Below are 250139 nucleotides of genomic sequence, written 5' to 3'. Positions count from 1 at the left end.
TGGAAAAAGCCAGGTCAGACGGGAGTCAGAGGTCATGTGGCAACTCTGATGGGTGCGTTTGGCCTTCTGTGCACTCCTGCAGCGGTTCACTACAGCTTTCCAGATAAAGTCTCAGCCTGGTCTGCAAAGGCTTCATCTTGAAGACCCCTCTTTCTGCTCCTTGGTGCCCTGACAATGCAGAGCTGCTCTGGGAGCTAATGTCTACCCCTTCACGCTGATTCTAGATTCTTTGTCTCAGCTCAAGCTGCGTCCCAGCCTGAAATGTCCTTTCTATTTGTCTTTGCTTTGATAAGTCTATCTAATCTTGATAGAATTATCAAAGCAAAGACTTCCACATTCAGTGTAATAGTCCTGGCCTCTGGGGAGACCTGTTTAAGGACTGAAGGCTAAATACCTCTCTTCTGCCCTTCCTCACCTCTCCCCACACCCCCTCCTGACATGTCCTAAACAGTGGCATGGTGCCTGGTACACAGTAGGTATTTAAAAAGACACAATTTTAATCCAACAGTTCAAATTTCCTCAGTTCAGAGTGACCAGAACTTTCTCCTAGTTAAACTGGTGACTGTGGATGACTAGACTCAAAATTAGAGGTAGAATACCTACCCACAATAGTATCACTCACAGGCATTCAGAGCACAAAGCTGCCCACCTGCTTACCTTGGTTCCGGAAGTCAGACCAGGGAAAGACCTCTTCATACTGTGAGAAGTCAGAGAACAGGTGCAGCGCCCAGAGCTCTTTCCCCTGGGATCTGGGTGAAGGCTCATCATTCATTTATTTATTGCAGCCTCACTTCAAGGAGGGCCTGGTACTACACATGAGAGACAACACATCCTCTGGTCTCCTGGAATCCACAATCTTGTTTGGGTGACAGATGTGTAAACAGACTGGCCTGAGCCCTCTCCTCCAATGTTTCAAATGTACTGTTTTGACCTGAAGGCACTTAAGTAGTGATTTGTCTTTCTTGCTGGGACCCCAGTGTCAGAGAACATGAACTCTTAGCTAGTGAGTGAGCTGAACAACAACCCAACACCTAAGCTTAAACTGGCTTTACTCTATTATTCCTGTCTCAAAATGGCGACTGCCATAGCTCAGTATGTTCCTGAGGGTAGTAAATTAAAGTCTCCACTATCCCGCTCTTTATAAGGAAAATAAGTTCTATCATAATTTTTGAGAATTTGGACACATGCAGAGCAGATGTAGAACATCTCCTGTCATTACTATGCACTGTGAAAAGTACATATTTAATATTGTAAGGCCATTTTCCTTGGGAAGGGGTAAATGAATAGCGGAGGTTTTGTGAAGAAAGTAACAGAGAAAGCAAAGATCCCATTTTCAGCATGGAAAGCATATCCTCTGTTTTGTCCAAAACAGACCAGACTCCTAACAAGACTTAGTGATGTAAACAGTGGCTCCTAAGGAGATTTTTTTTTTTTGCCACCCAGAGTGTGATTTAGGGCTAGCCCTAAAATCCAGGGCACAATTTCTTTCAAGAAACACATTCTTGACTCTAGAAAATAAAAAATGTAACCCAACCGGACTGTTGCAGCAGGCTCTGGTCATCTGGAAAGCTCCATGGGGCAGCAGGGATGGGGGTGGGTGGGGGTGGAGGGGACTTGGGGCCAGTGGATAGCGGAGGATAGGATGGTGGTGAGATTATGGAGAAGAAACCTGAACCAAGTTGCTAGGTCCTTCCTCTGTTTAAAAAGGTTCCCATGACAAGGGCAGAGGGACTGCCTGCAATGGCATGCCTTCACTTTATTTTCATTTTTATTTTTTATGCCTTCACTTTAAACAAGCATATGTGAGACTACTGTGATTACATAAAGTACAGATACGGTGCAAAAAATGCCACGTGACCTACCATTGCCACAGAGGCACGGTGTAAATACTTTGTTTTGAATGGTTTCAACTAGGCAGTGATGAGTAGTTAGTAAATTGAATAGTGAGTTTGAGTTGTGCACAGTAGGGAAATCTTGCATAAATGGTGGGAGTTTGGTCTCTTTCCCTAACGAATGTCACTGCATGTAGGCAAGCATTTTTCAGCATGTGAAACATTTTCAGTGCTGAGGACTGACACGCTTGCCTACATCTGTTCAAGAATGAGAAAGGGCAGCACCACCTTTGGTAAATTCCACTCTTTAGAATTCAGTGAGTCACAGCTGTTTTCCCTCTGTAACATCCTGTGAACTTGAATAGTGTTGAGTTCTGTCTAATATGGACTCCTGGATTAGAGAAAAAGTTCTTTATCAACAGACACGGCATTCAGCACAATCTAGAGATTAGACTGATCAAATGAAATGGGTCCCGGGTAGTCAGATTCTAAGAATACATCAAGTGGTAAATCTGGTTTTCTTTTAAAAAGTGAATGCTTCAAAAAAATGAAAATTTTATTTTTAAAACTGAGTGGTGTCAATATCACTCTTTTTAATGAAGCATAAAGTGTGCATGTTATCACACCCTATACTTACCCTGAAAATCTATCAGTGGTTTGTGGGAGGGTGTTTCATGTGAATGAGATTAACTTTTTCAAACAATTTTTGGGTTTACATGTGAATCAGCTATTTTGACTGATAAACTCATTCTTGTTCATCTAACAGCAAATTGATTGAATTAAATGACTAACTTGATTGATGTTTGTCGTCATTAAGTTGACTGCTTAAAACATTTGGCCCAGTAAACTTCTTCTTTTGGTATTTAGTAGGCACAATGAAAGAAGCTCATTAATTAAACCAACATTTCTTAAAAGGTCTATTAAATATTGGTTAAATATTAGTACTTTCCTAGGCACTGTGGTGAACCATTCATCAACCAGGAAATTGGTCCACTTGACCACAATTTCAGAACACTCCAGAGGTTTATTCAGTTTAGCATACCATGACTAGTTTTCCTAGTTTCTCTCATTGGTACACAGAGAACAAATAGCTCTTTTCTGAGATGGTCTCTTCTATCTCTAACACTCTGTATTCTATTTCTGAAGAGATGTTAATCCAGGTTAAAGGGAATTAAGAGAATGAAAGGGAACATTCATTATTTATGTGAGCAGGTATGCTGTAGAACAGCACACAAAGTCCTGGAAGATTAATTATAGTTAAGAACTCACAAAATATTTACTGAGCATTGAGTACGATAGCAGGTGTAAGAGATCAGACACAGCCTGTGACTTTAGCTGCAGTTTGTTTAGTAAAGAGAGTTAAAATAAGCCTACTAATGAGATGAAAAATGGGGGACCCCCGTTTTTTAAGGGTATGACTTTGGGCATGTTAATTTCAACTCTATGATTTTGTTCTCTTATATCTAAAATTGGCTAATAATACCAAATTTATATTGTTGTAAAATTTCAAAGAAAAAAGCATACATGGAGGAAATTTGTATGTGGTTGAGATCTAGAAAAACTTGCTGTCATATATGTTACAGGTACATGTGTAGCTATCGTACTATATGTACATTATATGTATGCATACATATATTATGAATATATTTAAAGGGAAATAGAGGAAGATGGGATTCCAAAGGAAAGAGAATACCTGATTCACTGTTGGAGGGAGCTGGATTATTTTCATAGAAGAGGGAGAATAGGAACAGGGACTCAGAGAATTAGATTTCTAAAGATGAAGATGAAGAGCAGGAAAGGGAAGACACTTAAGGCAGGCGGAAAGCACTTGCAGGTGGAAAGTCTGTGCAGTGGTCCCAGAGGGCATTTGCTTGGGGGTTTTTTTTTGTCTGGTTTTTTTTTTTTTTTTGTATTTTTCTGAAGCTGGAAATGGGGAGAGACAGACAGACTCCCGCATGCGCCGACTGGGATCCACCTGGCACGCCCACCAGGGGGCGATGCTCTGCCCCTCCGGGGCATTGCTCTGTTGCAACCAGAGCCACTCTAGCGCCTGGGGCAGAGGCCAAGGAGCCATCCCCAGCGCCCGGGCCATCTTTGCTCCAATGGAGCCTCATCTGCCGGAGGGGAAGAGAGAGACAGAGAGGAAGGAGAGGGGGAGGAGTGGAGAAGCAGATGGGCGCTTCTCCTGTGTGCTCTGGCCGGGAATCGAACCCGGGACTTCTGCATGCCAGGCCGACGCTCTACCACTGAGCCAACCAGCCAGTGCTGCTTGGGTTTTTGATGCTCAGAAATACTATGTGTTGGTGCAGAAATCAGGTGGTTAGAGTTATAATTTCACGTATCACCATCTTGTTGGAAAATGATTAAGCAGAATCAAGAGGTCCTGCTTAAATGGTCCTTACAAAAGTCCTTACAAAAAGTCCAAGAGGGAAACAGGAATGCCCAAGTTGGAGAGAGGTGACCACACTAGCTGTTGGTTTTAAAGATGGAAGAAAAGGCCACAAGGCAAGGCAACCTCTAGAAGCTTCAAAAAACAGAGACACTAATTCTCCCGGAGGGCTTCCAGAAGGAACATGATCACTTTGATGGCTTGATTTTAGCCCAGGAAGAGGCATTTTGGAAATTCGACCTCCAATATTAATTGAATAATTATAGTGTTTGTTATTTTAAGCCACTCAGTTCGTGGTAATTTGTTATGACAGGAAACTAATAAAGAAAACGGGAAGTAGCATTGCCCTGGGGTTTGATGAGCAAAGCTGGGGATGAGGGAGCCTGATCTCTCAGTAGAGAAATTCTGGAAAGAGGTGATGTTTGAACATATTTTCTTTAATTTTTACGTTCTTTCATTCTCTCTCTCTCTCTCTCTCTCTCTCTCTCTCTCTCTCTCTCATACACACACACTCACACACACACATTTTATAAACTCTGGAGTTCTCTCACTCTCAAGTCCAGACCCAAGCCTCTCAAGTTCTCCCAGTACCAGTGCCGCTCATTTCCTCCCTGACCCAAACAGAGGTCAAAATAAAGCCCCTCTCTTACTTTCCCCTTAGCCCAGTTGAAATACACGGGGAGTTTCAATAGGAAATTTACCAAAATCAAAGAGAATCCAGAAGAAACGAATATCACTCTGTGGAAATACTTGAAAAGGCATTAAAGTGATCCTGCTTAAATGGCACAGTCTTTACACCCGATATTACCTAATATACTGCTGTCTATGAATTCCAAGATGTCAACACCCACCACCAATGGTCCTCCCTATCACCAGGGCCAAAAAATTGCTTCTAGACTCCTAGGACGCCCTCATTTTCTTATTCCATTCTAGTCCAAACACATATCTAACTTGATGTTGTGGTAATGATTCCAGATGATTCCAGTTTAATAATACTCAGAATGGAGTCTGCAAGTGGGAAATGAAGAGAGATGATAGCCCATCACTTGATGAATAGAGGAGTCTTCTTCTTGTTGGTAATGTTGATGTAGAACCCACTATCTCAGAACCAATGTAAACTTTCCTGCCTTCAGAAAAGTCCTCTTTGGGGAAGATTTAAGAAGCATTTTCTTCCCCGAGGAAATATAAAAGAAATATGCATCGATAAAAGTTTTAGAAGAGTCATTTATTTGAAGCTATTGAACAATGTCATGGGCAAGCTCACAATAAGGACTGATTATTGATTGTGGAGACCACTAGTTCACCTTTTTGACTCTTGCCCTCCTCATTGAACTGATGGTAAAACCCTTTTATTATTGTAACTGTAGTGGGATAGAATTATGAACGTGGGAGTATTTTTATATCCCCCCTCTTCTGTAGGCCCTTCATAAGAATCCTGTCCTATTTCAACCCAGTTTCCCTGTCCTGGGAAGGACTTCTTCCTGTCTAAGGAAGGATTTCTTCTTGCTAGACCAGATCTAAATCCATCTGCGCAATACATTGTTATTATTTTTTATTTTTTGTAAACAGGGACAGAGAGAGACAGAGAGAAGGAAAGATAGGGACAGATAGGAAGGGAGAGAGATGAGAAGTATCAATTCTTTTTTGTGGCCCCTTAGTTGTTTACTGATTGCTTTTTCATATGTGCCTTGACCGCGGTGGGGGAGGGGGAGCTACAGCAGACAGAGTGACCCCTTGCTCAAGCTGGCAGCCTTGGGCTCAAGCTGGTGAGCCTTGCTGAAACCAGATGAGCCCGCACTCAAACTGGTGACCTCAGGGAGCTACAGCAGACAGAGTGACCCCTTGCTCAAGCTGGCAGCCTTGGGCTCAAGCTGGTGAGCCTTGCTGAAACCAGATGAGCCCGCACTCAAACTGGTGACCTCAGGTTTTGAACCTGGGTGCTCCGCGTCCCAGTCTGATGCTCTATCCACTGCACCACTGCCTAGTCAGGCTGTGCAATACATTATTGAGGGAGAAAGGAAGAAGGAAGAGGAAAAGGAAAAGGAAAACAGCTGATACTTTAAGCGTAGACAGAGTACTTTTCTTCTGGAGAGAGGCCTAAGGAGGGCTGAGCTGGAGCACTTATGGGCGTGAAAAGAGTGACAACAAGAAAAATGAGGTTTTCGCAAGTGTTGCTGTGGATAATCTGTCTGGATTTCTTTTTGTAAAGATATCTGCATTGTAAATAATGTAATTTATTTTTTGTAACTCCTGCCAGTTAAACTGTTCCGTAAACATAATACCAAGACTGAGCCACGTGGGTTCTGGATATATAGTTCATTATTCTACAATATTTCACATGTGCTTACCATGTGGTAGGCTATATAGCGTCTGTGGATGCAGTGAGGAATATGATGGCCTCCACTTTCAAAGAGGTTGAAGTGTCCACAGCAGAGATGGATGTAGTATATGCAGTGAGTGAAACAAGGTGTTTGGATACTAATATATACCAGACCACATGTTTCTAAAACACAGCATCAAGGGGTGTTGAGGGTTGCTGGGGGATGGTAGACACCAGAAAGGTCATCACCACTCCAGAGATGTTCCCTGATTGACCTAGGGAGGTGGCAATGGAAAAAGGGAAGAGATACAGTGAGTAGTAAAGAATGGAACCATGTGCTAGTTTCTTCCTGGGAAGTCTCAGCTGCTAATTTTTTTTCCTGTGGATACATTTAAGGTTTGATTTGCCATCTAGATAAGCCAAGATGGCCAGAGTGCTCTAAGTCATGATTGTAAAAGGAGAAAATCAGAGGACCAAGTCAGGTGATTGCCTCATCTAATATGTAGACTACAAGATTTCTTAAGGAGAAAAAAACCCAGAAGTGCACTGTGATATTACTAAGGACAGATCAAGGGATTGCCAACTTCCTTCAAAACTGAAACTGGAAGGCTCATGTGATGGCAGATGCTGCCCTTGCACAATTCAATGTGCAAAGTGCCTGGCACAGGGAAGTGTGAGTAATCCGGGCATTCTGTTCCACATGAGGCACACAGCATAGTGTGACTAACTAGGGATGCTTCCCCTCCTGGTGGTTTCCAGACAGTGGAGCAAGGAGATAATCAGGAAGGAAGAGGAAGACATTCTTTTTAAAATGGCATCTCCTATTTCACGTACTTTATATTTTGTCTTGTGTGTAAGCATGAGAAAGGATGTATGAGTTGGAATTTGAATTGGGGTTCTCTTTTCAAAGTTACTCATTACCTTATCAAATAAAAGTGTCTCTGTGATTTGGCTTATCTCTCAGTGAGGAGGGTGATGTAGGAAAGGAACATGACTGACGTTTCCTGAGCGCTCATTCTGTTCCAAGGACGGTGCTGGGCACCTCACCTTAACGTCACTGACTAAGAGCAGCAGGACCAAGAGTTAAAAATGGACCCCAGGAGCAAGCTCCCTAGTTGGAGTCCTGGTTTGGCCACTTACTCCTGTGACTTTGAGCAAGTTACTTAGCAACAAACACTCATTAAGCTTTTACTCTGTACTAGGTTGCGTCTCAAGGGCTGTAACTTTTTCCTTATCCTCATACCATCTTGTACTAAGGTACTATTAGTATTATTCGATCACATTGAGGTAGAGCGATGTTAAGGAAGAGAGAATGATGTAAAGATGAAAAGCATCTGGTTCTAGGCTAATACTGCTGGTGTTATTTATTATTTTTATTTATTTATTTATTTTTTTACAGAGACAGAAAGAGAGTCAGAGAGAGGGATAGATAGGGACAGACAGACAGGAACGGAGAGAGATGAGAAGCATCAATCATCAGTTTTTCGTTGCGACACCTTAGTTCGGTGTTTCCCAATGTGGGGCCCACGCCTCACAGGGGGGGCAATTCGATAGTTAAGGGGGGCAATTTGAAAATGGACTCGACACGACTTGAACTCTTTTGCCCTGGGCCATTTAAATGCAATGCTAGATATCGGTGCCAAATTTAACAAAAAATGCAATTCTTAAATAATTGCGGTAAATAATTATTAAGTATAATTTCGTTTGAAGAGACCAAAATATCAACTGGGTGATTGGCGTCGTCGTCAAGTAAACTTCGTCCTGGGTTCACTGTGGAGCGTGCCGTCTGCCGCGGGGAACCCCGGACGTTTTAAAAACTCGCTAAACAACGCAGTTATTCTCACCTAATTGGCCCATCGCAACTTCTGTAGTGTTTCACATCATCCAGTTGGTGTTAATTTGAAATAAGAGTCAGTCAAAACTGTTGTAAAAGCTTGTTGATTTAATAAATATACATATATATTGTATAGATATAATTGGTAAGTATTTGATTTTATTTTTATCAATATTAAACTCTTTATTAAGTACTTCTTGCATCGGGGCTAGAAAGCACTAATATTTTATAAATATTATTGGGGCTATAATAGTGCATGCACGACAATTTTAATTTTAGAAGCATAACTTTCCAGAAAATTTTGTCAAGTGGAAAAAATATAGATACCTTTTGATTTGTGGTGGTTGTGTAGTAAATGTGTTATATACATTTAAATAAATATGAATTTTTAGTATATGTTTACTCTATGTCACATTGAATATATTTTAACACATATTTTACTATTAGTTTTTAATTGTTCTTATTTTTGTTTCTTATAGCCCATAGTAAAATGAGTGGTGCAGGCAAGAAAAAAACTTGTCAATATTTGGAGGAATATTTAAAATTCGGGTTCATACCCGCTGTTCACGATGAGCGGATTCCTTTTTGTCTTTTATGCCAGCAATGCTTGACCAATGAATCAATGAAACGAGGTCGTCTTGAGGCGCATTTGAAGGCGAAATATAGTGCTCATATTAATTCAGATTTGAGTTACTTTAAAACTTAAAAAAAATTTTTGAAAAAAGAACAACATTAAAGTCTCTATTTACTGCTCATACTTCAACTAATAATCGTGTTCTTGAGGCTAGTTATCAAATTTCTTTATTCATTGCTAAAACTGGAGAAAATCACACTATAGGAGAGAATTTAATAAAACCGTCAACATCAGCATTTCTTAAAACGGTTCTTGAAAAAGATGACAAAGATGTAAAAGCTATGCCACTCAGTGACAATACTGTTAGAAGAATAGACGAAATGAGTGAGGATATTGAAAAACAACTTATTGAAAAGCTGAAAACAAGAAAATTCTCCTTGCAAATGGATGAATCAACTTTGAGAGACAGTGAGGCAGTATTGATAACTTACGTAAGATATATTGATAAAGGACATTTTGCTGAAGAAATGTTGTTCTGTAAAAGATTAGAAAGCACCACTACCTCCAAAGATATATATATAATAAGCTAAAAAACTACTTAGATGTCAATGATATACCAATGAAAAATAGAACATCTTGTGCTGCAGATGGTGCTCCCAATATGATGGGCAAGAAAAATGGCTGCTTAAAATTGATGAAAGATGCAAATCCAGAAATGATCCTTGTGCATTGTGTTATTCATAGGGAAAACTTGGTAGCTAAAAACATCTCGCCTGTTCTGAATGAAGTATTACATACAGTAATAAAGTGTGTTAATGCTATTAAAGCTAGTGCCAAATGTGAACGTCTTTTCAAGCTATTTTGTGAAGAACAAAATGAAGACCATGTGAGACTTTTACTTCATACTGAAGTAAGATGGCTATCTAAAGGAAACTGTTTGAAAAGATTTATGGAACTGTTTGATATTCTTAGTGATTTTTTAAGCGACAAACCTGAAATGAAGTATCTGTTAACAATAGATGGTAAAGCATTTGTGAGTTATTTAGCGATATCTTTGAAAAACTAAATATATTAAATAAGCAACTTCAAGGAACAAATAAAACTCTTGTCAATGCAAAAGCAAAGATATTTGGTTTCATTACCAATATTGAGTTATGTCAGAAACATATTAACAACAAAAACTTTAAACAGTTTCACTGGCTCCAAAAATGTGAAGTAACTTATACCGCTTTACTTGTTATTGTCAATCATTTGAATATTCTATCGGCTGATTTAAAAGAAAGATTTTCTGATTTAAAACAAATTGATTTCCCAACATGGATGATGCAGCCAATGTTAGTGGATTTGTCTGATATATCAAATATGCAGTATCAAGAAGAACTCGCAGAATTGCAAAATGATGAGTCAGTTAAAGCTTTATTTAATATCAAAGGAACAATGGCATGGCTTTGTGAGGGAACAGAAATCAAATACCCAAATTCAACCAAATGTGCAAGAAAACTATTGCTACCGTTTCCATCTTCATTTTTAGCTGAATGTGGATTTAGTGCTGTAAATGATTTACTGGTAAAAAAAAAAAAAAAAAAGAAATCGGCTGGATATAACACAATGTGGAGACTTGAGACTAAAGCTAACCAAATTGGAACCTAATATAAAATCTGTGCAGCAAGCATCAAGCGCAAGGATCACACTAAATTAAAATAATAAATTAATATAGAAAAATCTGTATTAAAATTATTTGGAATTTAAATTTCTGTTTTTCATTATATGTTTTGAAATTTTACTTACTGTGTTTTGTTAACAATTTCATAGTGATTTCTTCCTAGAACCTATCATTTATGTTTATTAAGTGAACAAATCAATTTTTTAATGTTAAAAGTTATATGTTACATAGGGGGGGACATAAAAATTTTAGAAAGGTTAAGGTGGGGCATGGCACAAAAAAGGTTGGGAAGCACTGCCTTAGTTGTTCATTAATTGCTTTCTCATATGTGCCTTGACCTTGGGGCTACAGCTTAGCGAGTAACCCCTTGCTCAAGCCAGCGGCCTTAGGCTCAAGCTGTTGAGCTGTTTTTTGCTCAAACCAGATGAGCCTGCGCTCAAGCTGGCGACCTCGGGGTCTCAAACCTGGGTCCTCCGCATCCCAGTTCAACGCCCTATCCGCTGTACCACCTCCAGGTCAGGCACTGCTGGTTTTATTAACTGGTGTTATCAATGGTCCCAGCTAGATCATTTATTAACTGTGTCAGTTTAGGCAAATTATTAGGCTCTCCTGAGAAACGGGTGGCATACTTTGAACAGTGCTTGGCACATAGGAAAAGCTCAGTAAATGCCAGCTGTTGTTCGTGAATGGCTGGTATCCCCATTGGTGTAGCACATATTCTGCCTGGTCCTGAGTAACCTAGAGGGAGAACAGGTGTCTTGTGTTGAGGACTCCGATGAGCCCGGTCACGGCACAGCACACTCAGGTATTTGTGCGTGGAAATTTAGGGTTGTGCATGTGCTTGCACGCTGGTCTGCCTCCACCACCTCGGGTCTGTGTTCCCCTTTCGGTTCCCCATTGGGTTTGAGGTGAGGATGAGGGGGAGGGGAGGGGTGCCTTGTGATGTCTCTGAAGAGCAAATCAGGGCTGCAGCAATAGGTGTTACACACTGCTCTGAGTTGACCAGGTCCAAGGCCATAAGCATCCTGACAAAGGTTGTATCTGTGACCTGTAGCACACCCAACAGAAATAAACCTCATTGACTCAGAATTGTGTTTGGGAGATGCTTTAGTTGTTCTCCAGAATTTATTTTACAATATTTACAGGATTCTTTATCTCAAGATTTGTGAATGTAGCAAAGAGACTAGTTTAAAAAGATGAAACTCTCTCTTGCAATAAAAAATTTATGAACTATTTATTGATCCCAATAAAAGGATGAATTGGATATGTGCTTAGTTCCTTTACAAAACTAGTTCTTTTTTTTTTTTTTTATAAATTTTTATTAATGGTAATGGGATGACATTAATAAATCAGGGTACATATATTCAAAGAAAACATGTCTAGGTTATTTTGTCATCAAATTATGTTGCAAACCCCTCGCCCAAAGTCAGATTGTCCTCCGTCACCCTCTATCTAGTTCTCTGTGCCCCTCCCCCTCCCCCTAACTCTCTCCCTCCCTCCCTCCCATGTCCTCCCTCCCCCCCCCCACCCTTGGTAACCACCACACTCTTGTCCATGTCTCTTAGTCTCATTTTTATGTTCCACCAATGTATGGAATCATGTAGTTCTTGTTTTTTTCTGATTTACTTATTTCACTCCTTATAATGTTATCAAGATCCCACCATTTTGCTGTAAATGATCTGATGTCATCATTTCTTATGGCTGAGTAGTATTCCATAGTGTATATGTGCCACATCTTCTTTATCCAGTCTTCTATTGAAGGGCTTTTTGGTTGTTTCCATGTCTTGGCCACTGTGAACAGTGCTGCAATGAACATGGGGCTACATGTGTCTTCACGTATCAATGTTTCTGAGGTTTTGGGGTATATACCCAGTAGAGGGATTGCTGGGTCATAAGGTAGTTCTATTTGCAGTTTTCAAAACTAGTTCTTAGATGTTAAAAAATTACCTTTTATTGTTAAACTGCTGAAGCTCCTAAGAGAAGACAGCCAGTTTAAGGGCAATTATCTGTTTCTTAAGAAATGAAACAAAGAATTTTGCAGCCCTGGCCAGTTGGCTCAGTGGTAGAGCATCAGCCTGGCATGTAGTCTTGGATTTGATTCCTGGCCAGGGCACACAGGAGAAGCGCCCATCTGCTCTCTCTCTCTCTCTCCTCCCCTCCCATAGCCAAGGCTCCATTGAAGCAAAGTTGGCCCTGGATGCTAAGTTTGGCACCATGGCCTCCGCTTCAGGCGCTAGAATGGCTCCGGTTGTAACGGAGCAATGCCCCAGATGGGTGGAGCATCGTCCCCTGGCAGGCATGCCTGGTGGATCCTGGTCGGATGCATGTGGGAGTCTGTCTCTCTGCTTTCCCCCACCCCCAGCTTCTCACTTCAGAAAAAGAAAAATACATAAATAAAAATAAATAAATAAAAGAATTTCACTAAAGCTCCTCCTTTATGAATTGCTACACTTTCTAAGTCTCTTTAATATAGAAGGCACTGTATGCTGCTGGCTGTGGGTGCCAGAGATCCCAGCTAGGACTAGCCCAGCTTGTCCGCCACTTTGACAATTTGAAGAGCCAGGGCCTGGACCCTGCATCCCCAGAAGCAAATAGGTGTTCAGACCCATTGTCAGCTGCGCACCTTCCCAATGCTGCTTTGGTGCTGCCACGTTCCTCTTTTCCTTAGCCCACTGCCTCCCCAGGTTGGCCCTCCAGCCTGTGAGGATGCGGGCTTGGCCCGGCTACCTGGACCCATCTGCAGATGGAGGCTGAACGATCTTGGGGACAAAGTAGCCACAAAATTTGAGAGGTTTTCAGGCATCTCCTTTGAGGGTGTTTGATGGACCGTTGCCTAAGCAACCAGCATCGTTCGCAACGCACCACTTAGTGTTTCCTATCTGACTATAGTTAGGTCTTTACTGAGATCACCATGGTAATTTGCTTAGAGCATAAAAATGCCTGTTTTAAGGCCAAGTGGAGAGGAGACATATACTCCCCAGGAGGGGAGAGCAGACTGCCATTTGTTCCTTTGTAAAGACAACATTTTCTGTTTCCAATGTGAAAACAGATAACACTTAAAATGAGCTGATAGAAATAATCAAATAATGCACACAAAAGTTAAGGAAAAACAATTACCCAATAACGTTAAACCATAAATAACACTTAAAATTACCTTGAGAGTGTTTTCTGCCATGAAAAGAAATTAGCTTAAAAACCTGATAAATATAATGAAATAAAATTATGCAAAATAGGGTGAGACTATTTCTGAATGATCGGAAAAAATATAAATAAAAGATTCAATTCAATGGTTTCCGGATACTGCTGGCAATGGCTAGTTTGTCCCTGGTGTCGGGGGACAGGATGGAGCGTAAGGCAGGGCCCAGCACTGCGTTTCTTCTCTGCCTCCGTGTTCCTGCCCAGCCTCTCATTCCTGCCCGGTCTCCCAACTCATCCTCGGGCAGCAGACAGGACCAATCTGAGGGCCATCGCCCTGACTTAGGTGGATGCTGTGTACATTGTGGTGTGGATGAGCACTGGAATCTGAACCCAGACTCAAAAAGTGTGTGTGTGTGTCCATTCAAGCACCAAGTTGTGTTACTCAGGAGGTTTATTGGGTAATGCTCTGCTTTGCTTTTTAGTGGCCTTTTGAGTTTTCATCTTTTGTTGAGGGTGATTTTAAGGCCGGTCCAGCACCTTGAAAGCCTTCCTTCCCGGCTTCCCTGCTCTGTGGCAGGTCAGAGGCCTCATCCCCCAACACAACAGCTCCAGGGACATCATCCCAGTTTCCCAGTTGCCTGATTCTTCTTTCTCGCTTTTTAAACCCAGAGCTTGTTTTGAATAGGGTTGTCGCTCAGTCCTTTCTCACCTGTGATGTTGGCTCTGGCCAGCACCAGTCCGCTGCTGCACTGTGTGGGTGTCTGGTGTCTTGGCCCGGGCAGAGCCGCCATCGTCTCTGAGCTGATGGAACGTCTGCTGTTCTCCGGATTCTCTCAGCTGTGAGAGGAAAGGGCCGCGGAGGAACTAAGCCATCTAGGAGCGATACCACTGCACATCCCTCCAGGTCCTCAGGTCCCCGTTTGACTCAGGTGAAGGACCCTGGAGCTACCCTATGGGTCTGCACGGCACCCTGAACCTTTATAGAAGGAAAGACTAAAATAACTTTCTACCCGAGACAGGCAGGGAGTCTTAGACCTGGGAGGTCTGCAAGGAGGAGTCAGAGATCCACTGCTTGGCGAGAACTGAATTCATACGCACCGCAGAGCCAGCCAGCTATTGGGCGGTCCACATGCTAGTTCCTCTCGTTCCCACCTCTGGTTTCTCCTCTTGGAGTAATTCCTTCATTGCATGTCATATCTCTTTATGTCTTCCTCACAAGACCACTGAATAAAATGATAGGCCTGAGGGCATAAACTTGGCCTCCACACCTGCAGACCCGGCTTCTCCAGGCGCATGCGCGCGTGCACACACATGTGCGGACACGTACATACACACACACGCACGCACACACGCACACACGAAGGACTTGAACAAACACTGGTGTGGTATCTGACAGCTTGGGGATGACTCCAGCCCCCCAACCCCGCCCCCCCAAAGTGCCAGCGTGGCACAGCTTTGTGCTGCTGGGAGCATTCCCTGCTCGTTCCAGCCCAGCCTGGAGACAGACAGGCGGCTGAGCCTCCTCCCATGGTGGTGACTTTAGGAAGTCTGCAATTATTGATACAACTGTGGTCTCGGCCCGTAGAGACAGAATTCTTCTGCTCCCCAGAGCTGTCTTTCCAGGGACCCGAGAGCTGTCTCTCTGAAATGTGCACGTTCGAGGAGACAGTGTCACTCTCTGCTCCATGAGGCAACTTGCTATAATCTAGATCACGGCTTTCGGTCGTAAACATACGAGAAATTTGTGGCTCCCCACACAAGCAGCAGTGAACAAACACAGAGGGCCTAGCCGCACACAGTTGGCGCCCTTCCTAAGTGTGCCCCACCTTCAAGGGTCTCCTGCCTCTGATGCAGCCAAGATGAGTTCAGCTCACGCTGGACTTTCCCGCATCGCCGAGGTGATCACTGGATCCAGTCCACCCTTCTCGCCTTCCCTGGAGTCTGGCTTTGTTTTCCTTAACCACCCACATTGCTTTTATTCTGCTTCTCCTGATCGCCACGTGCCCTTGATGTGTTCTCGCCCCTCTTACGTTTTCATCTTTCTTGTCCCTGAATATTGGAAGTGCAGGGGTCAGGCTCTTCTCATGCAGGACGGGCCTGACTCACCCCAGAGCTCAGCAGAGGTTGTGTGGTGGCACCGTGGCCAGGGGATAGTCATTAGCAAATTATCTGAGGGTTTTTTTTTTTCTGGATGATTGACTCCAATATTGGGTAAGGCTGAATAAAAACTCACTTTCTCTGGGCTTTTCTCTTTCCCTCAACCTTTTCTGTGTTTCTTTCCTTATCCATTTTGTATCAGGCTGTTCTTAGAATATGATGTTGGGGGGTGGTCTTAAATTATAGTTCATGTATAAAATGAGATGCATTTTCCCAATGTGGCTCCGCTTACCAAGAGTAAACCTTCTGGGCTCTACCCACCTTCCCATGGCAGTTGAGGAGCTGGAAGGGATGCCCAGGTAGCGATTCCCAGGAGGAATCCACCTGAGGTTCAGGCTAACATTGGCAGAGGAGGCTGGAGGTGACTGGGTTTCCTGCTGATGCTTCATAAACAACAGTCAGGGCGCGGGATGGCTTAGCTGAATGTCTGGTCAGCCCCTCGAAGAAGACCAACCCAGTGTCACCGCTGAGAAGCTGGAGAGTTTGAGTGAGTATCCAGTGACCCACCTGCATTCAAGTCAGTGACTGTGGCTCTTCCAGATGTCCCCGTTCATACTAATGTGCCCAAGGGCAGCTGTGGTTGTCAGGGACAAGAATTCCACTGGACAGGCATCTCCACCAGCCAGACCAGCAGAACAGAGATAGGAGCATGATACCAATGACAAAACCCTACCTTCCAGGTGGGACAAAATTCTTCATCCAGACACCATCAGTACCTCCAGTAAATGCCGCAGGGCATTGAAAAAGTTGTATAGCCAACACCCAGGGGCTGTACCTGTGTGGCAGATGGTGTGTTAAATGCTTTATAAACATTATCTCATTTAATCCTCTCAAGGTCCTCTGTGGGTGATTTCCACTATTACCTGTATTGATCAAGAAAATGGAGCCGAGAGAAGGGAAGTCACTTGTCTGAGGAAGAGCAGACTCCGACCCAGTGGTGGAGGAAGGACGGGAACTCGCACTTCCATCCCTCCCCACCTCCCCACTCTTTTTCTTCTCTGTTCACAGTTACCAAACCCAGTGTTCCAGGTCCCGGACTGGATTTTCAAACAGCTGCGATGATGAGGCCTGGTCCTCAAGAACAAAGTCAAAACGCTCCTGCCACGTGCCAGCACAGAGGGTGCAGCCAGGAAGGGTGAGTCCCTGTTCCTTTCTCGGGCGGGCGGGGCGCAGGGAAGGCGCACCCCAGTTCAGCTGTGAGCTGGGGTGCGCAGGGAGGAGGCAGAGCCCGGAGCAGGCTGGCTCTCCATACTTCCCCTCATTTGCATCGACCTTTAGAATGTGGAAGTGAGAGTCCCTGTCCGGCCACCCCTCTGCCCCTCAGGGCCTTTCTTGGGCTTCCTCTTCACCATGAGAACAGGTGCCAAGGGCCACACAAGCATGCTTTGGGCATGTCCTTCTTGAGTATTGCAGCCACACCCTTGCTAACGCTGGGATGCAAATCATATTCTTCTGCCCTTTAGTGAAAGGGGGTCCCCCATCTGTAGAATGAGTATATTATTTTCTCTGTTAGTGTTGCGAGCCCAGCACCTGTCCCAGGTCTGCTGACTTACGCGGTAGAGGTGCTTCTGAAACCCTTCAATGAGAATGTTGTGTCTGGAACAGGACCGAGCACCTACCTGCACAGGACTTTTTAGAGAATACTGACGTGGGAATGGAGAAGGGGGTATAATTCCAGGACTTGGCAGCCGATGGCTGTGACATAAACAGGAGAGAGAGGTTTTGGAGCGAAAGGCATCACGTGCCATCGTTCTCCAGGCCTTTCCCCACCTGGGCAGTGCTTTTGTGAGCGCTGGATCAAGTCACCCCTCTGGGGACAGGCTGGATTTCCAGTGCTCCTGTCCAGTCATCTGTCATAGGCGGCAATCCTGGTGTCCCGCCTGGAAGCGGGGGGGCCTAGGCAGCATCGGAGGTGGGCTGCTTGGCAGAGTGGTAGGTTTTGTTTGTTTGATGTAGTAGAATATCCATCTATCTGCAGGTATGAGAGCAGGTAGGTGGGAATGGGGGGTGGGGTGGCTACTGCTTCTTTAAGCCCAGAGGTGGAGCCTACAGCTGTTAGCACAGTAGCAAAGGCCAAAGGCCAGGCCTTGTTCGGTACAGCCAGAGAGGAGCTCAGAGATGGGAAGCAGAGCTCCCTGGGTCTCCAGTGTAACTGGTGGCAGCGGAACTAAATGCAGGGGACTGAACAGTCACTTAGAAAGTAACCAACGGTTGAACAGAATTCCCTCCCATAAACTTAGGGGTTTTTTTGTTTGTTTGTTTTTTCCCCCTGAAACTTAGCCTGAAAACAGTAAGAAATTCTATGGATAGGTAACAGAAGGCCGCAGGAAAAAGTAGAACAGAGAAAGAAACTTTGTGGGAATTTACAAACTGCATCACATTTTCCAAAGTCAAACAATGGAGGGCATACTAACTAAACAGACACCTGGTGACATTAAATACAGCCTCAGTGAAAGGGCACAGGGCAGTTTGTCACCATGCACCATCTCGGGCCTACCAGATACTTGTCAGGCCCCCCCCCATTTAATTAAGACGATTAAAAGGTCATTTTGCTTTATTGCTGATAATGTTTATTTGCACTTGAAGATACATTTTTGTTTTTTTTCTCCCCTGGGTCTGGTTTCCTGCTCAAGTATCCAGTCCTTTCTGACTTCTGAGATGTTTTGTTCTGCTTCAGAGAATAACTCAGATGTTTGTCGGAGGAAGATTTGCATAGGGGGGAGGTCACTTCTCCACTTCTGTGCTAGGTCATGGACGTTTCATCAGAAGAGAGCTGAGCACTGCAGCCCGGCTCTGGGGGTTCCGCCCCGAGGTTTCGGTTCTCTTCTTTGGCCAAATGATGTCTAATAATACAATCAACATTTGTTAACATACCTACACACTGAGTGCTTTCTATCCGTTGTGCTGTTTACCTCTACGATAACAATGTGAGGCAGGAATTATCATCTCTGTTTTAGAGAAACTAACAGTAATGCTAAAAAATTTGGTCAAGGTAATATCACCGGTCAGTGACCAGTGAAGTCAATAGGCCAGAAACAACCCAGGGCAGATTTTTTCTCCGGAGTCGGTGTGTGAAGTCAGGAGGAGTGTTTCGGGGGAGGCCACATGATACGGGAACCTGAGCTGTGACCCTGGCCTGTGCCGCCCGAGCTGTGGGCTGAGAGTCAGGGACGGAACTCCTAGAGTGTTGAAGGGCAGGAGGGAGAAATTATGGTGACATATCTGGAGGTGTCCCCTGTGGCAGTTTCAAGCTGCCTTTTTTAAGCCTAAATTGTCTGTGAAGAGAAAATGCATCTAAGGAGAGTGGATCTTTTTTCTTCGGTCTTTTAGGAGAATTTCTACTGCAATCTGACTTCATGCGTTGATGCTTTAAGAAATCTCCATTTTGGTGTTAAGATCAACGTCTCTCTGAGGTTCTTAGGCTGCAGGTGGAATACCTTCTTATGTGATGCACAGAATAGGAAACTGTGCATCACATTCTGGATGGCTCACACAATTCTGGAGGCTTGGTAAAGGCAAGATCTACAGGTTGGACACTCACAGAAGAGCTGCGGTTCAAGTTCAAATACAGTCTACTAGCAGAATTCCTTTCTGCTCAGGGGAGGGCAGCCTTTGTTCTGTGAAAGCCTTCACCTGATGTGATGAGGCCCACTTACACAAGGCAGGGTAATCGACAAAGTCCACAGATGTAAATTGTAATCTCCAAAGACACACCCTCACAGAGACATCTAAAGTGATGCTTGACCCACTGTCTGTGCATGGTGGTCCAGACAGGTTAACCATCACAGCCAGGGACAGCTGGGAGCGGCAAGGTATTTGCTCTCACATGAGGGAGCTCTACCACCGCTGGATTGACTGACAAATATAGAGGCTTTTGGGGACAAACTTGTGGAAACATTTCCAAATGAGATCAGAAAACAAGTAAACTGAGTTTTTTAAATGGGAAACAGTCAAAAGGGAGAGGTGCCTGCAGGTCCAGACTGCTGATTTTGACAGGAGGATGAAGAGATGGAAAGCTGTCCTGGGGAGACATAAGGCACCTCCCGGAGACAGCTGTTGAGGGAGCCTGAGAGCCCCCTGTGCTGCCCAGATGCTGTGGGTGGGCTCCTCCACTGGCCTGCTGCGGCCCCCACAGATCCCTGGCAGGATCCCTCACCTCTGGGCATCCTGCCAGAAAAGCCATGGGGGCAGAGAGCTGAGCATCCCTCAGAGCTGCACCGAACCCCTGCACCCCCTGCAGTCCCCCTGGACCCCCTGCAGTCCCCCTACACCCCCTGCAGTCCCCCTGCACCCCCTGCAGTCCCCCTACACCCCCTGCAGTCCCCCTGCACCCCCTGCAGTCCCCCTGCACCCCCTGCAGTCCCCCTGTACCCCTGCAGTCCCCCTATACCCCCTGCAGTCCCCCTGCACCCCCTGCAGTCCCCCTGCACCCCCTGCAGTCCCCCTGTACCCCTGCAGTCCCCCTACACCCCCTGCAGTCCCCCTGCACCCCCTGCAGTCCCCCTGTACCCCTGCAGTCCCCCTACACCCCCTGCAGTCCCCCTGCACCCCCTGCAGTCCCCCTGCATCCCCTGCAGCCGTGGAGCAGAGCGGGACTCACGGCCTTCCTCCTTCACTGGGAGGGTCCCCATGATTCTTTCTCATGCTGGCTCAGCTCTGAAGGTTGATGCTAAATGAGAAACAATACAGTGCAAAAACCATGCAAAACCCTCGTCCCACGGCGAAGCGCTAGGTTACCCAGATCACCATCAGAAGTGGACGGGACCAGTGCTGAGCACACCGATGGCTCCAGGGCGTCGCATGAGAAAGTAGAAACCACGTGAATCCTGTATGCTGCTTCTTCTCGGAGGATGCCTCCCATCTTCTTGACGGTGACAAGCTCTCCTGCAAGGCAGTGGAGTCAGCCTTCCCCTGGCAGCTGATGGCCCCCACTGAGCCTTCCTGGTGGCAATGAGCAGCTTGGGGACATGATGATGGAACACTTGGCAAACGTCCAGTGAATGATGACAGCAGCTTCTGTAACACACACTGCAGTATCCTTTAGCTGTCTGGATACCACAGAAGGGACCAAGGGCCGATATGATATTCCCTACGTATGCTTTTCTCCCTGACATTGACTTTATCTTTTGGGCATAATGAAATGTATGCTCAAAAACTGTCATCATGGAAGAATTTGCTCACATCTTTCTGAGTGTGATTCTAACGCCAGGGATTTTGATGGGTCTGGGCATTTTGCTTTGCAGAACGTAATATGTTAACTAAGGAAAGGGATGGCATTCACTCTGGCTCAAGTGTATGCAAAGAACAGTTGTCAGGGCATCAGTGAAGGGTGGCTCGTGGCCCTGGTTCATATTTTAGCACCTGGGGAAGAAAATCCTATGAATGCTGGGGATCTTACACCTAGATGGGCGTCGTTCTTGTTTTGCTAGGACCTAGGCTAGCCCCTCCTCTCCTGCTCCCCATGCCCTCTGGCCACCCGGGCTCTGCCCCCCCCAAGGTGCCAGATGTTGGATGCTAGTGAGAAATGAGAGATGAAGGAGTTGCAGCTCTCACTCAGTGAAAGCTTCATGGTGAAACACTAATGTCATCACAATGGCCCGATGGTGGAGTAATGGTGGAAACAAGACCTTTTTATAGCTGCTTAGAAGGTGCAAGAAAGCAATGCGGACAGAAGCCTGGTGGGAGGGGGAGAACTGGGGGGAGAGTGTGGGCTTTACCTGAGAGTTTCTTCTCCTGCTAATCTCACGGACTTGTGCCTGTGTCTTGGGTAGAAGGGACGATGAACAGAAACGTCAAGGATGGTTTTCACACACATAGGGCATTGGGGAACCAGGGCACGCCTCTGGGATCATGGTGACGAAGGGTGGCAGAGGACGCCACGTTCCCCACTTTGGTGGGGCTGTTTTAAAGCAGATCTGGGCGGGCTTATTGTGACTTTGATAACCCAACCCTGGTGGTAGAGGAGAGGCATCCTCGATGTGCCCGGCCAGCAAAGTCGTGGAAGAGAGCTGGAGGAGAGGAAAGGAAAGCGCAAAGGCCCAAGAGCTGCATGACATGTTTGTCTAGGAGTTATTCCCCCGCCCCCCCAGCGAGGCCCCTGGGAAGGGAGCAGGAAACCAGACCCAAGTGGATGGGATGAACCAGATAAATGTGTTCAATCAGCCTGACCTGTGGTGGCGCAGTGGATAAAGCATCAACCTAGAAACACTGAGGTTGCCAGTTCAAAACCCTGGCTAGCCTAGTCAAGGCACATATGGGAGTTGATGCTTCCTGCTCCTCCCCCTTCTCTCTCTCTCTATCTCTCTCTCACTATCTCCCCCCTTCTCTCTAAAATAAAATTAAAAAAATGTGTTCAATCAAATCACCAAAATAAGGTGTCCTCAATACCCATCAACTGATACCAAACCTTCAGTCATGACATCCTTGAAGAGACTGGTGGTTGCTCTTTTTCCAATTTAATTTGAAGGCTTGGAAATGTCACTTGATGCAATCCAGTTGGATATCAACAAAGGTTGCACATGCTGCTGTAGATTTGCTCTTCCGAGAGGACTGCAAAGACACGTCATGTTTCTCTCCTAGATGTTCCTCCCAAAATTAAGCTGTTAAAAGATGAACTTCATGTTTTTAATTTTTCACTTTATACATATATGTACATTTGGTTTTATTAGGAAGGATGCCTGCACAGTTGGAGATTATATAGGTGTATTTGATTTCTGTATCTGCCATCTGCTCTTGTTGGACTTCTCAGGGGTCAATGTAAGCAATTTCCAATCATCCTTTCTTGCTATTACTAATAATTGTCCCCTTTTATAATGCTCTTAAAATCAAAGAGCACATTGGCCCAACCCCTTAATGTATTTTCTCCTTACAAGAAGTTGTGGGCCATGTTTTACGGATGAGGAAACTAGGACTTGAGCATTTTCTGCAAGGTCTAGCCACTAACGGGCCAGGGGCTGCCTGAACCCAGACCTGGCATTGCACCTGTATTCTCTCTGTACATAGAGGGGTCATGTGCCACCACTGTTATTCGTGAATAATTTCTAAAATGTTCTTTCATTCATACCTCATCAACCAGATCATCTGGCTGGAAAAAAAAAATGATAGTGTTTCCCCTCTTTTATGTCACTCAGAAAATAGACCAAAATGCAGCCTGCAGGGTGATAAGGCATTGTGAGAAATCTTAGGCTGTGATTTTGGTGTGTGTTTCTCAGAAGTCTTCCAATCCCATGTACAACGTTGGTGGTGTGCAATTCTGTTCTTTCCTACGCGCTGGTGTCCCTGTCCACGGTGCAGGGCTGGCTCTCTCTGTCCACGAACGAGCTGCCTTCCCTTGTGTCTGCCCTCCTCATCTGAAAGCTAGGCATGCCGGAAAGCTTGGCTCCCTCATTGCTAAAACAACAGCATGCCTAAAGCTATGAAATCTACTCTGAAACCCTGTTAAACTCCACAAGGCAGAGTAGGCATGGCCACCCCTTTCCCTTAGTCACCCCCTCCCCGCCCACACTGCCTTTTCTGACTTCTTTGTCCTTCCACACCATTCGTGGAGATCATTGTATCTAGCTGACTCTCTTTTGACAATGTCATTGGGAGCCCCATTGTTTCATTTGCCCTGTTCAGGCACAAAACAATTCCCTCTTCTCTTGTTGAATGACAGATTTTGTGTGTTCCTCCTACAGTTGTCTTCCAAAAACCCACTTGACTTTCATGTTGTCTTAAGGTGAAAAGCTCATATGATAGATGCAGGTAGAAGTTTGCAGCCATGGCGCCTGCCCACTGGTGACGTCTGGACCCCAGCGTGGACACCCTCCCCCCTCGCTGCTGTTGGAGCAATAACTCATGGTCAGTTCATTAATGCAGGAGAGCTCTTTAAGGACCACAGCTAAGCACAGGGTCAAGCAGAAGAATGCCCTACCTGGGGGGTGCTTAATTGGAGACATTTGCTGAGCGAGGCCAGGTACAGCCTTCCCGGGCATATTGTTTCAGTACCAACTGTGCTGTTTTCGTTTCTTTTTTTTTAATTTTTATTTTTTTTATTTTTTATTTTTTTCATTTTTCTGAAGCTGGAAACAGGGAGAGACAGTCAGACAGACTCCCGCATGCGCCCGACCGGGATCCACCCAGCACGCCCACCATGGGGCGAAGCTCTGCCCACCAGGGGGCGATGCTCTGCCCATCCTGGGCGTCGCCATGTTGCGACCAGAGTCACTCTAGTGCCTGAGGCAGAGGCCACAGAGCCATCCCCAGTGCCCGGGCCATCTTTGCTCCAATGGAGCCTCGGCTGCGGGAGGGGAAGAGAGAGACAGAGAGGAAAGCGCGGCGGAGGGGTGGAGAAACAAATGGGCGCTTCTCCTGTGTGCCCTGGCCGGGAATCGAACCCTGGTCCTCCGCACGCTAGGCCGATGCTCTACCACTGAGCCAACCGGCCAGGGCCTGTTTTCGTTTCTTAAGTACAAAAGCAGGGGCAATGTTTGAAAAAATACACATTTGTATATGAGTTGGAGCACCTTTTCTTTTTCTGACAGTGGTTGGCTCGGTTCCCCTAATTTGGTTCCTGTTTGTGCATAGCATACCTCCCAGATAGCTGAGGCCTGTGTGGCTTTGACTGCACTAAGGGGGACCCGGGCTTGTCCTCACACTGGGGCAACTAAGTGCTCAGCTCGCTCTCTTGAGGGGGGCTGGACCCTTCACATGACGCTGGAGCTACGGAGAACCACGTGGAGGTGCAGGAAACCGGGTCGCAGGAGCTTTCTAATCACTTGTCTTATATTGATAATGTCTTCACATTTGTGCCTGAAATATATGTTCCAAAGCACTTCCAAGTTTCTCCTGAGGGCTGCAAGGGAAGAAGGGTCTGGTCCAGGCTCTATGCCGTGCAAGGGAGCTGCCTGGAAGAAGCCACGGAGCCTTGGGATGCGTGGTCCCTTGCGAAGGAGCCAGGGGTCCAGTGCAGTTGGGGCGGAGGGCATGTTGACAGATGTCTCCTTCTCCAGGAGGGGACAGCTCCAGTCTGGTGTATGCTGACTCTGGACCTACAGTTCATTACATCATTATCTATACTTGTCTATTTTAATGTTTCATATAGTTATTGGTCCTCATACACAGTAAGTGACTCTCTCGGGCCTGAGAATGCTCTGGTTCTAGGGAAAAGCAGATTTAGGAAAGAGGAACAGAGAAAAATGAGGATCTTGTGTCCGGGTCTAATTTCCTCTGAAGTCTAAGCTTGAATGTCATAGGGTCCCCTTGAAATTTGGTTGTGTAAAATTAAACCAATTAACACAATTGCCTTACCCGAGTATAGAGTTAATCATTATCTTTACTTGGAAATAAATCAACACTGTTGAATATTTTTAACATGGATCATTCCCTTCACAATTTACATGATTTTGTTCTATTTATAAGTTAGTTTTGTGAGGATCTGTAGTTAGCAATGGCTCTTAGTGTTTATTTATGCATTTATTTGTTTGGAAAATGCCCTCATTTAAGCCACAGGCTGGGGGCCAGGAGAAGATGCTCGAATACGAGCTCTGTCTCCTGAGTTGCTCTCCAGTGATCTAGGACGGTCAGTAAATCTCACGACAGAGGAGAAGCCAGGAAAGGAAGTTGGGAAAGACCAGAAAGGATAGTATGGCATTGTGGAAAATGCATAGATAGCATTTAGTCTAGAAGAGTTGAGGCTGAAGGCCAGCTCTTTCATTGCCGAATTTTCTTTTTTTTTTTTTTAAATGGATTGATTTTATTATTTATTTATTTATGTTGATAGGGGCAGGAACATCGAGCGGCCCCTGTATGTGCCCTGGCTGGAGAATTTACTGATTGATTTTAAAGACAGAGGGGGGAGGGGTCAAAGGGCAACAATGGTTTACATAGTGCACGAATATCAGACACCAGGGGGCAGGGACCAGGGGGCATCCTAAGGCTGTCTCCCGATCCCCTGCAGGACCCAGCCCTGGAGGACAGAAAGCAGGGACTGCAGGAAGCGAATGCACTGGTTTAAACAGAACAGAGCTGCTGATACCCCCGACATAGGACAGGCACAGCCACCTGGAGATGTCCCTACTGCTGCCCTGTCTCCCGTGGCCAGGGCTCTCTCTCCTGGGCCAGGCAGCCTGATCTCCTGTCTAGGGGGAGCAGGAAGATGGGGGTCCACTGGGGAATCAGCACGACCCCTGGGGACATTGCTCCAGTGGCTCTCTGGCAATGTCTTCCTTGAATGGTGCATTATCTATAGATAGCAGGAGATTGGTTGGTCATTCATTCACCAGAGATTGATTGGGCACTTTCCATGGGCCAGGCCCTGGGGTCCGGTGAAGAGAAGGATGCCCCTGCCTGGTAGTGCAGCCTGCCTGGTAGTAGTTATTTTCCTTTTAAGATTAAAATGTTTTCTCTACTAGTTTAGGGGAAAGGAAGCCAGACTTGATTGCACCTTCCTTGCTCTGTCATGAAGGCCCCGGAAGAAATAGGAAGACGTTCCTGTGCTATGAGGAAGACATTCGCTCGTAGTAGGAGGGCTGCTACTTCCCTGACTCACCTTCTTAAGTCACCTCTTCAACAAGGCTCATCCTGACCGTCCTGTTTACAGTGCAGGATTCCTCAATACCCACTCTCACTTCTTCTGTAAGTTTTATCCCCCATATCACTTACTACCTCCCAGCAGACTTCTAACTTACTTATTATCATTGCTATCCAGTGTCTGTCTCCCCTTGGCTTGAATATAAGTTTCCTAAGGGGGTGGGCCTTTCCTTCTGTTTCCTCTGCCATCTACCCAAAGCCTAGAACAGTGCTTGGCACAGTTGGTGCTCAGCACATTTTGTTGAATGAATAAATGGAGTCTGCCCAGGCCAGGCTTCCATGTGCAGGCCACCCTTTGCAGTCTGGGGACATTTTCAGGAAAGGTTAGAGATGCATAGAAAACCAACCGGTAATGCTCTTAGCTGTGGCTATCGGTTCCTCGAAATGGAATTAGATTTAATTTGTTTGTAAGGTCAAGAAAGGAGATGTGATTAGTGAATGCCACACTTGTCTGTGAGGGATGTATGGGCAGCATTCTCTCCTGCTCCCTCTGTCTGCCATGGAGCCCGTCCCACAGACATCTGGTTTTCTCTCCATCTCACAGCATCTTTGTGCATGGAGGCTGAGCAGGTGGGGCCACGAGAGCCTGGGGTTGCCTGGGGATGTGGGGTGACTTGTGTCTCATAGGAACCGAATCAGTTGGGGAATACCTCAAGCAGTTTAGAACATTTAATGCCACACATTTTCCAGGCCTTGCGGGGACCGGGAAGTGATTGAGGGAAGTGAACTTACTCTGGCTGACCTTACATTCCGGTTTAACTTCGTTCTCACTGTGTCTGACTCCCTGTGCTCTTCATGCTTGGCGGTGCGAAGTTAACCTTAATCTTTTAGCTAAATTTTTAGCTGTCACAAAGTTTTACTTTGTAACTGGATGAAGGTCACACATCCAGAGGGGGATTTAAAGCAGAAGTAGTCTTTGTTCCTTGGCAGAGTCAATCCACTGAGCCGTTTTCTCATCTTCTCTCTTCTCTGTCTGCCCCGGAGTCTCATTCGTGTTTCTCTGGCCTTGGCCGTCATTCATTTATTTTAATTCACCCAGTCGTCCCTGAGAAGTGGCTCCAAGTGACATACAGATAAGGAAGAAATGAAGGGAACAGGATTGGAGGTCCTCAGTGTGAGGATGAACCGCACCTTCCCGGAACTCTAGGAGTTGTCTGACTCCTGCTGCTCAGACTGGAGTGGAAATGAAACACTAGCTCAGTGGGTAGGCGCGCTCCCTCTGTAAGTAGTTGAAAGTGCTTGGAGAAGACACAATGTGATGGTTCAGCATCACCTCCTTAATCCAAGAGTCTGTGCTCTGGAGGCTTGTTTTTATTTTAGTTTCCATTTTAAATTTATATTTTATACTTTAAAGTGTAATATACTCATTTAATATAAAGTGAAGGAAAACAGAGAAGTAGAGAGAGAATTCTGATCGGTCTAGCCCAGCGCAGTATACTCTTGCATTGAATATGGCTTTCCCTGACACCTATTACAGAGTTCTCTCTCTCTCTCTAGATCTCTGCTCTGCTCAGTAGAGGCTGAGCTGAGTTATCCAGGTTTCCTGGTTTAATGCCAGTATTCAGCTTCACCTGAATGAATATGTAGAAATGCTAACCTGCCCTCCACCCTGTCAATACAAGCATCCTGCCCCCCACCCCGTCAACACAGGCATCCTTAAAATATGCCCTTTTGGTAACTGTGGCAGATAGGACAACATTTTAGTTTTGTCATCTCTTATTTTTTTTCTCTGTATTTTGCAGTTAACATTTAAGTACTTTGTTTACACCATTTTCCCCAAATGTCCCAAATAGCCTGGTATATAATACCCAAATTTTACTCATTCTAATTTCTGGGTGAAAAAAATTGTTAATAGGTAGGAGAGTGCTGAACAGCTGACAGGCTCCTGGCTGTTTCTTCAATCATTTATTTTACAGATATATTAAAAAAAAAAAGACTCTAAACCCAGCCATGGGCTGGGCACTAGGACATGTGGAGAATAAAAGCATGAGCCCTAAACTCAAGGAACGTGTGATCTAGAGAGTAGACTGGATATCATCTGACAGTGGCATACGTGAATCATGGGTGCTAACCATTATTTAGTGCCATGTTTAGCAGAGGAAGCCAACTTATCAATAGAGCTTTGAAGACAAAGTACAAGGTGCTCTTGTGAGCATCTTACCTCGGGGTGCAGGTTTCTCCAAGAGAAAGCAGTTGAGCTGAGATCCAGAGGACGAACAGGCAACGACTAGCAGAAGGGACAGAGTGGGAGCGTGGAGGAAGATCACCCCACAGACGGTGTCGGGGGGCCAGATTGTGAGGGACCGAGATCATGGTGAGTCTTTTCTATTATACTCGGGCTCAGAAGAAATGGGAGGGCAGTAAAGGGTTTTAATTGAGTTAGTGTCTGTGTGTGTTTATCTGTGTGTCTGTGCGCGTGTACAGAGGCTGATCTTGCTACTGTGTTTAGGTAAAGAATCAAGTGCAGGGGCTATTTGTGGTCAATCAATCAGTAGATCAAGCTCTAAGACTATTCCCCCTACATTTTTTTTTCTTTCAGGAACACAGGTCTGGCTCAGAATAAGGCGTTTCTAGTTTTGTCAGTTCTAACCTGCTCTTCGTTCAGTAATATGTAAATCTAAGGGCTGGTATCTGGTGCAGTCCAATATACTTTCTCCCGTCTACGAAACACACCCTTCTCCAGCCATGTGGGTTGGTATGGTCTGACTCTCCCTTTTCTGCTGTACAAGTACTCCCAGAAAAGATTTCTGAATGGGTTTTCTTCTTGTAAGTTACCTTATAAAGGTCAAGGTGGAATCCATGCACTTGTGTCTGCTGCTGCCAGGGTTTCTTTCCATTTGATGGTCAATAGAGCCCCCTACTGGCAGACATGGCTCAATGACAATAAACACGACAAAAGCTAGGGGCTCTGTAACATTTGGTGTTTTGGTGTCTATGTGGTTTACCCATCCAATATTAAATATGTATTACTGATGTTAATATGAGAGCAGTACTCGTGAGGACTGTGTATTTATTTTAAAGTCACTGTTGAGTTTATTTTTCAGAGCCAGGAGCAGCAAAATTCTCAACACATCCTTCCTTCTATGAATATGCTGGTCTGGACTTGGGCCCTTTAGGCTAAAAGGCTGTGCCCTGTGAGAGTGACGCCCCCTGGCGTTTGGGAATGTGGTCCTCTCACCTTTCCCTAGGGAGAGGTCTTACAACCCAGGCATTAATTAGCCTTGACGATCTTCACGGAATAACTCTGGAGCACTGAGGACACAGGGTTGAGCCAACAAAGTGTAACGGCAACCTCGACAGTCAGGAAGCAAGTTCAGCTCCCTGGGAGATGGGAGATAAAGGCAGGGTTGGGTCACATGGGACCCTACAGGATAACCTAGATTATTCTCTCCCTGTAAGCAAGTCAAATAACCTCGAGCAATAAACATTTTATGAATGAAATTCAGTCTCCTCCAAACCTACCATCATAAGATCAAAGTGGCTGAGCCAAAGTGCTGTCACCTGTTCCCCAGTCCCCTCTGCCCTGGGGGCCCTGCTGCCCGCCTCTGCAATGACCAGGTGAATTTTCTATCTTGTACCTGACACCTCCCACACTGTGGACCTCTCTGAGTCTGACTCCAGACTCCCTTCCTCCCAACGGCTCACTTCTCTGGGTGTTGTGTTGTGATCTTTGACTGTGAGTTCATATTCCTGAAACCTGGTCTGTCTGTGAGGATTTCTAGGAGGCGTGGATCTAAAGACTGTACCTTCAGTGAGATGAGGGTGTGATTCTACCAAACCCTTCGTGCGACAATGCCTCGGAGACCACTCTAAATCTGTACCTCGTCTATCCCTACTGCGGGTGCTGGTTTGGAGCCAAGGTCTCTGACTCTGACCCTGGGCTTTGTCTCTGTCTTCTGAAAGCCCTTCCTGAGGCCATTCTACTGTGGCCTTTGAGCTAATGACAGTTTGTACATTTTAAAAGGATTATTATTATTATTATTATTTTGTATTTTTTCTGAAGCCAGAAATGGGGAGGCAGTCAGACAGACTCCCGCATGCGCCCGACTGGGATTCCACCCGGCATGCCCACCAGGGGGCGATGCTCTGCCCATCTGGGGCGTTGCTCTGCCGCAATCAGAGCCACTCTAGCACCTGAGGCAGAGGCCACAGAGCCATCCTCAGCACCTGGGCCAACTTTGCTCCAATGGAGCCTTGGCTGCGAGAGGGGAAGAGAGAGACAGAGAGGAAGGAGAGGGGGAGGGGTGGAGAAGCAGATGGGTGCTTCTGTGTGTCCTGGCCGGGAATCGAACCCGGGACTCCTGCACGCCAGGCCGACGCTCTACCACTGAGCCAAATGGCCAGGGCCTAAAAGGATTATTAATACGACAATAGTGAAAGACAGTTATAGAAATCATATGTGATCCACAAAGCCTAAAATATTTATTATCTGGCCCTTTAAAGAAAAAATAAATTGTGGACCCCAGGGCCATGGAGGATCAGCCTATGAAGCCAGGGCAAACTCCCTTTCTCATGGTCATTTTCTCCTCTGGGTGGTGCTTTCTTTTTTCTTTTAAAAAAATTTCCCATTGATTTGAGAGAGAGGAATGAGGGGAAACAGAGAGAGAAAGAAAGAGAGAGAAGCATCAACTCACTGTTCCACTTAGTTGTTCCATTGAGTTGTGCGCTCATTGGTTATTTCTCATTTGTGCCCTGACTGAGGATTGAACCCATGACCTCGGTGTACTGGGAAGATGCTCTGTCCACTGAGCCAACCAAGCAGAAGTTTCTGGATTTCAGGGATCTCTCTTATTTTCCCAACCTCTTAGGAGATTTAAGGTATTTTATCCCCATGTTTTCGAGTGTTCTGTGGTGTCTCTGACTTCTAGGCCCTCCATAATACGAGACAAAGAAGTCCTTCCTCTGTACTTCTCATCAAGCCACTCTCAGCACCAGACTGGGGGCCAGAAGGAGGGCCGGCCATTGCCTGTGGGTTCGTTTTGGAAAGCACAAAATAATAACTAATTTTATTTTGAAGCAGTGATTCTGGAAAGTAGTAACTCCCATTGGGATCTTAATGCAATGAGCTTTCTGGTGTAGTTGAAGTGAGACAGCAGGTACCTACCGGTGGTGCTGGTGGTGGTGCGTGCGAGTGAATGAGTGTGTGGGTGTGTGTGAGTGTGTATGTTTGTGTCTGCTTACATATCGAGTGTGCCTCACCCTATTCTGTTTGCAGGTTAAAATTGTTCCTGTTCGGGGAGTATTTCTGGACTGTACGATAATCTCCCCATCACTATAATCAAGTCCAACTTCTTGTTTTTCTTGCTTCCAATTCCAGAGAGTCTTGAGCCGTGTGGAGCTGCCTACATTTATGGAAGAATGCTAAATCCCAGAGCACGGCCCAGAGAGCTGGCAATGGGGTCAGGAAACCCAAGTTCTAGCCCTGGCGCTGGCCCGAATTAACACCCTCCCTTTCCTCTTTCTCCTTTTTGCAAGCAGAGGAAATAAAAAAGAGGGTAAGGGAAAATGACAAGAGGCAATGGGCCCCTTTAATTTTCCCTGTTGTGAGGGAAGTCTGCGTGTTGTTAGACTTCCTGGGAGTTTTGCTGGTGCAGCACCAGACCCAGGCCCATAGTGACGGGACCTTATCCTACATTCCCAATTAACTTCTCTGCTCTCACAGTTATTTATAGATGCTGATGCCATTTCCAAAGTGCTGGATTATGTGTGTTTCTTTCTTAGAGATGTGAGAGCCTTGGCTCCCGCTAGAGCTATAATATCAGCGACAGCTGTGTTGTGTATACAGCTCTCATAGCAACCAAGGGCAGCTGCCTGCGTGGGGGCTGGCTGTGGCTCCCAGTTTAGTAGAAGATCCTGGAGAACAAAGCAGGCAAGCATGTTGGAGGGAGACACGGAGGGGGTGCTGAGGTTGTGTGTGGGGGGACACGACTCTGACCAGACCTTCTGAATGTTCCCACGGGGACAGTGTGGAAATGCTTTCCAAAACAGAAAGATCAGACGGGCTCGGAAGTTTAGTGTCCACCTCCCACTGTGCCCACGAGCAGAGGCTCCACCATCTGGAGACTTCAGGTGGCATCCTGCCTGTGACAGCGAATCGGTGAAGGGAGACCCAATCACGGTGAGCACAGGGCTCCCCTGGGCTTAGATGGCACTGTAGAAAGGTCACCGTCCCTCACTCTTCTCACAGCCAGGAACAGATGGTCACAATGAGACTGGAGGGAGACTCCATTTCGATGGGTGTGATGGGATAAGAGGTGAACTAATTTTCTGTGCTTGGATTACTAAAGATGATGGAACACTTGCCCTAAAACATCTCATAAGTTGTCACCTGAAGTTTTCGTGAGCTGGTACTATCGCTCCCCTGTGTGATCATCACAGAGCAACAATAATTCACCTTCTCCCCTCGCCTGTCCCATCCCCCCATCTGGCACAGTGTATTTCTCAGCCAAGGCGAGACGAGCAGGGGTACTGATGTGGGCTTAGAAGGCGTTGTGAGACCTAGGAGGGACCAACCCTTCAGTTCCTTTCCCATCAGATCTGAACACTGGTTTCTGTGGTCATAAAGGGAGGAAAAGTAGCCCTGGCCAGTTGGCTCAGTGGTAGAGTGTCAGCTCAGCGTGTGGATGTCCCATGTTCGATTCCCGGCCTGGGCACACAGGAGAAGCGACCATCTGCCTCTCCATCCCTCCCCCTTTTCTCTCTCCCTCTACCCCTCTCTCTTCCCCTCCCGCAGCCATGGCTCCATTGATTCAGGTGCTGAGGATGGCTCCGTGGAGCCTCTGCCTCAGGTGCTAAAAATAGCTCAGTTGTGAGTATGACCCCAGATGGGCAGAGCATCAGCCTCAGATGGGGGTTGCTGGGTGAATCCTGGTTGAAGTGCATGCAGGGATTTGTTTCTATCTCCCTTCCTCTCACTTGGAAAAAGAAGGAAAAAATAAACAAAAGGAGGAAAAATAATACTGAAGCTGGCCTCACAGTGCTTGTAGTCTGTTGTATAGCATATGGGCTAGTTTCAAACAAGGTTGAAGAAAATGAAAAACAACAAGAAAGAAAAGACTGACCTCCCCTTCTTTGTTTTCTGAATAGTGGTTTAGCTATGAGTACCCCAAATAGAGGCGTTCATAGACTAAGAATGGGGTGCAGAGCTGGCCTGCTGACTTGTTATAAACCTCTGGGGAGTTTTCCATTTTTCATCCCCAAAAGGACAAATATGCTGCCTGACTTCTCAAACAAAAGCCCAGCATAGAACCTGATGAAGAGACAGTGAGCCATGTGGCTGCCCAGGGCTCCCTGGCACATGGTGTCTCTGAGCTAGCCGGGTCCCCTGTTCCCTGGGGCATCTCCACTCCAGGTGAAGCAGGAAGTGGGCTGACCGTCCTGTAGGGACCAGAGGGAGACAAGACAGTCTGTGGGGCACCCGCGATGGGGAGGCGGCAAACCGGTTCCAGCAGCTTTTCCCCAATTCGGACACCAACACGTCCCACACATGGTCTCGTCTCATGCAATGTCGAAACATACGACCCTTGAAAAATGGAGTCCTGTCATCAGCTTTAGAAAAGCTGAGCAACACACAGTTACATTGGTGACTTAATAAAAGCCTTCAAGGAAGCTTTTCATAGCTGCTTTGTGCCTTATTCCAACCAAACTGACCTCGGTTCTCTGTGCTGCATCTAGCATCGCAGTGCCTGATGTCAGCTTCATTGAAGACAACCGGCGTCCAGGGAGAGAAATATCGTAACACGGGAAGCATAAAAAACACCTAAGGGGCCTTCTAATGGGGCACACTCATTATGGTTCCTGACTGCCCCTGGAGAACAGCTTCCTATCTGGGAGCTGAGCAGGGACTGGCCCCAAGAGCAGAGCCTCCAGGCGCTGATGTTTCCCACTGTTGTCCCAGCAGCACCCTGTCTGGGTAGCAGAGGGCTCAGGAGGACACCCGCGGTGCCCAGTGCAGTTTGGGTTTCTGCCAGGAGGTTGTGTGGCCGCCACACCCCTGGAGGGGCCAGGTGGAAGGAAGGCTGGGCTGCGCTGGGCAGGGCCAACCCCCCTGTTCCTGCAGGGGCCAAGCTGCAACCCTGGGCGGGCCACACCCACCGAGCAGCCTGGTCCTTCCATGGGAGCGACAGCAATGAACAGGGGCCTCTCCTTTCCTCCCTCCAAGGTTGGCGGCTCCCACCTTTCTTATTTCCTTAGCATTCCCTCGCCTTGCTTAGGGACCTGGCCACCCCAGCCCTTCGGGTGAGCCCTCCCGCGGTGTAACCCTGCGTGGGGTCAGAACAGAGCTCCGTTCCTGTGTGCCAGCACCACAGGCATGGTTAGCACCCCTTCTTCCAAATTGTTCGAACTCCTTTAATCAACTCACTGAGAGGAACAGAGCTACGAGGAGGTCTGGTGCCCAGCACTTGCCTCACCTGAGAGAAATGACGAGGTGATTCATGTCCATTCTTTTTATTCCAATCTGGGTTGCATGATAAATATCAGGGTTTGAAAATCCACAACCCCCCCCCCCCCCCAGCACTCTAAACCGGGCAACACAGCGAGGACATACGAACGACACAAACGCAAGCGTCTGGTTCCATTTTATTAAAAAACAAAACCAAACAAAATTCTGCAATGAAATTTCCTGGAATTCACAATCCTTTTCAATCATGAGAGTTGCATTTTGTTTTTTTAACCAGTACATAAGAACATGATGGCACTTATTTACACAATAGTCTTCTATATAACAAAAATAGCCATGTTGCACGTTTGAGTGGTTCCGACTCTCATCCCGAACACTGTATCACTCCCAGCACAAGACACACTGGTTAGGCTCTTTCCAAGCACACAGAGAGTAGACTCAACGAAAGAAAAGCCCGTGTCTCCTAATAGAAGACAAATCCCTTTCAAAACTGTTTTTGTTTGTTTTATTTTTTTTTAACTTCTTTGTATTTCGAGACATAAAGTGCTTTGGAAGTAATAAGGTAGGTGCCCATCGTGGGGAAGAAGAAATGAGATTTATACAAGAAAAAAGAAAGGAAAATCAACATTGCCTTAACTGTTTACATATGCCTGTTACTTTGGACAGAAAACGGTGGTTGGGTAAAATAGCTACATAGTTGATGATTAAATTTTTCAGCAATTAAGAGCTAACCAAAGCCCAAATGACAGGTTACCCACGCAAAGGGCATCAGGAATAACTTGGCTGATTTTGAGTCGTGTGGCAAATACATCATGGAAGCTCAGTCTCACGATCCGAACGTGGACAGGGTAGGGAATGCCGTGATGGGACCATTGTCACGTGTGTGGTCAGCAGGTGGGCCAGAAAGACCTCACGGGGAAACAGAGTCAAATTCTACCTGTGACATCATTCATTTCCCCAATAAAAGCACACAATTCCTGTTTAGAAAAGACAAATAAACCCACTGGATTTTTTTCCTTGCTATGAGGGAGCTATAAGAGATTGATTTTTGATGCCCCCCCCCCCGACTATTTCATAACGGTCAATTCATTCTTTACAGCAGATGTCTTTTTCAGGGGAAATAATGTGCTATATACACAGGGTTGTTCAAGTAAGTTGGATTTTTCTTTTTTCACATTATTGAATTGACAATTGCTGGTCATGGCCCACAGTCTATGGACTTGGGCGTCATGTACGTACTTCTTGGAAGGCTCCCTTGGAAACCAGAATTATCATTCTCCCAGCTCACAATCACTTGGAAGAATAAGACCCATTGTTTTTGCAGGAAGTGAATGGAATGTAACTTTTCACAAATACAAAATTACTCCAAGTTTTCTAAATATAAGGAACATCCCACTATAAAAATAACAGCCCTTCCACCCCTCCCCTACTTCGACATCTCTTTCTAATTAGAAAATGGCACAACCATTTCAGATTACTAACGTGAAAGTAGGATGTCAATATATTATTATGTACATGTACAAAACAGGTCCGTATTTCATATCTACATTCATATGAAAGAAGTCTGTTTATTGATTTTCCTTTGCAGTTTGACAAGAATCAAGCTGAGATAACTTACAAAACAATCAGGCCCTTGCCTTATAACTCTGTACAAACATTCCAGCCAGAGGCAATTTTTTTTTTAATTTTGCAAACAGAGCCAACAACACGTGTCAACATTCTGCTGAAGAAAGGGCTGTTGACAGTGAGGTCTTCGGTAGGGTTCTTTTTCAACTTTTCAGGGTTTGTGACATTCGTTGCTCTTTTGATATACTCAATTCTCAACTACTGAGAGAATTGGAAGATAAAAGGCAAATAACTAAGTTGCTGATGAAATGAGGACTCTAAAATTTACAGGCTGAAAGAATAATGGCGATTTTACAGCAGGGGGCGCTCTGCCCCTTTGCAATAATGTCCTACAGAAAGTAAGTACCATAGATGCCAACACAAAAGCAGACTGAAAAGTTCCTATGTTAGTAGTCCTTCTTCAACCGCTCTACCAACTAGTACTGGTGACAGTTTGGTATTTTCTTCAGAAGAGTGGGGTATTAATTAACTAACTCTTACCCAGGAAAACTCTTTGGCTATTTAAAACCGTCACATTCTCCAAGAGAACAATATTCTGAGTTGAATAAAGCGCTAGATTTGTCAAAAACTTTTCAGATATTTACGATGCTGTGGGACTTAAGGCCACAAGGCGTTTTATTTAGATTTTCAGATTTAGTAAGGTCAATTAGCAGCCTGCAAGAGAAACCCCCCCACCCTGAAGATTTCAGTTTCCATCAACTAGGCAATTCACCTTCTGGGTTTTTTTTTTTTTTTCTTACAAGAACATTAGGAGAGAATTAAACTAGTCAATGGGAGAAATGTGTGCCATTTAGATGGTAATTTGTCTTTGGTTTATTGGGCACATGTGGTCCCCACATTTTCCCTGCTTCTCCAAGCCCTCTGCTGGAAGGACAATGATAAGACTGTAGACTTCCTGCCCAGCGGTGACTATGGCAACCCAGGCTGAACTACCTTCTCCACAGGTTTTTCTCCCGTGCTTTGTGCACACCTGCAGACCTCTTAAGAGATGTGTGTGTCTTCTTGCCTTATGGAATCATCAGCAAGTATTGATTGGTGGCTCCAGAGTGAATGGCTCTGTAGGAAGTGCAGACGTCAATAATAATAAGGATGAGGTCTTCGATCACTGAGATTCCTGACAAAAGCCACTTGTGGACGCCCCGGGCAGGCCTAGAGCAGAGGGTGGCCAGCAGAGATGTGAATGGCCTTAGCAGGTTCTTGGCAGAAGAAGCAAGTTTTCTGCAATTAAAGGGTTCGATCATTAAGGGTCCACATCTAGGATCCTTAGTTTTGGGATGACAATTTAGCGCTGCCAAAAGACTCAGAGGGGAAGAATGTGGCTACTGATCAAAGGATCTTGAAAAACGATTGTTTCTATTGTGAGATGGGGAGACGAGTAGGAAAAGGGAAGAGGTAAGTGATGAGAAACTCATACTCGCTTCTCAGAATTTAACTTTGTTTTCAGGCTATCCAAACTTTCCCTGCAATCATGAGTTTAACTCCTTAACACACATACACACACACACACACACACACACACACACAGGTCAGCTCCAAACCTAGGGGTTGAGAATTTATTTGGGAAAAGCATCCATGTTCACATCCTGCCATCCTCTGTTCTGACTACCTGCAGGGTAGTATTCATACCGTCCCCTTAACTGCCATCAGCAACGTGCTCTTCAGTCCCCGCCCTGCGATCGCATGAATGAGGGGCTTCTGGGGCACAGAGCAGTGCCTGAGGAGCCCTGTGCCCCTCACTTTAGGATGGTTGCTTTGTGTCTGTTTTTCAGTCTAAAGGGAGAAGTGGCCTCTCAGATCACTTACAAAGAGCAAGCCCTCATGCTACAATGTTAACAAGTATGAGTGGCCACTAGCTACCGCCTGGCCCATACATTTTTCTAAGAAATCCTAACCCCAGGGACCTAGGAAGGTCACAGGTGCTGGAGGGGGTGGATAGCACATCTAGACAGCGTTCTGGAGTCGCTTCCTCACCATTATTTACCTGGGAGACTTTTCCGGCAAGGAAACCTGGCGGGGGGGGGGGCAGTCATTACAGAGGGTCTGTGATACAGTTAGATCTGAGAAGTGAAAACGGGGGCTAGCTCCTTTACAGAGGAAGGTCATTTGCCTTTAGAATGAACTGGGCGTCCTCTGCTGTGTAAACACAGGCGCTGCCATGAAATAAGAAGAAAACTCTGGCCACACGGACAATGGCCACCACGTTAGTAACTCGCTCGATCTAGAACCACCGGGTCCTGACAGGCGGGAGGAGAATGTGTGTGGGTGTGCGTATGAAGAATGAGACAGGCAGTCAGAGAAAGCCGACACAGAGACAGAAAAGAGAACGTAGTCTAGGTGACAGCACAGACAAAGTGCTCCTGGAAATTGCCTCGGGGACCCCGGGACTGTGGAGGTCTGAGTCCTCACTCCCTAGAGGACTCTATATCCCAGACTGTTTTCCTGAAAGAGTTTTGATAGAATGAAATTGCTTTGTGTTCAGTCAAGGGGAGGCCCTCCACGGATAACTAGATGTCATGTATTGTGTTCACACTGCAAGAATTTCTAACAAAAATTCGTAAATAAGAAAGATTCCGATGTTAGGCTGTCAGCGTTTTGAGTTCTAGAAGCATGGCGACCACGAAGAGGTCAACGCACTAACTGGAGTTGCCACGGGGCACCACACTTTTTCATATGACCAAAAACAGAGCCGTGAACGTCCAGAGATGTTTCCACCAGAAATGAAGGAAATGCCGAAAACAAAACAAAACAAACCAACCTCTTTGGACAGAGACTTGCCTCCATGGTTATGACGCTCCTACGTGATGACAGAATAGGCAGGTGCCTTTGCCGCTCTTCACTTTCCGCCTTCTCAAACACGCCAGGCTGTTGACATTTCAGGGGAGTTTGTGAACTCACCCTCGAGGCTCCACCAGGCGTCAGGTGCTGTATTCATGATCAAGGCTCAGTACCTTCCAAAGGGACCAGCTACAGAGGGGCAGCGATTCCCAGAGGCGACTCTACCTTACTCTATGGAATAGAAATGCTCCTTCTCTCGTCCACAGCCTCGGGGTGGGAGGGGGACGCTGACTTCAAGTGTGGAGAGATGGGCTGTTGGCAGGCAGCCGTAACTCACCGTGGCTGGGCAGTCACAAACCCCAAAGATGTTTTCTCAGTAAGGCCATAGGCAGTCTTATATTTGGAGTCAATATGGAACTTCCCGCATTTCCCTCCCAAATCCCTAGGGGGCAGGGGACTGGGAGAAGACCCCCTGCCCCGCTGGGAGGCAGGACAGCGAGGGGCTAAGGCTTGGAATTCTCTTTGGCCCCTGGGTGCCACATCAGCTGTCTAAGGGTTTCTGCCATAGATGTGAGGGATGTAATTTTGTTTCAGCACCAAATCAACCTGGTTTGTGTGACATTTTTAAAAATAAAAACTGGTCAGGGAAATAACAGTAAATGGTAATGGACATTGTGGTGCGGTTGGAAAGTTCACGCAGAGATCTCAGAAAGGGCGGCCTGAATGTTTATCTATTACCAGACAAATGGATCTCTGGGCCCGTCCTTAGGCAGTTTGGGTGAAGTCTAGTTCTCTTGGGAAGTAAATAAGGTTTAACCCTTTTCCCCTGTGAGGGCCAGGGGACCAGGTGAGACCATCTGAGACGCCGGAGACCTGTGCTGTCCTGTGGGGCTCTTGTCCACACCAAGGTGTGCCGTGAGCCTCTGCAGAAGACTGAGGACAAACAAGGATGTGACGTATTTCATTAACACTTTTTACATGAACTCCATGTTGAAACAATAATATTGGATTAAATAAATATATTATTATTTTTACGTTTTATTTATTGATTTTTTTTTTAATGTGGCCGGTAGAAAACTTAAAACTACACGTGCGACTCGTACTCCATGTCCATTGGACAGGACTGGTCTAGACACTCAGGACAGAAAGATGCACACTAGTGAACACACATAAAGTTTGCATATACGTCTAGAGGGTCCCTAACCTTTTGATACCCTTTGGGAATCATGGGGTCCCCAGGTCTTTGGTAGGAGGTGAGCAGGAACATTTGAGGTGAAGGGCTGTTTCCATTTCTTTTGTACCCTACCATGTTGGTTAAAACACATTTTTTAAAGCTACCAAAGCCACAAGAGACTCCTCCAGAAACAGACCTTTGGTAAGTAAAGAACCTTGTAGAGCCAGGGTGTTTGCAGCAGAACCCCCTTGGGGACAGGCCCACGGGCCACAGTAAGCTCCTGGGCCCCTCGCGTCTCCACAGCGTCAGAGGGGCAGCCGCGGCCTATGTGCTCAGTCCTGCTGCACCTGTCCCCGGCAGGTGGCGACAGGGCGATGTCCCCAGACAGAGGACGATGCACACTAAAAGGCATCACTCTCTGGGTGTGGAATACAAGGCGTATTTCTTTTGCTGTTGAATTATCCTTCTAATTATCCTTCTAATTCCACTCGACTTAATACCAGAATTGCTCTGGGCCACGCAGACTGGAGGCGGGGCAGGGGTGCAGGCCCATGCTGTCCGAGAAGGAAACGCCGTGCGGGCAGGAACTGCACCCTGAGAACCAGGCTCTGAGGGCGCCTGCCGATGGCGAACTTGTGGCTAACGGTGGATTTAAACCAAGGGGAAACCAAACAACTCCTGCTGGGGCTTAAAACGTCCATCATTGGGATCATTCATTCTCAGCAGCCTGGGAGAGCCAGATCTCAGAAGCTGTTACTGCATGTTCTACAACCAGCAACCCTGCCTCCCAAGGTAGAAAGTCAGCTATGGGCCCTCACTACAGGAAAAAATGGACTCCTGCCCTTTGCCACTGGGGAAAAATGCTCACTGGTGGTCCAAAGGCTGGCAGGGGCCTTGGGCACCGTGTTGATAAACTCCTCCACTTTACATATGGAGAAGCTGAGGCCTAGCAAGCGTGCGGCTCCGCGGGATCTCCTGAGCCCTGGCTCAGTGCTGTCCCCGTAACTCCCTGGATTTCCGTACAGGAAGGGTGGGCCCCTAGACAGATGCAACATTTCTGAAGGTGACGACCGTGTTCCTTGCCCTGCTACCTCCTTAGAAAGCATCCAGTAGGACACGGTTGAAGGAGGTGACAGAGGAGCATCCAGCGGTGTCCCCTGAGCCACACTTGGCAGGCAGCAGGGCTTTCCGGAGGAACCAAACTCTACTTGCGAACAGGTATGAGCGTGAGGAGAGAGCTCGTCCACAGTGCAGAGACCTCAGCGAGGGAGCCTCCTCCCCCGAGGTCAGCCCACGCATTCGCCTCCTGCAGAGGGCCAGGTGATCCCTGACTCTTCCAAGAAACCAGTCACTACCTTAGTCGTCTATGCACCAGGGAGAGTCTAATGTATTACAACATTGCCCACTGGAGAAAAAATAGCACAATTCTGTCACGGTTACAAAAAAAAAGATTACAAACATAAACAGTTTCAAAACATGGGGTGGTTTGTAGAATCCATTCCAGAGCTCGTTTCCTTTCCCTCTTTGTCTCTCTCAGGAGACACTTGATGAGCCAACATTTTTTAGACCCCATGGTTCACCAACTCACACCCCCTTCTTTACTTAAAATCTGGACCCACGCAGGGAGCCCTAGGAAGCCATCTGTAATGGCTTCATTTCACCCTTCCTGGAGGAACAGACGTGTGCTGGGAACTAGGGTAACACCCAGGCGCCCCTGCCGCCTGCAGGCGTGGTGGACACCAGGCTCAAAGCTGACTTTTCTAAAGGCTCCATCTCCTGCCAAGCCACTGGATGTACCAGAGCCTATTCTAGCCTTGGGGAAACCAGTTCAACAGACATTTTGCTTTCAGGAAGAATTTGTGTGATACTTGGTTTTAAGACTGGGCTTGTAGTTCCAGCTATAAGCCCTACAGCCATGGAGAATGGCCAGAATGCCCTGGAGGGAACTTCTGAGTTCAGAATTTCAGCCAAAGACTGTGAGAATCCAAATTAAAGTGCCTCCCTAGAGCTTCCTTCTCCTGTCGCGTGGGCCGTTCGCAGAGCCTGGCAAGTGGAAGTCAGTGTGATGTCCCACTGAGACCCACGAGCAATGGTCTCAGCAGACTCAGTGCTGAGTGTGGGGTGTCTGGCAGCTGGGGCTTTAAAGATCCATTGGAGAGAATTTAGATTCTTAATGAAAGCTGGCCTGTGACTGTTTCGGGGTGTTGAAGCACTTCCCAAAGCCATGCACACTTCACACTGAGCGGTCAAGGTCATTAATCTCAGAGATGAAATACAAACTGATCTCAGCAGGAACTGGCGCTTCTAAACACAACCCTATAGGAAAGCTGGAGTGAATCAGAAGGAAAACAAAAGTTTGGACCTGAAGGCAACTAAACAGTCTTTAAAAAGAAACTTGCCAAAGAAATTAAACAAACACAACATTTCTGTTCCACAACAAGAAAATAAGACCCGGAATACATTGAAGCCCTAAAGTGTCCTCTCAGTCTGTGTTAGGAGCTTGTGAAGTGTGTGTCTACAAAGACACAGGAGGGAAAAATCAGCCTTCAACTTCCCAGCTGCCAAGGCCGTGGGCTGTTGGCTGTTATAGAGACAGAGAAACTGCGCCTTGATCAACTTGACTTTGGATATTGCTTTTCGTGACTGTTCTTGAGCAGAGCGCCCTGCAGGTGGCCAGGCGTTCTGGAGTTGTGTGTGCCTGGTCCAAGTCTTGGGGCACTGCTCCCTTCCTTCCCCTTGGGTCCTACCGTCCTTTTTTTTTCTTCTTCTACATTTGCCATTTCACGATTTCACCTCTTCGCAGTCTTGGTCAGTGGAAAGTTCTATGTCAGAGAGTCCAACCTCCATCGCCATAATCAGCGAGATATCGGAATCACTGCTTACGGCTGGCTCCTGTTCACCTGGGAGGAGAGAGCAAAGTTCATAGGTCAATGAAACTACCGGACTTCCTATAAATGAAGGCTTTCTTTTCCAAATGCCCAGTAAGGAGGGTGGGGAACTGAAGCCAGAGATCCACACCCCCCAGATCCCGCTCCTCCAGAGCATCTGACTGGGGTGCACCTCTCCCCTTCACCGTGTTTGCAGAAGGCAGACTGTCCAGGGAAGCAGCCCTCCTCCTTTCTGCACACCTGGCCCCCACACCTCTCTGCACCCCCCTTTGTAACTATGTGAAAAGGGCAGATCTGCAAACTTGGAGCTCCCTCCACCTGTGACTTCTAACTCTGTAATAACAGACAGGGAACGCTGTTGGAGTTCTAAGACTGTGTGGCTGTGTAATTTCTGTACATTTGCAATTAGAAATATTAAAGATTTATTTAGCTATTTTTAAAAAAAGAAAAAACGTTCATGGTGAACACTGAGCTATGTCTTTGGGTGCTGGTTATTTCAGTATAATTCTCTTTAATAGCATTTCTTTGGAGGTCGAGAGAAGATATTTTAAAAATTGACAATTTTGTAAAAAAGACAAACATCTAGTTAGAGCCCCTTCTCACACTGTTGCCCAAAATAAATCCTTAAAGATCAAAATGTTAAATGGAAAAAACCCATTAATCAAGCTAGAAGAAAATATTTCTAAGTAAGAAAATATATATCTAAGCAGAGAAATAAATTCTTTATAAAAAAACAATTGAACAGTTCACAAAAGAAAAGATGGATAAATATGCATAAAATTTAAAAAATAAAAACACTAAAAGTAAGATCAAAGACTTATATCACACTAGAAATATTTGTCAAAATTTCACAAAAGATTGTATTTTTAACAAATTTGGAGCATTTAAATTTATGAGAAAACTAGGTCTGACTTGTGGTGGCATGGTGGACAGAATGGCGACTTGGAACGCTGAGGTTGCTGGTTCGAACCCTGGGCTTGCCTGGTCAAGGCACATATGGAAGTTGATGATTCCTGCTCCTCTCCCCTTCTCTCTCTCTCTCTCTAAAAATGAATAAATTAAAAAATCTAAAGAAAAATTTCTTATAAAAAAAGAAACAGGCCAACAGAAAAATGGGCAAGTTACTATTGTACCATCCACAGAAGAGTATAATAAAAATGACCAATAAATATGAGGTAAAAACAAGCTAGTCTTTTTGTTCATGAAGTCTTCATTCTTTAAAAAAGATAGCCTTGCCCTATAGCCAGTTGGTTCAGTGGTGGAGCGTTGGTCCAACGTTTGAAAGTCCTGGATTCAATTCCAATTCAGGGCACACAGGGGAAGTGCCTGTTTATCACCCCTTCCCCTCTTGCTTTTCTTTCTCTCAATTGGAGGAAATTGGCCCCGGGCACTGAGGATGGCTCCATGGCCTCAGCCTCAGGGACTAAAGAGGAGTTCAGTTGCTAAGCAATGGAGCAACGCCCTCAATGGGCAGAGCATTGCCCCTAGTGGGCTTGCTGAGTGGATCCTGGTCAGGGCACATGTAGGAATCTCTCTGCCTCCCTGCCTCTTATTAAAAAAAAAAAAAAGATAGCCTTATAGTACATTGAGGTAAGTAGTACATTATATGTAGAACTGTGAAATTTTCACCGAGTAATTTCATTTCTAGAATGTATTATAGAGAAATAATCAGAGATGCAAAAACATTCATTTAATCATTATTTATAGCAGCATAACATCCCACATAACAAAGTCTAACAATAGAGAATATCTGAATAAACTGTGTTAGTTTCTAAAGGACATCTTGTTACAACCATTAAAGCGACATTTCCAGAGAATTTGAAGTTACATAAGAAGGTGCTTGCAGTACACTATGAAGTAAAGACAGAAATACTCAACACTTTTTATGCAGTGAGGTTGACTAAGAAAGTTAACTAGAGGCAAGGGAACCAAAAAATGCTAGTGACTATATCATTCTTCACTCAAGACATAAAGAGTCCCCACTCTATGTTAAGAATTGTGCTAAGTGCTAAGAATACAGGTAAGAGTGAGATGATTCCCATTCAGGTGGCGGCCCATTAGCTCGTCAATCATAAGACAATGGGATAAGCATTATGGTGGAAGAGGTACCTGGTGTTATAGGAGCAGGTAAGAAGGCTATGTAACCCTTCTCTGAGTCAAAGAAGGCTTCCCATAGGGTGTGATGTCTAAATTGAGTCCTACAAGATAACTTGTGTTTTAGCCAAGTGAATGAGGAAGAGAATCTTTTAAGCATAGCAATAGCACATACAGATGTCTGGAGGTGATAGTGAGCCTTAGATGGACATCATATCATAGTTAAATATGACTGGAATGCAGAGTCAAGCTAGGGAGTATGAACAAAGGAGTCAGGGGAGCTCAGCTGCATGAAAGGCAGCTTTAAAACCAAAAGACTTTGAAAAAAAGAAAAAGATTAAAGCAACAACAGCAAAATAAAACCAGAAGACCTTGTATGTCCAATGAAACATGCAATTAAAAGATGTAATAAAAAATGTCTAAGTATAGCAGAAAGCTGATGATTATAAAACTTTTGCTCTGATATAACTTATTTCATGTTGAGGTACCGTTAAGAGCTCCATCATGGTGATATTGTGACTTTCATACAGATCTAGTAAGAAAAAAAAAAGGCAGCACAGATTCAGGGTCCCATGGAGATAGTTGACAGCACTGGCATGGGGGGCTTCTCACCCTCGCTCCTGCTCTTCAGCCACCAGCCTCAGCAGATTTCATGAATTCAACCCCACTGTGGTGTTTTCTAAATAGAAATGTGTGAATTAAAAGCAAAAAGGGGCCATGGGGATTGCCAACACTCTATGGGCTGCTAAAATCACGATGCTATTTTGGAAATCGGCTGTCCTGCACCGCTCAAGGCAAAGATGAATTCAAAACAATAAAAATAGAGATTTGCAAAAGAATGGTTCAGTTTTTATGAGGTGTGACATTTGCATCAACTACATTATCTAATTATTTTCCATTTCAACACGTTGAAAAATGATCTGAAGACATTTGAAATTATTTTTTTATTCATTTTAGAGAGGAGAGAGAGAGGGAGAAGGGAGGGAGGAGCAGGAAGCATCAACTCCCATATGTGCCTTGACCAGGCAAGCCCAGGATTTCGAACTGGCAACCTCAGTATTCTAGGTTGACATTTATCCACTGCGCCACCACAGTTCAAGCTGAAATTATTCTTTACTGTGCCTTATGTTTTTAATTGAGCTTGGTCTGTTCCATAATTATTAAAAGCAGAATTTTATCCTTTAATCAAGAGAGATCATTTACTTTGAGACCATGATTACATAAAGGAAAACACTGCCATTAAGACATTTAGAAGGTTCTCCGCAGGTGACTGTAAAGTAGCCAATAACAACAGAAATTTTAAGTCCTGCCCTGCAAAGGCTAATACAAAAATAACAAAAATAACAGTGGCCTTTATTGAATTCTCACAACAGCCCTTCAATGTGGATATTATTAGTACTGCTTTACAGATGAAAGAAATCCTCTTAGTCCTTTTAACACAGTAGTATCATGCCTACTTGACATACTTCCTCCTTTTGGCTTTCCTTCATGGTAAAGACATTCAGAGAATCTAAACAGGGAATGATGCGATCCAGTTCATACTGTAAAGTAGTGGTCCCCAACCCCCGGGCTGTGGACTGGTACCGGTCCTTGGGCCATTTGGTACCAGTCCGCAGAGAAAGAATAAATAACTTACATTATTTCCGTTTTATTTATATTTAAGTCTGAACGATGTTTTATTTTTAAAAAATGACCAGATTCCCTCTGTTACATCCGTCTAAGACTCACTCTTGACGCTTGTCTTGGTCACATGATACATTTATCCGTCCCCCCTAAAGTCCTGTCCGTGAAAATATTTTCTGACATTAAACCGGTCCGTGGCCCAAAAAAGGTTGGAGACCACTGCTGTAAAGGATCACTCTGGCTGTTACGTGAAGACTAGACCAATAGGACAAAGGCTGGAGGGAATCCAGGGGAAACTACTGCAGAAAACAGATGAAACCTGACGGTGGCTTACTGTGGCAACAGGAATGGAGATAAGGGGACACACTGAAGAATTCATTTAGAAGAGCACGACAGAGACAAATGATGGACTGGCCAATGGCAGCAGGACAGGAGAAAGTCAAGTAACCCCCATTTTTTAAAGCAATACAGAGACTTTTTACTGAGCGAGAGAAACTGGAAGCTGGGTAGGTGGGGATAGATCAAGAGCTGAGTTTTGCACATGTGCTGTGTGAGGTGCCCGTAGGAAGTCCAAGGTTGATGTGGGGATGGTGGCTAGATATAGTCTGGAGTTTAGAGGAGAGGCTGTGACAATCAGTACATCTGGGAGGCTGCAACACAGAGAAGGTATTATATACACACCATGGGAGCAGATGAGGTTGTCCAAGAAGAGACCAAGAACAGAAAGACAACTCAGGTGCAGAGCACTTAACACCAAAGATCAAACTGGTGCCTCCGACATGATTCGTTTTTAAAAAGTCAGGTATTATTTACCATTATTAAAAAGTCAGGTATTTCACATACAATTTTATATTTAAATTTATCTTGGGAAATAAGTATGTAGCAACATGTGCCCGGTTCCCAGATGGAAATCACTGGGGTGAGCTGGGCAAGTGCTGCCCCTCCCCCCCCCCAGCACGAAGCACAGAGGCTCATGGGCACCACGGTTGGCCAACAGTCTGCTGCATTGGATCAGATTATGGAGTTGGCCTGTGTAGAAATTTGAGTTGCAAATCTATTTAGGGGAAGGGCAGAGCACTGCAGGGGGGGAGCCCCTAAGAGCTTGAAAATGGCCAGAGAACATCGTGCCATTGATTTATTTCCCTTTTCTTCCTTTTAAATAGATTCTGCTTCTTGACCTCCCTTATAGGCACTGACTCACAACGTCCACCCCCCAAGGAAACGAGGTTCTGTGGGTGTTCCTGAATCGGTGAGGGTGGACTTACAGGCTGACCCCAAGTCATCTCGTTCTCAGCCTGGCACCTCTATCGCAGTGTTAAAAGGAATCTCATTAGCTGGTAAGCAGAAAAGACTGTTTTAAATCAAGCCTTGTAACCTACTTTGTTGACCTATAACTACTGCTTTCATATATGTATTTCCACATTTGATTCTGAAGAAATTCAATCAGTAGCTTAACTGTGGTTAACCAAAAAATTCTCAGCAGTGGGATTTTGTTTTATTAATTTCACAATGTATTATTATTAATATGGTTATTTTTACTTTTTAATTGTATTTATTTGGGGTGACATTGGTCAATAAAATTATACAGATTTCAGGTGTATAATTCTACAATACATCTTCTGCATATTGCATTGTGTGTTCACCACCCAAGTCAGGTCTCCTTTCATCATCACCATTTATCCCCTCTTACCCTCTTCTTCCTCCCCACCCCCTTTTGAATATCACAATTTTATTTTTTTTACAGAGACAGAGAGATAGAGTCAGAGAGAGGGATAGACAGGGACAAACAGACAGGAACAAAGAGAGATGAGAAGCATCAATCATTGGTTTTTCGTTGCGACACCTTAGTTGTTCATTGATTACTATCTCATATGTACCTTGACTGTGGGGCTACAGCAAACCAAGTGACCCCTTGCTCAAGCCAGTGACCTTGGGTCCAAGCTGGTGAGCTTTGCTCAAACCAGATGAGCCTGCGCTCAAGCTGGCGACCTCAGGGTCTCGAACCTGGGTCCTCTGCATACCAGTCTGACGCTCTATCCACTGTGCCACCACCTGGTCAGGCAAATATCACAAATTATTACTATCTTTGGGTTATGTCTTCCCCCTTTAATACATAAGATGTTACCTAAGGAGTCACAGGTTTCCCTTTGAGAAATAGGCATTGCAATTGTTGGTGTCTTTCAACCTGAACTGTAAGGTTCTGAAGGCTGTCCTGTCTGGGCTTGGGCACACCTAGCCTATCTTTATCACTTCCCTGCCTCAGGCCGATGCTATTGTCAACATTCTCATGTTAGAATCCCATCACTGGTAAATGTTTATAACAGTGAAATTGTACTGAAGTTCCACTCTGGCTTTGTCAGGACCAAGTTTTGTATATTATTAGCTAATAACAATAGTAAAGATCATTAAGTACTTAGTATATGCCAGGGACTATGGGAAGTTCTTTAAATAGATTGTCTAATTTAATATTCATGATTAACTTATGACACAGGAAGAATTATTATTTCCACTTTTAGGTGATAAAACTAAGGTTAAAAACTTTCTGAGCTCACAGGGCGGGCGGTCGAGTTGAAACCAGATTTCAAACGGAGCTCTGACTGACTCTGGAGTCCATGAACTTCACCGTATGTATCTACCATTCAGAGTTGAGACTCTTAACCAAAGGATAAGTGGACTTTCAGGAGAGTTCAAGTACCCAGAGCACACATATTTTCATGGTCATGAGCATATATGCATTTTTCAGGTGAAAGGGTTGCTTTTACCAGAATCTCACAGAAACCAGCAAAGGCTGAGAGTCACCCACGGCAGTGTGCCTATGTCCTGGCTGAGCTGGAGGATGCATTCTGGGACGCAACAGGAGGGGTGTGGCTTTTTTTTTTTTTTTTTATCAAAGCATAATTTTGGTTCCCATTTCACTGAGCATATGTTCTATTAACCAGATACGACTCTTTCGATGTGAAGTCAGTGCTTTCCTAACTTAATTGTTTCTTTATGGTGGCCATTCAAAGCTAAAGCAGGAAATTCTCCTTCCTAGAGTGAGGTTTGACATTTATTTACTCGGCTGCCTTCCTTCTGAACGAAGACACAGGTGGCGGTAGGCCGGGTGAGCCTCCTCGATTAGGCGATGACGTGCGTTGCGCCCAGAAGAAGAGTTCTCTGGGGTGGGAGAAAAGAACGTGGCAGTGAGTATCCTCTCCCAGGTGTTCTGATTCTCCAGGGTGCACACGCTGGGAGCTGCTCTGGGTCACATAAAAGCTGGATTTTTTTTTTCCCCCAATGTTCTTGAAAAATAAAGTTTCAAAGCAAAACGGCATCTTTTTGTCCACGCCACCGATGCCTATCTTCTTGAAAGTAGGACATCTTTTCCAGTCACCCCATGTCACACAAGAACACCACTGTGGAGATGCCCCAGCAGACTGGCTTTTCATCTTGTTCTTAGCACTGAGTTTTTTAGCGCTGGGTTGCCGCCCATATATTCCCTATCACAATCTTAGTGGGAAAGTTAATCAGACTTCAAATGCAGAGTGTTTTCAATAAGGAAATGTAGTCCTTTGGATTCTTTTGTTAACAAGAATTTCTGAGAAGAAAAGCTTCCCAATGTGGTTTGAATGTTCCCTCTCACGAGGGGTTTCTGCTGTGCGGATGGCAGGCCTCTGGGTCACTTTGCTTAGAGGTGGTGCGGTAACAGTAATAGCTAGCATGTACCGACTCCTCTGTACGTGTCAGACACTGTGCTAAGCCATTACATACCTTGTGGATGTTTATCCTCACAGCCACTCTCTGAAAGTAGGCGTCTGATGACTCCAGTGACTGCTTCACATTTTACAGGTGAAGGCAACTTGTCCAAGGTCACGTACATAGAAAGGGGCAGAAATGTTATCCTACTGTTGACAACTGTGCTATTCTGGAATGGCAGACCTGTCATATTTTTCTCTGGCTGCTAAGCTGTCCTCACCATCAATGCTTGGCCACCTCTAGGAACATGTGTTCTAGGCTGATGATATAAATTCATTCATTTGGCCAAGTGACTCCTAAAATCATTTGGATGTAAGTGGTACTTTTGCCTTTTTAAATTCTTGCCTCATGATTATAAAAAAAAAACCAACATGGTCTCAAATCAAGAAAATTCTTGGCCCTGGCTGGTTGGCTCAGTGGTAGAGTGTTGACCTGGCATGCAGGAGTCCCAGGTTCAATTCCTGGCCAGGGCACACAGGAGAAATGCCCATCTGCTTCTCCACCCCTCCCCCTCTCCTTCCTCTCTATCTCTCTCTTCCCCTCCTGCAGCCAGGGCTTCACTGGAGCAAAGGTGGCCCGGGTGCTGGGGGTGGCTCTATGGCCTCTGCCTCAGGTGCTAGAGTGGCTCTGGTTGCAACAGAGCAATGCCCCAGATGGGCAGAGCATCGTCCCCTGGTGGATCCCGGTTGGGCGCATGTGGGAGTCTGTCTGACTGCCTCCCCGTTTCCAACTTCAGAAAAATAAAAAAATAAAAAAAATTCTTTCTCACCTTTTAGATGGGAGGGGGATGTAAAGCACTGTTTCTATTCTGACTTGGTAAAGGAGAACTACCTGGAAGTCTCTGTATTAAATTAGGCCACAGAGTTATGAATTCAATTGGCTCTTCTCTCTTCATCATTGGTTTTCTTCTGTTCCTTTTTTTAAATGTTACATGTTTTTAAAATTTTATTGATTTCGGAGAGAGAGAGGAAAGGAGAGAGACAGACAGAAACATCGATCTGTTCCTGAATGTGCCCTGACCGGGATCAAACCCGTGACGCCTGCATTTCAGGATGATGCTCTAACCAACTGAGCCATCTGGCCAGGGCTGGTTTTCTTTCCCTGTGACACTTCATCTAGCAAGAGAAATATTTTCTTCAATGGCTCAAACTTTTTACTAATTTCCTTAACCGTTCAATTTATTAATTCCTTACTAAGTGCCAAGAGAAGGGACATGGTGACTTTTGCATTAGCTTTACATTAATTTTTGCAGTGAAAGAGGCAAAATCTAGTGAACATTTATGCTGTCAATGGCTATTTTACAATCCTGAGTTAGAAAAACCTATAGAAAACCATGAACATAAGACATAATATTTGGTTTATGGCAGGTTCCTGGCAATGTGAACATGATAGGAATGAAAAGAGCAAGAAAGAGGAAGGTACTGGATGGAGAGAGAGAGGCAGGGATTGTGCAGACACACCTATTTCTGCAACTGTATAAGGTTATCCATAGGCTTTATTTATCCATCAATTTATTTATTCACTCATTCATTCAACAGGTATTCACTGAACACCTATTAGGTACACAGCACTGCTGATGAGGTTTGGAGGAGACAAAGATGACCTAAACACAGGCTCTGCCTCTAAGTTGAATTCTATCCAGTAAAAGAGGTCAGACTTGTATCTACACATTTAATACAAGGTGATCTATGCTAAAAAACCAGGAATAAACAAAATAATAAGGAAATAAAGGGGTGGGGGAAGTTTCACCTCCAATTGAATAACCAAGAGGGTTCAGAAAGTAGGTGATGTGTAATCCAGTAGCAAGAAGTCTGATTAGTATGTTAAGGGTAAAGATTAGAAAAAATGGCATTCCTTTTGGGAGAACCAGCGTGACAGGGTATCAACAGAGCAAACGTCAGGCATGTGGATGGTTTGGTTTGGCTGTAACTCAGATTTTGGAGAAAGATAAGCTATGTGCCAGATGGAGCTGGTAGGTACTCCACCCTTTCCTGTTTTACAGGGAGCTAGAAAGCTGGGAACTACATTTCCCAGACTCCCTTGCCAGCTGGCTTTCTCTTAAGTCCTGCCAAGGAGATTGGAAAGCAATAGGAAGAGGGAAGCTATTGTTCTTCTGGTTCAGGCAGGTTACTGTGGGCTACAGGAGTGCTGGCAGTGGTTTCTACAGCATTTGAAGGAGGAAGATCCTGACTTCTTAATTAGCAGCAGTGCCAGGGGTTTCCCCAGCAGAAGCAGGACAGCTCAGCAACAGCTGATCTCTATATTTCCTGACTGGTCTCACTGAATACAGACCACAGGTTTGGAAAGATAGGGTGTATGCAAGGCCAGTAGCCACGGCCACCATCAAAGCCGCCTGGCCCGTATAGGTTTGCATTTAATCCGGATAAATCATAAAGAAACTGTGGAGTCAAAAACTGGTGGTCCATTTTCCTTTATTCTAGACCAGGGGTCAGGAAACTTTTTGGCTGAGGGAGCCATACATATTTTAAATGCCACATATTTTAAAATGTAATTCTGTGAGAGCCATACAACAACCTGTGTACATTAGGCATTATCCAATAAAAATTTAGTGTTGTCCTGGAGGACAGCTGTGATTGGCTCCAGCCACCCGCAACCATGAACATGAGCAGAAGGAAATGAATGGATTGTAATACATGAGAAAGTTTTATATTTTTAACGTTATTTTTTTTATTAAAGATTTGTCTGCAAGCCAGATGCAGCCATCAAAAGAGCCACATCTGGCTTGCGAGCCATAGGTTCTCGACCCCTATTCTCGACTCACTCTTGGTAATCAAGTGAAAACACACAATTGAAAAACACTTCCCTTTCCATTCAGGGCTCCCAAAGCCACTAACTCATCCGAATTTTTCTAGAATTAAAGGCTTCTACCTCACCAGTCTTATTCACCTCTGTTCCCCATGTCCTTCTCCTGTACAAACTGGCTCCTCCTTCACCATTCTGCCATTTTGGCTGCCTCCTCCACGTGGCCTCCCTGCCTGCTACAGCATGGGCTCTTCCTCTCTACAACAATGTGGTCACTCTCCCTAAAATGGCCTCCTAGCTCGTCCTTTTAAAACTTTTGGCATGAAAGTCCCTCCCCTAACACACATTAGCATAACCAAGCCCCTTCCCAAGCAAGAAGGGCAATCAGCTGTATCATGTGAGAGCATCAGCACATGAGAGCAGCGGCCATCTTTAGCAGTGTGAGCAAATGATAACTTATCTGCCCGACAGTGTACTGAAACTATAGAGGGATTTGAATGCTAACACGTGTCATGGCTTTACTTAACATGCGTGGATTATGTTTGTGCATAAGAAATACTTGTTTGGATAAACTGCTTGAAAAATCAATCACATTGGTTTCGTTATATAAAATAGTGATAATAGTAACACACTGCTTCACTTCACAGTGTGCCTGGCACATGCTAAGCCAGATAACACATGGCTTTAGTGTATTTCATATATTTACTGAGGACTTGCTTTATTCCTTTCCCATTAAGCCTCTTGGCTTCCTTCTTTGTCCACTGATGTGCTGATGGACAAAGGCTGTCCTTTCTTCCCCTGACCACTACCCCACTGTTTCTAAAATGTTCTCTTTCTTCAGTGTTGCTAGATGTAGGTCAATGCATCAACATTTTGTAGACAGCTCATTTGCCATGTGACAGCCTCATCCCCATGGCTTGCACAAGGATCACCCTGTTATAAGATCGTTCAACGTGAGAGCCAAGAGAAACTCGAGAACAGGCCTCTGATGGAAACACAGAGGCTAGCTGAAAGGTCAGGCTGCAGGACACAGCACATCTTCTCCCTCTCTCTGGGAGGGCTTATGGAGGGGAGGACAGAAGTAAGAACACACATTCTCACCTATATATTTTCAAAAGGAAAGAAGTACTTTAAATATAACTTGCTCACATATCAGTCCTCAAGAAGAGCATCACCAAATCACAAGGTAAATAAGGAGCTCAGTGCTAGATTACAGACCAAACAGCCATGAGCACATCTCTTAGCAGGCTTCAGGTTGCATCCACCTATTCTATCACCACAGTCAATTTAAGGACTTTAGACCCACTCTGACCATCAGCTTCCCCAGAAAGCACCTGAGAAGCCTGTTTATAAAGCTTCAAGACTGCAAGTCATTTGTTTAGAAGAACCCCTGGCTACCTGTACCTCCTCCAATAAAGGCTGCATCGTTCATCTGTGGCAGGTTTGAGAACTAGTCACTAACTGGTGTTCTGGGTGATGGGCAAGTGGAAAAATGAATAAGCTCTCAAAAACATATTGACTCACTCTCAGTTCAAGAAAAGAGGCCTGATATTTTGACCCAGAGTGTGGGCTGATATCTCACCATATATTTCTGAAATTCCATTTATAGTTGGACCATCATGACTGAGTGAGCATATCTATGATAAACACAGGATTAAGAAAAGGAATTAAAACCTAGCAATTTTTGCTCTGGCCGGGTAGCTCAGTTGGTTAAAGTATCATCCCGATATGCCAAGGTTGTAGGTTTGATTTTGGGTCAGGGCACACACAAGAATCAAACAATGAATCCATAAATACGTGGAAAAACAAAGCAGTGTTTTTCTTTCCCTTCTTCTTGACCTAAAATCAATAATAATAATAATAACAATAAAAAAAAAACACCAGGAATTTTCCAGTAGTAAAGATGGAAATCTAAGACAGAGGCACTTTATCCTAATAGCCTTGAACATATGTTTAAAAGGCCAAGTTCTCTGAACAAATCCCAGGGGCACTTTCTGGAATTTACTATGCGGGGTTAAGGTCTTACTCTTTCCTGCATCAGCCCCAAAGTGATCACTTTTCTCTTTTTCCCTCCTTTCTCATAAACTAATAAAAGTTCTACAAATCCCTTATATAGACAGAATTTTTAGCAGATATGGCAAATGAGACCTATATTTTTTATATAGCACTTGGACAAATAACTTCCAGTTTGTAGACATCTGTTAGAATCTAACTTTATTTAAAAGCGGTTTCATCCCAGCTCAAAGCAGGCATTAATAAATATTAGACTACATCCTTGATATCATTGTTAAAATGGCTTTCTTTAATGAATAAAACAGACTTCTAGATTAACTTCTGATGATGTCTTATAGGTATTTTCAGAGTATGTCACGATGTCTTTTTTCCTCACTTATTCTTTTTTTTTTTTTTTTTGTATTTTTTTCTGAAGTTGGAAACAGGGAGGCAATCAGACTCCCGCATGCGCCCGACTGGGATCCACCCGGTATGCCCATCAGGGAGCAATGCTCTGCCCATCTGGGGTGTCACTCTGCTGCAACTAGAGCCATTCTAGTGCCTGAGGCAGAGGCCATAGAGCCATTCTCAGTGCCCGGGCCAACTTTGCTCCAATGGAGCCTTGGCTGCGGGAGGGGAAGAGAGAGACAGAGAGGAAGGAGAGGGGGAGGGGTGGAGAAGCAGATGGGTGCTTCTCCTGTTGTGCCCTGGCCAGGAATCAAACCCAGGACTCCTGCATGCCAGGCCAATGCTCTACCACTGAGCCAACCAGCCAGGGTCTCCTCACTTATTCTTAATATGTTGTGTGAGCTTTGTACATGTGGCCCATCTAGATTCTGGATTTTGGTATCTTTTAAGGACTGTGCTGCTGCTATTTGTCATGACTCCTGATGTTCACGATGAGTGCCCTCTCCCCTTGAACTCACAGCTGGCCTAAATATGTGTCCTTGAGAGAGCCCCTGCCTTGACCCCTTTGTTGGCAGCATGCTGTATTGATCATTTTGCCTATACTTCTCAGTAGCACACAACCCATGAACATTTGAAACCTGTAATTCCGAAGAATCTGCAGCCACGAGCAGAACCCGCGTCCCAAACAGGAGGTGCTCTGTCGCTGCATAGGTCTTATCATGCAGTCATCAACGTTTATTTTTTCCTGCTTGCAAATATTTTATATTGCTTTGCCACAGAACAATAGCTGCCCACACTATTTCTAAAGTCTCCTGTAATGTGGGCTGCATTGTCAATAATGATAGATATGGCATTGAGTGGTTAAAAATCCATAAATCCCCTAATTACATGGAACCCCACTGCTCATCTTGTGCTGAGCTGCATCTCCACAGACACCAAGGGAGCATCTTCAATTCCCAGGAATCCTGGGGAGAGCAGACACCCTCATCCTGGGGATCAGCAAGTCAGGCAGAAAGCAGCGAGTATCCTGCGAACTTCACCTTTGCAGTTGCAGAGCCGTTCGTTTTTTTCCCACTCCCCCTAAGAGAAAGACTCCTGGGCAGGGGCAGGGAGTGAGGGTAGAGGAAAAGCTGGGTGGGATTTCTGGGACTGTTTGAACATTTTTCCTTTAAAACTCTGTAACTCCAGCCACAGGGGTGAGTACCTTTTCTGCTTTGTGGCCGTGTTTTTAGACGTTGGGTTTCTCTGAGAAGGGGAGGCACTTGCAGGCACAAGAAAACCCTGGACCTAGAGAGTGAGGGTATCACACACGCAGACCTGCACCAGGATAAAGGCAAATTCTCAGTGACACGCCTCGGAGGAGGACAGCGTGGGACTCTCAGAGATTAGTTGTATATCATGTGCCAGTTAAGTCATAGTTCTGTGTTCCATAAGTGCAATTACTCATCAAGATAGAAAAAGAATAACAAAGATAGAGTTCCTACCATTATTACCTCCTTTCAAGAATTTAGCTTCCCGAAGATATTATCCACACTGTCTTTGGAGGAAAAGAAAATGCTGCCTAGCTGTGCCCCACTAATTAATTCTAAGTAATTCGTAGATCTTAGCTGCTGTGAATCCAAAGGAACTATAAAATATAACCTTGTGCCTTATCTTTGTTGTTGTTGTTCAGCACTTAATTCTCTGACACTAAGACCATTTTCCTAAGTGAAATAACATATCTGAAATAACCAAATACAATTCTTCCCAAGTTCATCTTTTGCTCTGCTGGATCAAGGACGGAACTTTAGTATCTCCGCCTGTTAAAGGGTTTTCTCTAGGAATAGCGCCTGCTGTCACCAGTTGACAATGCTGGAGTCCCTGCTCATGCTGACAATGAGGGTGGATGCCTGAACCACAACCTGCAAAGGAGCAATGATTGTAACAGTAAAGAGTCAGTGCCTTCTGTCCTAGCAACGTGTGTGCCTGTACGCACAGGGAACCTGGCTTGATCCTCACCTGGGTGTCCCGGTGCGTGCTTCACGGGAAGCCCCCAGAGTGGGGAGGAGGGGCAGTCTCCCTCCCATACTGGCATTCTCAGACTCATCACATCAAGTTCAGTGGGACCTGACAGATCACCATCAGAGCTGTGTCTTGTATGGAGCTGGGGAGGAGAGTTCGCCGAAATCACTTAAGCACTACATACTTTCTTTTCTCTAGAAATGTCCCTGCAAATTCTTTATTTCCCAAAAGGGAGGAAGAAAGTGCAGTGAAGATCATGCTATAAGAAGATAATGAGTTAGAAAATACTCTGAATGTTCATATGTTCCCTAGTGGATTTTCTAGGTGGGGCTGTGGGACTCCATTGCTGTGAACTTGGAGGTTTATATCAATGGGCACTTCCAAAATTATTGCTCCCAACTGTCCCCTCAGGTGAAACTTATCAACACCAAAAGCACATCAAGACTTAGCAAGTCTGAATTTATTATTTCTCAACAGATCATCTGTCTGGATGAACACCCTCTAAGATTATCTGGTAGGGTGGTTGTCTTTGGAATACAACCAAGAGAGAGCCATGTGGAAGAAGACATAATTGTGACTTTCTAGGAATGGACACTAATGGGCATTTGACTGATTGATGGCCGGCCTAGTGATGACGCTCATACCTGAGAGGCTTCTCTGTGAATGGTGCTGTAAGAACGGTCATTACTTTCTATGAGATCATGGTAATAAAGGCTGCAGTTTGTATCAGTAGCACTCCAATGGTCAGTTAATGAAAAAGATAATGACAGGCAAGCATGTGGTTCTGGCTCAGGAAGTAAAGGGACTGTGATCATCGGAGACAAGCCAGGTCCTGTCGATTTTCATGCCCAGAGACAAATGGTTTAGGCTACAACCTAAAGCTTCCAGGCTTTGAGATCTGTTTGAGAAAGGTGCTGTGCAGACATTTTTATATCAAGACGTTCCGTTGCGCCAAATAGGCACTTGGGATGTGCCTGTCCAACGTGTGTTCCCACAGGGACAGACGTGCACAGTGGGAACAGAGGTAACATTTATGATTGATTGAGTGCCGGGCCCTGAGTCAGCAGCAGTATCAGCTTTGATACATTTCACCGTGAGGTGGATTTTATCTGGAGAATTTTAAAGATGAGGAAACTGAGGCCCCAGGAGGTTAAATGAGCATGGCTACTAATTCAGTGACCAGCCGGGATTGAAGCCCAGATCCGTCCAATGCCCAAGTTATTGGGTTTCCCCAAGCCTGTATTCTCTCTCTGTAGGGTCATCTTGATTGATTCTGGGTTCATGTTAAGAATACTACTACTACCAAGGGTATAGAACAAAAATCACGAGCTTCACTTAAGCTGCTCCGGTTTCTGGGCATTTGGTTTTATAAGGTTTCCAGGGTGTCCATGGAAAGTGACGCATGGTCAGGTGTGCGGGTCTTTCTCCATCACATCTCCCTTTGCTGCTGTGTCCGCTGCTCCGTCCCTCTCCACTGCTCTTCATCCCGGCTTCTGCTGTGCAGTCCAGTATCAATAGTGATAAATAATAAATCATCAATCCATTTCTACAAGGCATTAATCTCCCGCCTTCCTCATGATGGAGGAACAGCTTAGCATCTGTGTTCCTGTCACGGAGGAAAGGGTCACAGTGTCATCCCATAGGAACCGGCTCTAGGGAGGCTGGTCTGCTGGGGCCTTGGAAGAATTTATATACACATGCATATATATTATTTTCATTAGAAGACAAAATGCAAATACATATTGTGATATAGTCTTTTCCATTTCTAACTGGTGCTATTGTTTGGTTTCCTTTAAAATTCGGCCTAGTCAATTCATTCGGCTAATGTTTACTGAGTCTGACCGGATGCCATAAACTGAGCTGAGTTTTGGAGCATGAAGGTGAACAGCCGGAGTCCAAATTCTGTAAGGACCTATAAGCTTAGAGGAGTGACAGAGGCTTTCTCAAGGAATCCTAACAGAGATGACTGTTTGAAAGGAGATAACTGGAGGAGGAACACCAGGTCCCGCTTGGAGTAGCAGAGAAGTCGTCTCAGAGAACACAGCAGAAGGATCTGTGCAGCTGAGCAGGAGAGGGCAGGTGGAAGGGTCAGGGACACTGTATCTGGAACCACTAGTGACTTGGAAATGCTTCTGTATGAACGGCCAGGTGGGAACGGTGGAAAGTTGGAGAGAGATGCAGAGGCCAAATGCTTACAGATCTGTTGAGATTAGCCAGCTTGAGAGAGTTGATCAAGATGTTTTAAGTAAAACAGTGAACAAAGATCAGATTTCCACAGATGATTATCGAGGAAGCAGGACCAGGACAGACCAGGAATGATAAGGCTAGAAACAGGGGGAGTCAGATAATAGCCTTGGCAAAAGTCCAGGTAAGAGATAATAAGGTCTTGAAGGATAGCAGCGGCAGGGGGAAACGGCACAGGGAGAGAGACTGAAAGGAAGAATGAACATGGCGTGGTGATTGTTTTCCTATGGAGAGCAACAGAGTGGAAAGAATATAGGATAATCACACATTATTGCCTTGAGCACTGGGAAGAAATTTCACTGTAAAAACTGAAGTCACTAACTTATAACATAAGTCTATACACTAGTGTGTTGCAAATACAACACAAATGTAGCATACAATAAGAAAAAAAAACTCTTGAAAGATTGGTTCCATACATAGTGTCTGAAGTCAGGTATGCCACACAAGGCCATAACTTTCACTAGGAGAAAAAGCACAATTTGGGGGTAGTGTGTGAGATGCTAATACAAAATGTATGTTGAATTTTGGATTAATTTTTTAATAGTAAGTCAACTGACCCTTTTTTATTCTTTTATTTTTAAATTTAATTTTTTCAATCAAAAAAAATTTTTTTTTTTAATTTCACACCAAGAACACAGTTTAACAAGACAAATAGTACTTTATCTTTGACTTTCTTTTTTAACCATTCTATGGGAATTTTAATCCTGCTGTATATATACTTTTTAATTTTCAAGAGCTCTTTCTCATTCTCTAAAAATTCCTTGCATCGGTTTCTTTCCCATGGATGTAATATTATCTCCTATCTCCAAGGGTACAAAGGATGGTTTATAGAATTCTATGCTCTGAATTATCTTAGTGTTCCTGAAATTTTATTCATTATCTTTGCTCTTTTAGATTTAATGGTTTCTTGCAACTGTCTAGCCATCCTTGCTTTCCAATCATATTCACAAACGAGGCACTGTGATTAAGTAAGCCTGGATGGGGCTTGCCAGTGGGGGAAACGGACCTCAGCATGGGCCCAAGGCAACTGGCAGGTGGCTCAGGATGGGGAGGGAGCCTGGGAGGCCTAAATGCTCTACAGAGTCTCTCACCGGACCTTCCTTTGAGCATCACTCTATACCGCAGCCTTCCCGGGGACCTGGGGCTCTGTATCCTAAGGATCTCCAGAGCTCTGAGGGTAAAACCACCTGTATCCTGAGGATCTCCAGAGCTCTGAGGGTAAAACCACCTGTATCCTGAGGATCTCCAGAGCTCTGAGGGTAAAACCACCTGTATCCTGAGGATCTCCAGGGCTCTGAGGGTAAAACCACCTGTTTCTTATTGACTTCACCTTAGGAGGCACTTAAGAGGCCAGCTTCCTGCATTTAAGAGAATTTCCACTCACTTGTCATCGAAAATATGTTGACATATTGTCTTGTAATCTTTTCTCTATTCTTATGTTCCTTGCAGGTTTATACCTTTTATAAGGTTGGTGGAACTTGGTTGGGTAGCAGAGATGAACCTACAGGTTCAATTGACCATCTGCAGCCAGAAATCTTCAGCTGATTCTAGATGGCTCATTGACCAAGATGACCAATACTGATGCCCTTGAGTCTTAAATCACCTTGTAGGGCCCTGTTTTAATTCCCTGTTCCACTCTGTACTCTTAATTTGGAACAGGTGAGCTTCTCAGGGGCCTGGTTTCTTTGCAGGGCAGGGACCCAGTTTAACGATGTGATCCAGTATTGGAGAGACAACTGAGCCAGGGTAGAAAATTCAGGTACTTCCTCTGCTTCAGTTTTCCCTTTGGGGATAAATATTACTACAGAATTTGTTTCTATTGTACAAGAATGCTGTGCAGCCAGAACAAGATATTTTGGGTGAATTATGCTTTGAGGTCCTAGGAAGAACAATCAACTAACAAATTCAGGATATTTCTTTTGGCTAGTAGAAGTGGCTCATTTGACAACTGAAGAAATGAAAGTGCAGAGAGGGTAAGTGACTTGCCCAAGGGCACACCAGCTAATTGGAAGCCAAATTGGGACTAAAGGCCAAATTTTTTGCCTCTGGCTAGTGGTGTTTCCAGTAATGTTCTGGTGGTTTTACTATTTTTTCCCCCTCTGAGACATTAAATTTCATTTCTGAAATACTTTCACTTACAAAACCCTGAGAGTCTGAATTTTTGCAGCCAATTCTTATGTCATCCAGAAGGCATTTTTAGCTGTTTCTGCTGTCTCGATCTCTGAAGGAAGGAAGTGCCCCTGATCTGCTTTAGAACTGAGATGCAAAGAGAAACCTTCTCTTTTTTACACTGACAAGGTGTGGACCTGCCAACTGTGATTCCTGCCATTAGCGGCCACCTCCTTGCTGAGATCCACATTCAGTGTCAACGTGTCTGGTAAAATGCAGATCTGTGCCACAGCCCTTGCCCCGGCTCACTCTGATAACAGCTGCCTAACCACGACATTTGGTACAAGCAAGACAGCATTGGGAGGAATTCATCCAACTGGAGGTGGTGCCACCACAGAACACAGAACACGACAATCTCCCAGAAATAGGTGAATTTAATCCACTGACTGAGCTACATCGTTTTTTAGAGAGACAAGTTTCTTCCAAGAAGATGGTATGTGTCATGCCTAAGCTGAGTGTTTCAAGTGGCAATATATGTGCGGTCTAAATGAATTAACTCCCTTCCGGGCTGTTAGTGAATTTGTGGGTCCTCAGCAGTCCCTGTCAGAGGCACTAGACACACAAGACAGAAGAGGCCTGGGAGTCCGGCCTTGTGTGGGCTTTCTTGGACTGCCATGTGTTTTTAATCCAGGAGGAATGTTACTATGGACAACCCAGCAGCTTGTTGATTGGACAGCAGCCATCTGGGTCACTTGATGATCAGGGCATGTGCTTACTGCAAAGATCTTTGCTCCTCCGAACAGCTGTCCATCTGTGGAAGCTGTCATTTGAGCTTGTGAGCCAGAGGGCTCAGAAACAAGAAGGTGATGTTGCTTCAGGGACCTGGCACATTAGGAGACATACAGCTGATTGTGGGGAGCAGTCCTGCAACCTGCAAGTGCTGTGTTCTGTATGGGAATCGTCCGCCGCGGCTTAGCTATTTCCTGAGAGGGGGGATGAGAAGTTGGGGTCTACAATCTTCAAGCATTGACTGATTCTGTTGTCTGACGCAACAGATTCTGCTCACATCAAAGCCGTCTCCCTAACAGGGCTTATGTGACTTTTATGAGCACTGAGGGAGCCCTTTCTCATTGCGGGATCCAGCCAGCATATTACCCACAGTCAGGAGTAGCTATTTGGCCATTTCAGGCTTTGGTGCGTGTTAGAAAAGCAGGCGTGGCTGCTCACACTTGCCCTCCCTTGTAGATGTGTTTATTTCTGGAAGCACCAGTGTATTTTACAGTCACATAAAACCTTGAAATTGCTGCTTAGCAAATGTAGCAAAGTGTAGCTGCACATTGGAAACAGAAATATGATCTTCACGCCAGCCTCCCCCCTTCTCTCCCCGTTGTCTCGAGTCGGAGGTTCAAAATGGAGTTTCCTGGAAAAGTCCTGAAGACACACTCTTTCTGTTTAGACTGTGGTCAGAGCAAGCCGAAGGGCATTTAAAACTTGGATAGAGAGGATCTGAATGTTTCACGAATTTATCCCTAAACAATAAACACAGAACTTTAAAAATGTGAGAGCGAATGTCATTTCTGGCCTAATTTTCAGAGGATGTGTCGTTAGCAATGAAGAATCCCCAGAGAGGTTTACAACTGAGTTCCTCAAATAAGCCAAAGTAGTTCCTTCCAGAGACTCCAGGCAGTGTCTGAATAAACTCTTTGGAAGTCTTTTCAAAATCAGTGTGGATCGTGTGTCCCTGGAGAACCCCCAGAGATCGGGTGATGGCAGCTAATGACTTTTTTTTTTCCCTGAAGATGACTTTTTTTTTCTTTCCAGGCTGGAGTTTCAGCTGTGCTGAGACAATTATTTTTGTCTCGCAAGTGTGTTTTGAAGAGCATGAACATTTTTCCCCCCTAAAAAGGCAACTGTATTTCTAGGTTCTTCACAAAGGGACCGTAGCTTGATAGCCGTATCCACTAAGGTGTGTCCTCTGGTGAAGATCATTAAGACGTTCAGGAGCTCACTCTTTTGCACACTCATGGATGCTTCCTGCCTCTGTTTCTACTGAGGGATGTGGATGGCAAAGAAAGCGCGGCAGTGTCTCGACCTCCCGCCCGCTGCTCCCTGCCCACGGCCCGCGGTACAAGGGACAGGAAGGGGGACCAGTCCCGCCATTCTGGACTCTATCCACCAGTCTGAGATAATAAAAAAAAGAGAGAGGGAGAGGGAGCTGGGCAAATTGGCAAAGAGACGGTCTATGGAGAGGGTGTTTTCATGCTGAATCCATTCCTCTGGCCAAACCAGTGGGGAAGGACTCCGTCCCATGCCCACACCTAGTGCAGGAACCCTGGGGGATTCAGAACTGTGTGCCCTGTAGGTGGGACTCAGGGTGACCTGGCCCGGCCTCAGCAAAGCTAATGCAGGTGGACTGTGGGCTCAGGTCTCCTTCCGCCTGGCATTCGGAGAGAGTAGGTGAAGGCCTGGGGGGGGGGGAGGTCAGGGGCAAGCCAGAGAATGGCTGCTATACTGGACAGGCTGTCAGGGTAGGTGATGTGTGAGTGTCCCAGGGCTGGCCATGGGGGCAGCGAGTGGGACTGGGCTCCACGTGGTCCTATCCTAAAGGACCTCTCGGAGGGTCAGCAGACAGAAGCTGCAGACTGGCTGTATGCCTGGGGGCTGCAAGGCCTCATGAGGAAGCCTCAGAAGCCAGTCTGCCCCAGTCACCACCGGAACTCTGACAGGGGAGGGGGAGGGAGAGGGGGAAGACTCCGCAGAAAAAAATTTCTTTGTTTGTGTGTGAGTCCTGAAGGGATTCTTAGGACTTTTAGTGACTTTAAAATGAGCAGAAAATTCTTGCTGGAGTTTTCATCCAGGGGCTGGGGAGCATCACAGTCACCAGCACAGTTGTGGCAGGCTGTGCAGCAAACACAAAGAAGCCTTGTGACTGTGTCACCAACGATATCAGCTCAGCATATTTGATGTACCGTGCGTCTGGCCAGGATCAGGGTGGATAGGAATTTAGCAAAGGAAGTTTCTGAGAGGAACTGCAGACCACATTTCACTCCAACCGGCGGAGGCTTAGCTGTGATCCCTGAGTCCTGCTTTCTGCTGCAGAACTGGAAGACCAGCTGCGCTTCGGGTGGTCACCATGATGCCCTGTGCTCCCCAGGGTGTACTGGGGCAGACTGGAGACACCCTGATTCCCACCGGCTCCCAGCTCCCCCGCCCTCCCAGGTGAGGTGAAGGAATGGCCAATGCGGAGTGATCTAGAGGTGTTGCTAATGGGTGTGTAGCAATTCAATACAGGAAATAGATGGTGGTGTCAACACTGTCCTCGAGAAACAAAGGGAAGGTTTCTGGCCCTGGCCCTCCCAACAGTGTGGAACGACAAGGAATGTTTTGGGAAGAGGTGGTAGACTTCTCCTTTGTGTCTTTTTCTAGCTCCTCTCTGGGGTCTCCAAACACCCAGAGCTGTTTGTCCAGCTGTGTTTTTCTTCGATTCTGAGGAACGTTTTCTCCTGCTGAAGCAAAGCCCGCAACTGCAGCCCAGGCATGGGGAATCGGAAGCAAAGTTCACCGCTGGTGCAGCCGGCCAGCAAACAAAGGCTGGGAGGGACGTCTCTGCGGCCCTTCGCCCTTCGCACCAGTGACCCCTAGCACTCACTAAGAGGGGACGCACTGCCATGTGAGGTTATAAAAGGCGGAATGCCAGAAACAGGAAAGATGCACATAAAGAATGTCTTGCTCTCAAACGTCAGACCTGCAACAAGTTTGGATTTCTTCTGCCATATGAATGCTTTTCTTTCTTTCTTTTTTCTTTTCCTGGGAGCTGAAGCTGATCCTGTGAGGCTGGATTTTCCCATCTTCACTCTAAAGGCAATCTGCCTCACACCCTCCCCCTCCCCCTCCCCCTGAGGGCTGAGATGACTTTTTCATGCATTTGAGAGCCACATGCCAAAAGTCTTTGCCAGTAAAGGAAGAACAGAGGTAGGGATGAATGAGCATTCAGGTAGGCACTACACACATCTCTGCTCTTTCCGAGGTGGGGGGAAATGGAGGAAAAGAACAAATAAATAAAATAGGAAGGGAGTGAACAACTGTGTGTGTTTCCTCCCCTACTTCACCTTCGAGCATGGAGTGGTTTTAATCTGGGACTCTGGAGCCCGGGGTGCCCCTGACATCCAGCTCTGTTGGTCACCAGCATGTGACCGTGGGCAGATACTTTCATCTCTCTGTGTCTCCATTTCTGCTTCAATAACATGAGGATAAAAATAATATTTACTTCACAGAGTTGTTGTGAGCTAACATACAGAGGGTGCCTGGTGTATCGCTGGTGTTACATATTTGTGAGTTGCTGTTATTCCCTCATTTTCTAGTAATTGTTTGGGTCTGTAGAGATGTGAGCTGGGAAGAGATAATGCCAAGAAAAGTTAGGTCCAACCACCAGTGTGCTACTTATTTGTGATTTGTAGCAATACCATATCCCAATTACATTTATATTTCCAGCCACATTGTCGGTCAAATAAGTTTGTAAATATGATATATATGTTTGCTTGCTTATAGTTTGCATTGGGTGTGGGGGACAGGCTGTAAGTAGGCAGGGTCCTTATAGCCTAAGGTTTAGTTTTAAGACTAAGCCTTTCCCACCCTTTTATTACTAAGATCTAGCTTTTCTCCACACCCTTGACTGTTGCATGATGTGGGGTGGTGCACTTTCATGAGGAATCCCATTTATGCTTCAGATAAGTGACTTTGTATCAGAGACTTCCTTGTTTGTATACTGGATTAAAGGTTTTGATTTCTATACTACTATAAAATGGGGCAGAGGAGCCCATGCTGGAGGAGAGCAGAGAAAGACCACGTGGAGGAGGCCAGGAGAAGCAGCCAAGATGGCGGAGTGCTGAAGGAGAAGCCAGTTTGTGCAGAGTTTGTGCAGAGAGAAGGAGATGGGGAACAGAGGTGAATAAGGCTGGTGAGGTAGAAACCTTTGATTCTAGGAAACTTGGATAAGTCAGTGGCTTTGGGAGCCCTGAATGGAAAGGGAAGTGTTTTCCCACTGTGTGTATTTCTTGCCCACCGGGTGCAAGCTAGGATTAAAGATAATGGCCAACCAGTTCTTGGCTCTGTTGTTTCATTACCATCTGTCCAAATCAAATTCGAACCTGCACGGGCCAGGTGGCTGTGATGGTAGCCACGGCTACTGGCTTTACACACTTTTTTTTAAAGATAGCATTAGAGGCTTGGTTACAATAATGTTGATGAGAACTTGAATTTTTTTTCTCTTTTTTATTTATGCATCTGTGATTGTTCACTTATTGATTATTTATTTCAATTAGGGTACAAGGCAATTTACAAACCTGTGGAGAGCAGAGAATTTTCCCCTTAAGAAATCTACAATCATTCGGTAAATGGTATAAACCATTAACGTCTAATCAGAATGATGATGTCCAGACTACTCTGTTAAATCCTCATAAAGTAAGCAAATCACTAATAAATGGCCTAGAAAAAGAAATTCAGTTTCTATATTATAACACTGGTCTTTCTAGCAATACATATATAATATATGCCATCAGTCTTCAGATTGTAGATGTGGTCATATGCCTCTTTTTGTCTTTATCAATACTTCTCTTTGAAATTACCTGGCATCTTTCCTTCTCTTGTGAACAGAAGCTCCCGGTTTCAAGCTGGGATCGAATCTTTTCACCTCAGATCAGTCAATAAACATCTACGGAGTGCTTGCAAGGACGGAAACACTCAAAGTCAAAATAGTTTGTTTTATAAATCACATGGATACCAACCATAATTTTCAGTTTCATTTTTGGAAGTATTTAACCTACAAACTATGCCTTTTCATGTTTTCCTAAGATGTATGAAGTATGTAGTCACTTTTCAAAATAATAACTGTAACAAAGGACAACTTCTCTCCTGAATATTAAAGAAACATTTTACTGCGAGGAAAATAGTGCATTTCTGACTTGGTTCTTCCCATGGGCTCAGAGAAGGCTCACACCTTCAAGGTTTTTGAACTGTTAGCAAAATTTTCTCAGGCCTTCCAATATACTTCACACAAGCCACTAATGCTGATATACCGATGGTAACTAAAGATGTCAATAACTGGAAATCTCATGGGACAATCTCCGACTCTGAAAAGAGAACTTATTCTTTGACCTGAACCAGCCACTTCCTTCTCTGGGCCACAACTTTCCCATGGTAAAAATTAGAAGTTCATCATGGTGAAAATTAAACAGCCTTCAAGGTCCTTCCCCCCCTTAAATGACTAGGGTTCTCAGTGCGCGTCCTCCCACATGGAGCCACGAGCCCCACGTGGCTTTCCTGCACTTGAAACATGGCCAGCGTACCAGAGATGTGCTTTGAGTGTCCAGCTCACCGGATTCTGAACTAGTATATAAAAATGCAAACCATTCTGGCTACATTGGGTTAAAATATTGTTAACATGAACTTCACCCATGATTTTTGTGTGGCTACAGGAAATCTAAAGTGGCTTTCGTGGCCTGCATTATTAATATTGGACAACACCACTCTGAACCTTCAAAACCAAAGGATCACAACCTACCTTTAAGGACTGTTAACGTTTAAACATCAGTGTTTCAATATTGTGGTCCTTATGCCTCTACAAGTCCAGTGAAAACTCCGATCTACCCTAAACAATAAGCCTTGCATGGGCAGACATTTATCACCAAGTTCCTTTAGGAGCTGCGTCCTGCCGAGGTCCTGTGGAAGTCCGACAGTTACAATACTCAGCGGTCAGCCCCTGCGGCTCTGCCTCAACTGGATCATAACAGACGGCCAGGAAATGCGCCAAAACGTTAAGAATGATTATTTCTGGGAAATGGGGTCCTGTGATTTTTGAATTTTTAAAATTCTCTTCTTCCTCTTTCAATATTTAACAATGAGGACCATTACGTTTCTTTATTAGAAAAATGCATATCTTTACATTTCAACATGAATGATGATAACTCATGTAAACATCACAAACACGCAAAAGAGAGACCAACTTAAAAGAAAATAATATCCCAGAATGCTTTAATCTGCTATGCTGTATTTCCAAATATTCTATAGTGAATTGGTTATTTCTACCGAGGGATAAAATACACCTTATTTAACAATTGCAACATCCACCCCCAGTTTTAACCTTCAACCTCTGTTAAATAGCAGGCGGGTTTTTTTAGAACTCCTGAAGTAATCTTTACTGTATTAGGTTGAGGAGTAAAACTTTAGGTATTTTTTTTTGCTTCAATCTTTTTTTTTTTTTTTTTTTAGAGACACAGAGAGTGTGTCAGACAGGGATAGACAGGGAGAGACAGACAGGAAAGGAGAGAGATGAGAAGCATCAATCCTTAGTTTTTTGTTGCAACACCTTAGTTGTTCATTGATTGCTTTCTCATATGTTCCTTGACCGTGGCCCTTCAGCAGACCGAGTAACCCCTTGCTCGAGCCAGTGACCTTGGGTCCAAGCTGGTGAGCTTTGCTCAAACCAGATGAGCCCGTGCTCAAGCTGGCAACCTTGGGGTCTCAAACCTGGGTCCTCTGCATCCCAGTCCGATGCTCTATCCACTGTGCCACTGCCTGGTCAGGCTTTTTTGCTTCAATCTTGATGCTAATAACACCTACTTTAATATTTTTATTACTAACATCAAACAGGACAGTATGGAGTTTGTGTCTATGTGATAGATGGGGAAGGGACCCAAAGGTATTTTAATGTGTCATATACAAGGAGTTAGGTTGTACTGGGAAAATTCCCATCTAAATGGTGCCGCTAACATCTGAGTCCTGCAACTACAGAGCCCCCTCCTGCGTGCAGTCCAGACCAGCGCGCGCGCGTACACACACACACACACACACACACACACACACACACACACACACGAGTGAGGGGGTTGGGCTCCATCCCAGTCCCACTGAGCATCCCCTGCCTGTTTTTCTCACCTGCCCTCCATTCTTGAGGCCACACCCACTGCCCCACTGGCTTCAGGTGTCCTAGGGTACTTCAGAGCCAGGTGTGCTATCTGCCCTGCTGGATCTGGAAAGAGCTGGGCCTCTAAAAGCTTATAGGGTACAACTGCTTAACCTGAAAAAAAAATTTTTTTGTCTTCCTGAGGTAATGGGTCTTTCTTCAACTCCCACAAGGCAACAGCCCTTTGGACTATAGCACGATTCAGCACAGAACTTACTGTTGGTAGAAAAGATGACTTCTCCCTCCGGGGGGGTGGAGTCTGTGTCCTGGACCACCTGCAAGGCTCCCACAGTCCGAACAGCAGGGTCCAAGGTGACTGAACTTTCGTTTACGGTAGTGTCGCTTGCGCCTGTGATCTGGTTGGTGGGTGGACCTCCCAGCGATCCCTCGAAGTCGGTGGGCAGGTCGTCCATGCAGTCGGCATTGGGCTGATGGGAGCAGAAAAGGATCTATTCTTAGAGTGTGCCATCAAGTCAGAGGTGAGGTGTCTATGGCCTAAATATTTTGTCTGGATGGAAAACCAAGTTCTTCATTGCTTTCTTCCTGAACCATTTTGTGTAATAAAATTTCTACATAGAGTTCTATAATGAACATAAAAACATCTTCCAATTTTTCCTTTCCAAAAGTTTCATTTAGATCTAGATACAAGGTTTTAATTCCAAGAGTAGCAATTTTCATATATTAATATAATTACTTAGGGGCAATAACATGATATTTATTTATAATGCCAGCCTTCCTTACAGGGAGTGTTAATTTCTCCTCTAGGAAGTAGCTGGCAGCCTGATAATGACCCCCGAAGACCCATGCATTATTTGCAAATATACTGATGATACTAGAGGGGGATAGAACTTGACATTGTGAATTGTTCAGTAAGGATAAACACACACACACACACACATACACACAAGCGGCGCGCAAACACAGAATGGGGTGAGGCTATTCGTTGTTGTTAAATATAAGCCAAAAACTAGCCACAGAAAAAAGTCCTATTTACTTAATATGCAATTGATCAGACAGTTATCAAATGTTCTAAACGAAAACCTTAGAATCATAACATAGGGTGAGACGGCTGCGTGTAACTACCCACTCACTGCAGGCCTCTTTCCCCCCAATATCCTCTTGAACAACAAAGAAATGAGAGCTCTCTGCTTTGCAAGGTGGCCTACGTTGCTCAGTTTCATTAGACTATTTACTATGGGGCAACACAGCAAGTTTAACTCTTTGGCCTCAGTTCTGCGGTTTGAAGTGATTTTGAATATATTTATAATATCCTCCATAAGCAGCTTTCTAAAATGACTTACAGTTGTTATACCTCTATACCCAAATTCATAATAAAGGGTAGTGTTGGAGAGATATGGGCTTGAGAAATATTGAGAATAGCTATTAATTAATTATTTTTCCTCCAAACATCAACACTGCCTTGAGTGATACAATAAAATGGTTTTGCACTCCCAGTGGATAAAGAATAGGGTAGGTTGGGTTCAGTGAGAAGTCTCGGTTACTGATTATGACATTGGACATTACGTTGTGTTAAAAGTTCATTAAAAGAGAAAACCCGCAGCTCGTGGTCCCTTTGGGAGCACAAAGCAAGATTGTCGACATGCTGGACTCCTGTCCTAGTTTTCCATTGTCCTGAGCACCACACCTGTGGTGACTGTGTTTCCAGCAGTCAGCTGGAAATCTCCATCACCCCACAAAACCTTCAAATGCAGTTAGTGCCCTTTTTTTTGTATTCTCTTTTCTTTTTGCTTCTTCACCTCTACTGGAAATGAGTCAGTGCACTGAAACTCAAGTTGTTGCAAGTCAATTCACTCAATGGCCGAGCCACCAAATTCACTGCTTGTGACATTGGACAGGAGCAGTTATGGTACAAACATTCCTCATTCCATTACTGGGCTCCTCCTCTCCCTACAGTGTCTGCCTAATATATCCCAGTGCCTGCTTTCTCACCAGACCACTCTTTTCTTTTTAAAACAAATAAACAAACAAAAACACAGGTGTGATTCTTCTTTTCCCCCAAAGAATGAATTGCCATGTTAGAATGGCAAGACTGGCACGCTGCAGCCTCGCCCAGCCTACTCTCTGGCTCACCTGCAGCCCTTGGAAACACACCAAACACCACACAGTCCCTGTCTCAGAGCTTTCGCTCATGCTGCCCCTCTACTCAAGGTGACATCCGTCCCAACCATCCTGCTCCCCTTCCCCACCCCAAGGTCTCAAACAAGCCCTCCTGGTGAACTTCTAATCACCCTTCATTTCACAGTCCAAGTGTCACCTTTTCTAAGCCATGCCCCCTCCCGGGTAGCCATCTGAGGTGCTGTGACACCTCACTCATACTTCTCCCACGTTGTTATGGTCATGGCTCACTGTGTTTGTCTCCCTCTACTAGTCTGCAGCTTTTTAATTTCCTGTTTTATTAAGATATAATCGACATGTAATATTTATTGCATTAGTTTAAGGTGTACAACGTAATGATTATACAACATATGTATATGTTACCAAATGATCACCACAATCAGTTCAGTCAACATCTAGCACCTCACACGTACATTTTTTTTCCCATGGGATGAGAATGTTGAAGAGCTACTGTCTTGGCAACTTTCCAATATACCACATAGTACTGTCAACTAGAGTCACCATACTGTGCATTATGTCCCCAGAACTTATTTATCTCATCATTGGATGTTTGTACCTTTTCACCATCTTCTCACCTTTGCCCACCCCTCCACCCCGCCTCTGCCAACCACCTTTCTGTTCTCTGTTTCTATGAGTTCAGTTTTTTAGATGTCACGTATAAGTGGGACACAAGCTTCTGAAAGTAACTCAACGGCATTATATTGCTCTTGAATTCCAAGACTTTACATAGTGCCTGAAAATTATTAAATGGTTAGTAACTGTTGATTTAAAATTTTTATCTGAGTCTCAGTTTATTGCTCTGAGAACTTGGGAACATGAGAATCTACCCTAGATTAAGGAAGGGTTTGAGAAAACACTTCAAACACTGACAAGTTCTGGGCAAAGGTAAGGTATGCTATTGAAGGGCAGCAGAACATGCCGCTGCGAAATGTGTTATGTTGGCATAAAGGTCATTTTGAGCTGAAACAATTGGGAAATCTATAAAGAAAGGTTGTTTGTCCTCCCCCATGTGCCAAAAAGCAGGACATAAATTTATGAAGGTGTGCTCCTCTCTGAACCAAGGAGAGAAGAACATTCTTATCACCAATGACTGGGAATCGACTCTGAAATGGGTCTGTACAAACAGAACAGACCTTACCAATGTGGCCTTGTCCACCATTAGTTTCTCCCATATATTTACTTCCTCACAATTTGCTGTTTTAGAAACTCAGAGCCCTTTTCCTTTGGATTGTTACTTCTCTAAAAGTTTATTGCTTTTTAATTTTTTCCCCGAAGATGCAATATAAGCTCAAGTGCTCACCACCCCTTTGAGTTACTCATCTCTAAGTGTTCCCCTGTACTGTATATGTGCGATGCATGTGTTGCTAAATTTTGGGTTGCTTTTCTCTTGTATTGAGTCTAATGTACAGGTCCCAAAATGGAGAACCTGGAAAGGGTGAAGGAGAAATCACTTTTTCCCCTTCCTTATACTATGCAAAGATGCTTCTAAGCAAAACCCATTATGTGGGGCATCAGGGATGAAAAGGTTTCCCAATGTGGATAGCGTGCGGGCTGTTCTTTCAGCCATAAGAATCTGAGTGCAACTATGTAAGTGATAACAACTGCCACGTTTTTCAAAATCTTGTGTTTGCCTGTTGATATTGTTCCTTTATTTCTTTTCTTTCTTTAAAAATATTTTTATTCATTTTTATGCAGGGTGTTTGCCTTTACTTTGTGGACTAGTAGGAACAGGACTGTATCTTTAACCGAGAAAGGAGAGGAAAGAGCAGAGAATAAGCTCTGTGAGACAGTGTCAGCAGGCATAAGTAATCAGGCTTTTCGGTTCAAATAGTCATCCCGTCATAGCTGGATAACAGTGATGGGGGAACGTGTTTGTTGGGATATAAAAACACCCAGTTTATATGGTACCTCACAGACGTGGTCACGGAAACCTATGTTCTGCCATTGGAGAAAGACACACCTGATTGGATAGAAAGGAGGGTAAAGCACTGTATTGTAGACAAAGAGATGAAAAGACTTCTGACAATACAGGAACCCCTTGCCCCCCTCACCTTTCAGTTCAGCATGTTATTTCTCCTAGAAAACGATACTGAGGAAAGATACCCATCGGAACAGGAATTCTGTGGGCCCTGAGCTTGCTTTCATTCTTTAGTTCCTTTTAGAGAGGAACCCACTTACACAATGAAAATGTTTCCAACTCTTAGCTTTCAGCTTACTTTTATTTGCCTTATAGCATGGCAGCCACAAGGATACTCAGCTAAAAACAACAACAAAAACACAAAAAACCCTTGCCACTCTCTAGTGGGTCAGGATTACAGCCAAGCTGTTGATGAGTGGATGTTGTTCAAAGAGAGGATCAGGGTGAAATTCATAAATGTGATTCTGTGACTGGCAGCCTTCAGACTCGGATGGGCTACAATGTCACAGACATTTATTGAGCGCTTAGCACATGTAAGGGGCACAGAGATGAAGGACCGACAGGTACCAATTATCAAGAGAAAGTAACAGGGTCTTTTCAGCCTTCCTTGACTAAGAAAAAATGGAGTATAGAAGCTTAGGAAGGTTGTAAAACAATTCTCTAAGCTGCATAAAGAAGATTTGGGTTAGCTGCAGGAAGTGTTTTCTAGTTGGGAGGGCTATGAGCTTGTCCAGTGACATGGAAAGTTCTGAGAATAGAGTACAAACCTCATCTCTTTGGTAGAATTTAGGCATGGTGCTACCCTACTCCATGATGGAGGCTGGCGTGGAAACAACATCCAAAATTCCTCCCAGATCCCGACTTCAGTATAGTCCACCAGATGAAAACAGGAACTCAAGGAGGGGAGCCCCAGGCCTCGGTGCTTCGTGGGAAGTAGCACAACCCAGGTGCCTCCGCACAGAGCATGTTCTATTCTCCGGGGTGTGCTGGGATGCGTGTCATGTTCCTGTTCGGCTAGCCTTTAAGAATCTTTGACAAAATCCAAAAGGGGTGCTAGTGATGGTTATTTTTCAAGTGTGCTCAGTATAATCTTATCCAGAGTTGATTAGGTATAAACCCAGGCCAGAAGGCCCAACCGCTAAAGGTCACAAAATTACTTCTAGGAATAAGCCAAATGGCCACCAATAATTCTATTTTAAAAACAATTCATAGCTGTAGTCTCAACTCATTTAAAGGTAGCTTATGGAGAAGTCACATCTCCCCAGGGAGACTCTGGATCAAAAGCTACGTAATACACAATTTGCTTTCATTGTCCTGACCAAGAAGCATTAGAATCGACCCTTAGGAGCTCTGAAAATATCTTGAGCAATAAAAACTAGGTCAAGTGACATATTCTCAAGATTTCAGAGACCAAAGACACGCAGACATACATGAAAGTGCGCGCACACACACATGCCCCCCCTTCCTTGTAAGAATCAGTCACAGCCAGGAATGTAAAAAGGGTCAACATTTGAGTGCATTTTCTAAGTCAGCAGAATCTGGTAGAGATGTTGGGATTTTACTGATGATAGTTCATGTTCTCAGTAATTGATTTTCACCTCAAATGCATTATGCATTTACAACTCTGGCCTGAAAACTTTATCCATTGCCTTTCAAAATCTAGCTCAAAGCCAAAGTCACACAAGTTGGTTTGTATCTGGTGTATCAGCCGTGACAGTCGGCATTCGGCTGGTTCAGGGGAGAAAATTCCGCCAGTGCCTGACATCATGATGCTTCAGGTGTGCCCTCTCCGAAGGAAGGCACTCTCATAGTCCTAGAATAACCCTTTGGCACTAAGGAAACCCTTTGATATCTGATCCGATCCTTCCCCCTTCAGTGACATCCTGGGACTATTAACGTTCTCTTTATTCTCTGCCATCAGTGTAGTGAGGAGTGACAACAGGGAGGCTGCAGCCCAGTGTGGGGAGCAGGAGGAGCTGGTTCCTGTTTCCTGCCTGTCTAGTTTCTTTTAGAAGGTGGGCGCCTGTGTTTTTCTGACATCTCTCTGAGCAGCCCTCGGATTGGGTGGCCCAGCCCGCTTCCTGCCCTCACACAGTATCTGATGTCACCAGCTCTGGAAACCTTGCCCTGGACTGCCGGGCTGGCCAGCTGGTGGGATTCTCTTTGCACTGGCAGAGAGATCTGGGCTTAAGAAACATGTAATAGAGGCCCTAGCTGGATGGTCACACCAGAATTAAGTGGTTCTGGTGTGGGTTTCCTGCTCCCTCCAGGTCTACGCAGAGATCTGAGCTCAGCAGAGGTTCTGGGCCGGGTTCCCAGCAGCTGTCTTCCCCTCCCCGGGTTGGGAAGAGCTTGTTTCCTCTGGAAGCTAAGTGGCTGGGGCAGGACCAGAAAACATGGCCCACAGAGCTCTGTGATGACACTGCGGGGACAATGGCACAAGAGGACATAGATGCACAATGGGCCCACCGGGCCTCTGCGGATGTCCCGCCTGCCTGCATGTACACTCTGCGGCCTGGAACAGATGCCCGTGGGCTGTGCACACAGGACTCTGACTCACAGACAAATAAAATGGACATGGTGAGAGAAGGTCATGGTGTTCTCAGACAGAGAAAAAAGTGAGAGGAGAAGCATTTTCAGACAGGGGAGGTCTCCTAGGGCCTCATCAGATGCCGCCGTTGCTGTGGGACTGAGGGGACAGGAGAGAGCCAGGTGTGATGTTTCCTCGCTGCTTTGGAGAGTAATACAGAGAGACAGACAGTACGATGCTGTAGGCTGTGCTGTGCTTACCGGGATCCCTAGGGCTTTAAGAATGTTCATCTTGCACATGGGACAGGTGCGATGGTCTAGAAGCCAGGGGTCAACACAGGACTTGTGGAAAAGATGCCTGCAATGAGAACCACACATCTTAGAGCGGCGGCAATGGCAGAGACTCCCTCGTCCACTACAGGCCAGAGACTCGGTCAAGGTCCCTCAGCTGCTCAGTGGCAGAGCCGATCCTCAAACCTCCTTCTCCTAACCCCTGGGCCAATGTGCTTCCTGCTACCCCTGTGGTGATGCAGTCAAAGCTTGTCTGTCTCCCAGGAGTGTCCTACATGATTCCAAGTTTCAGAAAATGGAGAGACAGAGAGATGTTTTCCTCTCTCTCAATAAGAAGAATGTTTATGTGGGAAGAATACAAGGGGAGAAACTTGTGGGGACCTTTCCGGGTAACTTGATAGACACTACATTTATATAGCTCCTGAATTTCTTTTCCTACAGTTGGAAGACAATTAGAAAATAAAGGCGCATTTCCATTCATACTATTTGGGGTCTCAGATAAAGGGCAGAAGAGCTATTGGAAGCACTTAACAACATGCACGACCTTTTAAGTTGTTACGGTTGCTGGTTGTCAGATCAGAAGCCAGAGTGAAGGGCTGTCACCTTTGTGGTTTTGCAGCTGACACACTCAGCTCCATTGCTGTCCCCCTGCACCAGTGCTGCGAGCCTCACCCTGGGTGGCAGGACGAGGGTGGCATCTGGTAGATGTGTGTGGGGGCTCCTACTGAGCTTCCACTGAGCCCGTTCTCAGGAGCCCACTCAGAAATTGTCTTCTCACTCTCAAGACTCCAGACCAGGGGAAGAAGCAGTCAGAAGTCCCTGCCCAGGGCAGGAAGAGAGAGAACTGTCTGTCTTGAGAGTGAGGGCTTTCCTCGGACACTTTATCCACATGTGACCCTCCCTCAGTGTCGCTCTATACCTGGGGTACTTCCGCTCGCTCCTCTCGTTTGTTCTAACAGTTCTCACAATTTTCTTTGTGTTAGATGGCTTTAGGCCACATGCTTAAAAAATGACACCCCCCCCCTTCAAATTAGAGAAACATGCAGAAAGAGGCCGCCTTTCAAGTGGGAACTACCCATTAGCTGTCTACAGGATATGATGGATTGGCGATGAGAAGAAAGGAGAGTAGTAACCAGATGCGTCATTGTGTTTGCAAATTATTGTTTAGAATGCCCTGCAGATTCACGCCCTAGAAGGGGCACATTGCATTCATTCATTCTCTCACCCATGCATTCATCCCACAGGCCCTGTCTGCCAAGAATTGTGCTCATTGCTGGGAGTGCGCACAATAGAGATCTGACCCCTTCCCTTGGGGAGTATAATAGGAAAGGCCAACATTAATAAAATAATAATGTAAATCAACTGCTTACTGACAACGGGGACCAGGTACCACATTAGGAGACCCGGGAGTAGGGAGAATTCTAACTGGGAGATTCACCTTAGTTTGAACACACAGGGCAAGTGTCCCTGACCAGGTGTCAGAACTGAGACCTAGGAGCTGCACAGACATTATCCACAGGAGGGGAGGGGAGAGGAAGGGGGTATTCTAGGCAGAGACAGTGGCTCAGATAAGAGCCTTGAGCTGAGCCTGGAAGAAAGGGGTTCCAGCACTGTGCAGAGGGGCTGATGCTGGATGGAGTCCTAGCCTGAAAAACCGTCCCCACCCTCCTGACCCCCATGCAATACCTCCCTCCCTATGTTCAGGCTGCACACCCAACATGCAGGAAACACATTCCTGGTCTGAATGTGCTCACCACTTGGTGCTCCTTCTGGGGACGAAGTCAAACATTCTGGTCCCTCTGGCTCTTCCTGGGAGGCGGGCTCTATTGTCTCTCCTGAATGCATGTTGGACTCAGAATGAGGGCGGGGCCCGTCATTAGCTGTTTTAGCTTCACTAAGTCAGCTTAATTGCTCCCAGTCTCATTTGCCTCCTCTGTAAGGTGAAGATCTGTCTGCGCACGTAGAGGAGACTTCCCTGAGTGTCCAACCCACAGAAGTCGGTACTTACTCTCTAACACCCTAACTGATTTCTTCCTATGCACTAGTCCTTCTGCAGACTCTGTGATGGTTAAGGTTAGTGTTACATGTCAACTGGGCCAGGCTATTCCAATCGAACACTAATCTAGGCTGCTCTGTACACGTGATGAGTACCTACACTCAAAGGACACTATCCTAAATAATCTAGGTGGGCCTATTCTAATCAGTTGAAAGGTGTTCAGAGCAAAACCTTTGTATGAAAAGATATTGTGCTTCTAAAAGGCAGCATGAGCCCCTGCTCAGAATCCCCAGCCTGTAGGCCTGACCTGCAGGTCTCAGATGGGCCAGCCCCTACAATCACGTAAGCCAGTACTTTGAAAATCCATAGTTGGATATAGTGGTGCTGACCGATACATCCTCCAGTGAGAGTATGAGCTCCACGAGAGCAAAGCCCCGTTTGCCTGACCCACTGCTGCATCCCAGCGTCGAGAATAGTTCCCGGCACTCAGAGGACGCTCCAGAAATAAGTGCTACCTAAATGGATATTCACCAGAGGCCCTGGCGCTCCTCGCTGCCGGCACATGGCCACGAGTCCCATGGAGTCACTCTTCCTACGTTTCTTTCACATTCACTGCTTTTCTTTTCACAGTGCTGCTCTCTCATTCAAAATTCCATTATCATTTTTCTTTTTCCGTATTATTTCAATAACATCCAAACTGGTCTCCATGCCACCAGTCTCCTTCTGTTCTCTTCATCCCACTCTTTCTGGCCTGATTCATCTTCTTAAAATAAAGGAAGAGTGACTGACATCACCCCTTTGTTCCATTCTGTGCTGTGCTAGGAGCTGGGGACAGAGATGAATAAGACGACATCCCTCTTTTCAAGACAGGGCCACAGTCCTTCTGTGGTCCCCTGGGAACTAAAATGTGAAGGCCACACTCTTGGATCTGTTTTCTGGTTGTTTGATGTCAGGTACATTTTAGCTCTCTGAGACTCAGATCCTTACTTGTGACAGTTTATCTTATAGATGCGGAGTTCACAGGTGAATAAGTGTGTGTGTGAATACAAGAGAGGAAATAAATAATGCTCACAAAGCTTAAACCAGAAGTCTGGGTCCTCATTAATTACAAGCTACTATTAATCTTATCAATACCACTATTGCATCTTGTTTTTAAATATTACATTAGTCCTTGATTTCTGTTCTTCAGAATTATCTTTCTAATGTTGAAAGCAAGTAACTGGAAACTTTTTAAAAATCAAAGAAAGAACTAAAGACCAAAATAAAAGTGCTGATATGATACATAGGGTGATCACACTGATTATTAGCTAACATTTTTAGCACCGTATTTCTTGTGTTAACCATTAAATACTAAGACTAGATCTTTGTACTTGGATTGCAAAACAATCTGCCCTCCCAAATGAAAGAAAAGTAAAAGTTACTGGACTAAATAAATAAACAAATGAATAGGTAAAGAATCTGAAATTTACTGAAATGCACCAACAGTTTAGTGACCATCTTTAGGGCATAGTCACCCTGTTTGTAGGATTCTCAGTAGAGCACCATCCCTTCTCATGTTGTAACAAAGGCTGCGTGAGGACGTTCATTCATAAGAACAAAGCACAAGGCATTCCATCGCTCAGGAATCTTGCCAAGCTGGACATGCTACAGGGGGTTGACCAAATTCTTCTCCTTTATTCACCCAAAGGAAGCAAACATTTGAAAAGCGTTCTTCAAACACCTGACAAAACATGGTGTCAACAGCTGCATAATGATGCAGAAAGGGTTATGAATGATAAAATAAGTCCTCACATTTTTAGCAGGGCTGAAAACCCATTTCACCATCTAGTGATTCTCGTTTTCTGTTGTCTTTTCACCTGTATGTGTGAATCCCAACCCAGTAAAATGGCATTCTTTTCGTCCACTTAGAGGAGAAAGGTGTTCCGGCCTTGCCATCTCATTCCCTTTTGGACCCTGCCACTTGCCACCGAGGTTAGGGTCCCATGGTGTCCCTTTGGCACCAATGCAAGCTGTTTCATTCTCGTCGGGAAATGGTCATCAAAGAGCGTGAGTCACGAGGACCTACGAATCCCACTCTCCCAGCCCACAAGAACTATTTAAATAAGACATAGACAGTACGTCTATGGGTAGTCCAGATGTTTCTTCAGAGCCTCTGAATTTTATTTGCAAAGTTGTGAGTGAAATAAGAGTAGATTTTTGATGAATAAAACTAATTTAATTGAATTAATAAAGCAATACTTACTGGTTACTGAATGCCTACCATGTTCCAGGCATGTAACATATATTAACTCACAATAGCACCAAAAGGTAAAAATTATCATTCCCATTTTATGGAGGAGGAGGCTGAACCCATTAAGGTAAATTAACTTACCCCTAGAGCTGGTAAGCTGCAGAGGTAGGATTCAAACCCAGTTCCGGCCCAGTCCTACGGCCTGTGTCTTTGCCGGACTCTGCACTCCACTGCCCTTCCCCTCCCAATAAACTGTCACGGGCAGGTGTGGGCGAGTTGGAGAAATTCAAATGTTTGTTCTTTCTAAATGTATTTCTTGTGCACTGCTTCAAATAGGCAGTATCTTAGTTACAAAGGGTGGCGATCAGGCAAAACCAAAGGGAAAGGCGATCTGCCTCTTGATGTATTCACTTGGCTACAGAAGGGCCAGGCTGTCATATCGTGGCCTCAGCAGGCCCGTCCTTAGATAATAGTCTGCTTGATTTACACGCGAAGAAAGTAACACTGCCACTGGTGCTCTGCACTCCCCTTCTCCACAGCACAGTGGACCTGGGCAATGGGAAGCGGACAGCCCATCACCTCTCCACCAAATGTTCAAGTTCGAACAGTGCAGTGCCCCAGAAAGTAACATCCACTATTTTGCCAAAGCTCTTCTCGGCCTAGTCTGGCTTTTCTTTCTGGCCTTAGCTTTCTAAAATACCAATGAGTAGGATATCTCTCCCCAGGCTTTCTCTTCCTTCCTTCCTTCCTTCCTTCCTTCCTTCCTTCCTTCCTTCCTTCCTTCCTTCCTTCCTTCCTTCCTCCCTCCCTCCCTCCCTCCCTCCCTCCCTCCCTCCCTCCTGTTCTCTTCCCTTCCTTTCCCTCCCTCGCTCCCTCCCTCCCTCTCTTTTCTTTTTTCTTTTCTTTTTCTTTCTTTCTCTCTCTTTCTTTCTCTCTCTCTCTCTTTCCTTCCTTTCTTCCTTCCTTCTTCTTAGCTTTCTAAAATACCAATGAGTAGGATATCTCTCCCCAGACTTTTTCCTTCCTTCCTTCCTTCCTTCCTTCCTTCCTTCCTTCCTTCCTTCCTTCCTTCCTTCCTTCCTTCTTCCCTCCCTCCTTCCTTCCCTCCTTCCTTTCTCTCTCTCTCTCTTTCTTTTCTTTTTGTGTGACAGAGACAGAGAAAGAGACAGAGAGAAGGACAGATAGGGATAGACAGACAGGAAGGGACAGAGATTAGAAGCATCAATTCTTCGTTGTGGCTCCTTAGTTGTTCATTGATTTCTTTTTCATGTGTGCTTTGACCAAGGGGCTACAGCAGAGCCAGTGACACCTTGCTCAAGCCAGTGACCCTGGACTCAAGCCAGCACCCTTGGGCTTCAAGCCAGTGACCTTTGGGCTCAAGCCAGCGACCATGGGGTCATGTCTGTGATTCCACGCTAAAGCCAATGACGCTGTGCTCAATCTGGTGAGCCCTCACTCAAGCTGGATGAGCCCACACTCAAGCCGGTGACCTTGAGGTTTCAAACCTGGGTCCTCTACATCCCAGTCCAATGTTCTATCCACTGCACCACTGCCTGGTCAGGCTCTCTCCAGACTTTTCATGCTTCTACGGCTCCCACTGCCCATAGCACAGAGTCAAAATGCTGGAGGCAGCACACGAGGGAAGTTCATCCAACCTGCCTTGTCACATCTGCCAGTGCCTGTTCACCCCACACTCTCACTGGAACTCTGCAACATCCTTTTCACTTTTTTTTTTGGAGGGGCTGTGGCAAATCTTGTTCATATTTCAACTCACAGCTTCAGATGTCCCTTCTCCTCCCTGGCCAACCCACCTCTCTTTTCCAAACCCTGCCAGAGACAGTCAGTTTCCTTTCCTTCCTCTCTGTTTTTGGCCTGCATACGTTGCAGCTGATGAGAATGCACTCTGGTTTCCGGGGTGTGCAGACCAGGCCTCAGCTTTGTGGTCTTGGGTGTTCTATGACAATGCCCTTTAATTGTCACAACAACCCTTTGAAGTATAATTATTGTCAGGGATACTCTTTCAGAGGATTGTTATGACAATCAAAAGACAAAGGACATAGACACTTAGAATACTACCTGGCACTTAAGAGGCTAGAGCATCATGATGTTTTGTGTTTTCTTATTTGTTTGTTTTGAATCACTTATTTAAATATAGGTAGAATTACAAATATTTTAACTACTGGTACCACTTGGGCACTGACCAATTAGAATGCATGCCATCTATAAACAGTGAGCACAGCCCTACCAGGCTCTGTGGTCACCTTCATTTCTTTTTTTTTTTTTTTTCTGAAGCTGGAAACAGGGAGAGACAGTCAGACAGACTCCCGGGATCCACCCGGCACGCCCACCAGGAGCGAAGCTCTGCCCACCAGGGGGCGATGCTCTGTCCCTCCGGGGCATCGCTCTGTAGCGACCAGAGCCACTCCAGCGCCTGGGGCAGAGGCCAAGGAGCCATCCCAAGCGCCCGGGCCATCTTTGCTCCAATGGAGCCTTGGCTGAGAGAGGGGAAGAGAGAAACAGAGAGGAAGGAGAGGGGGAGGGGTGGAGAAGCAGATGGGCGCTTCTCCTGTTGTGCCCTGGCTAGGAATCAAACCCGGGACTTCTGCACGCCAGGCCAATGCTCTACCACTGAGCCAACTGGCCAGGGCCCGTTTCTTACACTATGTCCTGAGTGAGCCTGTGATACATTCGACAGCAGAGATGAAGAGTTTCTATTTGCAAAACCTAGGAGTGTACCTGTCGTGTGTGCTCAGTATGGCTTGCTGACAAAAAGATTTCCTTACGTTCCTATTTCCCAGGTCATTTCATTCACAGTGATGCAGCTCCTTGCAGGCAGCCTTCTGCAGCCGAGCATAGCCTGGGAGTTCTCTTCATTGTTATGGATCCTGAAAACATGGAAGACTCCTGCCTTCTCCTGGGAGCCAGTGACCATGCACGAGGACATTACAGGCATTGTTGAGCCCTGACTGCCTGGGAGATAGCACACGAGGCTGCTGCTTCTGTGCAAATCTCATTCTGGCACATCAATTTATGGATCTGGGCACAGGCATTACTTGGTTGGAATGCCTAAAATGGCAGCGGTGACGGTGCTTACCCACTGCTGACTGAGCCCGGACATAGTGAATGAACGCTGCATATGAGAAACGTACACTACTCCTATCCAGGGAACAAAGGAAATCTAATAAATTGCTCTCGTTGGTGTTCTAATTGGTCGAACTGCTCCTAAAATCAAGAGAATTCCATGAGAACTTCACCAGCATCTTGACTGCCATGACTTTGAAAATCACATGGAAATCATTGGCTTTTTCTGTGCATTATCTTTGGCTGGCCCCTACCCGTGCGCGTGGTCTAATTTTAGCAGCCCAGGATCTCAATGTATATTTCCCACTGGGCGGTATTACACAAACCACTAGGTTCAACCCTCATCCCTGTCACTCAGAAGAGAGCCCTGGTATAGAGTGGATGCGGTATTTCTCAGTCAGACACGAGGAAGCTCGAGAAGTAATATTTCTGTGTATTGTTAAAGAGATTCCAAAACTGACACCAAAACTAATCATTACTAGGAATTCAGGGCTCTGAGACAAAGTGGGAAAATTAACAGAAAGTAACACGTTCCTTAATGCACAGAGGTTATATAGAACTACTTTATCAGAGCGTTGTGATAGGTGCTGGGGCGTACAGAGATGAATCAGACACGCAGCTTGTTGGTGAGGTGCTTTTAATACAGAATTAATAGGCTCATAGGAAGATGCATAGGCCATACTGTGTGAAGGCTAAAAAGGGGTTCATTCTTAATCTTGGATGACTGTCCTGGGATAACCTCTTACTGTCTCTGAGCCTTACTTCCTTCATTTATCAAATAAGGCTAATGATAGTATCTATCTGAGGCACTCATTAATATGGTTCATCCAATATACTTGGACCATATCTTTTAGGCACATGAGAAGATGACAGGTTCTCCTGATGGCAGCTATGACCAAGTGGCTAACTCTGGCCACGATGCTATGAAAACAACAGATTTCACTTCAAACCATGGCATTCGTTACTGACCTGTCAATGAACAATGTGGTGATGGTGACTGCTTTGTGGGTCCAACTGACACTCAACAGGCACAGAACATTAGTAAGAAGGCCCTGGCTGGTTTGCTCAGTTGTTTACAGTGTTGTCCTGAAACACCAAGCTTGCAAGTTCAATCCTCAATCAGGGTACATATGGGAAGTGACCAATGAATGAAAAACTAAATGGAACAACAAATGAATGCCTCTCTCTCTCTCCCCCTTCCTCTTTCTGTCTTTCTAAAATCAATCAATAAAAACAAAGGAAAAAAACGTAAGAACTCTTTGTTGTGTTAAGCCACTCAGAGTTGGAGGGTTTTTTTGTTGTTTTGTTTATTTTTGCTGCAGCAAAACCTAGCCTAGCCTGACTAGTAAAATACCCTACAGGTTATTGGAAGAACCAAAAACTTGTTTGCAAAGTACTTAGTGTTCAGTAGGTCAGAGTGACATTAACTATTTTAAGTGATATAAGTACAACATGTAAAGAAAATGACAGGTCATAAATAGATACAAGTAAAAGTGCCACTGAATTCAAGGAAAGGCAGTTACTTTGTGAGAAAATTAGGAAACAGGAGGATGGGAAGAGCTTTGATGTGTGGAGACTGGACGAGAGAAACCCAGGAGAAGGGGCTGACATGGTTCAAGGCATAGCTGCACCTTGTGACGTGCAGGACAAACTCAGCTGGGTGGAAAGCTGGACAATTTTAGAAGAACATGCAATCCAGTTGGAACGTGTGGGTCCACATCAGCATTCGGAAATAATCTAGATGGACCGAGTGGAAAAGACGTACGAATAGTGAGGTAACAATCATGGATGTGAGCCAGACTGTATCATTCCTTCTGATGATGAATATCTTGTCATGATTTCCTTTCATACTGTCCCGTCTTTCTACGTGTGCTGTAGAGAAAGTCCCTACAGGGTCACCATGTTGTATTTTGGGGCTCGGTGTGGAGCAGGTCAGTTAAGCAGACATGGCCGCTCCTGCCACAGACGCCATTCGATTGGACCGCTCCGTGAGGGCAACTCTGCTAGTGCGCTTCATCTGGAAAGTGTGGACCAATTACGAGAAACGGCTGTTTCCCCCGATTCCCTCCATTTAGGTTATGCAAACATTATGTCAGAAAGAAAAAGAAGAAAAAGGAAGGGGGAAAAAAGAGCTGTCACAGAACCAGTAGTGACCGTGCTCTGGCTTTCTGTAAACACGACTGCTTTGTCTTGGCAAGCTAAGATGCTATGCCAGCAGGTTTACTGGATGGAGGAAATAAAAGGATACAATAAAGTAAATTACTGCTCACCGTACCAGCGGGGCACTGCCCTCGCTCTGGGAAGAGGACGGGTCTGTTTTCAGGCCCATAATCACAAGCTGGGAGAAAGTGAACTCCTTAACCGCTTGAGTAGTGAGTTTCTTTCATGCTCGCTGACCACCACCCCTCACCCCGGGAGTGAGGTTTTTTTTTCCCCCAAAATTGAAATTGGTTCCAGTTATTGTTTTATTGACTTAAAATCATGTTTGTTTGATAACCAATTTATGGAAACACAAAGAACATACACTTGCTTTTTTTAATGTTGCCATCGTACATGTACGATCGTACTCTGGATGGGCAGGAGGCATGAGGACGTACGTACAGGAACGTTCGTGCTACTCGGAGGGTTAACCGCGGGCTAGATTTGATTCAGTGTGCTTGGGGCTCTGGGACATTTGGCTTAGAGGAAAATGAAGGTTTCTGAGGCAGATCTTTAGCCAAAACCATATTCTCAGAGAGTTGAGAACACAGCAGAGCACCCTTATAGCACAGGGGAGGGTGGGGCTAAGGTGACCATGCAAGGGGACAGGGGACAGACTGGCTCCACAGTCAGAAAACCTGGCTTTGCTTTGGGCCCTGTAAACAAACTCTCTGAGTTAGGTTATTTTTATCTATTATCTATCATCTATCTATCTATCTATCTATCTATCTATCTATCATCTATCTATTAAAAATAATGAGGCAGTAATGGTATCTGCTGTATCTATACTATAGGCTACCGTGATATCAATTAGCTATTATATGTAAAAGAGCTTTGCAAACAGGAACATTTTATTTCACCCAGTTAAAGTATTATGACAAACAGCCACTTATTTCACCCAGGTGGCCATAGTATTGCATTTAAACAGCAGTAAAGGAAAAACAACAAAATGTTAAAAAAAAAACTAAGACACTGCCTCAGATCCTCCTGCTACTGAACTCAGTTTCTTTCTTTCTTAGCTGTAGTGGAAGAAATCGATCCTCTGGGAATGCCAGTGAGGAGGGCATCGCCCCGCCCTCCTTTGTAGCCAGTCTCACTCACTCCTCTGGCTTCTGGTGGAGGGAGACTGTGCTGAAAACCTGACCCCGATCTAATTATATCTTTTGGCTGGAGCAGCAAAGCGGGTTGGCATTCGTCCCGTCTGTCTAGTTGATTAATATAACTGGGGATCAGGACATTTGAAGTCAGAATGCCGTATTTAACAAGGTTATTATAGTTCAGGACTTCTTTCCTAAGGCAGCATTTGCTCTGCTGAAAAGACGACAAAGTAACACATCAGACATCATTTTTCAGTTCTGCCATCTCCTTTCATGTCCTCTTTCTTTAATTCCTTTGATCAAATGATGCACCTAATTTTGGGCTGGGTATGCATACACATCCAAAGTAATCAAAGAAAAAATCATTAGAAAACACCATCAGCACACTTTGGACTTAAAATTTGTCATTTTGACTAAGGCACAAAGTGAACTTTTTTTTTAAGTGTACAGCATAGCTTCTTTGGTCCTTTAAAGTTTTTTTCAGCAATTGAAGTGTGTATATATGTCCACACTACTCAGATGAAGGTATACAGTTTTCATCACCCTGGGAGAGCTCTCCTGCCCTTACCAGTCAATACCCACTCTGCCACCATTATGACATCTGTCAGCATCAATAAGCTTTGCTTGTGATTAAATTTATATAAATAGGATCATAAAGCACATATTCTTCTTCTTACCTGGGTTTCTTTTGCTCAACATAATGTTTTCAGGCTCACATGTGTTTTGATTTATACTTCTTAATATACGTTGAGTAATATTCCATTTCATGTATGTAGCCCAATTTGTTTATACATTTTTCTGTTGTTAGACATTTGAGTTGTTTTCCTTTTTTGGCTATTATGAATAAATGTGCAATGACAAGTCTTATACAAGTGTTTCTGTGGACGTATGCATTCATTTTTCCTGGGTATATATCTAAGACCAGAACTGATAGGTCAGAGGATAGTATATGTTTAACTTTAGTAGAAACTGTCAGATTTCCAAAGCAGTTGAGCCATTTTAAGTTCCCATCATGCTATATAACTTTTAATTTGGCAAAGTATGTAAAGTTATGTTCTTGTAAGTATGAGTTTTTTAATAATGGTTTCCAAACAATGACTATTGAATGGGAGCCTTACAATAACATAAATATGAGATATGTTTTTTTAAATGTAGTTAATCAAGGTTATTTTATTTCTTGATAGGGAAGCATAAAGAGAATGAGATAAAACTGAGCAAAGATAAAAATGTATAAATCTATAAAATTTTTACTGTTAATCAAAAAGCATTATCAAAGTATTAAAATATTTAAATGAAAAAAATGCTACTTATTAAAACTATGAAAACAAAAATTTAAAAATAGTTAACATTGCCTGACCAGGCGGTGGCACAGTGGATAGACCATCAGACTGGGATGCAGAGGACCCAGGTTCGAGACCCCGAGATCGCCAGCTTGAGTGTGGGCTCATCTGGTTTGAGCAAAAGCTCACCAGCTTGGACCCAAGGTCGCTGGCTCGAGCAAGGGGTTACTCAGTCTGCTGAAGGCCCACAGTCAAGGCACATATGAGAAAGCAATCAATGAACAACTAAGGTGTTGCAATGCGCAACAAAAAACTAATGATTGATACTTCTCATCTCTCCGTTCCTATCTGTCTGTTCCTATCTATCCCTCTCTCTGACTCTCTGTTTCTGTAAAAAAAAAAAAAAAAAGTTAAAAAAGTTAACATCGCATTTTATCACTTCTCGTCATACCATTTACTATATCCCCCCCCTTAACATCTTTAAAATTAGTAAGCATCTCAAAATAGACAGACAGCCAACTAAATGGAAGAGGATATTTTTAAACAACAGCTCAGATAAGGGCCAAATATCCAAAATATACAAAGAACTAACAAAACTTAACAACAAACAAGCAAATAATCCAATAAAAAAAATGAGAAGAAAACATGAACAGATATTTCTCCCAAGAAGAAATATAAATGGCCAATAGGTATATGAAAAGATGCTCATCTTCACTAGCTATTCGAGAAAAGCAAATCAAAACTACAATGAAATACCACCTCACACTTGTTAGATTAGCTATTATCAACAAGACAGGTAATAACAAGTGTTGGAGAGGCTGTGGAGAAAAAGGAACCCTCATTCACTGCTGTGGGAATGTAAAGTAGTACAACCATTATGGAAGAAAGTGTGGTGGTTCCTCAAAAAATTAAGAATAGAACTACCATATGACCCAGCAATCCCTCTACTGGGTATCTACCCCCAAAACTTGAAAACATGGGTACATAAAGACTCATGCAGCCCTATGTTCATCACATCATTGTTCACAGTGGCCAAGACATGGAAACAACTAAAATGTTCTTCAATAGATGATTGGATAAAGAATATGTGGTACATATACACTATAGAATACTACTCAGCCATAAGAAATGATGATATAGTATCATTTACGACAATGTAGATGGAACTTGAGAACATTATACTGAGTGAAATAAGTAAATCAGAAAAAACTAAGAACTGTATGATTTTATACATAGGTGGGGCACAAAATTGAGACTCATGGACATAGATAAGAGTGCAGTGTTTACCAGGGGGAGGGGAAGGGACGAGAGAGAAGGGGTGGGTAAGGGGAGGAGCATAAAGAAAACCAAATAAAAGGTGACAGAGGACAATTTGACTTTGGGTGATTCGATTAAAACATAATTAAATGTCAAAATGATGTGGAGATGTTTTCTCTAAATCGACGTACTTTAGTTGACCAATGTCACCCCATTAAAATTAATTGTCTAAATAAAAAAATTGGCATGCATCTTACAATCAATTACAATTTAGAGTTAATATGATATTATATATAAAGACCTTGAATTAGTCAACAGTAATATCTCAGAGAAATCAAAGACATGGGAATGAAAACTAATGCTGCCTTTACACTTGGCTATCAGATGAGAAAGATGTGTAAGATGGCACTACCTCACAGTTCCACAGTGTCACCAACATAAGCATTCACATGCACCACTAGTGAGGTGTAAACTATTACCGCCTTTCAAGAAAGCAGTTGGACAAAACTTATCAAGGTCCTTTAAAATCACTTTGATCCAGTAAGTTCATTTTTAGGACTAAATTCTAATAATGGGCTACTCTGCCACCACCAAGATACTTAAAAATGATTTCTAATTATGAAAAAATGCTCACTTTTTTTTTTTTTGTATTTTTTCGAAGCTGGAAACGGGGAGACAGTCAGACAGACTCCCGCATGCGCCCGACCGGGATCCACCCGGCACGCCCACCAGGGGCCGACGCTCTGCCCACCAGGGGGCGATGCTCTGCCCCTCCGGGGCATCGCTCTGTCGTGACCAGAGCCACTCTAGCGCCTGGGGCAGAGGCCAAGAAGCCATCCCCAGCGCCCGGGCCATCCCCGCTCCAATGGAGCCTCGGCTGCGGGAGGGGAAGAGAGAGACAGAGAGGAAGGAGAGGGGGAGGGGTAGAGAAGCAGATGGGCGCTTTTCCTCTTGTGCCCTGGCTGGGAATCGAACCCAGGACCTTTGCACACCAGGCCGACGCTCCACCACTGAGCCAACCGGCCAGGGCCAAATGCTCACTTTTTAATATTAAATAAAAAGTAGAATAAAAATTTTATTAATGGCAAGACTCTACAACTTTTAATGTATATGTGACAATATTTAACAACATGCAATGCATAACAATATATATGCTATTTATATACATGTATTAAAAAATTAAATACACTAATATTAATAATAATTATTTCTGGGTGGTGAGATTTTTTTTGTTCGTTTAGTTCGGTACACTTTCCTCTATTGTCAAAATGTCATAATTAGCAAGAAAACCTTGAAAGTTATTTTAAAAATCACTTCTCTAAGCAAACAGAGTGCCCCATAATCTAACTTGCGTAACATGGGCTTGAAAGAGTAACTCAAACCTTATGAAAACCAGCCAGCATTTATCATTCTTTTCAAATAAAGCCACTTGGGAGAATATCTGTTCCTAATCAAGCCTGTGTCGCAGGCACGCAGGGTAGAGTCAGGACAGACGCTGCTGCCCTGCGAGAAAGCCTTCCTTTGTCTCCCGCTTCACGAGTTATAGGACTCATGCTCAGAATCCTGATCATGTTTCAGCATTTTGTAAATTTCTTTTACTCATAAAGAGATTGGAATTTTCTGTCCACACAGACATTCAGTTCACTTGAATCATCTAAAAATCAGACTGGCCCCTAGGGAAAACTTCTTAAGGGGCTAGTGTTTATATTTCGTGTTTTCAATAAAAAAGTTGGCTGTGACGCTTAGTATTTTCAAATATTAAAATGATGTCCATTTTCTTCTTTACATCAGATTGTAATTCTTCTTTATGTCATGTTGTTTCCAATGATCATGTCATGTCTGGCAAGAAGTGTGAATGAAAGTCCCCTCCCCACAACCCACCCACCCCCTACAAAGAGAAGTTCCCAGATGAATATCAGCATCCAATTGTGATGTCACCTTGAGCTGTCATTAAAGGATCCAAAACATGGATCGCACAGTAGAGTTACAGGAGAGTCAGGGGAGGCTATGAACTGCCCAGGTGGGTTTGGTTGGAGCAGACAATATGAGCAAGGAAACTCTCTGGGACACACTGACCAAACAGCCTTCCAGGGAGGCGCAGTGGACGCCAGCCGCCCAATGAGTGTACTACTGTGCTCTCGCCTGCATTAGATCAGCGAATCTCATTTATTTGACTTTAACGAGGCTGGGCCGTGGCAGGCAAGTCACTCTGGAAGTCTTACAATATGTGCTTGTTTAGAAAGCTCTACAAATGGATCTCTTCACTGTTTGCTGTGTGCTTTATACTACATGTCTCCCAGAGCTACTTCTCCGGTAGAAGAAAATGCCATCTGCCTTTGGGGACAGGAGTTAATGGATTCTGGGATTTGTGGAAGCAATTAACAATAAGGTTCATGTTAAAAATATGCCAGTCACATCAACTAAAAAAGAAAAGCAGTTGTCTGACTGGTTAGATAGATGGGGATGAGCTGCGTGTCTTTGTCAATGGTAGACGCATGGTACATAACAGCCCTTCAAAGAATCTGCTGAAACTACGTAGTAGACCGAAACTGGGCTTTGACTTAACAGCCGTTGAAAAATTCTTATTTCAATAATTTTCAGGCCTTATCGCTCTTAGGTTCTATCCGACTCAGATATTAAAATGCTACTAAGGAATTTCTTTGCCATTTAGGTTATCTATGACCCCAATTTGCACTGACAAGCTTCATTTGTCCGTTTACTATTAATTAGTAACTGCACTTTAATGGTAACCCCTCATTCTGGTTTTGGCTTTTAATCTGGCATATTACTGTGTTTCAATCTCCATTTCATCTTTGTCAACAGGAATACTGTTAGTGATGTTCTGATCTCTGTAAAAATGTAGGCTTAGGTGTCAAAGGAAAACATATATCTTGTATGTCCCAAATTACCAAAGAGAGCTCATATACTGATACAATTGAAATTTAGTCTCATTCCTAAAACAGAGAGAGAAGAAAGAGGAAGGGAAGCACAGCATTTATATACAGAATCAAGCAAGTATCTACTCAAAATGGGATTGTGCCTCAATGAGCCAGTTATCGGAGTGTTCTGGGCCAACGTAACTCAGAAGAACATTTCCAAACGCTAAGCTGAAGTTGGTCATCAAGTATTTTGAGTGATAGAGGAAGTCTATCTCAGTGCTTGAACTCCATTTCTTCTGTTCTGGCGTCAGAGCAATAGTGTGCTAGCCGCTCAATTTTTTTCTATTGTTTAGAACCCAAATGAAAAGATATGAGCATGTTTTAAATAGAAGCAAATACAGAGGTATCTACCAGTCACCAACCGATACAGGCAGCCATTTACAACTCTTCCAAATGCTGAGCTGGGGTTCCCTCCCAAATCCCTCCTGACCAGGTCCTTCTCCCTGCCCCCCCCACCAGGTCCTTCTCCCTGCCCCCCCCCCCCCCCACTCCTCTTCAGGCCTCCGCCACTTCCTACCTCGGCTCTACAACAGGCTTGAGGAAAGAGTGAAGAGAGGGAATGTACAAAATGGAGTCACTTTAACCAAGCTGCTATAATGATTAACATTATGAAAGTCGTGGCATGAGGAAGGACTCTATTCCTGTTTTCACTCGTTGGAAAACTTAAACATTTTTTTTTAACTTTCCAGTCCTACCTTAATGCATAGATATACATCTGGGCCTGCAGATAACTTAACACTCATATTACTCACTGAAAGACTCACATATCCAGGCCACATGATTACACCCCAAAATACTCACACATCCATCCACCTGACATCCATTATCCAGACCACTGGACATGACCAGACCTCCTGGTACTCATCTCCCGGACCACCTGGTATCCATCATCCAGGGTGTCTGACATCTGACTGATAACCATCCCGCACCAATTTCTATAGGGCTAAGAATGCTGGACTGATAATTCTCAGGAATGTACTTTTTACTTTAAGAGCTTTGTACTTTTCTTTCTTCTTTGGAACACTATTTGGGTTTCTGCTTGAATCAGTGTTTCCAGCATAACTTTTTTTCTTAATCTCAAATCAGCATTTAATAACTACAGTATAAAAACACCCCCTTGCTTGGGAGAAATGCAATTATTCCATACATGAATTGCTGTGGCAAGTATCCACCGAGAAGGGTACAAAATATTAAGAAAAGACACATGGCAGTTTTCCTAAGGGTTATTCATACAGAAATTCCTTTGATTGCACCAGCCAACTCAGTCCTCTTGTAAGGAGCCCAAAGGTACAACACACATTTTTACATTTTTAGTTTTCTGTGAATCTACGTACCTTGTTGCAGAAGTGCAATTTAATAAATAGAGGACTGGAGTATATTTCAATTAATCCTCCCCCCAAATAATTTTTCTTGTCACACTTCTGATACACTTAGTGAATTTAAAGTTGCACTCACTGAAAAGTACGTGGAGTCAAGCTAATCTGTCTGCATAATTAAAAATAGACTTATCAGAATGAATGATTAAGGGGCAGGAGTAGAAGCAGACAGCTTAGAGAGAGGCTACTGCAGAAAGACAGTAAAGCATGAAGATGTAATGACGTGGTGATGGCACTAGGAACAGTAATGGTTCTAATAATGGTGATAAGAATAACGTCACAGGCCCTGGCCGGTTGGCTTAGTGGTAGAGCGTTGGCCTGGCATGCAGAAGTCCCGGGTTCAATTCCCAGCCAGGGCACACAGGAGAAGTGCCCATCTGCTTCTCCACCCCTCCCCCTTTCCTTCCTCTCTGTCTCTCTCTTCCCCTCCCGCAGCCAAGGCTCCGTTGGAGCAAAGATGGCCTGGGCGCTGGGGATGGCTCCTTGGCCTCTGCCCCAGGCGCTAGAGTGGCTCTGGTCGCAACAGAGCGAGGCCCCGGAGGGGCAAAGCATCGCCCCCTGGTGGGCGTGCCGGGTGGATCCTGGTTGGGCGCATGCAGGAGTCTGTCTGACTGTCTCTCCCCGTTTCCAGCTTCAGAAAGATACCAAAAAAAAAAGAATAACGTCACATTATATTGTAATGATAGCAATAATAATAACTATCGATGTGTACAATTTTTACTTGGCAGGTTTTGAATTAAATATGTAAAGACCAATTTTTAGTTAGATAAATTAGATTCCTGAATCAAAATTTAAGTTCCTTCAATGACATTTTCTTCTGTCAATAAAGGTCAAGCTTAAATTGAAAAACCAACACACAGGTAGCTGGTGCTCTCTCCTAGATTCTAAAAGTTTCAGTGGCACTGTTACATTTTGTTTCTGTTAGTAAGAAGATCAAGGGAAGTGGAATCTGCCTTTGATTTCTTACTTACCCTGATCATATTCTGGCTACTGTTCCCTTCAAGATCATTCATAAAGTTTTCTTTTTTAAAGTGAGATGAGGGGAGACAGACTCACACATGCGCACCAGGATCTACCTAACAACGCTGCTCAAATTGATTGAGCTGTCCTCAGTGCCTGAGGCTGATGCTTGGACCAATCAAACCACTGGCTGCAAGAGGGGAAGAGAGAGAGAAGGATGAGAGGGAAAGGAATGTGTGTTCTGACTGGGGATCGAACCTGGGATGTCCGCATGCCGGGGCTGATGCTCAATCCACTGAGCCAAGCATCTAGGGCCCATTCATAAAGTATTTTAAAGAGTTTATCCATTTTAAGTAAAGTAGCACCTGTAAAAGCAAGAACTGATTTCCAAATTCATAGGTGTGTTGTTAAAGAAAACTTGTACTTGGAGCTGGTAGGCACTTCCTTCGATCTAATCATCACCATGACTACAAATGGGCCGGGGGAAATCATTTATTAGTCCCTTCTAACTTGTGCATGGGTCTCTCAGAGACAAACAGGAGAATGATTCTGAAAACATGGTGGTTCAGAGCATCCATTGCTGAGTAGCATGGAAAATGCTGGGCAAATAAGAGTGTTAGGTTGGCTCGCTTGTCCTTTGCCTGATTGGTGCATGAGCACGGGGCAGCACCACGTGTGTACAGTCTGTGTAAGGCTGCAGGTGCTTGTCCTCAGGGGGCAGACTGTAGATCAGGGGTCCCCAAACTTTTTACACAGGGGGCCAGTTCACTGTCCCTCAGACCGTTGGAGGGCCAGACTATAAAAAAAACTATGAACAAATCCCTATGCACACTGCACATATCTTATTTTAAAGTAAAAAAAAAAACCAAAATGGGAACAAATACAATATTTAAAATAAAGAACAAGTAAATTTAAATAAACAAACTGACCAGTATTCCAATGGGAACTATGCTCCTCTCACTGACCACCAATGAAAGAGATGCCCCTTCCAGAAGTGCGGCGGGGGCCGGATAAATGGCCTCAGGGGGCCGCATGTGGCCCGCGGGCCATAGTTTGGGGGCCCCTGCAGTAGATTGTAGATTGCAGATTGCCTGCTGTCATTGGGAAGGGCGATTGTTTGCTATTGTTTGCTGGAGAAGGGATTTTTCCTCCTCAGCCCAGAGAGAGGGAAGCAGTTTCCCCTGCCTGTTTGCTTGTCCTCAGGTACGAGACTCTAATAAACGGAATGGCCCACCATTTTTCTGCTCCATAGTTCCTTTATCATCTGCCTGAATCCAATGGGAACCTGCATGGCCACAGCCACCGGCCTTACAGAGAGACATCCAACCAGGCAACAACAGAGGAGAGAGGTACCCAGCGTGCCAGGAGTGAGGAGGCCACAGAAAAGAGTATCAGAGAAAGAAGACAATAAACTGGAACATTTTTGGAAAGTCTGTACTCCAAGGAGATGCAAAGAATCCTGTGGATGAGTCAGCCTGGAAATAATGGGAAAGAACGTCTATGAAGTTCATAGGAGCAAAGGCTTAATAATACTTTGGAGGAAATTATCTAGCAAAAAGCAAAAGCCAGTGCATTTGTTTGGTAACATCCATTAGTACAAACTGTCAGGCAGAAACAAGCAATGGGCATAAACATATCTTGATTTTAAAGTCAGCATGGGTAAGAAAATGTCTGAGTTCTTCCAAGAGTGACTTGGTGTGGTGAGCCTAAGATCCAGCAGTCGTTCAGTAAAACCTGTGTGGGATGCTCAATGCATTTTGCTGTTATTTAAAGCAGGGCTCACGGTTAGGAAATAAAAGCAGATGGACAGTACAGAGCTTGAAGTACAAAGAACCAAGGAGTTAGCTGAGGACCAAATATAATGATGTAAAAAGGAAAAGCTTGAGGCCAGACTGAACAGGCCTAAGGTAAGGGCTAATGTAAATAAAATAGATGCTTCTAAGGTTTTGTTGTGTGTGTGTGTGTGTGTGATAAATATAAAAATGCTTTTTTTTAATTGGTTCATATTTCCAAAACACGAAATATGTTACTGTGAAAGGAGATCTGGCATGCTATATCACGACAATCTGAATACTGCTAAAGCCATGTAATTTGTCACAATTAAAAGTTGCCATCAGCCAGAGGTTACACAATAGGGACACAGTGGAGTAAACTGCAGGAACAGAAAACATTCTCGAGACAGAGCTCTACATGAACAGCTATTTCATACCGCATGAATGACAGAGTGAAAGTGGTGTTGCATCTAGTGCTGAAAACAGATTTTCTGAATTATATTTGTCAAGTTCTTTGGCGTATCAGGAAAAACTTGCTATTTAACTTGGATGTGCTTTGGATGTATTTTGAATAGAGACGGCCTCACAGGACTGTAAATCTCCAAGAAATAGAATAAAGGAAAGCACTTTCTTGTCTTATAATGATCAGGTTTTATAAAACCCTTAATAGAATCTGCAGAGATGGAAGACATTGCGCTGAGAGGCTCTGTTGGTTCACGCACTGTCATTCTTTGCCAGCGTTTCTAGACGTCACCGAGTGAACACCCACGAAAGGGTCTAGGGGGAGAATTTATGGATAGTGCTCTCACATGAAGGAAACCACTGTGTCTTCACGTGCCCACCTTAAAATTTCATCTTAGAGATGGAGGAGCATCAATGAACCAAGAAAAGGAACCCCACTGGAAGGCCTTGGCTGGGGCCACCTGAGTACACTTGCCTCAGGCCTGGTTTCCTAATAAGCAATTTGCCTAAAATTTTTTTTTTTTGTATTTTTCTGAAGTTGGAAACAGGGAGGCAGTCAGACAGATTCCCACATGCGCCTGACTAGGATCCACCCAGCATGCCCACCAAGGGGTGATGCTCTGCCCATCTGGGGCGTCGCTCTGTTGCGACCAGAGCCATTCTAGCACCTGGGGCAGAGGCCAAGGAGCCATCCCCGGTGCCCGGGTCAACTTTGCTCCAATGGAGCCTTGGCTGTGGGAGGGGAAGAGAGAGACAGAGAGGAAGGAAGGGGGGTGGAGAAGCAGATGGGTGCCTCTCCTGTGTGCCCTGGCTGGGAATTGAACCCGGGACTCCTGCACGCCAGGCCGATGCTTTACCACTGAGCCAACCGGCCAGGGCCTTCATTTCTAAAAGAAGAAAGATATATCCTCAAATCAACTAAATTCATACTATACTTAAAGAAAACAAAAGGCTGATTCTTAGAAAAAAAAATAAAACAAAAGAAAAACAAAAACAAGGGAAATGGAATCATGGCCTCTGCTTTTGGCTTCCTCCACATTCCTGACCATATTCTGGCTGCTGATCCCTTCATGATCATTCACAAAATATCTTAAAGATTTTATTCACTTAATTAAAACAGCACTGCAAAGTCGAGACTTGATTCTGAGTACCGCAAATCCGTTGTAAAGAAAACTGTACCCACAACCTCATCAGACGGTATCATGAGGTCCTCGTTCATTGTGGCATACTTCCTTTGGCACAAAGAGGACCAGGAGACTATTTCAAGGAGAAAGGTTACACCAAAAAGAACGAGCTTTTTAGTTGTTTGGGACTGACAAACGGCAACGTTTGTGCACGTGGACCTAGCAGGTCTGCGCCGGCGTCACCACACACCCACCCCAGCCTAGGGACTCACCGGCAGGGCAAGATCCGGACCACGTCGCTGGGCTTGTAGCCTTCAATACACACTGCACAGTTGTCAAAGTCGGGCTCTGTTTCCTGCAACAGAGGAAGCACTCGTGAGCCTACCTTCCTTTGTAGCTTCAACTCCTGTGAAAATACCCAAATAATATGCCAAAAGACAGCTTGCCCTGGACCCAGGCTTCGGCAGTGGTGGGGTCAGCGTTCTTAATTGATAATTTATTGTATATTGCCTTAGTTTCCCTTCCTTCTAACCTCCACTATTTGTTTCTGGGTTTCCCTGAAAGCACTTTTGTGAGGAAGCAATTTTTCATGTATCGTTACTGATAATGCATCATTCAGCACGTGACATTGTCTTCCTTGCAAAGATTCATGAAAAACTTTTTCAAGTCCGAATACAGTAACAATCATTTAAAAAAAAAATGTCTGGTAGGACACTGGAGTAGGAATTAGCTACTGCTTAAAAACTGAATTTTTTTTCTCTTTGTATTGGCTGCTAGAAAGCCCCAACATAAATTTGGGGCTCATCTGCTATACATTTTTGGTAATGCATTTGTGTATTAATTTCATCTAGGTTTCATCTGGGGGTTTTTTCTATACTTCCTTTTTAATTTCTCGTATTTTCTGCACGAACTACTTTGTTGTCCTATTGTATCCATTTTATAAAGTGCTTTAAGTTATATTTGATAAAGATGGGTGTAATAACAGAGGCGAATGGGACAACTATTAACACTATAGTCTCCCTTTTCCCATCCTCCTCTCCTTCTACCCTGCTGGCCAGGAGAGCCAGGGGCTTGTCTGAGCAGCTCCTCCCCGAGAAGAAAAAAGGCCATCGTTACCTTGTCCCCCTTCCTGATGGTTCTGACCTGGAGCTTGCTGATGGCTTTCTTAGCTGCATCTCCCAGCCGGCGCTGCAACACCAAAAGCTGCTTGTTAGTAAGAAAGGCCTGGCATTCTTGACTTTGTTTCTGGCAGCATTTACTAAACCAGGGTGGCCGTCTCTGAAATCGTGCACAATTGGCGTGCATGATGTCTGGAAGAGACAGGGTGGTGATATCTGTGCTCAGTGACTAAGGACTATTAGAGAGAGAGAAGCTCATTGTGCCCAATGTTAAGCAAGTGGCATATGACATTGAAAGGTCCTACCCTATGGGGACAGTAGTGCAGGTTACACCTAGACAGACTAGCAAAAAAAAAAAAAAAAAAAAGTTTGGTAATTTGCTACTCTAGCCACTTAATTTGTGACATAGAGCAAGTCAACCTGGAGTAGTTAGACTAAACTTCATGTTCTCTTTTTTCACAATCAGGATTTATTGTTTGTGTATTCCTTTCAATTTGGAATTTTAAGGGATTTCCTTTGCTTACGTAGACCTAAATGAGGTTTATATTTAGTCTGTACTATCCTGTTTCACCACATTCTTACAAGCTAATTTCACCCCTTTCGTGTGTGTATAAGTGTAAGTGTGGATATAGGGAAATACATAAAATAGATATGTTTAGTTTAACAAATAATTATAAAGAAAAAACCTAGGTAACCACTATGATTCATGTCAAGAGGGAATACACACTATTTTTTTTAAATAAAGTTACTTTCTAGTGAGTGCTACAATAATGCAAAGAGGAAGAGTGAGAGACAAAGAGGGTGGGAAGGGAATTAAGTTTTTATCTGTCAAGGAAACAAGCTTCTGTGCTTGTGAGTGTTTTGTGTATTATATCACCCCCTAGGTACATGTACTACCTGTCTGTTATAGATGTGTATTTGAAGCACTAAGACAGATTTGAAGAACTGAGATAAATGGGACAAACATTTAAATAGAATAAGCATTTGTTTTCACTAATTTTGTTTCTCTTGGAAGTCACATTCAAGCTTCTTTCTCTTCTTTAAAATGGCAAACATATACTAGCAAACAGTTAATTTACCTGGGTACCATGCCAAAGCTTTATGTGCAGTATCCTTTATCCCTACAGCAATGGTATGAGAAAAATATTATTTCATAGAATGAACTGCGACTTAGAGAGTTTATATAAATTGTTTTAATATTATAGTGTTAGTGAAAGGTCAGTTAGAATCTGAAAAAAATTAAGTCTGACTTTAAAGCCAAATCTAAACTACCATTCTCATTATTCACCAACCAGCCAGTCCGTTAACCAACCAACTTCTGCCCAGTCAGACAACCAAGTAACCACTCAGGCAGCCAGCCAACCAATTCACATTTGGCCACCCAGCCAACCAACCAATCAACTGGCCAGCTAGCAAGCCATCCTAGCCAACTAACCAATCAGCTGGCCAAACAACCAACATCTGACAAGCCAGCTATCCAATCAACTACCAATTCAGCCAACCAACTAACCAACCTGCTGGCTAACCAATCAAAATCTCTGAAGTACCTATCACAAGGCACTTCTCTTAACACACGGTAGGTATAGTAAATAAGAATAAAAGAGATGTTCTCCTTATTAATTTACTTTATTTTTAATTGTTTAATTTCTAGTTTTTAAAATAACCACTGGCATTTTAAGTAGGATAGTAAAAGTTGGCTGTTCCCTAAAAGGATACCTATATATAAATACAATTGAGATTTATGCAGAAGTCCATGAGTAGGTAACAAACTAAGCTGGCAGAAAAAATAAGAAGAGTCTGTGACAAATATCAATTGGGAACATACAGTGAGAGGGAAAGAAAAGAGACTGAGGTAAAACTAAACAGGATGCAACTCTCTTTTCTCTCTTCTTCTCTGGTCTCAACTCAAGGCAATTTTGGGGGGATCCCCCCCTGGATGTCTTCCAGAAAAGAGGAGCCCTTGGTTCAAACCACGCGTGGCCAACAGTTTTTGCCCCCCGGGCCAGATTAGAAAGAAAACTTTTTTCACGGGCCAGACATTTAAAATATTAAACATTTAAAATATTAAAATTAAAAAATGTTAAGTACAAAAAATGATTTGTGTAAGTAAACAAAATTTTATTATGTAATTTGTTTATGAATAAATATAAGAGTGAAAAAATTTTAACATACAATATTATTTTAATAAAAATATATTTTAATAAAAATATAATTCCATACCATATAAATATCTAAACTATATTGCAATCAATTAAAACAATATTTAATCAATAGAATGAGCTTGAAGGGTTATATTGCAAATAAAACAATTATTTCGTTTTACAAAGTCTGGACACGTTTTCAGTTATCAACTGCAGCTATTGTCTATGCTACAATGTCACTTGATTCAGCATACTTGACCACAAAAATAATGAATTGTTTGAACTTGGGTGTGCACTGGCAAACTCCGTCTAAAAGAATGTGGGTTTCACATTGGGGCTAAATGTCAAACAGTTCATATCAAATACAAACAAATACAAAAGTTGCAAATCTTTATAATGGAATTTTTTAAAAAAAATAAAGAAGTATCACAAATCCATTTGACTAATTATTGGAAGTTAACCCAAGATTAGTCACACCCGGAATTCTTTTCTGCTTATCACTATCTTCTTAAATATCTCAATTTCCAATAATCAAAGATGCTTCCACTTCTGAGTAGCTGAGATTTTAAAGTAGCAGAGAATATTAAAGATTTAATCCCTGGCCGCATAAACTCATTAGGTGGGCTGGATCCGGCCCGCGGGGCCGTATGTTGGCCATGCCTGGTCTAAACCCTCACAGGGCCTGGTCCAAACCCTCACAGGGCCTGGTCCCTCTGCCTCATAGCACTGTGACAACATCAGCTGTTTTTAAGATCAACCCAGGTACCTTTCTCTTGAATAAGCAGCCCCAGGACAGGGCTGTGTTTATGTTTTCTTCCCTTTAATCTCAACAAAGCTGCCTTGCCTAATTGACACTGGATGATTCAACCCATATTTCAGATCCCTTACTTTGTCTCAGGCACAGCTCTGGGTTTTGAAAAAAGAAAATAAAAATAAAAAAAGAGTGAAAACAGATACACAAATTCTTGCTCTCTCTAGTTTACTATCTAGTAGAAATTCCATTAATGGTTGATGAATGAATAAAATCTTAAACCAAGAGATTTTTTTTTTTTTAGTATGGAAAACAACCTGAGAAATTTAGCCAGTTAATGGGAAAATACACGCACAAACTACAAGCGGTGCTTGTGGTGAGGTAAGCAGAGCTATGGTACTGACCATGGCAAAACCAGCCTGTCTCAACTAAGCTGCTTTTCATTGAAGAAGTCGGGGCCTGACCTGTGGTGGAGCAGTGGGATAAAGCGTCAACCTGGAACACTGAGATTGCCGGTTCGAAACCTTGGGCTTGCCTGGTCAAGGCACATATGGGAGTTGATGCTCCCTGCTCCTCCCCCTTCTCTCTCTCTCTGTCTCTCTCTCTCACTCCTCTCTCTCTAAAAAAATCAATAAATAAAATATTTTAAAAAGGCGTGGGGAAGGGGCTACTAGTTATGGAGTAAACATGGCAAAGCTGCAGAATATGATATTCAGAACAAGAGATCTCTAAAGCCAACAAGTTTTGATTCTTTTAATTTTAAGTTATGAGAGCAAATATTGCTGTAATTGTGTTGAATTGGTATTATATAATATCTGGCTCCAATTCAATCACTTAAAGTATTATTTTCAAAGGCTAAGCAGAGCAATTAGGCAGCAAAGATTATTTTCAAACAATGTTATTGGATCATACTCAGAGAAGACCAACTTTTTTTCAAGAAAGTGAACCAGAAATAATGTTTTCAAATTTTAATTTATTTAAAATTATTTTTAGCAAATGAAGTATGCCTTTCTTAAATGTGAACATGTAAGGTAAACTCAAACACTGCTTCCTGTCTTGTCCCTGTGTTTAAACTTTACTTTTGGCTATATCTAAATAAAAATGGGGCATATAAAAAATCTATCCCTTTCTCTCTTCCAGAAATAATAATAATAATAAAAGCCTTTTCCATGCCCCTTTAAAGAAAAATGCAAGCTGCCTTTATTGAAAAGAGAAAAAGGTGTCTCTATTCAGGAAATGTAAGTAAACTGACATTAGGGTACCAGGGATTATGGCTAACAGCAGAGTTAATGGTTAGGGAATTAGAAAGAGGAATTCTATTACTGGCATTCTGGTGACTGAGGGCTGGGAGGTTACAGGAGGTCAGTGGAGGATAAAGGCATTTGGGAAACGGGCTTCTCAAATTGCAGAATTAACAGATGGAGAATTTAGAGAAAAAAAAGAGGAAATGAGCAGATCCTCTCAACATCAAGTCTATGAGGTCTTCTTGTCTGAAAGTCCAAGTAATTCACAGAGGAAGGAAGGACGCATTTTCTTTGATTGTTCTGAAGAAATGGTTAAATGGTATTCCTTTCCCAGGAAGTGCCTTGAGCCCAACCTCATTTTAGATGTTAATTCACATATACCTGTCTTCAGAAGGAAAAGGGTGACCTTTGGTGAGTGACTGATGACATATAGGGAAGTCTGGCCTTCCAGGGAAAGGAGAGATGTTCTAGATACCCTGGAGGGAAGAGAAAAGTCTGCTTCTGAGATCCATATGATAGCTAGGAAACCATGGCATGCTAGATTTCTCAACAGGAATCCAGATTAACAAAAGAAGGTGAAAAACACCATAAAGGTTTTAAAAATGCTTTTTGCATATAGTCAAATTTTGTCAAGAGATGTATGCCTTTGCATATGACACACAGAAGTATTGACTTCTGAATATATAAAAAAAATGGACTCACTTGCATCAATTTTTTAACTAGTATTATTGGACTTCCTAAATGCAAACTGAAGAGATAATGAGTAAAAACATAATCTTCTTAATGAACGGGCCCAAGTAGAGCAGTTGTCTCTTTGGTAGTTGGTCTCTTCTGTCTTCGGGTTTTTAACTGCACCAAGTGTAAAGGAGAGGAAACCTCTAGTGCAGGGGTCAGGAACCTTTTTGGCTGAGAGAGCCATGAATGCCACATATTTTAAAATGTAATTCCATGAGAGCCATACAACGACCCATGTATGTTAAGCATTATCCAATAAAAAATTGAAGTTGTCCTGGAAGACAGCTGTGATTGGCTCCAGCCACCTGCAACCATGAACATGAGCAGTAGGAAATAAATGGATTATAATACATGAGAATGTTTTATATTTTTAACGTTATTTTTTTTAATTAAAGATTTGTCTGTGAGCCAGATGCAGCCATCAAAAGAGCCACATCTGGCTCATGAGCCATAGGTTCCTGACCCCTGCTTAGGCCCTGCTCAGTGAGCCCTGCCTGGGGCCTGAACAGAGAGAATCTGGGGATTGGAGCCAGAAGTCTGTCTCAGAACAAATTCTTTCCTTGGTGATTCTCAGAATGTGGACTAACGGGATGCTAATGGAAGACCCAGGGACCGCCTCAGGTAGATTTAGGGGTCAACTCTAGTTTCTAGAGGCTTTTGTTTTAAGTGGGCATTCCTCTCCCTTGTCTGGGGGTCTCCCACAGATTGGCTCTAACCCAACCAGATCCAAGTCATGCTTTTCACTGAAGATTATCAGGAGTTGGGTCATTTTAGTAATTAGATTTATCCATCAACTTAATCTAAATGAGTATAAGAAAGTATTCACCGAGGTTGTTGGTTCATTGACAATAGTAAAGATAAGGGGCTTCATGGAAAATAAAAACAGAACCATTTATTAAAAGAATAAAGTTCTATATAAATGCCAGTGAAGAGGGTAAACGATTATAGACTCTAGTTCAACCCAAGATACAGAAGTTAGTGACCTCCTAAATATTTAGGAAACAGAGAAAAAGAAGACACTTTTCTCTTGTCCCCTTCCATGTTATAAACAGATATGCAATGAAGATAATAAAAAACTAAGAACATAAAGACACCAAAACAGCATCAAAATTGAGTTCATGTTCTATCTCATTTATTGGATAGTTTGTTGCATTTACTGATAGCTGTATTTTATGATCATGATTATCACCACCACCACCAAGTGGAAAAATAACAAAGTGTTCTTATGTTTTAGGTGAAGAGAGGACACTGCAGACATAAATAGAGTTGGTCCCAGTATCTAGAACCTCGTGTGGCCATGGTGACTCAGACATTTCCCTCATGCTCTCTAATATTATTATTAATGATGCTTCCAGGCCTGGTTGTTGCAACAGCAATCAGTGCACCACCAGTCCAGTCAATTTCTATGGTGTAGATCACCACTCCACAAGTCTAGCGAAATGGCTAAGAGAATTAGACTGACTGATGACTTTAAGCAGTTTGTACACATATGAAATAAGGTAAGGGTATCATGGTTATTTTTGTGAGAGGTGTTGTAGAGAAGGCAATGGCTTGGAAGTTAGAAGATGTAGCTTTTAGTCCTATTTCTGTCACTGTGTGACTTTGGCCAAGTCACTTAACCACTCTGGACCTCAGGTCCCTTGTTAGGAAAATCAGGTATGTAGAGTCATGTCATTTCCAGTTTTAGCAGCTCAGGATTTCTTCCCCGCAGAACAGAACTGGGAGGCAAAGATCCTTTGAGATCTGGATTATCTAAATACGTCTGGCAGATTGGTGGCTAATTCCCTCACTGCCTACTGCCCGGACACCACACCCAGTCCGCCTTTCTGTCCCCTGGGGCTCTGCACTCTCTCCAGGGAAACACCAGGAATCATTTTAGTTACTGCTCTTTGGGAGACAGAAACACCCCTGACCCCTGGGAGAGGACCTGGGTAGCTAAGGGGCACACGTGGGAAGGCAGCTACTTTTCATTTATACCTTTTGCACTTTATACCATGTGTATTATCTGTTCCAAAATTGCTTTTTTAAAAAAGTTTTATCTCCTTTTCTTCCATCCACAAGGAGGAAATCCTTGCTCTTCACAAATTATGTTGCCACTATCAGCATAATCTTAGTTCACGCCCCCTTTCTCCCTTTATTATGTGCCTAAATAAATAATTGTCCAGAAGATGAGCAGTAGCGACGTGGGACAACGCACGTCCCTTTTAAAGAACAGTGCTTGCTACCAAACCATCAAAGTACGTGTATTTGGAAAAGATCTGAAAACTATATGGCAGACATTAAACACTTATTTCGAATGGGGCATAATAGGTACTTTTGGTCTTGTCTCGATATTTTCTATGATTTCCAAAGTTCATACAATAACATGTCTTCCTTATGTAATCATTTTTAATTTTTTTTTTTAAACTTGTTGCTACTCACCTGGTTCCTGTCCCTGGCATTTGCATATCGAAACCTCTGGATATAATAAAAGACCAGCCATGCGAGGGAAATGATCATTAGGACGATGAAGGAGATGGAGACGAACACGACCGAAGTGCGGCTCACGTATTTCTGCAAGTTCCGCGTTCCGATGGTGATGGACATCATCACAGTGATGTTCCTTTCCAGCAGGCTGACGATCTCCTTCCCCTTCGGCTCTGGAATCATTATGGCCACAATATCTTCTACGCCTGTTGTGAGAGAACAAAGGATGAGGCCACAAGAAAAGGGGGACGAGAGAGCCAGGGAAAAGGATAGAGAGTGCAGTGTCTGGATAAAGTACCACACAACCAGATAATGACACCATTTGTGACAATTATTTGCCGGATCTAATCTCCAGGTCTAAGTCTAAGATCTAACAGCCAAAAACCGAGTCAAATTTTCTATTTCTTCAGCTCCCTTGGGATGTTGCTGTCTTGTATCTCAGAAAAGAACCTAAACTGAATTCATAATTTTGGTACCAGACAAGTCGTTAACCAAGTTATCCTTCAATTGTCCAAGGTATTGTTGACCCTGGTAGAGGTGGACCCTTTCCAATTAATTCAAGTTTATGGTCCTATGTTGCATTCCATACCCCACACTTCCTGCAGAGGCGAAAAGTCACTCTGTAACCCATGGCACAAGGGTAAAAGGCAGTTTTACCCCATTGGTCTGTGAGCTTTCTCTTTCTGTCACTCAGACACTATGAATACTTGATCACAGATCACTACCTATCATATCAAATTCTTCCTACAGTGAGTACCCAAAGCAATCCTACCTAGGGTTTCTTAATGAGCTCTACCATGATCTGTCAACATAAAATAATGGTCTCACAACTATTTTTTGCTTATTTTACCCAATTCAATGTAAACAACATGTGTATCCTCACCCAAGCGAGGGAAGATGGGAGGCTATACAGATAACTCCAGGCTTGTTTCATCCCCACTTCCAGTCTCCCACCACAACGCCCCTGTGATTGGACAGCTTAAAGCAAGAGTGGCAACTTTCTTGGGTCTGAGTTATCTGGATCATTGTCCCTATTCTTCAGGACACTATGTGAGGCACATCCTCTCGGTGAGCAGTTCTGGGGCCTCCACAAGGGGGTCTTTAGTAATATTATACCAGTTCCAAAAGCACCAACTTGACATATCACTGTGGCTGTTCCATAGAACAGCAACTTCACTAGGGTAAATTCTCAGGAATCACCTATTTCAAATTGATGCCCACAGAGCTCTCCATGGGTCCCATTTCCACACGGAGGTATCCTGCTACCTGTGGTCACTACAAATTAAAGAGAGCAGATTTACAATTAGGATGTTGTAGCTTAGAGACAAAATTAAACATGGCTGTAGCTGCTTAACTCTGGCCTCATACACATGCTGAGGTCAGCCAGCTAGACGGAACTACCAGATTATATTTGCTCAGGATGTTGCAAGTCTCTTAGAAGCTACTCAGGGCTTTCACTTGACCTTGATGTTGACACAGGTTTTCAATCCTAAATTCCTTGATGGTACTTCCCTGATGCTGCATAAATACTTTAAAAACTGACTACCTACAAAGGTGTCTGTGTATGCTACATCAATTATACATATTTTTAAAATTCCATGACCTTCACATTGGTCCAACTGTAAAATCACAAAGCCACATGGGTGTTTATATTTGGCTGTTAATTTCTGGGAATTAATGAAACCGATGGCTTGAATTTCAACTTTGCAGAATTTGCTGACAATTCCAATGCTCCCCTTTTGATATTTACTCCTGCTAACGGCTGCATGTGGTCTGAGGGTTTGTGAGGGTTTAAGGTTGCTGGCAGGTTTTGCTTCTACAGAAATAACTTCTTTATATACTGGACTAATTTGGCCTGGTGAGGCTCATCTGGTGTTATAGCCATTTTAGAGATATTTCAGTAGCTGTAGAATAACTTTTCACTTATTTTATCCCCTTATATATATATTTTTAAGCATGTCTGTTCAAAGCTCTAGAATAATTTTTTTTTTTTTGAGAATAGGATTTTGGATTACTTATAAGACTTTGTATGCTCAGGCTTGCACAAGTTTTATATATTTTAATAGTCAAATTTTATTATTATATTCCCTTATGGCTTCCACTTTCAACACTCTGCTTAGGGAGCTTCTCCACCGAAGGTGACAGAAATACTCCTTTAAAATTGCTTTTTGAAACCTTTTAGTTTTATTGTTTGGTTTTAGAGAGAGAGAGAAAGAAAGTGAGAGAGAGAGAGAGAAGTGAGAAACATCAACTCATACTTGCTTCACTTTAGTTGTTCACTGATTGCTTTTCATATTGATGGGGGTGGGGGGCTCAAGCAAAGCCAGTGACTCCTTGCTCGAGCCAGAGGGAGGGCTTTGGGCTCAAGCCAGTGACCTTGGGGTTTCGAACCAGAGACCTGAGCGTTCCAGATCAACATTGTATCCATTGTGCCACCACAGGTCAGGGTACTTCTTACATTTAAATCTTGAACATCCTAAATATGAGCTCACCACTAATTGAGCTCTTATAATGTGATGGGCAGAAAAGAGACAGATAGGATGCAATTTGTTTTCCCCCTAAATTCTTAGACATATTTGGATCTACTTTTGGATTTTATTTTACTGTAAGGTTGGACTATGTTTTGCTGAACTTACACACCAGGCTATTTTCGTTGTCTAGGTTTTTAACATATTTACTACCTGGTAGCCTACTTCTACCTTCACTAATTTCCCCCTTGCATCTCTCCTATTACCTACTTATACTAAGAGACCACAGGGCCTAACAGTAAGGAGCTGAGCTCTGGAACTGAACAGCTTGTTTCCAACCCCAGCTCAACATTTTAAAAATAGGAAACCAAAGTTCAGATACCCATGAGCTCTAAGTTGCTCTTTATCCATTTTCAGGAACCCGAGAAAACATTTTCTTCCTGTAGGGTAAAGTGTAATTAACTATTTTAAACTTAAGTGTTTAGTTACACCACCTGTGTTGCTCCTGTCAGTGTGTGTCTTCGTGATATATGACATTAGCTTGGAAAGGCTGAAAATGGCAGCGAGGATGTTCTCTTCAGCTGGGCTTTAACTTTCTTCATCATCAATACTCATAAGGGGTCTTGGGTTGATGAGGGTAAAACACAAGTGGGATTCTGGGACAGCTCTCCACGCGCTGTCAGCTATGTATTGTGCATGGTTAAAGAGTTACCAAGGTTGTGCCTTTTCCCAGTAGAAAGAGTCATTTGGATAAATTATGTGACCAGTCTGATCAATGCCCAAAGTCCAGGGCAAAAAGCTACTGTAGGATCGAATGCATTCCAATGAGATGTGCTCCGCTGTGAGTTATCAGGCAACTCCCTGATCTTTGCTTCGCTTTGGAATGTGCAGCTAAGGTCAGGGAGAAGCCAGCGGCCCTCCCCAGGTACTCAGTGGTGTCCTTGCTTCTGAGGAGTGTGTGAGGGGGGAGGGGGCACGTGGCACTGTGGTGGCCGGAGAGTGCTGAGAGCCCGCTGAGGGATCTCCTTAGAGTCAGTGCTGCCCTGGGCACCGACCCCAAACCGGTGGTGCACCTGAGGCTCTGAGACTCAGGAGGGCAGTAAACAAACAGCCTACGCTGTATGGCAAAAATCTGCACAGGCCTGGCTATCCGGGCACCTCTATGTTTGTTGTGCTGCCCAGTCTACTACCAATTGCCTCTTTTTGCAAAATTATGTCAGCTGACCATCTATTTTCCTCCCAAGGGCACTTTGTACTTCTGAGTAATCACTGTTACACAATTATTGTGTATTCCGGAAAAGCTCTTGAACCCTGCGAGAGAATGAGTGAACGTGTGACGAGGTCACGCGTGACCCGGCCGCCAGGCAAACAGCAGAGCAACCTGTGTGTTTTAGCACTTCCTTTTCCCAAGAGAGAGCTCCATCCGCTTACCTAATTTAGTCTATGCAGATAAGTAGGGAATCAAAACCAAAGTTCAGAAAGAATGTTTAATAACCAGGAAATCCTTTACTTATAAATGCAAAACCAGGCTGTTTAAACATCCCATTGATAGAACCGGTTAGAACAGCAGCACAGTGCTGGATATTTAAAGGGCCAGCAGCCTCACTCCTCCTTGTGTGTCCCTGAGGGTGGTAACTTCCTCCTGGGTTCTTGTAAACAAAAACCATCTTTCAGTCCCCTGCATCCTCTTTTTCCCCTAATTTTTATTATAGTCTCACCAAAGGCCCTTTAGAAGTTAGGCAGTACTAATCTTTTAAAAAGGCAGTTTCCATTTATATTTTCTATTTACACACTTAATATCAATTGGTTTTTTATAGTCAGCTTCTGATAATCATCTATTCTCAAGTAAGACGATAACATATGTAAAACTGTTATGTAACACGAAATTGTAAAGTATTACCATTTTCTGCATTAGTTTAAAAATATTTTTAATAAACACAGATGCCAAAATCCTGAATAAAGCGTTCACAAATAGATTCCAACGACAGAGTGAAAAAACCCACATGATCAAGGTGGGATTTACCATAGGAAGGTGAGACTGATTTAACCATAAAAAATATGTTAATGCTCTTCAGTGCATTAACAAATTAAAGGAACAATGCACATGACCATCTTGTGTAGCTAGCTGTCCTCCAATGCCTGGTCTCTAATACTTCTTCAGTACTTGTGTGTTAGCCGGGCACACGCTGTCCAGCGAAGTGTTAACCCTCAGCCTACCCTGCAGATAGCTGTGGCTCTGCGATGGATATTGGGCTGTTGAGATGCGTGGTCCACCCAGGCTCTGTCTCCCCTTTTTTTGTGAATTCAGATAGAGAGATCTGGAACAACCAGCTTCTTAGAGACGGAAGCCATATGTTGAGGATGGTACCCTTCCTGATTCTTATTCAAAATAATAAGAGGAAATTTCCTTTATGCGACAAAGGGAATCTCCCCAAAATGGTAAATTAAATGGAGGGAGAACAGATTGCAAGTTTTCTAATTCAAATTATAAGTAAGACAAGGATGAGCCAAGATTTAGAGTAGAAGTGATGTCTGGTGCAGAGACATAGAAATCACAGTGGTAAATCCTGGGAAGGACCAGTGCAAACTATCATTATCTGGGAGATGACACGATGACCTAAACAAGTCAAGATAATTTAACCACTAAAAGTCGAAAAATGTTCAGTAAAATACAAGATTCAGATCAACATACAAAAATAAAGCTCTCTACACACCAAGAATATCCAGCCAGAATATGTAATGGAAAAAGTGATCTATACATATAGAAAGAGTCATACAATATTTCAGGATAAATCTAATAAACACTATCCCTTTATGAATAAAACTATATAATAAAGTATTTGTGAAAAACATAAATTCCTGAAGCAAATTTCACATGAACCCAAGAATTAATTAGCATTATATATTTATTTTCTGAACGTATGTAATTTTTTAAAGTTACCTATTTATCATAATAATTATTTTGTTGCATTATGATCAAGGGACATAGCCTCTTTTTTTGTTTGTTTGTTTTTTGTTGTTGTTTTTGTTTTTTTTGTATTTTCCTGAAGCTGGAAACGGGGAGAGACAGTCAGACAGACTCCTGCATGCGCCCGACTGGGATCCACCCGGCACGCCCACCAGGGGCAACGCTCTGCCCACCAGGGGGCGATGCTCTGCCCCTCCGGGGCGTTGCTCTGCCGAGACCAGAGCTACTCTAGCGCCTGGGGCAGAGGCCAAGGAGCCATCCCCAGCGCCCGGCCATCTTTGCTCCAATGGAGCCTTGGCTGCGGGAGGGGAAGAGAGAGACAGAGAGGAAAGAGGGGGTGGGGGTGGAGAAGCAAATGGGCGCTTCTCCTATGTGCCCTGGCCGGGAATCGAACCCGGGTCCCCCGCACGCCAGGCCAACGCTCTAACGCTAAGCCAACCGGCCAGGGCCAGAACATAGCCTCTTGATATTGACCCTTAATCATCTAATATATTTCTGGGGGAGTATATGCTCTATTTGTATTTAGAAACATTGTATTCAGACGCCTTTTTTAGGTGTATATATCTTATTGATTAAACTTATTAATTGTAGTAGTCAGACTTCTATGTCTCTGCTTATTTTTGCCTGCTTGTTTGTCTGAAAAGGGCATATTAAATGTTCATACAGCTGTTGCTCTGTTTCTCTCTGAAGTTCTGTCAGTTGCTGAAGGCTTTTGAATTTGAATAGTTAACTGCATTCATGATGGTTATATCTGCTTACACTATCATAGCTGTGCAGAACTCTGATGTCATCATGATTCTTGTTCTTTAAAAGCGATCTGTTCTTTCTCTACATATATATATATATATATTTTACAGATACAGAGAGAGACTCAGAGAGATAGATAGGGACAGACAGACAGGAATGAAGAGAGATGAGAAGCATCAATTCTTAGATTTTCGTTGTGACACCTTAGTTGATCATTGATTGCTTTCTCATATGTGCCTTGACTGTGGGGCTGCAGCATGAGCCAGTGACTTTGGGTCCAAGCTGGTGAGCTTTTGATCAAACCAGATGAGCCCGTGCTTAAGCTGGCGACTTTGGGGTCTCGAACCTGGGTCCTCCGCATCCCAATCCAATGCTCTATCCACTGTGCTACTACCTGGTCAGGCTTGGAATTATATTTGAGAGTAGTCTTTCACATTCTTAAATGTCAATTTCAATCTGAGGTATTTTATTTATTCTTTAATTTTAAAGCATTTATTTTCATCCTTTTCCAAAGTGTTTCTTTCTTCCTATATCTTCCTCTCCTATAATTCCTATTATCTTGTTGGTGGCAGTTACTATTCTAGTTTCCCTATTTTATACTATTCCACTCTCATTTAATAAACATTTTATCTTTAAATAATTATAGGCCAATAAGTGGCAAAAATAATATACAGGGGTCCCATGTTCTTATCTCCTAGCTTCCTCCACTGGTGGCATCTCACATATTATCATGCATTATCTAAACAGAAAACTGATTAAGAAAATGCAATTAACTAGTTTATAGGACTTACTCAGACCTCCCCAGTTTGGGCATGTACATGTTTAAAATGTCTGTGTAAAATTCCATGGAATGTGCCACACAAACAGGATCCTATAACTGCCACCACACTTAAAACTTAAAACACTGAGCATTCCATCGCCACAAAGAAATTTCCTCCCTCCCTCCTTTCTCTATAATTCTGCATTTTGTTTTGCTTTGAACTATTAAAAAATATCACATCAATTATTTTCCATGAGACTATTATAATAGTGCATGGCAAGAACTTAAAATTACAATAAAAAATCACAATAGCTTAGATTTAATGAACTCACAGATATTTAGGACATCCCATTCTGTACCATTGCTTAGGGAAATATACATGAAATACTTCTTCTCATCATTTTTGCTTATTTGTTTGTCAGAAGTGACTTGAAATTCTCAATTCACTGCAACAAAATTTATGACAGAGACCTTAACCTAAACAGGAATCAGGAAGGCCTGTGGGCGAAGCTCCCCTAGTCTATGTCATTTCTAGAGCCCTACAGGAAGAACCCCATGTTTACAATATAGCTCCATGGTTGTAATTACCCTTCCCCTTGACTTCCTCTTCCCCTCCACAAGATACTTCTTGTTCCAGGCGGAACTTGCACGTGACTCACCAAGTCTGCACTTTCTGGACTGTAATCCCTTCTTTTTCCTAACTAAATCCTTTTTGGTAATGGAGTATCTAGTCTCCCTTTGTTTTATGGTCAACAACTGCATAACTATTAAAAGCCACATTGCTTTACTTGATTCATCTCTATGTTTCTTTCCTTTTTCATTATTCTCCAAAGTTGTCTTCAGTAGTCTTTGAAAACTAGAAGTGAGATCTCCTTCTATTAAAAATCCAGATTGGAAAATCCCTTTCTTTTTTTTTTGGCACACTCTTAGGTAAGATGTGCTTTTTTTTTTATTTATTCATTTTAGAGAGAGGGAGAGATAGAGAGAAAGAGAGGAGAGACAGAGAGAGAGAAGGGGGAGGAGCTGGAAGCATCAACTCCCATATGTGCCTTGACCAAGAAAGCCGGGGTTTTGAACCGGCGACCTCAGCATTTCCAGGTCGACTCTTTATCCACTGCGCCACCACAGGTCAGGCTGGAAAATCCCTTTCTTAAGGGCAATTAAAGTTTACTACTTTGGTTTCTAGAAGCTGGAAAACCCCACTTAGTTTTCTCTATGGTAAGAAGGCATGGACTATGCATTCACCAAATAATATTAAGGTCAGTTAAAAGACTAACTATTAACTTATGAGAAAACATAGCAAAAGTGGGACAGAACTTGACAGAACTTGGTGGACGTAAATGGGCTTCTCAAAGATCAGAGTTCAAACTCCAAAGAAGCATAAAGCATTGTGTCACCTTTGGATGAACCCATAGATTCCAGCACCTACTTATGATAAACATGGACATGAAATGCTTTTAGATGAGCATGTAAGTAAGTGATTGAAGTCTATACAGCTTTGTCGTCTTACACCTTTTTCAGTAGATCACAAGGCAGGGGAAAATGGGTATATTTTATCAGGATCTCAGTCTAAGTAGGGAAGAAGTGCTGGGCAATTAAATATGTATTTTGAAAAAGCTACACAGATCTGAACTATACCTCCCTGGCCTTTTTCCCATATGTTCTACACTGTAAGTCAAAGGGTGTCCATAGCAGATACTGTCCATTACCACCTGGATCCCCTAGTCCACAGCATAGTAGTGAACATTGTCATGATTTTCAACTGCCAGCATTTCTTTGCCTACATAGCTTCCCTTGACCTCAAGATATCACTCTGAGAGTGTGTGGGCCAGGAGAAAGGAGAAATTGCCACCACCTGGGAGCAGTCCTGAACTGCTGGTGGGGGAAGTTGGTGCATAAATGCCTCAGCTCCCTCCTGCCGCGCTGGTAGAACTCTGCAGCCATCTCCACACCCACACCGTTTCCCAGAGCTCCCCAGTGGGATTCAGCTTCAGCGACTCAGGGTGGTAACTTGCTTGATAACACACCTTTCACTGGCTTCCCTGTGGCGTTTCCCCTTTCCCACACTGGTGTTTCCTGGAATCACCTCTAAGACGTCTTGTACTGGAATCCTTGTCTTAGGTCTGCTTCTGGAGAAACAAGACTGTGCCAAACTAAGACTGTGCCAAAAATTATTTCTCTTCTTTTTTTCTTTCTCTACAGTTCCAAAGCTCTAAATAATAGCTGTACTGGCTTGTGCCTTATGGACAGATGTACACTGCTTCATAAATATCATCAAAAACATAAACTCCTCCCCATCTATTTTTTTTTTCTTTTGTGACAGAGACAGAGAGAGGGACAGATAGGGGCAGACAAACAGGAAGGGAGAGAGATAAGAAGCATCAATTCTTCATTGCAGCTCCTTAGTTGTTCATTGATTGATTTCTCATGTGTGCCTTGACCGGGGGGCTATAGCAGACCGAGTAACCCCTTGCTCGAGCCAGCGACCTTGGGCTCAAGCTGGTGAGCTTTGCTCAAACCAGATGAGCCCGTGCTTTGGGAGTCATCCGGAGACCACCTGTCAAGTCCTATCTCCATATTTTTCAAAGGAGAACTGAGGCCTAGAGACCTCCCCAAGACAAGCAGGGTGTGGGTGGCAGCTGGTAAGCAGGCTTTCACAGCATTTAGAAAGATGACAGTGACTGATGGCTAGCAGATAAATTCTGATCTTGCCGATGGGCGTTGTTACTATGCATAAGCTAAGCTTCAGAGAAGAAGTAAAATCATTTAAATATTTGTATTAACAAGAAGAAAAGTGTGAAATGTCCTAAATTAAATTATAGCAGACGGGGAGAGTAGCCAGAAGAAACAACGAGAGGTTCATCAGTTAACAGCTGCAGGCCGAAACCAAGAGAAGACTGATAACCTTACTGAATGTACCTCCAAACTTTGAGTTAACTTCCTTCCAGGGGGCTCATTCTGCAATTCTCTAGACAGAAGAGCCAAATAGCTGCCCATCAGGAACCACTACGTCTTGCTCATGCGTGATATTTCTGGACTGTTACCCAAACCAACCCCAGAAGAGCAACACGCAGCTCACGGCCCCTGACCTACCCCACAACTAGCCCCACTTCACCTTCTCCCACCCCCTTTATCCAGAGCCAGTGTAAATGCTTTCAGAACAACTGACATCTTTCTTCCCCAAACTGTGTCTATGAAAAAACGCCATCAATCCCAGAACGTTGGCCACGTCTTCTCCACCCAGCCCTGCAGCTAGTGTGTTAGTCCACACACCCCGAGACCTGGTCCTTTTTCTGACTTGCATAGAGTTCAGTAAAGCACTCCTTTCGGAAAAGCTTTCAGCTGTGAAAGTTTTTGTTTAATGCTATAGATCATTCTACTTCTGGGCCCTGATCCTGTAATGCTATGACAATATATTATAAATAAATATGTAAATTGAAGCATCAAATCATCATCTTTGTTCCTTGAGTCCCCTCTGTGCACACGAGGGCGCGCGCGCGTGTGCACACACACACACACACACACAAAACACAAATCTTGAGGGCTCCTTAGTTACCATCTGGATTTGGACATGCTAGTACTCGGAGCAAATTGTAGGGAAATGCTGACAATGAGGCTGGTTCTGGAAAAACCCAGCCAGTTATGGATTTCTGCTGGACCGCGAAGTTAAGAGCTTTTTTACTTCTTATTCAGAGAGAGTCCTTGGACACAGGATAATTTGTCGTGGCTACTAACCAAAAAAAAAAAAAGGTCAAGAAAAAATGAAAATGAATTATTATTATTTTCCTTCTTTTGGACATGGTTTTCAGCATTTATTTGAATTTTCCAAATTATAGGTAGATTAATCTAAAAAAAAACAACCCTGATAATGCAAGTCATTTTATACGTAATTTCTATCCACACCTATGGAGTCAGCATTCTAACCAGCAAGGAGCAAAGACCTTTCCTGATACCATCGCATGCTTCCCATATGCTACCTTCGCCACCGCGTGGAGTGTTTATTATTTGGTGCTAATCGTTTCCCTTTGCTTATTCTAGAAATTACTACTTGCTGTCTCTTTTATAAACAACCCTGAAGTGAAACAAAACAATAGCTTTCTTCATCACATTAACAAGTCGTATTTGGCAAGTTATTTGCAGATATTAATGCTGGAGGCTCAAAACCATTCCAACAGATTACAACCAGAAAACTTCATTTCCTTGCTAGAAACATACCATTCCGAATGTCAAGACTTCAGCTTCAAATAAGGTTCTAATGAAGGCAAAAGACAGTTATATATTTGCGTTGCTAAGCAACCAATAAAGCAGCTTGCCAAATCTGAAACAAATAAATATGTTCTAACTGAAATTTCAGAACAATAATTTATATGGGATTAATATTCATAAAAGATACATTTAGAGAGTAAAGACAAGCATGGTTGATTGTTCCTGGCATAGTGATGGAATAAATTATTCCAAGTGTGGAAAGACTGGAATCATGTTAATGCTCTTATCTTCAGATAGTGCAACTCTTAATGAGGTCATTGAAGAATGAAAATTCTTAAAATAATGCAAAATGTCATCAGAAAATGCATCCACTATAATAAACCTGTCTTGTTTTTAAGAGGAAAGGATCTTATTGGTAATACGAAAAAGTCTTCAAGTTCTCGGGTTTCTTGTCACAAAGGAATGTGCAGTAATGATTCCAACTTGAGCTTCATTTATTTAAAATTTTAGCATACTTGGCTATGTTTTTATGTGCCTTATTCTTAGCCTTCAGAGTTTCCAACTGAGTACATAGGCATTTCTGACAAACTCACCACGGATAATGAGACAAAGAGTTAACCAGGGAATGGGCGGAAGAAAGGAAGATAATGCAGAAGGTTGCAGAGTTGAGCTGTATTTCAGGGCAATGTGGGGAAGTCCTGGGAGCTGCAGCACCGTCAGATGAGCCATGTTTCTGTAGCTGGTCCAGGCGAAGAGCTTGGTCAGTACCAAGGCAGCTGAGAGAAAGCTGAGACAAGAGCCATCCATAGTGTGCTCCACCTTTAATGCTGCGAGTGATGCTTTTCTTGGCATGACAAAGCTCTCTGACCCTGGTCCTTCCTGGAGGGGATGGGGGGGGGGAAGCACTCAGACATAGCTACTTCAAAGGGTAAGTTGGGCATGGGAAAGAGAAATCTTCCTCCCCAGCCCCCACCCACGGACAACTATGGAAACTGGTGTCGGTTCTGCATGGTGGATGGGTGGGTCTTCTGGGATGTGGTGGACAGTCTTCTCTGGCACAGGAATCCAGGAACATCCCTTGATTCAGAGCAGCAGGGGACCAGGAGGAGGAGAAGAGAGATGACGGTGCCAGGAGGGATGCATCTGCCCTCGGCGTGTCAAAATGGTTCTTGGTGGGTGTATTAGTTTCCCGTTGTGGCAAATTACCCTAAACTTACTGGCTTGAAGCAATACTAACTTATTATCTTACAGTTTTCGAGGTCAGAAGTCCAAATGAGTGTCACTGGCTAACATCAGGGTGCTAGCTGTGCTGTGCTCCTCCCGGAGCCTCTAGGGCAGGAACTGTTTCCTTGGCTTTTCCTGCTTCTGGAGGCAGCTTGCATTCCTTGGCTTGTAGCCACATCATTCCAACCTCTGCTGCCTTTGTCACATCTCCTTCTCTCTCTCTCTCTGACCCTCATGCCCCCTTTTTATAGGGATCCTTATAATCATATTGGCTATTCAAGGACAATTTTCTTATCTTGAAATCCTTAACTTAACCCTACCTGCAAAGTCCCTTATGACATATACGGCAACACAGACACAGGTTTGGGGAGTGGGGGGCATTATTTTGCCTACCAGACTGAAGGAGGGAGTAAGACCTGTTTCCAGAGTCCGCCTCCCGGGGCCGTGCAACTGGAGCCAGGTCTTCCCTGGTTATTGTGAAGGCCCCTGTTTCTCCCTGGTGTTCACAGGGCTGGAGAAGTAAGGTTATTTATGACTTCCCTAAGGCCTTCATTCTGCTTGAATATGCTGACTTCAGCCAGGGGCTGATTTCAACACATGCTAAAGCTATTATTTCTCAAAAGTGGAGAAGGATAGATAGTCCCTGTCTCCCCTCTCCTCCCTCCGGAGAACTAGCTGCTATCCCACCCCCCACCCCAATCCCAAATCCTGGCATGCTGGCAGGTGTTCAGCCACGAACAAGATCCTGGGGACAGAGTTCTAGGTAAGGCAGTGCCACTCTCTCACCGTAAGACTCTGGCCAGGAAGGATGACAGGCCTGGTTCATTTTGGCATGAAAAAAAGTTGCATGCGTGGAGATTTGTTGGCAAAACAGTGACAATTCGCCTAAGAGGGCCTAAAATTAGCTGCCACCAGCACAGGAGAACGCAAGAGCTCTCCGAACAATCATTGGCTCCGCCTCAGCTCCCTCTACCTTCAGGAGCTGCGCGGAGGCCCGCGTGCGTGCTTCCAGTCTCGCCAAGAGGACTGCTCACCAACGGGATGCAAACAAGAGCCAGCCGATGAGGTATGTTTGGAGTGAAAACCCAGTATCATACCTGCTCCAACACAGCCCGGCCAAATCCTGAAAGATTTTTAAAGAGGGTGAAGTGTTGCAAGCTGAAGCCAGATTAACCTCTCCCCACACTGGGAGTGACTGCGTTGTGTTGAAGGCAGAGGCCCAGAGAACGTGAGAAAGGGGCGGGGCTAGGACTCCCCTGACCTGTGTGTGTCTGACCAGGATGCAAGCTGGAGGCCAGAGGAAGCCTCAGCAGGGGTTGATTTACAATAAATGTCGGTATTGATTGTGGGGCTGCTGCTCTATCTCTGCCCCCACCTCCACTCCCACTGCCTATTTAATCAGCCTTACCAAACTGAGGCCAGAGGCTACTCACTACTGAACAGTGAGGGACCTTACTGTGGTGGCTGCCACACAACAGAAAACACTTTCAGAAGACATCGAGTCCAAAAAAAAAAAGTAAGGCTCCTGAGAGTGAGTAAATCTAGGCTATGAAAAAATGAAAAATGTTTTCAGTATTCCCTGAAGACCGGTAGCCCTGAAGGGTCAGATGGCCGGTTGCCAGGCCTCCGGGAGTGGGGCGTGGTTTGGACTGCTCCCGCAGGAACATGGGGCAGGAGCTCATGTCTAATCAGTCCACGACTCTTTATGGAGTGCTCAGCCCCACTCAAGGTTAAGACATGCACGAGAAAGTGGAAAGAAAACTTGATTTGGACTAGTTAGAACTCAAGTCCTGCCATTACCATTTCATAGCTGTGTGACCTGGGTACTTCATTTCATGGTGTCTCAGTTCTTTTATCTCTATGATGAAACAATCATAATATTGTATATTAATTATGCATTAATTATATATTATAATTACACATTATTAACAATAATTTACATAAACTTGAGAATTTATTGTTATTATTATTATCCTCTGGCTTCTTCAAAAGGTTGATGGAAGAATCAAATGCAAATGTAAAAGTTCTCATCCTATTGAATGTTACAAAAATATATATATACAATTATAGAAGCAAGGTAAACTTTGGTTTCAACCTAGGAAATTTAGATAGGGAAGTTCTATATGCACACAAATATATTTGAAGAGAAAAACTGTGTTTAGCAGAGTGTTAGAGAGTCCTTGACATCAATTAGATTTCCTGAGCCCATGCACTAAAGGCTCGCTGTGAGGTACAGCCCAAGAATAAAAGTGGGAAAAGCAGTCATCAGAAAAAATTTCACAGGAGAGAAGAGTGTAAATGGAGTACAAGGAAGCAGAAAGGAACTTGGAGAATATTCCAGAACATGAGAGATTCATGAGCCAACCCACAGAAATAGTGAGAAGCAAATCTGAATAATTTCCCCCAAATCCTCTTCTACAAATCATGATGGGGAGTAATACAGTGATACCTACCGAAACATAAACCATACCTCCCTTTTAACAGAACACTCCTCCTACTTTCAGAAATCGATCCTACAGATGTATACGTGTGCATATACACTAATAGTATCTGTTAGGCTATTCCACAGACTATTTGTGTATTTGACAGAAATATAATGTAAAATCTAGAACTATAACTGCAGAGGCCATCAATAGGAGACTGCTTAGAAAACTGTGATACATTCACAATGAAATATTTTACAGATTTTATAAAATGCAGAGCATATAATAGGCTCTGTAGGTACTGATTTGAATAAGCATCAAGATTTATTAAGTACAATACTATTATTTGTGTTAAAAGAAAAAGAAAGACTCTGACCAATTGCTTGTCAATGAACGATCTTACCCACATCAAGGTCGTCACTAGTAGCAGGTGAGGATGGGGGGGGGGTGAGAGGGAGCTGTATAGTTACTCACTATATGCTGTTGGAATTCTGTATCATACTCATGTATTACCTATTCAAAAATGACCTTAACAGTATTTTCTGGTGGCCCAGTGTTTTTAAAGACTCCAAATAATTTTGCATACTCTGACTTCAATTTCACAAGTCCTAATAAGCACCATCCTCTGAAGAGATTTTAATTGAAATTGCTTCCAGGGAGATAACGAAAAATAAAGTCCAACATGGAGTCCAGTCCAGTTCCCCGTGGGCTTTACTTAATGGTTAGGAATGGTTATGGACTGAATGGTGCCCCCCACCCCCATCCTCACCAAAGCTGAAGCCCTTACCCCAATGTGACTGTGTGCAGAAAGAGAGCCTCTAAGGAGTATGTAAGGCTAAATAAGGTCATAATGGTAAGACCCTGATCTGAGAGGATTGGTGCCCTTATAAGAAGAGGAAGAGACACCAGGGCTTCCTCCTTCCCTCCTTTCTTCCCTTCCTCCATCCCTCCTTTCCTCTCTTGCTACCTCCCCCCCTCTCTCCCTCACTTTCTCCACCAGTAAGACACAGTGAGAAGGCAGTCAGCTACAAGCCGAGGAGAGAGCGCTCACCAGAAACCAACCCTATTGTCAACTTGATCTTGGACTCCTGGCTTCCAGAATGGTGAGAAAATAAAATGCCGCTGCTTAAGCCGCCCAGCCTGTGGTATTTTGTTGTGGCTGTCCCAGCAAAGTCACATGGACACCATCATGGACTCCAGCCAGTGTACGCTGAGCTCCAGTGGTGGAGGCAATGGCTGGCCTGCAGAGGACCCATGGGACATGGGAGACACAGTAACGCCCCTCGGCAACACTGAAAGAATGTGTGTCCTAGTTCCTGAGCTGTCCTCCTGACTGTGACCTTGCACTACCAACCTCTGTAGGATCTGTCTGAAGAATCTCACGTTCCTTCCACTTTGTGGGTACCAAGATCTATGACACATGGACAGCAAAATATGCCACTACCAAGAGTCAAGTTCACATCCAAAAATAGCACAGTTTCATATTTGCGATGGATAAATAGCAGAGTGTGACCCAGGAGTTCCCGATCAAGGTGAGCAGGCCTACTTGGTGTCACAGCCCCACAAAGGCTGTTGCCACCCCTGCGGCTGTAGACACAGCATGTCCTCAGTCTGAGATTTGCTGGCCTGCCCAAGGCAGGAAAGGCAGAAAATGCTCCACTCGGAGCACTGACTGCTCTGGAAATCCACGTTTCAGAGCCCCTGACCCTCCAGAACGGGGTAGTGAAGAGGTTCTCCATCTCACAGACAGACCAATTGAAATTTCTGTTGCCAATAACTGAAAGACACATTGCTCAGGTATCATTGACACCAAAGAGGAGAGTGACCCTACTGATGTGCTGATCCTGGGAATATGTTAATGGTGAAATAGCAATATTGGAAAGCCCCCCAGAAGCACTGATGGTTTTTCATTTCGTCTAAGATTTGAATTCTTATTATCAAGAGTATACCTGACATAGCAACACTAAGGAACAGATATCCCTATGATTTGGGCATAGAATAAGTTCTTTAATGCCAATGAGGCTAAAAGAAAGTGCAATGTGGTTTGTCATCAAGATTTGGGGGAGTGTGGCTTCAAGAGAAAATATGACTCAGGATTGTAGGTGACACTTTCAAGTGATTGAACTCATCCTGAACTTTGGAGAGAACAGGTTTTCATCGTATTCATTCCTAGCAAAGCTGAGGAAAGAGCTTTATCAGATTAGAAATAGAAATGAACTTGGAAACCAATTTCTGAAGACAAGCAAGCCTCTTTGAGAAATCGGTTTAGAAAAATTCTGCCTCCAAATCTCTCCTAGTAGATACAGTTCTGAACATATGGCAAAATCTTATCTACTTCAGGAGTTCAAAACCAAGAAAGAGAACATACTTAAGCACCAATTTCATAAATGCATTCTAGATCTGTAAGGAAGACTGTTGGTTACAATTATTAAACCTGGAAAGTCTCTAGAACTCTGCATGCAAGAGCTGTTTACCCCTTGAATCCTTATTAAATACTGTTAAGTATATAAGACATTGGTTTACCAACAATATGTTTGGTTTTGAGTAACATCAACTTGCCATGCAGGTGGCAGAGTAATTTAATTCTTTCAGAATATTAAAAGTAAATGCAATAAAATTTTTGTGCACAAATCAGAGGATCTTGAAAAGTATATCAGTTTCAAGATCAATATAATTGCCTACATTAATTTAAAATTTTCACTTTGTTCTCTCTGTACATGTAGGTCAAGACAGAGGTAATGGGATTTGTTAAAAATTTGCCTCCCTACACTTCAAATGAGGGAAAATTTTTTATAAATATCAATAAGAATGATTAAAGCATCCAAATGAGCTTGTTGCTTAAAATGTTACATTTCAACATGGATTTTGTTTGGGAGGTTTCATCAATGTTAATCCCTGGCGATAGGCATCCTTAATCAAAGGTATTTCAGCTTGCTAGAATTACAAATGGCACCAAATATAAATAAGTGTAACAATATAAAACCTTCAAGGTAGTTACAAGTCATATGCTCTAATAATTACCAGAATGACTCATTCAGTACTAATTTACTTGTGACCTTTCAAAAACTGCTACACAGAAAAGGAATTAAATAAATTAGCCTGATTCAAGTTATAAATGAATACTTATGTTGGAAAAATGTTTGCAGTACACAAGACTTAACCCATTAATATATAGGCCAGGTACTTCCCATGCCTATATTTGATCGGGTTTAGGGAAAATTTTCAAGAGATTATATTCTCACTATGCCTATGGTTTTAAGATGCAACTCATTTTTAAAAATCTAACTAGAAATGCCTCAAAATAATTGAATACTGTGTTACACCATCAAAGCCTATCTCTCTGAGTAGCATTCTGTCTTTTCTTTAGATATTGTTTTACTTATTTATATATTTTTGCTTTTTTAAAAAAATATTTTATTTTTTTAAAAAACCTGTTGATGGCCCTGGCCGGTTGGCTCAGCGGTAGAGTGTCAGCCTGGCGTGTGGAAGTCTGGGTTCGATTCCCAGCCAGGGCACACAGGAGAAGCACCCATCTGCTTCTCCACCCCTCCCCCTCTCCTTCCTTTCTCTCTCTTCCCCTCCCGCAGCCAAGGCTCCATTGATGCAAAATTGGCCGGGGTGCTGAGGACGGCTCCATGGCTTCCCCCTTAGGCACTAGAATGGCTCCGATTGCAGTGGAGCAATGCCCCAGATGGGCAGAGCATCGCCCCCTGGTGGGCATGCCAGGTGGATCCCAGTCGGGAGCATGCGGGAGTCTGTCTGACTGCCTCCCCACTTCTAACTTTGGAAAAATACAAACAAACAAACAAACAAAAAACTGTTGACATGGTTTCAAATGTCCCACTCAATATAACACTCTTTGTACACATCATGCCCCCATGCCCCATGCAAAGTCTCTTTCTACCCCCATCCCCTCCCTTTGCTCCCTCCCCCTTTCTCCATCCCCCCTTTTCCTCTAGCTTTTGCTACCCTGTTGTCTGTAGTTATGTGTTATGTATATATGTTGTTTGGTTTAGATATTGTCTAATGTAGACTCTCTCTTAGACTGTTTTCTACCTTCTTGTATTTTCCTGGTTCTTGATCATTCTTACTCCCTCCTCATTTATCTTCTGCACTCCATTTTCTCCTGCCTTTTCAGTTTCGGTACTTATACAAGAGATTTGTTTTCTATTCTTAATTGTAAAAGATGACAAAGGGAACAGTTTATATAATTTCCAAGGAGAATTAAAAATACAACCAAAGTTGATGCAACTAACTTTCATAGAACTAAATAACACTGGTGAAATAAATTTGATGTGAATGATAGATGTGTGTTTATATCTATCTGTGTAGATGTTTCTATCTATAATATTGATCCAGGCATCAGCTGAAATCATTTTGTGGTAAGTTCCTGTAAAGCCAGTATCCAAGGCCAGGGCCACTATCAAAGCAGCCTAGCCCATGCAGGTTCGCATTGGATTTGGACAGTCGGTAAAGAAACAATGGAGCCAAAAACTGATAGGCCATTTTCTTTCATTCTAGCTTGCACCTGGCGGGCAAGTAAAAACACACACTGGGCTCCAAAACCCACTCACATTCAGTGCTCACAAAGCCACTGACTTATCCGAGTTTCCCAGAATCAAAGGTTTCTAGCTCACCAGACTTATTCACCTCTGTTCCCCATCTCCTTCCTTCTCCAGCGTCAAACTGCACAAACTGGCCTCTCACTCAATACTCCGCCATCTTGGCTGCTTCTCCTGGCTACATGGCCTCTTTCTGCTCTCTGCTCTGCTCTCTCTGCTCTCTCATGCTAATCTCAGGAACCAAGAGAGCAAGCTCTCGTTCTACCCCCATTTTATAGTGTAGAAATCCAAATCTTTAATCCAATATACAAAATAGGGAAGTCTCTAATACAAAGTCACTTCTCTGAGGCATGATTGGATTGTACCAGCCCACATCAAGATGGGTGGGGAAGGCTTAATCCCAAAACCAAGCCCCAGGCTACGAGGATTCTGCCTGCCTTTAGCCCGCCCCCAACACACATTAATATCACCTGGGCAACGGCCTCTGTGTGGGCGGCGCCATCTTTAACAAAGTGAGCATAATATATTTTATCTGCCCAACAGTTCCCATTTCAGTTTGAAAAAAATACAATATCTCAGTTCTGCTTAGAGAAAGCAAGTTGTTCTTGTTTTACAGATCATTATACAGCGAAAGCAGCGTTAACTGAAGAGTTACAATTTCGAGTGTTAGAAATGCATCACCAGCATGTTCCTTGACTTTGTTTATTGTCAAAGCCATGTGCACAACACAGTCTTCACTGTATTTGATTAAGCTCACACCAGGACAGGTTATCTGACTCTAATCAGAGTTCTATCAACAGCCTGTCATTCTAAGAACAGATCTGTGATGTCAGCCCTGAATCTGTCTCCCTCCCCCACCTCCTTCCTCTCCTCACTATCTTAAACTATGCCACAATGAATGATTAAGAGCTTGGGTCAACATAATGTGGTTACATAAACACGCACTATTTCTGTCTTATGGAAATGCTTCCCCTGTGAGTTACTCAATATGTCTGGGCTCAGAGAATGCATCTCCTCCCTGGGCCTGCACGGAAAGTAACACCATTTGGCCTAATCCCACTGACAAATTGCTAAACCCTTTAAGCAGGACTGCTTGCTGCATGCACCGAGTGGCATAACCACGAGCAGAGCTAGCGGTTTATAAGCCAGTCAGATGCAGTGGTGCAGAGCTGACCAGCTGCAGTGGCAGGGTGGGGCCCCACCCCCCATCCAGCCTCCACCTTCTCAATGAGGAAGTAAGTCAGCTTTGATGATTACTAAGGGCTTTTCCAGTTATGTCCTTGAAACTCTTCAAGGAGCACTCTCAAAATTCCAAAAGGAAAGAACATGACCTGTAGTCTTCAGCCCTGGATATATCTGAGGCCTACAGCACTGCCCAACACAGAACAGGTGCTGAAAAGGCATTTGTTGAGAGAACGAACCTGGTGGCAGGTTCCCTAACACCCATCTAAAGCGACTGTCGTCCACAAAGGAGACCCGGATTCACTTCCTGCCCTGATTCAGGTCTAGTGCTTGAGTAGACACAAAGTTACTTATTACTTACTGGGCAAGTTAGAGGGGTAACAAGAAAAAATTAGGAAATAACTGAATTTTGAGAAGCAAGGAGAGAAAGGACCATGGGAATAATTTGTGGATGTCACACACCCTAGAAAAGAGTGCCACAACAGGTGTTAGCTTTCAGGATCCATTTACATCCCAGAAAAGACCATGCGCATAAGGTAGAACTCTCTCAGGAGACTCTGGAGATGGATCTAGGCAGTGTCCTCCACCCCCAAACAGACACGCTGATACTGGACCGAATGACAACGTTGGCAGACTACCAGGACGGACTGTTCTTGGGAGTCTGCTGAGGGGACCGAGGACTCAGGGAGAAGGAAGGTAGAACACTTGTCTTCTCATTTCCTCCCCTTTCCCATGGCCCTTTCCTACTTCAGTAACAGGAACCACATGCCAATCTTCAATAGTCATGTGCACCCTCCAGCGCCTGAAATCCAAGTGAAGGGAAGGAAAGCTCTGGGTGCCTCTGCTGACCCAACGTGGGTAAAAGAAAGATGCTGCAGAACTGAATTGTCTTCCATTGAACAGGGAGGGGAGTCCTGGCGAGGGCTGCGGGGGATGGGAGCAAAGGGGCTGTTCAGCCACTAGCGGCTCTGGGGAGAAGGGAAGCCAGCCAGCAGGGTTCTCTGGGAAATGAGGCTGCTCCACTGCCCAGGAGGTGAGCCCCATTCTTGTCCAGCACTCTGCTTCCATTCCTTTGCCCTTCCAGGTCTTACCACACTCTCACCTTTCTGCTTCCTCAGCCTCAGCTCCGGTGAGCTTTGGGTCAGGCCAGCAGAACACCGCCAGCTGCTTGGATCTCAGGGGCACCTGTAGACAGGGGAGGCCCACCAAGGTCACGGCTTGGAAGGATGGTGCTCCAAGCAAGTGGAAGGAGTGGGGTTGTGTGCCAAGGACCAATCAGGATTCTGAATTCAGTTTCTCAAAGACACGTCATCGCTGCTGTAGCAGGTCTGTACCGTGTTCAGTCCATTCATTCAATGGCATACAACAAACACCTACTGAGCATTGTCGATGTGCCATGCCGGGCTCTGGAGCTATGAGGGCGAACACACAAATAATGCATATCCCCTACTGTTATGGGCTTTAAATTTAGTGGAAGAGACATATATTAGTACTAAGGATCTCCTCCAATAAATACACAATTACAAAGTGAGATAGCCATGAAGAAGCGAAAGGATGAGACTCTGTGGGGATGGTCTACAGAGAAGGCTGGTGCCGGGCTAGGAGTCAGGACAGGCTCTCCGAGGGCTGACCCTGAAGCTGAGCTATGAAGAATGACTAGGAGATTTTTCAGCAAAGGGGGAGGGGGGCAGAAGGAGAAATGAGGAGGCAGGAAAGTCTAACTCAGTGGTAGTCAACCTGGTCCCTACTGCCCACTAGTGGGCGCTCCAGCTTTCATGGTGGGTGGTAGTGAAGCAACCAAAGTATAAATAAAAAGATTTAACTAGAGTAAGTTGTTTTATAAAGATTTATTCTGCCAAACTTAGTGAAAATCCAACATAAAGTATTTGGTAAGTAATTATTATATGCTTTAACTTGCTGTAACTCTGCTTTGTAAATTTTATAAAGTAAAATTACTTCCCTACTTTATAAATCACCATTACTGTGGAACCGGTGGGCGGTTAGAAAATTTTACTACTAACAGAGATACAAAAGTGGGCAGTAGGTATAAAAAGGTTGACTACCCCTGGTCTAACTCCTTGAACTTTAAAGTCATGCCTATCATTTTCTACATTATGCTATTCAGATGTAGCTAACAGAATTCTGTCTGAAAACTTGCTAAAAGGCAGTTGTTCATGAGAATATGCTGGTAAGGTAAGAGGCTACAGATCCGAGTGATGGAGACAGGTGTATGGAGACCTTGTCTATGGAGACAGAGTTCTAATCAGCGACCCTTGTGTCATTGATTCTATAATAACTTATCATAGAGTCTTATAATAACTGTTTTTGTGTGTGTTTTGTAACTACAAAACTGTCCTTGCTAGATTTTTTTTAGAAGTTGTCTCCATACGTGAGACATATGGACTTCAAAAGTTATTGCCTTTCTAAAATAACCATTAATCCTGGTTGTCACAAGAAATTGTACTCTGACTACCTGAACGAATCAATAAATCATTGACTACAGCAGATGACTTTTTTTTTTTTAAATAAAAGCTCAAGTGTGGAATTTTCATTCCAACAAACTGCATGAGCAAAGGCCCTGTGGCAAGACAGGGCACAGAATGTTCGGAGTAGTGGAGGGAAACAGGTAGGTTAGGAGGAAAACTCGACAGTGCTTATAGGGGCGAGAGGAATGAGAAAGAGCCGTGCCAAGAATGACAGCCAAAATCTCTGACCTACACACAGAAAGTGAGTGGTGGTCATGGGCAGAGGGAGGACATAGAAGAAATCCAAATTTGGGAGAGAAGACACGCTTTGGGACATGCTGAGTCCGAGGTGTCTTTGAGAAATCCAAATGGAGATTCTGTGGATGATCTGCGGAGAAGTTCAGGAGGGGAGAATAAATTTAGCAGCTGTCAGAATAGAGATGGTACTTGATGTGCACAGATGTGCAGATGTGGACAACGCGGAACAGACAGATGGCACCAAGAGAGAAGAAAAGCCTCCTATAATCAAGTGTTAGGGAATTAATCCCACACTCAGTGCTGAGCAAAGAAGGAGGAACCTGTCCAAGAATCTGAAAGAAACATCCCCAAGAGACAGGGGGCCACCCAGGTATGATCACCATTGCAAGCAAGCCTGCTAAGAGAAGAAGCATTGTGTAGGGGCTAGAATTCTAGGAGGAGTAAGCTTCTCTACGGAGGTATCAGAACCTAGCACTGTGCAAAATAACTGGACCAGAAATATTTTTCTGAATTGAAGATGAAACCTGTGAGAAACGTGCATACACTAAAATAGATGTGAATAAATTAATTTTTGGAACACAACCCATTTGTACCTTGAGGACATCATGTACTATGATGGAAGGACATATTTTACTTTGAGTGGAGAGAATTTTTTTTCACTTTTTTCTAAGAGCACTTTATTCCTGGAATTGACCTAAAATTTGAGTTTCTAATTTTGAGAATTAGAATGAAGAGTAAGGAGGAATGAGACGCACACACGCTGCCCCACTTCTGGTGTGTTTTGCTTTGGTCTCTGGTTAGTTCCGCTGTCAGGGCTGTAGTCTCCTACACACTTACTACTCCCTCCCTCCTGTGTGGCAGCAGTAAGAAGTGACCAAGATGACCCCTGACAGAGCGACATCTGGCAAAAAGGAGCTGGGGAAAGAAATACAGTGAAAACCAGAGACAAATGTCAAGTTCCTTTATATGAATCCTCTCATTAATACATGATGGAACTGGACACAGCTGATTAGGCAAGATGCTTGTTTGTTTTATTTGACATGTGGAAATTTGAGGCTGTGGCTTTACTCAAATCTTATCTATTTCCCAGGGGCAAGGGGGTACGTTGATAGAGCGTGGGTTCTACATTCCCAGCTGTGATATTCATGCGCACCCAACAGTCTATTTAAATAGCACATTATTTCTAAATATGAAGAAGTGCTTTGAAGATTAATAAACCTTTCTTTTTTTGCAGTTGTCTAGAATCCATATGTTTAAGTTTCAGAATTGCACTTGATATTATAAAACATAGAACAATCCAGACTTAGGTATTTCTTCCTTTAAAGCAAAATGTATGTATACTTGAGTTTATACTGTATTGATAATCGTGTTGGTCTAAAATATACTGTATTTCCCCATGTATAAGATGCTCCCGTGTATAAGATGCATCTTAATTTTGGGGCCTGAAATTTGAAAAAAAATGTATTACATAAAGTTATTGAACTCAAGTTTTATTCATCATAAAATTCATACAACTCCTCACCCATGTGAAAAAGCAGAAAATGCAAGTAAAAAGTCTACAACCACTGTACAAGATGCATCAGTTTTTAGACCCCAAATTCCCCCCCCCAAATGTGTCTTATACATGGGGAAATACGGTCGATGTTCGTGAGAAAACTGCAGATGTATGAGAAGTTAATTCTTAATAGAAAAAAAATGTTTTATGTTCTAGGCTAGCTCTTAAAAGGCATTTCCAACTTTCCAACCTTTGAAAGTTTTATGTTTTATTAATTTTTGGTTTTCAATGTAAAATAGTCATTCCTAAAGGTTAGAAAGGAATTGAGGCGTTAATCAATCACCACCTCTTCTTTTATTGTGTGTCTCTTGAACAGAGCACTGACTCATATCTACATGCCTGATACACAGAGAGCTGGAAGACAGCTTTGGTTCAGCCTTGTTTCAGCATGGAAGAGATTTACTGAACATTACACTTACCCATATGGGGAGCGGTACAGTGGTCGTGACAGTATTCTGCCAGGACCCTCTGAAAATACTCTTCCTGGAATCTGAAAGGCCACTGAGCAGAGATGTGGGAGACCTGGGTTCATGTCTTGTTTCTGCCCTTATAAAGTGTAGGGCTTTAGTCTAATTAATAAACATCTCTCAAACTCACTTCTTCCTCTCTAACCTATGGCGGGTGGACTACATAGATGACCTTTAAAACGTCTGCCAGGTCTAAAATGTTTTGACTGATTCATGGCAACCTCAGTGCTCCTGATTATCTTGGGTACTTGGACCAAAGTCTGATTTTTTTCTTCATGCATTTAAATATTCTTAATTTTAAAAATAAAACTGGATGTTGAAGAAACAAGACTCATAAATACAGGGAACAAACTGAGGGTTGCCAGATGGGGGGAGGGTGGTGAGGTAGGGTGAAAAAGATGAAAAGAGCAGGAAGTTACAAAATAGTCATAAAGTACAGCATAAAGAAAAAACAAACAAACAAAAAACCCCTGGATGTTGAATTAGAATTCCCCAACTATGTATCTTACCAGATAAAGACCTAAAGGTTTTATTTGACCAAATGCAGATTTAAGTTACTGGTTCCTACTCCTTGGTGTGAGGAATAAGGTTTACAGCAACGAATTGCCATTCATTGCTGTTTCATGCTCCCCCACCTTTCCGTAGAGTGAATGTCCCACACACCTTTGGATTGAACTTCAAAGATAATTTTGCTTACCTACCTATAAAGTTAATAGGTTTCCATCTAGGGCTTAGAAAGTATAAGGCCAGCTAAAATTCAAGTGGGAATGTGAGAACGCCCTTTCCATGAAGCTGCCAGAGGTTTTAGCAGGTTCGGTACACACTTGGATTTATCTAATTTCTAACTCCATCTTCTCCACAATATGCCACTTTGCCTCCAAGAGTCCCTGTTAAAGACTGGTAATCCCTTGAATTATTAAAGGGAAAAAAGCATGCTGTTATGTATGCATCCACATTATGTAGCCTTGCATAAGTAGGCATTCAATGATAGATTTGGGGAAGACTAGAGGGTGAAAGATTTCCACTACAAAGTCTTAGACGAGGTCATGTAATTTCTGGGCTGTACACTGGATCAGTTACAATGCTACTTCTATCTCGTAGAGGTCTTCATGTATGTAGACCAAAACGGCTACATCTTCATCTTGGTGTTTAGGATGCTTGATGTTCTGATTCTTGGTATTTCAGCTGAAGAGAATTCAGGATTTTTATGGAGGGTGTGTGTGTGTGCGCGCGCACAAGTGTGTGCATGCACCTGGCTGATCCCAGTAAGATATATAATCACCAGGTCTATTCCTACCTGCAAACGGTACACTTCCCTGCAAGAAAGATTCTTCAAACTTTTGTGAGCATAAGTACTTTTTCACATACCCAAGAGAAGTGAGTGAAGCCTCTACGTGGGAATGCTGAGCAGTGAAGTCAGCCAGTGAGTGAGAACTGGGATACAATGAAGCTCCGATCCTCCAACACAAATCCCAGCAGCACCCAGCAGCCCTGGCTGAATTCGAGGTGTACCAAAGCTCTGTACGTACTTGGTAGGTGCTCCAGGGATGAGACAATACATTCTCCCTGTGGCCATCAGACTTGGAGTTTCAGATCCTTGGATTAGTACATAATTCAAGAAGTGAATCTCAATGTATACATACATTTGAAAATTCTATTAGCATCATTTGAAATGTTTTCTGATAATTCGTTATCCTCTTTTGTACATGCTAATTTTAAATTGTGTTGGCTGTCCTTTCTTACTGATTGGTAGGAGTTTTTATTTTAAATAACAGCCTTTTTCTTTTTTCTTTTCTTTTTTTTTTTTTTTGCACTTTTCTGAAGTGAGAACTGGGGAGACAGAGAGACAGGCTTCGGCATACGCCCAACCAGGATCCACCCGGCATGCCCACCAGGGGGCGATGCTCTGCTCATCTGGACATTGCTCTGTTGCCGCCAGAGCCGTTCTAGTGCCTGAGGCAGAGGCCATGGTGCCGTCCTCAGCACCCAGGCCAACTTTGCTCCAATGGAGCCTTGGCTGTGGGAGGGGAAGAGAGAGATAGAGAGAAAGGAGAAGGGGAAGGGTGGAGAAGCAGATGGGCACTTCTCCTGTTTGCCCTGGCCGGGAATTGAACCTAGGACTTCCACACGCTGGGCCAACACTTTACCACTGAGCCAACCGGCCAAGGACTTTAACCTTTTTCATTGGATATATGCATTGTAAATATCTTCTACTCGCTTAATGGAATCTTTTAATGAACACACATTGTTAACACAATAAAGTCCAGGTTATCTATCCTTTTATGGCCAGTGGTTTTTTCTGTCCTATTTAGGGATATTTTGTTTACCCCAAAGTCATATAAAGGTGTTTCTCAAAAGAACCTCTCTTCCCTGGCAACTGAACTGAGTGGTCTACCCCCTCTCCCAGAGTCTACCCTTCTCTCAGAAGCACAGATGTTAGACCGTCAGATTTATTTACTTACTCATAATACAAACAACATGCTTCCATAACTAAAAAATAAGCTTTGAAGTCAAATAGATTTGATTTCCATTTTAGCTCTGTCATCTGGTTGTTGTGTGACATGGGCTTGGTTAACACCACGAAGTCCACAAGTTGTCAGGATCAGACAGAATCGTGTCTATGAAAGGATGTGGCACAGTGCCAAGGGAACCAGGAAACGTTCATGGTCTTCTCTTTTCCTCTCAATTTCTCTTCACTGTCTTTAACTCAAAATTTTCAGTCATCACAAAACTAAATTGATAATGATAAATTAGAATTTACATGACTTTTATTCACTCAGTGATGATCAATTATGTCCTAGAACAGGGGTAGTCAACCTTTCTATACCTACCGCCCACTTTTGTATCTCTGTTAGTAGTAAGATTTTCTAACCGCCTACCGGTTCCACAGTAATGGTGATTTATAAAGTAGGGAAGTAACTTTACTTTATAAAACTTATAAAGCAGAGTTACAGCAAGTTAAAGCATATAATAATAATTACTTACCAAGTACTTTATGTCGGATTTTCGCTAAGTTTGGCAGAATAAATCTTTATAAAACAACTTACTCTAGTTAAATCTTTTTATTTATACTTTGGTTGCTCAGCTACCGCCCACCATGAAAGCTGGAACGCCCACTAGTGGGCAGTAGGGACCAGGTTGACTACCACTGTCTTAGAACATATAAACCCAAATCTCAGGTTTCCACTTACAAAAAGCTTCTTAGAGTGAAAGGAATTTTTTTTTTTTTTGCAAGCTTATCAAGGGATGTACCTGGTGGTTCCGAAGAACAAAGAACATTCTTGATATTAAATAGAGCTCTGAGGCTTCATAATCTCAGGTTAGAGCTGCATTCTGCTTAGCCTCATTCTTTTCTGAGTACAGTCACTCTTTTTAGATATTACTTTTTCACTAATCACTGCCAATCATACTGAAGGGTACTGTGGCATAAAGGATCTTTTCTTTCAAAAGCCACAACTTAGATCATAACCAGGAGCTACAAAAACTCCTGGGGAGTCTGCTCCTTCTGGAGAAATGCTGGGAAGCTCCGAGGCCGTCGTCCTGGGCAGCCAGCCAAAGGGGCTGCCAGTCCTGACCTGGCTGTCAGGTCCCGGAAGCCAGCTTCCCTGTCCCTTCAGTGTCACAGCTGGGTATCGATGAGTAAATAAACTGGCTGTTCTCCTCCTCTCCTCTTGCATTATAACATTACAATATTTTGAGTTTGTCTCTGTGTCTGTGTGTGTATGACAGATGTCAGCAAAATGCAAAGATTCACATGAAGAATGCAGTATGTGTATGTACATATACACCAAAAAAGTGTTCTAGCCTTTTCTTTTCATATGTAAAAGGTGCGCTAATTTCTTTACTCAAGAATGCTATTCAGGTCCTGGCCCATTGGCTCAGTGGTATAGTATTCGCCTGGCGTGCAGGAGTCTTGGGTTTGATTCCCGGCCAGGGCACACAGGAGAAGCACCCATCTGCTTCTCCACCCCTCCCCCTCTCCTTCCTCTCTGTCTCTCTCTTCCCCTCCCGCAGCCAAGGCTCCATTGGAACAAAGTTGGCCCGGGCGCTGAGGATGGCTCTGTGGCCTCTGCCTCAGGCACTAGAATGGCTCTGGTTGCAACACAGCAATGCCCTAGATGGGCAGAGCATTGCCCTCTAGTGGGCATGCCGGGTGGATCCTGGTCGGGCGCATGCAGGAGTCTGTCTGACTGTCTCCCCGTTTCCAACTTCAGAAAAAAAAAAAAAGAATACTATTCAAAGCTGCTTGTTGGAGACACAACGATGTTCCATTTAAGGGAAGCTGTGCAGGGGCATGGACATTTCTGTTGCTTTTGTTTGCAAACGATTCACAGCAACGTCTAATTGAGACACTATGCCCCACTAAACCCTGGAGTAAAAACTCCAGGGGGAAAATTAGTTCTTCTATTTTAAAAAGAACTAAAAGTCCTTACCTAAGGAGCTTACTAAAGTTAGGTTTAAAACATTTCTAAGAACATATTGAAACAGCACAATGTAGTCAAGAGTTTCTGGGGGGGGTTTTCTCATTGAAAGTGAATCCTGGGGAGTCTGAGATATTGATATTGCTGAGTTGTGACAGTGACTGTGACCCCACAGAATTCTCCTTTATGCAGATGTGGGCACCACATACCTAAGCAAATGTCCAAGACATTGAAGAACCCAGGTGGGCAGTCCAGTTGGGAGAAATGTTTACATTTTTCTCAAAAAAATTAAGGATGTTAACAAATGAGAGGCTCTGATACTTACTGTAAGTGCTTTAGTGAGGTAAACAAGAAAACTTTATTATTAGAATAGAATATAACGTTAGAGGGAAAATATTTGGATCTTTTAAGATAAACCTAGTAAAAATGGTTATGAGAAGCAAGAATGATGTGGTAGAGGGAGGAGGAATTGACCACCTTCTCTTAGTCGCTGCTTCTCTTCCTCCTAAAAACACCTTTTGTAAATGCCACCTGTCCTACAATTTCCTGTTTCCTTAGACCAGCTTTCTCCTTACCCAGAGCGATCACCTGCTCGCCCCAGGGGCACACTTGGCTCTGTTCTCCTCAGAATGTCCCTTTAATGCTGCTGGCCCCACCCACAGACCGCAGGGCTGCCCTTCTGTTCCCTGTACATCTTCTGTATTTGAAACAGTCAAAGTAACATGCCTGGTCTTGACTGCCTGAAGCCTCCTGCTATGCGGGCCCCTCCCTATCACCTTCACCAAGGGGTCCAGAGACAGGCAGCACAGAGAGAGGGTGCCCAGCCAGGGTGCTCAGCTGTCTACTGCCAGCTAGTGCAATCACAGAAGAAAAGATGCCGCAAGTCACCCTCCTACATTGTGTACTTGTATGCATGCATACATTTTTATTTTTAAAGAAGGGAAATGAAGCTGCTACTAAAACTACTAACCTCTTATTTCTGACTCAGAGAAATAAAGTGGGAAAGGCAATTACTGAGATGGTGCACAAACTTTTTTCTTAGGGGTTGTCCCAGTCATATGGCTTTACTGGAGTTTTCCTTCTAGATATGCTTTTGAAGGCAACCTTGCAACAAAGAAATACTGCATATACAAAAAAGGGACTTTACCAAAAGCATGTTAGAGAAATGCCCTGAAATGCATAAAATGAGCTTAGGACTTCCTGAAACCTGAGTTCTGGATCTGTATAAACCACATGAACATTTTAATCCTCTTTACAAAAAGACACAGAATCATGGATCTTAAAATGTAAATAAAATCAATGGTTTAGAAGGAAAAGGTCCATGTGAAATGGGAAATACCTTATGATCATCAAGAAAATAATAGTAGATGTTGATATCTAGTTCCATATAATTGATTTAAAACAATTTCCCCCAGGTATAAAAATGAGATTCTTAAAAGTATCACTGTTATACTTTGTAAGAGTCTGAATGAAAGACTATATTTAGTTCTTATTAGTTGAAGAAAATCAACAATTAGATCCTTTTCTCTTTGGTGGAATTTTTACTGTAAGGAAATTTGAGAACAAGATAGAGTGTTTTAAAGGGACTTCTCAAATGAGCTGTACTCAGGATTAGAAATCCCCCCCCCCCCCCCCGGCAGCATATGTGTAAGAACTCAGCTGAGATTTAAATACTGCCATCTGACACTGCATACGAAAACCTTTCTACATTTCCAAGGCTTGGAAGAGCAAATGTTTCTTTCATGTGTCTCTAATGTTAACCAATTCAGATGGTTTTCTGAACAACAGGTATTTAAATTATAGGAGGTTTCAGAAGCAAGGTTAGCACTTTTTGTCATTTGATGGACCCTCTCAGGTTGATAGGGAACTTTAAATACACACACTGAATAGTTCAGCATCTTAAAGTTAGGCTCTAAATTCAGACTTGTGAGGCAAAATTAGCCTGGCCAACTCCCTGAATCACCCACAAGGTACAATGTAAGTGATTGGTTTGTGTAGACTGGACCACCTGCTTGGCAACTTTGTTACCCCCTCTAATTCTTGGACAGTCACTGTTTCTCCCGACTCTTCATTATTCAGTGTATTCACCCACAGGGCACTCTCTCTCCACGGCCACTGGAGATCTAGGGAGGGGGCTGTTGGTTTGTTCTCATATTATTTTGTTTTATTGGCCCATGGCAAGAGAAATCCTTACACAATCTGACTGTAGGTTCCTTTGTGTTCAGCTTGATCGCTCCATTGCCTGTGGTGTACTTGCACCAACACTGTGATCTCTGGGACTATTTAAAGGCATTTCTTCTCTTCCTCCCCTCCCTCGCTCCCCACAGAAATGGGTAATTTATATGCACACGTGATGCTGCTCCACATTCTAAGATAGAGCCACAGCAAAAGGCCGTCTGTGTGGAGGCTGTGGGCATCTCCACCCTGATCTGTTTAAACAGTGAGGATAATACGGCAAGCCCTAGGAAGCCCAACTACCCCAGGGTTTATCTACAGCCAGCTATCCCCCCCTCACCCCCCACTTACTCAGCTCAGCCGGACAATCACAGCCACGTGAAAACTAGAACACCTCATTTCATGATGTTTTGTCTTTGTTTTCAGAAGCTCTTCATGATCTAAGCTGTGACATTTAGTGAGATTGTGAAGTAAGATCCATGAAGGGTTGACGATGAGGTCCCGGCTAGACCAGACCCATCACACTGGCCATGAAAATAAACAGCCGCTGCAGTTCATCGGCCGGAACAGGAAAACCCTCACCCTCTCTAGCTCCTCTGCTTCGTTCCAGCGAGGCCCAGCTGTCTTGCTCACAAACATGACTGCGCAGCCTCGGAAGGCTAGGGGTCAAGAGGTCACGGAAGGAAAGAGGCATAATCGCTAAGCCTGGCTCCGCACTTGGCTTTTGGAACCTTTTGTTCCTCTGGCCGACACTGGAGGTAGTAAATGGACACTTTTTTTTTTTGCCTGCGAGCTGGAACACTAAACATATGGATGGAATCGGGGCGACTTCTGTTAAAAGCTACAGATAATTCCACTTCAAAGAGAACTGCGCTTTCCATTTCCAAATGCTTCCATCATCTGGTCTGTGCGCCCCCGTCTCCCCAACCCCGGCCTTTGGGGGATCAGATGTGTCCCACTGTTAGAGGTCAAAGCCCACCCGGCGGGCGTCGGGTTATCAGTGAGACCCCAGGACCAATCCCATCTGCCCCTGGCGCCTCTCAGCGGTACCCCGTGCACAGAGAAACTGGACATGAAATGAACTACGTGGCGGATGGACTCAAAGGGAAAACGGCACCTGGGCTGAGCCGCTTAGCTTCCCCCCCCTCCCCCCACACACACCCGCGGCCAGTGAGCAGAGGAGGACGCGCATGCGCATGGCCACCCCGGCTCCATGCCTCCTCTGAGCACAATCCTGGGAGGGCAGTGACCGGGACTGGAACCGGAGGCCCAGACACGGTGCTAACGACATCGGTGCCAACTTAAGAGAGTAAGGGTCAATGAGAAAGGAAGCCTCCCTACACAGGCGGAAGGGGGTCTCTGGAGACAGTCCGCTGAAACAAAGCCTGGCACCGACGCTTCTGGTCTCTTTGCACCCACCGGGCTGGGGCGGTGGGCTGCTGGGGCAGCAGCTCTGTGTCAGCTGTTTAAGCTTATTATGATCCTCTTGCGTGATTTTACTCCCCCCCCCCCCACCATTAGAAAAATACATATGGACTTTGTTAGAGGGGCCATTGAGAAACGTATAGAGTGACAAAGACAAAATATGGCAAAACACCCTTAAAATGTCACATTAGCGACTTAATGACTATTTATAAATGGGGGTGTGGTGGTGCCTTTGGCAGCTTTTTGTTGTGTTGGCTGACTTTACAGTTACAGATCATTTCTCCGCCTAAAGGCGAGATACCAGTCAGTGACCAAACAGGCTTAATAATCCCGGTATGAAACCTCTACTTTGAGTATGGTGTTCCCCACAGTATAGCACCCTCTTTTCTGCTCTGTATACCCCAACCAACGACAAGCTAATGAAAACTGATTGAGGGCAGCAGATTGGCTAAGGTGTTACAGGAAAATACTGGTTTCAAACTGAGAAAGTTTATTTTATTTTTAAGATCCCTTTTCTTAAATGCTTTTCTTTCATTTTTTTTTTTAAGATTTATTTATTGATTTTATGGAAGAAGGGAGAAGCAAGAAGCATCAACTCATAGTTGCCTCACTTTAGTTGTTCATTGATTGCTAGTCGTGTGTGCCTTGACCAGGCAAGCCCAGGGTTTTGAACCAACGACCTCAGCATTCCAGGTGGACACTTGATCACTGTGTCGCCACAGGGCAGGCTAAAGTGCTCTTCATTCATTATCTATTGTATCAAAACTTTTTTACATGGCCTAAAGAATGTGTGACAACAACATGGAAAATTACTACTAAGGATAGGTGCATTGTTCTACTTAAGTGATTGTCAAAAGCATGTATCTAAACGAATTTCCCCCCAACTGCACTCTGCCTAAATTTGCTACACTGAAGATGACTAAAGTCTGTTCTCTCACCTCACATGCCCTCAACTGTGACAATGAGATCCACGGTGGATCCAGGAGGGGAAATACTGGTAGGTACTGTGAGAGTTATCATATGTTTAGGATAATGGGAGACAATTTGAGCGTACTAAGTGCCTTCTTTTCTTCAACCAGCACTTTGTGTGTACCTACCATGTACTCTAATGCTGGTCAACAGAAATAGGGGAGCCACAGATTAAATTTAAAATTTTCTAGTCGCCGTGTGAAAAAAAAAATGGTGAAATTAATTTGAATGTTTTATTTTACCCAATACATCAAAATATTATTTCAATATATTATCAACATAAAAATTGAGATGTTACATTCTTTTTTAATAGTAAGTCTTCAAAATCTAGTTTCTATTTTCTACTTTCCACATGTCTGAATTCACCATCCACATGTCAAGTGATCATTGGCCAGAGAGAACTCATGGCTACCAAGTTGGACAGCTTCTGGTTAGACAAACTGAACAATGATAAACCACCTCTGTGCTTTCCTGCCTCTCTTACCTGTTTGCTTTTCTTACAGATTGTTCTTATACTTCATTTACTCACCATGTATTAACAGTTAATTGGCAGAATAATTATCTTGGAAACCCACCTCTTAAAAAGCTCTAAGAAATGCTTGCTAAAATGGAAATATTCTTTGATGTGTATAGCTACAATTGTGGGAACATAAGGAAAATTTCCAGAACCAAAAACTAGATGGGGATGGAGTGGGGTGGTGGTACTTGAGTGGCCAGTGGGTTGGGCCTAAGCAACTGAGAAGTTTGGCTTCCACGTAACAGAAAACGAGGCTTGGCACATTCTCAAGACATGAGTTGAGGTTGAAATCCATCGCTAACAATGGGACCACAAAATGTTTTTCCCATAGTAAAACACTGAATCAAGGAAAACAATCTCCCTTAATCATAGGGGAAGACAAAAGGATAAATAGGGAAGGTGTCACCTCTGAAAATTCATAACCAAAGGTCTCTCTCCACTTAGGCTTAGGGTTAAAATTTAAACTAGCATATACATTGCAGTAACTCCCAGAAATACTACCACATGCTTGGCAGAAGTAAGCATCTCATGTGGGATATACCTTTATCCCAGGGCACATAAGGTTAGGTTAAGCTCCACCAAACATGAGCTCACAATTCCAAATTATAAACCAAATGAGAAAACAATGCACCCCATGGAGGAGTGAGCTGACAGAACCAAGAGCAGGGTTAGACCTCCTCAAATAATTATTTTTTGTGTGTGACAGAGACAGAATGAGAGACAGAGAGAGGGACAGATAGGGACAGACAGATGCGAAGGGAGAGATGACAAGCATCAATTCTTCATTGCAGCTCTTTGTTGTAGCTCCTTAGTTGTTCATTGATTGCTTTCTCATATGTGCCTTGACCAGGGGGCTACAGTAGAGCCCGTGACCACTTGCTCAAGCCAGTGACCTTGGGCTCAAGCCAGCGACCATGGGGTCATGTCTATGATCCCATGCTCAAGCCAGCATCCCCACATTCAAGCTGGTGAGCCCACACTCAAGTTGGATGAGCCCGCGCTCAAGCTAGTGACCTTGGGGTTTCAAACCTGGGTCCTCTGTGTCCCAGTCCGATGCTCTATCCACTGTGCCACCACCTGGTCAGGCTCAAGTAATTCTGATCATAGAAATATCAGAGAAAGCTTGTAAAATAAACCCAACCAAAATACTAGTCATAGAGTCAGCTAACACAATAAAAAGAATAAATGAAGATCATGAAAGAAAAGGAAAGAAAGAAAGAAAGAGAAAGAAAGAAAGAAAAGAAAAGAAAAAAGAAAAGACAAGACAAGACCAGGCTGATGAAAACAAATAATCAACTTGCATCTGAAATGGTGAATATGGTCATTTAATAAAAAAAAGTTTTAAATAGTTACTTAGATACAGCTGGAGAAAGGGTTAGTGAGCTAGAAGAAGATGATCTATAATGCCACAACTAAACTATCATTTAAGAATTATGTTGAGGCCTAACCTGTGGTGGTGCAGTGAATAAAGTGACCTGAAATGCTGCACCAGTTTGAATTCCTGGGCTTGCCTGGTCAAGGCACATATAGAAGTTGATGCTTCCTGCTCCTCCCCTCTTCTCTCTCTCTCTCTCTCTCTCTCACTCTCCTCTCTAAAATGAATAAATATAATCTTTAAAAAAAGGAAACAGAATAGTTTCTTTAAAAGAAAGAATTATGTTGCCCTGGCCAGTTGGCTCAGTGGTAGAGCGTCGGCCTGGCATGCAGAAGTCCTAGGTTCGATTCCTGGCCAGGGCACACAGGAGAAGCGCCCATCTGCTTCTCCACCCCTCCCCCTCTCCTTCCTATCTGTCTCTCTCTTCCCCTCCCACAGCCGAGGCTCCATTGGAGCAAAAGATGGCCCGGGCGCTGGGGATGGCTCCTTGGCCTCTGCCCCAGGCGCTAGAGTGGCTCTGGTCACGACAGAGCGACGCCCCGGATGGGCAGAGCATCGCCCCCTGGTGGGCATGCCGGGTGGATCCCGGTCGGGCGCATGTGGGAGTCTGTCTGACTGCCTCCCCGTTTCCAGCTTCAGAAAAAACAAAACAAAAAAACAAGAAAAAAAATAATTATGTTGAAGTAAGGGCATTTTTAGGCAAATTTTTAGAGTTTACCACTAAAAGACCCTTGCTAAAAAAAGTTCTAAAATATATCAGTAAATATGGTTTTATATATAAACAAGCATCAGTTTGTTTAAAACTGGTAGAATTATAATTCAGGGAAGAATTAACAAGAATTCCCAGAGCAGCACTGTTCAACAGAAATAAAGTATGAGACCCAGGTCAGGTGCTCAATAGTTCCATGTGAGTCGAGGTGATCACACTGGACCACACACGTTCAGAGCAAGTGTCCAACTTGATGTTCTGTGTATCAGTGTGCCCAAGGATACCTAGGTAGGCTGTGCAATGCATTTTCTGTGTTCCGTTGATTTTGGCAAATTTGAGGCTGAACAAAATTAAGCATCTAAGCTGCAGACTTTTCAAAACATTCAGTGCATATGTAGCTCCAAGAGGCAGTGTGATATACAGTATATCGTTTCACAAATCTATTAGTTCTTTTTGTACTAATGTAGTATGTTTCGTACAGCACAACTGATTGGGCCTTCAGAAAAATCTGTTGTAGAATATCAGCATGAAGAACTCTGGTTTCAGTCACAGAAAAAACTAAAAAAAACCAAAACAACAAAACCCCAAAAAACAAACAAATGTACCCCCCTCCCAACAAAATGAAGTGGGAAGATGTAAAAGTTGGAAACACAGGCAAATGTCAAATCCAAATCCTATCTGATAGTCTAAGCAGTGTGGATCGGCAAGGAGCAGCGCTTTGGAGCAGCGGGAGGCGGATGAATGCTTCTGGGTTTAAATGGGGCTTGTAAAGCTACCATGGGCTATGGCTGCCTCTTCCTCACCAGATCTGAGTGAAGGGTCCTTACTGTGACTTCACTAGGGGCCTGCTGGGTGGTTTCCCCAGTTAAACACAGGGAAGGCTAACTTCCCTCTTGTCAGGCGACCGCACGATCGTTCCTCTTCAATTGGCCTGGCAGTTGAGATGAGAGGAGGAAAAAAAATTCCCCAAACTGTAGTGAACCAGGTCAGAGAGAGGTTCACCCTTAGTCCGGAAGTAGCTGGGAGGGGGAGGGGTGGAGAAGCAGATGGGCACTTCTCCTGTGTGCCCTGACCAGGAATCAAACTCAGGACTTGCCCATACTGGGCCAACGCACTACTGCTGAGCCAACTGATCAGGGCCCTGCTAGCATTCTTAAAGATTCTTAGTCAGGCCCTGGCCGGTTGGCTCAGCGGTGAAGCGTCGGCCTGGCGTGCGGGGGACCCAAGTTCGATTCCCGGCCAGGGCACATAGGAGAGGCGCCCATTTGCTTCTCCACACTCCTCTCTGTCTCTCTCTTCCCCTCCTGCAGCCGGGGCTCCATTGGAGCGGGGATGGCCCAGGCGCTGGGGACGGCTCCTTGGCCTCTGCTCCAGGTGCTGGAGTGGCTCTGGTCGCCGCAGGGCCACGCCCCGGAGGGGCAGAGCATCGCCCCCTGGTGGGTGTGCCGGGTGGATCCCGGTTGGGCGCATGCGGGAGTCTGTCTGACTGTCTCTTCCCGTTTCCAGCTTCAGAAAGATACAGAAAAGAAAAAAAAAAAAGAGGCTCCTTCTCTTTTAAAAAAAAGGAAAAAAAAAGATTCTTAGTCAATGAACTTAGAATATTTTTTGTTTAATCCTGTTTTATCAAGATATGTGTGTGTGTATATATATGTAATATATTTATATAGATAGATATAGATAGATATAGATATAACTAGATCTACTGTAGGATAAATGGAACAAGAATTTAAAGCAGAATATAACCAAGGATGGATTGCAAAAGACTGAGAATACTGCTACTGATGGATGTACTGTTGAATTCTCACTTTGCATACTAAATACACAGTGTTGGGACAAGCTGGAATTCCCAAACTCTCTTTTTGAATTAATCACATTACTCCATAAAGTGCTAGACAACTGCTCCATTCAAATGTTACTGATGTCAGATGAAAAAAGGCGGATGGGTTCACATCTGGCATTCATTAAGAGGTAGTGGCTGGAATTAGTCAGAATCCTTGATGATTAATCTTTGATATGCATGGCCACAAAGGAGTCACTTAGCCAGATGTTTCTTATGGACCCTTCTGAAGGACTGGGGCATGTCTCAGAAACCATTTGCTTAGTCATTTAACTAGAGTACTTGCTTTTGCCAACAGCCTGACAGTTTAAAAAAGAATAAAAGCCTGTTTCCCACTGGAAAATTCTGAAATTTTGCCACAATCATTATATATAGTACTCTTAGGAAATCCCAGCTTTATGGCTCTTTAGACAGATGGAGTATGAATTTTACTGTCAGTAGAGAACACTAAAAAATAAAGTAATAAAAGAAATCAACAATGCAGCAACATGCTCCTTCATGTTCTTCTTTAAAATTAAATATTGATCATGATTTTGTAATTTATTTTCAAACAAGAACTGTTGAGCATTTGAAGCTCTGGACTTCAGAGTTAGTGCTGGGATTACAATGAAAATGAAGTGCCTTTTAAATTTAGAATACCATAGAATCCCCAAAGGTAATCTTGACACTTCATTTCATATGCTTTCCAATAGTAAAAATACCATTTCAAATAAAAAATATGCCTTGTCAGTAAAACTCTTACCCTAAAAAAAGTAACCAACTGATTTTTGGGCTTTCTCTGATACAATGACATTAATTTAGGAAAGATTTAAAAAGTAGTAATCAAAAATATCATTAATATTCACCCGAACTGACATCATACTATAATCATGAACAATTAGTTGCTTTTTCTGTGAGCGCTTAGGAAGCATTCGATTCTAAGAATGGGTGGCCTAGATATTTTCATAGCTATTCTTATAGTCTCCCAATCGCTAGCTGCATTTTAATGGAGAAACTGACTATATATATAACTTGTGAACACACTGATATTCCCTGAGATGAAAATGAAAGGTTCTGCAGAAACCATAGATTGTACACATTTTCTTTTTTTTTAAAGGGCAAACATCTCCCCTGGTTTCTATCCTGGTTACTTAGTATATTATTTCCTTGATGATTTATAGAAACAGGTTCTGTATCCCCATGCAATTCCAAGTACCTTCCAGATCGTCCCTCCTGGTATATGTCATATTCTCTCAAGTTCCATGAAAGTGGCTACACAGTACAGACCAGACCTCCTCCTTCACAAACTCAGGGATCAGGCAAAACAGCCTGCCTGCACCTCCCACTTCAGCCCTTGTTCAGTTTATGGAGAACTTAAGTCCGAGTACCCTTTAATACTGTGCACACTAGCTTTAGTGCAAAGAAAAGATACTGCCCTTACTATTAGTATTATGAAAGTTGGGTAACTGTAACACAGAACTGGACCTCATGGTCAGACGTACTTATTTGGGCAGGAGAGATTACTGGTTATATGTCAGCAGACCAGCCAAAGATGACTGCTACACAAACAGTAGCATCAAATGTTAAAGTCAGTTCTATCAATCAACAGAATGAAAAGGCAAAGAGAGAATGAGAGAAAATACTTGCAAATCATATTTGATAAGGACTTGATATCTAGGATATATAAAGTTGACCTGTCAATAACAACAACTACAAACCAAATAACCTGATTAAAGGTGGGCACAGAATCTAAGTAGACATTTTCATAAAGATGATACAGAAATGGCCAACAACCACAATGAAAAGATGCTTAACATCACTAATCATTAGAGATATGCAAATCAAAACTAAGAGATATTACCTCACATCCACTAGGATGGCTACGATTAAAAAAAAACAAAAAAAGAAAAATAGGAAATAAGTGTTGGCGAGTATATGAAGAAATTGGAACCCTTGTGCCCTGTTGGTGGTAATGTAAAATGGTACAGTCTCTATGGAAAACAGTATGACAGAATCTCAAAAAGTTAAAAATAGAATTACCAACAATCTCACTTCCAGGTATAAAGCCCCCCAAATTGAAATCAGGATCTTCCAGAGATATTTGCACATTCTTGCTCATTGCCGTATTATTTGCAGGAGCCAAGAGGTGAAAGCAACCCATGCATCCATCCACAGATGAACAGATGAGTATAATGGAGCATATGAATACAAGGAATCCTGTCACATGCTACAGCATGGGTGGATCTTGGACACATCATGCTAAGTGAAATAAGCCAGTCTCAAAAATACAAGTACCATATGATTCCACTTATATGAGGTATTTTAAAGTAGTCAAGTTTATAGAAATAGAAAATGGAATGAGAGTTGTTAGGGCTTGGGGGGAGGGGAAAATGGGAGTTCTTGTTTAATAGGCATAGAGTTTCAGTTTTGCAAGATGAAAACTTTTAGAGATCTGTTGCACAACAATGTAAATATACTTGATGGAACTCAACTGTACACTTAAAAATGGTAAATTTTATGTTGTTTATCACAATTAAAACTTTTTAAAATTACAAAACAAAACACAGTCCTGGCTAGTCAAAGAAACCACAGTTGATTTTATGGCTCCCAAAGGCCATGCTGCTTGCATTCCAGCTGATCAAAGCAATTTTTAAGGTAATGAACATATCTTTTACTTTAACCAACTCTCTACAATTTAACTCAAAAAGCCACAGCCTCCAACATGTTTTAATAACCCTGAGGTTGTTAGGCACTTTTCCTTCCAAAGCTGAGTGAACAATAAAGGGCCAAGAGAGGCTAAAACCTACCAAGAAAGTAGAACTTAAATATTCTCATGAAAAAAAGTAAAAAAAAAACCCCACACACTCACACACACAATGTGAGAATCCTTTCACAGTGTATATGTCTATCAAATCATGATGTACACTTTAAATACCTTTCAATTTTATATGTCAATTACACCTCAATAGAGCTGAAATTAAAAAAAAAAGAATAACTGACAATGTTAACTTAAAATGAGAGGTTCACTCTGGCTCTGGGGATTGCAGAAGCTGGCACATGCCCATATGTTATGAGTGCCTGGTGTGAGCCAGAATGCAGAAGGCTCCAAATCTGAGCCCCTCTCTGCTGCTGTTCACTGGCTGATCCACAGCCTTCAACGTCATGGACATGGGAGACCTCACTACAATTTCTCCAGGAAGAATGCTGTGGAACGCCTAGGGATAAATGAAGAAGGCACAACAGAAGTTAATTATACATGTAATAACAATGAGGAAAATGGACATGTACTCCTAGCCCTAAGTGGTGGAACCAACCTAAATCCCATAAAATGGCACGAATGCATCAGGACACAATACTAGTTGGAGCACAGCACTACAAGGCCGTGGCCCTCGTTGATTACTCTACCCCAGGCTACGTCCCTGTGCTCAGTCAGCTCCCTTTGTGAGTCTAGGCACATGTGATAGTAATAAAACACATATGGTATTTGGTGGTAGGCAAGTGAACTAAATCTAAAAAAAAGGTGATTACTATTTTAAATAAACGTTAAATATAAATTTAAGTTTATAGGTAAATAAATTCAATTAAAAATTAAATATAAATATTTAAACAATAAAGACAATGTATTTGGCATGTATTAAGAAAATAATTTAAGATATTTTAATATGTCATTTCATTTAATAAACTTCCTTCTGTGTCTGTTATATGTAAAACACTCTAACTAATCATCAGCCAGGCCTAGGGAACAAGAAAAGCTAAATAATACAACATAACACGGCAGCCAAAGAAAGAGCTTTTTAATGGTTTCTTAAAAGACAAGAGAGTTTTTTGGGTAGATACCCAGAACAGGGATTGCTGGGTCATGTGGTAATTCCATTCTTAATATTTTGAGAAACTGCCATACTGCTCTCTATAGTGAATGTCACCCCAATAAATCTAGTAATAAAAAAGAACTCAATGCAATTACTAATTGCAAAAAAAAAAAAAAAAAAAAAAAAAAAGACAGAAGAACTGTCAATAGGTTTAGAAAGAAAAAGAATTGAGATGAGTAGAAAGCCAAGAGGGCATTTTGGAGTATGGGGGGGGGGGAGGTCCTCAGGTTACAACACAGTTCCGTTCCTATGACAGTGACACATAGATGTAACCCGACTTTTGGTGTAAGTCGAAACAGACCCTAGCCTAAATCACTTATCTATCCTAACACAGTTGTAAAATCATAATCTAGAACATAAAAACACAACACAATAGGCCACACAAAAGGAAAAGGACATAAATATACTGTACTGTCAGCCCTGGCCGGTTGGCTCAGTGATAGAGCGTCAGCCTGGCGTGCAGAAGTCCCGGGTTCGATTCCCAGTCAGGGCACACAGGAGAAGCTCCCATCTGCTTCTCCACCCCTCCCCCTCTCCTTCCTCTCTGTCTCTCTCTTCCCCTCCCGCAGCGAGGCTCCATTGGAGCAAAGATGGCCCGGGCGCTGGGGATGGCTCCTTGGTCTCTGCCCCAGGCACTAGAGTGGTTCTGGTCGCAACAGAGCGACGCCCCGGAGGGGCAGAGCATTGCCCCCTGGTGGGGAGAGCGTCGCCCCCTGGTGGGCGTGCCGGGTGGATCCTGGTCGGGCGCATGAGGGAGTCTGACTGTCTCTCCCCGTTTCTAGCTTCAGAAAAATACATTAAAAAAAAAAAAATTTATATATATATATATATATATATATATATATATATATATATATATACACACACTGTACTGTCCACTGTACTGTTGTAATAGAAAAAAATGGGTGTAAAAAAATTCCTTACCTTTATTCCTGTGGTTGGCTTGCATACTGGAAGGGAAAGAGAGTGACCTATCGGGAGGAGGAAGCTGGAGAGGCAGGAGAACCTGCAGAAGGTGCTGGAGATACTGGGTCAGGTGAATCAGGATTGCCTAAGGAACATGCAGAAGACGCCGGAGATGATTCTACCTGTACTACAGGCATTTCGTCTCGAGAAGCAGCTGATGTAGGGGATTCAAGGTCTGTTGCAGGCCTCTCTACCTTCTTAAAGAATTGTTCCAGGCTAGTCTGGAAGGTTGATGACTTCTTCTCTTCCAAAATCTGCCTATAGCATTGCAAGGCATCCATAGCAGCTCTGTAGACCTCACTGACTCTGTCATCGCTGGGGTCCTCAGCCTGGAATTTTGCCAACCCATCCTCTACCACAGAAAAACCTTCTGCCAAATCCTTGGTAGTAAATCTCTTGGGTTCTGACTTTCGCTTAGGAGCCAGGATAAGGGCCAAAAAGTTGCTGAACAAAGCAACACAAATGAAATACTTGCACTTTTATCAGCCCAAAATGGCGTAGGTAAGCATACTGGGGACGTCAATTCCCTCACTCATAGCCCGTTACTATATATTCTACCGACGCACAACCAAACTAGTTCGCCCACATAGTCTGTAAGTATGATGCTAACGGTGTAAGCCAAAACATTCATATCTCAATTTTTTAAAGTTTTTTATGGGAGTGAGCATTGTAAACTCAAAACGTCCTATGTCGAGACTGTCATAACACAAGGACCCCTGTATAACTAACAAAGCCATAAAGGCACACAAATGTGAAGTGTATATGGAGAATATTAAAGAACTATGGAAAAAGCATAAGGAACAAGTATACAGCAGCTCCTTCCACTCTATAAGTATTTTATTTTAAATTTTGCACGTGGGACTGGGCCTTCTCCATCGCTGTGCTTTATGTTTCTGATGTATAACAGGTGCTTGAAAAAATGTGCTGAATGAGTGAACAAAAGATGATGCAAGAAAGACAGTTGGGCCATATCAGGCCTGCCCTTCACGTTCAAATATTAAATTTAATATTTAAAGTTTCCTATTGTGGTAAATAAAAAACACATTAACATCACATTTACTATCTTAATCATTTTAAGTGTACAGTTCAGTAAGTAGTAAGTATAGTCACATTGTTAACTCTTTAGAATTCTTTCATTTTACAAAACTAAAACTCTATACCCACCAAACAACTCATTCAGTATTTTGTTCTTTGAACAATAATATGACTCAAAGATTCTGAGAAAGACTCCTGCATTGTGGGAAGTAATTTGTAATGCTAAGGGTGTGTTAGAGAATCGATGAGTCATACCAGAGAAAACCATTAGCTGGTCAATAAGTCTCCACAGGTGAAATGACCACATTTTCTATCCTTGTTTTGTTAAGGAAAATTCCAATGGCAACTTATTTGTTAGATTTGAAAAATGTTGATAATGCTTGAAGTCAAATTAATTTAATTTTTAAACAAGAAATTATTCGGCCCTGGCTGGTTGGCTCAGTGGATAGAGTGTCATCCCAGCATATTGATGTCTGGATTTGATTCCCGCTCAGGGCACACAGGAGAAGCAACCATCTGATTCTCTTCACCCTCCCCCACTGCCAATTCTCTCTCACTTCCCCTCTTGCAGCCAGTGGCTTGGGTGGTGCAAGTGTCACCTCCAGGAGCTGAAGATAGCTCGGATGAATCAAGTGTCGGTCCCAGATGAGGGCTGCTGGGTGGATTCCAGTTGAGGCATATGTGGGAGTCTCACTACCTTCCCTCCTCTCACTTAAAAAAAAAAGAAATTATTTGAAATAGTACCTTAATATCAAGCAGCAAAGCAAAACTCAAGATAAGCATATTCTTAATTGTGATCTATTTATCTCACCTACAAGGTAAGCTTTTAATTGGGTTTGTTTTTAGTAAGTAAAATCACGTTTGCTCGTAGTCTTTGGACTACACCCTTTAGCTTTTTAGAAAGCATAAAATGTATCACCCATAAGTTTATTGTTAGCACTCAGACAGCCAGTGTAAATTAAACTACCCTACCATAAATCTATATATCCTCATTTATAAAAACTTTAAGAAGCCAATGAATAATGTTTAAGGAAACACTAATGTGAGAATAAGCTGATAACAACAGAAATCAATGTCATAATGAGAATTTGGGAGAAGACAGAAAACAAACATAATCTGATGAAAACATTAGATCTGCATTTTCTTCTGAAGGAAATGAAATAGTTCAACAAGATTTAGAATTTCCAAATAATTTTGAAGGCATTTTAACCCCAGTTTCCCAATAAAATAATTTATTTTCTTTTTTCATCATGTAAACAGAAGCCAGACCCACTTTTTTACAATAAACTGTTAGATCAAATAAAAGCATTATTCCCAAGAGAGAGTTAAGGTGCTCAATGCCAGGGCTAAATTATTTCCAGCTGTAAAAGCTGATTTCATTTTTTCCTGGGAAAGCGGTCGGAGCTGAATTCAACGTTATTTGTATAATATTTCTAAAAAGACATTCAATGGAAAATTAATCATGCAAATCAGTTAGTGGGCACCAAGTACACACACTTATAGAATTAACCATAGCAATATATATTATATATATTTAAACTCCTACCTATTTATATCTCTGCTAGAGAAATTGACATTTTAAAGCAAACAACATGTAAACATTCATATATAACATGTTGAAATATAAATAATTGTTTATTTGCTAATTTCAAATATTTACAGTTTATGAAATTTAAATTATATGTCAAATAATTATAGCACATACATAGAAGAAAGACTTTCTTTTGGCCATCCTGAGAAATTTGGGCGATAGGGTTAGTCACATCTGATTCTATTTACATGTGTACCCATGATGCTCCAGGTGAAGAGAATGCTTGGCTGATATTCTGGTTCCAGAAAATAAAAGTCCTAAACAAAGAAGGAAGACAAAACTGCCCCTCATTCTCTGGGCAAAGTGATGGAGAGAGTTGGAGTGTGTGCTATACTCTGAGACACGCTCAGAACATGAACTTCGGTGATACCTCTTACATATCTTCTACCCTGTCCAGAGGACTTTGTCCAAGAAATCAAGAAAGGAGGATGAAAAATTAACGGGGCTGGCAACTCCTTTCGGTGCTACAGTCTGAATGTCTGTGTTCTCCCCAAATTCACATGTTGGAATCCTAATGTCTAGTGTGATGGTAGACACTGTTTATCTTAGAGAGGATGCGACTGCCCAACTTGTGTCTATGTGGTGACTGGGGACTAAAGTGTGTATTATAAAATAAATGTATTTCTGTGAATCTTTTATAATAGTTCTTAAAATTTGCATATACAGTCACCCCAACTACATACACAGAAGCTTTGTAGAGCAAAATTAGGAAACTAGGAAGATTTGATAACTATCAGACCACCACAAAAAAGGATCAAGAAAGGATAACAAAATGTAACCTCAGAATAGTTATTTTCTAATGTACTATAACAATGCAACACATACAGAGAAACAGTTGATCAAAGGCTAACATTTTAATGGCTAGATCTGAACATATATACCACTTTGAGCTCAATTGGGAAGAAAACAGAAATCAAAATAACAACATAAGTGGAAAAAATGCACTTAAAGATGAAAACAATAGTCTTCCAACTTTCTCTTTTATGTATATTTTTTTCTGGGTCAAGATAAAATAAATACAATGCAAATACTTGCCTAGAGGTAGAGTGGTCACATAATTTATTGTACAAATCAGTACATTTCACTTCTGAAAGTGAAAGGGGGAAGCTACTACTAACAACAACACAGCAATAGACATAAATTGGGACAGTCCCAGGCGCACGGGGGTCTGTCCTCCAGGGACAGGTATTATGAAATGGCTTCCTGCTTATGGACAGTAAATGCTGGGAGCCTGGCGGGCACAGAGGTACGGGAAGAAGTTCATACTCTACATGCACAACAAGGACTGTCAACAGACGGACTCACAATACACATGCTTACATACTTAGCATAGATTTCAAATAGCCACACAGTACTATGTTCTACAAAGTTCAAGTACATTTCAGTATTACAAAATGCACAGTAAAATTTGATTATTATATTATATATTTTACCAATCAGTGGCTCATAAAAATACCATCGTCCTCATGGGCTTGGCTGAAAAAAATTTTAACTTTTAAAAGTGTTCCAAAGCATTTTTTTTTTTACCAAACTGTTCAATAAGTGTTGGATATTATTGTAAACATTCATTACCCAAAAAGAAAAAAAAACCGACAACTAATTGAGCACCTACTATGTAGCATTAAACCTAAAAACCTGAACGTGGTTCCTATCCCTGAGAAGCTCAGATCCCAGTTAAGTAGACAGATAAATAGCAGACTACAGAGTCTTGTGGTGAGTGCTGTAATATAAATACACAGGTGTTGTGGACCGTTAATGGCAAAAAGCCATTATAGATTCCAGGCTTAGCAAAAGGCTAAGTTCTCCCCCCTCCATCTCCATATTTGGCTTTGATGCTGAGTATTTGCACCCACTCCACTTGCTTCCTTGGGTTTCCGGAAGAATTATACATGCCCTTCCTCTGACTCTTTGTTTGTTTCAGATGTTTGTAAATTTCACTAATGTATCCTGTTTTTGCCTTGGGAGAGTTCCTGTCTTAGCCTTGGATGTGCAACTTTGTATCAGGGTCCTTGATTTTCATATGTCTTATATAATAAAGCGAACTGGGGCTATGGGGCACTCAGATACTGCCAGGCAGTTTGACGAGTCCTCCTGGTCCCATTGTTTTTGTTTTGACAAAGTGTGTTTCCTGAATTCCGCACCATTATTAGGAGCCGCGCTGGTCGGCGGCACACGAGAGTACCATGCACGTCTTATCTACACAGCTAAATTACAGCATGCCCTGGCAAAGGCCGTACCGAGGTGTAAACCAAGCACTGTGCGGTCAGAGGTGGTGGAGTGGTGAACTGAGCAGTGGTGTGGAAAGCCACGAAGGTGAAGAGAAGGACACCTGGTGAGGGAGGATAAATGTACATCACACACAAAAGAAGACAGCGGAATAGCACGAAGGAGGGGCATGTGGAAATAATATCTTCACGTCAACCCAAATTAGAAAAATTATACTTTTCGCGCTAATGCAGAACCGCACCTGGCCAAAAGTTCCCAGATGCTAAGACTCTATAAAATATATTCTGAAAACCTGTGATTAGAAGCAGAATTTTTAAAATGTAGTTCTGTGAGCTATCTTGAGCTAAAAAAAGATTCATGGATTACTTTTGCTTGCCATTGGGAAGAAAATTAATAAAGAAAAGGAAAACCACACTTGAATTAATAGGATATATAGTACTACTTTGACTGAGATGTCAATAACATATTTGCTTTGAGTCAAATATAATGTAAGAAAATACAGAAGAATGGAATAAAATTTTCATGTGTTCATTATACTACATATACTCTTAAATGATATGAGATTAAACATTGGGCCATTTGCAGAGCCACAGTGAACTATATATAAAGAACCAATTATTAGGTGAACTCATCTTATTCTTGGAAAATGACATGCCCTAGGAAAAATATAAGAGCTAACTTATTTTTCATGAAGCTGCATCTCAGTAAGTCGAGTATATCATTGTAGGTCTTAATGGGGACAGTGCAGTACTAAAAAGATAGCTACTTTCTCTAAGGAAAGTCAGTGATTCAAGAATACGGAATCACCAGTAAAAATCAGACATGTATTTATTGGACATAGTCTGGCAGTTGACATTTGCAGCTCACTACAATAAAGTGAGAAAAGAATCAGTACAACCCAACAACGTCTAGCAAATCAGAAATTCGGTTTACTTAGCAGCGTGTTGAAGGAAACATTTCGCATTTGGAGATAGTCCGTCTTACTACATGAAACGTGAGACTCATTTAATCTAAAGAATCAGCTTGCTCAAGACAAAGTTTAAAATAAAAAAAGATTAATTAAAGGGCAAGTCCACACTTCAGCTCTCTTTCCCTGGCCATCAACACCTCTGACAGTATCACAGAGGAATAAACTACTGCAAAGTTCTGAGGCATTTCAAAAACAGGGCACTTTTAACAATTTCAGTTCAGTTCATTTGAGTTGGGTTTTCTTCCTTGAAGCTCTTTCTATGCAAGACGAGATGGATATGAAAAAATGCAGTTTGGTTCCAGTACTACATGTGTAATTTCTCATTAGGTACTAAAAAAAAACAAATCCTAAAATCACTAGGAAAACAAAAGATGCTAGTGATTGTCACCAGTACCAAACAAACAAACAAAAATAAACAAATACGGAAATATATAAATTGAGCACCAAAAATGAGTGGTAACTGGCAATTTCTATTAAAGGTAGTGATTCTAATATAAAGCATAAGTGATCACCCTCATTTTCTTTTCTTTTTTTGTGTGTGACAGAGACAGAGAAAGACACAGAAAAGGACAGATAGGGACAGACAGGAAGGGAGAGAGATGAGAAGCATCAATTCTTCGTTACAGTTCCTTAGTTGTTCACTGATTGTTTGCTCATATGTGCCTTGACCGTGGGGCTACAGCAGACCAAGTGACCCCTTGCTCAAGCCAGTGACCTTTGGGCTCAAGCTGGTGAGCCTTGCTCTAACCAGATGAGCCCGCGCTTAAGCTGGCGACCTGGGGGTTTCAAACCTGGGTCCTCTGCATCCCAGTCTGCCACTCTATCCACTGTGCCACCACCTGATCAGGCCACTCTTGTTTTCTGATAGCCATATATTCATTCTCCTTCCCATCCTCCCTCCCTCTGTGTGTGCTGAGGGTGGTAATGGTGGAGGGTAGTAAAGCGCCCTCAGCAAAGTTTTTCAAGTTCTTGAACCTTGTCTTCAGCATACTATTCCAGGTGGACGGAAGGAAGGATTAAATATCTCAGGAAAAACTTGGTAGAGTTACACGACCATCTTTTCTCAGATTCAACACATGTTTCAGTGATCAAGTCATTTCGGGGAAATGCTTTGACTTATTTGTTATTGGAAAATGTAATCTGAAAGTGAGTATGTAGAAAAGTATGCAAATATAATTTCTTTGTGGGTAGTGAGCCTGCAAATAACACAGACCCTTTGGGAAAGAAAAAACTGGAAACCTTTCCAAGAGATATGTTATTAGCAAGTAGGAGAGTGGAGGTTTTAAGGCTCAAATGCAATGTGTTAGTGAACAAGAAGGGCAGATCATGCAGAGGACCGACTTCTGAGTCTCTCTGATTAAGGCAAGATGCTATTCTACAAATAGAGGACAGCAAAGAAGGATTTCTGGAAGGAGCTGACCTGTTAATATGGCAATGGGTCCTTGTTTCTCTATGCAAGAATCAATAAAACATTCACTCCTACAAAATGGCTGAGCAACAGCATTTGTCCCCAAAAAGCTCAGTAATATTAAGAGTAGGAGGCCCAATTCTAGGCACATCCTGTCAAGTTCCCATAATACATGAGTTTTAACGTTTTGTTTTAAGAAGTGCTATGTGAGGAGACTATAGAAATACTTTCTTCTTATCAATTTGTCCTTGGCGTCTGCATCCAGGTTTGGATTTCTAGCCTCTTGTAGTATTAGCCCGACTAGCCGTGGGTGCGTCCGCAGAACTAAGTCATTGTAAGAAGGCGTAGAATTGGAAGTTGACCTAAGGAGAAGGGGGAAACTACTTTGACAGTGAGGCTAAGCAGGTCATTAGTTGGGTGACTCAATTACCAACCAGTTTCAGAATCCAGGAAATACAATGGTTTTATTAATAATCATTCCTTTCTGTATTATGGCAGAGAATAAAAGAGGTTATCCTGCAACAGAAAGAATGTACAGCGGAAATAATACTCAAGATTCATGGACCACAACAGATCCCAAAACAGGTAAGCTACCTACTTACCCCCAGTACACATTCAACAGTGTTACGTTTATTTGGAAAGATTGCAGAGAATTCAAGGCAGGTAACACTTATGAAGTACTTAGGTTCTCTATATTACACTGTTTAGCCCTCAGAGCATCCTTGTAGGGTATGTAGTAGGGCTGGTGAGAATTTATTCTATTGGTAGCTACCAAGCTCCCTTCTCTTCTCTATGTAAATTAAAGCACACATGCAAAGTAAACCTAATATTTTAAAGGATACATGCATATTTAAGGTGATATATCAACACATTTGATAGGATGCCTTTTGGAAGGGCGAAGGGATACACATACACAATGCTATGCCTCATTAATTTTAAACTTAAAATTTTTTGGTATTTTCTTTTTATTGAATTTATTGGGGTGACATTGGTTAATAAAATTATATAGGTTTCAGATGTATAAAATTTCAGTGCAAAAAATTTCAGTGGCCATTCTCATTCTCTCAATCTCCTATGCTAACCATTTGTATAATATATGATTATTTATAGTTGAAAAGAAAAACTACAGAGAAAAAAATCTTGTCTTGGACTGGAAAATATTATTTTTTTGCATCTAGATGTAATCAAAGCACATTAAAACCATTTAGATTTAGATAAGAAGATTCCTTCAACTAGTTCAAATTTAGCATATCCAAAAACTAGCATTTAAAGTTAATCCTTCACATGTTTGGGGAATTTTTTCTTTTTTCTTTTTTTTTTTTTTTTGATAAAGGCAAGTTATGAGATGTTGAAACAGGAAAACACCCCCCCCCACACACACACACACACATAAATGTGCTCACATGAGCCTGGAAAGGTCTGGACTGAATTTCAAAACACTGACTAACATCATACTGGCACATCAGTTAATGTAAATATTTGTTTTGGTTTGAGAATGAGAGTAATCTGTTAACATATCAATGTATTTATAGCTATTGTTTATGAAGCATTTACTATGTGCCAGAACACTAAGCTAAGTTAATGTTTCATCTCTTAATTCTCAAAATGACTCCTCAGGAGTATAACCCAGTAGAATTCCCACTGCATCGCTAAGAAATCTGGCAGCTTTGAGAAATTAAGAGATTGGTGCAAAGGCATTTGGCCAAAATGAGTTGGTTCCAGGAATGTAAGCCATGTAATGAATCAATAAACTCTACCCAATTTTCAACATTGATGTACTGGCGTAGAATGCAACAATGTTATATCAAAATAGAATTCACAGGAATAAACCTCTAAAAAGAGGTTTACACCAGCCCTTTCATTTTCCAATGTGTAGAGGTGCATGTCAGAGAAGTTTGAGGAGCATTGCTCAAATCAGTTTTTTTTTAATTCAACAAACCTTAAATTAAACTCAGTAAATACCAGAGTTCTACTCCATTTAAATCACTCTGTTTTGGATTCTGGGTTATACACATTTATAAGTCAGGTTCCTGATTTCAAGCAATTATGCTGATGTGGAAACCTAAAAGCTGGTTGGCCCTTTTATTAAATTTATAAAAACATGCTTATTCATTATTATAATCATTTTCAGATAAATAATTCCCTCCAAAGAGTTCTTCTCATCTTTAAGTATAAATATTTTTGCAATATATTTCATATGAAACTGAAATTCAGACATAGCATACTTCTTGGTCAAAGTCTGCACATGAAATGTCAAATTGAAATAAATTATAAATGTAAAGGAAAAATGACTTAATAAGAAAGCCAAAGAGAAGGGTATAAGGGGGATATAAAGAGATGATAGAAATGGGACATGTTTAAAGTTACGAAAATGCCGAAATTAATAATTATCCTAGCATGGGTTTTCATACATCAGGTAAAAGGTTATCAAATATCATCTCGGTCTGAGTGATGGCTACTGAAGTTTTGCTTCTCCTTCTTCTAACCTTGGATAGGGGCTGGAGGAACTATATTTCTATACAGCTTTCAAATTTTGTCTCTTACCCAATTAAATACCAGCACTCCTCTTTAAATAGAATGTATTCTCTTCTGTTACTCACATTCATGGCTGGTCTAGAGTACACTCTCTAGTTGCCAAAGCTTGGGACATATATAAACTTGTTATTGGAGCATTCTAGGAAACACACAACCACAAGCCTAGGAGGAAGCTCCAGAGTAGACTCTGCTTTCACACAACTGTTATTTACTGACACCCACCAGGGCCAGAATTGAATTTTACGCTGTCGTGAGTCATTGGTTCCGTCTCTTTGGAAGCATGGTGCATGAAGAATTCTTTACAAACAGCTGACTGCTTCTTTAGCTTCTGAACATCTGTGTTGTTCTGTTCCCATGACCATTTTATTATTACTGTTATTATTTTTTGGCCAGCGGAAGATAAATTCAAATCAAAAGGCATTATCATGCTCAATTTTCTCCACACTGATTCCATGGGTGAGGGAATTACTGCCAGATAGGATGTCACATGGCCTCACAATTCTTGGGCCTCGGCAAGAGGAAGGATGCTTGTCATTCCTTAGAAGCAGAGTGCTTGCTGGTTTCACCTCGTTTGCGATACATTTTTGGATCGTTTTGCCTTTTAAACCTTAATATTTGCCCAAGAGAACAATAAAACCATATGACCCCTACTGCTCCAAAATAAAAGTACTGAAACTCAGTTTTCATGCCCAGTCCAGAACTTTCCAAGCTCATGGGAGCAGTGTGTGTGTGTATGTGTGTATGTGTTTCCCTGCTTTTAATATTCCTCAGCTTGCCTACATCTCAAAAAGTTCGTAGAACATGTGCGAGGGATTGGCTTTTTAAAGCTGCTAGCTATTACACATGTTAAAATGCTGCAACAGTGCTCCAAACATATCAAATGCCGTCAGTCTTTCCTACCAAAGGGATTCTGACCCCGTCCTGCACACCACAGCTCCCCACTGTCACAGATTTCCACTCAGAGCACAGAAAGGCAGGTGCTGGACCAGATCAAGGGTCTTGGCACATGCGACTCAGCACGTTCCCAGAACTAATTAAAGATGTACACACAGATGGTGACTCATGGGGTTAACTTTTTTTATCAGAAATGAATACATTCAAGTAATGTATCCGTGGATATTGGTTAGAAGTCATTTAACCTTGAAAAACAGAAAATGGGGGCTAAGTAAAGAGTTTTTAAAAATGCCCAACACACGCAAGAAATTCTATCAAATTAAGTTAAAATGGACACCATGGCACTGACTTTCTATGGGGACTTTAAAGGCCAAGACCTCCTATGCTCCCTATCTTCACTGTCACGGGCCCTTTCATTTATATCACATAAAGCCACATTCTGGAGTCCATGGAAAAGAAAGTGTTGAATGGACCCAGAAATACTGCTTGCGGTACCACATGTCACTGGCTGAGAATGTGTGGGGAAGAGGAAGCAGGGTAATTCACAGTCACTGTCACACAGTCAGCTAAAAGAAGCAGCTGCTAAGTACAGTGAAGCTCAAGTCTCCTTTAACTGTGTTCTGAAGGAATGTTACAAATATGTTACCAGCAATGGACCCTGGGCAACAAAGCCCATAGAAGACACGTCTTTGCATGCAGCCATCATGATGGGTCAGGACTACGTGGAAGTGAGAAATAATTGGCTGTTGCAATTATGTGCTGTAGCTTCTTTGCAACCTACAGCTTTGCAGAAGCTGCCTCAATATATCAAACTGGCTGAAATCAACATGACTCGGTTCTCATGTCTCACTCTCCCTGCTGCTGAAATCTGAGAACAGGGCAGCAGTAGCAGACTTTCAAAACAAGAGCAGCGGTCATGCGGGACACCAAACCCCTGGCAGGGCCTGGCCGGTTGTTAGTGGTCAGCACCAATTCTGAGTGGCAGGTATTATGAAATGTTTTTAATTAGCTGTGCCTCAACTAAGGGATGAAAAATACCTTTAAAATATGAAACAAAGGGGGAAGTAAGGAAGATCTAGGTAGTTCAAGGGTTTCTATTTTGCTAACAGTAAAAGAGAAATTATAGTCTATCAGTAAGTGCTAGAAGATAAAGAATGAAATATGCAGCCAACACTATTAAGGATATTGGTCTAAAGCAGTGATTTTTAACTGGTTTGCTGTGGAAGGTACACTGGTGTGCTGTAAGAATTTTTAAAACATGCAATACCTGACAATGTAGTTAAGGGCACTGACCTCTTTCCCTTTGATTGTTAAATGAAAAATGACAACAGCCAACACAATAATAGCTGTCTGATGTGAATAAATTGAAATTATACCTATCTTTGTTTTTTTCCAGATTGGCAAAAAAATGTTTTTTTTTGGTGTGCTGCAGAAGTTTAGTAATTAGTTTATGTGTGCTATGTGATGAAGAAGGATGAAAATCACTGGACTAGAGAAAGCCTCAGATAAGAGGTCTAGAGCAGTGGTCCCCAACCTTTTTTGGGCCACGGACCAGTTTAATGTCAGAAAATATTTTCACGAACCGGACTTTAGGGTGGGATGGATAAATGTATCACGTGACTGAGACAAGTGTCAAGAGTGAGTCTTAGACAGATGTAACAGAGGGAATCTGGTCATTTTTTAAACATAAAACATCGTTCAGACTTAAATATTTATATAAATAAAATGAAAATAATGTAAGTTATTTATTCTTTCTCTGCGGACCGGTACCAAATGGCCCATAGACCGGTACCGGTCTGCGGCCCAGGGTTTGGGGACCACTGGTCTAGAGGGAAAAAACAGAAGTGGCCCAGCCGAGAGAAAGAGGATAAAATGAAAACCCAAAGGACAACAAAATGAAGATAAAAAAGCTTGAAGGAAAAGAAAACATTTTACAATAAGTAAACTTAATTTCTAGTAAAATGAAACACATTTTAAAAATAAAATCATCATCAATACCCCAGTGGATAAAAAGTGGGTAAGAGATTCAGAAATTTAATGAAAGAGGAAATTCACTGCTAATAATTAAAAATATATGAATAAAGGGAATTACACTGGCCAATATTTTAGCAAAACATTTTATTTTTAAAATAAGGTCTTTGGGGTTGGACTGGACTAGAGTAAAAAGGCAAACATTGCTTAGAGGTATCTGGGGAGATATTTGTCAATGATAAGACAATAAATATGTTCAGTGATTCTATTGTGGTTTTAGATTTATAAATACTGAACATCATGCTGCAATTAAAGAGATAAGCATAATTAATAAATATGAACCACTTATAGTATAAAATATTAAAGGAAAAGTAGAAAGGTGCATACACAAATATACATGTATGCATACATATATTGCGATCCTAAAAAAACCTACTTATTATACATTTGACACAAAAATCAGAAGGAGGCACAAAGAAATTAAACTGGCTGTGGAGTCTTATTGTGGGTATTTTTCTAATCACAATTTATTTTTTTCTTTTATTACATAAGTAGAGTTAAAAGAAAGAGCTCTTAAAACCTGGAGAAAAATATTTTCCAGCCAATGTATTCTACATAGTAAGGATCTTACTAAACCCCCTCAAAATATGAGTTTCCAGACCTATATCTTTCAGAAAGGGTGAATTTATAACCTTATTCGAGGTCACTGCACTTTGGCTTGCACATAATCCCTCTCAATGGGAAAATAATCAAGAAAAACCTCAGCTTTTATAATTTTACTCTTTACTTAGAAACAGGTAACTCTAAAATTGGTGAGGATAGTCCTCAGTGGGGGATGTAGTAAGAGATATCTGTATGGGGAGATGGTACTTGACTGGTAATGAACATCTCCCGCTGAATTGCTGAGATGCGTAATGCTCAAAATGGCTGATACAAATCTAAACAATCAGAAATCCCCACAGGGGAGATGACGTCAGAATAATGGTGGGGTAGGAAGCAATACCGATAAATCTCCCCCAAAACTCAACAAGATCTTCAACCAGAAACAGAAAAACCTATCCTTGGAGCCTCCAGATGTTTCGCAATTCACCCGAAGGTATGGTCGAGCAAAAAATTGGCTAAATATATAACCAAACCCCGAAGGAAATAGGGAGTAAGAAATGCTCCGCCTTCCCCTCTAACCTAAACAGGGCGGCTTTCTCTGGGATCTGTGAATATAGAAACTGAGGCGGGCAAAGGGGGTGAATAGATCCAGGCCGTGGCACAAACGGCCGAACCAGGATGTGGCATGGAGATCCAAGCCGAGGAAAAACTGATTTTGTGGCAACCTGGGCAATACAAGCTAACACTCGTGCCAAACCCAAACAAAGAAAGACAAGCGGGGCAGCCATTTTACCCGATCTCCTGGTCGGCGCACGCAGATAGTGGGCGAGAGATTTCTTCCTAAGCCCCGGGAGTGGGTGCCCGTGTTACCCCACAGAGAGGCAGAGTCAGAGGCCTTTCTGTGGACTGAAAACGGAATCTCTGGGCAGCCCTAGTGCCCTGGGAAAGCCACGCACAGGAGGGAGTGAGAACTAATTCCAACGGTGGAGATTTTCTGTGCTGGAGGGGGTTTCACTCAGAGGGAAACGTGGCCGGCCTCATATCCTGGTCTCCGCGCGAAGATAGTGAGCGAGAGATTCCTCCGAGTGCCTCGGCAGTGTGCGCCCGTGTTATCGCACAGAGGGGCAGAGTCAGGGGCCTTTGTGTGGGCAAAAGCGGAATCTCGGGCCGCCCCAGCGCCTTGCAAAAGCCGCACACGGGGACGGAACGAGAGCCAATTCCAACGCTGCAACTTTTCCATGCAGTTGGGGGTTTCACTCAGAGTGTGAGACTGCTGGCCGGATATCCTGGTCTGCGCGCGCAGATAGTGAGCGAGAGTTTCCTCCAAGCACCCCGGAAGTGGGCACCCGCCTGTGTTACTGGACAGAGTGGCAGAGCCAGAGGTCTTTGAGTGGGCGGAAACCCCGCCTGATTATGCTAGCAGCTCTGACTGACTGAGCCTTACCCAGAGCCCTGTGCTGAGTGGAAATAGAGTGGGGAGTTGCCAGCTCTTTGAGCCTCTTACTATCCAGGCAGAGGCAGCAGCAACCCCATAGCTGGATTATCAGGCTGTTAATTGAGGAAGGAAAGACTAGGAGAAAGGCTCCAGGAACACGGACTCTCTCACTGTCGGAGCCTATAAATGCTAATGAGCCTAAACTGCCAATGAGACTGAAGCACAATACATGACATCGCCATAGAGACTTATCAACTGCAAACCTCTACCTGAACATGCCAAAGGGGCAGAACCCGGGGTACAGAGTCACTGACCAGGAAGAGGGAGAGAAAAGAAAAAGCAAGAAGATAACCTCTCAAAATCAAGAATAATCTGCAGACTTTATAACCTATCCCATTTTATTATATTTGTTCGTTTGTTTCTCTTATCCTCATTCTTGATATTTTTTTTTCCTCCTCCAATTTGGCCGATTAACTCTCTGCCGATCTTACTCTCTCCTCTCCTTGAACTACACTACCCGTAAGTGTTATATCTCCCATTATCTTTTCTCTCCGCTTCCTTTCTCTCTATGAGGGTTGCACTCCAAAACCCTTAACTCTCTCTCTCTCTCCTCTTTTTTATTTTTTCTTCTTTTAGTGGTTCCCTCTTTTTTTCCCTCTCTCTCTCTTTCTTTTCTCCCTCTATATTAGTTTCTTCCTTTCTCCTTTACATCTCCTCTCATTCAAACCTCAATAACAAATTATCTTATCTGGGACTCAAAATTATGTTTGTGGCATTTTGGGGGAGGGTTTACTTCACCTTTTTAACTCACTAGCAGTGCTCCTATCCCTGGCTCTCCATTTTATCTAGTTCTTGTTCCACTAAATACAATACTAATTTTTTAATTTGTCCCCCCATTTTTCTGTTTTCCTCTTATTCCTCTCATCATAACTCTTAGTCATCCAACACCTAAAAGCAAATCATTTTATTCTTGACCCAAATTTTTTCCTTATTTGCTTTTTGTGGGTCCATACCCCCTTCCTTTTTCTTTTTCTTTTTTTCTTTTTTTTGCCCCTTTATTACTTTTCCCCAATTCAGGCCCTCCATTACAGGCATTGTTTGTTATAATTCACAGTTCACCACAAGATTTTCTCAAGAAAGAGGGGAGAGGAGAAGAGAGGAAAAAAGGAGGGGGGAATAATTTCCTTTTTTTAAAATTTTTATTTTATTTTATTTTTCTTTATTTCATTAATTTTTTTTTTAAAAAAAACTTTTTTATTTTTTATTTTTTAACTTTTTATTCTTTATTAAATCTCATTAATACTATCAACAAAACCACCCTCAGATGACATTAAGGAAGAGAAAATCGAATATCATGGATACAAAAGAAAGAGAGGTAACAGAGCTAGATGAGGAAAAATCTATGGAGAAAAAATTTAATATATTGGAAACCTTGGAGCTAAATGACAGAGAATTCAAGATAGAAATCCTAAAAATCCTCCGAGATATACAAGAAAACACAGAAAGGCAATTTAGGGAGCTCAGAAAACAACTCAATGAACACAAAGAATGTATGTCCAAGGAAATTGAAACTATAAAAACAAATCAAACAGAGATGAAAAACTCAGTTCACGAGCTGAAAAACGAAGTAACAAGCTTAGCTAATAGAACAGGTCAGATAGAAGAGAGGATTAGTGAAATAGAAGACAAGCAACTTGAGGCACAACAGAGAGAAGAAGAAAGAGACTCAAAAATTAAAAAAAATGAGATAGCTCTACAAGAATTATCTGACTCCATCAAAAAGAATAACATAAGAATAATAGGTATATCAGAGGGAGAAGAGAGAGAAAATGGAATGGAGAACATACTCAAACAAATAATAGGTGAGAACTTCCCAAGCCTGTGGAAAGAACTAAAGCCTCAAGTTCAAGAAGCAAACAGAACTCCGAGTTTTCTTAACCCCAACAAACATACTCCAAGGCATATCATAATGAAATTGACACAAACCAACAGCAAAGAAAAAATTCTCAAGGCAGCCAGGGAAAAGAAGAATACAACATATAAAGGAAGGCCCATTAGATTATCATCAGATTTTTCAGCAGAAACTCTACAAGCTAGAAGAGAGTGGACCCTAATATTTAAAGTCCTCAAAGAGAGGTACTTTCAGCCACAAATACTATACCCATCAAAGCTATCCTTCAAATATGAAGGAGAAATAAAAACATTCACAGATACAGAAAAGATGAGGGAATTTATCATCAGAAAACCCCCACTCCAGGAATTACTAAAGGGGGTTCTCCAATCAGATACAAAGAACAAAAAAAAACACAGAGCCACAAGTAAAAGCTCCAAGAAGAACACAATAAAACCAAATTTAACTGTGACAACAACAAAAAGAAAGGGGGGAAGAAGATGGAGATTAACAGTAGCAAAAGACGATGGAGTGCAAAAGTACTCACAAAATAGTGCGCTACAATGAACAGGGTAGGGACCCTTTTCATTACTCAAAGGTAACCACCATTGAAAAAAACCACCACAGAAGCACATGAGATAAAAAAGATAGCAACAGAAGAAAGATGTATGGAATACAACCAAATAAAAACAAAAGATAGAAAAACAAAAGAGAAGGATCAAACAAGACACAAAACTAACAGAAAGCAATCTATAAAATGGCAATAGGGAACTCACAAGTGTCAATAATTACACTAAATGTAAACAGATTAAACTCACCAATAAAAAGGCACAGAGTAGCAGAATGGATTAAAAAAGAAAATCCAACTGTATGCTGCCTACAGGAAACTCATCTAAGTAACAAGGATAAAAACAAATTCAAAGTGAAAGGCTGGAAAACAATACTCCAAGCAAATAACATCCAAAAAAAAGCAGGTGTAGCAATACTCATATCGGATAATGATGACTACAAGACAGGAAAAGTACTCAGAGACAAAAATGGCCATTTCATAATGGCTAAGGGGACACTGAATCAAGAAGATATAACAATTCTTAATATATATGCACCAAACCAAGGAACACCAAAATATATAAGACAGCTACTTATTGATCTTAAAACAAAAACTGACAAAAACACAATCATACTTGGAGACCTCAATACACCGCTGACGGCTCTAGATCGGTCATCCAAACAGAGAATCAACAAAGACATAGTGGCCTTAAACAAAACACTAGAGCACCTGGATATGATAGACATCTACAGGACATTTCATCCCAAAGTGACTGAGTATACATTTTTTCTCCAGTGTACAAGGATCATTCTCAAGAACTGACCATATGTTGGGCCACAAAAACATCAGCGAATTCAGAAAAATTGAAGTTGTACCAAGCATATTTTCTGATCATAAAGCCTTGAAACTAGAATTCAACTGCAAAAAAGAGGGGGAAAACCCCACAAAAATGTGGAAACTAAACAACATACTTTTAAAAAATGAATGGGTCAAAGAAGAAATAAGTGCAGAGATCAAAAGATATATACAGACTAATGAAAATGACAATACGACATATCAGAATCTATGGGATGCAGCAAAAGCAGTGATAAGAGGGAAGTTCATATCACTTCAGGCATATATGAACAAACAAGAGACAGCCCATGTGAACCACTTAACTTCCCACCTTAAGGAACTAGAAAAAGAAGAACAAAGAAAACCCAAAAGCAGCCGAAGAAAGGAGATAATAAAAATCAGAGCAGAAATAAATGAAATAGAGAACAGAAAAACTATAGAAAAAATTAATAGAACAAGGAGCTGGTTCTTTGAAAAGATCAACAAAACTGACAAACCCTTGGCAAGACTTACCAAGGAAAAAAGAGAAAGAACTCATATAAACAAGATCCAAAATGAAAGAGGAGAAATCACCACGAACACCGTAGATATACAAAGAATTATTGTAGAATACTATGAAAAACTTTATGCCACTAAATTCAACAACCTAGAAGAAATGGATAAATTCCTAGAACAATACAACCTTCCTAGACTGAGTCAAGAAGAAGCAGAAAGCCTAAACAGACCTATTAGTAGAGAAGACATAGAAAAAAACATTAAAAACCTCCCCAAAAATAAAAGTCCAGGCCCTGACGGCTATACCAGCGAATTTTATGAAACATTCAAAGAAGACTTGGTTCCTATTCTACTCAAAGTCTTCCAAAAAATTGAAGAAGAAGCAATACTTCCAAACACATTTTATGAGGCCAACATAACCCTCATCCCAAAACCAGGCAAGGATGGCACAAAAAAAGAAAACTACAGACCAATATCTCTAATGAATACAGATGCTAAAATACTAAACAAAATACTAGCAAATCGAATACAACAACATATTAAAAAAATAATACATCATGATCAAGTGGGATTCATCCCAGAATCTCAAGGATGGTTCAACATACGTAAAACGGTTAACGTAATACACCATATCAACAAAACAAAGAACAAAAACCACATGATCTTATCAATAGACGCAAAAAAGGCTTTCGATAAAATACAACACAATTTTATGTTTAAGACTCTCAACAAAATGAGTATAGAAGGAAAATATCTCAACATGATAAAGGCCATATATGATAAACCATCAGCTAACATCATATTAAATGGCACTAAACTGAAGGCTTTCCCCCTTAAATCAGGAACAAGACAGGGTTGTTCACTCTCTCCACTCTTATTTAATGTGGTACTAGAGGTTCTAGCCAGAGCAATCAGACAAGACAAAGAAATAAAAGGCGTCCATATCGGAAAAGAAGAAGTAAAGGGATCACTTTTTGCAGATGATATGATCCTATACATCGAAAACCCCAAAGAATCCACAAAAAGACTACTAGAAACAATAAGCCAATACAGTAAGGTCGCAGGATACAAAATTAACATACAGAAGTCAATAGCCTTTCTATATGCCAACAATAAAACAATTGAGAACGAACTCAAAAGAATAATCCCCTTCACGATTGCAACAAAAAAAATAAAATACTTAGGAATAAACATAACAAAGAATGTAAAGGACTTATATAATGAAAACTACAAACCATTGTTAAGGGAAATCGAAAAAGATATAATGAGATGGAAGAATATACCTTGTTCTTGGCTAGGAAGAATAAATATAATCAAGATGGCTATATTACCCAAAGCAATATACAAATTTAATGCAATTCCCATCAAAATTCCAATGACATTTTTAAAAAAAATAGAGCAAAAAATCATCAGATTTGTATGGAACTATAAAAACCCCCGAATAGCCAAAGCAATCCTAAAGAAAAAGAATGAAGCTGGGGGCATTACAATACCTGACTTCAAACTCTATTATAGGGCCACGACAATCAAAGCAGCATGGTATTGGCAGAAAAGTAGACACTCAGGCCAATGGAACAGAATAGAAAGTCCAGAAATAAAACCACATATATATAGTCAAATAATCTTTGATAAAGGGGCCAACAACACACAATGGAGAAAAGAAAGCCTCTTCAATAAATGGTGCTGGGAAAACTGGAAAGCCACATGCAAAAGAATGAAACTGGACTACAGTCTCTCCCCCTGTACAAAAATTAACTCAAAATGGATCAAAGATCTAAACATAAGACCTGAAACAATTAAGTACATAGAAGAAGACATAGGTACTCAACTCATGGACCTGGGTTTTAAAGAGCATTTTATGAATTTGACTCCACAGGCAAGAGAGGTGAAGGCAAAAATTAATGAATGGGACTACATCAGACTTAGAAGTTTTTGCTCAGCAAGAGAAACTGATAACAAAATAAACAGAAAGCCAACTAAATGGGAAATGATATTTTCAAACAACAGCTCAGATAAGGGCCTAATATCCAAAATATACAAAGAACTCATAAAACTCAACAACAAACAATCCAATAAAAAAATGGGAAGAGGATATGAACAGACACTTCTCCCAGGAAGAAATACAAATGGCCAACAGATAAATGAAAAGATGCTCATCTTCTTTAGCTATTAGAGAAATGCAAATCAAAACTGCAATGAGATACCACCTCACACCTGTTCGATTAGCTATTATTAGCAAGATAGGTAATAGCAAATGTTGGAGAGGCTGTAGAGAAAAAGGAACCCTCATCCACTGTTGGTGGGAATGTAAAGTAGTACAACCATTATGGAAGAAAGTATGGTGGTTCCTCAAAAAACTGAAAATAGAACTACCTTATGACCCAGCAATTCCTCTACTGGGTATATACCCCAAAAACTCAGAAACATTGATACGTAAAGACACATGCAGCCCCATGTTTATTGCAGCATTGTTTACAGTGGCCAGGACATGGAAACAACCAAAAAGCCCATCAATAGATGACTGGATAAAGAAGATGTGGCACATATACACTATGGAATACTACTCAGCCATAAGAAATGATGACATCGGAACATTTACAGCAAAATGGTGGGATCTTGATAACATGATATGAAGCGAAATAAGTAAATCAGAAAAAACCAGGAACTGCATTATTCCATACGTAGGTGGGACATAAAAGTGAAACTAAGAGACATTGATGAGAGTGTGGTGGTTACGGGGGGGAGGGGGGAATGGAAGAGGGAAAGGGGGAGGGGGAGGGGCACAAAGAAAACAAGATAGAAGGTGACAGAGGACAATCTGACTTTGGGTGATGGGTATGCAACATAATTGAACGACAAGATAACCTGGACTTGTTATCTTTGAATATATGTATCCTGATTTATTGATGTCACCTCATTAAAAAAATAAAATTATTATAAAAAAAAAAAAGAAATCCCCACAAAAACCAAGATTTCACATGAACAGAAAAACCTTTAGCCTGACCTGTGGTGGCGCAGTGGATAAAGCGTCGACCTGGAAATGCTGAGGTCGCCGGTTCAAAACCCTGGGCTTGCCTGGCCAAGGCACATATGGGAGTTGATGCTTCCAGCTCCTCCCCACCTTCTCTCTCTGTCTCTCTCTCTCTCCCTCTCTGTCTCTCTCCCTCCTCTCTAAAATGAATAAAAAAAAAAATTAAAAAAAAAAAGAGAATTGTTAAAAAAAAAAAAGAAAAGCCTTTAAATATTAAACTATATAGTACCATTATAAATGACATGAGCTCAACTAGGGCATGCTGGGAGTGAGCCCATTTCCCCTCTAAAGGAATAAATGCTACTCAGCTCTAGCCAGTGCTTGCCACACATTTCTATCTTTCAAGGAAAGTCAAAACCTAGATGTTTATATGCAATCTCACAAGTTCTGAGATATGCTGAAATGAAATCAAGTCTTTCCACAATCGCATCCAGCTCCAGCTGTGGAAATTTTTGCCATCTGATGGGCCGTTCTGGAGTGTGAGAACCCTCCTCAGCCCCTTCCTTCCTTCCTTCCTTCCTTCCTTCCTTCCTTCCTTCCTTCCTTCCTTCCTTCCTCCCTCCCTCCCTCCCTCCCTCCCTCCCTCTCTCCCTCCCTCTCTTCCTCAGTTTCTCTGTGCCTCAGTTTCCTTAACTGCAAAAGTCAGATAATAACAATCCCTACCTCCTAAGATTGCAGTTAGGAATACATTAAATAATAAATGAAACGTATTTAACTTAAGGCTTTTTCACCTAGTAAATGCTCAAGAAAAGAGCTACTATTCTTGTGATTAGTTTGCCACTGCAAATAAACACTTGGCATCCATCCACTTAAAACTACTTACTGAAGCTTCTGAGTCAACCGACACATGCTGAATGCCGATCACAAGGAAAAAGGAAGCGGGCTGCCCGCCCTGTCAACAGAACCAGAATGAGGAATCAGGGTGCATGGGCATTAAGTCAACTTGAGGACATGCACCAGAATTCCCAAACTGGACAAATGGATATTAGTAAAATCCAAAGTAAAAGTGGGGGCTTTACGACAAGAGAGCATTAGGAGTTGGTGGGTTATAGGGCAGGGAGTGGCCTGGGATGTGGCCACACTCACCAGTTCCTCAGGAAAATGAGTGTGTAGGTAGGTTCCAAAACAGGACAAAAAGTGAAATTTAAATCGGTGGATATAATGGGGAATAAAATTGATTAGGAAGTGAAGGAAACCATCAGGGTCTAGGGAGCATGCATATTAATTAGATAGAGCTCTCTGGAGGGGATAGCACTCTGGAAAGGAAACAGGGTGGGGCATTTAGCTCTAAGGAGCTGTCATGAGAAACGATGAAATCTGTCAAGAATGATACATACTAAAAAAAAAATGAGTGTCACTGGTTATGAATCTGAAGTCCCCAGTCCAACTTCATTCACTTCCTCTGCTAAAATTGTCTCTTCAAAATGTCCTCTCCCTTCAAAGGATGGCCTATTTAAAATGTCCCTTTAACATGACACTGAATGCCTCTCATCATGGAGTATAAAAAGTCTGCAAACCCCTGGTCTACGACACAATGAAGATGTCCTGTTCTTATCTGCACTTTTTTCCTCCACTCCTCTGGAAAACTGACATTTGCTGTGAAAACAGTGCAATGCCACTTGAAACAAATATTTCAAATAAATAAAAATACTTTAATTCCCAAAGCTAACACAATTCTTTTTACTTTTTTTTAAAAAAGATTTTATTTATTCATTATAGAGAGAGGAGAGAGAGAGAGATAGAGAGAAGTGGGGAGGAGCAGGAAGCATCAACTCCCATATGTGCCTTGACCAGGCAAGCCCAGGGTTTTGAACTGGCAACCTCACGTTTCCAGGTTGACGCTTTATCCACTGCGCCACCACAGGTCAGGCCAATTCTTTTCACTTTTGTACTTTACTGTCTAGTTTATGTCCATAAGCCTATAGGCTTGTAAAGGTATAATCACTGTGTATATTCAGTTCCATTTCTATTTTATAGAAACCTTCAGTTTCTATGGTCATCATTATGACTTAAATGACTGCATAACAGTTCACCAAACAGATACACATTAATTTCATAAAATATGAGGCATTTAAATAATGTCTGTTCTTTTCCATTTATGACCTGTTACAGAAAATGCTATGACATGCATTGTTTTGCACGAAGTTATTTTTTATAAAATGCTGTTGGACAATTTTCTCGGGATAAATTCAAAGAAGTGAGGTGACTGAGCGAAAAGGTATAAACATTTTTATTTTCCTTTAATCTACATATATTAAGATGAGCGTGAATGCATTGTCATGCTATGATAAGAGGACTAGGGACTTCAGATGCATAACTAATGACACTTAGCCTGGAGTGTGATAGATATCAACTCACACCCCAGTTCTAAAAATGCTCCATGATCTCATAAGGGTCTGAACACACTGAAAATTGGCCGGTTAACAGAGTATAACTGAGTGTCAAGGCATGTCTTTTTCCCTCTAGTTCCCCGTACAAAGTTAATGTGCTGATACTAAGACATAAGTAATGACTTTCTTGCTTTGGATAAATTGTCAAGTAGAGATGTGAGAGTAAATCCACGGGCCTCAAAATCCAATAAACAAGAATGACCCCATACTGAGAATCGTGAGTCAGGTGTCGCTCTGAACTGTGTTGGGCACTAATGTGATAAAAGGGTGAGGTGAGTGCATATATCAAATTGAAACTATATATCATACGAAGTACCAGAAGAAATTGTTAAAGCAAACGTGATAATAAATCAAATCAATGTTTAAAAATCCATGACACATTACAAAACACCATCACTTAAAAATACATGCGGAAAAGGAATGTCTGTGTTATTAGTATTGACAAGCACCATTAAAGTGAAACAACTTTGGCCGTAGTTTTTTCGTTGATAATAAAAGAATGGTTTGGAGGAAATATAGGTATGCTTGGATAAAGACAGAAGGCATGAGGACAGATGACAAACTCTAGCTTCCTGCAGGCAATGCGAAATGAGATGGATTATCATTTTTTTATTTATTTAGGGTTAATCTCATTGGGATGAAAGAACCAATTCCAAAGTTCTGTAATTTCATTTGACCATCTGGGGTAAGAAAATACTGCTTATTGCCAAGTACCCACCTCCATCAGTGCTGGGGACACTGAGATCATGTCTCTCTAGTGAAAATGTGCCCCGCACAAACTGAGAGCAAGATCAGGTCTGCTTCCCCACGCCATCCCCTCCACGAGCCGGTTTGAAGGACGCTCTTTAGGTTGCAACACAGCCCAGGGAATGCTCAACCTAACAGCTGCACGGTACGGGGCGGTTTACAGGCAGGGTTGCAGACTGTCGCCATCTGGTCCTTGGATGACACAATCAACTGTGGTTCCGGACATTGGTTTCTTGGTTTTGTCTCGAACTACTTTCTTTTTTTTTTAAATGTTTATTTTATTGCTTTTAGAGAGAGAGGAAAGGTTAGAGAGAGGAAGAGAGGCAGGAAGATCAATCTGTTCCTGAATGTGCCCTGACTGGGGATTGAACCGCCAACCTTTGTGCTTGGGGATGATGCTCTAACCCACCTGAGCTATACAGCCAGGGCTTGTCTCCAACTATTTGTTTTTTTTTAATTTTTTTTGTTTTTTTTTTAAATTTTTATTTTATTTATTGATTTTTAGAGAGAGGGGAGAGAGAGAGAGAGAAAGGGAGAGAGAGAGAAGGGGGAGGAGCAGGAAGCATCAACTCCCATATGTGCCTTGACTAGGCAAGCCCAAGGTTTCGAACCGGCAACCTCAGTGTTCCAGGTTGACGCTTTATCCCACTGCGCCACCACAGGTCAGGCCGTCTCCAACTATTTGTAAGGGAAAGTTTCAAGGGAAGTTGTATGCTAACGGTTACATAATGCTATGTCACTCCACTCTCAGGACAGCAGTTGTTTTGATGCTCTGAAGGGCCTTCTAAAATATACAATAATGAGTAGTGAAAAGTTTTATTGCATCTCTGAACTCATAGGTTGCAACAGAAATTTCCGAGGTGAAAATAAACAAAAATATACCCAGCAGCTTGAAAACGTTCTGTTTTCCTGAGAGCAAATGCTATTGTCAGTGCTACGCGGGAAGCTGGGATGTGGGGCAGACAGAGCCAGGGGACACAGTCCTTAACTCAGCCGGAGATGCTCACAGGGGTAACGTGGCCCGCAGTCCGCAAGTCCTGATGGCAAACACAGGGGCTCTGGAGAAAAGTAGCTTCCATTTAGATTTTCTAGTTGTTCATTGTCTAAAATCAACTAGCTCTGAATTTCATCATGTGTGAGAGTCATCAGAAATAACAGCAGAGTTAGACAACAAGGACTTCTTTTATTAAAATAAAAAATAGCTATGAAATACTCAAAATATTATTTAAAATATAAATCACAAAAATAAGCAAATAACAGGAGATAAAAATGATTAGGAGATTGAAATATGGAATATTTAAAATAACATCATATATTTATACATATAATTTATGTATACTTAATGTATATATATAAATACTGTGTGGATGCTTTAATCCAAAGTGTAATGGAAAAGTACTCTTCACTGCTCTCCTTCTGGGTCCAAGCATCCTTTCATTACTTATATTTTTAAGTCTTCTTAATCAATAACCTATAGAAGAGTAAAGTAATAAAAGGATTCAATATACCCCCATGATAGTTTCAAGAGGGAATAAGTTTTATCCAATTAAAAATTAGTTAATTTTCTGTTTGTTTTTTCAAAAGACCTCTCAAAAATAGTAAGTCATGAGGCATCAATTCTTTAAAAATTGTTTAAAATTCTCATAAAAGAAATTAAATGCTAAAATTGAGTGCAATAAGCCCTGAGGATTAAGCAACCTTTTAAACATAGTTGAAGACAGAATTAGTAAGCAGAATAATGGAACAGAACAAAACTACAGAATACAGCACAGAGACCCGGAAATAGAAAATGCAAAAGAGGCTAAGAGAGATGCTGGACAACTGAGAATGAGGAGAAGGTCTAATATGTATCCAATGAGAGTCTCAAAAGAAGAAACTAGATAGAAGAGAGGAAATATTTAAAAATCTGAAAACTTTCAACAACTGATTAAAGAAAACAATCCAGAGATACAGGAAGCATATATTTTTTAAAGGACTCAAGAATTCTCACTTCAAAAAATGTTTTACTCATACACCCCATGCACAGATGCACATTTTGAAGAAAATACAAAGAATCTTATGTCAGCATTTACTAAATGCCTATGTGTCAGAAACTGCTCTAAGCAAAAATTTGTCAGAGCAGTTCATTACAATTAAGGTGTTCCCCTCCTTACATAAATGCAATTATTGACCTAAAACTTTGCAGAAGTTATTTTTGTTATTGAACCCTATTTTAAAGGTAGTGTAGTACATTGCTATTTTAAGATATACTACTATAGCGCCCTTGGCAAAGAAGGGAACCTTCTAAAAAACAAATATTAAGCAACTGTGATTTTTCACATGCTACATTTTCTAGAAACAAGATGTAAACATATCTGTGAAGGTAGCTATTTTTATAGTTAACATAAGTTTCAAAATAATACCTATGCACCTGCCCAGGCCCTTAAAATAAAAGAGCGAGGGCTGGTGAGCAGACATGGCTGGACTGTCAGCATGCCCGTCTTTGCTACATCTTCTTAGGTCTTCTTCAACTCTTGGGTTTCCCCTCCTCTCCTCTCTGAGGCCTTTGTAGCACATTTTAAAAACATGCAACAGAAGGAGAAACAAATCATCTTTCCATTCTTTCTTCCCCTACACCTGATCCTCCATTCTTTCCTTAGTAACCAAAGATAAGAGAGAGGAGAAAAAAGCCTCTTGTTCTCCCCTGCTCCCTCCTTCCCATTAGAGGTCCCAGAACTCTCAGGACAAGACTGAGAACCAGGGCTTATTAAGGCTTCTTGGTCTTCCTTCCTTTCCTTTCCTCCTCATATGCCTTTGCCTCACTTTGACCACCATGGTACACACGGCCCAGGGTTTGCAGAAAGAAGAAAATCTACCTATATAAAATGCATAACTGGATTTTTAAAAAGAAATTATGCATAATTTGCAATAGGGTAATTGCTTTAAAATGAGGGGTTGAACTTAATCTTGACTATAAAATATATTAACGGTGTGCTCTTAGGCAAGGTATTTAACCTTTGTTTCATTCCCTTTATCTATAAAATGGGAATAAAATAGTACTTATCTCATAGGAATTTTTGGAAGTGTATATTAGTACACTATTAGGGTCCAATTTTAGGCTTTGAGGTTTATTTTAAAACAGTAAGCACTTCAAACAGTGCCTGGCATATGGTATGCATTCCATAAATGTTAATTATTATTTTTTAAAAATTACTTTTATAGAATTACAAGTTATATCTAAATTATATTTTATATAATTAGAATATGTATAATTATGTATTATACATAAATACACAGATGACCCTTGAACAACACAGATTTTAAATGTGTGGCTCTACTTCTAGAAAGACTTTTTTCTGATATAGTACAGTTGACCATATTCCTGATTTTTTTATCCATGAAGTCAACCAATCTTGTGTTGAAAACAGTATTTTCTATAAAATCTTCTATGTCATTTTATATAAGGGACTTGAGCATCCTCAAATTTTGGTATCCAAGGGCGGGGAAGTCCCTTGTGGATTAGCAGGGATGATTATATTACCAATATAGTTATAAAAAGAAAAGCTACATTAAAAACCATGAATAATGAAAACAACTAGCATTTTATAGTTTGGTTCCACAGATATAAAGATGCTGAAAATATATTTCCTTATGCGACTAAGGTACCTTAGCATTTTTTAAAAATATTTTTTATTTGTTTGTTTATTCATTTTAGAGAGGAGAGAGAGTGAGACACAGAGAGAGAGAAAGGGGGGAGGAGCAGGAAGCATCAACTCCCGTATGTGCCTTGACCAGGCAAGTGCAGGGTTTGAACCAGTGACCACAGTGTCCCACGTCGACGCTTTATCTGCTGTGCCACCACAGGTTAGGCAAGGTAGCTGAGGTTTGTTAATGTGCTCAATGCACTGCAATAGTCTGAAAAAATTGCCCTTTTGAAAAATATTGTTAAAAAGACAATATAATTTCTTTGGCCAACGTGCGTTTCCTCATAACAACACATGGTTTTCCAAAATCTTTATGGCTCCAGAGAAAATGTAATTGAACTATATTCCTTGTTCCCATACTTCTGATGTTATTGATGTTGTGCTCTCTATCAGAACACCAACAATAAAAAAGCATTTTGTTTGCCAAGGTGAAAACGTGTAGTTTAATTCCATACATGAAATAGACCAACATATCACAACCATTGATGCAGTTGTCAAAATTAAGTAGGGGTGAAGGGAATACAGTGTCCAACTGGAGGCTCTGAGAACCAAATTGGGTTATTTAACTTGAAATTAATGAGATTAGGAATGTAAACCATTCAGACTCCCCAGCTGGGTGTTTTCAGCCACTCAGATGTGACGATGGTGGCAGAAGCAACTAATTAGAGTTGCTAATTAAGAGTAACTAGGGGACAGATGATTGAAAACAGATCACTGAAAAATCATTCTATTTGGTTTTAGAATGAAGTTACGATCCACTTGGCAGATCCATTGTCATAATTCTGGGAGTAAGAGATTCAGTAACATGCAGAGAAATCAAAGGAAATTGGTAAGTATTCAATTTCTTTTTTTCAAACCCACAAAGGAAATAATTCACATTAAGGTAATTAAGGGCATGATGCTTTGTTTGCTTTCTATGAATGAGTTTTAATATTGAACAAAAAGGCAGGGAGAAACAGTCTGCATGATGAATATGTCTGTGGTTCTTTAAAACACAGGCAGTGTTGACCAGGGCCTTGCAGGATACCCACTGAGGGCTCTCCCCACCAGCCCTCCACCTCCACTTTTCCTGCAGACCCACCCCACTGGCCTCCGCTGGACTTCCCTGGGTCCTGACAACCTCTGACCTCTACCACACATCCGCAGTCCCTTTGACAGAGCCCCTGTAATCTAGTATCTGCCCTCTCAGCTTCACACACAGCAGACCTGGGCAAGACCTCCAACCTCCTGCCCGCCAACAGGATCGAAACCTTATGCTCTGAAAGATTGAACTCCTCTATGTAGGACATACCTCCAAGAGATCTTCTAATTAAACACAACAGCACTTACCTTTTAATAAAATGGAAATAATTAACTCTGAGCAATAAGAGGAAGCCACTAGGGCAGGGATCCCAGGAGCTACCTGATGGAACAAATCTATGCACAAAATAAAAAGTACACATCACCAATCAAATGTGCCCACACAACTGATATTCTGACCTAAATATGCTAAATAAATGCGTTCCTATGAAGATGACTGAACATCTATTTTATTTTTTCCATATATAGGAGATGTGTTCTTCCTGGAAACCTTAATGACAGGTTTCTTATAAAAGTACTGCATTCCTTGTAAATGTTTGGGAAATGCACAAAGGAAGGAAGAAGAAAGGGAGAAGTAGAGGGAAAAGGAGGAGAAAGAGGAAGAGGAAGAGAAAAACCCCTTTATCCTTAATCTCACCATCCACAGACAATACTGTGAATATTCTGGTGGCTTTTTAAAATTAAGCATATGATATACCTTTTGATTTTTAGTCTGCTTTCCCCACAACATATAATACAAACATATTTTAGTTAATCCAGACTCATTAGCATGATGCTGAATAGTTGCACAGCATTCCATGCTGTTAGTTCCACGCAGCAGGAGGAAGGGCGTGGATCTGGAGCTAGACCTTCCTGTTTCACAATCCAGCTCCCACTGGTCGCTAGCAATGTCACTGAACTGTCCTTTGCTTCTATTTCCTCATCTTTAGAGTGTGGAGGAAAACTAACAACTGTTTCAAAGGATTGTTGTGAAGATTAAATAAAGCCTTGTGGTTGACCTATTTAGCACAGTGGCTGGTACAGTAACATATTAAATAAATGTCAACCAAAAGGTTTCCCCATCCGTCACAGTCACCCCCACGGATAGACTGTGGAAGCTCCTTGAAGGCAGCAACTGTGTCCTTACGGGCTTTAAGGTCCCAGAGCTTATCACATAGTTGACACATGATAAAAGTCTGTTGGATGACTGAATGCATGACTGGCTGGCTGGATGTCTTAACTGGCAGGTAGGTTTAGACTCAAGGAACATCATTACACATTTGGGGAGGACGGGAATCTCAGCCCCTTCAGAACTCCGTGAGTTTGGTTGCATTAGATTTCTTTGCAGAGCTTTGAGAGCATTAAGGGACAACATTTTGCCCCTCCCCTGGGTCACATGGTTTGTTCTTCCACTTTAAACCCATGACCTTCTTTTGACTCTAAAGTCTGCCTGGCCTGACCTGTGGTGGCGCAGTGGATAAAGCGGCAACCTGGAACGGTGAGGTTGCCAGTTCAAGGCCCTGGGCTTGCCTGGTCAAGGCACATGGGAGAAACACCTACTCTCGTTTCTCTCTCCCTCTCTCTAAAAAAAAAAATCAATAAATAAAAACTTAAAAAATAAATAAAAAATTAAAGTCTGCCCGGCAGTCCCCACTACTTCTTAGCGTCCCCCTTTCTCCCTGGCATTTTCTTGGCCACCAACAATATAGCCAGGGGACCATACATTTAGCCAAATCTCTTATTCCTGAGCCTCTTCACCTTCATTCTGTGATCTGTTGATCTTTCCCAGACACAAATTTCAATGACTTGGGTTTTGCATCATTTTCATAAAGTCTAAATACACTAGGTTTATAAAAAATATTGTTGACTGGTCAATCATCAAATGGAAATTTCTCTTGCTGATTTGTTTCAACCATAAAGCCATACAAATTCTTAATTTAACAAAATGTGTGTTTTCATCAGAAGCTTACCTGCTTTACCCTGGGGCCCAATATTTTGCACTTTTTTTTTTCAGAATTCCTCCCAGTTGTAGTAACATTCCCCCAATATTGTAAAAGTTTCTGTGGAATACTGTCCATTATTCATTAAGAATTCAGGCTATAATTTGTGCTTTAGCTGTATGGGAAAAGTAGGATGGAAAGCTGAGGTAATTTACCTGAAAATATAAGATTTAAGAGAATTCACAAAATAATTTAAGAAAACATTTTTTTACATGTACTCATACTTTAGAGTAAAATAGACAACACTAACAATATGAGTTTTTAGTGTTCATATTTCTGGCTCCTAATATTCTCAGCCAATTCTTCTAGTTTTCAGAAAGAAAAGTATTTGTTTAAAATTCATGAAAATACATATTTTGTATTTAATATTATAAAACCTTCGGCATATACTTTGTTATGTGAAGAGGTCACTTTAACTCCAAATGACTTATTTGATCATGAGACGGAGAAAGAAATCATGTAGGCTTACAAAAAAATTCTTATTGCAGTTTCCACAGCCATCACACATTATTTCTAAATAGCTTAAATTTTGTAAAGCCAGTAGCCAGGGCTACCATCACACTGCCTGGCCCATGCAGGTTCGCATTGGATTCGGACAGTCGGTAAAGAAACAATGGAGCCAAGAACAGATGGGCCATCACCTTTAATCCTAGCTTGCACCCGGCGGGCAAGTAAAAACACACACTGGGCTCCAAAACCCACTCACATTCAGTGCTCACAAAGCTACTGACTTATCTGAGTTTTCTAGAATCAAAGGTTTCTAGCTCACCAGACTTATTCACCTCTGTTCCCCATCTCCTTCCTTCTCCCTGCACAAACTCTGCACTAACTAACTGGCTTCTCACTCAACACTCTGCCATCTTGGCTGCCTCTCTTGGCCTCCTCCATGTGGCCTTTCTCTGCTCTCCTCTCTGCTCTCTCCTCTGTTAATCTCAGGAACCAAGAGAGAAAACTCCCATTCTGCCCCCATTTTATAGTGTAGAAATCAAAACCTTTGATCCAATATACAAAATAGGGAAGTCTCTAATATAAAGTCACTTATCAGAGACATGATGGGATTGTACCACCCCACATCAAAAAGGGTGGGAAAGGCTTAATCCCAAAAGCCAGCCCCAGGCTACAAGGATTCTGCCTGCCCACAGCCCGCCCCCAACACACATTAATATCACCTGGATGACGGCCTCCACGTGGGCAGCGCCATCTTTAACAAAGTGAGCACAATACATTTTATCTGCCCAACAAATTTCAATTCAAATAATTTCATATTTTATTGCAAACACATCCATCTTCGTCATGGAGAACGCTGGCGTAAACACTCTTAAATGAAATCTATGTGAGCAGAGGAGGCTCTGTGTAATTGGGTTACTACAGATAAATGTCAAAGATGTGATACATACGAACCAAACTAAAATTAAACACGGAGAGTAAGCTATGAGTAGGAAGGATGTGGGTTTTTTGGCCTTATATTTATAAATAAATTTTGTCAAGTTATGAGAAATCTAAAGGAAAAAAGAAACAGTGCTTCACCTCACCTTTCCTGTGCCGTTACTGCACGGATGTACGTTCATGCAAGATCCTAAGGATCCTGGCCTAAATTTCCACCTTTTATGACTGCATGGAGGTTTAATTATTCTTCCCATATCATTTCAGAAAATAAACATTGTGCTATCGAGCTATTTGCTCACACTTGGGCGATAAATAAAATATGCTCAGAAAGAAAAGGATGCTTGGAGAAAGGAACTCAATAACTAACAGTAAATGTTACCTAATACTTATATGGCAGTAACAGAAATGATTATTGAAAATAATCACACTAGCGGTGTGCGCTATTTAAGCCCAGTATGGCCCACAAAAAGAATGCAATATGGCTCTCCTAAAAGATGAGAGAAATGAACACAGTACACATTAGAAAAAAAACAAACCCTGAACTCACTGTAGAAGAAATCTGACTTGTCTTAGAGAAAATAAGTTATAGCATATCAAAGAAAAATGTCAAGAATTTCCTATCACAGTTTCAAAGAAACCCCTGAATACGTCTGAGCATTCTTCTTAGATAGTTCAGTGGCAATTACTCATGAAAAACTTAAGACACAATATAGCCATAAAAATATAACAACCTATTTTTATCATACTTTAAATGAGTCATTAGCAAATTTGCTTATTATAGCATGCTCTACCTATTCACTAAAGGATCCTAATTAAGTAGGCTCAACCTCAATTGATATAAATAAACCAAAGTTCAAAAGGGAAAAAGACACCTACTCCAAAGTACATAGATTTAAAATATATTGAAGTATTTAAGATAAGGGAATCAATCCTATAATTATGAACTACAGAATTGTAATAAGTACAAAATACTTTCCTCAAACAACTTGTAACTGAGTTATCTGTTAATTTCTTAAGATGTAAAGATTTGGGCTACTCACTTTTATTAGAATAGAAGGAAACCACTTTATTAAAATTGAAAAAAGCAAATGAAATATATTATGCCCCAGGTAAAGTGAGATATAAAAGTTAAGTTTAAAAGTTTAGTAAAATCTATTTCTTAAATGCATGAACTGATAAGTTTTCCTTTTGGGTCTCTGTAAAATTGTTATTAAATTTCTTCATATTATAAAAGAAATACATTTCCACACATGCACATGTACATGCAATAGCAAGTTTGGAAGGTATACAAATGCAGAAAGCACCCAGAGTGAGAAATCACTCATACTATTAAGGGCAGAAGCAGTAGCTTTGAGCAACATGGCATCCAGCCAGCTGACCTTGCTCCTATGCATTCTTTAGATAGCTAAGATTCCACCGCGTAGGCAATCCTGTATTCTGGGTTTTTCCCCCAGATTACATTAGATTTGTTGTTAAAAAAATAATATTTACAAAGATAATTTTAATGATTCATAAATATTTTTAATTTTTAATTTTTAAATTTTTATTTATAAATTTTAGAGAGCAAGAAAGGAGGAGAGGGAGAGAGAGAGAGAGACAGGGACACATATCTACTTCTGTGTGTGCCCTGACCAGGGATTGAACCGGCAACCTCTGCACTTCAGGACAAAGCTCTAACATTTTAAGCTGTTCGGCTGGGGCATGTTTACATATAAATATTGCTTAAATGAGTCATTAGCAATTTATTTATAGCATATTCCACTTTCTCACAAAAAAACCCCTGAATGACCTAAATGCTACTACCTCAATTGATATAAACCAAGTTTCAAAACGGAAGGAATTGCCTTCTAAAAGGACAAGGGAGTTTAAATACTGAAGCATACAAGGTTTACTTAATCACCTCCTTTCTATCTTTACAGCATGTAGGTTGTATTAAAGTTTTCACGTTTTAATAATAAGTAAAGGCAGACAAATATTTTTGTGTGTAAAGCTATTCCTTATTATCAAGCCTCAGAAGTTAAACTAGTAGGACAAGCAAGATAAATTATTTTTAAAGTTCTTACTAAAAATAAGCAAATTGTTTTTCTGAAAGATGGTGCTACCCTCACATTCTACCAGTCATGGGTGAACCCAATGTGCCTATGAACTGCCTAGGGCCCTTGTGAGAATGCAGATTCGGATTCAGGAAGTCTGGGGCCCCGGAGTCTGCTGCGCGAACCCACATCGAGCAGGACGCCAGGGCGTCAGTTAGCATCGAGTTTCTTTCTGCCCACCACCGTGCAGCAGCGCCACCGGAACTGTTGCGACAGGTAGAGTGCTTTACATTTTGAAGGAGACAATATTTGTGTTTTATATTATGAAAGGGTGAAATTTTTTGCTACCCACCGACCACTTCTGGAGAACAGAAACTGCATTCTAATAGACTTCAATAGTGACTGGCGGTCTCTCAGAGTCATTACAAGTGGCCATATGGTCGTGGAGACAGACCAAGCACAGAATGGTGAAGATTCTGATGTCTGTTACTGCGCTGTCCTGTGGTCCCGGCATGCGTTTTTCCAATGGGACAGAAAGGAAAGGAAGATTCCTATGTGTTTTAAAATTTATCTCATTTTTACTAAGCTGCACTTATGGAACATTCAAAGTGTATCATAGCAAGTGTTGTAACATACTTACACCACCAAGTAGTGTACAAAAGAGGCATTCAAAATACAATTACATTTTAAAGTAGTTTTTGTATAAACACTTGAAAACTGAATAACATAAACAGATGTGAAAAGTGTGCATTGAATTTACCATCTGTGTCTAAAACTAACAGCGGTTCTTAATTTTATTTCTACTCAACGCACTGCTAGACCCTGTGGGCAGGATAAAAACCCTTTCCAGTCTGGTTTCTTCTTGCATTAACTGAATCGCCTCCAAGAATCACAGCCCAAAGCAAAGAGAGCTTCAAGGTTTAAAAACAATTGCTTTACATCAGTCTGAATCACAATACCTTCTACAAAAGAGAATCCGTTTCCCTTATGCTTTACATTTATTTACCAATGTTACCCTCTTTGCTTAGTAGGTGAGCCATCATAGAGGATGACCCACACTGGTTCCATTGCGATTCTTGGGGCATCAGCACTTTGTGACAGCGCAGGGCTGCACCTGCTCAGCCACGGTGTCAATCACAGCTACTGTGGCAGAGAGCTAGAGACAGTACCCAGAGAGGAGGGAGAAGCAGCAGCCATTGCGGTAGAATCAGGCCTGGCCAGAGAGGGAAAAGGCACCTCCGTGGCTGCAGCCAGTCTTCCTCGGCTTCTTAGGAAGGACCGTAGAAAGTGGCAGTGACTATCACAGAAACGTGGACACAAGGGGCAAGGTTATGCTCTGATGAGACAATATCTCTGCATTTCTTCCCTTAACCTCTGCTTCCAGTCCAAAGCAAAGGCCTCATCCCTGATGTAAAATGTCAGAAGATGAACCCTTACCTGCTACCTGAGAGCCTCATGCCCCAGTTTTTAATTTTTATTTTAACACAGCAATAATGCTACCCATTCCCCATTCATGGATGAGGAATAAAGTGAGAGAACATGAATGGAAAAGGTTCTAGCCTGACCAGGCAGTGACACAGTGGATAGAGTATTGGACTGGGATGCTGAGAACCCAGGTTCGAAACCCTGAGGTCGCTGGCTTGAGCACAGGCTTATCTGGCTTGAATGCAGGGTTGCTGGCTTGAGCCCAAAGGTTACTGACTTGAAGCCCAAGGTCACTGGCTTGAGCAAGGGGTCATTCGCTCTGCTGTAGACCCAGTCAAGGCACATATGAGAAAGCAATCAATGAACAACTAAGGAGCTGCAGTGAAGAATTGATGCTTCTCATCTCTCTCTCTTCCTGCCTGTCCTTCTCTCTATCTCTGTCACAAAAAAAAAAAAAAAAAAAAAAAAAAAAAAAAAAGAAAAGAAAAGAAAAGAATGAAAGAAAGAAAAGATTCTGGAAAGAGAAAGAACTATGTTATTATTAATTATTGCTCTTAACACTTAGAACTCGTTTTAAATTTATCACCTGGGTTACTAATACATAGATCCAAGTGGACAACTAAAATATGGCCGTCGGTGAAAATACCTGGGTGCAAATGGCAGGTAAGTTGAGTTTTTAAATTTAAATTCCATGTAATTCTTGTTTCTTGTCTGACCAGCCAGGCTTGGTGGTGATCTCTACAATCTTAGCTCCAAGGAGGACTGCAGAAGTTGGTTAGGGAAGACATGATGGATAAATAAACAGGGCTGTCCAGGCTAAGGGAGGGCACGGAACAGGTTCTGGGAAAAGAGGCTGGGAGGGACCTGACCTGTTCCGCTCAGGCAGCTGCAGCACCAGGCGGGGACCGGGCAGTGAAGGTCCCCGAGGTGGAGGACATTCCTGGACCACTCCCCAAGAGCAACCTGGCAGCTTGGAGGCAGTGAAACAAGGCACAGCTAATGCACAGAGGCCAAAGTAGAGGTTCATGTAAGTACTAATCTTGCAAGAACTTTGAGAATATATTATTTTAAAAATAATACATAATGAATAAAATCTAGCAGAAATGGCTGATATTAAGCAATATCCTTCAAGCAGAGAACTGGGTTTTGGCACCAGGAATATCGCAATCACAATGGCTGGCATACAAGTCTGGCCGAGCTGGTTGTGTAGCATTACCGCGGAGAGTAAGCAAGAAAGAACAGGTGTGCCTGGCAACCGGGAACCGGGCACTCCTGCCTCAAGGAACGTGAGCCGGTGACTCTAAGGTTATTTCTGATAGAGGGCTTGGTGCCTGCCTCAGTTAAGGTCATGTCTGAGAAAGAGAAACTACTCTAAATATTTCAAACAAAGGAAACTAGTTCTCTCTCTCTCTCTCTCTCTCTCTCTCTCTCTCACACACACACACACACACACACACACACACACGCTGAAAAGCAAATGGGAGCTGGAGGCAACCTAGAGATCAGCATCAGCAGGAAGTTTCACCACTACAGGGGATGGAGGAATAAAGGGACCGGGTCACTAAAGCCCAGAGGCTGGAGGGACCTGTGGGATCTAGATCAAAAGGTGAGGCTGCTTCAGTGGAGTGGAGTCACCAGACAGACAAAACTTCTCCACAGATGTAACCCAAAACAGGATGAGAGAGAAAGGTCCAGGCTGTTGCTCTCCCCCAGTCTTCTCTCAGGGGTTCCCACTGCCATGTTTTCCAGACACCAGCTGGCCAGGGAACCTGCAGTGCCCCCTGGGAGGCAGGAAGAGCAGAGGATGGCTCTGAGAGCAAATGGCAGGGAGAGACTAGACGGGAGAGACACTGTTACCCACTTAACAGTGAACTCTGACACACCCTACAACTTTCCAAATACTATTTGTTTAGTGAGCAGAGACTATCCACTAACCAGCACAGTCAGTATTCTATTTTCCTTGGCAGCTCAATTTCTTTTCTTTTTTTTTTTATTTCTTCTGAAGCTGGAAACGGGGAGAGACAGTCAGACAGACTCCCGCATGCGCCTGACCGGGATCCACCCAGCACACCCACCAGGGGTGATGCTCTGCCCACCAGGGGGTGATGCTCTGCCCCTCCGGGTGTCGCTCTGCCGCGACCAGAGCCACTCTAGTGCCTGGGGCAGAGGCCAAGGAGCCATCCCCAGCGCCCGGGCCATCTTTGCTCCAATGGAGCCTTGGCTGTGGGAGGGGAAGAGAGAGACAGAGAGGAAGGAGGGGGGGGTGGAGAAGCAAATGGGTGCTTCTCCTATGTGCCCTGGCCGGGAATCGAACCCGGGTCCCACACACACCAGGTCAACACTCTACCAATGAGTAAACCGGCCAGGGCCGGCAGCTCAATTTCTGACTGCAAATTAAACTCTTCTGTCTTAAATACAGTCTCCCATGAGTTTCCTTAGCGCAATTCAGTCTCCCTGAATGCAAACCAAGATCTTGGGTAAAATAAGTAAAGGGATTAACAAGTACTTATTGGTAGTTACTGAACAGTCCCCGGGATGAAAAGTGCAGTACGGGATAGGGAATACAGTCAATAATACTGTAATAACTATGCATTCCAGTGCCACATTGGTGCTGGGAATATCAGGGGAACACTTTGTAAAGTATATGGTTGTCTAACCATGATGCTGTACACCTGAAACTCATACGAAATAATTTTGAATGTCAATTGTAATTGAAAAATAACATTTAAATTAAAATGAATAAATAAATAATAAAAGCCAACAAACAATAAGTCATCAAACTTAATTAAAAGAAAAAAAAAAAAAAAGATCTTGCCTGACCTGTGGTGGTGCAGTGGTCCCCCATCTCTCTCTCTCTCTCTCTCTCTCTCTCTCTCCCCCCTCCTCTCTAAAATGTATAAATAAATAAATAAATAAAATTAAAAAAAAGAAAAGATCTTGGTCCCAGGAACTGAATTTAGACGAAAGTTACCTAACTAAAGGAAAGCACAGATTCCAATGCTGACTCTAGAGGAAGGGTGGGCAGACTTTTTCTGGAGACTCAGAAGGTCAGTATTTTAGGCTTTGTGGACCATATAATACCTCTGTCATAACTACCCAATTCTGCACTAGAGTGAGAATGCAGCTCTAGACAAATGGGTGTGGCTATGTTCTAATAAAACTTTATTTGCAAAAAGGGGCAGTGGGCTGCACTTGGCCCCAGGAAGGGCCATAGTCCGATAGCCCAGATCTAAACCAGTGTCTGCTAAGTCAAAGGAGTCCATCTTGAAGTAACTCTCAAAATGAAACCTTAAATAATAGCTAAAAAATTGAAAGCAGGGACAATATCCATTGCTGTTTACTAACTGTAATTATGTCCTTTAATCTCAGTCTAATAATCAAAGGTTCAGAAAGTTACTATAGTTTTCCCTGAACTGCACCTTTATATGAATAAATCACTTTTTCATTTTGCCTCTAATACACTTTTTAAATTCTTGACTTTTGACTTACACTGTTCCTATACAATTTGGGTTGCATCTAATTAAAATAGTATTTTAAAGAATTTTCTATTGGGCTTTTCAAAATATTTTCATTCCTTGTACTTAAAAAAAATATTTTGTCATTCCTTCCTACTTTTTCTAATGTGAGGTTTGGTGGGAAAGTCTCTAGCATAAGAACATTCTCTTTTTAACAATATTTTTCTAGATCTGATCGAAATAGGATGGCACTTTAGTCAGCTATTCTCGTAAAAATGTAGGAGGACAGACTGCCCATTAAAAGATTATATACTTTTTTAATAAAATAGAAACAGGAACTATTCTTTTAAGATTTCTTTGGGGTTTTTGACAATTGCACAAAATAAGGTGGTGTGCAGAGGTTGGGGCCCCATTTCCAGGGCACCCAGCCTGCGAGCTGTGCTTGGATGGATGCCTTCCGCTCTCTGCTCCAAACTGGTTTCCCCTTTCCACCAGCGTTTGCCAGGCCTACTTCCCATTTCTATATTAACACTGATTAAAAAAAACAAAAACCAGCAGACAATTGTATTAGTCATATTCAGTTCTTTTCATTTTTTCTTAAAACCAACGCTGATTGCCTCTCCCCTGATCTGGAGCAGAAGATCAGGCCTTGGATTCCAAAACACGAGCAAACCCAAACCGACTGAATAGTCACTGGGGTTGAGTTCCCCACCTTCACAGACTGTGCTTTTCTTTCACGGTTTTCAGCGGTGCATTTTTTTTTTTTTTGTATTTTTCTGAAGTTGGAAATGGGGAGGCAGTCAGACAGACTCCCGCATGCACCTGACTGGGATCCACCCGGCATGCCCACCAGGGGGCGATGCTCTGCCCATCTGGGGCGTGGCTCTGTTGCAACCAGAGCCATTCTAGCGCCTGAGGCAGAGGCCACAGAGCCATCCTCAGCGCCTGGGCCAACTTTGCTCCAATGGAGCCTTGGCTGTGGGAGGGGAAGAGAGAGACAGAGAGGAAGGAGAGGGGGAGGGGTGGAGAAGCAGATGGACGCTTCTCCTGTGTGCCCTGGCCGGGAATCAAACCCGGGACTCCTGCACGCCAGGTCAACGCTCTACCACTGAGCCAACCGGCCAGGCCCTCAGCCCTGTTTTAAAGTATTTTATATATAATATAATATATATAAATATAATATATATATATATACTTTAAAACAGTATAAAATATTCATGTTTTATTCTTCATGTATACTTCCTCCTGCAAAATTTAGCTCCTCTGTGGGCAGACCCTGACCTCTTTCCAGACCTTCTTTTTCCCATCAGCTTTGAAACTTGTGCCATGGCTGATCCTCGTGAGAACTTTACTATAAGTCTCTGATTAAATAGAAAAACACATTACCTATAAAATACAAATATAATTCACAAACATATGTCCAATAATGAACACTAAACAAAAGTTGTGGGGGGGGTTGCTTTAAATTTACTTACATTTCAATATTTAATACATTCATATGCTAGTGAATGGCCTGTCCCTCCCCCTAGTCATAAAGGTCTTGTTTGAAAGAAAACAGCTCTGTCTAATTCACCACTTTAGTCATCTGATATCAATGGAGTTACTCTTCTTGCCTCTCAAACCCCAAAACATTGGTTAATGGGTACAGCTTGAGAAGCAGCAGCCAAGGACCCGGAACAGGTGCCTGGTCTAGAGCTGCAGTGTTGCTTAATAGCACTTGCTACACTTCCTTCTGCCAATATTGGGAGACAAGAAGCAAATGAAGAAACAAGACAAACAAATAAAAGCTCACTGACACAGACAAACAGTATGGTGGTTACCAGGGAGGCATACGCTTGAAACCTATAGAATTTTATTAACTAGTGTCACCCCCAATACATTTTTAAAAAGGGAGATAAAAATAATGAATTAGGTCCATTCAAAAGTGAGAGGGGACCCAAGAGATGTGAAAACAGATGTCTACACAAAAGCCTGCACATGCAAGTTTACAACAGCCTTACTTATTCATAAGGACCCAACCCACATGTCCTCAGCGGGTGAATGGACACCCAAACTCTGCATAGCCCACAGAGGAACACTAGCCAGGAGCAAACTACAGATCCACGGGGCGACAGGGATGAGTTTAGGATGCCCTGTGTTCAGCAGAAGAGGCCAGATGCAAAAGGCTACAGACTGTGTGGTCCCATCGATGTGACATCCTGGAAAAGGCAAAACGATGGGGACAGAGAGCAGAGCCATGGTGGCCAGGGGAGGGAACTAGGAGCAGCACAAGAGAATTGTGGTGGCGACTGAACTGTTCTGTGTCTTGAGTGCAATGGTCTTACACACTCCTGTCCAAGCTCACAAGACTGTACAATGAGAAAAGTAAGTATTACTGTGGTTTAAAATGTTTAAGAATTCTTTTTAAAGTTGTTTTAAAATTACATTTATCGCTTAAAGTCATAAGACAGTTGCTTCTCTCCAAGAGCCAGTGTGCATTACACAGAAGACTGGAAAAAGCACTCCTAATTCAAAAAAGACGTATTTAAGTAACATTTTAAACAAGCAAACAATAAAAGGGTACTTGTCCCTTGAAAAACACCTCTTCCCAGGGAGGCCAGATGAGAGGGTTGTAGCAGGAAGATAAGCCTCCAGCAGCCCTTAAATCCCCTCTCTAATCTGTCATGAAATCCCCTGACTCTGGGTTCAGTAATCTCGGAAATCTGTCCTCTCCCCTCTCCCAACTATCACTAAATTCTCAGTCTGTTACTGTTGTGCGTGCATGTGTGTGTGTGTGTGTGTGTGTGTATGTGTGTTTCTGCAAAAGTCAAATGCAAAACAAAATGTCTGGTTCACCATCAAATTTAAAGTCACCTGTGCTTTCTGGCCACTGTTCTTTTCACCCAATCCAGTTCTTGCTGCTATTATCAATTAAAATTTTTCCCCTCATTGTCACCATGTGGCACTGTGACTACTTAAAATGTGTTTAATTTCTGCATTAGCTTCGTTTTATATTCCTGACTCACCTCAAATATGCTGTCTTCGTACAACAACTCCTGAGAAAAGTTCTATGCTGTGAAATACGAACGACGTACTTATCTAAAGTTGCATTCTTTTTTTCTTCTCTGCCTCTAAAAGAATTATATCTGTGAGAAAGGGCCAGGGGAAATGTGTCAGCTGTGACCATCCGAGCTTAGTGCTGTGATGGGCTTTGGAACTAGACATCTAAACAGGCTGACAGCGATGGGAGAGACCGGGACACCCAGCGGGAGAGACCGGGACACCCAGCGGCACACCCAAAGGGAAAGACCCCAGGACACCCAGTGGGAGAGACCGGGACACCCAGCGGGAGAGACCGGGACACCCAGCGGCACACCAGGGGGGCAGCCAGACTGCAGGCGGAGGAACACCCACACTGGGACAGGAAGTCAGCGCCACTCTCCGAAGCCGGCAGCGCCACCGCAAGGATGGCCACTTGTGAGAAGTCTGATTACCAAATCAGACTCCTCGCATGGCTCTGGGTCAAGTAACCCACTGGAACGTGACTCTAATGTGGTTGTCACCATTCAGGGGCAGCAGGATTCCCAAACTATTACTCTTGGATAAGTGGCCTTCGATGGCACAGTGCCTTGAATACATCCGAAGTCACAGCCATCCAGAAGGTCTGCTGCTCTGTCTTCACTTTTTCAGCACTATCACTCCGAGGGTCCAGACAGGGTCAGATGTGAGCAGCTATTACTGCTCCAATTCTGGAAAGGATGGCCAGGTCCAAGGACATGTCAGCATGTGGGGAATTTTATTTTATTTAACAAACAGCCCGATCAGTCCTTAAGATACATGCTATTTAGGTGTGAGTTGAGCTGTTATTTCGAGCTGGGTAAATTTCCTCTACCTTCTTCCTGTATCTTCTCTCAGCTCCCTCTCTAACTCTCCCTGCCAAGCAACCCACTCTAAGCAGAGGGAGTTGCCCTTCTTGTGTCTGCTGACAGAGCAGGAGCTTAAAGAGGCAGGAAAGAACTCAAGCTGCCCAGAACAGAAGCATGTAGGGACCACTGCTGTGATTGGAGAGAGACAGGAAAACACCTTTGTCAACCAAATTTCAGCATAGGATGATCTCGTGTATTCCATATTCAGCAACTTTACATTTATGAAACTTCCGTACTAAAAAAGTTTGGGTTTTTTTTTTTTTGTATTTTTCTGAAGTTGGAATTGGGGAGGCATTCAGACAGACTCCCGCATGCACCTGACTGGAATCCACCCGGCGTGCCCATTGGGGGCGATGCTCTGCCCATCTGGGGCATTGCTCTGTTGCAACCAGAGCCACTCTAGCGCCTGAGGCAGAGGCCATGGAGCCATCCTCAGCGCCTGGGCCAACTTTGCTCCAATGGAGCCTTGGCTGCGGGAGGGGAAGAGAGAGAGAGAGAGAGAGAGAGAGAGAGAGAGAGAGAGAAAGGAGAGGGGGAGGGGTGGAGAAGCAGATGGGCGCTTCTCCTGTGTGCCCTGGCTGGGAATCGAACCTGGGACTCCTGCACACCAGGCTGATGCTCTACCACTGAGCCAACCGGCCAGGGCCCTAAAAAAGTTTTTATCTTCCAAAATTTATGAAAAAACCCCCTTGATTACCACTTAAAAGCATAATGTAAAAATATAAGCAAAGGCAAGGTAGAGATCTGTGAGATACAATACTTTTTAGAACAAAGTAAAAATAATTGAACTTTTGGTGTGTGTGTGGGTGTGTGTGTGTGTGTGTGTGTGTGTGAGAGAGAGAGAGAGAGAGAGAAAGAAAGCGTTCCCATTTTGTAGGGCAAAAGAATGGATTAATAGAGTTTTCCAAAACCAGTTCTCTCTTTAGAGATAGGCAATTTTCATGTGTGCTCAAAAAAACCCACAAAACAAAACAAAACAAAAAGCCACTTAAACTGATTCCTTCACTAGTATTTGCATGTACCCCTATTTAATATCAAGAGAACAGAAGAGCTTTTAGTTTTCTTTCCAATTTCTACTCCCAAATTGTTTAATTTTCAAAACCGTAAAGTGTTCCACTTGTGTCCCAGGTTCTCAGAACTTTATGGTCACTCCGCATTCAATACTGTTTCACTGTCAAAGTATAATTATACATTTGTACCAAAGAAACCAAATGCACTTTGATCTCCCAAAGCCTAAGTCAATTTCGCTGCTTAGGTTACCTGGGCAGCCCCAACACGTGACGTAGAGGCACCGCACCGTCACGTGAGCTGTTCTGAACTCTTCACAGAAGAGGGATTCAGGTAATCCGAAGCAGTCATACATATTATGGGCCAAAGCTTAAAAGCAGTGCTCTGCTGTATACAGGATGGCCCACGCTTCCAAGAAACAACGTAACTTTGACACCAATGCATGACGTACCGGTAATTACAGGATTCAGGTCAATTCTTGTTCAACAGTTATAAGCACCATCAGTGGTTTTCCTAGCATTTTTGGATTGTTCTGCTCCTCCTGTCCTGAGATGAATGATTTGGGGGCACCTTTCCTTGTGCTCATCTTGACTCTCCACCTCCTTGCTTCTTTCTAAGTCAATGCAAGAGGAGAGAGCACATGCCTAATAGAGCAGGCTGTCCTCAAAGTCAAGAACCATGGGATAAACTTACTTTTAAGTAGTACATTAGCTACGGCTGCAAATATTATGCTCAGTATGGCTTTCTTCAACCTTCAGGTGAAGGATCCCTACATCAAAACAATGGGTATAATAATCAGTCGGGGGGGGGGGAGAAAGATAGTAATACACCATTTTTCTTGTGTTTTCAACCCTTTTTAGGCCCTCTGTAGATACTTATCACACAGACTAACAATAAGCTTATTCTATGTTTTCCGACTTTTAAGACATTCTGCAATCAAAGGCATGTTCTTAGCAAACAGTCAGAATGGTTCGCAGAAGAAGTAAATCCATTAACAATACTATTAACACTCCCCCTCGTACCATAGGAAAATTTATCAAAAACCCAAAAAGCACAGAAAAATAACCAATTCTTTTGAATTTGCATAATTAGGAAGTGAGAGCCTTACATACTGACTTCTTACCATAAACAGGAAGAACATCAATCACCATACTCCACACACACGTCAAATGACTGAAAATGCTTTGTGTTCAAGGCCACTCCAAATCAAGCCCTTTCTTTCTTGCCCTCCTCTCTTCAGCTTAGAAAGAACTATTAACAGGCTTGACTTACATATTGGCGGTGCTGGTTTAGGTGAGGAATTTTGACTCTGCCTTTCTGGAAGTTAAAAAGCTGAAGTTATAGAAGATGTTGAAGCCAACTGTGTCACAGAACCATAAAGGACACCAGAGAGTGGGAGGGTCACAGCGAGGGCCCTAGTCAGCAGGAAGCTCATATCACAGGAGGGGAGCCCTGCTATACATCTCCCTTTGTTCCTTCTTTCTCACTCAAATGCATAGAGACCCTGAGGATGAGCAAGTAGTTGGCCATGGAATCCTTTTTGCCAGCAACAGAATGTGGATACACAATTCACATGAATATTCACGAAGTGGCCCAATACAAACCCCTCACATGACTATGATATCTGTCTAGACCAGGGGTCCCCAAACTACGGCCCGCGGGCCACATGCGGCCCCCTGAGGCCATTTATCCGGCCCCCACCGCACTTCTGGAAGGGTACCTCTTTCATTGGTGGTCAGTGAGAGGAGCATAGTTCCCATTGAAATATTGGTCAGTTTGTTGATTTAAATTTACTTGTTCTTTATTTTAAATATTGTATTTGTCCCCATTTTGTTCTGTACTTTAAAATAAGATATGTGCAGTGTGCATAGGAATTTGTTCATAGTTTTTTTCATAGTCCGGCCCTCTAACAGTCTGAGGAACAGTGAACTGGCCCCCTGTATAAAAAGTTTGGGGACCCCTGGTCTAGACATTTACGAAAGCTACATTACAAAGGCAATTGACATCAATAAAATATGCATCAATGAAGACTCAGAAAATTTAAAGCTATGTCTTTTGGAAGCAAACAGATTTTATAAGTGCTCCATCCCATCCTCTGCACATATATACCTAATTTCTGTCTCTTAGTTAAGTAGTATAATATGGTATGAATAAGACCGTACCTAATCTGAATCATATTTAAATTTAAGTAGATTGTATATTTAAATAGAATGCATCTATTTTGTCCCGAGGCATGAATCAGACACGTGACCGAAAAAAAACGACAGCTCAGCAGTCCTGAATGAATGTTTACCATTTTAATGACTTCAGTTTCGCAAATAACTTTTTCCATGACCTGAAGTCCTATCACTGACTCCTGAATAATTGAAAAGAATATTACCTTACCATCCCTCTGGGTTTGTAGTAACACTATATATTCTGAAATATCCCATTGAAGCTACATATTTGGAAGACAATGTCCAGGTTATAATTTTTCACCAGGAAACAAAAACAAATGTTAGAGTTTTACACCCTTTAAAGGGAGAAACCTGCTGAGGAATAGGTGAATTCCACAGAGACAAAATGCTTTCATTTATGTAAAATTAACTGGTTTTATAAAGTTGAACACAATTTGCCTATAAGATTTATATATGTTAAGTTGGTAGATACACACGTCCACTTTTATGTAGTGTATAAAACAAATAAACCAAAAATGTGCATGTGTGTATTTATTTTTAGGGCTGCACCTGGAAGGATTGAACAACAAAGCAAGGGCATGATTTACAAGGTTCAAGACAGTGGCTGGTAAGGAGAGAGGACGCAACCCTGGGGAGGCACCCAGGGGCTTCTGGAATGCTCTTTATGAATAATCTTGTTAGTATACTGAGTGCTGGGGATAGATTGATTTATAGCTACTTATCATTACTCTTCGACTTTACCTATATGTTACATATGCTCATGCATACATGATTAATTTTGTAACTCAAATAAGAGTTCTGTTTAGATAAGCACATAACACTTAACAGTAGCTCCTGTGAAGGGGTGTGTATGTGGAGGAGAGGGCTGGTGACCATGTTGACTTCTAGCTCAATGTGCCTCTGTTTCGGAGGTTGAGTATCTTTGGTAACATAAGGAGTTGTGTGCATTAAAAAAAATGTTTTTTAAACACTAAAGATAATTTTTAGTTTAGAAAACAATGAACTATACTCATTTTAGGAATTTTTTCTTCCTGCCACAAAGTAAAAGTGCCTTGAAAAAGAATGAGCATGGGTTTTATGCAGCTTTCATTTTCCTAAGCTGCAAAATGTCCTATAATGTTTCAAAATAAAGATACTTTAGGATCTCCTTGGCTATATTTGTCCACTTCGGAAAAGATGACATTTAAGTGTATTGTGATCAAATTAATCCTTTCATGGTTTATTCTGGGCAAGCTACTGTGGTGATTTATAAGACTGTCGACTCTTTCACACAGGCGAGAGATCTTGAATTCCCGATTATCCTGAAAATCAGACTAAAAATTCCAAGGAACTTCAAGAATCATCAGCATTGTATTTCTTTTATCCCTAAGTGACTTCGAAATTCCTTTCTTGGAGTGACAATGGCAATAACCACAGGGAGAAGTTCTTTGTGTGGGCGTTAATGCTCTTTCCAGGTCTAAAAATCGCGTGGGTTTCATTTAAATGCTGCCACAGCCTCAGCAACTGGAAAATGTGATGCAATTAGACTCCTTTCATGTGCCTTAACCAGAGACAGCAGCCTGAATATAATAGCATTATTTACCAAAGCAGACCATGACCTGCAGGACTGTGCTGTTTGGGAATCTTTTACTTTCCCCCAAATAGAAAGTGAGTTCCATAAAACAAGGGACCTTGTGCAAGCAACTAGTTCAAGTGCCAGGAACATCTTAGGTACTGATAGTTGTTTGGTCCATGCATTTGCTTGCTTTGTGGCTCAGAAAATTCATTTGTTTCATCCAGACACCCATATTTCACAAGCCTTTACTTAGGGCCAACTCTAACCCAATATGATAGCAGATATTGAGATTACAGTTATGATTTATGCACGTTCATGCCTTCAGGGGGTTAAATCTACTGTCTATACCAAAACAGAGTTTGCTATTATATTTACCAGCAAAAACATGGGTAAAACTCAGTGACACAATGTTGAGTGAAAGAAGCTAGACAGAATGTTGAGTGAAAGAGAGCATTCTGTATGATTTGGTTTATAGAAGTTCAGAAACAGGCAAAACGAAACTATGGAATTTGAGGTAGAGAAGGTGGTTATCCTTGACAAGATTAGTGACTGGAAGAGGCATGCGGGAGCTAATGGAGTTAGTTGTGTTTTGTTTCTTAATCCAGGTTCTATCACTTTTTGAAAATCCATCCTGCAGAATGTTTCTGACTTGGGCAACTTTATATATGCATATTATACTTTAATGAGAAGTTCACTTTGAATAAAATAACACTTTTTAAAAAGCATATGGCTGTATAAGTAGATTTCTGTTACTGTTTGTACAGTTCAACACATTCTCTACACTTTCCTAGTTTTGTTCTAACTCAAATGCCACTTCCTGCAGGTGGTCTCCAATGACTCCCAGACTTGTATAAATTTTTCCTTCCTTGGAAATGCATAGCATTTTGTTTATGCATCTCCCTGACTTTAAGCATTGTGTTAAAATGTGAAGCAAGCTTTAACTAAGATCACCTATCACAGTGGTTTGGCTATTATCAGGTACTTAAATATTCTTGAGCAAATAAACATGAAACATTCTATGACCTGCACTCCTCCAGGGGCCTCTTTCTGGGCTCTGGCTCTTCTTGAGTCCGTCTCTTTACTCAGCATCACATATACTCCATCATTTGTGGGAACCTACTTTAAACATGATATCAATAAACCCGAAACCCTTTCCACTGATGGCTGGGAACCATTAAAAAGAAAATAGCATGTTCTTTTCACTTTAATGATAATGATTGTATGAAAAATTTAATAAAAATAAAGTTATCAGTAATGTATTATACACATTGTCTTACAACTTGATCTTTACTCTTATAACACCATATCCAGCTTCCCATGTCACAAGGGCAGCTCTCACAGAAGTTCATCACGTTCTGGGATGCATGCATCCTACTCTGCTTAACCAACTTCTTGTCTATGGACAGCTGGGTGAGTTCAAAATTTTTACTTTTAAAAACAATGGCCATCTTTGTAAAAGTGCCCATTCACAATAACGGCATAAGGGCAAAATCCCTTAGAGGTTTATTTTCTGCGTTAAAAGTCTAAACCTTACAAAGTATTTTTTAGGGTACCTATTATCAGCTGTATGTTTCTACAATAGCAAACTCCACATTTCATTGATTCTGTTTTTACCTTTTAACACTATGAGATCAAAATTCTACTGATAGTTGATGGCATGTTAAAATTATTGTCAGCCAGGTGGCGGCTGGAACATGGGTCACACTGCCTGCTGCTCCCTACAACATCTCAGCCAGAAAACCTCTGACAGGCCTTCTCAGGAAGGGCTATCAGCGCTGAGTGTCTCTGGAAACACTGTGATCCCGTATTTAAGATGAAAGAAAATGCTAGCATTGACTCTCACAGAAAGGGTGCCAATGGCTTGAAAGAAAAATCCCAGAGGAATAAGCAGAGTCTCTTTGATGACACGTGGCATCCTCAAAGCACTCATGGCACGGAGTTGTCACAGTGCAGAAAAACATGGAGGTGACTGCTCTCGGTCGAAAAGCGATTCAGAAGCCTTGCGGTCACGGTGAAGACATTTTAGGAAATAACCAGCTCTATCAATTTATTTTGCTTATATGTTTCTCCTTGTGTGTGCATAGGAGTGACTTAGGGTTGAAACCTGTATCTAAATACATATAAAAATATCTTACAATACTTATCAAACAAAATTCCAAAGAAGATAGCATTATATCTTAGTTTACTTTATTTTGTTTTTTGGTCTGTTTGTTTCTTAATAAGACATGAGATAAAGTTGGGCATTAACCCCGATGGCAACCTAAGTTCCACGAAAGGGAATCATTCAGTGTCCTAAGTTTTACCTAATACGAGGTATTGTACTTTATCTTAATCTTTGCCAATTTTATAAAGAGTGACATAATGTTTTAACTTGTATATCTTTGATTATGAATGAGGTTGGGCCTCTCCCTCATTTTGTTGCCCATTTAGAATCCTCTTTGTAAACTGCTTGTATTTGTACTTTTTGCACATTTTCTGTTGAGATGTTTACTATTTTTTCAGGGTTTTTTTGGTGGTAGTAACTTTAGGAATTTACAATATTAAAACTTTCTGATATACACCATACAAACAGTGTTTCTCAGTTTGTATATCACTTTAACTTCATTGATAGTGGGTTTTTTGGGGTTTTTTTTTTGCAATTCAGAGACCCATTCCTCTATCTAATAAGAGATGCTAGCCCATTCTAGATTGGACCCAACTTTACCAATCTCTTTCTAATATCTTCTTCCTAGACAGGAAAACAAATAACATACACACGAATGTCACACAGCTAGAAATGATTCCAATTAGCATCATCATACATTCAAAATTATAAGACACCAAATATCTCAGCCAGTTTCTTGTCTTTGATCATATTTTCCCTCTAATAATGACAATCTAGGTCTTTCCAGGCCAGCATTCCCTTTGGGTGATGTCACATCTGCTTAGTGGTAATAATGTCATCAGCAGAGGCAACAAAAAGAAAGCCTATCTGATGAGAAACAGCTTCTGGCGGCCACTCGTCAGAACCCTGCAGCCCCCTGCCTGTAGGTGCCGAAGCCTCCAAATGCCACAGCAGGTCAATGTCCCTGGGACTCTCTAGCACGGAAGCACACAGGACCTCTGTGTGTCCCCAGCATAGCTTGACTGCTGGCTCGGTGGGCATCGCTATGTACTAGGAGTCTGGTGTCATGGGTCTTAACCCTGGTTTTGCCTCTAACTTGCAGGAAGAATGTTACCTGTCTGGGTCTCAGTTTGCTCATCTTTGGATTAGGAGCAGCTGAAATGCCAGCTCTCTAGGGTCTCTGCCAATGCCCCCATTCTGGTTCTGTGATATATTTACTGCCCAATACTAAAAACCACAACAATAAATTCAGCTGTGCTTTCTCCAAAGGTGTTCTTCTTAAACATTTTGCTATACACTAGTTCCCTCTTATCCATGGGGATACGTCCTAAGACCTCCACTGGATGCCTGAAATCAGGGATAGTACCAAACCCTACATTTACTGTTTTTTTCCTATACGTATGTACCTATGATGAAGTTTTATTTATAAATTACGCACAGTAAGAGATTAACAATAACTAATAATAAAATAAAACAATTATGACAATATACTGTAATAAAAGTTGTGTGAATGTGGCTCTCTCTCCAAAACTATCTTATTATACTACGCTCACCTTTTCACTTAAAGGGAGCGCTTACAGCTTCTCTCTGGCAGATCAGGATTGCCAGGTTCGCTGTTCTTGTACTTTGAGGCCATTATTTGAACAAGCACCACAAGTATCATGGCAGGCACTCTAACTAAGATGGCTACCGAGTGATGATGGGGCAGGGACAAGCACAGCAGGGAGATTCTGGACAAAGGGATCAGTCACATCCTGAACAGGATGGAGTAGAATGGTGCGAGATTTCATCATGCTACTCGGAAAGCACACCATTTAAAATGTATAAATTGTTTATTTCTGGAATTTTCCTTTTGATATTTTTGGACCATAGTTGACTGTAGGTAACTGAAACCGTAAAAAGAAAATTCATAGATAAGGGGGAACTACTGTACTGTCTCTTCTAAATTAACAGAGAGCATGTTGACCTTGGTTTTCCTTCCTCATTTCACAAGGGCTGCATTGAGATGAACGCCAAAGTTAGACACCTCAGAAAAATCTCATTAGAGGTTTGACCCACTCACCTCAGCCAACACAGACTGGCCCTAAGAGCACGTTGAGTTATTTTTCCAGTTGTTTTTAACAATCAGAAGGATGGAGTTCTTGAGCATTTCCTTTAAAAACCTATTCTGTAATTACCTAACTCAGATATGAGGTTTTGTTCCTAAAATGTAGCTTTTTGGGAATTCTTTCCCTTCCTCCTGTCCCCATATCTCATTATTTTTGCCCCTCCTTCCAAAGTTACACTAAAAGTTAATCCTAAGGTTTATATTTGTAGTTTTAATATATAATTTTATATAATGTTAATCACACTGCTCATTATTATTGGTAAAAAAGGGTGAAAGAAATAATACTTTCTGAAGAGCTGTCACCAGAATTGCCCTAAAATCGGGACATCCCTGCGATTGGGGTGGGAGGTGGAAGAACTCAATAGCAGGGCCCCCTGGCTTCCCAAGAGTCAGCAAAGCGGAGGGGAACACATTGATCCGGGACAGGCAAAGAGAGAAGAAAGAAGAGAGAGGGAAGAAGGGGGAGCCAGGGGAACAGCGGAGACCGGAGTCAACGCGGGAGAAACACCAGGAATGCCTTCTGAGGAGTGGTCAAATTCTTGCACAGTGACCATGCGAAATTCACACCAACCTTGGGTCTTACCCCAAAAATGAAGGGAATGAGGCCCCTAAAAAATGTCTGCTGAGAAACTACACAAGAAAGTGGAAGGGCTCGTAAAGATTATTTTGACTTCTGAGGCAACATCTATTTCAAAAGAGCAGATGGAAAAATCAGGGACCAGAGATGCCAGCCTGAACATGGGGTGTTCACATGAACAATATGTGATGAGACCACCCAATTTTCAATAAAATACCATATACCAAAACAAGGTTGTGATTTTGTTGTTATATTGTAGTATGGCTTTTGTTTGGGAATGGGGGTGAGGGAGGAAAGGAAGAGAGAAAGAACGAGAATGAGAGAGGGAGAGAGAGAGAGGGATCTCATCAGGTTCAGTGTAACAGAGCCATCAGCAACAGTCTCATGAAAACAAAAGCTACCTGGAAAACTCAGAAAATCTGAGAGGGATTTAAACTTTTATGAGACATAGAAAGAAGATTCAATTTAACATAATGCAGAAAACAAGGGGCCAGGAATCCCCAACTGACATTTGGATTTTACTTCTTTACTCAAACACTGTTTGCATAACTCTATCGGGGCTAATTCCATTCCAGTCGCTATATATCTATGAGCATCTTTGAGTTCTTTCAAAATCTGTCCTAAGGAAAGCTGTGATTTCCATAAAGAATGAGATACATTATTCTCTCTTGGAAGAACAGGGTGAGAGACGGATTTTCATCTCCTGTTGGAGAGGAAATGCTGGAATGGATACTGGAATTTTTTTGCACTAATGGGAAGGAGTAATCTTTTTCTTCTATCATGTTCAAATGGCAATCACAAATACTAACACTGGATATCCGCTATTAAATAAGTAATGGCACTGGGGATGTTCGTACCTTCACATGGCAAACTGAGCCATGCAACGCAAAGTCTACCCAGAGACCTGACTTCACCTTTGCCCCGATGACATTTAGCAGCCTCAGTAATATTTAAACTGGGAGCCAGCGACTGAGGGCACAGCACAAGGGTGTGTGCTCGGGCAGTAGATGCCTACAGGATAAGTTTTCAAGTATAACCACAGGTATATAAACAAAACCACATTTCAGTCCTTTCAAGTCACTTCTCTACCAATACTGTAGGCAATATTGTCAACAGGTAGAAAAGAAATATCAATTAGGATCTCACTGCTGAGCTCAACCATCTAAGAAAGTGAGAGCAGCTGGAAGACACAGAAAACGTGAGAGAGAAAAGCAAAGGTGCACACAGGAGGTCACTGCCGCCTGCCCCTTCCTTTCCTAAAGACCACACGTCCACTCCAGCTGGTCAGCACAAACACGCTGCCGGTCAGCCACCTCAGACCTTCCCTGACAACACCAGGGAGCAGCGGGAGGATTGTCGTTCTCATACTCAAAGAGAAGTAAATAATGTCACCTTCACCCATAGTGGGAAATTCCTATGTAAGGGACAGTGTTCACAAACAAAAATAACCCTGTCCAGAAACCGCTGTATGGTGGCTTGCCTTCCCGGCTCAGCTGGACATCAACACTGTGACTACAGCAACAGGGAGACCTGTCGTGGCTTCTGACCTGATAATTCAGGAGGAAGGGCCTTTTACTTTTCGATTTATGATGTCATGGTTGGGAAAAATGTATCTCATACAATGGCAGGGACTGTATACCGCCTACTCAACAGGGTCTTTAAGCAAAATGAATGGCTGAATAATAAGTGTGAAAATAAAAACTGTAGACAATTAGAGCATGGTTCTGGTGTTACTCTGGTGCTTCCTCTCGGGGTATTTACCCAAAGACCTCCTGGAGGGATGAGGGCAGTGATGGCTTCCAGCCCACGAGTTTTTCCTTCTTGTCCCTGATTCTTTGTCACCCACTCACTCACTTTCATTTCTTAGACACTTTGCAAATGTAGAGCCCAACAGCATAGCCTTCATCTCGCTGTCCTCTGTGGTTTGGAGATGAAAGCCCTGAGCCTGTCTCCTTGAGTGGGTGCCTTCAGCGGCAGGACGCACCCTGTTCTAGAGACTCTGGGTCCTATCTGCTGATTCACAAGAGATAAAATTGCAGGAGACACTACTCCCTCCCATGTGAACACACAGCCCTCTGCCTCCGAGGAAAACTATGAACACCTCTATAAGATCGAGGGAGAGTGTGAGAGGTCATCTGGGCCTCGGATCAGGGAAGTCTAGCCTCCAGGCTGTGAGGATGCCTCCACTCAGCAGCCCTTGTGTGTGAGCTTCCAACAGCAAACATGTTGGCAGCAGAGGGGGTAATTCCACTCCCTAACGCCTAGGGACAGGGAGATGACACAGGAGCAGAACGCTGGACACTGTGGGCAATTTTAAAGAGTAAAAAACCATGGGGAATCAATGGGATATTATCTAAGACCTTAGCTTTTAAATCCACTGTGACCTCTCACACACATACATGGGTATGTAATAAAAGTGTTGCAAAACAATACCTACCCTGATGAAGTGCAGTGAATGGTAATTATTTTTCTCTTCTGTTTCATTTGTAAGAGTGCTACCTAGCCTTCTAAATTTATTTTTTCAGTTGCAGTTGGAAAACAACTAATGTAAACGGTTAATTAGACAGGTGGCAATGCAATCAAATGGATCTATTTATAGGAAGTCTTAGAAACACTAGTATGGAAGTTTTAGATGTCAAGGATGATTCCATTTACACAAAATTACAAACACAAAGGTCTCAGACATCCATTTAGTTTTTACTAAAGGACAACTAAGTGAGACTAGGAGGGCTGGGAGACAGTGTTTTCTCCCAACTCTGAATAAACCCATAAGAATTTAACAAGGTTACATTGTAATAAGGAAATACCTAATGGAAACAGTGTGTTCTGATCAGGAGTTGTAAAGAGAATCAAGAGGTGATGAGGTTTGGGGGCCTCTGAGGAAGGAGTGAAGGTCAAGTTCTTGTGGTTTGTGCACATCACCCGACTGGCTGACCCCTGAGCCCAGTGGGGATTGTTAGGTGGTGCTGCTCATGGCACAAAGAGGAGAACGGTGGCTCCTGAGATTCAGACAGAGGCTGCTAGTAAAGATCCCTCAAAGCACCCTGAATCCATGAGTTCCAAGCATCAGCACAAGAGCCATCTTCCCAACGGCTTACAATAACATCATCAATCGGCAAAATGCTAAGTGCAGAAACCTCTGTCTCCTATCCATTTTGAATCACCTCCAATAAAGCTAATGGCAGTTGGAGCTGAGTAGCAACTTGGCAGCTGAGGAGCAATGAAATGTTTATACAGGGTGGGCCAAAAGGAGGTTGACGGTTGTTCGTATGAAAAATAATACAATAATTAATGAATAATGATACAAAAATAAACTCTGTGCTTTGAACACTCAAAACTCTAAACCTATTTTGTCCCCACTCTGTATTCTGTCATGGGGGAAAGAGTGAATTATAAAACATTGCAAGGTTTCAATGACTAGGTGTTACCTTTCTATTTCTTTATACACCGGGAATGGTACATTCAATCTTGTGCAAAACAAGGCTCCCTCCCTCTCTCTGAAGCCTTCAGCAAATGATACTCTCAATAACAACAACGACCATAATGATTTGATGATTCCATTCAATGTCACAAATCCAAATTGGCTGCAGACAGAAGAGGAGCCCAAATTGGCAACCTCCTCTTGCAAATAAAAGGTAATGGTTGCTGAAATGCCGGCATTTGCAATGGTGTAAATATTAATTGTTAAAATACAGCACTGTCATGGTGATCTCTCTCACACACACACACACATGTCCCTACCTCTCTGTATCAGCTGCAGTCCCCACACCTTATTTATCCCCATCAGGATTTGGCACCCAAATATTAATATGATAACTATGCTCTGTCCTCACTTTTAGAATCCCAACCTTGTATGCCTATTGTTTAGAGGGTTAAGTTAAATTTAAAGAGTTTTCTGAATTCTGTGCAACCCAACTATTAGCAAATTTCTTTTTGAAGATTTAAATCACAGGGTTAGGAATGGCAGTGCCAAATTCACACCCTGTAGAGAAACAAGAACAAGGCTCTGCTCCTGGTTTTGTAAATGAAAGAATTTCTCTGGATTGGCCTATTTGCCTAATATTATTATTTGCTCTTAGAAAAATCTAGAGAAAGATCAAAGTAATAGCCAACATGTTAGCTGACTGGGCCTTTTGATATCATCTAGTTCAAGTGCATTGTCACACATCAAATCCAATGCCCTCAGCCTCCTGACCTCTTAGCAGCATCTGGAATTTTTTTTGTACCTCTTTACTGAAATTCTCTCATTTCTTGGTCTCCATAATTGTAGTCATTTTAGCTTTCCTCTAACCAAATAGCTGCTTTCTACCCTAACCCCCCAAAATGCTTCCCACCTACTCCCAACCACACCCCAGGTGTCTGTCTTCACCTACACTTCCTCAGTGTTGATCCTATCCATTCTCACAGTGTCGACTATAGATCCGGTCTCTATTAGCGGTGCTGACATTTGTGCTAACCTTGACAGTCTCAAACGCAGCATGCCCAACTCTGAATCCACATTTTCCCTCCAAACCTCTTCTTTTACTTGTATTCTATTTTTATACTGACATCCATCATTCACCCTAAAAATATGTCATTCTTAGTCCACCTGTATATTCAGACACCAGTTTCTAGAAATTACTTCTGAACTCTCTAGACCAGGGGTAGTCAACCTTTTTATACCTACCGCCCACTTTTGTATCTCTGTTAGTAGTAAAATTTTCTAACCCGCCCACCGGTTCCATAGTAATGGTGATTTATAGGGAAGTAACTTTACTTTATAAAATTTATAAACCAGAGTTACAGCAAGTTAAAGCATATAATAATAATTACTTACCAAGTACTTTATGTCGGATTTTCACTAAGTTTGGCAGAATAAATCTTTATAAAACAACTTACTATAGTTAAATCTATCTTTTTATTTATACTTTGGTTGCTCTGCTACCACCCATCATGAAAGCTAGAATGCCCACTAGTGGGCAGTAGGGACCAGGTTGACTATCACTGCAGACTATTGTGATCGGCCTCATAATTAACATTCCCTAAAACTGGCGTCTCCTATACTCACACTTCAGTACAGCTAGTGCAATTATTTTCTAAAATAGAGCTCTGAGAATGTCAGCTTTAAAACTTTTATTGGTTTTTCATCACCTGTAAGAAAATGTCCCACCTCCTCAGCACCCTTCCCATCTCGAACTGCTCTTTCATCTCACCTCACCATGGACCCACCAACTTTTCACTTTGGCCCACTCACCTCCTCTCAACAATCAGATAAATGGTTTGCTCTGCTTAAAGTGCTCTCATCCACTTATCACACAACTCTGCCTGTTTGAAAATGTCACCTCCTCTATAGAACTGCCCTCAAATCTTGAAGCCATTTAATCATTCCTGGTTATTCCTATAGTACTCCATTCACACTAATAACATCACGCATCCACCTTCTTGTCTGCTAGATGGTAACCTGCATTGAAAAAAGTACTGTCTCACCCTCTGCATAGCTGGGGTTTAATATACGTGAGCATGGTAGGTGCTCAGTTCACAACCGCTAAGGAGGTACTTGAACACACTGACAAACACATTTGAATTAAGAGAAGATGTGAATTTCAGTCCTTCTTTAGCTAGGACTCCAACTCTGTGAGCTTCAACTCCATCTGTAGGTGGAGACGCTAGTATCTTTTCCATCTTTTATAAAGAATAAATGAAATCAGGTAGAGAAAAGTACTATGTCAAAGAGAGACACATATGTTAAGTACAACACAAGAAGATGATCTTTTAATATCTAATCTTTCACTTAAAATATATCAAAAGTTAGATGATGCTACAGACAATGACCAAATGGGTGATGAATATAAATGCAATAAAAATAGATATTTTCTTTATTTTAGCATTCACTGTTCCTGAAAATCAAAGGTGACATCAATTTAACGTGATCAGTACAGCATAATGATATTAAGACTTAGCATGTAGAAGCACCATAGTTAGAGAGAGGGCATAGGCTTTTGATTCAAATAGACGTGAATCTTAGTACCATGTGTTATTTTGCTTTCTTATTAACAAATGCTTTTTATAGTGCTTATTATTTAAATGCTTTATATATATTCATTTATTTCTCACAAGAACTTCATGAAATAGGTCCTGCAATTATTATTTATATTTTATATACAAGTAAACTGAAACAAGGAGGTTGGTTAATTCATCCTAGGTAGCAAAGCTATTGTGGGGCAGAGCTGAGGTCTGTGTCTGCTAGGTCTGGTTCCAGGTGGGCTCTAGCTACTAAACTATGCAGCCTGTCCAAATTTACTGTGAGTCAGGCTATCACAATGCCCGACTCACAGTAAATTCTTTATAAATGTTAGTTTCCTTTTGATCATAATGGTGCTCAGGTGACGAGGACATATGCCAGCAGGCATGAAGGGGCTACATCAACTGACAAAAATCCCGTGCCATTTGGACTCCACGCAAGGGGGGGTTTGTCTCTTTAGTGTATTACCATCCTTCCCATACGAGTGGGGTTTCCAAGAAAACTAGAAAAGATCAAACTATTTTAATATATTCAAATGTCACACACACACACAATTTCCTTCCATTGAATCATTAAAATGCCGTTACACTGGGCTGAGGCACAGATAGACAACTGCCAGCCAATTTCATTCATTTGGATCTTCTGGCTGTCCTTTGACAAATCCCAGCACACCAATTACATTTCCTATTACAACTAGTGTGGTTCACAGTGCATGAACTTGTTCCAGTTCTCCCTCTTCTCTGATCATCTCAGAAGCACTTCTCTCCCAGTGCAGTTGCTGCACTTCCTCCTTTAGCACATCATTCAGGAAGGAATGGTGTGAAACACTCTCCAAATATAGCTCGCATCTCCGTGTGCTCCTGGTGCACGCCTGCTTCAGACCTGGAGGGCCCATTGGGTTAGACCTGTTGCAGAATAAATTCCATGTCCACTGACAGCTACACAAGGGTTCTTAGATTATGAACTGGTGTGTCATTGGTGACGAGAGCACACTTAGGAACAGAATTGTACAGGCAAAAGAGCTAGGGTGATTTCTTCTTCCACCTCTGATGGAGCAGATTAAAACAGAATAAACCTCCCACTAACCACAACAACAAAAGGTGAATGAAGGAAAAAATCAAACAAAGAGCTATTTAAAGATCATGAGAGAAATCAGGCAAAAAGGACACAAGTGGTCTAGATCCTAGAAAAAAGGAAAATGCACTTTTTAGCAAGTCCTACATTTGCTGGGGATTTTTTGGCCTCAGGGAATTTGCCAATATGGGTCTCAACCCACAGTGAGCAAATGGAAAGCACCAGCCTGGGCTTGCTGCAGTCTCACTGGGATAGAGAGAAAGAAATTGGCGTTCAAGGCTACCAAAGTTGCCAGAATTTGAGAAACCAAGGTCCAGGATTAAAGGGAACAACAGAGTAGGGAGAACATTGTCCATACAATTTCCTCTTGAGACCTTTGATGAGCTCAGCTGCTCATTGTCAGGACAAGATGCTTTGAAACCAGTCAGAAAAGGACTGGTTAAGAGGCCAACAAGCTAACCAGCTATGTTGGCAACCCCAGAGTACTTACTAGAGGACAAAAACTGCTGCTCAGGCTCCATCAAGAAGAAGGTTATCCAGTAAATATATACTCAGAAGGGCCATGCCCTAGGAGTAAGGACAGACCAGGAACCCAGGATCAGCGAAAACTTTTTGGGTTCACTTGCCAAGGTCATGTGGCAGCACGGTTCAGATGCAAGTGAGTGTGACATAAACCTCTCCACCTCCCAGTGCCTTGTCATCTAGCAACTCGGTGACACACAAGGTTGGACTGTGCCCTGGTATTCATGGGCTTCCGGCCATGCAGCAGTCGGACACCGGGGACCGGGGCCTGAGCATCTCTGCTGGACAGTTTTGGGTGAGGTGACGAGCTGGGGAACCTATCGGCATCCACCATGTGGGGGCACACTGGCCATTCGCAATAGCCACTGAGCTTGGTTTTTCAGTCATCTTCTCTTCCCGTGGCAGATGACTGGGGAAAAGTCTCTCCTTCTGTGCATAAGCTAAGACATCCTTTCTGAAAATCAATCACCTTTTTGGGTTCCAGGCATACATTTGGAATTCATCCCCTTGTTTGTCAGGAGTACTCAGCAGTCCAGGCAGAGATGATAACAGCTGGGCCTCGGCTGGCGATAAGAAAGATGTTGAGATGTAGCCCGACTGCAAGTAGATTCCTTTTGGCACCCTTCTGTCGCTTCATGTCTCCCCAAGCAGGTGACTCACTCAGGGTTCAGACTCAGATCAGCTGTGTACCAGAATCTGGTTTATGACCACCACCCTGGGCTGCCTCCCAAACTGGGTGAGGACAACCAAGAGAAGTGGCATGGGGTGCCCCCTACTTGGTAAAAGTACCAAGGTAGCTCTACTTCTTAGGCCAGAGTCTACAATCAAAATAATGAACACATCGATAAACTTTCACCCCAACTTAATTTAAATGGCTGATCATGAATTGAATGCTTCGAGGTTCTTCTTGCTATGCGACAACAGCCACTCCGATGGAGAATGTTGTGAGGCTCAGCGCACAGGTGGAAACCCAAAGGCTTAGGTTAAATTCTTTCTTCTTGAGCTTTCCAAGCTCTCTCTGTCCAGCAACACCCCCAGCCATGGGCAGCCCCTGTTCCCTCTCTGCTCACGTCCCAGAATGGTGGCATCTCACGCTCACCAACCACATGGCTTCAGATTTCTCCCTTTGTTGAAAGGGATAAATGTTAGAAGGAAGGGGATTAATACTAATCATGTCTGACACTTTACCATGCTCTTTTTCATGGTTTCACATGGGTTTGTATGCTTTCTTGTACTTGCTTTGTTTGCTATTTGTCTTCTTGCTGGTCTCAAAATCCGGTTATTATTCGTGAACCTCTAATTCCATCTAGAGGTAATGCTTAATTGCACATACCACCATAGTTTTAACCACTATAGTTAAGATATTAAAATGTTTTCTCGTGTAAGACTTCAATGTTAAAGGAAAAGGATTAAGTTATTTCTTTAAATACTTACTAAAGAATGACAGAACATAAGAACCTAAGGAAGACTTTTGCTTCATCCAGTGGGTGGGTGCCAACCATGGCTGGACATTAGAATCATCTGAAGCATCCCCTCCCAACAGCAGACCAACTCCATCAGAATCTCCGGGCATCTGTAATAATCAAACTTCCTGATTCTAATGTGAGCACAGGTGGAAAATCACAGATCTAAACCAAGACCAGCGCCCCCCCCCCCAACGCCTGTTGTCACATTAAAGAAAAGATGACCTAAAGGAGGAAGTGTCTTGCCAACGGTAAAGCCAATCTGGGGTAGAACCCCAGCTGAAACCTTGTTCAATTTGCATTTAACACCCCAAGAGGAGAACCCCAGCGGAACGGGTGGCAGGGAAAGGGGGTCTCACCCACTGTAATTCTGATCACTGAGGCTTCACATCTTCTGAGCCTCCACCTGTGTCTTGCCCCAGCTGCCAAACTAGTTTATCACGGAGCAAAGGGATGCAGGAAAGCCAGGCGAGGACTGCAGCAGCACTGTCAGCAGGACCCCAAACTGCCCGCTGTCCCTTCTCCTTCAAAGGAGAGCAGGACTAGTTAGTGTGTGAGCAGAGAGCTGGAGACCTCACTGAACGGGCTGTACAAACACCCTGCTCTCCAGCCACGCAGGAAGAGCCTTTGACTCACAATGGCCATAGCCAGGAACTTGACTTAAGGAAGTGATCATGGATATGCACTCCTGATTAGGTACATAAGGTTATAAGTACAGCAGCATTGCTTATGTAGAGAAAGAGTGGAAACATCATAGAAATATCGTGGAAACATCAAGGAAATTTCAAAATATAACATTAATTAAAAAAAAACTTCAGATTTACTTCATAAAAATGAGATTCAGAGACATGGACAAGAATGTAATGGTAACAGGGAGTGGGGTGGAGGGGTGGGGAAGGAGTGAGGAAGGAGAAGGAGGGAGTGGGGGGAGGGTAGGGGCACAAAGGAAACCAGATAGAAGGTGACGGAGGACGATTTGACTTTGAGTGAGGGGTATGCAGCATAATCAAAGGTCAAAATAATCTGGAGATGTTTTCTCAGAACATATGTACCCTGATTTATCAATGTCACTGCATTAAAATTAATAAAAATAAGATTAAATAAATAAATAAATAAATAAATAAAAATTCAGGCCCTGACTGGTTGGCTCAGTGGTAGTGTCACTTTGGTGTGTGGAAGTGCTGGGTTCAATTCCCAGTCAGGATACACAGGAGAAGAGACTATCTGTTTCTCCACCCTTCCTACTTTCTCCTTCTCTCTCTCTCCCGCTTCCACAGTCACAGCTCGAGTGGTTTAAGCAAGTTAGTCCTGGGCACTGAGGGTGGCTTCATGGCCTTGCCTCAGGTGCTGAAATAGGCTCAGTAGCCGAGCAACGGAGCAGTTGCCTCAGATGGGCAGAGCATCAGCCTGTAGGGGACTTGTCTGATGGATCCTGGTCAGGGTGCATGCGGGAGTCTATCTCTCTGCCTTCCTGCCTTTTTGCCTCTCACTTAATAAAATAATATAATAATAATAATAATAATAAAACTACTAAAACATATGTGTAACACATTCCCAATTTAGTAAAAGTAAATATATATATCCACAGAAAGAAAAATACTATACAGAGGGTCCTCAGGTTATGACACAGTTCTTTTTCTATGACAGTGACATGTCCAAATTTTGGTGTAAATTGAAACATACCCTAACCTAACATAAATGGGACACTTGCATTTTTAACAATCCAAAATGGCGTAGGTAAGCGTACTGGGGGTCACCCACTCCCTCACTCCTGTCCATATTACTGTGTATTCTTCTGCCGCCCACAACCAAACTAGTTTGCCTATTAATCTGTAAGTACAATGCTAGCAGCATAAGCTGAAACACTCATGTCTCAATTTTTTAAAGTTTTTATGGGAGTGAGCATCGTAAACTTGAAACATCATATGTCGAGACTGTCGTAACCGGAGGACCCCCTGTAATTGAGTTATTGATGGTTATTACCTTCTTCTTTCTTTTTAAATGTTCCTATATTTTTAAATTTTTCTATGAGGCATATTTTTTTCATTTAAAAAGATACATATATATAGATGCATCTATCTGTCTATGCTTCAGGACAATCAGCACGTGCACAGAATTGCATTTGCTTATAACTTTTGATGCCCTGTATCTTCCTGCTTATTACTTAGTATGTCCTTTTACTCTTAGACCATGAAGATGAACCAAGTACCCACTTCATGCCGCATTCTGCAAGATGGCGAAACATTTTAATGGGAGACTCAAACTAGAACCTCCCTGTCAAAATCTAAGAAAAAAACTTTTAGCGTCATAGAATATTTTTTCATGAAACTAGAGACTAACATATTAACAGAGTCCATCTTTCCTGTCTCCAGATTATTTAACAGATCTTAACAATAAATATTTACAGAGCACATTCCATGCAGGAGGGACCTGTCTAGGCTTTGGGAACTTAACCATGAACAACAAGAGCAACAACAAAAATGTCTACAAGCTCTGCTCCTTGTGGAGCTGACACTCGGGTGGGAGGAGACATGGTAAGCACTTTAAATACGAAGCAGGGAGAGAGGCAGCATGTGCTGGGGGTAGGGTGTGAGGGACCCTGCCGTTCTCAGCAGATCAGCCAGGGAGTGCCTTAGTGACAGGTCACATTAGAGAAGGGACCTGCTAGAGGCAGAGGCAGCCAGTTTTGTGGGTATCGGAGGAAGAAGGTTCCAGGCATCTCCTTTATAAGTAAAAGGGGAAACACCTTTTTTCTTCCACTACTCTTTGGATCACTTGAAAGACATTCCTGATATATGTGCAGTCAGTTCATGGCTACAGAATGACCAGACAATATCTTCTGTAGAAAGTGATGACTGCAGAAAATATATATTTAACGAGGAAAAAAAGGCATTTTGTGTATGCATAATGGCACCTCTGAAGAACTTCAAATCTTCACCTTTTCAATATGCTTATGTGGATTATGTGTGCAAAAAACCACCTATGATGGAGAGGTACCAGACTGAATTGGTTAAGTAACAAAATATTTCCTGGATTTTACCTAATATATGTACTCATTATATACCTGGAAAGGACAGGAATAAACCATACATTTAATACAAAAATGTATCTAATTTTAAAAAGTCTCTATTATGAAATACATGTCCATACATTGAATATGAGAAAAACGAACAATACATAAGTTTCAATTTTATGATAAACGATGCTTCTTTATACTGTAAAAATTTTTCTAAATATCACTATATTATAGAATAATCAAGATAATTTAAAAAAATAACAGTAATAAATTTATAACCAATGTTTTTGAAGCAGTAAAAAAATTAACTTTTTTCTCTTATAATATAAAAAAAGAACTAGATCTAACCCTAACCATTATTATTTTAACTTCAATCTATAAAGCACACTTATTCTATCATATGTTAAACTGCAAAGTAACCCTGAATGTTTAAATTTTTAAAAAATTTTATTATACCTATAGACAAGGTTTCTATTGAACAGAGCCACCATATTTGCAGCTTTAGAAAGAGAAAAACCACACAGTACAAGGTTGCCTTAATTTTCTGGGTTTTATGTTAACAATAAAATCCTCAAGAGCTATGATAACCTGAATAGGACTTGAATTTCATTTTAAATTCAAAATCAGCCTCTCTCAACTTGCATTATCTTATACACAGAATTCAGCATCACTTCAGTCAGTAATAAGTGAAGATCTTCCTTAGAATATATACAAGGTAAAACATCTCTTCTGGGGAGAAACTGAAGAGTTTCAGGGGCTAAAAGTATACCAAATTCTTTACACACTATAGCTTCATGTCTGGAAATATAACAATAATGGCTACACTTCCTCTTTTCAAAAATTGAACCTGGTTTCTAATAAATTAACCTTTCATCAGAAGCATAATCAGCCTGACCGGGCGGTGGCACAGTGACTAGAGCACTGACCTGGGAAGCTGAGGAAGGAGGCTCAAAGCCTGAGGTCGCTGGCTTGAGTGTGGGATCATAGACATGACCCCATGGTCACCAGCTTGAGCCCAAAGGTCAATGGCTTGAGCAAGGAGTCACTGGCTCAGCTGGAGCCCTCCCTACCCATCAAAGCACATATGAGAAAGCAATCAATGAACAGCTAAGGTGCCATAACTATGAGTTGATGCTTCTCATCTCTCTCCCTTTCTGTCTGTCAGTCTCTGTCTGTCCCCTACTCTTCCCTTCCCGCCCCGCTAAAAAAAAAAGGCAGCATAATCATTTTTTCTAAAAAAAAGCTAGAAGAGCATGACCAGGCAGTGGCGCAGTGGATAGAGCGTCAGACTGGGATATGGAGGACCCGGGTTTGAGACCCCGAGGTCTCCAGCTTGAGCATGGGCTCATCTGGTTTGAGCAAAGCTCACCAGCTTGAGCCCAAGGTCGCTGGCTCAAGCAAGGGGTCACTCAGTCTGCTGTAGCCCCCCAGTCAAGGCATATATGAGAAATCCATCGATGAACAACTATGGAGCCACAACGAAGAATTGATGTTTCACATCTCTCTCCCTTTCTGTTTGTCCTATCTGTCCCTCTCTCTGTCTCTGCCACAAAAAAATAAAATAAAAAGAACTAAAAAAATAAATTTAAAAAGCTAGAAGAATGAGTTATGATGTCTCAGGCTCCCTCTAAACCTTTCCAAGATGGTCATACAGTTCCCTGTTTGAGTTCTTAGGAATAGAAGCATCGGGGGACACGAGGACCACAGAACAGAAGGTAGGAGATGGACTTCCTTCCCAGTCCCCCACACATGTATGCTATGACCTACACTGAGTAAACACGGCACACAGTCTCTAGAAATGCCCAGGGCGTATTAAATTACACTGCCAATAACGTTGTTTAACACTGACACTGAATTATGGCTTTTAATAACCGACCCTGGAATTCCTGGCTGTTGGCTCTCTGTCCTCAGGTACAAAGAGAGACAAGTGATGAGGTACAGCTTAGCGCTGAATAAATAAATAAAAACAAAGGGGGTGGGTAGATGAGATTGTTTCGGCCTGGGAGATAAAGATGTGAATGATAGCTTTTTGTAAGCACTGTAAGAGAAAAATGACATGAACCCTGAGGCTCTTAACCATCTATGACAGAGTGCCATGGGCTCCCAGGCTGGGGAAGGCCCTTCTGTATCACCCACAGGAACCTAGTGCGTGAATCCTGCGTTCACTGAGGACAATTACTGTACCTATCTCAGCACAGTCGTGAAGATTCAATGACTGAATGAACATTAAATGCCTATGCCATGCCTGACAGAGTAAGCAGGACACGAGCAACGCTATTACTACCCAAAGAGAGGCTAAAATACACTGAGAAACAGAGTCAAGACAAACATATTACTTACGGGAAAATGTAAAAAACAAAACTATTCTAAGAAAATGAGTCCTGCAAAAAAATATAATAATTACAGCGACTTGTTCCTTTATAGAAGCTAAGGCAAAGGTGGACTTCAACAATTGAAGTCATGGTCATAAATATAGCACAAACCTGGGAATTCAACTTTTAGTGCCCGCCTACACAGGCAAGAGACTTAGTACATTTCCTATGTGTTCTCACCTCGTATCTTAGAGAAAGCCCTAGAATGCTGGAGATATACTCCATCCTGCCTGCTTCCTCGCCCAGGGCTGAGCACACTCTCTAGAGAGTTACTGCAATCTCCTCCCTCTCTCTCTAAATTCCTACCAGGGACCCAGTCTCTCGGAAAGTTCTTCCTAGACGACTAGATGTTTAGTTTCCTCCCTTCCCTTTACCTGTGGACTAGCAAGAGCTAAAAGGGTGTCAGACACACTCTAAAGGTGGGAAACAAACAAACAGAATACGCGCCATTTCTTCAGCATCACATCTCTATCGCAAACCGCACCCGTACATGTGCAGATCCACCTCCCGTGTTTCTCATAGAGGTCCTTGTCGTGCTGAGAGGTCACTTAAACCAAGGTGGGTCATAAATGCCACTGGAGAATCCTTAAGTGTTCGGCACCCATCAGAGGGAGCCGGGACACCTTGGCTACAATCGCAGGAACCACTGAGACTGGCACAACTGCTTTGCCCTCTGCAGCATGAGCAGGTAAACAGAGAGCTCTTTCCCACAGGCTGCCGGGACCCCAGCGAGCCTGGGCTGGATGATCCACGTGTGACTCCTGGGTGTCACCGCGTATAAGGGTTCCTATCGATTGATGGCTATGTCCCTGCTACAGATGTAAACCCTGTGCCAACTCATTTAATTCACAAAACCACCAACTGAGGTCAATACTATTATCCCCCACTTCACAGGTGAGCAAACCGAAGCCCCAAGAGGCTGAGTAACTTTCCGAAAGACCCACAGTGAGAAAAGAGGGGAGCCAGGGCACAAACTCACGTGGTCGGCTCTGGAGGCTACACTCCTTAATCGGGGTCTCAGGGTCTTTCCCTGCGCATTCACTCCTGGGGCTGCATTCTTAGAGCTTTGCACCCTGCTCTCCTGTCACTGCCCCCCTCACTTCCGCAAGGCAAACCGAGCCAGCAGCTCCCCAAAGCACTGAAGACACAGTCCTCACATTCCTTTGTAGGGGACACAAAAACATCTCTGGCCCCTGGGCTGCTTCCTCTTTTCTTTTCTCTGTTAATTGAAAGAGGCCCCGATTCTCTTTTCTCTGATAATCTCTTTCTCTCTTTCTTAGGACAGAAAAAGTCTATAAGCTGAAAGGATGGCTAACTAACTAACAATGGGAAAAAGGGGAGCCAAATGAAAAGCAGAGGAAGAATTGAGATCGTGTGAAAAAGTAACAATTGTCAGCAGGGAATTGCGAATTGAAATCACGTGGAGACACCGCTTCCCAACCACAGGCATGGTCAAAATCAAAAGGATAGACGACAAGGAATGTCGAGGAGGATGTGGAGAAACTGGAACCCCCCTGCTTTGCTGGTAGGAATGTGAGGTGGTATCCCTGCTGTGAAAAGCAACCTGGGAGTTCCTCAGAAGTTTAAACCAGAGAGTTGTCACATGACCCCAGAGACTTCACTCCCAGATAGGTACCCCAGCGGAATGTCCATGCAAAATTTGCACAAGGATGTTCACAGAAGCATTATTCTTAATAATCAAAGAGTGAAAGCACCTAAATGCCCATTACCTGATAAATAAATAAAAAGTGATGTATATACACAAAGGAATATTATTTGGCAAAGAGGAATGTATTGATAGTACTGACACATTCTACAAAATTGATAGATCTTGAAAATATGTTAAATGCAAGAAGTCACACACACAAACACTCATATAGCACATGATTTCATTTATATGAAATGTTCAGAATAGGCAAACTAAATATACCACTGCTCACAAAAATTAGGGGTTATTTTATTGCTTCATATTCACTTTTAAAATATTCCCGAATTTTTGTGAGCAGTATATATTGAATATATAGAGTGGATTAATGGTTAACTAGGGCTGGGAGATTGGTGAGTAATGGCAAGTAGCTGATAATGGGCATGGTTTCTTTTTGGAATTGGTGGTGAGAATTGTACAGCTCTATCAGTATTGTAAAAGCCATTAAATTGTATACTTTAAATGAGTGAATTGTATGGTATGTGACTTGCTTGTCGATAAAGCTGTCATATTTTAAATAAGACTTAAAAATCGGTTGCAGAGTAGAAGCTCTAGCTATCTCAAGAAAATCTGTCTTTGTGAGTGACATAATTGCAGAAGTGGCAGAAACCCCAAATTATTAAAGCAGGAAAAGGAAAAAATTCAAAAAGCAAGACTACATGGAAAGGTGAAGGGGAAATGGTTTCCGTTCAATGGAATTCCAAGATATGTTGGGGTCATATCACCTTCAATGTGTAGGCATCCCATGATGGGCTGTGTAACTCTAAATTCAGACCCTTTCCTCACCCGAAAGTATCGGTTCCAAAAACAAAGAACTTAGAGGAAAGGTGAGATTATTTTTTAAATGCAAAGACTGATGTTAACTGTAGAGACTGAATTAAAAAGTTAACCAAGATAAGGATTCTCTTGTACGCTGCATTCCATGTTCACAAAATAAGAATACTTAATTAGCATCTAAAATGTACTTCCTAAAATGATTTTAGAAACCTGACTCAAATTTAACTAGCCAAATTAAAGCCTTCTGGAGCAAAATGCAAGACACTGACACTCAGACCAATGCTGGCACTGTTTGAGATGCAGGCGGAAGAATCTGAGTGAAGGGAAGGGATTGCCAAGCAACTGGGTCATGTATCTACGGTACTTATAATGAGACTTTAGCAGAAATCAATGCGATCTCTGAGTAAAGTGAACACAAATCTCCTAGTGTGACAATATGTCAAATGATACTATGGAAGTTTCAGGGCTATTCTCAGGTACAGCATTAACAAATTTTTTTGAAACAGACTGAATAGTAGAGACTTCCCTTTATATTTTTAAGTCTGTAACTTTCCAACTATTACTCTTTTGCTCCCACAAGGTCCTAATCAGGAGTCATTTGCGTAGAAAATGAGCTTACTGCTTTTTTTAAAAAACAGGCACCCCCATTAATTGATCCAATGTGTTGGCAGTTCTGGAGAACCTTTTCAGACAGGAACAAATGATGCCTCTTAGTTTGTGTTCAAAGAAGCCAAGTTTAAGATTTCATGCATATGCACAAAGAAACATTTAAGGAATTCCGCAAAGTCAGCCAATAATCTCCTTGGTGTTGAAAGGACACACACACACACACACACACACACACAAAGATTGCCTTCACACTACCCTGCCAATTGAAGTTAAGATATTAAATACGTTTATTTAAAGATACTTTACGTGACTTAAAGTACTTTTCCAAGGTCCTCCAATCCTGGAATATCAGTTTAAGTAATGCTCCTATGACTCAAGGTCAGAATCCAATCTTTTCCCTTACAAAAAACTGTTGAGCTCCAGAAAGCATATCATATGTCCTACCCACACTGTAGTAACTTTTCTAAGTTTCCTTCCTCTCCACCACTTCGGTAATTACACACTGCTTTTTCCTGTGTTAGAAGCATTGAGCCTGACCTGTGGTGGCGCAGTGGATAATGCATCGACCTGGAAATGCTGAGGTCGCCGGTTCGAAACCCTGGGCTTGCCTGGTCAAGGCACATATGGGAGTTGATGCTTCCAGCTCCTCCCCCTTCTCTCTCTCTGTCTCTCCTCTCTCTCTCTGTCTCTCCTCTCTAAAATGAATAAATAAAAATAAAAATTAAAAAAAAAAAAGAAGCATTGAACAGTCCCCACCACACCTGTTTGTGTAAAGTTGACAATTTCCTCTATTAAAACAGCTGGTGACGATTTCCAGAGGCAAACCAAGTGTATAATCCACTAATAGGTGACATGAGATCTTTGAATGAAAACTTGTTCCCAAAGAGTGCACTCCTCCTTATTCCCTGTCCCCACTCCAATGTAGCCATGTAGCCATGTAGCCAAAGCTTAGTCTTCCATTTCAGTCACATCACTGTTTATTAAAATCTGGCTTTTAAGAAAAGTAATTTTTAATTTATTTTTGCTTAGGCAACTCCAGTCAGAAAATGCACCTGTCATTTCTATTCCCTTCTTCTTCCTCTGGATATCACAGCCTCAACCCAGGAGCCCCTCTGTGGGAGCAGGGCGCTCCTCTCAGGTTTACAAGAACAAGCAGCAACCCTGGACTCCAGCAGTCAGCCAAATCCAGCAGCTTACGCTGACAAGCCTGGAGAAGACTTCTTGTTCTTCCTACCACAGAAGCATGGCTTTGTCAGTCATAGGGTACATCACCAGTTTTAGAGCAGTAATCTATTTCTAGTCTTTCGGCACCCCTGCAATCATTAAGAAAAGTTTAGCCTCTCTATTCTGAAATCCTCTCATTCTCACAAGCAAACTTAACCTCCCCATCGAGCGAAGGACATTGCAACAACACAAAAGTAGCCATAACTTTATGGCCGCGATGGTCTTCTTGCCTTGGTGAGAATTGTTATTATTTACCATCGTGCCCGCCTGTCAGCTTCTCCGGATGACAGCTTGGCAGAGCACAGGACTTTTAATCTTATTTATGATGTGCGTCAAACCCGCCGGAGGGGCGGGGCTCCATCTCCTAGGAAGAACTGAAACCCGACTTAAGAAGCAAGTTTGCGGAGGTGAGCTGCTCACACCAGTAACCCTACCCAGCCTCTGATACACAAACGCCTGCATCAGGAGTATACCTGATGCACACAGCGAGCGCAGAGCTGAGTTATCAGATCTACCTGTTCCAAACAGGTGCGGGGCGTCACCAACCGAAAACAATATCTGAGTTCTACCCCCACACCGCCCCTTTCAGGTCCTCCTCAGAGAAGTCAAGTCACCTTACCAAACCCTCGTCCGAGCGGCACTAACCTAAACTGAACGCATTCACTAGTCCTGCAATACAGCCAGTTCTTTCTTCTCTGTAAGCCGCACAAAGTGACGCGCAGCAAAACTTAGTAGGTCCAGGGATAAGAAACGCCTCTTTCGCAAAGCACAGACTTCCCAGAAAGGAGGCAGGAGGCAGGCAGGCGCTGGATCCTTCTCAACGCCTCCATCCTCCCAGGTTCCCCTCCCCCGCGCCTGCCCGGGCCGCTCACCTGGGTGGGACATAGTGATGGTCTCGTTGGTGTTGGCACCCACGTTGAAGATGACCACGGCGGAGGCGTTCTGTAGGAACGCGTTCCGGATCTTATCCTTGAACGTGCAGTTGCCCTTGGGAATGAGGGCTATCCAGTTCTTGCCGTGGGCCGGGGTGGCGAACTTGGTGTTGGGGTCGCAGGCCAGGCGGTCGTGGGCCGAGCTAGCCATGACCACCTCCCCGCGGGCGTCCTGCTTGGGTGAGTGCTCCCCGTAGCGCCCGCACTCGGTCTTCTCCGTGCGCAGCTCGGTGCCGCCGCCCGCCGCCCCAGGGTCCGGCGTGGGCTCGGCGTAGGTGATGTTCACGAAGGCGGTGTACCATTCCTCCTTCTCGGCCACGGTGAAGTCCAGGCAGAGCAGATGCACGAAACAAAAGGAAAGCAGCCATGTTGAGAGAGCCAGACTGCGGCACGCTTGGATGAGAGACATTGCCATCTTTATCCGCCGGGGCCCCCTCCCCGCCCCCCGCGCCCTCCTCCCGCCCCGTGCCTCTTCCCCCTCTCCGGCCAACCCGGGGCCGGCCGCCTCTCCTCCTCCGGCTCTGCTCACTCCCGAGCCCGGGGGGCCGCGGCCGGGACGCGCAGCCGCCGCGGGGACCAGATTCCGAGCGGGCGGGTGGCGCCGGCCCCTTCCCCTTTCAGCCGAGCAGCGGCGGTTGCATTTCGCTTCCCGGGCGCTGGAGGGGCGCAGGAGAAGGGGGCGCTCAGAGCTTGCAGAGGAGTCCAGCTGCCGGGCGTCCTGCTCCTTCGCCCGGCTTCTCCTTTTCTTATAGGGGGGTGGCCCGGGGCCCGGGGGAGAGCGGGGTGGTGACTCTGCGCCCTTCAACCCCAGCGCAGGCGGCCGCGGCTGCTGGAAGCACGGGGTGCTGCCTAGGGTGTCCCAGCCGCCGCTCCTGCTGAGCGCCGGCCCCCTCGCGCTGCGGACGCTCCGCTCCTCGCTTCGCAGCCGGCCACGCCGGACACACTTGCCGAAGGAGAAGCCAGCTCCCGGGTAGAGTGCAAGCGGGCAGTGTGTCTGTATATGGTGTGTGTGTGTGTAATGTGTGCGTGCAAGGAGGAGCTTAGTGTGATGTCAAAGATTCGGGGCTTCGCTTGCCACGCTCCCTCGGTCTCTCCTTATGGGCAACAGCGTCCCCTGCTGGGTCTCCAATTCAGCCCAATCTGCGTTTTGGATCTGGTGGCGGCAAAAGGGGAAGCGACTCCTTGACCTATGCTTACAGGAACAACTTCCTCTCCTTAAATGCAGGCAAATGTGTGTGCCTGTTGCAAACAACCTTCCCATTCGCAGGAGCAACTGCGGTGAGCTCCCAATGACTCATCCCAAGGGCCACAGATAGAGAGGTCCAATTGGTAGCGAGGTCCTTCCCACGCCTCGCTTGGAATATCTAGGGTAGTGACCATCAAATTTCAGCGTGCATCAGCATCACCTAGGGGTTGTTAAAGCTCAGGCTGATGGGTCTTGCCACCGAGTTTCCGATTTAGTACAGCTAGGGTAGGACAGCGGAATAGCGTTGGCCCTTCTGAGTTCCCAGGTGACGCTGGATGCTGTTGGTCTAAGGACCACTCTGTTCAGTGAGTGTAGGAATGGGCTTCTTTCCTGCTGCCTGGAATGTGCAACATTCGTTTTCTTGTAGAATGAGTGTTTTCTAACATTGCTAGTCAAGAAATTTGGGTGAGGTATTTATTCACCGTGTTTATTCTGGTTGTCAGGACTGTTAACAGAGGACTCACAGCATCAAGGCAAGGGAGGTTTGTTTGGGTTACTGTTGTTTGCAGTGTGTTCTCCGGTTATGCAGAGAGATCGCAACCAGTCAGCAGAGAGTATATACCCTCTAGAGTAGTGTTCATAAAACTGTGACGCAGCACAATTCCTTCGTAGTGAAGTGTTTGGTGATTAGCCTTTCACACCGACCGTTTCCCGGGCTTGAGATCTGTGTCACTGTCAAGTTTCTGAAACAATTTGCGTGATGGTTCACAATCGCTCAGATTGTACTTCTCACCTGGCACTTTTTCAGATTCAGGGGCCCAATTCGTGATGAAAACAAATGTGCACCTTTCTGCTAGGACCTTTGCAGCTTCCAGTTTCCGGTTAATGGCGCTTCACCCGCACTCTTCTTTTTCCTGCAGCAGTGAGAGCAGCTGGTGGCTATACCCAAATTAGAAGCAGGCACAAGAAGAACTGTGAAGAAGATTTTGTCTCTATGGTATTTGGTGTGCTGGATTTCTGTGTTTTCATTTTAGAAAATAGGCTTTTAGGTCATTGGGACAGAGCTTTTTATAGTGCCTAATGCCACCAAGGGGAAAGTGACGACTGCTTGCTTCCTGAACCCCCAGAGAGCTGAAAGAGAAGCCCATTGGCTGCTCCTGCCCCTCCTCCCACAACTAAATTCTGTACACGAGCCTTAGCAAACCTAAGTGGTTCCCGAAAGCTTTCTATGTCTTAGCTGTTCTTCTCCAGCCACAACAGCTGGGAAGTCTGTGTGTATAAGAAAGCATGACCACCCTTACCCTGTCTTTCTCCTGGAAGTCAAAGGCTGAAGGGGTGGCAAGATCCAGAAGGTGGCATCCTGGGTGGGCAATCGATTAAATTCAAGATCACTGGGCAGATAAGCAAAATATCGACTATACTGAGAACCAGGTATGAAGACAGACTTTACAAATATGGGAAAAAAGAAAGCTATGAAGAACCCTGGTGTTGTGTTAGATTAATAATAAGTGAAAAATCACCCTGGCTGGTTGGCTCAGTGGTAGAGCATCAGTCCAACGTGTGGATGTGCCGGGTTCGATTCCTGGTCAGGACACACAGGGAAGCACCTATCTGCTTATCACCTCTCCCCCCTCCCTCTCTCTTCTCCTCTCCTCCCCTACTGCAGGCATGGCTCAATTAGAGCAAGTTGGCCCCAGGACGTTGAGGATGGTTCCATGGCCTCCACCTCAGGCACTGGAATGGCTCAGATTGTAACAGAGCAACGCCCCAGATAAGAAGAGCATCACTCCCTAGTGGGCTTGCTGGGTCGATCCTGGTTGAGGCACATGCAGGAGTCTATCTTTGCCTCCCCTCCTCTCACTAAAAAAATAAAATAAAATAAATAAAAATAAAAAATAAAAGTAAGTAAAAAGTCATTATATATACATGTATATCTACATATGTATGTATGTATATCTATATATATGTACATACATACACCATAGCTAGCTTCATTCAGAAGCTAGAAGCAGTGGATACATCAAGTGACACATCAAGTGGTCAGAGGATCTTGGTTTCTACGTGCCATTCTCTATTAAAAGGTACCAGGGCTGATTCCAGAGTTTGAAACCTCTTGTGGAAAAGTGCTCAAAGCCTGATAAGAACAAGCTAAAAGGAGACATTAGCCAGCCGGATGGAGCTAATTTTGGCTCCCACTGGCCAAATCTGGGGCAATTCAAGCATCAAAATAAATAATGATAGTAACTAATCCTAACCCATTGGATAAAATGGGAATCCATGCTAATCAGTGGACAAAAAAATAATAATGGAATAAATAAATAAATGGGGAGAAAGGAATAGCTCTTCCTTTTGGAAGAATGCTAACTAAGATTGATGGAAATAGAAAGTCACCATCTGGCAATGTTGGTTGCTTCAGGCAGGAGTCCTCCATAGATGCTAAGCTGGGGGGTGGGTAGGTGGTGGGTGGATAAGTGCTTGATGTGAAACAGGATGTTAGCGTTGTCTTACAGTATCTTCTGAAAAGTAGTTATTGATGAAAAGGGGAGAAATAGTTAATTTATTGAAGTGAACACTGGAAGACACCAAACTGACCCAGTGATCAAGATGAGCATCAATAGTAGTGAAACTGGTCATATCACGTACTCCCTGTTGTGATGTGCAGAGGAAGTGCACACAGGTTCTGTTCTGTCACGTTCCTGCTAGAAATGCACGGCCTGAATCTGGACCTGGGAGAACTTTCGATGGACCCAATACGAAAGGTCTATATTCTTTAAAACTCTTAAGCTTTTGAGAGGCAGAGAGAGATGGAAAAACTAACTGATCCAAATTGGAGGAGACCTAAGAGACATGACAACTAAATGCAGCGAACAATGCTGGATGGGCTCCTGGAGCAGACCGGATAAATACACAGTTGGCAACAGTGGAAGGAGTTCCGTGAATAGGATGAGAGTGCCTGCCTTCTCAGTGCTGAATACCTGATCTCAATGTTCACATTGTGGCTATGGATAAGAATGTCCTCGTGTGGGGGACATGTATGCTAGAGTATTTAGTGGTGATGAGCCATTCTCTCCGCACCTTGCTCTTACATGTTTCAGAAAAAAATACAATGATAATCTGTAAGATCCTGGTTTCTGCTAGCCACTATTACAGAGAAGCTGACATCCAATTCATGATAAGATTTTTAAAAAGTCAAAAGTCTACTATTTTGGAGGGCTGGGGGGTGTTAATCTGTTTCCAGCTTTGTACAGATGACTCTCTTCTAAGCACAATGGTTCCTTTGTTCCGGTGGCTTTACTTTACCACTGAGCAGGGTATTCAAGAGGGAAGAAAATAGATAAAGTTCTCCCTTCCATGGAGTTTATATTCCGAGATGGGAGAGACAGAAAAATGTTTAGTTTTAGATGATGTCAGGAAGTGCTATTAAGAAAAAGGCATCAGAATGAGGGAAGGTGACCTATTCTATATAAAGGTGCTATTTTATATCAGGATCAGCTGCCCTGATGAGGAGACTTTGGAACAGAATTCTGAAGGAAGGGAGGAGATCTTTGTGTGTATTTGAGGGACTGGTTACATTTATGGAACAAGCAGTCCCTCAAATGCAGCAGCCCTGAAACAATTGTGTTTAATGTGCTTGAAGAACAGCAAAGAAACTTTCGAGGATGGAGAGGTGTCAGGGAAAGAAAGAGCAAAGGAGATGAGTCCAGAGAGATGAGAGGCAGCCCCTATGGAACCTTGGAGTCCAGGGTAAGAGCACTTTGATTGTTATTCTGAGTGAGAGGAAAAATGTTTGCAGAGTTTTATGTGACATAGTTTGGCATGTTTTAAAAGTTTATTCTGAGAGTACTGGAGCAAGTACGGAAGCAAGAGGCCAATCAGGAGCTATAACCATTATTTGGCAAACAGAGGAGCGTGTGGTGCCGGGACAGTGGCAATGAACACGGTGAGAGTGATTGGACCCTCAATATATTCTGAAGCTGGAACAAACAAACATCTCTGAGGCATCTGAAATGGGGTGTGAAAGAGGAGGCTTCAGGACTCTGCAGTTTGGAGCCTAAGCAACTGGTAGAATGGAGTTGTCATTATCTGAGAAGGTTGCATGAGGCGTTGGTTGGGGTAAGAATTGGGAATAATAAATATATTAGGTTCAAGGAGCTTAACAATACCCAAATAGCAATTTCATGTAATTTGCCTCAGCAGACTATTCCAGAAGGAAGCTTACCGGATCAAAGCGCGTGAACAGTTTTCGAATTATTGACACATCCCAAATGGCCAAATTGCTTTCCCAAAGATTGGCCTCCCTTAACGGGTCATGCCTGAGTAAAGTGAACTCCCTAAAATAGTTTGTGTAATATGAGCAGAAGACAGCTTAGTGGTGAGGCCCAGCCTAAGGGGAGACTTTCTTGTCAGTCAAGCAGCACGGGGCAAATAAAATTAGTAGGGGTCCCCTGGGCTCTTTGGTGTGTGAAAAATCATAAAAATAGAGCCACTTTAAGATGGAGTCAGAGCTGTCTTCCCAGATGAACCACCTTGTACATCTTACCCCTTAAATCTGGGCAAAATAAACTTTGGACCGGGCCTAAAGCAGCCTCATAGCCTACAGAACTGGAAACATAACCAGAGAGCAGACAGTATGACTCCAGGGTTAAAAAATTAAAGACACTCTTTAGAATCGGCATCACTATGTTAGCTTAACTGCATCTATAGAAATCCCTTCTTCTGTTGATGGAATCATCCCCTTCTCTTTCTCATAGACAGCTATTGGCTTCACCTCCTAGTCTGAATGCTGTCTGGTTTTCTGCTGAACGGGTGCTTCCTGAATGGCTGTTCTTTTAGATCTCAAATGCTGTTGCCTTTCACTTCGGCTTTTATTTTTAGGTTAACAGGTGTAGGGAGGTGTTCTTGTTTTCATAAAGGGTAGAAGCAGATTTGACTTGAAGGCAGGCAACATGGAACCATGTGAGTCGGAAACAGGGAGCAGCCCCAGCGAGAATGGCTGTGTCCCACTTCTCCAGACGTCAGCAGATTGACTACACCTCTCTGGAGAAGCGGTCGTTCCTGACACTGCTTTGACATCCTGCCATCAACGTGCATTGCATTGCATGTTTAAAGGGAATCCTACCATGGACCACTAGAAAACGAAGTGAAACTTTCGAAAATACAATTCCCCCTCCATCTACATATTTTAATGGTTTAATAAGAGTTGAATGTGAAGAAGTTGCACTGTGCAGGGTTTGATCTGTATTGCATTTTTCTAATTTGACATTAACTGATGGATTGATCCCAATTTTTTGAAAATTGATGCTTGTTTAGTTCTTCACAATAAGCTCCTAAAGAATTAGACCCGTAGATAAAAATGGGAAAACTCTTCAAAGATATATTCCACGTGTCTGGGCAAGAGAAAGAATTATCAAAACACAACAGGGGCTCGCATTGCCTCCACGTGCAGGCTGGCATTGTCCACTTGAGTACCAGCCTGTGGTATTTAGTTTCCCACGGTTGGTCCTACAGATACCGCCCTCTCCCCGATGTTCCGTGCCTGCGTGGAGGGGATGCGCAGTGAGCTGGGCTGCAGGCGTGGGAACCTTGGCAGCAGAAGAGCAGGGTTAGAACCTCCATGCTGCCACGTGGGCAGCTGTACCACTGCTGAGCCAACGTTTTCTCTTGAAAACTGGAGTGATTACAGCTCCTCCAGGAATGTTTGAAGATTCTAAAGGGCAACATATGTTGGGCACATAGAAGAGTGAGAGAGGCTCCAAGGAGAGGTCAGGACAAGAGGACAAGGGAACAGAGCATAGACACGTTAACGTCTGAGACGTTTAAAGGAAGTCAGTGTCATAATTTATGTATATATGGTTGTCTCGTTTGTGTAAGGCCCTGTCTAGAGGCTGAGGAACAAGCAAGGCCCTCCTCTCAAGGAGTTTAGAATCTGGTTTTAGAGATAGACAAAACCATCCAAAGGAATTGGGAAGATTGTGTGTGGTCATTTTGAAAACACACATGTAAGAATAATTCAGTGAGAGCAAGTACTTCTACGTAGAAATGGCACAACCTAGGGTGATTGAACCAGGCTGTTCTGCATCACGTTTAGCACAGATCACTGTAGGAGGACAGGACCAGCACAGCTCCTGCCAGTAGGACGTCCCACTCCTGCTCATGTTCCAAGCATCTGCTCCAACGTCTGGTCCCTAGTGAGCATCAGTAAACACGTGGGACAATAAATAGTAATGAAGAGCCGCAAGTCTGGAGCACGTAATACATAGGCAGGCACTATTTGTTCTAAGCACTTTACCCAGACTGCCTTATTTAATTCTCAGGATGACTTGGTGAGATAGGTATCATTCGTTCCGTTACACAAATGAGGAAACAGACACTTAAGACATCCTTGGGATCATGCAAGAAGCCACTACAGGCGCAGGCTTCTTCTACAACCTCTTGCCTTGGGGCTGCATCATTCACTCAGTGTTCTCTTTTCCTTGAATGTTTACCATCAGCTCTGATGCTGTCCTTTTAACATCTTTCTGTGCAGGATGGCCTCTCTAAGACCATAAACTTACAGAGTCCACGCATTTCTGTAGCTTCTGGTGCAAGAATTGTGAATGGAAATGGAAGGTTATGAAAAAGTTTTGGGTTTTTTGTGTTTTTTTTGAGATGTACATGAAACTAACAATATTCATTTCTTGGCTCTTTATTCCCTTATGAAGTCCTCACACTCCAGAATAACACATTGCTAAAAGAAACATTTCTGTGCTCCTTAAATGATCAAGTAAGTTCTTACTTATTTCAGTCTTTGGGACAATTCTGACAGTTAACGGGGGCTTCTTTGCCCTTCTCATGAACCAGAACCCTTCCAAACAAGTCTGTCGTAAAATTCTTGGAGAGAGCAGAGATGGAAATCGGCATGTGAAAACTCACTCGGACGTGAGCCAAAATCAACAGACAACTTTCTCACCACTTCTGCTTTTCTTTCTTATTATTTTTTCAAATGGTTGCTGAAATTTGGTTCTAAAATATTACCTTAATTGGATATATATATATATACACACACACACACACACACACACACACACACACACACATTTAAAACTGGATGCTTCTTTTTTTATTTTTCTGTCCTTTTTAAGATCATCCTGTGCTCCTTCACCAGAGAGTTGGGAGGGGAGAGGAGGTATATCCCAATCCGGAAGGTCCAGAGAGCTGCGTGCTGACTGCCTTCAGCAGCTATTAGCCACAAGTAGCTTTAAACTTGACTTTGTCAAAATGACCAGAGGGGAGAGACTCCAGGCCCTCCTCCTGCCCTTTAGAGCTGGCTGTTTACAGGGATGCTTTTATAAATATTTCCCCTTTGACAAAGTGCATTCTGGCAGGGCTAGTTAACAGCTGCCAACAAATGGAGGGAGACAGACAGACAGGCAGGCAGGCAGGCAGACAGACTGGAAGGTACAGGTGTTGGGGTTTTAATCCCAGCTTTGTGCCTACTTTGCTATTTAGGTCAGGACTGTGGGATGACTAATCTCTCATTCTGGTGCACGTTTGCAACTGATTCCTAGCCATCCACTGAGCGGTCATCACACAGACTTTGTCACAAGACCACGTTGACTGGTTCTCTCACCACACAGCCAAGTCACTGAGAAGGAACAAGAGAGGGGAATAATGCTTATTTATTGATTTTTCTCATAAGCCAGGCCCAGTGTTAGTTTTCCAATAAATTGTCCACCCTGAATTCTTGCCACAGAGCCACATGTCACTAATGTGAAAGCTCAGACCGTCAGTCCATTTTGGTTTTTTTCTGCAAAGTCGAGAGTGTCAGAATTGACGATTTCTACAGATCTCTCTAGCTCTGTCACTCTGTGGAGCGAATGACCCTCTTCATCAGGTTTCCATGGTGGTGGTTGTCGGGCTGCACTCTGTTAGGCTCTCCAAATGGTTCATTATTTCCAATGATCAGGACAGAGAGAGAGATGGAGAGAGACAAACAGAGGGAGAGAGAACAAGCAACAAGCACACACATGTGTGTGTGTTCTTACAAATAGTATAGTTCACCGTTTATGGCCAACAGCCTATTTCAACTCTTGCCATGCCTACCCTAAATTGAATAATATTTAAAACTAGATTTACAAAAAGAAAACGAAAATCTCATTTTCTGGTGTATAGACAAACACACACACACACAAAACAACAACAACAAAAACCCCAGACATCATATCAATTGGACAGCCTACTCATTCACCCAGGATAAAAGTCTCTCAAGAGTTGGGGTCTACTTGGATGACTGTATCATGTGGAAAATCCAATACTCAGGTTCTACTCTGGTTCGGGTTCCCAACTGTTCTATCTTGTGGAGATTTTGAGGAGAAAAGGTATGACTCCAGGTATCACGGTGTCTGATGGCTGTGACATCAACCTCAGTATGTGCCTCAGTATATGCCTGGGGTTCAGACATTTTCAGGGTCCTTCTGATCACTGGGACATAACCAGTTTTTTATTGGTCCCTTTTCCTGATACCTCAGAAAGGAGGACTCACAGGTTAAATCCTTATGGACTCATGAAGAAGAGATGTGATCTAGCAAACAATGGGATTTACTACTTTATATACTTAGGGTTACCTGTTTAATGAATCGGAAACAGGGTTGGTCCTGTTGGCTAGGTCACTGTATTTTCAATTCACCTTACATTGTGTTCCCAAAGAATAGAGCTTTTGACTCCATTTTCCTGGGAAGGGAAAGCATCTGCAGGTGAGATATTCCCTATGCAGTGTGAAAACTTCAACTTTTATTTTTCCATCCTGACCACCAGTATCATCTGATTGCAAAAGAATAATTGCTTGCTAAATTTAGGAAATAAATGCTCACTACCTCATTCACAGAATTTTGATTTCATTCTTTAGGGGGAAGAGCGGCATGTGAATATGATCATATACAATTAATTGACTATCCTTGGAGCACAGGTTAAGCCATCTCCTCATTTGTGAAAGTAGGCTCCCTGCTGGGAGGATTTAGGAATGAGATGCAGCAACTTCTATACTTACCAGCAATATGGCTCAGAAAAAGCTATATTTGGGATGAAACCGTACACTGCTCCCTACACAATGTTGCCATAGAATATTAGACAAAGTTTGGAGTACTCTTAGATATGAAACCCACCAAATGCCATGCTGGTGCCATCTTATGGGCCCTACATCCCACCAACGTGACTTTATTACCTACCAAGAGAACTACAAAATCTACTGGAATTTTAGAGAATCAATAACTAACAGCCTCTTCCCACTCCCAATATTAGAACAGACTGAGATATAGTCGAGGATTAAAACAGATGGGGGCACAATATTTGCTTTATTACTGATAAAAGCTCTCTGGAGCTTGACCAGGTGGTGACGCAGTGGATAAAGTGTCTGACTGGGACGCACAGGACCCAGGTTCAAAACCCTGAGGTTTCTGGCTTGAGCGCAGGCTCATCTGGTTTGAGCACAGCTCACCAGCTTGACCCAAGGTTGCTGGTTTGAGCAAGGGGTCACTTGGTCTGCTGTAGCCCCCAGTCAAGGCACATATGAGAAAGCAATCAATGAACAACTAAGGTGCCGCAATGAAGAATTGATACTTCTCATCTCTCTCCCTTCCTGTCTGTCCCACTCTCTGTCACAAAAAAAAAAAAAAAAAAAAAGCTCTTTGGAGAAGGTGACTGTATTTGTTATGATAAATAATGCTGTTTTGCCAACAAACCAACCCTAAAACCTCAGCAGCTTACTATAACAGAAGTTTATTTCTTGCTCATGAGAAGTCTCGTAAGGATGTTCCTGCTTGGCAAGTAGCTTTCAACACGATCATTTAGTGACTTTCCATAAAATGACTCATTGTCTCCAAGGGCTTTAGTATTCTGCTGAAGTCTCTATATCTGGCCAATAGATGGGGAAGAGAGTGTGGGGAAAATGATACGGTTGGTCCTAAGAATGAGGATAAAGTAAGTAGAAGGGTTGGGAAGACCTTAGAGTGGGGTCCATTATTCAGTTCAATGAAACTGAACTGCAGGAGGGGAGGGGTGTGCCACGTGGACACCTTACAGAACAGCGTTCCACCGCAACAGCCGGTGCAGAGGCCTGGACGAGAAAACAGACTGGCACACCCGGAACCGCCAGCGGACCAGTGTGGCTGGAGTGAAGTGAGCAAGGACGATGTCAAAGGGACAGTGGCGACAGGGTGGAAGCATGTTGAGTGGGGGGAGTCAGGTCATGAGGGGCCGGAGAGGCCATTCTGAAAGATGATTACCCTGGGAGAGATGGAATGCTGCGTCAGGGCAGGAAGAAGGCGAGGGCAACAGAAAGGATCATGTTTCTAAGTGGCTGATTCTCCTAGAGTTGCACTCCTGGAGTCTCTCTTTCCCCTCTTCTCTGATTGATGAGTTTGAAAGAATTAGGAGCATTCAATCAATCAGCCCTTTCCTCCCCTCTCTCTGAACTCCCCTTGCCCAGAGAGAGGGCGCAAGCTGAGCCTCTCTCTCTGCTGCGCTGGAAGCTTAGTGAAGCGGGTTCTACCCCGCACGGGATGTTCTGTTATTTTCCAGGAGTGTGTCTTCTTATTTCAGGGAGGAAATATTAACATGCTAGAACCGCTGTGTTTTCACTAACATCCATTTTCTCTACCTTGTGGTCACAGAGCTACACTAAACCTCCCAACTTTCCCAATCTTCCTTAGTGTTCAGTGAGGCCACGTGATCGAGTTCTAGGGAACAGCATGTGAGTCAAACTTGCACATAGCATGTCAGGAACTGGCATGTAAACACTTCTCTTAAAAAAGAACACTCCTTCTCTTCTTCACTCACTTCTTTTCCTACTTTTTCTTCCCTAACTCATCTCCATGAAGTTGATATTTTGATTAAAAATATAGTTGATACATATGTATTTTAATTGCCTTCCTCTGTCTCTCCCTTACTAGAGAATAAATTCTGAGAGAGAAGGGACTTTCATCTGTTCTCTACTGCTGCGACTGCCGCGCCTGAGTTTGTTCCTGGAGGTGAGTACACACTCCATAAACAATTCTGGAATGAATGACAGGGTCAGGTATATTAAATTAATCTTTTGGTGTTTATTTTATGAATAGGTTTTCTTTCTTTATAGTTGCATAAGAACTATAAGAATAAACCTAGTTTTATATTTGAATCTACTTAAGTAAATTTATTATAAAAGTCATTTAAGCCAACTCTGGAGGCAAGGACATGTTTTCCTTTCAAAGAGGTTTACCTAATTTTTTTTTTTTTAAACTTTATTCTTTGAAAAAGTACACTCTTCTAGTTAGGGTGATAGTAAGCTGGAAGAATCAGAATATTGCACAAATATTAGAAATAGAAGGAAACTTGAATGGTATCTAATCTAACATTTTATCTTAAAATAGGAGAAAATACACTGCTCACAAAAATTAGGGGATATTTTATTGCTTCATATTCATTTGGAAATATCCCCTAATTTTTGTGAGCAGTATAATTCCAGGGCGTCTTTTTCTTTAATTCTTCCGTTTGCAAAGTTTTCCAGTTTTTATGAGTAAGAATATGATGTCCCTAATCTTTGTCACATTTGTATTGACAAATAATTTGAAATTCCCTGAAGAAGGCAATGTGCTGCTGCATAAAATAAAATTCTGCACAAAAAGTTTCTTTAATACACCAGCTCTGAATTTCATTCAGAAATGAAAGAACTGTTCTAATGGATTTGACAGATAGATACTATTGGGAAATACTTAATTCTTGGAAAAATTCATAATGCAAGCCTGCCTTCTGTTCTTTTACAAACCTTTCATTTATGTCCAAAGAAAATATGTAGTTTGATAACAGTGATAAAGTTGTCATTTACTCAATCTGAACAATGGCTTTTACATAATCTATTCATCTCTCTGCAGCAATTTGGGGAATGCTGCTATGAATCATTAGAAAGAAATGAACATTGAAGCTGTGAAGTCTTACTAGAGCATTATATTTTGCCACGGGGATTCTTAGTGGGTGAGACAATGTCAGGATGAAATTCACATGGGAATTCAGTTAGACTGCCTATGTTCCTGGAGGGTGGATTAAACATGCACACTGTGGAGTTTCGTCCAGTCAGATGAAAAGAAAACATGAGAATTCACTTTCAAAGTTATTAGGTTTTGAGATGAACATATCTAAATAATTAGTGTTGGGAGGTAATGGAAAAAAAATGAATGTGGAACATTTGAATATTGTTTCAGCCTGTGACATGACTTTGTTACTTTAATATAACACATCACAAATCACAAAGTTCTGTTCGCTTTTTTGTTTTTTATTACTAATTTGTATAAAAAGGGTTTTTTTGGAGTTTTTTTTATATTTGTCAATTACAGTTGGCCTTATCGCGTGACAAGTTTAGTATCCACTTGCAACATACATAGTTATTACAGTATTACTGACTGTATTCCCTATGCTGTACTTTACATCTCTGTGACTATTAAAAGAGGTGAAATTTATTCACAGGAAACACTTCCTTCAATTTCACAGAAGTGAATAATGGGACACACTATAAATTATTTATTAAGGTCTTCCCAGCTCTTTTATTTACTTTATCCTCATTCTTAGGACCAACACCTTATTATATCCTGCTCCAGAAAATGTCTGCGATATACTAACCACTGAAAGATATATATATATATATATATATATATATATATATATATATATGTAGTTATTAGGATAAGCTTCACTTCATGGTATATACATATGTAATGTATGTAACATATGTAATATCTTACAATAGAAAGAATATTAAATCAGCCTATGAAAACAATTCCAGGCAGTGTTTTTGAATAATCAAAAACATGTCCCTAGAAATCATTTGCAACATCGCAATTATATACTTTGCTTGTGACATCCATAATTATGTTCTGCTTTTCCTGCCTCGAGTTGAGAAAGGTTTTTGATTCCTCCACAGGCCGCGGGTTTATAGTCATTAAAGATGTCAAAGCACTTTTTGGAGACGTTGGTAAGGAGGGGAATTAATACAGTGTAACGGGCTGAGTTGTGTTCTCCCCACACACACCAAAATTCATATATTGCAATCGTTACACCAGTAACTGAGAATGTCACTGTCTTTGCATAAAGGGCCTTTGAAGAAGTAATTAAGTTAAAATGAGGTTATGAGGCTAGGCCCTAGTCCAGTCAGACAGGTGTCCTTGTAAGAGGAGGAAATTTGGACATAGAAGGAAGAACTTGTGAAGACACAGGGAGAAGGTGGCCACCTAACAGCCAAGGAGAGAGGCCACAGATGAAACCAACCTTGTTGACACCTCGATCTTGGATATCTAGCCCCCAGAAATGTGAGAAAGTAAACTTTGATTGTTTAAAGACATCCAGTTGCTGTTATGGCAGCCCTGGTAAATTAATATGCACAGCAAAACAATCATGGTTTTTTTAAAAAAGGCCTTCCGTTGAGCATTAATATATTCAAATAGAAAGAAAGCAGTGAATGGGTGGAAGACATAGTAAGATGGGAACTGTCCAAAGGGGTGTGAGGTCTCTATTACCTATTTTTCTATTTGTTTCCCAATGGGATAGTGTTGTTGCTTAGAGCAGAGATGATAGTTAACTTGTCTCTGATCTCCCTTCTCTTTGCACACAGTAGGCGCTTATTTATGTCTCATGAATTGATCAATAGTTAATTAGGGGAGGTGAGTACTCTAGATGTAATATATGGTTAAGAGAGCAGGTTATGGAGTTAGATTTGCCAAGGTTGAATCTCAGATCTGCCACTTAATAGTTGTCTGCTCTTGGGCAACTTTCTTCACCTTTCTATTGCCTCTGTTTCCTGTGAGTAAAACAGAGGTCATCATTATGCCTACCTCATTTATCTGCTGCGAGTATTAAATGTGTACGCATATGTAAAAGTGCTTAGAACTGATCCCAGGCACATAAAAGGTGCTTGTTAAGTCTTCGCCATTAGTCATTTCAACAATGTCCAGAGTTAAAAGGATGCTCTGCCTTAATAACCGACATAAAGCAGGACTCCTGGTCTGGGTGATAGTGCTATCGGTTCTTTGGCCAGATTCCAACTTATTTCCTTCCCACAGAAATGGCCAAACTCTCCCCACTCAGGGAGAAGAACTAGCTTCTCTTAAAGCTAAAAAAGGACTTTGCAGGCTGCATAACAAAGAGCGAGGTCATTCTGACCTACACTAACCCATCTGTGCAGCCCAACACCATTATGTCAATAGCTCTGCTAAGGTGGGTAATGGCTTTGTTTAGATCCCATAGCTAAATATGAGGGGATTAGGGAAGAATTGAGAGGGCAAAGAACATACAGACTCACAAATGCAGGAAGCCAAGCTCTCTCTGCTGGACCTCCTTGCAGTCCTGGTGTGTGTCTAGAAAAACAATATGCCTGTATACAGCAGAAAAGTGTTGTGCTTAATATGCAGACTATAGTCTTGATTGCAAAGGGGATATAAATTAACATGAACTTTTTTTTTTTTTTACAGGGACAGAGAGAGAGTCAGAAAGAGGGATAGATAGGGACAGACAGATAGGAACGAAGAGAGATGAGAAGCATCAATCATCAGTTTTTCGTTGCGACACCTTAGTTGTTCATTGATTGCTTTCTCATATGTGCCTTGACCGCGGGCCTTCAGCAGACCAAGTAACCCCTTGCTCGAGCCAGCGATGTTGGGTCCAAGCTGGCGAGCTTTTTGCTCAAGCCAGATGAGCCCGCACTCAAGCTAGCGACCTTGGGGTCTCGAACCTGGGTCCTCCTCATCTCAGTCCAACGCTCTTGCCGCTGCATCACCACCTGGTCAGGCTAAATTAACATGAATTTAATTGGGGGAAAGCTTAGGTGAGAAGGTGAGCTCTTGGTAAGGTTGAATAGATGAAAGGAGATATATATGTACTTTTTGTCTGACCTCCTGTTGTTGCACTAATATAAAAATCATGGTGCACGTTATAATGAATGATAACTCTGAGCATATGCTATCAATGATGAAAAGAAAGGAATCCATGAGGTCCAGGCATTTCCAAGCCTAGAGGCCTCAGACCGTGGCAACACCATGTGGAATATGTAAGAATGCCTTCGGTTGCAAGTAGCAGCATTCCCAACTAAAGAGGCTTAGGATCAATGGGCTCAGTCTAGAGATAGGCTCTTATAAGGTTGGCTAAGCCCACAATGCAGTGATTGCCATCAAGGCCTCAGTCAGCCATTTTCGTCAACCTCTCTGCTCTGTCATCTTCAGGGTGTCATCAGTCTCTCCTCTCACAGTCAGAGATAATGGCAGAAGTTTCAGGTGCCACATGCAAACACTACATCTCTCCCCAAATGGGACAGGGTTACTTTCTATAAACCCTTTTTAAATAGCAAGACAAATCTTCCTAGCATGGCCACGCATGCTGCTGTCCCCAAGAAGACTTCGGATCCCGTTGACCTGGGTGGAGTCGTATAACCATGGTCGTACCCATTCACTGAGAAGGAAAATAGAAATACGATTGATGTCGCCACAGTGACGGATAATACATAGAAGGGTGAACTCCAAAACAAAAACTAGCGTGCTATCAATAAGGAAGAACAGGGAAGGAAGTGGCAAGATAGAATGTCCATCTCAGCGACTTCGCCAGAGTCTAGGGGCACGTCATGTTTCTTTTCTCCAGTCCATTTGGAGCCGGCATCATATTTTAACTTTCAGAAGGCAATCGATCTTCTCCTCTTCTCGGGCCTGAACTGCTATGTTGCCCGTTCCTATACCTGTATCTGAAATTGATTGGCATGTTTTTAAAACTCTAAGGAGCCATATGTGATAACATATTACCATCTCTTATTTGCAATATCTGTTATAATAGAAAGAGTGCTTCTACCTATAGTTTCACTGCTACTTAAAACAGTGCTGTGAGAAGACAAGGGCTCAGGTATGTCCAAAGGTGTCTGTCCTGTGTCAAATAGCTTTCAGTTGTAACATCTGTGTGCAACTCAGGTCTTCTGACTCTGCCTAGGGCTCTTGCGGTTAGCCCCTCTTACTTTTCAGGACAGTGCTGACAACATCACAATTGCTCAACACGTGTGTGTTCAATAAATGGGTTCATATTTAAAATCTGGGAAAATATGCATTTTGTTTCTATAATCTTTTAGGAATTTGAGGCAATATAAAGCATTATAACCAAATAGCCACTGGAGGGCGCCATGATTCCACAAAAGAAGACTGGGTTTTTTCCCCCAGAAAGAACGAACAGTTTGATCCTGTTATAAAATCCCAAGTCAATGAAGGTAGCTGTTGTTGCATAATATTTACTGACTTCCCCAAGCTTTAGGGATTACAACTATAAAAGCTGGTGCTTTGTGTATTTAGCGTTAACATTTACCAAACATTTCCGCTGAACTGACAAACTGACATAGCCATTTTTTTTTCTGTGATATTTTCCCTTTTTAGAATTTCCATTTCTTTTTTTTTTTTACAATGTAAAGATGGTGGGATTATTTTGTTAATAGAAAAGATTCTTTCCTCCAATTTGTTTTCTCCCTGTTCTATTCCCAAGGAGAAGAATTGGTAACTTTGTGTGGGCATAATTTGAGAGACATTTAGAACTCAGACCCTCTTTTTCCCTGAGCCATCCTTGCAAATTTGTTCCCACATATTTCATCATTAGCTCTTTATTCCTTCTTGTTAAGCAGGTGTCCCCACTTTGTGGGCCCGAGCTCCAGAATGGCATTTCCCAAATTGGTGTGTTCCTCAAAATTGGAATGACAGGAAACATGCCTTAGACAAGGAGGGTTCCTTCATCAAGTTGGTTCAGGAAATGCTGCAAACCACAGCCCCCACTCAAAACCACATTAGAGAAGTTCAACAGCAAAGAAACAGTTGGGGTTGCTTTGTTTAACAGGCTGATTGCAATGCTTTTGACAGGAGGTCAGCAAGCTTCTTTCTGTAAAGGGCCAGATAAGGAAATGCTTTAGGCTTCATGGGTCACCCGGGTATCTGTTGGAACGTCGCAGCTCTTCCATTGTGACATGATAGAAGTCAGGGATGATATGTAGACAAATGAGCATTCCTGTGCTCCAGTGAAACTCAGTTTATAGACATTGAAATTTGAAGGCTATATAATTTTCACATGCCATCAGAGTTTCCTGACATATTTTCCTCCAAATCCTTAAAAACCTAGAAACTCTCACCTGTATGAGTTTTGATGGAGCTTGTTACGTGCACTAAAATAGGCAGCAGACCAGATTTGGCCAGTGGGCCACTGTTTGCCAACCCCTGCATTAAACCACAAACCCTTGCTCACGATCCTTTTTATTTTTCACATGGTATCTGTTAGGATTGAGGGGATTACAAGAATACATTTTGGAAAAGGGAGGTATCTAACTTTTGTGACTAGGTTTTTCAACCTAACAGCCTGCTTGCTGACTTCAGATATTAATGGGGAGGGGGGGGATAAACATGAAGAACAAGGATGGGAGGTCCTAAGGGAGGATGAGCTACGCTGCTCTCTCTAACTGTCCATGCCGCTATTTCACTTAGTGCTGGCCCTAGTGCATGGTATGCAGCGGCTTCACTGAGTCATGCCACTTCTTAGCCATGGCTCGAGAGAGCCAGTGGGACCTCTCCATCTTTACCTTCCCATTCAAGGGCAACAGAAACAATACTGCATTGTGAGATTGCAGAGCCTCCAGAGATAGAAGCTACTTTGAGAAACATTCTGCTTGTTTTCAATGTTTAATATTGAAAACAATGCTGTAATCCACTGGTCACATTGGATCGGGGGGTTGCAGCTTGATCCTGAGGTCTCCGGTTTGAGCCCTGATCAGGGCACGTATGAGAAACAATCAATGGTACAAACTAAGTGTAATAATGAGTTGATGCTTCTCTCTCTCTTTCTCTCTCTCTCTCTCTCAAAAAAAAAAAAGGAATCAAGTAATTCTTTAGAAAGGAGAAACAAAACATTCTCATGTTGAGTAGTAATGTAAAATGTCCAAGAATCACAATAAAAAGATTCACGTTTAATTTTAAAGGAGAAAGTTTGGCATGAGATTCATGATGGGTTAGGGACTGAGCATGCATACATCTTGAAGTAAATTTCTCCCTATACTCAGCAATATTTTTGGCTTCTTTGAATTATTTATTCAGGTTAGAATCTACTTTACCTAAGTTATGAAATTTAAATCTTTAATTGTTTATGTATTTATTTCACCTTTTAGGTATAACCTTTTTGTTGTAATGTTTGCCATTCCTTTCTTTTTGGCATTTATAAATGTAATTATAATTCTGGTGTCTTTACAAGAACCATTTAGCTTATCGTAGTCATGAGTCATTTAGTACATTCTTGTAATTTCTGTGACCTCAAATTCTTATCTCCTAAAATTCCACAATTCTAGAGTTTCTGTTTTGTGCTGTCGTCTAGAAGTCCCAAGAAGAAAACTAAAGAAGATAAATGAATTTGTTCAGAAAAGCATCTCACAAACAATCCCAACATTAATATTTATTTTGCACTAAACTAAACATGACTTAGATTTAGGGATGGTTCACTGCTCCTATAATTAAGCCAATGTTACAGAACTATGGAATCATGATTCTACAAATGAAAAGAAATGGAGATACTGAATCAAATTTAGAGTTAATGAGCCTCTTCAGGCTTCATCATGTTAAACAATATAGTCCATTGTGATAAATGTTTATAATAGTTCCAAGTCAGATAACATGCACTACATTGATGAGCGCACTTGGACCAAGTAGCCTATAGTTTCTCAGTTACTTTGAGGAGCTTTATCCTATTGATGACATTTACTCCATGTCTTGGGGAACCTGTAGATGATTTTTAATTGTGACATGAAGCACTGTATAATGCTTCAATGGCTGAAGGTTGCCCCAAGATGATCAGAGCTATCAAAATCCATTTTCATACAACAGACTGAAAACATAATAATAATAAAAAAGTAACTCCCTTAATTTGAACTTGTTATGCTGAAATTCAAGGGAGCCTAATAGATTGCAACTGTTTCCCATTTGAAATCAGAACCAACTGAGAGATAAAGCAAAGGGATCACGGGGGGGGGGGGGGGGGGGGGCGCTCAGCATGCCCTGGAGCAGGGATCACGGGGGGGGGGGGGCGCTCAGCATGCCCTGGAGCAGGGATCACGGGGGGGGGGGGGCGCTCAGCATGCCCTGGAGCAGGGATCACGGGGGGGGGGGGCGCTCAGCATGCCCTGGAGCAGGGATTACGTGGGGGGGGGGCGCTCAGCATGCCCTGGAGCTGAGTAAAGCTGAGTTTGGTGCATGGTTTGGTCCCTGATGAAGGTGGACTTTGGGATACTGAATCTCAGCGTTCTTCTGACTTTCCCATCCAGTCCCTGGCAAGACTGCTTTGTTTATTTATAAGCAAACTGTAATTAAAACACTCAGCAACAATCTAATTTATAAATATTCCCTCATTTTTTATCTTGATAACAAGAAGAATTCAGTGTCTCTCATTCTCCACATTTTATGTCACTAGCTCAAAGCCTTTAAATCTTTTAAATGTTCTCTACTAAGCATGTTCATGTATGCTGGTTTTATTCTAAGTCAAGGATTAGTAAAAATTTTAAGCTATACAAAGTTTAATTTTATAGTATCATCCATAGTTACACATGGAACCAGGAATATCACAAAAAGGGTAGCATCCTGGACTTATGTTGCACACATTCTTTTTGTGTGTGTGTGTGTGACAGAGACAGAGAGAGACAGAGAGAGGGACAGATAGGGACAGACAGACAGGAAGGGAGAGAGATAAGAAGCATCAGTTCTTTGTTGTGGCACCTTAGTTGTTCATTGATTGCTTTCTCATATTTGCCTTGAACGGGAGGCTACAGCAGACTGAGTGACCCCTTGCTCAAACCAGCAATCTTGGGCTCAAGCTAGTGAGCCTTGCTCAAACCAGATGAACTTGACTCAAACTGGTGACCTTGAGGTTTCCAACCGGGGTCCTCCATGTCCCAGTCCGATGTGCCACCGCCTGGTCAGGCGCACACATTCTTACTAAAAGAAAGATTCCAATGTTCACTCTAAAACGTGTTTCTAATTTCCTCCAGGGAGCACACGATTGAAATTTTTTTAAAAAATCCAGTCTTAGCTCTTTGCTGTTCTATTGTGATACATCCTAAACCCAAGTCCATGTTTCTATTGACCATAATAGGGTCTGGCATCATGCTAGAATTACAGACAAGGTGCCCTAGTGTGGGCTGTAACCTTGATCTCCTCCCATCTCCTTTCTTTCTCATGATACAGCCCCAAATGTACATTAAGATCAGGGCAGAAACTGTGGCATAGGGCATTTCATTGTCCTAGAATGTCAAACTTTCCTAGGAAGCCAATTTTTCTTTAACCACATTTCTGCAATCTTGACACATGCACTAACATTCTCTTTCCTGGTTGTTATTTCTCACACTCAGTTCTTGTTCTGTTTTCTCTGACATTACAGAAGAAAATTAATGGAACAAAATAAATTAAGAGCCCCAGTACTTTGTCATCTGAACTGTTCAGCAAGTCTAGCTGATATCATCGGGAGACCAGGAGGGGCTTGTTGATAACTTCTTTAAAGCAAACTGTTTACTGTTCATTTTCTTTTGTGTTCTATTTATCATAAAGAACCTTATACTGTTCTGGTGCAGCATAAATAATAAACATAATAGCAAATATGATAATTAAATGTTTGTGGAGGGGAAATGACTTTATACTTTTCAGATTAAATGGCAATGTTTGTGCCCAAATACGGATAGCACCGACATATTTGGTCTTTTGATTAAAAAAAAGTAAACAAAAAATTCCTAGTTTTCATGAACAAATCTGGAGTATTTTATAACATTGAAAAGAAATAGGAATATTGTAGAAATGCTCTTTTTGGAGGTGTCTAAAATAGAATGTTTTTATTTGGGGAAGATTAGGGCAGAACCTTAAACATAATATTTTCTCAATGCATGTTGCAACCTGTGTGTGTGCGTGTGTGTGTGTGTGTGTGTGTGAGAGAGAGAGAGAGAGAGAGAGAGACGGGGGGTGGGGAGAGAGAGAGCACATTTGCATGCTGAATTCACAACGCTGGTATACTGGAGGCTTTCTATCTAATTTGAGGTCCAAAACTGTATCAAGGTAAAAAATGGTAGTTTTCTAAATGAGTAATAAAAGAATGATCTTTGTGTTTCTGATTCAAAGAAGTTAATTTCTTTTACATTCTCTATTTTTTTTTCCATGTGAAAGATGTGTCAGAACAACTTCTGGAGACATTTTAAGGTAAATAGCAGGGACCACTTCTCAGTTGCTGAAAATGATCAGTTGAGAGGTTTGCTTGCACTCATTTACTGTTTTTAGCTTGAAGAAGATGAGCTCCGTAGGGGGGGGTCAGTAGGGGGAGGGGAAGGGTGCAGAAGGCAAGAGCCTGGGGGAAGAGCCAGAGCTTTGGACTTGTAAGGACAAGGGCCAGGGCATACCGAATCCGTGTGGATGCTAGTTTAGGTTCTCCAACTGCTTTTTAATGTCAAGTTTATTTCGTATATTTTAAGTTCAGTGATGTATTGTTGTAGTCTAAGTATTCCAATCAAGTTGAATATTCCCATCTGGGAGGCTGGCTCTGCTCCTCTTCTGACTGACACCTCGTCATTTTGCGGGACTATGTTCAATGCCACTGTCTCCAGAAACCTTACCTGACCTCTAAATTAAGACCCTCTTTTGTTTTTCTTCCTTAGAACCCTGTTGTTTTCAGGTCACTATATGTATAGAAAAAGATGTAAAATCTGGTATATATATTAGGAACTGCTACTTGTTAAAATTTCTCTCCCTCATTCAACCGTGCGCACGGGACAGGCACTGTGTCTGGAACTTCAGCCCTGGATGGCAGGCAGCCAGTCATGTTTCCTGAGTGCAAAAGCCCATCATGGGTGCCTCGCTTTCATCTGTTAACCCAGCCAGAGCAAGGTCACAGAGCCGCTCCTGAGTGTCTCTGTCTGTATTTCCAATGAACCTTTGCCTGGCATTATTGCTTACCAGTTTAGGTTAAGATTTTCAGAATTCTTGATACTTAAAGGAGTTCAGTAGTGGTCTGTTGTGTAAAGAAAAAGAGTTGTTTGGCTGTGTAAATATTCCGTATCCTTTTAAAGGTACAGCTGTTTTCTTGCAGCTCCTCCTTTGTCAGGTTTTCCTTGCTGGCGCTGGGTCCCTTCACAGCTGCTGAAACCCACTTCTATTTCAGTGAAGGATGTTTCCACTGTCCATGATTGCACAAAACCGTTTCTTGAGATGTGGAGAGATTAGTTTCCATCTGTCCGGTGGATGGCCACAGGCAGCCGCTCGGCTGGTACCTGAATCTAGATGCACAACAGCAGTTTGGCCAGAGCCCTGTCCCCGCCGCTGGGCCCTGACGCCACGTGGAGCGCAGGGGAAAGATGAAGCAGATAAATTAGTACTAATTCCTCTCAGCCGGAAGGTCTCCTGCGACTACGACAAATATCATGAAATCCACCTCGCTCCACCACCCTGATGCAAGCATTGTCACTTCTTCCTGGGAAACAAGACACAGCTGAATAAACAGCATGGACACCGTGGCTCTGCTGTCACCTCTGGTGACCGTCCCATTTGTCTTTTTCCTTTTACTCCTCGTAGGTGTCAAAACTCAGTCCCCATGTAGAAAGCGTTGTGCTCTGAATAACAGGCCATCTGACAGCCGTTTCAACAGGAAGAGATGGTTTTCCTGACATAACAAGAAACCTGGGTGCCGGTGGGTGATGTTCACACGATGGCTCACGGAGCCAGGGCGTTGGGTTGGTGTCTCTGCCGTTCTCCTGGTTATCAGAGGACTGAGCAGCTCCCCACAGCCTCTGCTCACACATTCAGGTTCATGGACAGACAGCAGGGGGCGCCAGCAGCAAATTCTCACTCTCACTCCCCTGTCTCTTACCAGGAGAGAGTACCCTACCTCACAGGCTTCCCAGCTCCCTTCACTCTCCCTTTCATTCCATGAGCCAGAGCAAGGTTCCAGGGCTGCTCTCGCTGGGAAACCTTGAGCTCTAGGTTGTCCAGTCCTTACACAAGGTAACGGAGAGTGGAGAAGGGGGTGGGAAATGGTTTTTGACATCCATCACATAAGCGTCAATAACAGATCCTAACTTGGTATTCTGCTCAACTCTTTGCAATGCCCTTTATTACAGGACCAGAACTGCATCCTTGTTGGTGACATTTCCCTCATACCTTAAGATGTTTCTCCTTTTCTGTTTGGTGCCATACCTCCCATCTGAATTTTCCTTAAGAAAGTACTTGGGGTAGAACCAGTTTTAATCACACATTTATGTGGGCTATTAAGCACTTTAGCAGAACATGTACTATTTGTAAAAGATCACATTTTTCTTTTTCTTTCAAAACTCCCCCCACCCCCACTCAGGTTGCAAGGCATTGTTCTTTTTGTATGGACTTCTCTCAGTTCCTGTCATTCTTAGAGTAATAAATGTAGAAGTTTATACCAATTTGGAGTACGTTTGTTATTTATGTAAGTGAAGTAAGATCAGTAACTTCATGATTTGGGGTAGTCAAGAGAAGCGTTATGGTGAACTTCTCTGTATTTATTATTTTTTAAAAAAGGTAATATGAGAAAGAAGTCCCCCTCACCCTCAGCCATTCTAAAATACACAGTTTAATCAAAATCAATCTATACTGGAATGTTCTTATATACAAGTAACTCACCACTCAACCATAGTCTCTCGGATTTAATCACCAACTCTTATAACATAATTTGTCCCTGAATTTCTTCCTACCTGTGGCATCTTAAGTCACCAGGTGCCCCTGAAGAGCAAGTGGATTCATACTTCATTTCACCAAGAATTAGAAGAAAACATGGACCGATGTTATTGGTAATTGTTAATAATTCAGTATGTAATGCTATAAAGTTACCTGATGTGCTAACCTCCCACATGAAAGAAAGAGAGTCTGTATAATCTTCCTATAATCGTGCTTAGGCACAGAAATTGATTGACCTGAACAGTTTAAAGTGGGGTTTTTTTTCATGTGTGTATAATTAATAATAAATAAATTTCACTGGCTGAACAGTGTTTGAAGTTCATTTATTTGATAGTCTTGATTTGACCTCTTTGAAAACGCCCTGCAGTTCCGCCTTTTGTTTGTGTCTTTGATTACGCTCTGCAATCTCTCACGCAGAGAAATTCTTACAGTCACTCAGTGACATTTTCTCTTTTGCATACAAATGTTCTAATTTATTTATTTTTGCTGTCATCCAATGTCCATAGGACATGATCCACAAATATGAAGACTGTTCTCTTCCAAACAGAGGTCAGTGTTTAAATGAAATATATAGCGAAGTTAACCTGGCATATATGTATTTAATGGTCTGTATAATCGTTATTGTGCTATATAGTAATTGGGCATAAATGGCAAACTACTCGTGTCACAGCAATGGAGAATATATCTGTACAGACAGACCCAGCCTTTTTGTCATTAGCAGTGGGAAGAAGCAGAAAGTGGGGACACGGGAATGGAGATGCAGCTTTTCGAAAGCTTCTCCCCTGCCCTACCTACTAAGACTGAACATGGACCTGTTTTCTCCTGGCTCTGTCAGATCTGACCTTAAGGAAGGGGGCTAACATCCTAGTGTTTTTTCTATGTTGATTTCCCTAGGATTTAGGTGAACTAGCATGTCAATCTGCACAGGCTTCTGAAGCACTTGAATGGGGGTGTTCCATGTTGATTATTTTAGAAAGAAAAGAAACCAATTAAATGACTAAAATATCCAACAAGTTTCAATAGAGCAAGTAGGAAAGAAAACTTTCTCCACATATAATTATATATTATATTTATATGTTATATAAAATATATTTATGTAAGAATAATTATATAAATATATCATATTACTATAATATAAATATCTAATATATAGTATATAATAATATATGTTATAATAGATGATGCATATTATAACATATATCAAATCAAGATTTTCATCATAACTGTTTCCTCTCCTAGGACAGCAATGATCTGAATCCTGAATGTTCAGTTCTTGGTTTGTTCAAGGATTTAAAAATACTAACTTCCTTCAAGCCCATTGCTTACTATAAGAACCCTATTTTGAACAAAAATCAGTTTTTAAATTCTCTCTCCATCCTTAATGTAATAATCATAATGTCTTCTCCCCACTGTCAGCAGGCAGCTGGGTACCTCCAGCCTGCGCTCCAGAGAAAGTCATGTACACGGAACACAGAGAGAAAAACTCATGACTAATTTTAAAGATAAGTACCTCAGTACACAAGGTGCTCAATAGTGAACAAAATGAAACAATCTCTGCTT

General features: G+C 42.6%; 1 protein-coding gene across 2 annotated transcripts; it reads right to left on the bottom strand.

The window, feature by feature from the left end:
* Nucleotides 1-35044: 35044 nt before the first annotated feature.
* On the bottom strand, nucleotides 35045-224108 carry RNF150 (ring finger protein 150). Of its 2 annotated transcripts, XM_066233023.1 has the most exons (7): nucleotides 223614-224108; nucleotides 107327-107577; nucleotides 100033-100104; nucleotides 99189-99271; nucleotides 77114-77210; nucleotides 70487-70697; nucleotides 35045-43352 (listed from the first exon to the last, which is right to left on the bottom strand). In XM_066233023.1, exons 1-7 carry the CDS (start codon nucleotides 224086-224088, stop codon nucleotides 43234-43236), a joined length of 1308 nt encoding a protein of 435 aa, XP_066089120.1. In that variant the 5' UTR covers nucleotides 224089-224108; the 3' UTR covers nucleotides 35045-43233. The 2 variants fall into 2 exon arrangements, with proteins under 2 accessions (XP_066089120.1, XP_066089124.1); XM_066233027.1 differs by lacking the exon at nucleotides 100033-100104.
* Nucleotides 224109-250139: the final 26031 nt, after the last annotated feature.

Source organism: Saccopteryx bilineata, chromosome 1 (genome assembly GCF_036850765.1).
Source record: "Saccopteryx bilineata isolate mSacBil1 chromosome 1, mSacBil1_pri_phased_curated, whole genome shotgun sequence".
Lineage (NCBI taxonomy): Eukaryota > Metazoa > Chordata > Mammalia > Chiroptera > Emballonuridae > Saccopteryx > Saccopteryx bilineata.
This window is presented reverse-complemented; position numbering and strand designations above follow the sequence as displayed.

Excerpts from the sequence above, each read along its gene's own strand:
- RNF150 (XM_066233023.1), bottom strand. The coding sequence starts at position 224,088 with ATGGCAATGTCTCTCATCCAAGCGTGCCGCAGTCTGGCTCTCTCAACA. Across the intron at positions 100,105-107,326 it reads ATGCCAGGGACAGGAACCAG|CGCCGGCTGGGAGATGCAGC; the intron begins GTGAGTAGCAAC and ends TTGGTGTTGCAG. Across the intron at positions 70,698-77,113 it reads TTAAAGCCCTAGGGATCCCG|CCCAATGCCGACTGCATGGA; the intron begins GTAAGCACAGCA and ends TGCTCCCATCAG.